Genomic DNA, 209885 nt, shown 5'->3' on the forward strand with positions numbered 1-209885 from the left:
ACAAATGATACACTTCAGCTTTAAAATCACCTGCATAGCACTGCAGACTTAGAGAAAACTTGTGTATAAAATAGTCTGTGGTCAGGAACTGGGTTACTAGCTTGCAGCTGTTATGCAACACTGGTTCAAGTTTAAAAATGGGCTCAACAAGACAAACGGACTCATAAAAGCTACGACAACAGCACAATAATCAAATTCAGATTTAAATCTGCATTGTCTCCCAGCAGACGCACACCTCTTTTTATAGTCTATATAAGAAGGGAGAGAGTGAAGCTTTCCCACCAATACTGAAGAGTTTACCCTCAGAAATGTCTCTTCTCATCTGCAGACCTTGTTAAACCGCTCAAAAACAGGCTACTCTAGCAGACTGTGGGAACAGCAGACCGATGTATGCTAATGCATGCCACTGCGTCTGTCTGTGCTCGTTTAACAAGTCGACTACTGAAGGTGAAGACAAGTTGTCAGGGGCTTGTCCAGCATGTTTTGCATCAGCACCTGGCTGTGGGTCGCATGCTTTCATGTCCAGACAAACTTCCCTGTGGCTGGCTGGGATGAATCAGATTTCACAATGAACCGACAAATAAGCAATCGTCTGCATATCACAGACAAAATGATAAACAATTGCTTATTATTAATGTTTGATTTTCAGGGAACACTGTCATGTGATATGACAAGCTCACTGTGGATAATTTTAAGCTATCATTCATTAATTAAGTAGCTTATTTCTTTTTTGTTTTCATACTATATTGTGGGCTCATGCATGTTTAAAAGGTGCTATTAAGCTGTGGTTAGTCCTTTATTTATGAAAACCTAAAGCTTTATCCACAGTGAAATGTGCCGTGACACCTGGGGTGTGTCTGTGATGCCTGGCATCAGTGCCATAGCAGAAAACTCTTACAATGTATCAATGTGCCATTAATCCCAGTACAAGTGGAAGACACATAACAGGGAGCGCAGTGAACTGTGACTTTACTCAATAACATCTTATTTTTAAATCATGACCTAATGTTTTATGATGTACAGAAATTCATACCAGAGGAAAAATATGATTTGTGAAGACACTGAAAGAATGCCCGGTAAAGGGTTTTGCCCTGTTTTACTGGTTCCTCTTCTACAGTACAGACTGCGGTGCGGCCCATCTGGATGGCAGCTGTGCCATTAGTTATAAACACAACCCTGAAAAAAAAAGACATTAAAAATAGCATTTCGGTAAATACCATTTGAAACCTTTCATGTTTAATTGAACAAAGTAGACAACCTTTTTGATATAGTCATACCAGCCTTTTATGTGTGGAGATATATACAGTATATCAGAGCCCAGGTAAAGAGTCTCAGTACTATTGACAGTTTAACATATAAAAACACAAAATGGTTTAATAATATGAATTTTTTTTTAGACCTCCATCTAATCCCAACTAGCTGTGGAAAGTAAGAAAATGAAATATTCAGACGACACTACAAAACAATTTTGATTTTCGTCCCTGGCCGCATTTCTTTAAACAATCTCGTTCTTTGTGGAGAAACACTCATAAAAGACTCAGCGTTCCCACTTACTCACACAGTACAGCAAAAATATTTTTAGCCAAAATACACCAATAAACATTAAGTCGTGTTTGTGTTGCATGAGTCCGTACCACGAATTATGTCATAAATGAATGGATGTACGTCACTGAGCAGGGGTGAGTAGGTGGTATACTCCATTAGATTAGAGGACAGGCTCCAGTGAACTGTCTGCGGGCCGATTCCACGGATTTCCACAAGCTTCTATTTTGGAGCAAGAGGGCCTGCTTTTAGTTTGTAAAAAGCCACAGTATCCTATTAAGGAAGGTTTAAGTAATTACACTTTGTTTACTAAAAGACAAAGTCTTGCTACAGCATAGTGCTTCCTTTAGTTGGCATGGGTATTGATCAGGGTTTCTGTATGCTGTATGGATGCATGTATAGGTCTGTGTGAAGAGTATGGCAGTGAGTCTCATGTCTTCAATCAAGGAGTCTTGACCACGTTTTTGTGCTTGGTCTTTGATCTACAGTTTGAGAATAATAGGAGACACTAGTCTAAATGACACAGTGGTGCATAATCCTGGTGGCCCACACATACTGCCTAACTTTGTGTTCCTCTTATTGCAATGCAATGCTACTTGAAGAAACAATATTTGGGGGTGAATTAAATATAGTTAATAAATATATTGGAAATGAATAAGACAGAATTCAATTACCAAATTAAGGTATGGTAGGCTACAGTAGATGATATTTACACTTGCTGTAAATAGTAGCATATGCTATTTGCACACTGATGTATAATAAATAGTATATAATCTAACAACATCAGAGTATAGTATAAGTATTGTGACTGAACTTAATACATCGCTGACAGTGGGAAGAAACACACATTATGGTACCTCGACGCTGCTCTCTTTAAGCCCTGTACACATATGCAGAGACTTTATCGCTTGATGTTGCTAGTCTCTGTACTGTGAAGTCGCTAGTGGTGTGCCTACTTCTGTAGCTCTAACGTTATTGGTGGACAGCCTGTTTGGCCATGTCATTTGAAAATATGATCACAGATGAGGCATTTTGCTTGTAAAACTAAGATTTTCTTCTAATTTGACAAGGAATCTGTTTTCTTGTCCCAAAAACTCTAAATACTGCAGAGGAGAGTGTTTTTATATGAACTGCAGCAGTGCTCATTGCATTTTCCACACATCTTTTTTTATATTCATGTATGTGGTTACAGGCGAATCATATAGAACAGTGAAATTGCTCACAGAAACTTCTCTGTGTTGCCTGCACTCGACTCCATTATCTCACAGGAGACGGATGACGACGTTAGCTCCACTGACATGGTGATCACTCCTATTGGTTGTCGCTCCTGAAAGTCGATGCTCATTTACATAAAGGTTACATTTTTGTCAACTTTTTCATTTAGCTCACCACGCCCACATCCAGTCACTAGAGGTTGCAGTCCCTCGTGTCACCGGAAGCTGCCAGCTCTCATTGAAAATGAATGCGATGTTGCCGCTTTGTCACTGGAAGACACTGCATGTGTGTACGGTGCTTTAAATGTGAAGCGCTGCTTTAGAGCAGTCTCTTCAGGTCCCAGAAACAGGTAACCGAGTCTCCGCCATGACCCTTGCTTTCAACCGGCCCATGAAAAACCGAGCCGCTGGAAAAAGCTGCCAACTACATGTTCCAGACTGGGAAAGTTGTGTGTGCGCCCATCTAACCCCATTCTCTGCACTGCCCAATGTTTAGTGAGCCCCTAATCCTGACGAGAACAATGCTCTCAGTGATATCACACTCCCCTTAGACGCTATTCCGATTTATGGCATGTACAGCCACTGTCTGTCTTACCTTGCATGGATTGTTAGGGGAGAATAGTGAAATTGGCAAAAGGTGGATTGCACACACAACTAACCAACTGTCTAACTAATAATGCCATATCGAATCTTAGACTGAGGATGGTCAAATGCACATAATTATCTCTCCATGTCTTTTCTTCAAAGCGTTTGCAATAAGTTTAATAGTTTTGATAGGTTCAAACGGATTATTGGCATGCATATAGCTTAGCTGTGTCTCCAGTGATATTTACACTTATTTCAAATAATTATTTGGCTATACTGAGCCCGTGGTACGGGAGCCTGGTGGCAGTGGGGACCCTGTGCAGCAACAAATGTCGCTTAATAGCCAGGTCCGGCACTGATTTTAGTAACCATACACCCTAACCCAAACCCCAACCCTCAACCCTAAACCTAATTGTCAGAGGAATAAAAATGTTATCTTAGCCATTGATTATGTGAGTGTGATTGCTTTTTGCTTTCCATGAGACCAGAACCCATGTCTATGAGGCTGCTTTAGCACCACAAGACAAAGTTAACAGATTTGAACTGATTCAAAGATGTCTGATGGGAAATGTCAGTAACTTGGTAGAATAGACCAAGACTTTTTCACATTTCCACGTTTTGGAATGTGGAAGTAAACCATCGCTATTAACTTCTATAGCTGTGAATGGGAGACCCCAGCAAATATAATTTTTGCTCAAACACCAAAAGAAAAAATCCACTATTAAGTTTCCATGACTTTCCACAAGAGGAATAAAATAGAGAGTGGATTACAGCATTCAGATAAGAGAAGATGCCACATTTACTCTTCCTGCCTCAGCAGCTGTATTGAAACCCCTATGCAGCTGTTTTTTTTTTTTACTAATTCCAGGGTAATATAACATGAAGCATAATGTTATAAATTTACACTTAATAATAATTGTAATTTTTTTATAAATGATTTTTTATAATCGTTACTAAATAAGGCAGAAATGCATCACCGAATGACGTGAGGGCATGAACTACTGTGATTTTACCATGGGTAAGGGAGTTTTAGAGAAAAAGGGTCCAAAATGTTGATAACCTCTAATATTAGGATGCTACAACCGTTGATAGGCCTGCCATGCAGATGTAATTATATGGCAGAACAAAGATTGCAGAAGCATAAAATTAAGACACATTTTCATTTTACCATCCTGTAATTAGGAGAGTAACTGCCGAGATGAAAGATCTTGACGTACACATTTCCGGTAAGAGCAAACTACTGTATCATCTCATCCAGAGGAATCCAGACACAAGAGCCCTCCATTTATGGCGTCTGCAATTTAGCAGGTGATTATTCTTCCTCCTGTGGTTTTCCTTTTGTGTACCATGGAATTCCATCTGTTTTATAAGCAAATTCTTTTAAGTGATATAATGTTCTCTGACACCTCAGTGTAGTATAGTTAACTAAGATGGGATTTAGTTGAAAACCCCTAAAATGGCATGATTAAAAACATTCAAAAAAGTATATCTGTCTGTGGGTTTACTGTGTCGCCCCTTAATCTAGCAAACTGTACGTAATTTCTGTCACACGACCATATATTTAGAAACGGCACACTGACTTTTATGTCAGAGCAAACTTGTGCAGGCCTAAAAATATATACCATGCAATTGCCAATATAAAAAACCAAGTATATTGTTTGGATAAAGATTAGCCATGAATTATTGAATGAAGCATTGTTCCATAATGGTAGTGGTGGGTACAGTGCAAGTGTCGGGTAAGTGATGGTAATAATAAGCTTTGACTCCAAGTGTAGAAATGAATATTCTGAAAATTAAAACTTTTCCTGACTGGTTCATGAAAATGCTACCATGCATGTTGCATGTTTCATGTTTATTTTTCTTACCTGTGGAACTGAGATGCTCTCCTGCTCCATCTCTGATTACAATGATGTCCACTTTCGTATGCGTCTGTCTCTACTGTTCTGTAAATAATGTCTAAGAAGGTGGGACATTAATGGGACAGGACGCTGAAGTCAAAACAGTCTGTAGTTGGATTGTGCCCACTCACTACCAAAGAGACAGAGTCTTTTGAGCTGGCATATAGGTAACCAGAAAGTCTGTTTGTGTGCCAGTCTAGCAGAAATGAGCAATGGGTCACCAGTAAAACTCACATCCATTTCTTATAGCCCCCTCTCTCTCTCTATCTCTCTTTCTTTCATTTACTCTGGAGAGAAAACAGTCTAGAGAAAATAATTGTGTAATTTTCTACCTACTCTCTCAGACAAATATAGCACTGGCTGCAGAGGTGCCAATCCCATTAAGACACAGCTTTTGGTAGGAAGTAAGAAAATATGTTTCTTTTTTTAAAGAACCATATAAAGTCTGTGGCAAAAGGCCAAGTAGTGGTGAATCCAGATGTGTCAGCCTACGCATGCAATTATGACTTGTGTTGTTTTCTGCCACGCTCTTTCACTCCTCCCTCCCTCCATCCATCTTGCTGTGTTGTGTGCCCCTTTTCATGATTCAGGGGGATTGAAAGTCTGGCTATGTACTGTTAAGATCGTCTGAGCTGATTTTGACGAGTTTGTCGTCTACAGACATTAGACATATCTCACAGGTTTCTGCCAGTCCTTCAATTCCTGAGGCATTTGCCACAAGGCTTTTCTGAGAACAGTTTTGGTGTCAACATTAATAAAACTGAATTTTAATCATATACATATATCATATTAATGAAATCATTAATAAAAAATATACCTTATACTGATTAGTAAAGGGAAGAGTAGTGTAATCTCTGCCACTTTTTATTTCAATTGTCCTCAAGTAGTAATAATTTATGCCTAACTAGTTACATTAGTTAGAAATTAGATAGAAAATATTATATTTCAGGATGTCTGCTGCTATTAACTGAAATTAGGCATAAGAAAAGAAAAATTGTCCCAAAAAAGGGGTAAGCTGTGCCATGTAAAGTGTTAAGTAAAATAAATTAGACACATGTTAATGTTTTGATTAGTAATTAATTAGTAGTTATTTTAAATTAGCCATAGTTAGTTGATAGTTCTCAATGAGGAAAATCAAATTCAGTAATTATTGATTACCTAACAGTTAACTAACTCAGTCATCAGTTCGCTATTACTTACTGATTAGCTAATCATGTTTCCATATTAGTTAATAGTAGTAACTAAAGTGTTAATGAAGTACTACTCATTAATCCTGCATTAATTCCTGCATAGTTACCTATAAACAAGGGACCATTATTATAAAGTTTTACAGAGATATTTACCCTATACATTATAGATATTCCAGGAATACTGTTTATCTAAACTCACTGCAATATAAATTTGTATTCAAAATATAGTAGCCTGGATCATGCAATGCCACTGAACTCTGAATTTCTTTTTTTTTTTTTTTTTTTTACTTTTTGCAATACTGTACATTTCATTTACCCCAAACTAAGAAAAGTGACATCATTTGCCTCTTTTCCTTTTTAACCGTTTTTCCTCATTAATCTATTTTGCCCTAAGGGTTGTGGTAGAATGCATAAACTTTATAAAACTGAATACAGGACATTTTATGATACCTCACAGTTTGAATTGTAAACAAAAGCATCTTTTCTAATTTCATATCAAGAATAGAATAGAATCTTATATGTTTTTTTAGACAATTTTATAATATTATTAATGTTTATAAAACGCAAATCTGTCGTCACACCTGACATATACGCCATGACAATATTGGAGAGGACACACTAAAGTAGGTGAACAAATAAAATGTTTAAATAAAATAATATAAGAAAATGATATTTAATAATAATAATAATAATAATAATAAGAAGAAGAACAAGAAGAAGAAGAACAAGAATAAGAAGACAAAGATGATGATGAAGAAGAAGGTTCAGTGGTTGCTGATCCATGGCAGACTGTAATCTGGTCACATTAATTAAATAAACTGCTCTCTCAGAATATCCTGTGGAATAGAATGCAATGTTAGTGCAATGTTAAACATTGGGAGAGATTAAATTAATATAATAAAAAAACAAACAATAGAATTACTTACATTTCAGAATTCTGTGCAAATTCAATTTCAAATAAACTTTGTTTGAGCATAAAATGTATTTTCCTTTGCTCAAAATTAATTAATCTTTGCAAGAAGATGCATTGCTTTACAGTATTAATTTTAAATGAATCACATTCATTTTTAGCTTCACTTTTCAATACCACTGGCTAGGTATTAAACATACAGTCAAAATTTACTTTACTTTCTAGTGGCGAGGACAGGATGTGATGCACAGTGCTATATGTAGTGTACACACAGTTAAGCTATGGTAAACTGTTTGACCTCACTCCATCGCATAAAAATATAATGGCACTTTGACAGTTTGGTTGTAAGACTGCTATTTAGCTGTCTAGTCTTGATTAACAAAAACAAAAGTGGTCATCCATGAATATTTGAGTTTTTTTAAATGAGAAGCACAGACAGATGTTTGTTCTCTCAGAAGCCTGAGCTACTATCAGATGTATTTAATGTCTTCAGCAATGATCCAAAAGGTTTACTGTTATTGTGAAATAGTGCAATGTGGCTTTCTTCGTAGTTCACAATGTTTTATCTCATTAAATGCCTTAAGTGGTGTCCTCAAAACTATAGACAGAATGAGAGGGTCGTTGTTGTTTGGAGTCCGTTTGCCAAACCCCTGGTGGATTCATGGTTGACCAGGAAGAATGCTGTAACCCGCACACACAAACACAAGAAGAGACAGTCACAATGTCGGAGAAAACTGCTTTATTCCAAAAAAGCAGGCAACAGTACAAAAACAGGGCAAATCCAGTGAAGAATGGTCAGGGTGAGCGTTAAATCGAAGCCGGGGAATCAAGATAGGGTAAAGGGGAAAATCCAGGAGAGAGTGGTCAACGAGAGCGTAGGGGGACAAAGCCGGGGTAATCAGAATCAGCGAGACGGGACTAGAGGGAGCAAAAGACAGGGGAATAAGGGGAGCTGGCAAGCTAAGGGGTAAACGAGAGGAGTTTCAGAACTAGACGAGACTAGCGGGGGGCAAAGACACGGGAAACTAAATACAATAACCAACAACCGTGAGACGAAAGGGTAGTGATATATATAGGGGCAAGTGCAGGTGTAAACCATGACAGGTGATGAGACGAGTGCAGGTGAAACTAATGTGCAGGAGTGCAGATGACGTGAGTGCAGGTGGTCATAATGTTCTGGGGGATTGGAAACGTGTGAGAAACTCGAGGAAGGGAGATTGCCTACGAGCATGTGAGCGAGTAGGAGCAAAGTGGGCGTGAGGGCTCGAGCGAGCAAAAAGCGCATGCGAGCTCGAGGGGGCGGAACGAGCGTGGGAGCTCGAGGGGGCGGAACGAGCGTGGGAGCTCGAGGGGGCGGAGCGAGGGAGCGGTGTTCGTGACAGTACTCCCTCCTCTAAAACGGACGGCTCCTGACGGCCGCGCTCGGTTGCGAGGAAGTGGTGCTGGACGAACCCAACAAACAAAAAACCCTGAACAGACAACCCACAAAACACACAAACAAAATTGAGGGCAGTCCAAGGGGCACAGAGGGAAATGAGACAGTCCATGGGGTCAATGGGCAGTATCAAGGCAAGGTCTGGGGGAACATAGCGGACAGGCGGGTGGTCGGGAGATCTAGGGGGCAGCCGTAGGGCAGAGGCTGGGTCAGGGGGTCTGGAAGGCGACTGGAGGACAGGGACTGGGTCCGGGGGTCTGGAAGGTGACCACTGGACAGGAACAGGGTCAGGAGGCCAGGGAAGAGGCCACAGGACAGGGAGAGTGTCAGGGGGCCACCGGACAGGGTCAGGGGGCCAGGGAAGAGCCGTGAAAGGCAGTGCCGTCAGAGGCGGCACTGTAGGCGCCTCTGGCTGTGGAGCCGAAGGAGGCTCGGGAGGCGGAGCCCTAGGAAGCTCTGGAGTCTCTGGGAGTAGAGCCGTGAGAGGCTCGGGGAAAAAGGTCGTGGAAGACTCGAGAGGCTCTAGAGGTGGGGCCCTGGAAGACTCGAGAGACGAAGCCCTGAGAGGCTTGGAAGGGGGTGGAGCCCTGAAAGACTCGAGAGGAGAAGCCCTGAGAGGCTTGAGGGGAGGAGGAGCCCTGAGAGACTCGAGAGGGGAAGCCCTGAGAGGCTTGAGAAGGGGAGGAGCCCTGAGAGACTCGAGAGGCGAAGCCGTGAGAGGCTTGAGGGGTGGAGCCATGAAAGACTCGAGGGACAGAGCCCTGAGAGGCTTGAGGGGAGGAGGAGCCCTGAGAGACTCGAGAGGCGAAGCCGTGAGAGGCTTAAGGGGTGGAGCCATGAAAGACTCGAGGGACGGAGCCCTGAGAGGCTCGAGGGGTGGAGCCATGAAAGACTCGAGGGACGGAGCCCTGAGAGGCTCGAGGGGAGGAGGAGCCCTGAAAGACTCGAGAGGGGAAGCCCTGAGAGGCTTGAGGGGGGGAGGAGCCCTGAGAGACTCGAGAGGAGAAGCCCTGAGAGGCTTGGGAGGGGGAGCCCTGAAAGACTTGAGAGGAGAAACCCTGAGAGGCTTGGGAGGGGGAGCCCTGAAAGACTCGAGAGGAGAAGCCCTGAGAGGCTCGAGAGGAGGAGCCCTGGGAGGCTTGGGAGGAGGAGCCTTGGAAGGCTCGAGAAGAGGAGCCCTGGGAGGCTTGGGAGGAGGAGCCTTGAAAGACTCGGGAGGAGAAGCCCTGAGAGGCGGCGCTCTGGGAGGCTCGAGAGACTTGAAAGGCAGAACCCTGGGGGGCTTGGGAGGTAGAGCTCTGGGAGGCTCAAGAGGAGGAGCCATAGGAGGCTCGAGAGGAAGAGCCCTGGGAGGCTTGAGAGGAGCCCTGGGAGGCTTGGGAGGAGGAGCCTTGGGAGACTCGAGAGGCGGAGGCCGCGAAGGCTCTGAGGGGCGAGCAGAGGCTGGCAGAGCCGTGGAAGACTCCGGGGCGGAGCAGAACCTGGCAGAGCCGTGGAAGACTCTGGGGGCGGAGCAGAACCCGGCAGAGCCGTGGAAGACTCTGGGGGCGGAGCAGAACCCGGCAGAGCCGTGGAAGACTCTGGTGGCGGAGCAGAACCCGGCAGAGCCGTGGAAGACTCTGAGGGTGGAGCAGAGGTCGGTAGAGCTGTGGAAGACTCTGAGGGAACCTCTGCGGTCTTGAGCACAAGACGAGACTGGGGAGAAGGGGCCCTCTTCCTTCTCTTGCGTCCTCGGCCAACAGGGGACGTGGCCATGGGGACAGTCGAGGCTACAGGCGCTGGCTCGCCGACCGTGGCGGGCATGGGCACTGGCTCGTCGGCCGTAGCGGGCATGGGCGCCGGCTCGTTGGCCGTGGTGGGCATGGGCGCTGGCTCGTTGGCCGTGGCGGGCATGGGCGCTGACTCTCTGGCCGTGGCAGGCATGGGCGTTGACTCGCTGGCCGTGCCAGGCTTCGAGACTGGGGCCATGACGGGCTTCGGGACTGGGGCCGTGACAGGCCTCGGGGCTGGGGCCGTGTCAGGCTTCGGGACTGGGGCCATGTCAGGCTTCAGGACTGGGGCTGTGTCAGGCTTCAGGACTAGGGCCGTGACAGGCTTCAGGACTAGGGCCGTGACAGGCTTCGGGGCTAGGGCCGTGTAAGGCTTCGGGGCTAGGGCCGTGACAGGCTTCGAGACTAGGGCCACGACAAGCTTCGGGACTAGGGCCGCGACAGGCTTCGGGACTAGGGCCGCGACAGGCTTCGGGACTAGGGCCGCGACAGGCTTCGGGACTAGGGCCGCGACAGGCTTCGGGACTAGAGCCGCGACAGGCTTCAAGACGGGGGTTGTGGTAGGCTTCAAGACGGGGGCCGTGGTAGGCTTCAAGACGGGGGCCGTGGTATGGAACGCTGGTTCAGTTTCTGCCTCCCCCACAGTAAACGAGGAACCAGCGTACAGTAGGGCGAGGTCAATAAACTGAGCCAGGTTGAGAGAGCAGCGACCACCAGGCATGAATGATGAGGCTGGCTCATTCAGTCCAAATTGAAAATTGTCTTTCAAAGCCACCTAATCAAAATTCACCTGGTACGCCAGGGCACAAAAATCCATAATATAAGCCTCCAAGGGTTGGCTCCCCTGGCGCAAACCCAAGAGTCGGGCCGCTGGCTCCATAATGTCAAGGACGGGGTTATGAGTTACATAACCACTGCCTTGCACGGAAAACCCTTGGTTAGCGTCCGATGAGCCATAAAACCTCTCCGGGGATGGAGAGCATACGGCGCTCGCGGATGCGTGGAAAGCATCAACGGGCTCAGGGGCAGACACAGGTGAAACAGGGTGAAAAATTTCAGACATAGAACATATCTGCTGCCCCTGGGCCGCAAGTGCTTGGTCAAGTTTCCACACCGTAGCTCCTCCACACCGATGCATTGTGACTGTCTTCGGTGAGGTTGGTTATTTTGTAACCCGCACACACAACACAAGACGAGACAGTCACAATGTCGGAGAAAACTGCTTTATTCCAACAAAGCAGGCAACAGTACAAAAACAGGGCAAATCCAGTGAAGAATGGTCAGGGTGAGCGTTAAATCGAAGCCGGGGAATCAAGATAGGGTAAAGGAGCAAATCCAGGAGAGAGTGGTCAACGAGAGCGTAGGGGGACAAAGCCGGGGTAATCAGAATCAGCGAGACGGGACTAGAGGGAGCAAAAGACAGGGGAACAAGGGGAGCTGGCAAGCTAAGGGGTAAACGAGAGGAGTTTCAGAACTAGACGAGACTAGCGGGGGGCAAAGACACGGGAAACTAAATACAATAACCAACAACCGTGAGACGAAAGGGTAGTGATATATATAGGGGCAAGTGCAGGTGTAAACCATGACAGGTGATGAGACGAGTGCAGGTGAAACTAATGTGCAGGAGTGCAGATGACACGAGTGCAGGTGGTCATAATGTTCTGGGGGATTGGAAACGCGTGAGAAACTCGAGGAAGGGAGATTGCCTACGAGCATGTGAGCGAGTAGGAGCAAAGTGGGCGTGAGGGCTCGAGCGAGCAAAAAGAGCGTGTGAGCTCGAGGGGGCGGAACGAGCGTGGGAGCTCGAGGGGGCGGAACGAGCGTGGAAGCTCGAGGAGGCGGAACGAGCGTGGAAGCTCGAGGGGGCGGAGCGAGGGAGCGGGGTTCGTGACAAATGCATCTATTCATCTCTCTGTTTAGTTGTTCTGACAGTATAATGTTATGTTTCTGTAATTTGGGATTTTCTATAGGTGGTCTGACCACAGAGAGCTTGAGTGAGAGTCGATAATACGATTGAAAATTGAGCATGTTATTTTTTTAAAGTGAGATATATAAACATTTATACACATGAATACTATTTAAAAACTGATCATATGCTGTTTTGCTACAAACTACATGCAAGCTTTAGATTTTGGAGCAGGGCTACCATGCACTACATCGTATCCAATATTCGAAAGAGTGTAAAAGCTAAGTGCAATTTTCGTGCTAGGGGAACACACAATGGGCATGGGTTGGAGTGTATGCGCTATCTGTGTGCTTATATGCGCAAACTGTACTGTACGTGTGTTCATGAAAAGATAGGGGAGGTCCATTTTATCAGTGTTAATTAGGTGCCGTAAAACTTAATTCAATATTTTTGTGAGAAATAATTCATTGATCTTAAGATGTCTGAGAACCAAGACTATTCTCGTGCAAAATCTTAACAAGTTTGGGGATTTCACCAGCAGTTGCTATTAAAGTGCATGTCCAAACTCTGGAGTTACAGTGGCACATACAATTATGTCCCTGAGAACTACGGTTAATACTAGCCATGATGTATGTCAGTATATCATTATGATTAATTATACTTGCATTCTTTTTCACCACAACTTCCATGGGTATATAAAGCATGTCATAGAGGTATACTTGCAGCTAAAACATAATGCAAGATACAAATGGTATCTTGCATGGCTATATTTCTGTTGTCTTCTAATATATTGCGTTCAGTCAATTTACACTACTTCTTTTTAAAATGCTGCCTTTATTTATATTGTTTGCATTTTACGTGCAGTTTCACCAACCAACTTATGCCTAAAGGCCAAAACATTCTCAAAGCAAGTACGAGAATACAGACGCTTCTACATAGTTTGATTTTGTGTGTTGTTGCGTTCCAAAATGTGTCAGACATTCATTACGTAAATACGCGTTGCATATTCAGCTTTGCCGCATGTGGTGATTTAGCAGACATTAGAGTGAACTGTCTGCTTCTACAGTAAGTTTTTTCAGACTATTGTTGAGCAAGTAAGTTAGTCAAGATATTTAAAGCCACTAACCTGAAAAATAACACATCCAGTTTAATGAACATCTGAAGGTAACTCTGCTGACCCCTTAAGTACTGACATTATTAACCGGCACCGTAATGGAAAACGCATGCATGTCTATGCGTTGGTGAAGCGCTTGCATCTTTGTACAAGAACGTATGTAAAGTATGTTTATGGCCTAAGAGTTATCACACAGGGAGAGCTTGCAGGGACATTCAAAAGCTCCTTGGCCATGCCCAAAGACTTGCACGTATGACATATCACTGCACTTAAGATGTAGTGCTCTTCAGAAAGGGCTGTGAGACCTTTTGAATACTTAAGCCAGAAGTACTGTATACTTTTCTATGTTTTTTATGCTCAAATTAGCGTATGTGAGCAATCGACCACTCTAGCCTTTTTTAAGTGAACTCCATGTGATACTGGACTTTCTCTTCTAGAGTTTAAACAAATAAAGATGTCTTTGGAGTCTTTCAGATCTGAATTATACAAATGTCTGTTGAGTTCTTGAAAGCAATGGCACAATTGTGAGTGTTGCCACCTTGTGGAACCACTAGTGCAAGAGATTCCAGGAGTACTCGTGTTTAGCAACATTTTGGCTGCACGTGTACAGTGCTAACGTACCCTGCTGATGATGGAAGTTAGGTCATATGCCCTGTATGCATATGCTAGAATACACAGAAAAAAGAAGTATGCTTTGGGCTTTAATTTCTTTGACATTCCTAAGAACCATAGCTTTAGGAGTCTTCCAATTTAAATTCTCATCATCAATATCAGATTCTTTGACTTCTTAAGACTTTGAAGTCATTTTAAAATCAGTCAGGATTTGGTCATATTGCACCAGTTTTTGCTTGATTTGTGAGCTTCACTAAAAGCAATGAAAAGTGACAATCAGAAAAGCAGAACAAACTATATCTGTGTCTCCTCTAGGCCTCCCACCAATTGATTATATGCATGAGCAGTGTGTGTGTTTGTGTGTTTTTACTTTTAGTATTTTTTTGCTGCTATTTTATAATTTCTCTTCTAACTCCATTTAGAGGCATAGTTGTCATGGATTACTTTGATTCTGTGAATTTACAGAGCATTCAGGTTAGAAATTATTCTTGGGGATCCTAGACTTGGTCAAATCAATGTATGCGAGTGGACTAGAAATTAGAGATGCAATTATCAACTGCATTTTATATGGTGTTTACAGTAAGATAATTGGAAGCAGAGATATGATTTAATTGTGATTTACAGATATATAAATATTTTCTCTCCTTAAAGACAGCACATGACTGCCTAAATGGAGTGGTTGTGGGTAGGTTTGTCCTTCCATCGTTTTTTCCATGTCTTTGCTGAAGCTTCTTGGTTGAGGTCTACCTAAAATTTTCCACCAGTGTACAGGCCTTTTCCAGGGTTTCTTTTGGACTGATGTTACCTCATAACAGACTACTGAGAGCTTCAAAAGAGACAGACATAATATCAGTCTGACCACCTGTTTAACTTGTGCCGGTCAGTGCCATACAAATGTGTCTGTGTGTTGGTGTGTGTGATAATGTCTATATCTTTATGCCTTTGTGTGAAAGTGAGATTTTTTCTGTGTTGAATGTATGTTTAATTAGTGCATCTTTCTGTATATTTATAATAAAATGCTTGAGCACTTCTCTTTTAAATATTCTTGACCTGTCTGACATGACAGCCAACTGTTGACCTGCAGATTTTGCATTGGAGACAAATCTGTTTGAGACCAAATACAGCAATTCAAATTTTCTGCATTTTATAATACAACACATTTCTGTATAGGTGATCAAAACTTTAGCTAATGTCAAAGTAGTAAAGTTGCAAGCTGCTTCTGATCCTGAATGTTCTGACATACCTGATGGTGGAGAGTGTGGTAGCTTTGTCGTGTCAGATCTTACTAAGTCTTTCTCAGGTACATGCAAGAAATGTCAAAAATAGCACTTGCACTAGGACAAACAAATAGCACCGAATTGCTACTAGCAGCACTTTCTGCATTTGGGATGAGGTGAATGCTTGGGGTAGAATGAGATTGATAGAGTTTATAGGGTGGAGAGGAGGGGAGAGCATTAAGGGTGGAGATTTTTTCAAATGTTGTCACAGAGCTTTGCTCAAACCACAGTGCTGCTTTGATAAAGAACCTATACGTGGGAGTCTGGGAAAGAGAGACAGATAAATAGAGAAGGAGTGAGACAGAGAGAGAGTTTAAGAAAGAGAACTGGGAGGAGAGAGTGAATATAACCACCCATCTAAGCAGCTGTCAGACCAGTGGTCAAAAAGAAGACATTTACACAGGTTCTCAGGGATAAGGAGTGACAAAAGTGAAAGAGAGAGTGAAGGAGATTCAAGGAGAGTTTGACTTAGATATTGCTCTGTGTTATAGAACAGTTTAAAGAACAAGGATACACAGCAGAAAAGGGTACAGCTGCAGGACCAGACGAGTGAATGGATGCCTTTTGCAGTCTAAGTGGACTTGATCCTCTGTGGGTGAGCATCTAATGTTAGGCCTTGAATCATGAATAATATTCATATATATCTTATATATTCATTTTATTTTTTGTTTGTGCCAAATTTATAACTATTATAATTTTTTAATGTTTTAAAACAATGTTTAAAAATGTTTTAATTTTATAATAATATTTTATAATATTTAATAATAATTTATAATAATAAAAAATATTATACAGTATAACTTTTTTTTTATATATATTTTATAACTGTACAATGCATTAAAATTGTATTTAAATTTGTAATTGTAATTAATTTCTTTTATTTTTATTTTTTAAATATATATAATGAAAATTCTTTGGAAATATATGTATATGATGCAAAGACTTGCCCTGACCAAGAACCAGAAAATAACTGTATTTTACTGTGCTGCTTAATTGTTATAACTTTCCATAGAGATGTAATATTTAATATATGTGTCAACTTAAGTTATTAAGATGTTATACTGTGGTCATATTTTAGAATAAGATTAATTTTACATGACATTTGATATTTTGAATGAGCTTGCAGATGGTAATAATCAAGAGTTGGTTGAGGCCTGGGTGAGATCTGAAGGGAAAATACTTCAGACTGTTTCCCAATTAATTGTATTGACTGAGTCCAATCACAGGACTTAAATAATGGAACATAACAGAATAGAAAAAACACAAAAAAGAGGCAGGCCCATATATCCTGTGCCATTGATGATCTAGCTAAGCCAAGACAAGCATTTGATATACTGGAAAAATGTGATTGTAACACAATTCATATTCTAGACATTTACTAGTTTGGTGCCCAACTACCAGTCCAATATAAAATGCACCAGCATGCTGTAAAAAGCATAAAACGTACAACATTTTAACCTATTTTTGGATGTTCTGGAACATTCAGATCATAACTGGTCTGTGCGTGGACATGGTTTGGATTAATATAGTGTTGCGTATAGCCATTGTATCTATTATTTAATTCAGAAGGAATTTAGTTTGTCTAATATCATATAACTGGTCAAAAATCACCAATACCACACCCTTCTCTTCATCTCTAGGACTGGAACCAGACATGGTACACGCATAACCCTGAATTGAGCGACTGCTTCCAGAACACAGTACTGGTGTGGGCTCCATGCATCTACCTGTGGGTCTTCTCTCCATTCTATTGCCTTCATCTGTACTGCCATGGCCGAGGTCGGCTGCCCCTCTCTTCGCTCTGCAGTGCCAAGCTGGTGAGACAGACCACTAAAACTTGTTAATGTTATACAAGCCTATCCTATGCTCATAAGTACCAGCTATGTGGGCTGTAAAACCCAAACCAGAGAGTAACAAAACAAAGTGAATGTGGTGGTCTGGGTAGACTCAGGGGTCGAGTTCACGCTTAAGTGGTTAAGGAAGACAGAAAAAGAAAGTGGTGTGTGTAACCTCAGTTTGTTGTATAAGTGTGGTTAGCACTCTAGTGAGCTGTGATTTCGATTTTCACTCTTCTGTTCGAAAACCCCTTTTGTTTGAAATATAGTTGTTTCTCCATTTGTTCAGAGTCAAGCAGATTCCCAACTAGCCTTATCATAATGTAAATCACACCTCTCCTCTACATATCAGTGCTCACCAGAGCTTCCAGAAGGGTGACTCAGTTCTTACCCTGATATGAATTGTCTTTGCTCTTTCACAGTTGTTGGGGTTCTTCTTGGCATCCTTCGGTTTTGTGGAATTTTTCTACATCCTGTTGGAAAGAAGACAGCAAATCGAGCAACACCTTGTCTTCTTGCTCAGTCCCATCTTACGCAGTCTCACCGTGGTAACGTAACCCTTAGGTTCCATCTTTATTATACATTTTTAAGTATTTATTATTGCAATTCCATTTGGTGTGACTAGAGAGACAGAAATTCCAAACATAGTCTTTTGACAACTCGTAATAATTACTACGGGAGGGCAAAGAAGATATAAGAAATAGGATGTAAGATATAGTACGACTTGGCTCATACAATAAGGTGTGACTTTCTTCCTCATAGAAACCAACCAATCAACAAACAAATTCAAATAAATACAATACAGGCATCAAATGTAACGCTAGCCTCCTGTCCAACACTTTATTTCAAGAAAGAAAACATCTGTGAACAAATTTGGTTACTTATTCCATATCTAGTTTTGCATTACAAATAGCTAATGTATGTCAAACATGTGTTTCTCTCATCTTGTTCCAAAGCCCAATGTTTTCTTTCTTCATGATACACAAATATTATTTTCCTAATGAAATAATGGTTAGGTTTAGGATTTGGGAAAAGGGTTAGACTTTATGGTTAGGTTTAGCTTTGGGTTAGGGGTTAAACGTTAATCGTTGGTTCATCATACAACTATTATTACAACTTGTCATGTGACAGAGTTGAAAATTGCACACTTTACTATTAAGATAACGTAATTAAGATAACTTAACTTAACGTGCTGACCAGGCAATTACATCAGTATGGAACATGGTGTCCAGGCTAAAGCATCCAAGAAATATAAGCCTAAATGACTGATGCATTACCCCCATACACAAATATACACTAAAGGTTAAAGCTTCATTCGTCAACACCTACAACCATTCCTGATAGTCATTCATTTCTCAACACACCCGTCTGTAATGTGGCTTCTAAACCCTTACACAGCAGGAACTGTTTTCATCTAATAGACTGTGACATTTCGAGGTGAGCTTGGTTAGGGGCACACCTACGAGCAAGCTAGTGAACACAATCTTACCATCTCTTTCTGTCTGCATATTCCATTTGCATTCTGCAAAGACGGACTCCAGACCAGACTCATGACCCATCTGTGGTCTCCTCAGACACCTAAGTAAACATTGGCTGGTTTCAAGGACAAAACACTTAAGAGTTAAACAGTTCCTTTTTGTCCCTTAACACCCTAATCAGCAGAAGATTGTGATCTTAATTGGACACATAGAAAATAAAAAATAAGCACTGTAATTGCTTAGCCAAGCTCAGAGATGCAGGTCAATAAAACCCCAGAAACCATCTAGGGTGCATAAAAGTAGCTTTTAAATTGCGAAAATATTGTTTTGTTTACCACCTAAGGTTTCTCTTCTGGGCTTGTATAATCAACAGTTTAGATTAAGTGAAAGCAACAACAACCACACATTTCCTAGAGTCCTACTCATGGAGTAAACCATTCTCAATGATCTCAATTCAGCTTTCACAACCCAAATGCTAACTTTTACCAATTTGAGACATACCACAAAACAGGACACAGACCTGTTAAAAGGGGCAATTTGGAGCTGAAGTCTGCCATAATTCTTAGCTACTCTTTTATGCTGCTGCTGATTTCACTGCGTGCTAGTGTTTGGAGCCACAGGATGCAGAGCTCTCTCTGTCTTCTATTGCTCTTAACACTCCAGTATAATTACTAGCTGTGTACCAAGTCTATGGTTGGAAAGAAACTTTAGCTTCCTCCCACTGTCCAGATGAAGAGTCATGGTGAACTATTATGAAACATGTCAAGTCAAAACACAACATCAACAATGCAGAGGTTCCATTTACGTGCTTTGTTTACAGTTTTTGCAAAACCGCTGTGGCCATTTTTCATTAGCAGGTAATTAAGAGTACCTTTTAAAAGTTTCACCTCATTTTTATGAGGTTATAAGGTTTTGGTTTGGTGGAGTTGTCCGTGGGGCTTTTCCAAATACCTCATCTGTACCACACCAGGAGGTTCTTGGTTACATAATAAAATGTTGCGCTACCTAGGAGATACTGCAACACATTAGATTTCCTCCAATAAAATTTTAATTGAATTGATCAAAACAACACATTATCCCAGGGATTGGGTAAGAGCCACTGTGTGACAGACTGGTTTGGATAAATGGAGAATGTCGAATGCTTTTTGGAGCAAGAAAAGTCACAGTAATTAAGAGAGATGTAGGATCAACAGAGGTCACATTTTACTGTTTTATTAGAGGAGGCAGCTGTGGTGGTAGACAGGGAAATCCCAGTATAACATCAAAACACAAAACTGCTGAGGCAAAAAAGCAAGGTTTATTTATGGATGGATTAGTCAGGTCAAATAAATGTAGAGTACAATTTTAAAAGTAGGGTTTCCCAAACATACCACATCTACCATCAATGTTTGGGTATATTTTGTATTAATTTGTTCCGTAGTAACTCAAATGTAATTTTTATTGATCCATCCCTGCTAAAACAACAGATTAGACCAGTTTAAGCTGGTCTCCCAGCCTGACAAGGCTGGTCTTTTGGCCGGTTTTAAAGGGGTTTGAGAAATTGTCAGCTCTGCCCAGCTAAACCAGCTGAACACCAGCTTGGCCAGACTGGTAGACCAGCTTAAATCAACTAAGACCAGCATAAACCATCAAACTATTTAGGCTGGTTTTAGAAGGGATATTTATTTAACCTATAGTAACCTACAAGGTGTCAATTTGCATAATTCACAACATATTCATAAGGTTGAGTTTAGATCCAGGGTAATTTTGTAAGTCAATTTATATCAACTTAATCATGAACTGTATTGATTCCAGTTGATAACAATGTCATTAACAGCTCTATGTTTGACAGGTTTTAGCTGTGTGTGTGATTAATTGGGAGAGAGTATGGGGATGTCGTTCCTCTGTCTTCCTGTTCTTCTTCTGGCTGTTGGGCGTTGTCTGCTCCCTGATTCCGCTTCATACAAAGATCCAGCTGGCTCTAGAGCAGGTGAGAGAAATGACACTGACACAGACACCTCCATTCCGAGGAAGTTCAATTTCACGCTTCATTCTTAAAACCCTGGACAAACCATTACATACAGCAACATACGGTCGCATATGGGCATATGTACACACATTCACATATGGATGACTGCAGCAAACACAGATGCACATGTGGAAACATACACATGCTAAAACACAAACACATTTACATGCTCAAACAAACATGAGGCATATGAAAAACATAACAGCACAACACACATCCTCATACAGCAGCATAACAGTGTCTACTTTTAGTACACTTGTTGATTCACTCAAGGTTAGGATTTGGTTTGTCACATTCATATTATAAGTTCAAGTGTAGTCCAAGTAAGTGTTAGTTTGAAACATATGTTTTATAGAGAAATATGAAATCTGACATTTGCCCATATTGGATCTGATGTGGAAGTATGAGTGCCATTTCTAAATTTAATTTTTTCCTTTCAATATCCATAAAAGAGATCCTGCTTTACATTTGAACACACTGACTTGTCTTAATAACAAGTGTTTTAAAAATGACATTCAGTACGGCAGTTATGTCAAAATCCATGTACAAATACATCTTTCCAAGACAATTCATGTCCATTTATTTTCAGCCCAAGGAAAATATCACAGCTAGCATGAAAGATAATTTAACTTTAGAGACCAGACTAGGCAATTCTGACCCATATCGCCAATAAACTGGGTCAAAACATAAAGACAGGTAAGCATATTTCTCACTGCCAGACTGAGTTTATACTTGAATAAGAAAGAGAAGACATTTGGACTGCCCTACATTTTGACCACCAAAACTACTCTGTCCTTGTTTTTTATTTTATGGTGTGGTTAAGAATATAGCCTCTATCTTGGCAAGGGGCTCCACAGCCAAGCGGATGTCTGCTACAGATTTTCTCAGACGAGGCTTGTATTTTAATAGAGTAGCCAGGACTTCAGATAGAATGCTATATACAGTACACCAGGAAGACAAACTTAGAATCCACTATGTTTTTAAAAAAAAATGCATGCACAGCACATGAACAGCACATGTGAAAAAATGTGTAAATATAGCTGCTTTCGACTCCTCACCAACAAATAATGGTCAGAGGCTTCAATGGCAGCGATCTACGAGTTTCCAGATTGTAGCGTGTCTGGAGGCCCTTTACGGCTCTTATCATATGTAACTCATTTATATAAAGCAGGCCATTAAAGAGTTTTTTTTTTTTTTTTACCATGATTTGCCTTAAACCTACACTATGAAATCTTTTTTGTTAAAAAATAACAAAATGTTATTGAGAGAGTGCAACAAAAATTCTTAACAGGCAAGATATTTTATTGATATGGTTTATGTATAGTTGTATAATCACACACACACACACACACACACACACACGTAATCAGTGCAGAACTTTTCACTTGCTAGCACACGTATGTATTTTCTTTATAATGGCAATAATTTATATAAATAAATCCTTCAGTCCAAGGCTTTCCAAGGACATGTGAGTCTTGAAATTATGTTGAGCACAAGTTGGTAACAATGACAATCTATAAATTAGTTACTACTGTGGTCTATTTGGCCAGAATATCCAGCAATTATAAAAATGTACAAAGTTTGACCTTATCAGACTACCAATCGTTATGTCTAATGTTAACGAACATTGCCTAACTTTTGTAACATCATTTATTTCAAAACATCAATGTTTCTAATAAGTTAAAACAACAGCGTAAGACATGGCACTTACCTGCTCAGATTACATGTTTTCGGAATCCATGTGACAAACAACCGGTTCCTTGAACCACATTCATCCACTCAGAGGAGCATAGCTGAAGCACAACCAAAACAATGTTATTCCGTAAAATGTATGCAGTTCTATTTTTTAACCACTAGAGGGCCAAAGGTTACATAGTGTAGCTTTAACTGTTCAAAAGAAGCTTTACTGTGTTGTTAATGCCCATGCACACCCACATCATCTGACATTAGGCAAAGTCACAGCAAGAAGGGGCAAGCCCACATGGCACAATTTCTTATAGAATAAACAGCAGATCATATTTTTACATCAATCCTTAGTTTGGGACATGACATCACTCGATTAACAACATCACTTGTCTCCAGCTTTCTCCATCAACAAGCTCTTCAATGCTTTGTCCGAGAAATCTTTCATGATATTTTAATTGACCTTATGTGAAATGCCCTCACAATATGGCCCTTGAGCTACAAGGTACTTTAGATGTTATCTTGGGTTTGATGTTCATCAACAAGATGTGGTTTAGAGAGTTCCCCTGCAGAAAAGACCAGCTTAACCAGCATGAAGTTCTCATGCTGGTCTTTGTTTGTTAGTGCTGGTTTGGTGTTGATCTAGCTGGTGGAATAGCAGAGCCATATTGTTTACCAGTATAAGTTTGTGAAGCTGGTCCCTGGTACAGTTATTTAACCAAGGAAATTCCATTTAAGCTGGGTTCACACTGTTCTCTTGTCCTAGGTCTTTGATCGCTTAATGTAACATGTTCATTGATGTCCAATTAATTGTCTTTGTAATTCATCTTAGCCTCAGACAAAGTTCTGGAAGTGTCTGAAAGTGTCTGAAATTTTGTGTTGCAGTTGTGCAGTGTGACTGCTCCTACAACACCCAGTCAACGCTGTCAAGGGGTGCGATTAAGACCAAAGTCTGAGCTACCAAGTGTACCGGACAGACATACTGTCGCAGTGTGCCATGATTTTACCCAAGATCTCTCTGGGATCATAGTGTAGTCTGACAAGCAACCATAAAAACCATACAGTGTGCACCCAGCTTTATCCAAAGGTAATTCTAGATAACCAAGGAAGTCTTGCTGGTTAAGCTAGACTTGTTGGTACACCAGCAACATATAAAGAATGTGTTGTCAACAATGGGAAGTATTTGGATCTTGAAAAGAATAACCTCACTTTACGGGAAATCCTTGGTTGTGGTACTCATTTAAAATGGAGAGTCTGACTGAAATCTCTCTCTTTCTCTAAACTCATTCTGTTTTCTCTGCTTTCAAGGGTTTCTCTCCGGATATTGTGCGGTATCTGGCCTTTTTCTCTCACTTTGCCCTGCAGTTGGCGCAGCTCTTCCTTAGCTGTTTTGCAGACCGGGCACCTTCAGGCAAAGCTGTCCTCAAGGTATGAAAAGAATAAACTCTGCAGCTTGAAAAGCCATCCCCCAAAATAATACATCTCAAACAATCCTGTGGTGAACTGCTGTTGTCTACTCTCAGTTTTACGTAATAGAGTAAACAACCCCTCCCTTTTGTAGTGAATTATGGTAAAGGCTGTAGGGCATCCTACAACCATCTCCTGCAACTATGTGGTGCCTAGATTTTAACTACACTCACGACTCTGGAAGTTTTTCCGAATTTAGATTGTCTCATCTACATATACACTCAGGTTTTATGTGGTCTTACTGCCCAGATAATGATACATGCTTATTTTAAAGAAAATTATTGACTCATTCCACCTACAGTTTGGTTGTATGCAAATTACACACATAGCTCAAAGCAAAAAACTATTTCACAGAATGTAATCTGCAGTCATATGGTTTTAATCCCCTCATGAGATAATGATCCAACTCACTGTCCTGCTCCAGAGAAAAACAAGGAAACAAGAGGAATGAGTGTGTTTGTGATGAGGTTGAAGCCACAGACGTCAGTACCACACCCCTTGATCCCCTCCTGGCTTAGTCACTTCCTGTGCTGGGTTATTCTCAATGTCCTGAAGATTGAGAGAGGAGGAGTGAGAGAGAGAGAGAGAGAGAGAGAGAGAGAGAGAGAGAGAGAGAGCATGAAACTGTGGGTGGTAGTGTGTTACTGTGGCACATAAGGCACACACAAACACACACATACAGTACGCATTGAGGTCTTACTCTTACTCACAAAGTTTCTCTGTTTACTCTTAATTCACTGTTGCCAAATATGATTTCTAACCATATTCTCCTTCCAAGAAAACAAAACTGAGAATCTTCTTTTTCCAAAAAGGACTGTTGACAGTTTCACACCTGGCTACATCTTTTGTGCATAATGTTAGAACACATTTCAACAGGTCTTGTTATAGTTAATGATATATTTGAATCCCTAGTATATTTTGTTAAGATTTTGACTGTTTGATCATTCTGACAACCAATCTGTTTGTGTTTTTTTCTCAGAACTCATGTCCTGTTCAAGATGCATCATTCTTGTCCAAGATGCTCTTTTGGTGGTTTAGCGGGTAGGAAATGAAATATGTGAAAATACTCATGTTTTAAATGCTTTTTGGTCCAGTTCAAGTACTTCAAAGGTTTGTGTGGGGTTGTGGTTCCAGGTTAGTTTTTAAAGGATACCGTTCTCCACTACAAGCAGAGGATCTATGGAGTCTGAGAGAAGAGGATACATCTGAGAGAATCATATCGGACCTAGAGGAAGAATGGACAGTGGAGCGCACCAAGTTACAGCAGTAAGTGCTCTAAGAGGCCGTTCAGACCAAATACGTTCTTGCACTAAAAAAGTCTAGATACAGCACAACGAATATAACAATACGCAGGTGTCTTGAGATGCATCTTTAAAGATTTAAGTTCTTTTTAATTGACCCAGTTTCTAAAAAAGCAGCGCCTAAAAAAACATTTTTGGAACAGCTCCAAAGGCCATTGAAACATCAAATGTGTTGGAATGGCTAATAAAAAAAATCATCAGACATGTGCCACAAAATTGGTTTTTGATGCTGTTGTGGATATTCCTTATGCTTTAATCACATTTTCATCTGAAAGATGCCCACAAAAGGAACAGGCCTAAATTATGTCAAGAGGAACCCTACTGCATCCATGTTTGAAACAGGTCAATTGGCTGGCTTGTTAACACATTTCAGCTTTGAACATCCAGTATGTTTAAGTCCTCTGAAATGCTCTTTTAAGCCCTTATTGGTTAAATTTTACAATTTGTGAAAACTTGTCTTGCGTTGTGGTGCAGGATCTTTTAATGTCATTCTGTTTTCAATTAGAACATCTGTGTTTAAGCTTTAGCACCAATTCCTTATGCACATTTGCCTCTTCTCCATCTACAGGCAACAGAACTACCTAAGCAACAGTATTGCCTTGGGATCTCGACTACCAGACCAGGCTCAACTCCTCAGGAAGATCCAGAAAGAGCAGAGTTCAGGATTCTGTCTCTTACGAACATTAGCACGTAGCTTTGGACCCTACTTCCTTACCGGGACACTGTGCCTGATGTTCCATGATGCTTTCATGTTTGCAGTTCCACAGGTTCTAAGGTGAGAAAACCTTATGTAAGAGAAATGAGTCACCCTGGCCTGGTGTTCAGTTTGAGCCCATAAACATTGAACTTTTAGAGTATTGGGCTGTGTTTATGAAAAGTTCTGCCTTCAAATAAACAGATTCTTACAAAACACAAAACTCTTTGCTTTTCAAGAAAGCTTGCAAGGTAATCAATATATTTTTAGAAGAGACATCTTACAATATCTTGGGATGAAAACAGGAAGTGGCAATGTGCGGCAGGTGCTTGAGTCAAAGACGCCATTCCAGCCAGACAGAGATCATACTGTTTCTGCCCACAGAGATGCAATTATGGCTTCAAGTCTGAAAACTTGAGAGAGTGAGAGATGACCACAGCCGTAGACATGCTAGCTTCAGAGAGAATAGACAGCAAAATCAGTCAGTTACTAGTGAACTTCAGCAGGGATATCGAAACTATTGCAAGTAGATCTATTGTACTGGGATCTATTGTCGGAAAGATATGGGCATTGGTGAAAACTGGAAACATTCAAGGTCTTCTGCCCTAAGAATAACTGATGTGGGTTTTCCAGCATTTGGTTTGCATTAAGAAATTTTTTTTTCCAGTGGAACATGCAACTTATTGTTAGGCTCAACAAATCTACTATTTTTAAAAACTACATTTTTCAAAGAAAACGGTGGGTTTAAGCACTACAGTAAACTTGTGCTTGACCACATGTGGTCTCTTTGATAGGAATCCAGCCAAATAGGTACACCAGCAAATTAGCAAATATATTTATAAAGTTCCTTCATTCACTTCTGTCTTCTCTTTCTTTTTTGAAGTCTGTTGTTAGGCTTTATGAAGGACGAGGAAGCTCCACTGTGGAAGGGCTATTTCTATGCCTCTCTTCTATTCCTACTCTCTTGTCTTCAGTCAGTCTTCAACCACCAATACACATACACTTGCTTTACTGTGGGCATGCGGGTGAAAACAGCTGTCATGGGCCTGGTTTACAGAAAGGTAGGCAATCTCCCCAACATAAGACGTTGCTATACAGTATGTAAACATGCGAGATGATTGGTCCATTCAAAGGGGAATTTTCCAAAACTTTATCATGTTGTCAACCAGGGGCCTAACGGTGTTTCTTTCTTTCTTTCTTTCTTTCTTATGGAAGTCTCTTGTCATGAATAGTGGAGCACGCAGAACATGCACAGTGGGGGAAATAGTGAATCTTGTCTCTGCTGATACCCAAAAGATGATGGATTTTGTAGTGTATTTCAATGCAGTGTGGCTGGCACCCATTGAGGTCACACTCTGTCTCTTCTTTCTTTGGCAGGTAAGGGCACTATGACCACATATAGTTCCTTATTTTCATTACGTTCAGTCTCCTCAGTTACTGTCACCCTGGTCCAATTAGAAATACAATTATTAAATGTATTCTTAGCGAGATTTTGGTTGAATGGTTATTGTTTCAGCTTCTGCATTGCACAAAGAAAAATGTGTGTCAATCAAATATAACTTCTTTCAGCATTTAGGACCATCGGCTCTTGCAGGCATCGCCACAGTGATCCTTATTTTCCCTTTGAACGGATTCATTGCAAGGAAGAGAAGCAAACTCCAGGTACTGTACTGTTGTAACACATGATTCATATCTTCTAATTATCTTCCATTTGAGGCCATGATTCCTTAGCTTGAATCATTTCAAAGAAAGATGGATCATTTTGAATAAGATTCTCATTACAGGAGACAGAGATGAATATTAGTTTATATCCTTAATCAGCTCATCCACTAAGATGCTTTTTAAGACAGCAGACTGTAGAGGATGGCTCAGTTTCCTCCCAGTGAGTGCTAAAGTTAGCGTGAAGGGTCCACAGCTGGTTTAGATAGTGAGGTGAGTGCAGTATCGGTGTACATGTTGGATTTGAGCTTCTCTCGCTGCTTTTAAGTTCTCCACATTTTCTCCGAAGCAAAGCAACCACAGTGCTGGAAAATGGCAATAAAAGCTATTAGTTAAATTTCTTTTAAGAAAACAACAGACATTTGGCATTACACTGCTTGAGTCAATCTCTCAGCTAAGAGCCATAGTATTCTAGGAATGGCAGTTAGTAAATTATTGCCTTCTTGAATTTTATCAATCATTATTTTTGAAACTGACAAATATAGTAAATGGTGTAATGTTTTACTAAGTCGTGTCCTCTCAAGAGCTCTTGATGTTTTGACTGTTGGCTGTTGTATGTCCATTCCATAGGAAATCCAAATGAAGTACATGGATGGACGGGTCAAGTTAATGAACGAGATTCTAAATGGTATTAAAATCTTGAAGTTCTATGCTTGGGAAAAGGCCTTTCTGGAGCAGGTCCTGGGATACAGAGAGAAGGAGCTTAAAACTCTGAAGAAATCTCAGATCTTATACTCTGTGTCCATTGCCTCCTTCAACTCCTCAACATTCTTGGTAAGAAAAGAGAGTGATTCATATATTACAGCCTCAGGGCTATCACATTTAATGCGGACAAACTTGTGAGAAGGACCTAAATCTAAATGTTCCAATGTGCCTTATACAGTTATTTACATTTTTTGCCAGATTGCTTTTGCTATGTTTGGAGTTTATGTGCTCATTGACGACAAGAATGTTCTGGATGCTCAGAAAATCTTTGTGTCGATGGCTCTCATCAACATCCTGAAAACTCCACTCAGCCAGCTTCCTTTTGCCATGAGCACAACCATGCAGGTAAAGATTACATAAACTATCACAATTAACCTTATGCCCTCATTATTTAAGGGTGCAGTTTCTGATTAGTTTGCCTATTTATTAATATCATGATTTTGGTAGACTACTAATCTTGATTTAAATGTACAAATGATTCCTGTGTTCCAGGCTGTCGTCTCTCTTAAGCGTCTGGGGAAATTTCTCTGTCAAGATGAGCTTAAACTAGACAATGTGTCCAGAGACCCGTTTAAATCTGGTGAGCGGTCACTTGATGACACATATTAATTTTTCAGCAGATCAGCAAGGCTAAAAACAGACTCAATATTATCTGTACACAGTGAGACTTTCCCTCTGTCCCTCTCTTCCTTGAAAAAATATGAATGGAAGTGAGACAAACAATAGTTTGGTAATAGCCTCAAAATTTCACAGTTGGACATTAATACTGTTTCACTTCCTCTCACTGGCCATAGCTCCAGTGAGAGCAATTAGAGATCTCCGAAAACCTATTGGATCAGCCTATATAGGAGTGTGGTATCAGTGCAGTGCTCTCTGCTAGATTATTTAAAGGTAAATAATTATTTTGAATTAATCAAAGGCGTGCTTGTTTAAGATAGTGAAAACTGTTATTTTAAAGATTACGTAATTAAAGTGAGTCTACGATTTCACAAGATGCTGGAAAAGTCTATATAGCCAGAAGAACTCACCATAATTGTAAGTGTTCTGTCTCTCCAGAACAATTTGTGCTTGCGACACAGTTGCGCACTAGTCTGTCTCCAGAAATTGCATGTTATAGCAGGTGATTAAGGCATAATATGTTATATGCATTATTTTCTTTTCCACTTTCGTTGTCCCACATTTTCTTTCAGGTGAGGATGGTTTAGTGTTTGAGAATGGAACTTTCAGCTGGTCTAAAGATGGCCCTCCATGTCTAAAAAGGTATAATAATTCTGAACGTTTCCATAATGCACCTAAAAACACAATAAAGCAATTAGCATGGAAGCTTCTGCAACTCTACACTCAGTTTGTCTTCTGTGTATGTGTGTGTGTGTGTGTGTGTGTGCATGTGCGCAGGATCAGCGTTAAAGTTCCCTGTGGTTCGCTCGTTGCTGTCGTCGGCCATGTTGGCAGTGGAAAATCGTCGCTGCTTTCTGCCATGCTCGGAGAGACTGAAAAAAGAAGCGGGACCGTCTCTGTCAAGGTAAATACACTAATCAGCTATAGCTGTCTATCATATATATTTTTAAAAAAATCATGGTTGTACTGAACGGCATGTTATGACACCATAATGATACTTAAATGACAGTCCTGTCTTTAACGAACATAAAGAGCAGATTCATATATTGTAATATATATATATATATATATATATATATATATATATATATATATATATATATATATATATATATATAATATATAGCCATACAGTTGGTTCTCTGCATTGTCTCACTTCTTTCTATTTAGGGCTCCATTGCCTACATTCCCCAGCAAGCGTGGATCCAGAATGCCAGCCTGCAGGACAACATTCTGTTTGGAAGGGAAAAGAAAGAAAGCTGGTACCAGCGAGTGCTGGAGGCATGTGCCCTGCTACCTGATCTAGACAACCTGCCTACAGGAGATGCCACTGAGATCGGTGAGAAGGTGAGAAACCACAAACCTTACCCAAAGTTGGGAACTGAAACTGTAAGAGCTGAAGTTATAGATCCAATTGTCATATCCATTCAATAAGATCATAAGCCCTGTTGAAAAGACCAGCACTGCTTATCATAAGGATATGTTGTGTTTTGGATGCTGGTCCCCAACATGGGTTGTCCCACAAGCTTTTCAACTAGCTTAGCCAGGAAGATGTCCTTGGTCAACCATCTTCATCAGAAAGACCATGCTGGCTGACCAACATTTTTTGGTGGTTATGAACATCGCTATTCTGGTCCACAAGTTAGACCAGCACTAGTCAGTATGGAATTGCATGCTTTTGTAAGCTGGTCTTTTAAACAATGAGAACAATTGAGAAAGCATCAGTATGTAAATAGTATTTTATTTTTTTACTAGGGTATAAATTTGTCTGGAGGGCAGAAACAGAGGGTGAGTCTTGCACGTGCTGTTTACCGAAAAGCTGATGTCTATCTACTTGACGACCCTTTGTCTGCTGTGGATGCACATGTTGGTCAGCACATCTTCAACAAAGTCATTGGACCCAAGGGCATACTAAGAGACAAGGTGATTATCACTGTCGGGTGTAGCCTGCAGTTGGAATGTGTAATTTTCTTGCTAATGCTCACAAAATATTCCAAAAGCTAACATCAAGTTTTGTTTTTTTCTTTTTTACAGACACGAGTTTTGGTGACCCATGGAATGAGCTTCCTGCCTCAGGCGGATTTGATCCTGGTTCTGGTAGATGGGGAGATCTCAGAAAGAGGATCATATAAGGAGCTTTTGAACAGGAATGGAGCTTTTGCTGATTTCATCCATACATTTGCATGCTCTGAAAGGAAAGAGTGCCTTTCAGAGGACTTTAAAAGAGGTAATTTTCCTGTGCCGAGAGGTGCTATAATTTATTTTCTTTCAATAACACCACAAAGCTAACTGTCATATCCAAATGATGATTTGTTTTTGTTAAACCTTGGTTTTATGTTCAAATAATTTACTTGCAGGCTCCAGAAAGTCCTTAAGATTGAGTGTTGCAGACTTCATGCCATTCTCCAGGGATCTGTCCCAAGAGCAGCTCATTGGGTATGTGATTTCAGTGCTAATGCATATAAATGCATGTGATTTCAAATGACAGTCAGAAAAGGAAAACTTAGTCTGATATTGGTGCTGAATGGCTGTAGTTAAAGTTGGCTGAACAAGATAGTCTATTAAAGCTGAAGTGAGTAATTTCTGCTCCACTAGCGTTACCAAATGGAATTTCAATGGCTTTCAGATTCCAGAAAATCCCCCATCTGCCATTGGCTTTGAAGGGAATTAGTGACTTTTGTGAAAGGGTATATTTACAACTGTCAGCATTCATCATCAATTATTTATATTATTTGCATAATGGTTAGCTTATGCCTAGATCATTTTCCAACAACTAATGGAAGGAATTTTGCACAATAAGAGGGTTAACTATTGATTTGTGGAATGTTCAAATAATTAATGTTTACATCTGATCAAAGTCTTTGGCCAGCGATGAGTTGATTGGAACGTAAGATTAATTATTACAGTAATACTACTTTCATGGCCATTGAAAATAATATCACAAATAGATTTAAAAAACGTTTTATGGGCAATGAAGCTTTTCAGGATCAACAGATTTTTAGGCACCGACATGATTTGATAAAATACACCAGGCTTCCTCAGTACGCGGCCTGTGGGCCGGATGTGAGAGACAAATGTTTGGCCCTCGCTAAATGCCTGTCTACACCAAATCCATGACGAGTTTGCGGAACAAACTTCTGATAAAATGTCTATACACAAAGAGTCCATAAAAAATAAAAACAAAAAAACAATTTCACCCCTGCACAGTAGGTGGCGATGATGCTGTTGTACACACATTTATACCAGTATCCTGCTCTGCCCAGCTGTTAATGCTAGAGACTAATATATTAAGCGTTGTAAAAGCATTTATTTACCTAATTTGGTGTAATGTTATCTAGAACAGAACTTTATATTTGCACATTATTCCAAACAGACTCTCAAATCCAACTAATCTTCTTATAATGTCTGTATTAATGCCTGGATAATATAACACAAGGTAGCAAAGTTTGCTCGTTGCAGGGCTTTTTTGTTGAGTTGAGGTTGGCCGCACCCCCAAGGTGGCTTGATACAATCAGAAGTGTATTTCGCTGTCACATGGTCATTTCTGTCCTACCCTCTAGATAATTAATTTATGACCAATTGTTCTAAGGTTTGTGAGTTTTCTGCTCAAAAAGCGAACATTTTAATCATGACTATCATAAGAGAAATATAATTGCAAATAACCCAAAAATACTTCACACCATCACTCTGGAATTAAAAAAAACAATGAATTACATACTAATCACTTGTACTTTCTTATTAAATGACAGTTATAATTCAGTTATAATACATGATAAAACATCCTAATATTTAGTTTGTTAATTTTAAACATGGATAATACCTTACACGTTATGAGAAACATAATTGTCTGGGTTATCATCTGCATTAGATGCATTTGTCAATATTTGGTTAAAATCCTACACACGGCTGTGTATTTGGATGGTAGTGAAATAAGAAAAGTATAAATGTTCTTGAATTAAGCTTCATATGAGCTGGTAAGCCACAATTGAGAGTCGTTTATATTAAAGAACAATAAATGTTTCCATGACGGTCATAGAACAGTCCCTCAACTTATCAGTCATGTGATGAGTTGTGGTTTTATCTGATAAAGAAAAAAGTGGAGGGAGATTTTGTTGTGCTTTTTGTTGTGTTAAGGTTTGCCAGATGCGACAATCTCAGACTTGTTGTCACCAGTCCGAATTCATTTATAGCTCAGGAGAAAGTCAGTGTAGATTCTGTATTTAAGTAATTCTGTGTAGGATTGTTCAATTTCTCTTCTTCTTCGAAGTCCTGTAACAGATCATCCCATCCCAAACTCACACATTGGTTGCTGTGTTGGGCTTGACAGGTTGCTCAAATAAACAAAATAATATTTTGATAGTGCCACAGAGTTACACTTTAGGTGAAATCACACATACACACACACAAACAAAACATCTTGTGACTCTCTCTCAGCTGTAAAGGTTATTCTGAAATTCTAGGAACAAAGATTGTCTGATTACAACATGATTGATTTGATCTCACTTCTCTTTCAGTGGTGACACAAACAGCATTACAATGCAGAGTGTTGAGCCGCTAACCGATTCTGATGAGGACCAAATCCCAGAAGACCTAGGGAAACTGACTAAGGTTGATAAAGCAAGGATAGGCAGAGTAAGATAATTCGTTTTAAATCTTACGTTTGAAACATTACAAATTCCCATTTTTATTAACCACAGATGTATGACTTTTTGACTTTGTCTCCCTTTTCACTGTCCATATAGGTCAAACTTGAGTTGTACATTGAATACTTCCGCACCATTGGTTTGCCTTTGATTGTTTCCATTGTATTCCTTTATGCCTTCCAACAAGCTGCGTCTCTGAGTTATAATTACTGGTTAAGCTTGTGGGCTGATCAGCCTATCATCAATGGCACTCAGTTAAACACAGATTTGAAACTTGGAGTCTATGGAGCTCTTGGTTTTGCTCAAGGTCAGTAGCATCAAATGCTGTGCCTCAAATGACACATTATACACTGTGCACTTACACTATGCATTCAGCAATCTATTGTTTAAAATGTCTTGTGCAGTTTTGCTACACGGAAGCATTCAGCATTTTTCTGCTGATGGAAGTGACATTTCAAATGCATGCAATATGTTGCCGCTATCCTCAATCCAACACAGATATCTCAAATAACATATTCACAACATGGGGTGACAGAGCATTCACATTACATTAGCAAGTTGCTGTCTTCCCAGAAGTTTCAGTTGTTGCCATATTCACCATTAATTACAATTGCTTTGTCAGGCCAGTATTGTGGCCAGATAACCCTGCCCCTTCCACTATTTTTGTGAAGGAAACATTTGGGTACTAATTGTACTCTTTATCTCATAGCATTTTTCACTGTTAACACACTACTCACACTTCTTACAATACAAAATGGAGTAGAGTAGAGCAGAAGTATGTGATTTGAGACACAGCTCTTGTGTTTTCCTCCAACAGTTTCAGTTTTGATTCATGTTTACATATTTGTTCACAAAGTTGCTGTTATTCCCATATGTAACTTTTTTTCATGACAATTCATTTTTGTTGCATTTTAGGAATCGCCATATTTGGTACTACTGTGGCCATCTCCTTGGGGTGCATCATCGCCTCCCGTCACCTTCACCTGGAGCTTCTTAATAATGTACTTCACTCCCCCATGTCGTTCTTTGAGTCCACCCCTAGCGGCAACCTCCTCAATCGTTTTGCTAAAGAGATAGATGCCATAGACAATATGATCCCAGATGGGCTAAAAATGATGCTGAGTTACTTCTTTAAACTAATGGAAGTCTGTATCATCGTGCTGATGGCCACTCCTTTTGCTGCTGTTATCATCCTCCCTATGGCATTCGTCTATGCTTTTATACAGGTACGAATGAATCTGCATTTATGGGGTTAATGAAATTAGGTTAATTTGCTAACCACAAATGCTGGCATTCTAGAAGATTCTACCCACCTGCTGACACCAACAACACCTGAATCCACCAGGAATGTTGGAAATCATCAAAAGTCCTGACTGGGTTTTCACTGTAATCTCTCTCTTGCTCTTTTCACTCTTGAAGAGTTTCTATGTTGCCACATCCTGCCAGCTGCGGAGGTTGGAGTCAGTGAGTCGCTCTCCCATCTACACACACTTAAACGAGACTGTGCAGGGTGCCAGTGTCATCCGGGCATTCAATGAACAGTCACGCTTCATCATGGGTGCCAATCATAAGGTGGATCAGAACCAAACTGCTTACTTCCCCCGTTTTGTAGCCACAAGGTGAGGCACAATCTTTAGAGGTACAAGCATTCTCCAATTAAGTTAAACAATTACAACAATAATGTTAATCTAGCTCAATATAAATGTTTGGTCCCATTCATCCTTGCACAGCGAAATTCCACAGGAGAAATACAGTTATCTCAATTGGAATCGGCATGATCAGAAATTTTGTATGATGGACTTCCGGTGGCAAAGAAATTTCCCTACAGGAACTTCACATAGGGTTCAAGTTAGGTGAACTTTATCCATTTTGACCAGTAGCAAGCAGTTTTATTAGGCAGTGACCTCTGAGTGGGATGGTCCTTCTTGCATAGCACATGCAGGTTTCACACTCGCTTCTCATTCACCCAAGTCTTCTTGGCCTGTGAATTTTTCATGCAAGGGTGAATATGACCAAGTCTTTAGGAGGCGTTCAAACAGAATTAATTCTTGCATTCAAAAACAGTGTGGATGGAGTACAATGGAATGGCCAAAAGAGGTCAATCTTATGCATGTGCACATAGACCAACAGATAGAATGCAAGAATGCATCCTGATTGAATGCCCCCCTAACAAGTAACTTAACTATGTACTGTTGTGAGCATCCAATGAAGTACATTTTGATGTATTGGTATTGTGCTGACATTTAACCTCATTCAGTTATGTCTTTCGGTGCAGGTGGCTGGGTGTAAATCTAGAGTTTCTGGGTAATGGCATTGTTCTTGCTGCTTCGATTCTTTCTGTGATGGCAAAAGGAACCCTGAGTCCTGGGATGGTTGGTCTGGCTGTGTCACATTCACTTCAGGTGGGAACCATTACAAATATTTCAATGCAGAATTCAACATTACAAACACAAATATGACTTTCACTCTTGCACATGAGCTGCTGTAGAGTATTTTTCATTTGTGATCAGCCTTTTATTTAAATATAATGCAGACATGAAAATACAGTCAATAATCCTAGTTAAGCTATTACACAAGGACCAAGAAAAACATACCTCCAATGTGATCCTTTTATTTTCAACTCCTGAAATGCATTTACTGTCTCTCAGGTGACGGGATTCCTGAGCTGGATTGTAAGGGCATGGACAGATGTAGAAAACAACATTGTGTCTGTTGAGAGAGTGAAAGAGTACGCCGACACTCCAAAAGAGGTGAGTGTGGCTGTGCACATGTATACATTGCAGAAGAATAAAGACAAATTTTTTAGGTCACCATTTGTTAAGGACCATATTTTTCATTGTCAGTTCACATTAAAAATGTATAATACCACTATAATATCTGGTCAAAGCAAGCATTTTTAGTCTTACTTTTTCACTTTGAATTACATTATTTACAGGCAGCTTGGACCATAGAAGGAAGTTCTTTGCCACCATCTTGGCCTCAAACAGGGACCATAGAGTTTCATAATTATGGTCTTCAATACCGCAAAGGCCTTGAGTTGGCCTTGAAAGGCATCTCTGTTCGAATCCAAGAGCGAGAGAAGGTACCAGCAGAGAGTGTGTTAAAATAAACTTAGACTAATAAAATAAACTTCTCTACATGTATTACTACTCTTTTAAAACAATCCGTACCATGTGGCATTTAAAGGGATAGTCACACAAAAATGTCACTTCTGTTCATCATTTACTCACCATCATGTCGTTATTAACGCCTATGACTTTCTTCTTTGGAAAACAAGGAGATGTTTATAGATATCAAATATTGCATATTTCTTAAAAAAAGCACCATAAAATGACTTGTGCACTATATTTTAATTCTTTTGAAGACACATGGTACCTTTATGTGAAGAATGAAGCTCAAACTGAAGTTGTTGAATCGAAGTTGTTATTCATTTATAATCTTCTCCTCCATAGCTCTCAAATCTCATTTGTGAATGCGCTTATTCATTTACATTTATATTTATGCATTTGGCAGATGCTTTTATCCATTTATGTAAGTCGCTTTATCCAAAGCGACTTACAGTGCACTTATTACAGGGACAATCCTCCCGAAACAACCTGGAGTTAAGGGCCTTACTCAAGGACACAATGGTAGTGGCTGTGGGGATCGAACCAGCGACCTACTGATTAACAGTTCTGTGCTGTTTAGACCACTACACCACCACTCTTCGAGATTTTGAGAGCTGCAGAAGAGGGGATGTTTTTTATAAATCAATTAAAATTCAGAAAGTTCATCACACAAATGTATGGAAAAGAGCAGTTTGGACACTCTACATAATTATTTTATGTTTCATGGAAGAAAGAAACTAATTTGCATTGGAAAAGCATGAGGGTGTGTAAATGATGACAATTGTAATTTTGTAATTAGGTGAAATATACCTTTCAGAGGACAGAGATGAAAAAATATTTAACTACAAAATTATGATGTAAATAGGATGTTTAGGTGAAAAGCACATTACAGTAATTATACTTTTCAAACATTTTGTGGGATTGTAGTGATGGAAAGTGTAACTGATCATGTATTCAGTAATTTATTTGTCTGGAGGTTAAGCAATGTTAAAAAACAAAACAAAAAACAATCTCACTCCTTGGATCCTTTTATCCTAACAGATTGGTATTGTGGGAAGAACTGGCGCTGGAAAGTCATCTTTGGCTCTTGGAATTTTCCGGATCTTGGAAGCAGCAAAAGGAGAGATCTACATTGACGGAATCAATATAGCAGAAATCGGGCTTCAGGATCTAAGATCCCGGATCACCATCATTCCACAGGTAGTTAGAACTGAGTCTTACCATTACTCTTGGTCACTTCCCAGTCTAAATATTAAAATTTTCTCCTTTTAGTGACTCACCATCAAACTCTGCTCTTAAGTCCACTCAAATTATTCAAATTAGTGTAACACAAATTACTCAATAGTTGCATCTCATTTTCTTATTGTGACAGTATTTCAATTAATTATGGATCTATCCATTCATCACTAATGTATTTAGCTATTTTAATATTCTCACAGGATCCAGTGCTGTTCTCTGGATCTCTTCGAATGAACCTTGATCCATTTGATGACTACTCTGATGAGGAGGTGTGGAATGTTTTGGAACTGGCTCACCTCAAAAACTTTGTGTCTAAACTTCCAGATAAACTCAATCATGAGTGCTCAGAGGGAGGAGAAAACCTCAGGTATGAGCATCCAAGCTTTCGTGTTGCAGCCATAGCATTTTAATTAATAAATACCTGAGTCACTAAATGAATCAAGCAGAATGGTCAAAGGACCAACTTGTTAATTACAAAAATATGTCGTTTTGTGCATCTCTAGACTGGTGACTTAGTTCGATGTTCTCCTTTAATCCTACAGTCTCGGTCAGAGACAGTTGGTATGCCTAGCAAGAGCTCTTCTCCGAAAGACAAAACTTTTGGTGCTGGATGAGGCAACAGCTGCATTGGACCTGGAGACAGACACCCTGATCCAGTCTACCATCCGCAGCCAGTTCGAGGATTGTGCTGTTCTAACCATCGCACACCGCCTCAATACCATTATGGACTACACAAAGTATGTCATGATTGAAAACCATAAAACAGTGGTTCCCAAACCAGATAGCCCATGTACATCTCTGAGATATCTGTTTTAGATTTTCTTAATCTAGAATGCATCACAATTTAATTACCATCTGCTAAACCTTTTAAAAAGATCAGATTTACAAAAATGTTAAATCATAAATGTCTCAAAGACATGCTAAATGTCTTACAGACATCAGAGAGGAAACATCTTATAGACATATTGCAGATGAGCAAACAACCTAAAAATAAAGTCTTCCAGACGTAAACACACACATGAAATAGAAGTCTGATTGATATACGAGTGCTATAACCTTTTTTTTAGACCTTTTTTATCTTTGATTATTGTCAGTGACCCATTAACCTGTCTCACCTAAACATGCAGGCATACTCACATTTTTGTAACTGTAGTAACTAAATCCAATTTGCACATACAAATACATTTAATACTGTAAATAAGAACACTTGTAAAACAAATAGCGATTGAAGTTGCTTACCTCCTCTTATTAGATGACCTTCGTCTTATGTGGCACACAATTTGGTAAAACTTCCAGACATATTTTATATGGGAATGTGGACAGTGTCCTGTGACCTGACTGTATGACATATTAACAACAACATTGGCAAAAATAATTTACTTTTGTGTTAAACAAGTTAAATTGATCCACGACTATCAACTTTCTTTGTACCCATGCACTTAGGTAGCACTTGAAAAGCCCACCCTTTTTTAATTCAACATTTTAAATCTGACTGTTTCTCAACTTCTTAGGCCTTAAAGGATAGTAAATGTGTAAATAGGCACAGCTATTTGATGACATAAGTGTTTTAATCAAAAGATTAATGGATCGACAAATTGAAGCTTCACACGAATGCATTTTTGCGTCCGTTCACACTGTTTTTCCACCGTTTACCTATGTAAACACACATTATCCATCTTTTTCCTGGGGGTCTTACAAATGTGGGTGGGAATTCTGCCAGAAGTTGTTCTACAGGATTCCCCAGCTCTGGCTGCAGTCATTTTAAGACCCTGTATACAGCTGGTAATAAGACACTTTTCGGATCTGATATGGTCCGCGCTAAATATAGCTGTAAAAGGGGTGCAAAATGTTTTGTGACTGAATCACAAAAACACATACAGATGTAGTCAAAAACCACATTGCATTTGAGGTTTAAATTGGTATCCAGATGCGTCCCGGACAGCAGCGAAGCACCACCACTCACCAGTCAATCACCCTCCGAACAAAAGTTTAAACTAACATGTGGATTTAAAAGGAAATAACTATCCGATTGGAAAACTTGAAAAGCAATTACAGACCCAAGTATAAGAACTTCACAGCTCTTCTTAAGTGTGTCTGTCTGATTTAAACATGCAGGGTGACAAGATGACAAGCACACACATCTTAAGCTGAGCTAACACAGGTACTCCGCTAAAACAACTGATAATTTTGCTCGAAATTTTGCATTTGTGCTTATATTAAATCTCAACTGCACCAGGGAGAGACAGTGAGTCGGTTTTGTTTGTTTTGTTGTCTTTATATGCATGATCAGTAACACACTGATATAGAGATTGATGTATACTGGCAGCCAAAAGTTTGGAACAATGTACAGATTTTGCTCTTATGGAAGAAATTGGTACTATTATTCACCAAAGTGGCATTCAAGTGATCATAATGTATAGTCAGGACATTAATAACATGCAAAATTACTATGACTATTTTTTTAAAAAAATCCTCTATGTGCAGCAATAACAGCTTTGCAGATACTTGGCATTCTAGCTGTCAGTTTGTCCAGATCCTCAGGTGACATTTCATCCCACATTTCCTGTAGCACTTGCCATAGAGTCTAGTTACAGTCTAGTTGATCCCACAATAGCTCAATGGGTTTGATCCATAACACTCTTTTCAAATTATTTGTTGTCCAATGTCTGTGTTTCTTTGCCAACTCTAACCTTTTATTTTTATTTTTCTGTTTCAAAAGTGGCTTTTTCTTTGCAGTTCTTCCACTAAGGCCTGCACCCCTGAGCCTTCTCTTTACTGTTGTACATTAAACTGGTGTTGAGCGGGTAGAATTCAATGAAGCTGTCAGCTGAGGAAACGTCTATTTCTCAAACTAGAGACTCTGATGTACTTCTCTTGTGTAGTTGTACATCTGGCCTTCCACATCTCTATCTGTCCTTGTTAGAGCCAGTTGTCCTTTGTCTTTGAATGTAGTGTAAACCTTTGTATGAAATCTTCATTTTTTGGGGGCAATTTCAAGCATTGTATAGCCTTCATTCCTCAAAACAATAATTGACTGATGAGTTTCTAGAGAAAGCTGTTTCTTTTTTCCATTTTTGACTTCATATTGACCTTAAAACATGCCAGTCTATTGCATACTGTGGTAACTCAAAAACAAACACAAAGACAATGTTAAGCTTCACTTAACTAACCAAATAGCTTTCAACTGTGTTTGATATAATAGCAAGTGATTTTCTAGTACCAAATTAGCAATTATCATGATCACTCAAGGATAAGGTGTTGGAGTGATGGCTGCTGGAAATGGAGCCTGTCTAGATTTGATAAAAATTAGTTTTTCAAATAGTGTTGGTGTTGTTTTAAAAGTACCAAATTCCTTCAGAAACTGCTAAATCAGTACATTATTCCAAACTTTTGGCCACCAGTGTATGTCCATACGAAATCAAATACGTACGAAATCATACACGTTCTCCTCAAAATCCCAGCACCACAACGAAAGAATGAAGGGACATACACCACAACAACTGTGTTTACTTGACAACAGAAGTAATGCCCAAATTTCTCGCTAAGAATAATGGGATGCAGGAAAAAGGTGGATAGACTGAGTTCTTTGAAGCTGCTGAATCATGTCTTGCTGTTTTTTGGCATCTCACACAGAAGTACAGTATATTTTAGCCGCAGAGTCAAATTTAAAAGAACTTTGGAAGATAAAAAGTAATCTGGAGAAACCTGCGTTCTTCTCTATTTGTAGTGCAGCATCTTTTTGCGCAAGGTCGCATTCAGTGTCAGAGTGAGCGACACCGATACATTTATAATGAGATACATTAAAAAAATACATTTCCCATCATTAAATAAAGTTGCACCACAGTTTGATAACCGCTGCTTAGAAGAACGTCAGGAATGCATATTGCATGTTACCAAAGTCTTTCTAGCAAGTCAGTCCACCGACGGCCGTCTTTGAAACAATCGCAGGCAGCTATTTTCCTGTATCGTCTATCTAATGCGCATGCGCGTTCTAAGTTAATTGACAGGCGATGTCTGTATGGCGGGACATCTATTACTTCCGTTGACCGCTGGGTGTTCCAATTGCTCCCAGTTGTTTTACGAGAAGTGGCCTATATCTGATAAATAGTCTCTGATATTAAAGATGTTAACTTGCAATCTTTTTATTTTTTTTCAGGGTAATTGTTATGGATAAGGGACATATTGTGGAGATGGATTCTCCCACTAACCTGATTGCGAAGAGAGGCCAGTTTTACTACATGTGCAGAGAAGCTGGGATCTTGTGACCTTTTGTACAGACGCCGACATCAGACACCAACTGTCTTCTTGCGGCCCCTTGTGGTGAAAGCAAAGAACCTGCAGCCTCTCTGTAATCCATGCGGAACGCAAAAAGGAACCCGAATTACACACCGTGGTTTCATAAAGGGAAATTACCGGAGACTTGAATTCCAATTTTGTTTTACAAATAAAAGTGGTTAGCTTGATAAATCTACTAAAGCGAAGATGTAACCGTCTACTCAGGTTTATTGCCTTCTCCATGGGCACAGTAACTCAATACAGCTCTAGAGAAGACAAGTCATTTCCATTCCTGCCCAGATTTAAGACTCTTCAGTCAGAAATTAAAGATGGGTGCTTGTAAATTTGTTTGTAGGGTTACACAACAAAAAGATGTAGTTGATTGATACCTGTAAATATTTCGATTGAAATGAAATAAAATCGTATTTTCCACCTTAGCACTCATGGTGAAAGAACATAAAAGAATGTGAATATAGCTAACATGCAACATTTCTTGTTGGTAACTTTGGAAAAAATAAATTAAGACAATGATATAAGATCTAGTTGTTCCATATAGTTCTCGTGAAGAATCATAAAAGAGGACAAATAAGTTTACAAACATGGTGCCATATATACTTGACCTGAAAAATACTAGACTCCAACAATTAAAGCTTTTACGAGAGCTTAAAGGGAGAATAAATAAAAGTATGGGCGCACAAATAGGACGTAGTGTTTACTCGTTTCAGCCAATGTAATCATATAAAATGGGCAATAACGACTGGATGAATGAGCATACAAGCTGTACACAATAAGAATGGAATAATGTAACTACTTCCATCATTAACTGCTGTAGGATATGAAAAAGGTTCTCTCACAAAATTGTTTACCGCATTTCTGAAGGAAAGGGGATTTTATTGAGCAGTGTTGCACTTCGGTTTGAGTAATCCCAATGTTATGCAATTTTATGTTGTTACTGTAGATTTTCTTTTAGAAATATACATTAATCTTAAAACTGGACATAACACTTGCATCTCGTCTTATGACATGTACTTTCAAGTGCCTTTGAGACGCTTCCATTGTATTTATACATTATATATTTAATCTTTGAGACTTTATCTCACGTTTTGTACGTTTATACATGTAAATAAAGAATTGACATTATGTTAAAGGATGCATCATTGTGCTTCTATACGCTTTTCTACAGTAAACAGCCTCTTGGACATGAAGCTTTAGCAAGGAATGAGTACCAAACTATATTTATTGTTTACAGTAGTAAAGGACAACATTGTTTTTTTTTTACAAATCAGTACAGAAAGATGCCAACATCTGGAAATCTTTGAGTCAACCCTTAAAACCCGTTCTCTATATCAGCCATATTTAATAAAGGGGTAGGGCTGGCACAGTTAAAATAGATTAAACGCGAGTGATAACGAATATATCTCTGCGAGGAAGCCCGAATTGATTTCCTTTTGTGTAGCTTCAAGATGTAGTTATAGATTTGAGATTAAAAAAAAAAAAAAGTTTGGTGGTTGGTATTGGTCTTTTTTTAGGACATTCCAACCTCCTCAACCAAGATAGTAGAGGAAATGGGAACGTTAAATGGATACATTTCTACAGACATTTAAAAGTATAAACTTAGAAACAGTTGGTTAAATCCTGCCCATTTCAGACTACCATCTTTAGGATTTGGTCCAGAAGGTTTCTCAGCAAATTGTGTCTTGTAGCGAGTCTCTTCACTTTTAAATTACAATCACAACAGTCCATAGTCCCACTCTCGTGGTGAGCTCATATTAGAAGCAGCCCCATTTAAAAAAAAAGAAAAAAAAAAAAAAAGGGTGGATACAACACTGGTTGAACATATTTCTACAACACACACACAGGCAAATCGAATCTGAAACAGACCTACTTAAAGCTCTTTAGAATTAGGGATGCCCCCCCCAAAATTAGCTTCCCCACCTTTTATTGGCCAAATAAACAATGGGAATCCATTGCTCAATTTAGGGCTTGTACTGCAAATATGCTTAACAACCCAGCTGGCTAACAGGACAATTTGAACATCTACACCTCTGGCAGCCATGTTGAGTATGTTTGCACACCACAGTAACTGTCAAACCAATATGTATAAATATTGATTACTGGAAACACATTTTGATGCCCACTCTAGGAAAGCTAGAGACAACAAAGGAGAGACAAAGAGATAGATGAAATAATGTGAATGAAAACAATTAATTTAAATTGAAAACATTGTGTGGGATAAAATAGATAAGCGTGGGGTCCATGTGTTCTGGGGTTTTAGCAAGAGCCGCCAGTTTGTTGCTGAAATACATCAATTGTGTCCTCGTCCTCCATCTCCAACTATCAAATACAAATGAGAAAAATTGTAATAATGATTAGGTACAATCCACATGTTTAATTTCACATTAATTCCAGTGCTAGATTGTCAATTTATAGATGGCAACATTTATCATCCAATCTTCAATTTACACATAAAATGCATTCTCACATGGGATTAGTAAAGCTCAAGTTTGAAATCAAAAGAAAATGGATCACAGATTTTATAGTGATTTACCTGCGCAGGTGTGTCCGTCTCATTTATTGGCTGCCCATCAAACCTAAATCTAATCTGTCTTATTGACAAACCCTAAAAAAAAAAAAAAAAAAAATTGTGTTAGGCCTTAAGAGGATGGAGAATCTGCTGAATTTACAGAGATGGATCAAGATGTACACCAATCAGCTACAATATTAAAACCACCTGCCTAGCATTGTGTTGATCCCCCTCGTGCCACCAAAATGCCCCAACCTGCATCTCATAAAAGCATTCGGAGATGATATTCTTCTCACCACAATTGTAGAGCGGTTATCTGAGCTGCCCTAGTCTTTGTCATTTCGAACCAGTCTGGCCATTCTCTGTTGACCTCTCTAATCAACAAGACATTTCTGTCCACAGGATGTTTTTTTTGTTTTTGGTGCAATTCAGAGTAAATTCTAGAGACTGTTGTGTGTGAAAATCCCAGGAGATCAGCAAACGAGCACATCTGGCACCAGCAATCATGCCACGATCACATTTTTTCCCAATTCTGATGGTTGATGTGAACATTAACTGAAGCTCCTGACACAAAGCTGCATGATTTTATGCAGTACTGCAACACGATTGGCTGATTAGAAAATCACATGGATGATTGTTGGTTCCAGATAGGCTGGTTTGCTGATCTCCTGGGATTTTCATGCACAACAGTCTCTAGAATTTACTTTGAATGGTGCCAAAAAAAAAAAAAAAAACATCCAGTGAGCAGCAGTTCTGCGGACGGAAATGTTGGTGAGAGAGGTCAACAGAGAATGGCCAGACTGGTTCAAACAAAGTCTACAGTAACTCCAATAACCGCCATGTACAATTGTGGGGAGAAGAATATAATCTCAGAATGCCATTCTCAGATGCAGGTTGTTTTAATGTTGTGGCTGAAAGGCATGTATATCCATGCGTGTATATGTGTGTGTATATATATATATATATAATCTCAAAACAACTTCAAGGTAAAAATCCAGAGTCAGGAATTATATTTTTTCATTAAGCGCCAATTTTTGCCTCTTGGTTTTGATTTTCAGGGTCATATTTATTTATTTTTTTACATTTTTACCTTTGAGGGCTTTTTTTTATTTTTATAATAATTTAAATCAAATCGTGTCATCTCCGTTTGTGTTAAATACACCCATTTATTACAACAGATTCTCAAGAGTAAGAACTAATTCATCAACATCAGTTCATATGTTAGCCTAAATATGTATAAATTGGACTATAATAGAACAAAGAACTATATCAAATATTGCAAATAACAAACAGAAGAATTCATTATGAGGGCTTTTTTTTTTGCCCTCACATTTTGAATTTTAAGGGCATATTTGCCCCAAGCCCCCCTAAATATCTGACCCTGCTTTATACTCAAGACATATCACTTAGAACAATACACTTAATTAATTGTTTCTGCTTGTAATGAGCTTGAAGTTTTTGTATATTATTTTGTGAAATGCCTGAATGTAATGGGTCTTATCTAGATGAACGCCTACACAGCAGTCCTAAGTAGTGTTCTTACCACATACATGGGAGACTAATAATCTAGTACAGAAAGATCCTTACCTGTCTCTCACAGTACGCTTTCATTAATTTACTGAGCGGCGTATGCCTTTTAATTTTGAACTGGACCACTGAGCCATCCTGGCCAGCCACTTTCAGATTAATGTGGTCGTTCTCAGTTTTTACTCCCTCCTGAAATCATAAATACATTGTGCATGTATGAGAAAGCTGGAAAGATCCATGTTTAACACATTTATTTAATGCATATTAAAGTTTACTTTCATTTTAGATAAAGCAACTTGGTTTAGAATAGGGTGGGAGGCATTTTTTGTGGAAATTATGAATAGCAATTTCAAAGTATTACAAATACTGAAAAACAAGGCCTAGTGGATGCTAAAACTTTCTTTTATTAAAAGGAACTTCCAATTTTCAGGCCATCCTGGACACAAGGTCATCCATATGTGCAGTGAATACAACGAGATGTGTGCTCCACAAAAAAAAAAAAAAAAAAAAAGAGATAAAGCATAACCAAATTAGTTAGGGTCGCCTGTCCACTTGTACTGAAAATTAGCCGCCTTATCAAACATTGTTGCAGCTTGTGCGCCATTTTTAAGCATCTGGCGCAGCGAGGTGGAACTCCGAGCTCAATATCCAGAACTCAAATGAATGAAATAAAAATTTTGGGTGACCGCGTTAATGTAAAATACATTCAATCCGTCGTATTTATCGCCCAAATGGCGGATGATCATTATGTACTACGAAGCTCTTTTATAATCCGTTCCGATGTTCTTGCAGTACTTCCTTACGCCAATGGCGTAACGTGGCCGTTCAGCGCCACTCCGCTCTCACAAAGAAAAAGCCGCAAACGCTGAATTACACTGGGAGGAAAAAATGCGCGGTACTTCCAACACAATGGCGCACTTAAATGAACATCTACTCGATGCGCCCTAGAAAACATTCGCTAATTAAACCATAGACCTCAGAAATGAAAACGGATGGGGTTTAAAGGAAAAAGGGACACTGATTGCGTTCTGACCGCCTTTTAACCCGCATAAATGCGCAAGCTAACTATCAAAACAAGGTTGCATAAAAATGAAACTGGAACTCAGCCGCACGCAGCTCGTTTTAAGCCACGCTTTAAAGATACAGTAAAATTACAAATCGGATGCTTACCTTAGGTTTGTCTTCGGACATTTTTGCAGGTGTCTATTGATCTGTATTATGGCGATATAGTGAACACAACATGCGCTCTTCACACTGTAGTAGTGCAACACAGCTGTCGACGGCGACGCGCTTCCCTTTACCTACTTATTTAATGATTGGATGTTCCGGGTCACGTGATATTTCTCTCATTCACGAGAGCGCGCATAACTCACTGCTATTTTTTCTGCTCCGTTTACAGACCGCCCAGGTAATGGCAGAGTCGTCGAGCCACTCAATTTTCTTTAAAATTGTTATTGTTGTACCACTATGGGATAAGGCCATACATTTTCTAATTTGAGCACAGTGGTGGTCTGTATATTATAGGCTAACCTTACATGAATAGATAATAACAGCCTAGAAATCTTTATCATTGGAAGACTGATTATTGCTTTAAAGGAATATTCCTGGCTCAATACAAGTTAAGCTCGATCGACAACATTTGTGGTATAAGGTTGATCACAAAAATAATTTAGATGTCTCTTTTTCTTTAAAAATAAAATAAAAAAATCGAGGTTACAGTGAGGCACTTACAATGGAAGCGAATGGGGCCAATTTTGAAGGGTTTGAAAACAGAAATTTGAAGATGATAATTTTATAAAAACACTTACATTAATTCTTCTGTTCAATCTCATGTATTATTTGAGCTGTAAAGTAGTTAAAATCGTAATTTTTTGTCATTTTAGTGTTTGTTGACATTACATCCTTGTGGCAGCAAAGTTGTAAAATTGGATATAACTTTACACAAAAAACGTTATAAGCGAGTTTATCGCACTAAAATCATGTTGACATGCATATTGTTTACGTCTTGTGGCTATTCTTTTGAAACTGAGTATTTTAATGTTTACAGACTGTACCCATTCACTTCCATTGTAAATGTCTCACTGTAACACAGATTTTTGCTTTTTAAAGAAAATGAGTGATGAGTTGAAATACATTTTTGTAGTAATCAACATTATGCCACAAATGCTGTCAATTGAGCTTTACTTGTATTGAACCTGGAATATTCCTTTAATAGTTACAAACTGTGAATAGTATTAAAATCACAATGTATGTGGCCAGAGGTCTAAGGGTGCTAGTATTTAGCTTGTAGGTGCCGATGGGCACACTTCCTTTGGTAATCTTGGACCATGTGGGCTGAGGCTTTGCCACTAGCCCTGTTGACTTGGTGCATAATTCAGCCCTGGGGGCTGTTCCATAAAAGCTGCTTAGAAAAGCGGGGATTAAAGTCCAAAACCTGACTTAAATGAGCCGAGCTAAACATCCGCGCTTAAATTGGTTCCATAACAGAAAGTTGAGGATCATGTGATCTTACTAATTTGAGTCAGGTTTAAATAGTCTAGATAATTGCGCATGCACGCCATTGTTTAAAAGTCCTGAAAAGTCGAGCATGGGTCAATCGATTTACTGTGGGCTACCATGGCAACAAAAGGAAAAGATAGAGCAGCTATGTTCACGGCAACGGAACAGCGTTTGCTATTGGAAACATATGAAGAATTTAAAGATGCCATCACCAAAAAAGGCAATACAGCGGCAATAAATAAAGCAAGAGAGAAAGGTTGGCAGGAAATTGCTGATCGTCTAATGCGTAAGTAGGTGTAAACTATTTAAAATACTTTATCAACATTGAATGTGTGTCACAATACATTGCAAAGTTTGTGTGTGAATAACAGTAACGTTAATTGCTTTCATGCAGCAGCAACTTAAGTGAAGGAAAAAGAACCTGGCAGCAGGTGAAAATAAAATATAAAAATATAGTTCAGAATGGTAAGTAAATCTAATGGTATGTACATATGTAATCAATGCCAGCTTGAAGTTACAACTATTCAGGTTTTTTTTAATTATTTTTTTTAATTGCAGCGACCAAAAAGAAGACTGAGGTTGCTGGCACTGGGGGAGGGCCACCACCAGCCAGCTTCACTCCTGCAGAGGAGCTGGCTTTGGAAATTAATAAAGGGAGGCCCGTCCTTGAGGGAATAGAGGGGGGGACATCATCTAAAATGATATCACGTAGTATAAGGAGTGAGTATATAAAAGGTGTGTGTGTGTGTGTGTGTGTGTGTGTGTGTTTTATTATCATTATTCCTTCCTGACTAACTGATTTCCTCCTTCCTTAGGCATTGTAAGCCTAAGTACATCATAGCAGTAATGTCACGTAGAGGTACTTGTGCTACTGTAATGGTGCATTTTGGTAAAAAAAAAAAATATTTTTTCTATCAAGATTCTGTATGCATTATGGAACCACCAGACATCATGTTGCCTGTGAGTATGAGACCTTTTAAATCAGTCATGTAAGCTAATGAGTTTAACTGAGTTTAATCAGTGGTCACAGGGAGAAGGCCCATCAGTTGAGGAGGATGAGGAGACTGTGTCTGTATGTTCAAGGAGGCCTGAGGTACTCACAGGTTCCATGCTATACTGTATTGAATATTAAAATGTGTACTTGTGTGATAAAATGATCATAATGTGTTTTCAGGATGCTGACACTGTTCTAGAGCCCTCTCAGTCTGGGACCACATGTGACAAAGTGAGTATTAAGAAATGAAAACAATGTGACAGGAGTATTCAATGAAATAACTTAAATCTATGTTGCTACAGAACCCAGAAAACATAAAAGGAGTGTATAAACGCTACCTCATTAAACAAATGGAAGCGATTGATATCGACATCCAGTATAAAAAACTGAAGGAAGTTGGAGCTGGAAATTCAACAGCTACAAAAAAATGCAAGTAGAACTACCATTTTTAAAAAAGGAAAAGGAAAAAAAAAATATTACCTTTTTGATCACTTTCCACAACATTTATTTGTGTGTTTTCACCCCTAACAGGCAGATTCACTCTGAATAAAGACAAATCACATTAAATACTTTGACTTCTGTGTGTTTGTTCAACTAAGGAGAAAGTTGAGGGGCCAGTGGAAAATTTTAAAGGCTACACATGGTTTAGACCATATTAAGCAAAATAATTATTTGCATATGTGTCTCAGTATAAGTCTGCCTGTTTCTGTTTTCTTCCAATACTGCTTCATTGCCCCAGTCTTCCTCTTCAACAATCCTTGGTTGCCTCTCTCTCCTCAGACAAGCAATGTTATGGAGCACTACACAAGCAACTACAATGTCACATGGCCTAGGTGGAGTCACTCTGAGGTGCTTCAGGCACTGAAACCTTGACTTTATCAGCCCAAATGCCATCTCTATACGACCTCTTGTGCGTGCATGGGCAATGTTGTAGCGGTGCTGTGCCTCTGTCTGGGGCTCCTGATAGGGAGTCAAGAGGTAAGGCAGGCATGGGTATCCCTTGTCTCCCAGCAAAACTCCTGAGAATTCTCCTGCATAGACAGAATGAAAAATATATATAGATATATATATGTAGTTTTTTTTTTCTTTTTTAAGACTTTTTGCGATTTAAGTGATTACTAGCATACCTCTTGCTAGTTGCTGGTAGAGAGATGAGGCTCTAAAGATTCTGGAGTCATGCACAGAGCCTGGCCATTTGGCCTCTACATTTGTGATGATGCAATCTGCATCACTAATCATCTAAAATAAATTAAACCTGTAGGTCACTACATTTTAATTGCAATGAACTAAACACTGGTGCCCAGCTTAGTACAGAACACTCAGTGCTAGAGCATAGCCTTCAATATCATCTCAGTGGGACCGTACCTGTACATTGATGCTGTGTACTGATTTCCTATTCACAAAGTCCGCTTCATGTGGACCAGACGGACACTTAATACGCACATGGGTGCAGTCCAATGCACCGATAACATTTGGGAAACCTAGGAAAATTATTTGTTTGTTTTAAATATGTCCCATGTAAAATCAACAGTCAAGAAATATTTCCATGTTTTATAGTTATTTGAACTTACCAGCTATTCCATAAAAGGCATGTTTAATGGTACGAATAGCTTTGTGGCCAGGGAATGTGATGAACACATTGAGTAGTCTTTTTAAAGAAAGGTACACAGTTCGTACAGAGCGGCAAACTGATGCTTTGCTGATATTCTCTGCTTCTCCAACTGTGTACAAAAATGTTCCACTGGCAAAAAAGCGAAGTACAATGCACACCGTCTGTGGGACTGTGAGCGCTCTGTTGCGGCGTGTATTATTTGCAATGTGTGGGCTTAGTAATCTACAAATATATGCAATCCCATCTCTTGAGCACCTATATCGCTCATACAGGTAGCTGTCATTAAAAGCCAATGGGTCTGACCTGTCTCTGAAAGTTCTCTCTCATTGAAATGCCCTCCGCAAGACTATAGCTCCCTCATCCACCACCTCATCTATGAAAGGACACGCCATGGTTAAGTTTGGAAACGAGTTCAGCTCCCTATTTATATACTTTTAATTAATTACCAAACTCATTAACCAAACTCACCAATTAAACACACAAGTTTTGTACATTTCTTAGTGTATTTATACCTTATAATTTCTTACATTTATTAGTAAAGTACATTTCCTTATTTATTTAAAAAAAAAAAAATTATTAATAGTGGTTAAGTAAAATAAAATGACATCGAAATACCAGCAGGTGAGTATAAATGGTATGCTCGTTAAGCCTGAACTCAGACTTAGCCTGATAGTTAGCCTGCCCCGGACCAGGTTAATTTGCCAGCATAAGTTGCCGGGGTAACTGAGTTTGAACTTTTTTAAGTTTGATTTATGAAACCGAATCTACCAAAAATAAGCCTGACTAACCGAAATAAGCCTGGCTTATACTCAGCCCCCTGGTTACAACTATTATAATGTCTCAGTGAGCATAATGTATATGTTGTGTTGAAGCATGGAGCGAGAGTCAGGAAAGTTGCTGCCAATATATGGAAGCCTGAAGTAGTAATACAATCAACTAAGAGCAACATGTCAACTTCGTTCTTGCACTGATTTGATATTAAAAGTAAAACATGCAAGTGAATTTGAAATATTTTATTGAAAATATTAATACATAGCATGAAAATGCAGTTACACATAAGTGGTCTAGTCTGTTGAAAACAGTCATGGACTAATGAGTCATCTTTTTGTGCTGTTCAAAACCAGTAGAAGATGCTACAGATGACTGACAGAGTGAGTTACATTTTCCTAGAATAGTTTAGGTTTCAGTGTACCCCTTATAGGGTAAAATACAACACCACTGACTACAAAGACTTATTTAGCAACTATGTTTATAACATGATGGGCCGTTCTTTTATTCCATTCTTCTTAGGATGACATTGCGATCATTCACAGGTCATGAATGGCTACTGAACAGTCTAATCGGCATCAGAATGATAATGTAAATGATATTACCATGTCAGTCCCCAGATCCTGACCCTATTCAGTATGGGCCATGTCCTGTGTCAGCATATAATCCTTATCAATATATGACTAAATTGCTCTTCTTACAACTTTAAAACACATAAGTTTAATGAACAAAAATAAATACAAACAGGCAGTTTTTCAGTAAGTGAAGTGAAAAATAATTTTAGAAGGTACCTCAAAAAATATACTGGACAGTGGAAATATTTTAATATATGTATATATATGTATACACACACACTAAATAGAAGAGGTTGCAACTGAAAAAAAAAATTGCACTAATTTGATCCATGTTGGTGTTTATTTATCGTTTTTAATTTCTGTTGGTATGGAAACCATATTGTTAAAGGATTAATCTATAAAACAAGGCACCCATCATTTTATTTGGGATTCTCAAATCTGGCATAAGGGCTTGCCCTGCTGAGACCTGGTAAAGAGAGAGATGGACACAGAAAGTGAACCAAATTAAAACAAAATCAGCAAACAAATAAATACATCAAGTATACCTGCTAAATGATCTTTGCGATCCCTTATGATCTTTTAATGAATCCAATCTAAGTGTAGTGAGAATTTGTAAGACCCTCAAAGTGAGTTATTTTCTCAGTAAAACAGGTCTAAGGATAAAAGCTTGCATTTATATTCATATACTATATTATTAACACATACAAATCTGAAATAACAGATACACTTTAATCAACTGAAAAGAGTTACTTAAATTTGCTTTACTGCATAAACTCCAGAGGACAATTTGCATTATTACCACTAGAGGGAGCACAATGACACACAGTAAAGATCTGTGAGAATGGCTATAGAGCATTGTCAGAGCATATCAGTGTAATTTGTTGATATAAAAAGTATAGTCCATAATTTCTGAACTTTAGACTGAGTGATTTTGCAACAATAAATGTGTTCACACAATTACTTACCCACTGTATTCCATTATGATGTGGCCGTACAGTAAAAAAAACGTACAAGCCCTTTAATATGGGTGAATTTATGGTTTCAAAAAAGACACAAATTATGATTATTATTATTTGATTTGGTTTCAGTAGTTATTCCCAATACATAAAAGAGGGTTGAGGAGGAGTATTGACTTCAAGGGTTTAGGTGTTCAAAGCACTATAACCAATTCAAATTCACTGATTTATACTGTTTATGAAAGATAAGGAGATTGTTGATAAAACTCACCATATTTTTGCCGTATCTCATCATGTCTGATCTTCAACTCTTCTTTTCTGAGGCACAAGAAAACAAGGACATAAATTCCTGCTGAAATGACGCACACCCTTGAGGTAGGCTAACAATCAGTTCTCATTACAGTTGTAAAACAGGTTTCTCAGGAGACATCTTTTATCACAAGTTTTCCGCAACACAATATCTTTTGTCTGCTTAGAAAATAAATCTAGAGGTTGGTACAGTGCCCATCATGCATCTACATTGTCTGTATACGTTATGTATGGGTTTAGAAACCAGATATAACTACTCGATAAAAATGTTGTATTATTCCTTGTCCCTTTTACTAATATGTAGTCTAATGTATCTGCTTGTATGAAGTATTGGAGAAGAATTTGTTGCAGTTTCACAAAGGATCCTTCCATATTACATGATACAACAGTTAGTTCTGGTCTTCAAATCACCAAAAGTGCAGTTATACAGTCCAACAACACTAGGGATGCTTCACTTTTTGCATCACTTCTTTTCTCTGTCTTTGTGGCTTTCTAAATGGTGGTGATTTTGATTCATTGTTTTGTTTTGATTTCATTCACTGACTCATTTAGTGACCATTTCTGGAGATTGCATATTTACTCCAGTAGGTGGCCACAAATGAGCTATTTTTATACTATGAGTGAGTCATTCAATCATTATTCTCAGCCTCAGATGGACTGCCCACAGTCCGTGCCCTAACCATTTGATGCTTTTAGCACACAAAACTGGAAAAGTGTGGTAGGAAGCCACCCTTTGAAGGAGACGCAGGGAAGTTCTCATATGCATCGGGTTATTGTTTTTTTTTTTTTGGACAGTGTGTACTGTGTTTTTAAACCCCCTTTCTGAACAATCGCCACGAGAGGCTGAGCTGGCCTGGTGCCTCGAGGAAAACTCGGCCGACTAAAACACAACTAGGCTGGCTCAGTGTCCCGGAGTGAGGTAAGCTCACTGTCCCTCAGTCACACACACACACACACACACACAAAGAAAAAAACTGAAGACCACGTTAATCGCAAACACTTATTTATGAATGAGACTAGCGGTAGTGTATGGACTATCGTTTGTCTAGGGGTCAGGTAGGTGGAATATAACTTTTACCTGTTTGAGCTTACCACAAGCCCCGGTTCATAACACGCTTTCTCAATCTAATCAGCGTAATTCGGATTGACTGGTTTGATGGAACTTCAAAGTAGTAGATGGACACAATATGTTTCATCAGTATGCCTAGAAGCAGAATTGTACAAGGTTTTTCGTTGATAAAATAAATGCTTTTGAGGAAGAAATAATAACAGAATTTGCCCAAGTTTGCCAGAGTGACATGAAATCTTTTAAAGATATTCAGAGTTTCATTTGAGGGAGTTTGCATGTTCTCCCCTTGTTTGCATGGGTTTCCTCCTGGTGCACCGGTTTCCACCACAAATTGAAGCGTTTATAGACACCAGACCTATGCTGCCGTCATAGGACTGGCCACACGAGACCATTTAATCATTTACTCAACTGGGGGTGTTGATGCTAACTACCACCCCTGGAGTCGTGAGTTTGAATCCAGGGTGTGCTGAGTGACTCCAGCAGGGTCTCCTAAGCAACTAAATTGGCCCGGTTGCTAGGGAGGGAAGAGTCACATGGGGTAACCTCCTCAAGGTCACTATTAAGTGGTTCTTGCTCTCAATGGGTTGTGTGGTAAGTTGTGCGTGGATCGCGGAGACTAGCATGAGCCTCCACATGTTGTGAGTCTCCGCGATGTCATGCACAGCAAGCCACGTGATAAGATGCATGGATCTCAGAAGCGGGAGACAACTGGGACTTGTCCTCCACCACCCGGATTGAGGTGAGTAACTGCGCCACCACGAGGACCTAGTAAATAGTGGGAATTGGATATTTTGTCTGAAAAGTAATTTATTTAATATTTGTTACTTTAATTTGTTGAACTGTTATATAAAAACAATATCACATTCACAATGTAAGTCTTGCTTGTGTGATATTGCTTAAATAATTCCCCTTCACCAACCGAACATTTTATAATATTTAGAACTTTATAAAGAACTTTTATGTTTGGTTGATTAAGCAACAGCTGTACATATACATGATTCTTGTAGTCCCAGTGTTCATATACAGATGGTCAGCAGTTTCTAACATGATAAACCTGACCAAAGCTACATGACAAATTAGCCATATGTAGTACATAAAAATAGGGCCTCATGCCACCAGCAAGTAATTCCAGTGTATGAATCCAGATCTCAAACACGAAACAGCAACCTTCAGATTACTAGTGTAGATCTTTACCCACAAGCAAAATGGGAGGTTATTACAATGCAGTGGTCTCCATTTTGAGTATTCCTGTCAATAACTCTCACCTTTCCTCTTGTTTTGTTTTCCTTTTGTCTTTCTGCCGGTTCATCCTGCTCTCAAATCGACTGGATCTGTGAAAGACAAAGTTTACCAGATTGAGAACCAACAACCAATACCTTTAAAGGTAGATTTTCCTATATTAATTTTGCATGTTTTCTCCATTTAATAATGTATTGATCTTGAGGTCTCTTTCTTGGTTCTCTAAAACTATTTTACAGAGAAAAAGAGAGTTTGTATGAAGGTAAACATTTCAAATTAAAGGTACACTATGGAATTTGGGGCTCTCTATCCTCATCTGTGATTAAATGTATTTTTTCCCTTTCAGGATAAATCTGATGGTTATAGGTGTGCCCAGGGATGGACTGGCCATTGCGAGTACCTGGGCATTTCCCGGGTTCAGTTGAGTAGTGGGCCACTCATAATACTGAAAGTGTGAGAAAATGCTACCAGAGCAGAGCAGGACCGGTCTCTGATGCCCTTGGCATCGACCATCAGCAAAACCAGAGTAAATTAGGAATTGGTCACAGGATAATGCCTATATTCCCATATGAAGTATGTCCGAGTATGTACTCACATGCATACCTTGAACATACTTCATTAATTACTGAGAAGTATGTTCTTCATCAAATCTAGAACAGATGGATAGTAAGAAGCCTTACAAGACATAATTCTCAATAATTTTAAGTATTATATTGATTTCTAACAAAAGATTAAATGTGAAATCCTCCACAATTTATACCGTTAAATAATCTGAATGAACAAAGGCATTCTTGGTTTAGTTATGTTGGCTCTGTCTGATTTCAAAGCAGGTAAAGGTGAGTACAAACTTGGTGACACCCTGTAGTATTCAGAACAGCCAAATGGAGGGTGAAACTCATTTGTCGATCAACAATGCACTGCTATGCTATAAAAGGTCAACTTATCTCAAACTTACCCAATGTTCTCACACTTGCAGCAACAGAAGATACACACCAAAAGACCAATGATGAGGAGTGCACCAGCCACTGACAATGTAATGATCAAAATCTGGAAGTTCACTGAATTTCACAAAAGAAAAATAAAGGTTGTCAAATCTCAACAATCTAAAGGTGGTGTAGTACCTGATCATGTGTTTTGTAATTGGGATGATTCTGGTTTCGATTCTGATTACTCTTAGCAATTCAGAATCCTTAACAGTTCCATTAACAATTCTTTTAGTATTCTTTTGAGGACGAAATATTTAGAAATAAGAAATGTCATTCCTATTGGATTTACTGCCTGTTAACCAAATTATGATATTATTTTATGGTGTTTACACAGACATTTTAATTCAGATATCTTATTGATTCTTATTTTCTAAAAAACGAAACTCATAAAGTGTATCTTTCACTACACATGGTCATATTGACAACCATCCAGTAATTACTCTGATTTAAAGGAATAGTTCTCCCAAAAATGAAAATTTGCTGATAATTTACTCATCCTCAGCCTAAGGCCATGCAAGATGTATATGACCTTCTTTCTTCATCAGAACAGGATATACAATTTTTAGGAAAGTATCCCAGGTTTTTGGCTTCATCCAATGCAAGTGAATGACACCAATTGTTGATGATCCAAAATGCATTTTTAGGCAGCATCAAAGTAATCCACACGACTCCAGCCAATTAAGTACTTTTAATAAAGAAGATTCTTGAGAAATGCAAGCTTGTAGTACCACCAGTTTACTCCAGAGGGCAGTAATTGAAACTTCAGCTGTATGGCAATGTGCAGTTTATACAGTGAACAAAACAACCCTTCAGCAGACAGAACAACACAAACATGCCTTACTTTCTTGTGCTCAAAAGACTTGGAGCGCAAATTCAAACTAAGGGTTCTAAGTATTATATTATTTTTAACTTGATACAGCGACCTAAAAATTTTATGTTTATGACAGAACGCACCCGAGACTCTACACAAACATGTCTGACGCAGGTGTACATTGACGGGACCTTAAACAAGCCCTCATAATAAATGTCAAACTGATTGACAAATTCACTTGCGAAATGGATTTCTGTGAACTGTGTGCCAATGATTGACTTATGATGATCAATAATATAGTAGTAAACAATACATTGTATTCTAAAGCTGCTTTTTGTATCGTCTTATCAATGATTAACTCTTCTGCTACAAGAAGTAATGCATTTTAATTATCTGAATATTTGTCATTTTATTTATATATATATACACCATTTCTTTTAATATTTAAAGATAACTATGTATAATTATTTCATCATTATATATTGAATTATTGTTACAGTATATGAGGGGCTTTTTCCTCAAATATTTGTATATGCGATTAATTAATCGGGACATCATGAAATTAATTAGATAAAAAATTGTAATCGATTGACAGCCCTAATAAATATATTTATATATAAATATATAAGTATATATATAATATATATATTTTTCTTTCAATCAAACCCATAAGATACAGAATGAGAGGCTGGAAGAGATGAAAATAAAAGAAAAGTGAGTGAATTCTTAAAATCATAAAAACTTTCTTACTTGAGCAAAGGCCCCAGCGAGCTTCATTCAGTGGGCAGAGGGATTGTGGGGGCAAGATGGTTTTGGAAGGGTATGTTATACATCGCTTAGTTGGGATGCACCACAGACACTAAAAACAGATTGAAAACAAAGATTAATATAGCTGGAAGCAGAGATGCCGGGCCCAAGTACCATGGGTCCATATCCGCCCGGTGGCTTTCGTAAAACAATGCATGATGGACACATGCATTTAGTGGAGTAAACAAGTAAGACACAGTGTCTTCTGTTCAGACATAATGGTTAACAACTTTGATGTGTGTGGAAAATGTAATAAATATGTAATTATGGGAAGTGTGAACCCTTGAACTGTCCAAAAAAGATTATTGTTATTTGACTTATGCTATGAAAATATCATGTAAGATATCAAGAACCCCCTTACCTTATCAAATTTGACACTAGTCTGAGTAAATTTGATGTGATAGGGTTGAAAATAAGAGGGGTTGTTTTTTTTCAGTCTATTCGAAGGGTCATATCTATTGTTGTCAGCTGGAGGCCCTATGACCATGATCCACCATATCCACATTAATGTCATAAGTGTGATTAATCATATGGCTGAGTGTCAAATACACCTGAATACACTACAACAGTGGTTCCTAAACGTTTTCAGTCAACCCCCCCTTTATTAATCGAAATATTTTCAACCCCCTCTTCTAACTCAGCATAAGCAAAAAAAAAAGAAATTAAAAAAATCATGGAATGTCCCACTACCAATAACAATCTCTTTGCACAATTGCATGAGGATGACGTGTACCAAAAATGTACAGTATTCTGTTCCTAATGCAGGTGCTATAGCAGTCATGTGGACAAGTGTTTGTGGTTTTCTTTTTCTTGGATCTTCAGTAGTCATGAAAATTCTATAACATCAATACCACACACTGTAAGACTGTAAAAACCTTTTAAAATGACATACCTCGTTGATGCTTTATAACGAGACCATCAAGCAGCTGCACGGCTCTCCGCCAATGTGTAATAGACCAAAAGAAATGTCAACCGCTAGAAATGTAACAAGTACCATGTCTGTCACAGTTATGCAAAATCCGTGGCAATGCACGTTCCCAAAAATCATTATATTCTAATCATAATTTTGCATTTCTCATGGCAGCCGATGATAGTGCTCTCTCGCAAGCTCACACAAGCAAACACATAGAGCGTGAGGAGAGAGAACGCGTATCCATGGTGGTGATATATTGTATTATGTAGACTTACATATAAGTAGAGGGGGCTTCAAGGTAAAAAGGTTGGGAACCACTGTCTGGTGCAAATTTTCATAGAAAAACAATAAAAAACATATAATATATAAAAATATACAGATGCAGAAATGCGTCTTTGTGGTAGTTTATGTCATATAGAATATATTAACATTGAATAACTTTCATGAATAACCCATTAAGCATTATTGCATTATAAAATATATGTTTGTAATGGCAAATGGAAGTATAAAGTGTCATCAATATATATATATATATATATATATATATATATATATATATATATATATATATATATATATATATATATATATATATATTAGAATATATATGGCTTGAGGAGATCAGTCAGGACTGATGTAGTTTTGTGCTGCCTGTAAGGGCCTGCAATAAAAAATAAAATCCAAATTCAATCCAAAATGGCCGACTTCCTGTTGGGCAGAGCTAAAGACTGTAATTTGTCCTGCTTGATGAGGACAATATATGTTCAAGTCTGGTGACTGTAGTTGAAACTGACCCCACCACTTTAGTCAAAAAGCAGGGTAACAGAGCCTGCCTCACACGCCCACGTGTGACCTATTACCCAGGCCTAATGGCCGACAATTCTGACGTGTGTGCAAAATTTCATTAAACAGTTATTAAAACATGTTAAGTGTAATAATAATTCTTAGAGAAACATTAGGGCCACTGCACTTTCAGTGCTTGGGTTCTAATTATATGCATTTATCCAGTGTAGGAAGATTCAAAGCTCAGGATTTTCCCCACAATTTTAGGGCAAATTTGCAGATGGCAGCAGTAACAATGATGTTGACGATAATGACGTCTGTAGTGATGAGTCAATACAGGGTTGGAAAGGGTAACTCAATGGACTGAAACACGACAGTAACTTATGAACACCAGTATGTGTGTGTGTGTGTGTGTGTGTGTGAGAGGTATGCAAGCATCTCAACAAATGGAATGTTACTGTCCCACAGCAACGTCATCCTGCATTCTATAGAACACATCAGTCTGTTTCCAAAAGTAAAAATCCCATAGTTCCATAGATTTATTGATTTTTAACAATAACTTATAAACCTTTAAAAACAGAATTACCATGAGCACTGAGTTTAATCATTGATTGTATATTCTTCTGTTGAAGCCATCCAACATCATTGTTTAAAAAATGTGTTTAATAACAGAATTCCTGGTGAATCCCTACCCTACCCATGGTCCAGCAGAGAAAGATCCACCAATAAGAGAACCACGGCCAACAAAGCCCACCAAACGAGATCAGCAGCAACCTCATATACTTCCATGACACACTGTGAATGATACAATGGAGTCGTTCTCCCTACACCCTCAAATTACATCTATACTTGAATATATCAGAATATTTTGCAGTAAACATAAAATATATTGTTTTTATATTCATGATCAACAAGCTAAAATCAATAGTTCTCATTATTGAACAGCATATGGAAAACCGAATGGGAAAAATACTTCTGGAACCCAGATGGCTGAAAAGGTGGGAGGGCACTGTTTTGGGCTATAGCTAAAAAAAATTAATTTAAAGAAAATTTTTATACTTAATGTTAAAGTTTTTTTCAATTCCCTAATAGTAGTAGTGATGATTGCTTTAGCAAGCACCACTATTTTAAAGGATGACTTGAGACATTCTTTTTGAGATAAATGGCTGATGAAAGTGTTTATAAGCAAAAGCACAGGCTGTCTAATAACTCTGACCTCCAGGAAAGCATGTAAAGAGCTGTACACATTCAGAACACCCTAAACCAGTTCCACGGGTGAGGAAAGTGATAATAAGTAAAAAAATAATAAAAAAAAATCCAGGCAATCCAGCTTCCTGATGAGTTCATTCCTTCTAAATCGTAACATGTTTTCTTTCTTCTCATCTCTTATGTTCCCCATGTTTTAGGTCTTAGCTCTCAGCTCAACACTGTTACTTTTTCATGCCACCTTTCTTAACTGACAGGTGAGTGAACACATGGCATGAATAAAACAGGCCAGTTTGCATTCTGTTAGTGGCTAAAAATATAGATTAGGACAATAATGATCTCCAAAACCACAGACAGAGAGAGAGAGAGAGCAAGAGAGAGACTGACTCACATCTGCAGTTGACAAGCAATCTTCACAGCTTGTGCTATTCTTGCTTTCACAGCCTAGAGAGTTAAAAACAGAGAGAAAGCATTAGTTAAGATACTTTCTTAATGTGCATTTCATCTTAAAACAGGCATCTGTAAAAATATAAGCCACATAAAGCTTAGCAAATCACATGAAGTCAACACAAAATGCTAAATTAATAAAGAAAGGAAGATTTATACAGCAATTTTTGTTTGCAATGATCTTCAGTGTCTGACTTAATATATTAGGCAACAATTAAACCCTATGAGACATGGCTATCTATCTATCTATCTATCTATCTATCTGTCTGTCTGTCTGTCTGTCTGTCTGTCTGTCTGTCACACATTCCCTGTTGTCTTTTGTTTTTGTACTTTTATGTTGAAATTCTTGTTAAGTTCCTGTTTCCTGTTAGTTTTGTAGTCCTTTGTAGTTTTATTCCTTGATTGGTTCTCCCTGATTATTTCTCATTCCCTGATTGTTTCCCCAGGTGTTCCTCATTCCCTTGTTTGTTCCTTGTGTATTTTAGCCATTGGTTTCCCTGTTTCTGTTGTCAGTTTTTGCATGTTTTGTTATGCTTGGTTCCCTGTGGTTTTCTTTGCTCTGAGTTTTCTTGTTTAGTTTAATAAAGCTGAACTTAGATCCTCATTATTTGCCTGCCTCGTCACAATATCTATACACTGGTGGCCAAAAGTTTGGAATAATGTACAGATTTTGCTCTTATGGAAATAAATTGGTATTTTTATTCACCAAAGTGGCATTCAACTGATCATAATGTACAGTCTGGACATTAATAACATGAAAAATTACTATAACAATTTGATAAAAATAAAATCAGAACTTTTTAAACCACTTCAAAGAGTTCTCATCAAAAAAATCCTCCATGTGCTGCAATAACAGCTTTGCCGATTCTTGGCATTCTAGCTGTCAGTTTGTCCAGATACTCAGGTGACATTTAACCCAATGTGGCTGTCTTGTCGGGCACTTCTCACTCAATTTTACATCCCACAAAAGCTCAACTGCGTTAAGATCCATAACACAATGATCTGTTGTCCAATGTCTGTGTTTCTTTGCCAACTCTAACCTTTTCTTTTTGTTTTTCTGTTTCAAAAGTGGCTTTTCTTTGCAGTTCTTTCCATAAGGCCTGCACCCCTGAGTCTTCTCTTTACTGTTGTAAATTAAACTGGTGTTGAGCGGGTAGAATTCAATGAAGCTGTCAGCTGAGGACATGTGAGGTGTCTATTTCTCAAACTAGAGACTCTGATGTACTTCTTCTCTTGTTTAGTTGTACATCTGGTCTTCCACATCTCTTTCTGTCCTTGTTAGAGCCAGTTGTCATTTGTCTTTGAAGACTGTAGTGTACACCTTGGTATGAAATCTTCAGTTTTTTTTTGGCAATTTCAAGCATTGTATAGCCTACATTACTCAAAACAATAATTGACTGATGAGTTTCTAGAGAAAGCTGTTTCTTTTTTTCCATTTTTGACCTAATATTGATCTTGAGACATGCCAGTCTATTGCATACTGTGGCAACTCAAAAACAAACATAAAGACAATGTTAAGCTTCATTCAACAAGCCAAATAGCTTTCAACTTTGGTATAATGGCAAGTGATTTTCTAGTACCAAATCAGCAATTTAGCATGATAACTCAAGGATAAGGTATTGGAGCAATGGCTGTTGGAAATGGGGCCTGTCTACATTTGATCAAAAATCACTTTTTTAAAATAGTGATTGAGCTGTTTTTTACATTAGTAATGTCCTGAATATACTTTGTGATCAGTTGAATCCCACTTTGTTGAATTAAAGTAACAATCCTTTCAAAACTGCAAAATCTGTACATTAGTTCAAACTTTTGGTCACCTGTGTGTGTGTGTTTGTGTGTGTGTGTGTGTGTGTGTGTGTGTGTGTGTGTGTGTGTGTGTGTGTGTGTGTATATATATATATATATATATATATATATATATATATATATATATATATATATATTTGTTTGGCAATTTAGTGTCAATAGCAATAAGAACAAGTCATATACCGGTAGTCATATTATATCAGACCAAATTTGAGGCAAATGTTTGCCTCAGAGGACATTGATTATGCAATTATGAAATCTCATAATAATCTCTTGTTGGTATCAGAAATTTACTGAGGTTACAGTAAGTAAAAGTTTTTATTAAATGTGTGCCAGTCATATCCAAAAACCAAAAATAACTTAACAAATATAATCAATATAGTGATTATAACTGTAACAAAACACTGAGTTGAATGTTTTTTGGCTTTAGACCATAAAATGCATCCTCTAGAACAATAATTGTGAATTTAACGAGTTTCTATTTGTCTTACTTGGAGGTGGTGTTGTAGTCTGTGCCAGCGTTGAGCTCAATCCAAACAAAAGTAGGACGAGAGAAATAAAACTCATGTTTTTGTTTTTTTTTTTTTTTTTAATGAATTAATAGTCAGGTCCGATTCTCTCTGGTTGTCTCCTAAATGCAAACTAAAATACCAATAATTTATATAATTATTGTTATAATTTTTAAGCACAAATATCTCCCTTTTAAAAGTTAGCGAAGGTGAGACTTAATCTGACCAAGCAGTTGAAAACAGGTTTTATAGTTTCCCATTCAACCCGCAAAACTGGATTTACTAGGCTAAATTACATCTATACTATGGCGAAGGCATTTGAGTTGACGTTGTGTTGATATCTTCCTAATGAATATAAATTAGTTAATGCTGACGTTACGTTGACAGCTTCCAATTGCAGGTTTTGCTTATGATTATTAAGCACTAAATCTTAACCTTTGTACAATTCGTGTTATTTCAGAATACTGGGGACACTGTATCACATGATTTCAGTAGGCACGTGATTCAACTTTTCTTTAACCTCTTTAGTTTTTGACGAATAAGTGTTATTTATGAATCAATAAAAATGTTAATCGCAATAAGTGTTATTTATGAATATGACCAAATATCGTCAAATCCAAAAGTAATTTCTGAGTACAATTGTTCATATATGGCGCACTCTGGTGGATGACTGGTATTACACATTCATCACAAGAAATCATCAACATTTTTAAATGGTCACACAAATCATGGCCAACTGTGATCAATTGACATCCAGTTTATAATACATTCTTTTAAAAAATGAAACCACTAATTGTGATACATTATAATAATTTATTAAAGCATTTTGTAAAGCCAGTTACAAAAAAACATTTTTAACCCTCTTTCAATATTTTAACAAGCAGAATTATTATTATTTTTATCATAATTTATTGTAATATAATGAGGAAATTACATTCAGGCCTTGTTCTGGCTGCCCGCAGCGGAGCAAGGACCCAATTGTGAATGTGTGAGAGAGACAGAACCAACCATGCTGTGTGTGTGTGTTTGTGTATGCGCGTGTTTGTGTGCTTAATATGGATCTATGTGTGTGTGGGCATGTCAGGGTGAATGTGTGGATGTCTATGAACATACATGTGGAAGTATGTGTGTATGAGGCAAAGTGGAATCTAGCACCTGAGTCTTCTCGGCTGCTCTGTTCTCAATTGAAAGCAATTGAGTGACAGTCTGCCGCTTGCTAAAAAGGTGCTTTTACAGTTGAATGTGAGTTGACAGACAACTGTGGCAGAAAATGACATGCCAACTCCTAACACACACATATGCACAAAAACTGTTTCTTGTTACACCGTTTCAACACATGTCCCTCTTCTAACATGTCCCTCTTCTTATAGTGCTCACAATAATGACACAAAAAAGTGTTATCAGAGGCTGCTTTAATGCTGATCTGAAAGCAGATTTGTGGTTTTTCCTTTAATGGTTACGAAAAGGATAGAAGAAGGGAGAATAATTTTATATCAGCATGAAAATGCAACTCCTGCCTCTTACTTTCTCCAAATATCATCTATAACATATAAATACACCAAACCCTCACCTACCCCCTTCCCACACATATTTATATTTCATAAATATAATCATAACAATACTGTAATAGCAATACTCATACACATAAACTTTGCATCCATAATATTCATCATGATCCTCCTGTCACCTTCATCATGCCCCCCATCTGCTTAGTTTCAAATCATTGTTAAATTCAGACACACACACGTTCACAAACTAACTTGCATTACACTGACAAATATACAGTAGTTTCATATCAAACAGCAAAATTACACATACTGTTGCAGGATTATACTCACATTAAATAAAAAACAACAGGCGTACTTGGATGTATTAATGGATTTTTCTTTTGGTTATGGCCTTGATTAAATCTCTGTTTGTCTTCTGTTCTCTCTGGCAACATTTTGAAATGATTTGAACCATGATAAAAATTCCAACGGAGCTCTATAATTTAGTCACTTGACAGAATAAATATTCGAAAAGGCTGGCTTGACCTTGTTGAGACAAAGTTATAAAATGCAAGAAAGCTAACATATAAAAATGCCAGAAGGCAAAATAACAAAAATTATGAAGAGAGCAAAGATTGTAACTTTCTGAATGTTGTGTCTTCTCTGTTGTAATATGAGATATAATGAGAAGTTTATGGTGATGTTTGTTGGACAGTTCTGGTGAATTGGTATAAGATGATTTGAGCTATGTAAGATCAGCCTCTTGTTGGTCAAGAACACTTTAAAGAACTTTATGATTTCACAGTCCAGTAAACAGGTCTAATATCAATGCCTGCACACTCTGTATAAGGTTGATATGCTCCTAAAGCACTTAAAACCTTTTCTTAGGCTTCAAAAACCTGCTTGACTCATTATAATATCTGCAAAGAGCGTAAATGTAAATAAGATCTCTGTTTGTGTGTCTATTAGAATAGATACTAATGACACTCAATTTTTAATTTGCCCATTGTTTTTGCATCAATACTGACAAAGATATGAGAGGAACAAGCTCTAAACAAATGAGCTGCTTTTATAATTTGACAACAGTGTAGTGATACACAGTTAATGTCACACACACAAGTAGTGAATCAGTACAAATACAGTACTATTGAATCTTGACAGCTGCAAGATTAATAATCATTGTTAAGTGGCGTGCCTCTTTTCATTACTTGTATTGGCCAGGAGGACCTGGCACTACTTTCATTAATACTCAATAACCATTTGATCTCTGTAATAGGGCACAAATGTGCCTAGGATCTGTTTATCCTCTAACACAGCAAGTCACTCACTCTGGCTGGATTTGCCTTTGTGCAATGGAAAAGACAAAGTTACACAAGTTTTTTATCACCAGCAAAAAAAAAAAAAAAAAAGCATATTTATATACTGTAAATGTTGCCATTTAATACAAAATAGGATGTTGGTTCCATTGATAATGTGAACAGCCTCAAATATTAGCGGATGTGTGAACAGTCACACTATCACTGCTGCAGTGGCTTTGTTGCTGATATCTACATACCGCTGCCTGCCGATGCACTCCATATATGCTGTGATCTGATTGGCTGGCTGACTGACTCTAATCCAGGAGCATTCAGAACAGCCTCCAGCAGTCATGGCTTTGCAAAATGGCTCTGGATGTGAACTGAAAGAAAGTTTGCTCAAGTTCCCACACTCCAGAAAGGGTCAAATGGAGCATACACTTCAGTAAAACGGTAAATAGACTTGTATTACTAGTTGTTAGGAACATATTGTTTAAGAAATGGTAACCATCACCGACCAGACAAATCACACTGTTAATTCGGCAACAGGAGGTTGAAAGTTATGCTTCTGAAATTAGTCTGTGGTTACCGCAATGCGACTACCCCAGTGGCCAAAGCTGGAAGTGTTGTTGAACGTATGGGTATGTTTGAGCTCCAGTTTGCGGGTAAAATGTCCAAAGGGTGGTGCCAAAAGTACGTTGTGTTTTTACTTGTAAATTATCTAATACAGTCAAGAGGAATGCATATTTTATAAACTCTAGCCCCCAAGCTAAACCTCAACCATAAAACTTTGGTGTATAAATCAGTGGTGTAAAATTGAAATTTTAGAGCAAAAATGCTGCCGATGAATATGCGCTCACCATTGTTTATTTAAACACGATTTCTTCCTGGTTTCCATGGGACCAGAACCCATGTCTCGGAGGTTTCCTAGCAAAACACGCTATCAGTGGCACCACAGGAAAAGGTAAACACGTTTGAATAGATGCAAAAATGTCTGATGTTGGATACAACTCGGCAGTAATTTAGCAAAATAGGGATTTCAGGGTATATGAATGTTCAGAAGCAACATGTTGATTTCCTCTGTATTCATGATGCACTGACTGAATACTGAGGATAGAGAAAGCTAAATGGAGAAAAACAGACAAGAAAATAAATAGGTTTGGCCATCAGTCAAGGTGCTGGCAGTAAGGGCAGGGAACAGTGAGTAGTATTGTTGTGCTTTGAAAAGGTGAACTTGGTTTAAATAAATCCTAAATAAATGGAATGAGCTGTTGTATTTGGGACAGGTAAGATGGAGCTTTTCAGTAGTTAAATTGTTGGAGAGATGACGTCTCTAGTTCTCTGCTCTCTCACTCTCTCTCTCTAATCATCCGGGTCAGCAGTTTACTCCACTTTCATTACACTCATCTTGCTGGTTACTTTGATCTCATTGGTTGGTGTCGATCACCTCATCCAGGTGCTGCTGTTGCTGGTGATGGACATGATACTGCAGCGCTTTTTGACGATCATGTTGATGTACGCCTTCATGATTTTAGTGATTTCACCCACCTTAAAGCACACAACAAAACACATCGGTTAACCCCTAGTTTGAAGGTGAAGTGTGTAATTTCTGTGCAACTAGCAACACCAAATGGAATAGCAAAAATAACTAGCCAAGTAAAGTTAATTTAGACAAACTTTGATGTTGGCTTGACAAAGCATGTCTTGAAAGGTTAAACAGTTTTAAAAGCCTGAAGGTTGAAAGTTTTTACAGGCCCAACAGTCAGACAGAGACAGAAAAGATAGATAAACTAATAGATGGAGGGATTACAGCCTTGTGCATATTTTTATGTACCAGTGACAGTTGAGGTTTGAAATCACTATTATCTATGGCAGAGTCTCGGCCCATTTGAACAGTCCATCAATGTAATTCTGTGGAATTTTTTTATGCAATTTTCAGCGTCTGTTATGGGAAAACTATAAGACCGACCAGATAGAAATAATTTTGCACACTAAGTTAGAACAGTCTAATGATCATTGCCAAGCTCTAGGAGAAGTTAGAAATTTTGGTCTTGGTTTAGGAATTCTGGAAAAATGCTTACAGTTTGTAGAATAAGAGTATATTGGCTTTGTCGAGCTAACGTAATGACTAGTTTCTAACAGGTTTCCCCTAACCCTAACCCACTGGTCAGTCCAGCCCCAAACTCAAATAATTAGTTGAGCCAATGTAGCTGTGTCGGGTTGCTCAGACAAACAGAGTCACTGTTTTTACACTTTTTGGGGAAATCAGCCTACAAATTGCTCACTTATAGCTTTCTCTGCTTATTTATGGGAAAGATACACATTTCAGTGTTATCTCATGTGAACCTTTTAAAAAAACTGCTTCACTGATGGGAATAGCAACCATTGTGATTGTAATAAAAATATAGTGATGTGTCAACTTTGACAAAGATTCAGTTTAGCTGCACTCCTTCAATGTAACAACATTTTGTCCAACTAGCATTGATAACAGAGGACTAAAGGCATGCTTTCTCAATGGATATTTCACAATTACCTGAGGCGTCTCGAAGAACATCTCCCTTTCGTCAACAATGATTTTGTAAGTGCTGGGCTGAGGTGCTCCGAAGAAAACTATGTGCTCATACTGGAAAGTCTCGAGCGGTTTGGGCTCGCCACGTTTATAAACAGAGACATTTTCAGCACTGACACTCAACCACAGGTCATGAGGGAAACCACCCTCTTTAGACTGCAGACAGATACAAAAACACACATAATTAGAAACATTGAGACCAAACTCCAATCCCCCAATCCTTGGATGAGCATGAACATATTAATTTTTATATGTAATACGAAAATACATTATTAACCATTACATTTTAATGGGTTTTATAGAATAAAGAAATTCAAATTCTACCTTAATTTAGCTTTTATAGAATGCTTTCACCTTTTATGCAGTTTCTAAAATGTTTTATACATTTTTTGAGAAAATGCAGATTTTTCTTTGCCCTGTGCCTTGAAATCATCCTGTTATGCTTTGACATTTTTAAAAATATTGATTTGACCATTCTGATAACAAAATGAAGGGAGTAGCATTTGTTTTTTTACCATTTCTTATTTATATTGGCCTTGACAAGCTTAATACAGCAGCTCTGTTAAGGAAAAATCATAGTGATAATTTCTTTATAGAAAAATATTTTTCTTAGCACAAAGCATAAGCATATTTACAGTAAATTCTGTGGGGTGGTGCGAAATTGGCAAGCTAATGATTCTCACCTCCACATCAAATAGTGTAGACCCATAACCGGGCCACTCTTTGATGACAGTCATATAATTAAGCATGGCCTGGTGCTGAGGCATCCCCTGCAGACGGCTCCATTTCTCCAGCACACTTGTCAGTGTGGCTGACATCTCCTCCTTCACAAACATCTCCAGCATATGTTCCTCTTCCACACGCTGTTTCTTCAGTGATCCTGTCTTGAAGCTGCGTCTCAGGGTCCCATCAAGGAAGTTGGCTTTTCGGCGCTCTAAAGTGTGACCCCCTGGCCCAACTATACCCACCCCGGGTACCCCGGCACCCCCTGCCTTAGTAGATTGGAAGATGCGCGTGCGGAGTCGCCCTACGGGGTATACGCTGCTCAGGCTCCAGGGCGTACGGGCCACATCACCGTGGATGTATTGCAAGCGCAGGGCTGCTAAATGCTGGAGGGTTTCCTCAGGGGCTGGGAAATGACCACTGATTAGACTCTCATGAGCCTAAGAGAAAAGTGAACAAACAGTAGAGAGAAAGTGAGAAAAAGGCAATGAAATAAAAAAAAGAGACTATCACTTTATAAGAAATATAAGCGCAGCATAGTTATAGTGGGAAAACTAGCAGCTGTACATCATCACACCATTAGCTGGGTAATTCCCAGCCAATCACATGTAAGCCGTTGGTTTATAAGTCTGCTCACAATCTATCACATTGCTGTTTCAGTGTGCTAACACGGCAACCTCCACCACCCCACCACCACAGGTTGAGTCCCGTCCTGCACGGGGGTAGGCTCCTCACCCCTGCCTCCTATCTCCGGCAGGATATGACTGTTCCGAGTACAACTTCTTCGGACTGCCAGACTGAGACATAACTTTTCTGTTTTATATTCATCAAATAAATGTCATCTTAAATCTCACTCCGGTCTGCAAGTCTTCCTGATAGAACACTAGTTTACAAAGGTGTTTTAGTGCCACATTCAAATTACAATGAAAATGTTTTTGAGAATTAAGTAGTAACATTAGTAGATTAAAATCAGGAATAGGCATTTCGAGTAATTTTGTAGTCGAGTACTCTAAAACATAAGAAAACAAGTAATCGATAATTTGAAATTTAGAATTTGAGTTCAGTTTTCAAACTTTGAACCTGTAAGTCTAATTTTAAGAGGTCATGTCATGAAGAATAAAAATTCCTTGATATTTTCACATCTAAGTAGTCCTTCTACAATAAACATACTGTAAATTTCAGAACTCAAAACTTAATCCCCAATGCAATAAAAGCATTTATAGAAACCAAGCTGCAAAAACGCCTCGTTCTCTACTTCCATGACTACCATACGTCACTAGGGGTACATTAATTCATGACTGCCTCTACAACAAAAAACACATCAAGGACTACAAAAAAAAATCATTGCACCCTTAGCCACGCCCCCTGGTGCTCTGTTTGTACTAAGAGAGAGGGAGAGCAGGACAATCTTGTAATGCTATGGCTTTGATCTCGTAACGCTACAACATATTCTCCTAATTTTCACTTTATTCTCAAAATATTACTACTTTAAACTTATAATGCTACTTTGTTCTTGCAATGTTCTCTTTATTCTCAAAATATTACAACTTTATTCTCTTAATTTTGACAATTCTTACAATCTTACTACTTGTACTGTTAAGGCTTGATTTTTGAAACTGCCGTTATCCTTGTAAACATGATAATTATCAACAAATTATAATTACAAAAAAACAAGCACAATATACGAGATTATAAATGTTTGAACATTCAAATACAATGTTGTGAAATTTTGGTTTAAATATTTTTTAATATTTATTCATATTTGATATATAATATACTGTATATCTACTGTACATATATTACATATATGAATAACCAACCTCCTAAATGCTTTGTTAATAACTTACAGTATGTAAGTGAGCAGTATGTGTGAGGGGCTAAATCTTGTAAAAATAATAATGTAAAATAATTTTTGGTCAAATTTGATTAAAAGATTTATAAACAACTATTTAAATCTTCATAACATCTTGTAAGATGGCATGTTGTATTTATAACATTCTCTTTAGTGGAAATGGCAATAGAAGTGTTAAATAAGGTGAGGTAACAGCAGGAATGCTATTACCTCACCTTATTCAATGCTATCCTATAGTAGTTGAAAATAGAAATACTTCTGTAATTCACCTGCTCAAACATAAAGGCAAATTCCACTCCCTCTTTGGGCATGCTTTCAACATCAAGGAAACAATAGAGCTTGAAATAGAGCCTCCAGGGGCCTTCTTCCTCCTCAACCTCACCGCCTGCCAACCTAACAGAGAGATTACATTTTTTTTTTTTATCATGATCAGAAATGTTGAACAGGATTTATGGATGCTTAAGGTGTTTTAAATAAGGAAATGGAGCAACACATCACTCAAAATCAACTCTAAAAAGTCAACTCTAAAACATTAAATATAGCATAGCTGTCACTATATCAATACCTCTCAAACTTGGCGAGCATATCTGCCACGATAACACGGCTCTCTATGGCCCTGCTCTCCACTTTATTGTGTTCAAAGAGAGAGAACATGTTCCTGCTGTTTTCCATGGCCAGGCCACGAATAAGCTTCTCCACCACCTTTACATAGTCAAACAATTAAAAAAAATGTATAATGTTAAATCAATGCAGGGTAAACTCATCTAAATATGCAGTAATTTTATTATAAAGACCTAAGCAGAGAGATTTGATTGATTTTAGAGTTAGTTAGTAATAAAGTGTCCACCTCTCTCTGCCTCTCACCTCTCCAGCTGTGGTGTGTGAATTGATGGATATCTTGCAAGACCCTCCTCCATGGCAGTACACAGTCGTTGTCATTTCCTGTCTGTTCAGCAGGGCGGTGATCTCCTCCTGTGAGGGCACATACTCCCTGGCCTTCGTCTTCTTCAGGGACTCCCCAATAAAGTGGGAGTACTTCTCAATCTCTGTGCCGGAGTAACGCTCCCGTACTCTGGAAGGTTATTTATAGAAAGGGGTTAAAAATTATTGTTTGAAAATATTCAAGGGATCACTGATTAACTCCAATATGCTAATTGAGTCTGGCTTTTTAGAGACAATAATAATATGGAAATCATTCACAGTAGCGCCATGTTTAATTTTTGATGGGAATGACAACGTGGCTGTGAGGGATAGACGTACAGTCTCATCAATGGGTTGTATGGTTGTCTGAAGTGTTTTGGATCGTTCTGCTATCAAACATTAAAAAAAAACATGTTTCCAAGAAATTTCAGTAGACAAAAAATCTCCAGACAACATGAGTGCATGCCACTGAAGAGATTGTATATCCCTGACAGCCTCATTTTCATTCATGTCAAATATCAAATATGGAGAATCTATAAATCAGTCGCAGAACACACACATAAACGAGAGGGTAAGACTATAACACACCCACAGAACAGCAGCACACACACACAAACACACACACACACACACACACACACACAAATAAAGGGGTGAGTAACACCGTAAGAAGGCAGAACGCACACAAACACACTCACAAACTAACACATGCACACACACTCACGCATACAGAAAACAAAGTCTGAGACTTCTGTTTTATACACTAATTTTTTTTTTATATTTTTTTTTCTTGATGTTGCAAGACATAAATATACATTTGGTCATTTTCATAGTCATGATTTTCATGTAAATAAGATCTAAAAAGCATAAAATCCCAAAAGAATTGCATTAATGTATTATATTTATTTAAATTATGTGGGGTGGTGCAAAATTTAATTGAAACATTTCTTTAAACAAACAAAGCTACACCTGTACTTTGTCTGTTAAAAAATGACCACAAACAGCAAAGTAGGTGGCCCTACTTGATCAGAATAGGTGGGTTAAGACATTCTGTCAGCTGGTGTTTTAATGGTAATTCTCTGTCGCATAAGCATCTAATTCGGAATATCCACTGTAACAACATTTTCATTTAAATCTTCACATATCCAATCGAAAATAATTATGTGCTACAAGATAACGAAGAAACACATTTCTGGAGCAAGGAGGAGACAGAGAGACAAATTTAGTGTTAGATGCTTCTCAGTTACCTTTTCAGATGGAATCGCAGGTATCGAAGGATGGCACGGCTGGGCAGAAAGGTGCAGCTCATGCAGGTGAGCAGGTGCCAATGGGCTCGGTTTGCAGGGCTGTTGGGTTGGGCCACGTAATTAGTCTGTTTGATCAGCTGACAGTACACTTCATCTCTCAGCGGCCGCAAGTCGTGGCAGGTCTGCAGGATGCCCTGAATGATGGCGAGGGGGTCTGAGATTATCTCCATCTCCTGGAGTGAGTTAAAGATCTTCACAGCCTCATCCTGCAGGCTTCCGTAACCCTTCTCCTTTTGCACTGCAGAGAAAGATTTTAGTAATGTATTTATGTAATGTATGTTTGTTTTGCAGGTGGATAAAAAGAGAAATGATAGAAAAAGGATGATACATTAAAGAATAGTAAAACATAAAACTATAAAACAAAACTGATTTTGTGAGTAAACTAAATTCTGAAGGAAGATACTCACAGCTTTCGCTGACCTCTCCGTAGGGCAGGGGCAGTAGAGGTGAATGCAAAGGATGCTGTGTATATCTGAGAATAGGGTTCCTGCGGTACATTTGTTCCACAGCCTCAGAGTTCACACTGCTCTCCTACATATGGGTCAAAAGTCAGGTATGGTAAAAGTTCATATATTTTTCATTGATGATGCAGATAAAACAGTAATGTGATGACAGAAATTGAGCCAGAAAGTTCCAAAATGTATGTACCCAATAAACAAACAGGGTCCCAGCAATTTTTGAACAATTAATTTCCAGAATCTTTCCAGTTGTTCTCATTACTGAATAAATATTTTTAAATACCAGTTAACAGAGATCATACTCATGTTATAGTACTGAATGAATTCGATATTTGTCATATAAGCACTTCATTTACATTTAACCTCTTTCCCATTCTCTCTCACACATTCTTGACCAAAACAGATATAACAGATGTAACAAACATAACAAATAAACTCAATCAAAGGTATTATGGCCTAAAGGGGGTGTGGTAAAATTCTGTCCATGCAAACATTAGTCTAAATAGAGCTTTAGATTAAAGAGGAAATTGTCCACATTTTTCTCTGCAGCCATCTGATGCCAAACCAGCTTGCTGCATACTCATACATCAACATTTGGCAGATCATGCAAGTAAAAAGAATAGATTTTGCTTGAAAACATTGTAAAGAAGTTTGGTTTCATAACTTTTGACCACCGAGTTGTAATGAGCAGTAATGAGTAATTGGAAATTCATTCAAATTACTAGTAATTCTCACATTAGATGTAAATATAAATTGTATATTATGTTATATTAATATAAAATTTCACAGAAATGTTGATAAAAAAAATATGTCTTCACATGCATCATATTTTACAGTAGTCAAAGAAATTCTACATTTTATTATTTAAAAACAATATCATATAAGTGAATAACTTTTATATTTGCCAGTTATCATGACAAAAATATAAATCTTTTGACATGTATGAACAGTTAAGAACTTATTTATGACTTAAAATATGGTTTTACATGAATTTATAAGTTTGAATTCCACCGGGTCAAAATTGACCCACGAATGCAAAAGTGGTATGCAGATTCTGAACGCAATAGAAGGGTTAAAAGTGTTTATAGGCATACAGAGTTTATTAGAATAAAAATATTTTTTTTACCTTTATGTCTCTAATGAGTTGCTGGGTGGGTGTTTCAATGGGCACCTTGTTGTCAATGACGCCCTGAATTGCAGAAACCCAGCGCATCGCCTCATTCATTATCTTGGTGTACAGACGGTATGAATGTTTGCGCCCATGAACTATAATGATCCAGTAGCCTGCAGTAACCACATATCAGCATCACCATGTTACTCAGTTTGTAGAGCAAAGCAAAGAGTATATTATTTTATTTACAGTAAACACAGAATTATTGACAAATGGTGACTCAAATGCGTGACATGAAATTGTTCTAAAACACAAGACAGAGCAAGTGATGATAACTGCGAATTATTTACTTTTCTGATTAACACTTTTTATTGATTCTAACAAATGAAATAGAAAAGAAAAACATATATTCACAGAATCAACTTTTGACCCCCATTATTACCAGCATTACCAGCTCTCGGGACTTCCTTCCAAACGTTACACTATCCCTTAAGGGTGGACGGTCTGCCGATCATAACACTGGATAGGACCCAATTTTTATGCATTTATCTTCTATATTAATGACCGCCCCATCACCTAAAATTCAGAGTATGGGGCAAAATTAAATTTGAGTGCCCAATATGTCACACATAAAACTCTGAACCCTCAACCAAAATTCTTGGATCTTAACACACCACCAAAAAACATGGGTTGTGTCCATCTTCTGATTGGCATCATCATCAGCAGGTGGGTGTGTCTTTAAGACCGGGCCTATACAATCTAGAGGGGGCCCAATAGAATCAATGTAAAACCTTAAATTGCATAAGGCACACCCTTGCATCTCTAGATGTAGACTTGATGCTTTTTTAGAATCCTAGCCCACACTCCCTGCTCCAATACTAAGTTGAAATCTTTCTCCCATAATCTCTTGTGACTCAGAATTAGCAGGGAGTAATACACCGATGCCTCATGACCTTTTCCAAAGGCAGTAATCACCACTCCCAGAGTATCTGCCGCTTTAGGGGGGTGTATGCTACTTCCATAAATAGTACAGAATTAAACATTCTGGACTCTTTTGTCCATACCGCATGAAAATGCTAGATAACGGGATGCAACTTCTCCTGTTAGTTTGATAAAAAGGCTTTGCAATGGCGAAATAGGCGCAAGAACTCCCTGTTCAATACAAAACAAGGGAGGGGCTCTCTCAGGTGGAAGCGTCCAATGAGCCAAATGTCTGAGACCAAATGCATAATAATAAAACAAAATCTTGTGTAGGCCTAGCCCACCTTTGTCAATCGGCCTACGTATGTAACTTATTGAAGTGTAATCTGGGACGTTAGCCATTACAAATGAAGGACTTCACTATGCTATCAAATTGTTTGAAATAAGAGAGGGGGACAACTACAGGGAGAGACTGTAGCAGGTAGTTGAATTCTGGAATACAATTCATTTGAATAACATTAACCTTCTCAATAGATACATAGATAAATGTAATGAAGCCCACCTGCCCACATCGCTCGAAAACCTTTTTATTAAAGGGTCAAAATTAACTAAGTTACATATGATTTTTTGGTCATACTGTATGATCGCCCCCAAGAACCGCCTTAAGTGCCTCCTTAGCCATGCCCACAGAGGATACCGAGGACCAGTTGGTCTCCATATAGACATTGATTCCAGCCTTTAGCATTTGTTGGCATTCAGGATTTTGCAACAGGGTTACATTAAAGCACCAACTATATGATTTATTTTTCTCCATGTGTGGCAACACCTCTAAACACACCAGGGCGTGATCTGAGAATAAAATGTTTCCAATTGAGCAGTCAACAACAGCTGAAATGAGGGACTTAGATAAAAAAAATCTATTCCAGGTTAAATCTTATGGACTCATGAAAAAATTGTATAGTCCCTACCAGATGGGTTCAAAAGTCTCCAAATATCTGTACGACCAAGATTTTTACACATCCTGTGAAGCGTCAATGTTGCTCTAGGGGGCTTACACACTTTTGCTTCACTATGATCAAGGACTGAGTCCATCAAAATATTAAAGTCTCCTCCCAATATTATATCATGAGGTGTTCCAGCGGCTTGCAACATCCCTTCAAGATCTATAAAAAAGCCCTGATCATCAACGTTAGGTGAATAAATATTAGCCAAAATAAGACTTTGTCCCTGAACTTCAGCTAAAACAAGAATGACTCTTCCTAATTTATCTTTACTCTGTTTGAGACATTTGAATTGTAGATGTTTACTTATCAGTGTAATGACTCCCCTGCTTTTACTCAAGCCAGCACTATGAAAAAATGCCCACCCCACATCTTTCCAAATTTTGAAAGGTGCGTTTCTTGAAGAAACACTATATCCTATTTCTAATTCTTAAGAAGAGAAACAACTTCCTTTCTTTTTATGGGGTGAATACAACCCATTCACATTCCACATGGAGAGAGAGAGACAATCCGCTCATATTAACATTTGACATTTTGAAACTCAAACTCAAACAGTCTATGCATGCCCACGAGAGCCCCCACGACAACCTTGCCGTCGGATTGCTTAAGTTCGATATTTCTATTCAAATTTTGTGAGACAGAATTAGACAGCAAAAGATCATCTATAAAACAAACTCCAGCCAATAGAGGGAATAAACACAAAGAGCATGTAGATTCATGTATAAAACTGTCCTGAATGTGTGTTACTCTACAAAATAAAATCCAGCCGATAGGCGGATGTCTGATCCTCGCATGGCGTCACGTGACCTTCTATTCAATTATTTATTTTTAACTGGCTTTGACTGGTCACACTCACCTGTCTCTTTAAACTTTTTCTCTTCAGGCTGGACCACAGAGCAAAGGCTGTTTAGAACAAGAGTGCCCATCTTGGATGCATTTCGTTCAGAAGACTTGTAGTAGTCCAGAGAGTTGTTAGTCAACACAAACCAGCGCTTTTTCAGTTTGAGAGCAGAACTCTTGGCCCCTGCCTTCATCTCCTTGTGTAGCCAACCTGGATAACACACACACACACACACACACACACACACACACACACACACACACACACACACACACACACACACACACACATATGTTGTGTTTCCATGTTTTATGGGGACTTTCCATAGACATAATGGTTTTTATACAGTACAAACTTTATATTCTATCCCCTAAACCTAACCCTACCCCTAAACCTAACCCTCACAGAAAACTTTCTGCATTTTTACATTTTCAATAAACATCATTTAGTATGATTTATAAGCTGTTTTCCTCATGGGGACTGACAAAATGTCCCCACAAGGTCAAAAATTTCGGGTTTTACTATCCTTATGGGGACATTTGGTCCCCACAAAGTGATAAATACATGCTCACACACACACACACACACACACACACACACACACACACACACACACACACACACACAAATAGTTTTGTTATTTTATTTTAATAAAAAATCCCCAGGTTTTTGCTACCTAAATTCATGTTATAACTCTGTTAAAGATAAACACACCTTGGACCAGGAACTCCTGCCCATCACTCTTAGAGTCTCCTTTGGGTTTCTGCAGCAGACTGATCCAGTGATGCATCTCCTCTGGTAGATCTGTGTTACAGTGAATCACACGATTGGCTGTGATGATCACAAATGAATTGGGCCTATTAGGAAGGAAAGAGAAGTTGTTTTATATACGGACATATAATTGAAACAGTATCATTTATTATATCTTCATTATTAAGCTGTATAATTTAGCAGTACAAATTCAAAGGTTAAAGGTGCTGTAAGGGTTTTCCACCATTATATTATCTTCAATGATACACTCTCCCTCCAAAACACCAACCTCCAAAGACAAGTGCAAAATTATTGACAGGCAATTTGAGTACATTTCTATATAGATAGTTTTCTGACTAAGTGTGGGCTGCTCCCCTGACTCTTTTTTGCTGTTTACAAGGCCTTGGGCAGTCATAAAGACTGGTGTGATTTCTCAGGACATGTAGAATAAATAATAATAATAATAAAATGTACAGCACCATTAATGGGAAATTTACTATTGGAAGCTGTTAGTTTTTACTATAACATAGAAAATGTCCCATACAGAAATCTATGACAGTAGAATGGTGCCATGGGTGGGGAAAAAAGATTTTGAGAATAAAGTTGTAATATTTTGAGAATAAAGTCAAAATTTTGAGAATAAAGTCATAGCATTATGAGATTAAAGTCAAAATATTTTGAGAATAAAGTCAATATTTTGAGATTAAAAAGTCAATATTACGAGAATAAAGTCATAGCATTATGAGATTAATATCAGAATATTTTGAGAATAAAGTCAAAATTATGAGAATAAAGTCGTAGCATTATGAGATTAAAATCAGAATATTTTGAGAATAAAATCAAAATTACGAGAATAAAGTCATAGCATTATGAGAATAAAGTCCGAATATTTTGAGAATAAAGTTAAAATTATGAGAATAAAGTCATAGCATTATGAGAATAAAGTCCGAATATTTTGAGAATAAAGTCACAATGACCAGACACAGTGTTTCATTATCACAATGTGTTATTATTACATTGATAGCCAGGAGCTTCATTAATGCAAGAAATGGATGTGCATGATTTAGTTAAATCATACTTTAGTTTAGGATTTAGCAACAAAGAAATCCTTTGTTATCTTGTGGCACATCAGCATATAGTTATTATTGGGATCCGAACACTGCAGTAAACATGCAGGAATTTAATTTATTCAGAAGAAAGAACCAGAAAGACGTTCACTCTGTCCTGCTTGGCATGGGTGATGCTTGGGCTGCATTTCCCAAAGCTCTAAGTTGAACGTTAGTGGCACTTAAATTGTACTTACAACAGCATGTTTCCCAAAAGCATAGTTATCTAGCATTAAGTAGCATGCTTTTGAACTGCTCTTAATTCCATAAATTACTACACATATTGTTTATGCATCTTTCACAGTTTATTAGATACAAAGGGACATTTAATAAATTATATTAATACATTTTGATCAATGGAAAGCCATTGTACGGTTTCAGAGGATAAAAAAGTGTTGATAAAATCGTATTGAAATCAATAGACAGTCTCTGCAGTCTGTGCATGCTATGTGATAGGTGTAAATGAGGTCTAAAGATAGATCTAAATTTACATGACACATAATACAGTATAACGTTTTATTGGGCTTCTTTGATAAGCGTAATTGTAATGGCAACAGAAAGATATGTTCTTATTGAACAGATTTGCTTAGAAGAAACATGCGAGTAATGTGACCCTGCAGTTTTAAACTTAAATAGGCCAAAATAAATAATGAAAATATGGTTAACAAAAGAGACTAGGGTGAGAGTGTGCAATGAGTGAATCATTCTCTCTCTTCCTCCTCCTATTCTTTCTCCTTCCAATGGATGATTCAAATAGTCCTAGTCTATTTACATGGCAGTCCCAAATTGCATTCTGCATAAGGGCAGAAAGGCTACAAGTGCACAGTAAGGCTGGGCAATATGAAAGACATATATTCATTACATTTTTAGAATTTTCTTTTTTTTTGTTGCCATATCCGATTACATCATCATTTGCCTCAGGCTTCACTGTGTGGCCACCAGAGAGTGGATTTTATGACATAAACTTAATCTCTTGAAACTTTTTAACTGAATTTAACAGCAAGGACTCCATGCTGGATCTTGTGAACCACTTTCATAACGGCTCAAAAGGTGAGTGTCGTTGAGGCAATTCGCAAATATTTTTTTTATTTTGTTTTAATGGGTTTGTAGTTTTAACGTGTTTTTCCCTTCATGTTAACTTCACTGTAAGACTAGTTACTAGATAGTTAGCTAATAGAGATTTGGTTTGAATCCCCATGTAATTGTAATATTTGATAGCCTGTGTGTATTATGTGTTTGCTGGGCTTAACTCTTCACAAAATGATTCAAAATGCACATCTGCGAGCAATGTTGCCTCTTTCTGGAGACTATATATGCTTTTAACATGTTTGCAAAGGGGCACAACTTGGCAAACTTCAGGTTTTCGTGTACAAGTCTATGGTCTGAATCCCCATGAATGTTCACAATGGCAGCGTCAAAAAAAGAAAGTGTCTGAAGAACATGAATTTGAATGTCTAAATAGTAAAAATTATTATTTTTGATTGAGGTCACCCACTTCATCACAGAAGAAATCATTAATGTTCTACTAGAAATATATCTGTGCAGAGGCCTGAGCATTTCAATGTTTTTCCAGATACCATTTGATGACTTACTTGAAAGAAAACGTCTCGGTTACTGTCGTAACCTCCGTTCCCTGATGGAGGGAACAAGACATTGCGCAAATGAAATGACACTAGGGGTCGATCTTGAGAGCAAGGTCCCGGCCATTACAGCGGTAAAGTTCTGTCTGTGGCAAGAGGGAAACAGTCTCGTTCCCTCCATCAGGGAACAGAGGTTACGACAGTAACCGAGACGTTCCCCTTCTGTCACTCACTCGACGTTGTGTCGATGAAGTGACACTAGGGGTCCCATATACGAATCCCATGCACGGGAACTGCCTATGCAGGTATAAGGAAGCTACTATGAGTGGAGAAACAGATGTACTCGGGCTGCACGGAGCTTCCCCATACACCCCAAGATGCCGTGTGCTTTCCCATAACCCTGAGGGGGGGAAGGAGACATACCAAATGTGGGAGCAGGCCGCGCCAGCCACGGTCTTTTCTCTCGAAGTATTCTCTCCGTAGAAATATAGATTCAGCTGGGGCCTAAAACGCGCTGGGGAAGGCATTCTTTTCCGTTCCTATTCTTTCAGGGGGAAAAGACCCCGCGGAGGCCACACCCTGCCCTGAAGAGGAGGGGAGGGTAAAGAGTGGCAAATACACCATACGGGCCAAATGGCCGGACATGGGAGAGGCGTGGCGATAAGTCCTGCCCTTCGTAGTGGGGGAGATTCTATAACATAGTGACCGGGACAGAGAGGGTTCTGCCAAGGGAGACGTGGGTCTACCAAAAGGAAGGGGGAGAACATGCCGTGGAAGATATATCACAGTAGGTTAACAAGGAAACCGAAAACCTTACCCCGGTACAAGGCATGTAGCACAAGTACTGCGTCTGACCACAAACTCCTCAGCAGAATTCATGAGTCAGAGGGCTAGGACGAAGAACATCCAGGGTTCAAAATTCGTGAACACGCATGGGAGAGAAGAGTGCGCGGCTTCACCTTCTTGGAGACAAAGGCGCTATGCACAAGCGGTACACCTGGCCAGCTGTCAATGAAACTTACTTACCTGCTTACCCCTTGAAAGAACACGAGACAAAAACGGCTCAACCCGGAGATTTTAAAACCATGCAAAGGTATCGGGTGCTGCCCAGCCCTACATATGTCTGCTAGAGAGGTGCCATTGGCCTGTGCCCACGAGGATGCCACACTCTGCACTGTATCCGCAAAGCAACCAGCATTGTGGAGGACCCCACACACCCCTCACACAAACTCTTTACCCTCCTGCCGTCTGGCAAGAGGTACCGAAGCATTAGGGCCCTCACGGCCAGACTGTGTAACAGCTTCTTCCCCCAAGCCATCAGACTCCTCAATACTCAGAGACTGGTTTGACACACACACACAGACATGTCCTGAGTTGCACTTTAATTACTGTCACTTTATAACTGTCTGCTACCCCAATAACTGCATCCACGATCCAGAGCGCAAGCCTCTGTTTGGAGACAGCGTTCCCTTTCCGCTGTCCGCCAAAGCAGACAAAGAGCTGCACAAAGTATCTAAAGCTCTGCCTGCGATCCACATAGATGTGCAAAGCGCGCACTGGACACAGCAACAATAAGGATGGGTCTGCCTTCTGCCGCGAGTGATCAGGGGTGGGTGGAAGGTTCCACTCAACCCCGACACTCGCATTGGCCCGGGAAAGCATGGCAGTGAGTTTAGCATCCACCTCAGACCGGGCTGCCACACCGAAGGCTGCAGTCCGGTTGAGTCTTCAGCATCTGACACTGCTAGGACGCCCTCTGATGCAGTGATCGACATCTCATCCGGGTCTCGGGCCCCGGGAGAGACATTAGGCTGGCACTGAGGCGAGCTGCCTGTCTCATCCCAGAGATGGACGGAGGCCAGCGAGTGCGCTGCGGGGTGGACGGGCTGCAGGGAATTACCCAGTGGGACCATACCCAGTGAAGTCCGTGAAACATCTCCAGTGTCAGCCACATTGGCGCCGTACCAGTAGGTAGGAGGGCCAGGAAGGGGGACGGCTGAAGAGGTGCTCCCTCGGAAGAAGGAGAGCCACGCTCCTAAAATGGCCATGGTCATGTTCTCAAAGTGAGAACATGAACCATCCACAAACGCTTCCTCAACGTGACATTGGCCCAGACACGTGAGGCAGTGTTCGTGATCATCAGAGGCGGAGAGGTAATGACCACATCCAAGAACTGCACAGAGACGGAATGGCATCTTTAAAAAGATGCGTCTATAAAAAGACATTCAACGTCACTGTGCACACTCACTTAGAGAAATAAACCACTGGAAAGCACCATAGATCCAACAGCAACACTCTGAGAGTGAAGGTGATTGAGTGAGCAGACGACTTCAGCTTGCTGTAGTGCGACTGCTCGGCTTCAAAGAAGACATCTGAATGAACTTGCCTGCTGGCCTCCCTTTTATACCCGTATGTCGGGGGGAGTTGCATGCAAATTCAACTTGTCAATTCTCATTGGCCTTTTTTCAAAGATCTGAAGGTGTTTTGGGCTCTCAGGATCGACCCCTAGTGTCACTTCATCGACACAACGTCGAGTGAGTGACAGAAGGGGAAGGATGACTCACTGTTCCCATTCACAGATGTAAACACTTTTCATTTAAAAAAGTTACATAATCCTTGATATAACTTACAGTTGATATAACAGTTACAAAATCTGTCTACTACAAAGTAACTAACTGAGTGTGTGTGTGTGTGTGTGTGTGTGTGCGTGTGAGTTTGGGTGGTTTATGAGGACATTTCTAGTGTCCCCATAATTCAAAGCGCTTAAACATACTAAACAATGTTTTTTTGAAAATGTAAACATGCAGAAGTTTTCGTGAGGGTTAGGTTTAGGGTTAGGTGATAGAATCTATAGTTTATACAGTATAAAAATGACTGTGTCTAAGGAGATTCCTCATAAGGATAGCCGCACCAACGCTTTGTTGCTAAATCCTAAACTTAAGTATGATTTAACTAAATCATCCACATCCATTTCTTGCATTAATGAAGCTCCTGGTTATCAATGTAATAATAACACATTGTGATAATGAAACACTGTTTCTGGTCATTGTGACTTTATTCTCAAATATTCTGACTTTAATCTCGTAGTGCTGTGAATTTATTCTTGTAATTTTTACTTTATTCACAAAATATTATGACTTTACTCACAAAATCTTCGATCATAACCACCGTCATTGAAATCTAATATATGGCAACATATTAATTTTTTTTTACATCAGTAAAAAACATACATTAAAGGAATAGTACACCCAAAAAATGTTAATTATCTCATCATTTATTCACCCTCATGCCATTCCAGATGTGTATGAATTTCTTTCTTTCTACTAAACACAAACAAAGGTTTTTAGAAGAATATCTCAGCTCTTTATAATGCTACATAATGCAAGTCAGCAGGGTTCAAAACTTTGAATCAGGAATTGAAACTTATCTTCAGAAGTGATATGATAAGTGTGGGTGAGAAACAGATCAATATTTAAGTCCTTTATTACTATAAATCTCCACTTTCACATTCTTCTTCTTTTGTTTTTGGCAATCCTTATTCTTTGTGCGTATTGCCACCTACTGGGCAGAGAGGAGAATTTATAGTAAAAAAGGACTTAACTATAGATCCACACTAGGGATGGGATAAACGATTATTTTTTAAACGATTAATCTAGCGATTTATTTTTTCGATGCATCGATTAATCTAACGATTAATTTTTCCCAGTCCGATTCGATTTCGATTCGATTAATCGACTTGTGACAACACCGGTAATACCGGTTTCATCGGGGGTGGGGGTGTATAAAATGTAAAAAAAAAAAAATTCGCCGGGAGTTTGATTGACTGCCGATCTGATCAATCAATCATAATACGCCATTTTTGTCCGACAAAGTAGTCAGGCGAGAGAAGATTAACGTCAGTGGATTTCAATTTGAATAATGGACTGTAGGCTACTGTACTGACATCTTTCCGCGGTTAAAACAACAGTCCTTCTGATGTAGGCTACATTAATGTTTTGCCTATTTGATGCTATAAATTAACCAAGGAAAAGATGATCGGTTCACGAGCAGCTTTAACTGAGGCAATCTGTCACGACACATTAAAGAGCCACAAAATAGTAGGCCTATTTATGGATTAATTTTCTTTGAATGACCAAATTTGAAAGTTGAGACTTTATTAAATGTTACCTGCTTGGTCCTGTCTGTCAGCGCGTTGTCAGTGTCCTCTATGTATTTTTCACGACATTCATAGCTATAAGGGCATTATTAATAGCTATAAGCGAAAACTTTAGGTGTCGACAACGTATTATAGCATACTCCAACATCGAGTACAAAGTGGGGAGTTGAAAAAAAACGTACGGTGCTCTGTCATCTGCAGCTGCTGGTGCATTGCCGTGGTGCTAGAATGGAAGGCCATCTCCATTTTGCAAAGAGGACATATCACGGAATTGTTTCCTTTTAAATTAAAGAATTCCCATACTTTAGAGGAACGAGTGCATGCCGCCTTGCACTTCTGATAGTCTGAGGAGCCACTCGTGTTACTACTACTCGCCGGCGCCGCCATCTTTGTTTTGGGTCCGACAAATCGACGCGCATATTTTGCGTCGACGTATGACGCGTTGTCTCAGCCATAATCCACACCTATCATATCATTTCTGAAGACATGTATTTAACCAGTGGAGTCTTATGGATTACTTTTATGCTGCCTTTGTATGCTTTTTTGAGCTACAAAGTTTTGGACCCTGTTGACTTGCATTGTATGGACCTACAGAGCTGACAAATTCTTCTAAATATCTTCTTTTGAGTTTAGCAGAAGAAAGTCATACACATCTTGGATGGCAACACTCACCTGTCAGGATTGTCTGAAGCACATACTGAGTCAATCAATCCAACATCCAGTGTGCCCTGAGAGATAGAAAAAAACCAGATGAACATTTGTTGAAATGGAAAGATTTTCTGTGCAACTATGGCATGCAAGAAGAAATGTGTAATGACACCACACCACAGCGTTCTTTGGGTTGGCCTGCTCATGAGTCATCTCCAACAGCTGATCTGGTGAGGCAATATGGACCCGACTCAGCACATTAAACCAACCACTGTGAAATTGAGGACACACAAAGTCAAAAGAGCAAACAGATAATGAAAAAAAAAGATAAATGTAAAAGTAAAAATATAATGATGTGAGCATACCTGGCATCCTCTGGTGACTCTGCAAATACCTGGTACGTTCTCTCATCTGTCACGATGTTCAGAGCGTTCTCCTTCTCATGATTATCAACAATCTCCCTGGAAAAAGATCAGAAAACAGATTCTCTTTGTGACCTGATTTTATTATAAGTCTGCATACCAAACAATTTTAATACAACAAACAACATTAATTGATAGCACAGTCTACTGTTCCACTTATTCTTACTTGGCTGTGCGGATGTCGATGGTCCCTTTTAGCTTCTCCTCGCTGTCGTTCTCAAAATACATGAGTTTAGAGTCACGTAGGACGAACCAGCGCATCTTCCAATTCCTGCGGGAGAGTGTGGACAGACCCCCACCCTTCTTATACAGCCAGCCCGATTTTAATGACTCCTGCTTGGAGCGAAACCACATGAAGGTTTCATCCTTAAGAACACACCAACGCCTGCGCCATGGAATCATCAACCCTGCTGTGAAACGAATAAGAACATTTTAATGTACAAATAAAGAGTTATACTATCATTAAATTCATGTTCTGTATGTCTTTGTTACAAGGGCTGTGATTGGCTTAGAGTGAGGACTGCTTACCTTGCTTTTGAGTGGACTGAATTACTATTATTTTGTGGAAGAAAGTCTAGTTTTATGACTTATGGTGGTTTCCTTTTTTGTTGTTGTAATAAATGACACAAGGGGGAATTCACTTATAATGAATTGCAAAAAAAAGTACCAGTTATTTGCACGTGCTGTTATGCAGATCAGGCAACGGCACAAACGCAGCTAAAACATCTGTGCTGATCTGGGCAGGTTCTGAGCTAGGATATATATGAAATTACTGTTTACATACAAACGCTCCACCCCGCCCCTTCTGGGTTCTTTTGGTTGCCCAGAAAATAACTGCTGTCTATGGGTGCTTCGCTCAAATTATGCTGAATCTGGGGTTGAAACACCCCATTTCCCACAGATTATTGGAGATTAGGGATTCTTTAAATTTCCACCAGATTGCTGCATCAAGGAAAACAGATTTTACATAAATTTTGATATTCCATGGGTCACTGTCATTGTTGTCACATCTGCTCTATTAGACACAGTTGACCCGCAACAGCTGTTGATGGATATTAACTTTTTTTATGAACAAATCGTGCAAACCCCCAAAGCGCTGTTGCTGTAACAGATAATTGGTCAAATATGATCTAACGATAATCAAGAACACTATATACGATATAACTGGAGGAACGGAACCGTCTTCACCATAGCGCTTGGACTATTGTTTGTGAAAGGATAAGAGAATAAAAATAATGCCATTCAGCTAAAATGCTGTGTTTGCATTTATTTTAAATCATATAGTTCAAGCAAAAAAGGCTGTTAATAAGTTATGGCATTGAATATTATCATATTGGTGTAATATATTATTTGTTATTTGGGTTAATAATTTGAGCAGTTAAGACATATATTGTATGTCTGATTGTAGTTTTAATTTCTAAATACCAAAATTCTAAGGCTGAAGAAGTGTGTTAAATGTGAGAGGATGTGTATTCAACAACCTGTTACATGTCCGACATAATCACACAGGCTAATTGAACCAAGTTTAAACTTGTTTTGCTGATATTTAAAAAAAGAACCCACATAATTTCCTCACTGTAAACTATAGATATTCCTTTTCTTAACATTAACAGACATTACACTCTATAAAGCTTAAAAGATTATTAAAACTGCAGCGCTGTCAATACACCATTGAAATCTGCCGCTCGAAAGAACCCGGAAGCGTGGTTTCCTGCGGTCTGATATCAGAGTAATTTCATCTATTGCGGAGGTTGCAGCTGACCACCGCAATTTGATACAGTTTGCCGGGATTGGACAGCATCACTCCACTATACTAACATGACGAAAGTGAGCTTGAATACACCACACATCTTAATATATATGTCAGGTTATTACACTCTTCTCCATCATCGTAATTTAATGAATTAAAACTGTCATGATTGATAGAAAATGTACACAAAAATATTCTGCCTGCTTTCATCGGCAAGTTGCGTGGAAAGGAATGACTATAACTTAATTTAAATACTGAAGACGCAGTGCTGTTTCAGCGCTAATTGCACCTGCTTACACTAGATTGTGTCACAAAGCTAGAGGCAATAAACAGGCGGCATATCAGCAAAACGCTGAAAAGAGCTATTAGAAAGGATAAGGAAGCATTTTACCAAACTATGTGCAAAGAAATTGAAGATGAACATAAGAAAGGAAGATCAAGAGCAGCCTACAAGAAGATCAAGCAGATCCGAAGGAATTTTCAACCAACTATGGGCATGCTGAAAGACAAAAACGGGAATATACTAAACGAGCCAGAACAAATCACAAGCCGATGGAAACAATATACAGAAGATCTCTACAAGAATGATGTAGCAACTGAAGAAGAATCACCCCCTGTATATGAGCAAGAACCAGACATACTGAAGCAAGAGGTCATTGCTGGCATTAAGCTTTTGTCAAACAACAAAGCTTCAGGATGCGATGCCTTTTTGGCGGTCATCGATGTAATCACGAAACTCTGCGTGTAATCTGTAATCAGGAAACTAGAAAATGGCCGACAGAATGGACCAGATCAATCTTCGTTCCTATTCCCGAAAAAGGAGATGCAACAGACTGCGGTAACTACCGAACCATCGCTCTAATATCACATGCCAGTAAGATGCTGTTGAAGATCATACAAAGACGACTACAGCCTTACGTTGACCGAGAACTTTCAGAAGAACAAGCAGGGTTCAGAAGAGGCCGAGGAACACGAGACATCATTGCAGACATTCGATGGATGAAGGAAAAGGCCAAACAATATCAGAAGAGTATGTACATGTGTTTTATTGACTACAACAAGGCGTTTGACTGCATCGTTCATGAGAATCTATGGAAAACACTAAAGAACATGGGTGTACCAGACCATCTGACTAGCCTCATCAGAAATCTATATGGTCAACAAGAAGCAACCGTCCGAACGGCACATGGAAACAGTGAATGGTTCAGAGTGGAACGAGGCGACAGACAATGCTGCATCCTGTTACCATTCTTGTTCAACTTGTACGCTGAAACAATCTTCAGAAAAGCCGGACTGGACGAGGTCCAAGAAGGGATAAAAATTGGAGGCCTAAATGTGAACAATTTACGGTATGCAGACGACACTACCTTGATAGCGGGCACTAAAGAAGGAATGAAGAACCTACTGCGGACAGTTAAAAGAGACAGCCAGGAAATGGCACTGTTGCTGAACTTCAAGAAGACCAAGGTGATGACCAATGAAAATTACGATAGACGAACCCTTGACCTGGATGGAGACGAACTTGAGGTATTCAACGTCTTCAGCCTACTTGGATCAATGATCAACACGAAGGCAACGACTCTTGAAGAAGTGAAACGAAGAATAGCCATGGGAAAATCAATGGTGAAATCATTAGACAGAATTTTCAAATCGAAGGACATTTCTTTGCCCACAAACACACGACTCGTTTCATCTTCCCCATTGGAACATATGGCAGCGAGATCTGGACAGTCAAGAAACAAGAACAGAAAAGAATCGACGCATTCGAAATATGGTGCTGGAGACGAATCCTTTCGATACCATGGACAGCCAGACGGACAAACAAATCTATATTGGAGAAAATCAAACTGGACATGGCTCTCGAAGCAAGGATCACCAAACTACGACTTGCCTACTTTGGACACATCGTACGAACGGATCACTCACTGGAGAAGGACGTTATGATGGGACGCATCGAAGGAACAAGAAGAGGAAGACCAGCAAACCGATGGCTCGACACTATCAAGACAAAAATGGAGAAGACCTTGGCCCAACTTATCCAACTGGCACATGATCGATTTTCCTACAGATTGTTCATCCATCAAGTCGCCATGGCTCGGAATCGAGCATAGGGCCTTTAACTAACTAACTAACTAACTAACTAACTAACTAACACTAGATTGTGAGTGGTTAGTAAATATACAGTAAGACGCTGATTTATGTGAACAAATACTACATGGAAAAATGGTGCAAATGTTTAGTGAGATCGCCCCACAATTGGCAACTTTGATTTTGTACATCAACCATATTGCAATCAATTTTTCTATTGATAGTCGTAACAATCATAGCAATACCTAAAATCCTAAGATGTTTTGCTGTACTGGATCAGAGAGATTTTCGAACAAACTTCTGTCAACTTGGGGAGTTATTTAATTGTAATTATGATGATCATTTCATTATTTGATTTCTTACCCTTCATATAAAGGTAACTGTGGAAATATGGAGGTCCGTTCCCATTTAAGATGCTGACTCTACAATTGGATACCTCCTCATCTGTGTCCACGTACCCATCATGTTCATCGTCACTCTCTGCAAACTGAGTAAAAGAAAGAGATAGAATGATCAAATAGTGTGCATACATGTTTATGAACATATTTGTGTGTGCATATGTTTGTCAGAGGATGTGTTTCTGTAAATGTTTGTGGTAGTGTGTATGTGTACATATTATCATTAGAGCTGTTGAGGGTTAACATGTTAACATATGCATTAAATTAAATATAATTTACACTGATCAACTCATTTATATAGAGCCCAAATCAAATATAATGAAACAACAATAATATCAAACCTCATTTGATATCTACACTGCCAGGCCAAAACAAAGTTGCCGTTTGTATTGAAATGAGCAGATACTTAAGAGCCTATGATTGGATCATTATTGCAGTGATTAATATGTTTCAGCTGGCAACAATTCTTTTAACCCTAACTGATGCAGCGTGTAGCTTCTCATTTCTTAAACAACTCAGAAGACGTATCCCATGGCCGTGGAAAATATGTTACTTTGTTTCAGAAGGGGCAAATTATTGGCCTGCATCAAGCTGGTGAACTCTCAGCTTTATGGAAGAAATGTGGTCGGAAAAAATCTTGAATGATCATGATCGGTGATCACTAAAATTCTTGAAGTAAAATCGTAAATATTTGACAGTAGAACTCACGGCTATGTTTAATAGTGTAAGTAAGAGCATTTCCACACGAACAATGCAAAAAGAACTTACAGGATAGGGACTAAACACCTATGTCGCCACAAGAAAGCCACATGTTAGTGAGGTTTCAGTTTGCAAGGGGGCATAAAGACTGGGCTGTGGAGCAATGGAAAAAGGCCATGTGGTCTGATAAGTCCAGATTTACCCTATTCCAAACCAATAAACACGTCAATGTAAGGGAAGCGCATGAAGCGATACACCTGTCATGCATAGTGCCCACTGTACAAGCCTTTGGAGGCAGTGTTATGATCTGGGGTTACTTAAATTGGTCAAGTCTAGGCTCAACAATGTTATGAGGCAATAAAATGAAGTCATCTGACAACTTGAATGAATGACCAGGATATCCCATCAATGGATTTTTTCTTCCCTGATGACACGGGCATATTCCTGGATGAAAATGCCAAGATTCATCGTGTTCAAATTGTGAAAGATTGGTTTAGGGAGCATAAGGAAGGATTTTCACACATGAATTGGCCACCATAGAGTCCTGACCTTGACCTAATTGAAAGTCTTTGGGATGTGCTGGAGAAGAGTGGTTTGACTCTCCTGTCCTCAATAAATTATCTCAGCCAAAAATGAATGCAACTCTGGATGGAAATAAATGCTGTGACGTTGCATAAGGTTGCAGAAACAATAACATGATGAATTCACGCCGTAATCAAAGCTATAGGCAGTTCAACAAAATATGTGTACTCGACAAATACAAAAGTATACGACTTTTTTTGACCACATATAATTTTTGATATATATATATATATATACACATCTTTATGTAGAGCAAGAATTCTTTTTTTCAGATCCAGAGTTCTTTGCCATGAGGTGTCATGTTGAACTTCCAGTGACCAGTATGAGGGAGTGTGAGAGCGATGACACCAAATTTAACACACCTGCTCCCCATTCACACCTGAGACCTTGCAACACTAAAGAGTCACATGACACCGGGGAGGGAAAATGGCTAATTGGGCCCTATTAGGGCATTTTCACTTAGGGGTGTACTCACTTTTGTTGTCAGCGGTTTAGACATTAATGGCTGTGTTGAGTTATTTTGAGGGGACAGCAAATTGACACAGTTATACAAGCTGTACACTCACTAATTTATATTGTAGCAAAGTGTCATTTCTTCAGTGTTGTCACATGAAAAGATATAATAAAATATTTACAAAAATGTGAGTGGTGTACTTTTGTGAGATACTGTATATATATATATATATATATATATATATATATATATATATATATATATATATATATATATATATTAGTGCTGTCGAAAGTTATCACGATAATAACATGTTAACAGAGAAATAGGTTAACGGCACAAATTTTTTTAACGGCGTTAACGTGTAATATGACCCTTTTAATAAACCGTAGTTCATGAGAAGCGAGTCAATATGCGCAACTGCCGCTAATGTCACATGCACTGACCTTCAGGAAACAGATGGTGGGAGACATTATGCTGATTCCAACGCCAAGCATTTTATCAATGTAGCACTGCAGTAGAACATGCCCGCAAAGCACAGATAGAGCTCAGAATTTTGTAACATGATTACAGAGGCAAGACAGCTGCTATTTGTACACCTGCCTTGCACTGGTACAGGCGCGGTACGAAAGTTGCAAGCCACGGCACGAGCGCAAAGTGAAAGTGTGAGCGCGAGGCAATCGTCTATGTTCTGTGACTGCTGCCGGGTCCTTAAATAACATATAACATGCCAATAAAGGCAGCCGGTGGGGTTTCTGGTCCCCCCCTAGGGAGTTGGTGCCCTACGCAGACTGTGTAATATGCGTATATGGAGCGGCGGTACTGATTACTGGATAACGGAAACCCTGCTGATGTCTTCAAGGTTTTGTCACAATGTGTCTATTTGAAAGTGCACCTAGCCAATGCAGAAGATGAAGACATTGCTGGAACCCTGCAGGTAATCTTCACTGTCATAATCCCACTGTTCACAAATGTCACATTACCAGAGATATTTAATTCCAATGTGCTCCTGGAAACTCCATAAAAAGAAGCAAATAAATTCTGTCATAATACACTTACAAATACCATATTTTGAACATAATTTGAATTGAGGTGTGTTGTGTTAATTTCCTGTTATTCAGCTCTGTTGGTGGGGTAGGTTTTGTGTGGATGACTGAAAAATACATCTGGATGAAGCATATTTTGCCCACTCATGTTTATAAAGATATTCCAATTAATCACGATTAACTATAAAAAATAATGCAATTAATCGCAATTAAATATTTTAATCATTTGACAGCCCTAATATATATATATCTATATATATATAGATATATATATAGTTGTGGCCAAAAATATTGGCACCCTTGGTAAATATGAGCAAAGAAGTCTGTGAAAAGAAACCTGCATTGTTTATCCTTTTGATCTTTCATTAAAAAATCACAGAAATCTAACCTTCACCCCACAGGTTTTGTAAGGGGTCCAGGTCAGGGAACTGGGATGGCCATGGCAGAACCTTGATTTTGTGGTCAGTGAACCATTTTTGTTTTGGATCATTGTCCTGCTGGAAGAACCAACTACGGCCCATTGTAAGCTTTCTGGCAGAGGCAGCCAGGTTTAGATTTTCTATCTGTTGGTATTTGATAGAGTCTGTGATGCCATGTATCCAAACAAGATGCCCAGGACCTCTGGCAGAAAAACAGCCCCACAACATTAAAGATCTAGCACCAAATTTAACCGTGGGCATTGGGTACTTCATCATCTATGTGTGCGCCAAACCCATCTCTGGTGTGTGCTGCCAAAAAGTTTTTTTTTCTCTCTTTCATCTAACCATAGAACCTGGTCGCGTTTTAAGTTCCAGTAGTGTCTGGCAAACTGAAGATGCTCGAGTTTGTTGTTGGATGAGAGCAGAGGCTTTTTTTCTTGAAACCCTTCCAAACAACTTGTGGTGATGTAGGTGATGTCTGATATATTTTATGAAACTTTCTGACCCCAAGACCCAACAAATTTCTGCAATTCTCCAGCTGGGATCCTAGGGAGATTCTTTGGCCACTTGAACCATCCTCCCCACTGTGCGTGGAGACAATATAGACACACGTTCTTTTCCAGGCCAATTCTTAACATCTCCAGTTGATTGGAACACCTGATGGTGGAAATGGGTATTTTCAATGCTTTGGCAATTTTCTTTTAGCCACTTCCCATTTTGTGAAGCTCAACAACATGTTGCCTCACATCAGTACTATATTCTTTAGTCTAACCCACTGTGATTGACGATTAAAGGAATGTGGCCTGTGTGTTACCTCATATTTTACCCCTTTGAAACAGGAAGTCATGGCTGAACAATTTCACGTTCCTAGTCATCCAGTTGCACTAAACAAAATATATATATATAAATGGGAATAATTTCTAGGGGTGCCAGAAATTGTGGCCAACAGATTTTGGAGAATTTTTTTTATTTAATAATGAGATATTTCCCCTCTTTCAATTGTTTTTGTTCAATTAAAGGTTAGATTTTTGTGAATTTTTTGAATGAAAGATCAAAAGGATAAATTATGCAGATTTCTTTTCACAGACTTCTTTGCTCATATTTACCAAAGGTGCCAATATTTTTGGCCACAACTGTATATATATATATATATATATATATATATATAGTGAGTGCATTCAGAAATGATTAAGACCGCTTAATTTTTTCCAGATTTTGTTATGTTGCAGCCGTATGCTAAAATGCTTTCAATTATTAAATTTGTATCATTTGTTTTTATTAAAAATAAAAAAAATATCTAGTGCTGTCAGTCGAGTTGGTGCAAATGTAACAATATAATGCTTTATTAAAATTTTCCAAACAAAGCCTTCCACAGTATAAAGATTCACTAAAATAGCACCAATTCAAATAACATTAAACGTTTCCGAAAGTCTAAGTGGGAGTTTGACTAATCGAATGAACTAGTCCTGGAGATTGTGGTGGTGTAATAGTCTAAACCACATAACTGGTAAACTTGTAATCAGAAGGTTGCTGGTTCGATCGCCACACCCACCACCATTGTGTCCTTGAGCAAGGCACTTAACTCCAGGTTGCTCACGGGGAATTGTCCCTGTAATAAGGGCTCTGTAAGTCACTTTGGATAAAAGCGTCTGCCAAATGCATAAATGTAAATGTAAACTAGTCTCCCCATATGTTACATTTTCATTGCAATGGGCATTCAATTTATTAAACTCTCCTTCTTTATAATATGAATCTGCCATTATACTGTGGCTATCCAGTGTTACAGCAAACACGAAGCCACATTTATGATTTGCATAAGGGTGTCAATGGAAGAATCAAGCATCACTTTAAACTCCACATGAAAAGCGCTTGCAGACAAAAATGTCTTATTCTGCGTTTCGGTGATAGTTAAGACTTAACTTTCTTCTGTGATGATTAAAAGTGCATTACATAGGCTGAAAAAACATCAGGGCTAGAGTGCTAATAGGTCTTTTCTTCAATTTATTACTGACATGGCACTGTTGTGTGTGTGTGTGTGTGTGTGTGTGTGTTGTGAAAAGTGCGCCAGTTTAACGACTCAGGACGAACTGTCCTTCCAATAAGTTTAGAATAGTTTAAGCTGGTTTATGCTGTATTAATGGTAAATCCATTAATCGTGATTAAGACAAAATTATGCTTTAAACTTTTAAAATTAATCTTATGCATTAATGCGTTAATTCTGACAGCTCTAATATAAATATGAATTTTGATGTTATTGACGTGTCAGCATATTTGATTTATACTCTATATACAGGAGTTGATAAATTATTTGATTTAATTTGAGAATGAATAATGACTTACATTTTGATCTGTTAATCATACAAGGTGGTTGTTTGGCTTCAGAAGACTTACGAATATGATGCACGAGTCACATGTACTACATTTATGACACATTTGGGTGAGTCACTATAAACTACCATTGTATTAAAATCAGCAATTGTGACATTCTTTGAAATATACACTGAAAGAATTTGAACCTAAATGTGTGCTTCATGTAGAAATTGAAGTATTGACGCTGACTACCACCCCTGGAGTCGCGAGTTCGAATCCAGGGTCAGGTCTCCTAAGTAACCAAATTGGCCCGGTTTCTAGGGAGGGTAGCGTCACATAGAGTAACCTCCTTGTGGTCGCGATTAGTGGTTCTTGCTCTCAATGGGGAGCGTGGTAAGTTGTGCGTGGAATAGCATAAGCCTCCACAGGCTGTGAGTCTCCACGGTATTATGCACAGGGAGCCACGTGATAAGATGCACGGATTGACTATCTCAGAAGTGAAGGCAACTGAGAGTTGTCCTCCACCACCCGGATTGAGTTGAGTAACCATGCCACCACGAGGACCTAGTAAGTAGTGGGAACTGGGCATGCCAAATTGGGGAGAGAAATTAAAATTAATAAAAATAAATAAATAATAATAAAAAAAACATTACTGATTCATCTGATTCATCCCTAACAAAAGAAATACTGTATATATTTTAAGGGTTAGAACAGGTAGAAATAGCTCCTTAAGGTCACCACTTTTTACAGTGTTTCCATTTGTATTCTGCAGAAGAAATAAAAAAGTCATATGGGATTGGAATGACATTAAGGTGAGTAACTAATAACAGAATTTTCATTTAAGAGTGAACTATTCCTCGAAGACACGTGTGTGTGCATATATTTTGTATGTAACTCACTGAATCTGAGCTGCGGTTGTAGGACTCCTGGCTTGCGTTAGTGCAGGTAGACTTGCGCGCATGCTCTACGTCCGTTGCTGCAGTGCTGCTCTGTCCATCCTCCAGGTCATCCTGGTCATAGTCCGACTCGCCGTCCCCTGGAACACTGTAGATGGGTTCCTCTGAGTCAAGCAGAGACTCCACTGCAGTCAGCCTGCTGCTGCATTCCACGTCCTCTCCTTCTTTCTTCCCATCAATCTCTGTAGCTGATTTAGCTTCCTCTGGCTTTCCAACTTCCTTTTTGGTTTCACCTGGGAGAGGGGGAGGAGGTGGAGGAGGAGGTGGCGGAGGAGCCCCAGGTGGAGCGTTGGGTGCGGATGAGGCCACCATGCCTTCAGCAAAAGCAGGTGGTGGAGGAGGCAGTGTGGCAAGGATCTCCTGATCTACAGGGCCTTCTGCAGGAGGAGGGAACTCTTGAAGTGGTATGCACTCTTCATCTGCGTGGAAGCCTTCATCTACCTCTTCCTCGGAGGTGGTGGTGGTGGTGGTGGTTGTCGGTCTGGAGGTGGATTGCTTAGGATCACCAGGTATGACATCTGGGCCTCCGGTGTCAAGCAGGTCGAGGAACTCAGTGGCGGCGCGAGATGCCTGTTTTTTCTGACGCAGGATCTCAGCGTCGCGGCGTAAACGGAGTTCCTGTTTGGAGCTCTCACACAGCATTGACACTCCGTCCTCTCTCTGCTTCTGAAGACGCTCGATCTCTCGTTCCAAACGCAGGATCTCCTCCATCTGACGGCTCTCCTCAGTAGACCGTGGAGACTGAGGGAGAGAGATGGAGGAAGAGAGAGGAGAGAGAAGAGACATTAGATAAAAAACAAACATTAGGAATCCTATGTGAGTCCCATGTGAATGGTGACTGAGGCTAACAATCACATTTTGTGCTCCATAGTGTAAATGATGACAGGATTTTTAGATTTTGGTGACCTAGCCCTGTAAAGTCACTCACCTCTTTCTCTCCTTCCTTTTCCTCTTCATCTTTCTTATTTTGCTCTCCCACTGTTGTCTTCCCCACCTCTTCTTTCTTTCTCCTCTCCTCCTCCTCTTTCTTCCACTTTTGCTCTCGTAGTTTGCGGCAGATTCCTCGAACCACTTGCCCTCGTCTGTGTTTTTGGAGGACCAGCACAGCTGAACGTTTTCGCAGATATCGTTGTTTATAGAGATGAGCGCGGTAGTTCTTCTGGATGGTAACAATGCAGGCCAGAGCCTTCTTGAAGTTCTTTCTGTTGTGGGAATATAGTTCATACTCCCTTAGAAAAACCTATTTAGCATCCTTTGGCAGAGGACAGTAGTCGAAAGCTAAGAGACACTTGGCACAAAAAACTAAAATCTAAAGGTCTGATATTGATCATTTGTGTCATGTCAAGCTGCGTATTAACATTCAGAGATTAGGCAGTCATACATACACAACATTTTTAGTTATTGTAGTCTTGTTGTCTTTCCTTGAATATGCTGGCAGCATTGGTTACAAGTATTTTCCGAGAGTGACATGAAAGAAAATCTAATCTCTGCAGAACTGCCTAGGCATTTTAGTCACTTTAAGCCTACTTCAGGAAAGTAAAGAAACAAAACATATATAATTACTGAAATATATATATTTTTTCATGAGATTAATAAAAACAAATGTGTGTGTTAATTTTTCTAAATCATGATTAATGCATTTACTGTTTACACAGCATAAACCAGCATAAACACTGGTTGGAAGGGCAAAACCTTTGTGATGTGTCCACCTGGAATCATTAAACTGACGGAAACACCACAAATACACACAGCAGTGATTCAGCGTCAGTGATAAAGTGATAGGGAAATCCTCTTTATGCTATTTGTTGTACAAAACAAGCCTAAATGGAACTTGTGACAGAAATCAAGTATTTTTAAGCCTCTGTAAGGCACATTTTAATTACTACAGTAGCACGCCAAGTCTTAAATATCAACAAAATGCATGAAACATTTTTGTCTGCAAGCGCTTTGCAGAGTTCAAAGTGGCGCAGACGCCCTGGCGCTAATCATCAATGCAGCTTCACGATTGCTGTAACAAAGTGGATAGCCACAGTCTGCTGGGTGATTAATATTGTGGAGGATGAGAGTTTAAGAGATTTAATGCCCATTGTAATGAATATGCAACATATGGGGAGACTAGTTCTTTCAGTTAGTCAAACTCCCACTTAGACTTTAAACTTTTCCCAATGTTTCTGGAATTGTTGCTATTTTAGAGCATTTTTATCTTATACTGTGGAAAATTTTAATAAAGCATTATATTGTTACATATTGTTTCGTTTTCTTTCTTAAGAAGGAAATAAATGCAGTTTGACAGGAAACAAAGTTGACGGTCCAAAAAGAACACTGAGTCAGTACCAAAGTAATCCACATGTCTCCTGACGATCAATTAATGTCTTCTGAAGTGAATCGATACATTTGTGTGAAACACTAATCACTAATTAAAACTTTATTAACTTAAAAAAATAGCTTCTTGTAAACACTGAATGCCTCAAGTCGCTTTTGTGTGACGTCATCACATTTGTGCGTTCACGCGAGAATTCAGAAGTTTCTATATGTTTACCACATAGAATGTACTTCACGTGAGAATTAGGTCAATTCAAACAGCTACAGAGAGCTGGCAGAGGCGCCAATTTAAATAAAAAAAACATTTAAATGAGTGATTTTCATTTCACACCAACATATCGATTCACTTCCGAAGTCATTACTTAATTGACTGGAGTCGTGTGGATTATTTTGTTGCTGCCTAAATATGCTTTTTGGACCATAAAAAATTGGTGTCCATTCACTTGCATTGGATGAAGCTAAAAACCTGGGTTCCCCGTCTGTCGCTGTCTCGATGTTGTGTTTGGAGAAGCGACACTAGGGGTCTCTCTTGAGTGCCGAATATGCCTCTGATCTATGAAAAAAGGCCAATGAGAAGTTGTCAAACAGTATTTGCATACCCCGCCCCCGGACATATGGGTATAAAGGCGAGAAAATACTATGAGTTCATTCAGAAGTTTTCTTCGGAGCGGATGGTTGTGCATGCTGTTTGCTACGAGTCACACCTGTTCCTGTATTCCTCTGACGCTCTGCATGCTGTTGGATTGACGGGCGCATTACTCCTTCTTTGCACGGCAGTGCAATTTTCCCCTGGGCACTTCGGAGTTATTTAAAAGAGTGATTTCTCTAAAAGAGTAAATTTTCACTTAAAGAGCAATAACACAGCGGCGCAGAACGTCCTTTTCAGGACGCATCTTTTTAAAGATGCCTTTCCGCCCCTGTGTAGTTCCTGGATGCGGTAGAGTGCTCTCCGCTTCAGATGGCCACAGGCGTTGTCTTGTGTGTCTGGGCAGCGATCACACCGAGGCTGCGTTTGTGGAATGTTCATGCTCTCACTGCGAGGGCATGACCATGGCAACGTTGTGGTCGCGGCTCGCTATCAATAGAAAGCAAGCCACTCCAGCCGCCCCCCGCATTGCTCCTTCTTCCCACAGGATTGAGGACGATGCGGCTGGCGCTGGAGGCAATCTGGGGATGGCAGCGGGTGCAGCTCCGCCGGGTACGCGCCCTCGGACCACCTGCCCCCGGCAAGCTCATTGACTCCTGTCCGTGCTCGAGGCAACAGCAGCTCGCTTACAGCCAGCCTGCCTATCCTCTGGAGCTCGAGGTGGATGAGCTCGCCGCTGCATCGGAGAGCGCGGTATCTGACGCGGATGACTCCCCTGGGCTGCCGCCTTCGGGCCAGCATGCCCAGGCTGAGGCTGACGCTCAGATGACCGACATGCTTTTCCAGGCCGCCGCCAGCGTGGGCTTGGACTGGAACCCTCCGTCCTCCCCACAGCCATCGTGGTTGGATGACTAGTTCCTGGGGTCTGGGCGCCACTCACAGCCACGTCCCCCCCCGGTCCCGTTTTTCCCGGAGGTGCATGATGAGCTGACATCATCGTGGAGAGCACCCATCTTCACTCGTAACAAAGCCAATCGCTCTGCTCTCGCTACCATCGACGGCGGAGTGGCCCACGGGTACACGCCGATTCCCCGGTGGATAGGGCTGTTGCGCTCCACCTGTGTCCTGGAAACCCTACCACCTGGCGGGGTCACCCAGTGCTCCCTTCCAAGGCCTGTAGGACAACATCCTTGCTGACTGCGAAGGCCTACAGTGCTGCCGGACATGCCGCTTCCGCCCTGCACACCATGGCCCTCTGCAAGTCCACCAGGCCAAGGAACTCAAAGAGCTGCACGTGGGTAGCCCTGATCCCGATGTGCTGCAGGAACTGCGCTCAGCGAGCAACCTCGCCTTTAGAGCCATGAAGGTCACAGCGCAGTCACTCGGTCAGGCGATGGCCATGCTCGTGGTCCAGGAACGTCATCTGTGGCTGAACTTGGTTGAGATGTGTGAGACCGACAAGACTTGCTTTCTCGACGCCCCAGTCTCCCAGTTCGGCCTCTTCAGCAACACCGTCGAGGACTTCAACCAGCAGTTCTCCACGGTGAAGAAACAGATGGAGGCCATCTCTCACATCCTGCCCTGCCGCAAGTCTGCCGCCATGGGCCATGCCCCGTCTGCCTGTGAAGAAACACCAGGCTGCTCCGCCACAACCTGGGCCCAGCTCTCAGCCCACACGTCGAGCGCCCCGCAGGAAGCAGACGCCCCCCCGTCTCACGGACCGCCTCGAGGACCCAGAAGGCTCCCAGGTGCTCCTAAGACGTTTTGTTGAATTCATTTCATTTGCCGTCCCCCCTAGACGGGGCTGTGGTACCCAAATTCTCAATAATAGAGCTTTCCTCTGTGTCACCTGGCACGCAAATTCCATTCTCACAGCACTCTGCCGCCAGATCTCAACAGTCCCGGCATGCTGGACGTGGAGCCCCCACCTTCAGCCCCACGACTGTACACTCCCGCCACATGCCACGACTCGCCCGTCGTCTCCTCCTTTGGAGCCAGCAGCGACTCAGGTCCCCGGCAACCTCAATGTGGTAGCGGACACAATATCACGACAACGCTTGCCCAGCGGAGAGTGGAGGCTTCACCCCCAGTCGGTCCAGCTGATTTGAGAATGGTTCGGCAAGGCCCAGGTAGACCTGTTTGCCTCCCGAGAGACCTCCCACTGCCTGCTCTGGTATGCCCAAACAGAGGCTCCCCTTGGGACAGACGCATTGGCACACAGCTGGCCTGTGGGGCTGCGCAAGTACACATTTCCCCCAGTGAGCCTTCTTGCACAGGTGCTGTGCAAGGTCAGGGAGGACGAGGAGCAAGTCACCCTAGTGGCCCCTTACTGGCCCACCCGGGCCTGGTTCTCGGACCTCGTACTCCTCACGACAGCCCCTCCCTGGCGAATTCCCCTGAGGAAGGACCTTCTTTCTCAGGGACGGGGCATGTTCTGGCATCCGCACCCAGCAAATACTGTCTGCCAACTTCTCATTGGCCTTTTTTCATAGATCAGAGGCATATTCGGCGCCCAAGAGAGACCCCTAGTGTCGCTTCTCCGACACAACGTCTTGCTCCCTCCATCAGGGAACGGAGGTTACATCCGTAACCTAGACGATACATTCCTACAAATCTTTAATCCTGTTCTGATGAAGAAAGAAGGTCATATACATATTGGATGGCCTAAGCGTGAGTAAAAAAAATTCATTTTTGGGTGAACTATTCCTTTAACTGAAAAATTGTGCGATTAATCACAATTATACATATTAGTCAACTGATAGCACTTTTTTTTTTCACTTTAGCTATTAAAACAGATTATATCATGGGGGATACAGACATTTGATAGATTGTGAATAGTGACGGTTAGTGAGTAGGCCTTATTTCTGTGGAAAATATTTGAAAAGCGGGTCCCTGCAAATCCACCGGTAAAGTGACATAGTACAAAAACCCTGGCATCAACTTGCCATCTTTCTCTAAAAGTAACATGGAATTACATCTTTTAAATGTTATTTTTATGGGAGATACAAACTGTAAAATGTCAAATAAAAGAAATAGTCTGAAGTTATCAACAAATAAATGGGATGACCTTGTGTCTTACCTTTAAAACCAATGGATAATTTTATAAAAAACTTATTTGACATGTTTTGGTCAATTTGGAAAGATTTATGTCTTCTCGGAAAACCTTAACAGTGACTCTTTTATAGACATAGTAGTTAATAAAAGTGTATAGATAATTAAAGAGGGTAATATTCTTTAAGTATATGGAGTTGTATTTAAATTGTTTTTATTTATTTACTACATCTGATTTCTATTATGTTTGAGAAATATGTTTGACATCACTGGAAACCTGAGCAAATGCTAATATAAGTGCTGCAAATGAATCAGCATCCAAGTAATTATGTGCAAAAGCCAAGAAATGCACACACACACCTTGCTATATATCTCAGAAGATAGGCTCGTATGATCAGTCCAGCTTTGCTTCGGACATCATCTCGCTCCTTCTCCAGCTTCTGTTCGAGAGGCTCCTTTAGAAACACCTAGAGGTGAAAGGTTATCATAGGTCAGTGCCATCGGACATAGCACATGCATGTGTGCCTAGCTTTAATACCTCAAAACAGTGAAAAGAGAGCCAATAGAGGAAGAGAGGGAAGAGACATAAGGACAGTTATAAAAAAAAAAGGTCACTCACCTTGGTCTTTCCAATCTGCCACTCTTTCTTGGTGTGGTCATAGATGGTCAGTAGATCTATGCTCTTCTTCTTTTCATCTCCATTTGAAGCCACAGCCGACTTTTCTTTATCCTTCAGGATAATCTTATATCTTATGTACACACAAAATACAATAAATGCCTCCTGAAAAACATGAGTCCACAAAAACTCATGCAACTCTGTGTAGCATTTACCTGCTAAAGAAGTCTTTAAATGTGCGTCGGACAGGGAATCCAGCTCTGCGGATCTTTACTGTCTCTAACATACCAGAGTAACTCAACTGATTCAGAACAACTTCTGGGTCAAACTTGCTTGGATTCTATAGCAGAGAAAAAAAAAATAGGTGAAAGGCATTTATAACCCTGTGTGAAGAAGAATATGCCATTATTTATTTAAAAAAAGCATTGAGTGGTTTTGAAAGAGCACAGAAATCGAATTGATGATGACATCACATCTTGCATTCTCATTGGTTCATTAGACGGCTCTCACCTTGTCCATATTTGGTTTGATGCAACGCACAAAGAAGGGGTTGGACACACTGAGAGTTGCCATTAGAGAATGAAGAGAGTCCTGAGTAACAGGAGAGACACAGCCAATTAAATATCTTAAATCATTGAGACATTGAAAGTTATTATTTTGGAAATGAATGGCCAGGACAGAACACTGCTTTGTTGTCTGAGAATTTAGTTCCAATACAAATAAAAAATAATACATTTTGAAGGGAGATGTAACTCACTCTGAACTGAGAGCTGACAGTGGGCTTTTTTCTCGCTGTGCCCATCTTCAGAGTCTCCTCGTTATTCCTGCTGCTCACTTGCTCAAACAGGTCATAGATGAAATCCAGTCTGCACACACATACACAATAACCCATAGGTTAACTGAGAATGCAATGTCAGTGTTTTTGCAATGTACACAAAAGTATAAAAGCCTCAGAATGTTGTGTTTGTGTACTGTAAGTGTCTGTGTCTTACCTACTATCCTTTAGCATGTTTAGGATATCATCTCTAAATGTGTCTCTGTTCTTTTCTAAAATCCCTCTCACATCATATAAAACCTACAAAGAGACAAAATATAAAGATAAAAAGGTGAACTAGAAAAATAAGAGGGAGCAAGGGATGGCTGGATGGATGGATGTAGCAGTTGTAAAGACACCAAATAATACACAAACACACTTTCACTTACCTCTCCAGCATAGTGCTTTATACCAAACTGATGGTCCGCCAGTCTGGGTTTCACATAGTAGGGATTGGTCTATGGAGAAATTTAAATATATATACATGGTAGTGTGACAATAAAGTGATTTGATTTATTTAATAGAGCATGTTTATGTTATCCTGCAAAAAGCACTGGTGAACAACTGGGTCAAATGTATTATGTAAGATGAGGATTTAACTCACAGAGTGTCTGCTGTGTAGTTTTTCTAGTAGGGTGAAATCAGTGCCTTTGGGAAATCGGCTCTCCTCATTAACCAGAGCTATCATGCCCAGTTTCTGCACAAACACATCATAAAATAAAACATGTTAACCAATACATATCTGAGACAAGTGGAATATTCAAACTGAACTGAACTGAACTGAATGAACAAATTAATGCATGAATGAATGAATGAATGAATGAATGAATTAATTATGGAAGGAATTAGTGACTGAGACCAACCAAAACAATCTAAAAGAATACAGTCAGGATACATAAATCTGAAAAGTTCCCTAATGATGACAGAGATTTGTTTACCTTCTCTATCAGATCCAGACATTCTGCATTGTCCATCCAGTCAATCGCTTCCCAATGAATGGCTTCCCTGTAAGAAAGTCTATCAGTCTTTGCACAATTTATTAAAGCTTAAAAAAAAATTCAAAGGTTTAAATTAGCTTTACAGCTGATGTTTTAATGTTTAAGACATAAAAGTTACAATAATTTGTAAGAATAGATGTATTAGAAGCCTGAATTTGTTTATAGCATGTTAATAATCATGTTATAGCATGCAACCATCATTTAAAATTGCTATAACATGTTATCAGACTTTACCTGTTGTACTCCAGTTGCTCTAGAGAGAAAATGTGCTTGTTGAAATATTCTTGCAGTTTCTCATTGGCGTAATTAATGTTGAACTGCTCAAAACGGTTCACCTTCAGAACACACAGTCTTTGGGTTAGATTTCATTAAAAATATGAGCGTGTGTGTCTATGACCCTGTTTACACCTGGTATTAAGTTGCGCTTCGGGTGATCGATCACATGTGATCAGTGCTAAATATAAGTCTAAACGGGGTCTAAAATGTTTTTTGATCAGGTCACAGAAACCACATACAAATGTGGTCCATCAACAAGAATTTAAACTTGGGGACATTTTGGGAGCATCTTTAAAAGTATATAACCTTCCGATCACAAATTTTTCACTAAAATAATGGATAATTCTGCTTGACATGTTGCGTTTGTACTTAGATTAAATTTGATCCGCATCTATGAGAAACACACCTGATATTTTTTGCACTTTCTTTCTCTTTTCTGACATTGTTGTACTTTAATATCATGCAGTAACACACTGACATAGTGACTGATGTACTGTATGTTGTCATGAACCAGAGAACTTCCCCTGCAAATCCGAACACAAGTGGTCACAGGAGACGCATTCAGCAACCAGGAGTAAACAGCGATGTGTTTCGCCTAACCACGTGTGATCAGATCAACCAAGACGCATCTTAATACCAGGTGGAAACGGGGTCTATATGTGTAAATGTGCATGTGATTTGTGTGGTTTATGTAGTTTGGGGGCCTCACACCTCAAAGTTCTCAAATCCAAAGATGTCGAGGATTCCAATGGATTTGAAGTTGTCTTTGCCCTTTATCTTCTGGTTAATTCTCATGATGATCCATGAGAAACACTGAGAGTATAGCGCCATGGCAACTGAATCCCGGGAATCTATCGCCTGCCAATCAGAATTAAGAAAAGCAAACAGGATTGATCAGGAGCAGACTATAAGAAGAGTTTTTCTAAGTGTCTTCTTACGTGTCACTATTTGATACAGTGGGCATGAGCAGAAATGTGTGAAATTATGGGTTTGTACCTGTTCCACTGTGAGTGGTGAGCAGATCTCCTCTCCTCTGAGGATCATGGAACGCTGGGTCAGAACCTCAGACAACTGGAAACAGTCCAGACCCAGCAACTCACTCACATTAGTTACAACTGTGGGAAATGTAGAAAGTGAGATTTATTAATACACACACATTAGTGTTTGTAAAATGCCACAGTATTTTGTTCCCGTAGCTCAAATTTTAGAGCATATATTGCAACATCAAGTTTATGGGTTCGATTCACAAGGAGGGAACTGATGGAGTAATAAAATGGGCCAAATGCATAATTTTAAATGAGGAATGACATTTCTCACCCTGTTTGGTGGTGATCTGTGCTCCACCTGCTGTCATGAACTCCACATTGCCAAGCTGCAGAACACCAGACAACAGTTTGAACATATCTGTGATCTCCTCCTCTGTGAACTCCATGACTTTCAGAGCCTCCTACAGAGAGGGAGAGAGACTGAATCATTATGCAATTCTTTATTTAGTTTTTTGACCAGCTCAAGAATGTTTCATCAGATAAACGTAAAACACTTTTGTACCATAACATTGTCGAAAAGCTGCTTGTCATCAAGATTGTGGTCCTTTACACAGCCTGACTGACTCAGGTAGTGAAATGACTCAGGGGGGTCTGCCAGAAAATATGTCTCTAAAAAAAAAAGACAGAGGTCAAATACTTAGGTAGGCTATGACTACTCATTTTCTTTATGTTGATACATGGAGAAGTGCATGACACATCTTGAGTGTGTGTGAATGTATGTGTGTACTGTGCATTCGTTCACCATCTTGACTTTTGTTGGCCCCGGCCAGCAAAGCGTAAAAGATGTGGTAGTTTCTCTCCCCTGGGTTCTGCCTTACCACCCGATTCTGGAACAGATCAGACCACAGATGCTGAGTGAGTGAGAATATCACTTTGGCAAACACTGTTCTTACACAAAATGGTAGTGTAATTCTTCCTTTGACAAGCTATTTGGTGCCAAAACATATGAACAGAACAATGGCCGGTTCTACACTATGCACAGTTTCATATTTTCAACAAAAATGATATGAGATGAACTCTGATAGATGGGTGAGCCATGCAGCAGATTGCAAGGTTTACCTTTTCAAGTAAATCTGGAAGAAAAACATTAAGGAAAATGCAGACACATGAGACAGTTGGTTGTAATATCTTACACTGTTATTCTTTTGTTGTTTTGACCCAAATAAATTAAGTTCAATAAACATAAATAATAACATATTATCTTAATTATGTAATTAGGTTTTCACGATTTTAATCATTTGTCTCATTCTACTGGAATTTTTTAGTTTAATCAATTTATCTGAGCTTGTTTTATTCCATTCTCATTGAATCAATTTGTATACTTAAGTTAAATTAACAAGCCTTTTCACCAAATCAACTCAAAAACATATGTTAAATCAACTTAAATCTCCATTTATTGCTAAATCTTCGATACTGCGAGATGGAAATTACTTTGAATCTAAACACATGTTAGACAAACAATATCACCATAAATGTTGTCCCAACTGGCTTAACGATTTGTCTTAACTAAATATTTTATAAGAAAAAATGTTGCTGATTTGCCAGTATGAATATATTTTTATTGTTAGTTTTAACGGTGGTGCAGCGGTTAGCACTGTCGCCTCACAGCAAGAAGGTCGTGGGTTCAAACCCTGGTTGCCCCGGCCTTTCTGTGTGGAGTTTGCATGTTCTCCCCGTGTCTGCGTGGGCTCTCTCCGGGTACTCCGGCTTCCTCCCACCATCCAAAAAGACATGCAGGCTAGGTTAATTGGTGTCTCCAAAAAAAAAAAAAAATTGCCCTAGGTGTGGATGTGGAGGTGAGTGTGAGTGTATGTCTGTCTATGTGTGGCCCTGTGATGGACTGGTGACCTGTCCAGGGTGTCCCCCGCCTTTCGCCCAATGTTAGCTGGGATAGGCTCCAGCCCCCCGTGACCCTGTACACAGGATAAGCGGTTGACCATGGATGGATGGATGGTGTTATAGGCTTATTGTTTGCTGTTTGCAGAATTTATCTGTGCTGTTGTTGTTGTTTTTCTCATCACTGTTAGTTAATATTTGTGTGATGATGTTCATGGCTCATCTTTTTATTAATGATGTTTGTTGATTGTCACCATTACTAAGGTGTATGTGTCAAGTGTTGAGGTCTATGTGCCTCCCTCACTAGTTACCACATGCTGTTTTTGCTTTGCAATTTGCTAATGCCTTAAAAGGCATTAAAATGCCTAAAACAGTCACGTATACATTACTTAAATCAAAAGGCTTTTCAATAGTTTTACCTGTTTAATTTGTTTGTATTTTATATCAATAACTTGAGTCAAAGCAAAGGCAACACTCTGTATGATTTATAATAGTCCTATACGATTGTTACTTGTCAGACTGTACGATATGAAGGCATCGATATAGCCATGGCACATTGTGTGACATTATGTCAGACTGCACGATATACATCATCCGTGGTCCCAATTGTTCCAATCAGTGAATGTGACTCACGTTACGGGAGCGTTGCGGAATAGAAGCGAAACGGCAAAATTTGCCCACCACGGAGGAGCATTATTTTTCTCTCTCTGAAAGTCAGGACATCAGCATTTCCACTGCTCCAATACCCCTCCATCACAAGCATAGGATAACATTTACAAGAAAGATGGATTTTGTCAAATAGGCCTATAATAAGACTGATCACAAATACAGAAAAGTACAGATGTTGAGAATGAACGAGAGTGCGGGAGGTAGCCTACAGTAATAATGAGCTACCACAAGCAAATATTCATTGAAATAAAAGACTTGTGCCCTGAAAAATTACAAACTTCTCTGTTCACATTGGAGAAAACAAAAAAGGGTGGGTAATAGTACGTCTTTCTACTCTTTTAGATTAGTAACCTATTGGCCACACAAAATTTTGAAAATTCATAAAGGCTGATAATATATCACGCTTGCAAATTCTCTACTGACGATGCACAAACATGATGTAGATTTCAATAATTGTATCCAACTGTATTTGTTGATTTGGATTAAAACGTACCATACTTACCAGTATAAATTGTTAAATCTTTCTATATTATTTTATTTATTTATTTATAAATGAAAATGGAGTGGTGTGAATTTTAACTAAAGAAGTTTTCAGATGTTTAAAGTAAATTTATTACAAGTAAAATAGTAATTAATATAACATTGTAAAAGAAAATGGTTGATAAATGTATTAAAAAAAACAAAAAAAAAAAAAACGGGAAAATGCAATCATTCATTTATTTTCATTTTGTAGCCTAACCTCTGTATTTATTTAATTCAGAGAATAATGCTTTCATATTGCTGACATGTTACACTTTTCTCAAAGTATTTTCTGTTTATTTATTTATATATTTTTTTTTATATAAAATGAAAAGAAGAAAAAACATTGAAAGAGCTTGAGTAAAGTGATAACTGGCACAAATGTTGCTATGGTGGTGCAAACGCGGAGCAGGTTTCTTTCAGGTGGGAGAGAGGAGTGGAATATCTTATGTGGCCGTTGTAATAACAGTCACACTATACGGCTGCGATGTTAAATTTCAGACACTGCCCAAATTTCGTCGGGAGGCTGGAGATCATCGCAAAGGCTATTAATTGGCTATCTGTGAACATATCACACTGAACGTTGTAAGATTGTCGATTTTGCCCTGCGACGAGAGAAATCCCTTAGGATTCCCGAAATTTGTCTCAGACGGCAGAATCATGGCCAAAATCGTACAGTGTGCACCCGCCTTAAGTTAAGTTGGGTCAACCAAACTTTTTTAACTACAGAAAAATTCACTCCACCTTGCTATACTGTCTCAACTAATGTCCATAGAAGAAAAAGGACTAAAGTGTTGTTCTGATTGGTTACTGTGGTTGCTATGAAATTTGTATTGGTCAAGGGTCAACGTTTTATCATTTAATGATTTTATAATTGGTCAGTGTCTAATCCAATGCACAGTGATTGACTGGATGAATGATTCAAATACACTGTAAACCCGAATAAGTTTGCAGAACTCCAAAAATTTGAGGTCATCAATTTTTTTGCAATTTTTTATGTTAATAAATGACAAGTTTAAGTAAGCAGAACTGTCAGATTTTGATTCTGATTTTGTATCATTTGTTCATGCATGTTGATTTTTTTTCTTATCTTGAAATATTGAATAAGCTAACTCATGCATTTTAATGGTACATGCTTTAAATAAAGTTAATTTTGCAATTAATAACCTAAAAAATAACTTAACAATTCAGGATACTTAAAAGGTGTAAGTTTTGTGAACTCAAAAGAAAGAGAAAGTTGTAAATACTCATTAAGGTTAATTTATTTGAACTAATTTGTATTATTAACTTTTCCCTACTCAAAACAATTAATTATTTTGAGCATTAGGGTTTACAGAGTACACTGAAGCCTCTTATTCAGTGACACTGAATAGATTCTATTTATATTTTTTCTATTTTAGAAAAAATAATCTAACCTACAAAATGTGCTCCATGTGACATTTAACATCACTGAATCAACCTGAATACATTAGGTTACACCAACTAAATACATTTTAAGATTTAAATCAGCTATAAATAGCTCCTTAAGGTAACAACTGCAGGTTACCACATTTACAGCATACAGTGGTCTCACTCATAAACAATAAGTGAGTGTAAATGTTTGTGTACAATGAGAAGGATACAGTCGACGATGCATCCTCCCTGGATGTTCCCACTTTGAGAGAAATGAAGCTGGATGAATTTCCCAAAGCGACTGGAGTTGTTGTTATACACTGTTTTGGCATTTCCAAATGCCTCCATAATGGGGCTGCACAAGAGAGATAAAAATGTAAAGGATTTTCTGTGTATGTAAGTGTGTACATGTATGTGGGTTGGAGAATGTGGACAAATCACAAATTCAATTTCAATAGTTTCTCTTACATTGAAAAAACTTTGTAACTTTAAAAATGTTATTCATGTGGTAACATCTACATTAACTGGTTTATTTCAAGAATCGACCTGAATACATTAGAATGAATACAAATAAAACAAATTGTAATGATTAGACCAAGTCTCACTTGTCTGATGTGTCTATTTTTATTTCTCCTAAGAAATTGTAGGAAAAACATCTGAGGCAAAGTTGATGCTCAAATGAATCATAACTGAGAACTACACCAGACCATGAATAGTCTACAGTAGTAGGTATTATGTACGTTGTGACAAAAAATGATTTATGGCCCTGATTTATGGTTTAATTGCTTTACATTTGACCTTTCCCTCCGCCCCCTCCCCTCCCTCGGGCAGTTGTACATGCTGTGATATGACATGTCTGTTCTGATACCCCCATATGTGTATTTAAAAGAGTAGAAAGATTATTAATCTTTAATGGAAAACTAAGATGACAAAAAAAGTAGTATTACGTTTAAAATGATGTCTTTAATGGGGTTTAATGCTTAGTGAAAAAACTGTTTTGTTTTTAAACTTTTGACAAAGAGAAGAAAATGTGTTTTTAAACATCAGGTTGTCTAACACATCACTAGCATTGTCACTTTAAAGATGCTGAACAAAAACATAAAATGTATTTAAAAATTGTATTTCAACAAAGAGCATTTTAAATAGCATAAATTGTAAAATGCAGCACAAAATCTACCGTTTAAAATCCTTTCATGAACACATTCTGTTATGAATGAGGCAGCGAAGGCAGACGAGGAGAGTGGATCTAAAATGCAGCTTAACTTTATTAAGAAAACAAACACAAAGGAAAACCCTCAATGGTGAAATAAACATAAAACAGGGAACATAGGCAAGGACAGCAAACCAGGCTAAACAACATTCAACGAACGACAAGGAGTGAACAAAAAGCAGGGCTTAAATACACAGGGAGTGATAATACAAATGAGACACAGGTGAAAACAATGAACAAAATGGCAGTGATGACGGCAGGTGGATAGTGGGAAATGTAGTTCATAAACAATAGATTAGTGAGACACAGGGCAGACAACAGGGGAATGAAGAGAAAACTAAGGAAAGCAAAGGTGACAAAAAAGGCAAACAAGGGCAACAGTGAAACAAGACAAGGAATTCCTAACACATTCAGCGATAAGGGATGTAAGTAAGACGATGTTTAACATTAACCTAGCAAACAGGATACATTTTCTAAAAACATAATATATAATTTTAACTATATAAGACAGAAATCTTACACGACTCCGTTTAAAGTCCTTTCACGATCTCATCCAAAATGACAATGGCGTAAGATCAGTTGACAAGCCCCTCCGCGGGTGTGGGGCTTAACCCCTCCTGATCAGTGTTTGTGTGTTTTAAAGCATTATTTAAACGTTTAAATGTATTTAACGAAAACTTTGAAATATTGTTTTAAAAAAATTTATCAAGTTGGCAAATACAGCAAAGGCACTCTAAAATTATAAAAACTTTAACAACATTCACTAGAAAATAATAAAATAAACAGGTTTATTTTATATAGAATTCTGACGAAATATCTTTAATACAAAAGTTTGTTACATTTTTTTTTATTTTTAACCATGAGATTCTAAAACAGTGGATATTGAATGATATTAGTTTATTTTACGCAAACAGACGATACTGGCTGAGCAATCTCATTCAGACGGTCACTTTAAAAAAACTAATAAACGATTAACAAGTGTTATTTACTTTTACCAGAGACTAAAACGTATTTTAAACCAAATGTTCAGATTGGCAAACACAATATTGTCATTGAAATAGTATGCATTATATATTGTAACTTTAACACGTGTTGTATTCCATTTTTCCAATCAAAATTATTTGAGAGCATCCAAATTGATAAGGCGTTTTTTGATCCAGACTTTAAGGCGCTGTGCAGCGGGGCTCGCAGTTTTCTTGTGGCGTGATAATTCATTTTATGATTCAGACATAAAGGCGACGATCGACAGATGTTTTGTGGCTTGGATGTGTAGTGAAGATGCGCCAAGATTTCGAAGTGTCAATTTAAACCTTTGATCTCTGAATATTTCACAACGGAGGTTTTGGTATAGTCTATCGGCAGTCCTATTAAATGATTCAGGCACAGATTAAACTATCAAACGTCCCAATGTTGCAATATTCAGTTCTAAAAGAGATTTTAACTAAACATATTAATATTGTAAATTAATGGGGTCCTTTCTTCACGCGCAACTGCCTACTAAAAACGAATTCTGACGAAATATCTTTAATACAAAGGTTTGTTACATTTTTATTTTTATTTTTATTTTTATTTTTAACCATGAGATTCTAAAACAGTGGATATTGAATGATATTAGTTTATTTTACGCAAACAGACAATACTGGCTGAGCAATCTCATTCAGACGGTCACTTTAAAATAACGAATAAATGATTAACAAGTGTTATTTACTTTTACCAGAGACTAAAACGTATTTTAAACATTAGGTTCAGATTGGCAAACACAATATTGTCATTGAAATAGTATGCATTATAAATTGTAACTTTAACACGTGTTGTATTGCATTTTTCCATTCAAAATTATTTGAGAGCATCCAAATTGATAAGGCGTTTTTTGATCTAGGTTTTTAGGCGCTGAGCAGCGGGGGCTCGCAGTTTTCTTGTGGCGTGATAATTCATTTTATTACTCAGACATAAAGGCGACGATCGACAGATGTTTTGTGGCGGGGATGTGTAATGATAATTCGTTTTATTACTCAGACATAAAGACGATGAAATGACTGGGGGTTAATTAAATTTGTATTTTGACCAGACCTTAGGGTTGTTAATTGGATCTGCGTTCATGGGGTATTGTAGTGATAAGGTACGCCAAGATTTCGAAGTGTCAATTTAAACCTTTGATCTCTGAATATTTCACAACGGAGGTTTTGGTATAGTCTATCGGCAGTCCTTTTAAATGATTCAGGCACAGATTAAACTATCAAATGTCCCAATGTTGCATTATTTAGTTCTAAAAGAGATTTTAACTAAACATATTAATATTGTAAATTAATGGGTCCTTTCTTCACGTGCAACCGCCTACTAAAAACAAGCTAATAGGCCTACATTCAATAATATTATAATAAAAACAGCCGCTGAGTTAAATCACTAGACAGAAAGATGTGCGGTCGTTTAAATGTATGGAAAACAAAATGAGATCAATTGTTGTCTAAGGGAAGTGTATTTTTCTGTTGAGAATTATATAAAAGAGACATGAATAAAATGTGTTTTAAACTTTTATATACGTCATTTTGAGTTTGTCGCGATGCTTCATGAACCCAGATTTAAACAGAAGATGGCGCCAGATAGCTGTGGTGTGATTGTGAACCTTGTGACAAAAAATTATTTATGGCCTATGTGTAGGTGTACACACAGAGTGTGCACATATTTCTTGACATGTAGCCCCTACGATAACATGAAGAAATTCTCCAGAATATTCTCAACCAATCGCACACAGGAACTTGGATATAGACTCGGCCAATCAATGACTGGGAGGCGGGTGCACGGGTGAACGGAGAGGATGGCGGCGTCCGAAGAGGTCCGATTCTGACGGAGATTTCGGTATGATAATTCAGTAAATAACAGTTTAGCTCTTAGTTATTGCGTGTGCTACATGTTTTGATCTGAGCTACGGAACAGTTACGGGGTGAGTGGCGTGTGTAAGAGCGGAAGACTCCACGCCATCTGTACTGAAGATTCATCCGTCGTCATCTCATCAACAAGTATAGTTTGCATAGTGCGAGGCAAATGTTCTCGCTAGGTAGTGCAAAGTGTTGATTATTTAGATATTCTAGCTCGTCGCCAACGTTGGAAGCTGGTCTCGCAAGGAAGACAACCAGCCAGTTCACTGCTACAGCCCGGGACGTGTGTATGAGGTGCCCCTAGGGACATTATTCAGAATTACCATGCACATACATGTACTTTTCCTCTCACATACACATATGAAACCAAATTCATTCACATACTATAGTGAAATGCTCACACACATACAAGTGAAATGCTTTTACAAACACAACTGAAACGCTCTCATACATACAACTGAAAATATTACGCTCACACACACAACTGAAATGCTCACACACACACAACTGAAATGCTCTCACACACACAACTGAAATGCTCTCACACACACAACTGAAATGCTCACACACACACACACAACTGAAATGCTCTCACACACACAACTGAAATGCTCACACACACACACAACTGAAATGCTCACACACACACACGCAACTGAAATGCTCTCACACACACAACTGAAACGCACTCACACACACAGCTGAAACGCGCTCTCACACACACAAGTGAAATGCTCTCATACATACAACTAAAATGATTACACTCTCACACACACAACTGAAAAGCATTTCAGTATGTTGTATGAAAGCATTTCAGTATGTTGTATGCAAGCATTTCAGTATGTTGTATGCAAGCATTTCAGTTGAAACGAAGCTACATTTCAGTTGAAACGGAAGGTGGTTAAAGTACCCACTCCACTCCAGTTGGTGGCAGTAGTGCACCTCAAGACGAATAACTAGAAGCTGTTGAAAGAAAGCATAGTAGAAAACCGCGCCTTCCACAACATAGCGACTGTTGACCGTTAGTTCAGCCGCCAATTGCGCTACACCAATGTCTTCCCAACAACAGCAAAGAACATTAGTCGATGCAGCGGGCTTGCTGAACACCATATTGGCTTCAGCGGAGACCATCAGAACACTGTCAAATGCCACAACAATCGGGCAGCAGCCGACCGTTGCAACTCCAAGTGTGGACACGTCGATGGATGATCACCTAGCGTCGCTCTTCCCTTCCCGCCAGCGTAGCAGCGTTGCATTGTCAACTGCAGGTCCAGTCAGGAGAGAACGTGCTCCACCACGTTATCAAGCACAGCAATGTTTCAGCCCATGGACGTCAGGCAAAAGGAGAACAAGGTAAGTTAGCTAGAAACCAGCTTGCTTCAGCTTGTCATTTTTAAAACTAGGAAGACCACTAATCACAGCACCTAACTTAAGTTAGCTGTAGATAACGTGATGTATCCTCCAAACACCCATTTTCGTCATTAGGAAATAAAAATGACAAGCTGAAGCAAGCTGGTTTCTAGCTAACTTACCTTGTTCTCCTTTTGCCTGACGTATATAGTATGTGAATGAATTTGGTTTCATATGTGTATGTGAGAGGAAAAGTACATGTATGTGCATGGTAATTCTGAATAATGTCCCTAGGGGCACCTCATACACACGTCCCGGGCTGTAGCAGTGAACTGGCTGGTTGTCTTCCTTGCGAGACCAGCTTCCAACGTTGGCGACGAGCTAGAATATCTAAATAATCAACACTTTGCACTACCTAGCGAGAACATTTGCCTCGCACTATGCAAACTATACTTGTTGATGAGATGACGACGGATGAATCTTCAGTACAGATGGCGTGGAGTCTTCCGCTCTTACACACGCCACTCACCCCGTAACTGTTCCGTAGCTCAGATCAAAACATGTAGCACACGCAATAACTAAGAGCTAAACTGTTATTTACTGAATTATCATACCGAAATCTCCGTCAGAATCGGACCTCTTCGGATTCCTCTCCGTTCACCCGTGCACCCGACTCCCAGTCATTGATTGGCCGAGTCTATATCCAAGTTCCTGTGTGCGATTGGTTGAGAATATTCTGGGGAATTTCTTCATGTTATCGTAGGGGCTACATGTCAAGAAATATGTGCACACTCTGTGTGTACACCTACACATAGGCCATAAATAATTTTTTGTCACAAGGTTCACAATCACACCACAGCTATCTGGCGCCATCTTCTGTTTAAATCTGGGTTCATGAAGCATCGCGACAAACTCAAAATGACGTATATAAAAGTTTAAAACACATTTTATTCATGTCTCTTTTATATAATTCTCAACAGAAAAATACACTTCCCTTAGACAACAATTGATCTCATTTTGTTTTCCATACATTTAAACGACCGCACATCTTTCTGTCTAGTGATTTAACTCAGCGGCTGTTTTTATTATAATATTATTGAATGTAGGCCTATTAGCTTGTTTTTAGTAGGCGGTTGCACGTGAAGAAAGGACCCATTAATTTACAATATTAATATGTTTAGTTAAAATCTCTTTTAGAACTGAATATTGCAACATTGGGACGTTTGATAGTTTAATCTGTGCCTGAATCATTTAAAAGGACTGCCGATAGACTATACCAAAACCTCCGTTGTGAAATATTCAGAGATCAAAGGTTTAAATTGACACTTCGAAATCTTGGCGTACCTTATCACTACAATACCCCATGAACGCAGATCCAATTAACAACCCTAAGGTCTGGTCAAAATACAAATTTAATTAACCCCCAGTCATTTCATCGTCTTTATGTCTAAGTAATAAAACGAATTATCATTACATATCCCCGCCACAAAACATCTGTCGATCGTCGCCTTTATGTCTGAGTAATAAAATGAATTATCACGCCACAAGAAAACTGCGAGCCCCGCTGCTCAGCGCCTAAAAACCTAGATCAAAAACGCCTTATCAATTTGGATGCTCTCAAATAATTTTGATTGGAAAAATGCAATACAACACGTGTTAAAGTTACAATTTATAATGCATACTATTTCAATGACAATATTGTGTTTGCCAATCTGAACCTAATGTTTAAAATACGTTTTAGTCTCTGGTAAAAGTAAATAACACTTGTTAATCATTTATTCGTTATTTTAAAGTGACCGTCTGAATGAGATTGCTCAGCCAGTATCGTCTGTTTGCGTAAAATAAACTAATATCATTCAATATCCACTGTTTTAGAATCTCATGGTTAAAAATAAAAAAAATGTAACAAACTTTTGTATTAAAGATATTTCGTCAGAATTCTATATAAAATAAACCTGTTTGCCAAAATACTGTATTTTCTAGTGAATGTTGTTAAAGTTTTTATAATTTTAGAGTGCCTTTGCTGTATTTGCCAACTTGATAAATTTTTTTAAAACAATATTTCAAAGTTTTCGTTAAATACATTTAAACGTTTAAATAATGCTTTAAAACACACAAACACTGATCAGGAGGGGTTAAGCCCCACACCCGCGGAGGGGCTTGTCAACTGATCTTACGCCATTGTCATTTTGGATGAGATCGTGAAAGGACTTTAAACGGAGTCGTGTAAGATTTCTGTCTTATATAGTTAAAATTATATATTATGTTTTTAGAAAATGTATCCTGTTTGCTAGGTTAATGTTAAACATCGTCTTACTTACATCCCTTATCGCTGAATGTGTTAGGAATTCCTTGTCTTGTTTCACTGTTGCCCTTGTTTGCCTTTTTTGTCACCTTTGCTTTCCTTAGTTTTCTTCATTCCCTGTTGTCTGCCCTGTGTCTCACTAATCTATTGTTTATGAACTACATTTCCCACTATCCACCTGCGTCATCACTGCCATTTTGTTCATTGTTTTCACCTGTGTCTCATTTGTATTATCACTCCTGTGTATTTAAGCCCTGCTTTTGTTCACTCTTGTCGCTCGTTGAATGTTGTTTAGCCTGGTTTGCTGTCCTTGCCTATGTTCCCTGTTTTATGTTTATTTCACCATTGAGGGTTTTCCTTTGTGTTTGTTTCTTAATAAAGTTAAGCTGCATTTTAGATCCACTCTCCTGTCTGCTTAGCTGCCTCATTCATAACAGAATGTGTTCATGAAAGGATTTTAAACGGTAGATTTTGTGCTGCATTTTACAATTTATGCTATTTAAAATGCTCTTGTTGAAATACAATTTTAAATACATTTTATGTTTTTGTTCAGCATCTTTAAAGTGACAATGCTAGTGATGTGTTAGACAACCTGATGTTTAAAACACATTTTCTTCTTTGTCAAAAGTTTAAAAACAAAACAGTTTTTCACTAAGCATTAAACCCCATTAAAGACATCATTTTAAACGTAATACTACTTTTTTTGTCATCTCAGTTTTCCATTAAAGATTAATAATCTTTCTACTCTTTTAAATACACATATGGGGGTATCAGAACAGACACGTCATATCACAGCATGTACAACTGCCCAAGGGAGGGGAGGGGGCGGAGGGAAAGGTCAAATGTACAGCAATTAAACCATAAATCAGGGCCATAAATCATTTTTTGTCACAACGTACATAATACCTACTACTGTCTACTCAGCTATTATAAGGGCAACCTCTGTGTTCTCTTCTGGCTTTTACCTGCTCTGTACGATGGCTTGCTCCACACGTGTGCTCTTCTCTGTAGGTGCTGTCCCAGCAGAGTTCTGGCTCATGACAGACAGGAACTGCAGCAGTAGTTTGGTGCTTTCTGTTTTCCCAGCACCACTTTCACCACTGTTACACAAACATACACAGTAAACACACATGTTTACTCTAAATAAGGACATATAAAGCTTTATATATATTATAAATAGATATAAATATATAAAATATATAAATATATATATTATAATTTATGTATATATAAATAAGCTAACTATACTTACTATACACACACACACACGCATACACACACACACACACACACACACACACACACACACACACACACACGTGCATTTAAATGTTCTTTTTCTGACATTTCTGTTATTTAACTTCTGTGTCTATAATGAATTTGCAATGCTGTGAAAGCTGATAGCAGTTTATGGCAAAAAGTCTATGCCAGCATTTTGGTTGAAAACAAATGAGATGAGGAAACTGAGATCATATCTAACAATGATATAGCAATAGATATGCCAATATCTAACATTTCTAAATCTCTTTAGTTATAAGTCAGTAAAGCTAAAAGCATTTCAAACCTACAAATGCTTTAAAACTAGATAATACAGATTCTGAGACACAAAACAATGCTAGATTTGTCTAGAAACATTGAAAGAGAGATATCTCTTGAAAACACAAGGGTAAATGCTTGATATATTTATTCATTGTCTATTTGTTTATGCTTGATGTCCACTTCTATGCTATCAGAAAAGCTTTTGTTCTTTTATAAAATAAGTCTATTGAAATCTTGTGTTTGGATAGTTTTAAACTGACTTAAATTATCCAAATATATGTTATAACGTTGTTGTCCATTTATAATAGTGACATAAGATTGCCACATAGGACACATGCAGTATAATTTTTTAGTTAATAACACAGTGTGGATACTTTTCCTTTGTATTTTGCAGTGTCTGGACCCCTAGGTTGGATAACAATCCTTTTTTTACTTGAATTATATTTAGAAATACAGATTTTGTCTTTGTAACAAGGCACTATCAGGTCAGGAAGTCCACAGTCAAAGAATGTAGAGTTTGGAGCGTTTACATTACCTTATCAGTACACACTGACTGTCATGTCTCTTCCATAAGCAGCGGTAACACTCATTGGCAACCGCAAAGATATGTGGTGGCAGCTCGCCCAAATGATGCTGACTGTACAGCTCCACTGCCGAGAGATCATACAGCCCTGTGATCTGCTTATAAGGGTTCACAGCTGCCAGGATAGAACCTATGTTAGTCTGTGAGAAAGAGAAAAATAGACAAAGAGAGAATGTGGAGAAGCATAAAAATGTGTATACAAACATTAGATACAGAAAGACATCTAATTGGGGACATACCATAGATGTCTATTGCTTTTATATAAAGCTAACTTGAATTACTATAGACTAACCCTAATCCACATTCCACAATTTAACTCTAACCATTTTTACAATCTAAAACTAAAATATATTTTCTTATAAATTGTTTTTCCAAACAAGAATGTCCCCAAATGTCCCCAAAGGCAGGTCCTGTGAGATTTAGCCCATTTGTGGAGACATACACAATCACAAGCATGGTATTTTAAAGCACAGGTCTCTTTGAGCAAAATCTCTGATAAGGGAAATTTAATAATCAGCATGCGATTAGGTCATATCTTTTTAAAAACAGTGGCTGGTTGTTTCGGGTCAGTGGGCCACAAGAGAATTGTGGGTGATGTTTGTCCTTATCTATGAGGTCTGTGACATCACAAATCCATCCTAATCCACCCAATCCATCCATAATTAAAATTGACTGCATCAGCAGATACTAATATTATTCATGTGTTTAGGTGTAGTTGTGTGGTTGTATGTCCTTTTCATATATCAAGGGCTAACAACACAAATACTGACCACCAGCAGCAGTAATATGATTTACTGATCTTAGCAACAGCACAGTGATGAGATTATATAGAGACCTTCCTGGAAGCCTAGTGAGGCGCCAGACACAACCAGACATATTCCACTATATGAAGGCAGGTATTAATGCATATATGACAGGCTTAACATAATTACTGATGGAACAGGAGAGATTAACTGCCTATACTGTGATTGTTTACTAGGTACAAAATCATAAACCTGTTAAAGTGTAAAACAAGTTATTGAGAAAGTATAGATTCATATATTGTGGAAAATCACCTCTCTAGAAAGTGTGTCAATGGTTTTATTTCCTTTTTTAAATTTCCCACTACAGCCCCAAGAGGACGTTAGAGAACAGCAATTCTCATTCAGGTCAGATAAACTCCCAGATAAACACTGCTATCAGTCGTCAATCCCAGACACTGGCAGTGGGAAAGGTAAATTACAGAATCTGTTTACCAAGATGGAATAAGTGGGGTCCTTCACATTCACTCCATTGAGCACAACATGGCACATATATGCAGTCCAAAGGAAGATCAACAATACTGCTGACAAATGAAGCCTCACATGTTGCTTTATATACTTTATTCAAATGAACTGGAAGTTATTTTACAACACTGATGATGAATACTACTCAAGATCTGCTAATATGGGGAATTACACAGATCTTTGCTAGTCATAGAAACAGCCATGCATAATTTCCTGTCTTATTGTATCATAGAACTAGAGCTACACATCATATTGTGTTTCATAAACCCTGGTATTTTATTACCAGCACACTTACTGAGACAACCAAACCTCCCAGTTATTATATACAGTACTTCTTAGAGTGAGATAATGGATCATACAATGAAATGGGTTTGGGTTGCTTAAAGGGAAAGAGTTCACCCAAAAATTACAATTCTGTCATAATTTAATAAGTCGTTCCAAACCAGTAAAACTTTCTTTCTTATGCGAAACACAAAAGGAGGTGTTTTAATTAAGAGAGCCAACAAACCCAACCCTGTTTTTTCAATAAATGCCAGTTGATAGTGACTAATTTTATAGCTTTAAAAACCCTAAACATATCATAACAGTTTAGGGTAAAAACATCAAAATTACTTTAAACGTAATAATATTATATTCATGCCATTCTTTTGCGTAAATTGCATTTTATTTTTTTTGAATAACTTAAAAAAATTGCATCACATCATTGACACATATGTGGCCCATATTCCAAGTCTTCTGAAGGCAATACGATTTAGAAGAGTACACTGAGAAGAGAAACAATTTAGAATATAAGTCTTTCTTGTGTGTAAAAAATCTTAAAAACATCAGTTGCTCATTCATGAGCGCTATGAGAAGCTCATCCACAGTGGCACGTGTGTTAATGCAAGAACTTGTTTTAGCACTAATCAACACAAGTGGAGGAACTTAATCTCCAGAGCTGCAAAACAATATGAAGGGCCAACAGAGATTTTGCTTAAAACAAATACTGCACTTGGACAAGTCTAATATCACTTTGTTCTGGGTCAGTTAAAACACACATACTATGGGTTTAAAAGTTTATGACAAATCTAACAAAGTAGTTTATTGAAAAAATAGTTGATCATTTTGAATCTGTTCCTTTTTATTTGGATTTTAAAAAGTAGAGGTTGAATGTTTGTGCCATAATGCAGACAGTGAGTCAAACCCATCCCTCCAGGTTAAAACTCTAAACCAGAAGTCTGGGATGTACGGCTTTGTTTGGACCACAGAAGTTATAGCCATCAACCCTAATCACCCTATCATGTGACCAATATACAGTTGATGTCAGAAGTTTACATACACTTAGGTTGAAGTCATTAAAAAAAAATGTTTACCACTCCACAAAAATTTGTTTTGGCCAGTCATTTAGGACATCTACTTTGTGCATGACATTATTTATGAAATTTTTCAAACAATTGTTTACAGACAGATTGTTTCACTTTTAATTGACTATTTCACTATAACTTATGTCAAGCCTTTAGGCAATTGATTAGCCAATTAGCCTATAAGAAGCTAATTGGCAAATTGGAGTCAATTAAAGGTGTACCTGTGGATGTATTTTAAGGCCAACCTTTAAACTCAGTGCCTCTTTGCTTGACATCATGGGAAAATGAAAACAGCCAAGACCTCAGAAAAAAATTGTGGACCTCCACAAGTCTGGTTAAACCTTGGGAGCAATTTTCAAATGTCAGAATGTACCACGATCATTTGTACAAACAATAGTATGCAAGCATTAATACCATGGGACAACGCAGCCATCATACCCCTCAAGAAAAGATGCATTCTGTTTCCTAGAGATGAACTTTGAGTTTGATGTGAACATGCAAATCAATCCCAGAACAACATCATAAGACCTTGTAAAGATGCTGGAGGAAACAGGTAGACAAGTATCTATATCCATAGTAAAACGAGTCCTATATCAACATAATCTGAAAGGCTGCTCAGCAAAGAAGTAACCAGTGCTCTAATACTAAAAAGCCAGACTACAGTTTGCAAGTGCACACGGGGACAATGATCGTACTTTTTGGAGAAATGTCCTTTGGTCTGATGAAATGCAAATGTAACTCTTTGGCCATAATGACCATCATTATGTTTGGAGGAAAGAAGGTGAGGCTTGCAAGCCGAAGAACACCATCCCAACTGTGAAGCATGAGGGTGGCAGCATCATGTTGTGGGGGTGATTTGCTGCAGGAGGCACTTCACAAAACAGATGGCATCATGAGGAAGGAGAATTATGTGGTATTAAAGCAACATCTCAAGACATCAGCCAGGAAGTTAAAGCTCAGTTGCAAATGAGTCTTCCAAATGGACAATGACCCCAAGCATACCCCCAAAGTTGTGGCAAAATGGCTTAAGGACAACAAAGTCAATGTATTGGAGTGGCCATCACAAAGCCTTGACCTCAATCTGATAGAAAATCTGTGGGCAGAACTGAAAAAGCATGTACGAGCAAGGAATCTACAAACCTGACTCAATTACAACAGTTCTGTCTGGAGGAATGGGCCAAAATTCCAGCAACCTAATGTGAGAAGCTTGTGGAAGGCTACCCAAAATGTTTGACCCAAGTTTAACAATTTAAAGGCAATGCTACCAAATACAAACTAAGTCTATGTAAACTTCTGACCCACTGGGAACGTGATCAAGAAATAAAAGCTGAAAACATTATTCTCTCTACTATTATTCTGACATTTCACATTCTTAAAATAAAGTAGTGATCCTTACTGACCTAAGACAGGGATTTTTTTTCTATGATTAAATGTCAGGAATTGTGAAAAACTGAGTTGAAATGTATTTGGCTAAGGTGTATGGAAACTTCTGACTTCAACTGTATTCTCTGTGGCATCATCAGTAACATCCTACAGTGGCACACACTTATTTGCACATGTCCAGATGTCTGTCTCTCTCTCTCTCTCTCTCTCTCTCTCTCTCTACACACACACACACACACACACGCTGGCTAACACATACTGTAAGAGCATCATCTCAACAATTAGGTGAATTATTTATAACTTGTGTTTGTCTCTGTCATTGAGATGAGACGTTAAACCAAGGTCCTATTCAGGGCTGGCCTGTGGTTTTGTGGGGCCCTAGGTGAAATCATGAAAACAGGCACTCTGGTGTGAAAATGGTCATAACTTTAAAACATTCTAGAACTGCTGCAAACCTTTTTTCCCAACATGAAGATGTTAGCTTAAAATGTACATGCATGCATATGTGTATTTAAGGTGCTGTGACAAGTCACCATTTCATCGCCTTATTTTGATCACTTTTCATATTTTTTTCTAGAAGTACAAATAAACTAGTGTCTCAGTTAAAATGAGGTCATGGAAACTGCAAGTGTAATAATTACTGGGTAACATTTTACAAATAGGTTTGCAATAGGTATCATTAACAATGTATATTCCAATTTTCCAGCACTTATTAATCTTGGCTAATGTCAATTTATAATAATACAATTGTTTATTGTTTATTCATGTTAGTTCATATTGTATTAACTACTGATATCTAATGTACAGTACTGTGCAATAGTATTAGGCAATTGGGAAAAATGTTGCATAGTCAGGATGTCTTCAAAAGTAATTCCATAAATTGTTTCATTTATCAATTAACATCATACAAAGTCCAGTAAACATAAAAAAGCTACATCACTTTACCTTCAAAACAACACCAATTATCCTAGCTACACCTGAACACAGTTTTTCTTGGTTGTTGGCAGATAGGATGTTCCAAGCTTCTTGGAGAATTTGCCACAGTTCTTTTATCTATTTCGGCTGTCTCAATTGATCTATCTCTTCTTGTAATCCCAGACTGACTCAATATTCAGTGGGGACCATGCTATCTGTTGCAGGGCTCCCTGTTCTTCTATTCTATTTGCAAAAGAAATGTTTGGGAGTCTAAAATGTATATTTCTTAATGAAACACTAAAGCTGAAAATATAAATAACCATCTTAAGACAAATGTTTTTGTGAAGCATCTTAAGTGCCTAAGATTTTTGCAGCATCAGAATTTTTTGCGTCTTTATATCGACAGTGTCTGAATTCCTTTCCCAGCAGATTATTAGAGATAATGTGAAAAGCCCTAATGATGTCAAGTGCTGTTTCTGCTATGCTTTACACAAAACAAGCCTCAAAGATTCAGATAGCTACAAAGTAATATTTTAAATCATTTATTTCCTGTGTTTCTGTCATCGTGAGCATTATTAAGCAAGGTGTGTGATCTGTGTCTAATAGCCACGCTCCAGTTCCCAGCAATGCATTGTGTCATGAATAAATTATGGAGATTAGTGTGCACTGCTTATCTTTACTTCTTGCTGATTTTAGATACACTGCTGTTATTTTATTTGCTGTAACTTTCAGTTATTTGTCTTTTAGTGATTATTCAGAGCTAATTTTATACTTTAAAATGTTGGTTTTAGTTTTCCCCGTCATTGTGATTTGTAGGTTAAATGATCAGGCGCTTGAGTGTGTGTATGATAAAAATTGTCGGACTGTGGAGAATTTCAAATGAAAAGTTATTGATGTTTCTTAATCTTATGACTTAATTAATGTTGATTGTGTTTGCGTCTTCGAGCCCCCAGGGCATGTCAGGGCCTTCTTTCTTCTGTGGAATACTAATGTTAGTGTTTACTAATGTTAGGAACACTGAATGTTAGTCTCAGTCACCATTCACTTTTATTGCATCTTTTTTCCATTCAATAAAAGTGAATGGTGAATGGAACTGTTATTTTGTTTAACATCTCCTTTTTGTGTTCCATGGAGGAAAGAAAGTCATACTGCAATAACATGAGAGTTGAAATGACACAACCCTGTAAAATACTGCAATGGTGACTTTTTTATTTTCTTTTATTAATTTAAAACATTTACATTTTGGGGTGAACTATCCCTTAAATAACTACAAATAACTTTATAGTCTGCACTTAAATTTAGTTATTCGCCTTTTCAATCAAACTCAGAGGTATTATATTTTATTCCTTAACTATGTAAATTTGGCTACTACACAGCTGTAGTTTGCCTTTGACAGTCTCCAATGGATATTTAGTCTAAATTGTTTGTTAAATTGGCATAAAACCAATTCAGTACGGAACAGTTCTCCCGAGCTTTGAGACTGTTATATTGTTATATGTTACTGTTATATCATCTATGTTGATCCACAATTGTATGTGGTCTGATCTGTTAACTCGCTCGTAGTAAGAATGGATGGCATCTGTAATTCAGAGACTACAATTTATACAACTTTCTAAATCTAGAAACTCTTAAAGGGATTTTCCAGGTTCAATAAATGCTAAGCTCAATCAACAGCATTTGTGGTACAATGTTGATTACCACAAAAATTATTTAGACTAATTTCCCCTTTTCTTTAAAAAAAGCAAAAGTCAAAATTGCAGTGAGGCATTTACAATGGAAGTGAATGGGTCCATTTTTTAAGGGTTTAAAGGCAGAAATGTGAAGCTTATAATTATATAAAAGTGCTTACATTAATTCTTCTAGTAAAACTCATTGTGGAGCGGAGGGGGGCGGGGCCGGGTCGGAATATCGCGCGCCCGGTCCCCAATCGGCCTGATGAGGCGCACGAGGGATAAAGGCGGCCGGTGACGATTGTTCGAGAGAGAGAGAGAGAATTACGGGCATGTCCGTCATGTGTGTTTGTTTATGTGTTTTTGAGTTTAAGTTTCTCATTAAAATATCATTTATGTTGACAAGCCGGTTCTCGCCTCCTCCTTGCCCATCCTTTAACTGTTGTATTCTCTCTCATGTATTTTTGTTGTTGTAAAGTTGTTTAAAACATAATTTTTACAGTCATTTTAGGGATTTAGTGTTTGTTGACATTGCAAATTAACATAAAATTTGCAAAAACTTTACACAGAAAAGGTTAGCAAGCAATTTTATCACACTAAAATCATGTTAACAGGAATATATAATATTGTTTATGTCTTGTGGCTATACTTTTGAAATAGTGATTATTTTAATGTTCAAAAATTGGCCCCATTCATTTCCATTGTTTGTGCCTAACTGTAACCCAGATTTTTCCTTTTTTGTTTTTTAAGAACAGGAGGGATGAGTCAAAATTAATTTTAGTGGTAAAGGAAGCCTAAGTGGTAATTCTTGCAGATAAATCGTAGTAGCATCACTTCATTCATTAATTTCTGGCATCTAATCCAGTCATTATCTAGCCTATGCCTTATAAGGTCACAGATGTGTCACGTTGCTTGTTACGCCACGTTGTTTTCACCCACTGCCTCCCCAACACCACTAGTTTAGGTCCCATCCTGCTGTGGGGTGTCAGCTACTCTCCCCTGCCACCATCACCTTCTGGCAGGTTCTGATGGTTGGAAAGAGAATCCTGGCGCTGAACCATATAGGAAGGGGCTTACGCCAAAGGAAACTAATCTATCACTAACTCATGTTATTCCATATTATCGAGTTCTCTGAGAGGAATTCACAAATGCTTTCGATTGAGCTTAACTTGTACTAAATCTGGAGTATTCCTTTTACATCTTTAACTCTACTGTTAAATAAAGCATGTTGCATCATTGTCCTCCATCATGTGAAACACATAGGCCTACAGTACATATCTCTTAACGTTTCAAAATTGCTACTTACTGTAAATAAATATATAAATGAAAAAATAACAATTAGTGTTTCATGACCGATTAAATGTAAGCTAAATTAGATTTATACTGCTCACAAATCCAATTTGCGATCTAAGTATCTAAATTTAAAAACAAACTTCAAATGTAAACAGTCTAGCTTGGTCTATTTTTTATATAAATGTCTGGGCTGAGGATAAACTCAGCTTTAAACAATGGAAATTAAACAGTGCTCCAACAGTAGCTGGAACATTTGGGCTGTCATTGCATTGTTTCAATAAATCCTGTATTGTATCAGTTTCTTCGGAAATTCCAGTTTGATTTACATGAGCTTTCTGATGTTTTTCATAAAGTTCTAAGGAACACACTTTAATCAAACAGGGTTTCCTTTCAGCCTCTGCCTGAGATTATTTGAGTTAATATCACTCTGCTACAATAAGGCAGGAAACTCCGGTCCCTCTCAAAACCAATCAGAGAGCTGTCCACTTTCAAACTCAGAATCGAAAACAACACAGGATTGATTGCACAGGAAAGACAGAGAGAGCTCTTATGTGCTAACTGCCACCCTGACCAACTTTACAGAAAATACATACATGAAGCATAAAGAAGATCCCTGGTGACAAATGTGAAAACCTAAAATCACTTATATCGACAATAATCATTAATAGTAACAGAAGAACCCAGGATAACGTTTGGTTACGTATGTAACCTCCGTTCCCCGAGGGAGGGAACGACATGTTGTGTCGGAGAAGCGACACTAGGGGGTCTCTCTTGAGCCCGATATTCACCTCTGACCTATTGAAAAGGGCCAATGAGAGTTGGCAGTCAGTATTTGCATACCCTGCCCCCGCATACGGGTATTTAAGCGGGGCAAATACGGAAGTTTAGTCAGGATTTTTCTGAGGAGCCGAAATGGTCCGCCACAACAGTGGCTCGGTTCAGCGACATGGCGGAGGAAAGACACAGCGTGTCGTTCCTCCCTCGGGGAACGGAGGTTACATACGTAACCAAACGCTCCCTTCTGTTGCTCTCTCCACGCTGTGTCGGAGAAGCGACACTAGGGGACCCATTCCAATCTTGCCATGTGCTGAACCGTGTACGTGAACTGCCGATACAGAGGCGGGCAGGGATTCATCCAGTGCCGCGCATCGTCTGTACCTGGCTGCACGCACTCTTCCCCAATGCCCCATACGAACATCGGGATCCTTCTAGTTACCCTGAGAGGGGAACAAGGCGATGTTTGCCAACATGGGAACGGGCCAGCCTGGCTGGGCCTCTTTTCTCTATGTTTCTCGCATAGAGCAATCACGGCCGGGCCCCTTACACGCATATAGGGAAGGGGTCTTACCCAGACCCTGCGGAGACCACACCTGCCCTTTTTCTTGGGGAGGAAAAAGTGGTAGACACGTCACACGACCGTCTTAGGGCTCGTGTGGAAAGTATGGTGCGGTGGTAGATCCAGCCTCGAAAGGGGGGAGTTGCTACAGCACGGCGACCGGGGCAGCTGTAACTGCCTAAGGGAGACACGGGGGTCCGCTCGTAAGTGGACAGAACCGTGGAATTACACACAGGGGGAGTCCGAGCAGGAGGCCTTACCTGTGGAGCACCTATACCAGTACAGGATCCATCAGGATACCCGCAGTGGCTTGGGTCGGCGAGTTCCTCCGCTGAACCGTGGACCTGGAGGGCTGGGGAGGAATCGACCAGGGTCCCGACTCGGAGTGGGGCGCCCTGGGAAAAAAGGCGCACTACTTAACCTCGACGTCAGGAAAAGGGTGCTGGGCGCAAGCGATCCACCCGGCCGGTCAGTCTACGTGTTACCGAGTTCTACGGGCTCGGACCTGACAAAACACGAGACGCAACTGACTCAACGCGGAGGTTGTCTGCTAGGGAGGTGCCCTTGGCCAGTGCCCACGAGGACGTAACACCCCTTGTTGAGTGAGCTCGGACCCGCAAGGGTAGGGGCACGGCCTGGGTGTGATAAGCCAGTGTGATGGCGTCGACAACCCAGTGGGCGAGCCTCTGTTTGGAGATGGCATTCCCTTTCTGCCGTCCCCCAAAGCAGACAAAGTGCTGCTCAGAGCATCTGGTGCTCTGTGTGTGGTCCAGGTAAATGCGCAAGGCGCGCACTGGACATAGCAACGAAAGGGCTGGGTCTGCCTCCTCTCGGGGCAGCGCTTGCAGGTTCACTACCTGATCTCGGAATGGTGTGGTAGGAACCTTGGGCACATAGCCCGGTCGCGGCCTTAGGATCACAGACATATCCGCCGGACCGAACTCCAGGCAAGTGTCGCTGACAGAGAACGCTTGCAGGTCCCCGACCCTCTTGATAGAGGCGAGCGCGATCAGCAGGGCCGTCTTAAGAGAGAGGGCCCTGAGTCCAATTGATTCAAGCGGCTTGAAGGGAAGTCTCTGGAGTCCTGCCAAGACTACCGAGAGATCCCAGGAGGGGACTAGGCCTGGCCGGGAGGGATTCAACCTCCAGGCGCCTCTCAGGAACCTGAGGATCAGGTCGTGCTTACCCAAAGACTTGCCGTCTACAGGATCGTGGTGGGCGGCAATGGCGGCAACATATACCTTGAGGGTGGACGGGGACAGCCTCCCGTACAGCCTCTCCTGTAGGAACAGGAGCACTGACTTGATCGCGCATCTCTGCGGGTCTTCAGTTCGGGAAGAACACCAATCTGTGAACAAGCGCCACTTTAGGGCGTAAAGGTGCCTGGTAGAAGGGGCTCTGGCTTGGATGATTGTATTCACAACGGTCGCCGGTAAGCCGGCTAGCTCTTCCGCATCCCGTCCAGGGACCAGACGTGGAGGTTCCAGAGGTCTGGGCGCGGGTGCCAGAGCGTGCCCCGTCCCTGAGAGAGGAGGTCCTTTCTCAGGGGAATTCGCCAGGGAGGAGCTGTCGCGAGAAGCCTGAGTTCCGAGAACCAAGTCCGAGTGGGCCAGTAGGGGGCCACTAGTGTGACTTGCTCCTCGTCCTCCCTGACCTTGCACAGCACCGGTGCAAGAAGGCTCACTGGGGGAAATGCGTACTTGCGCAGCCCCGAGGGCCAGCTGTGTGCCAGCGCATCTGTCCCGAGGGGAGCCTCTGTTAGGGCGTACCAGAGCGGGCAGTGGGAGGTTTCCTGGGAGGCAAACAGGTCTACCTGGGCCTTGCCAAACCGTTCCCAAATCAGCTGGACCGACTGGGGGTGAAGCCTCCACTCCCCACCGGGCAGACGTTGTCGTGATAGCACGTCCGCTACAATGTTGAGCTTGCCGGGGATGTGAGTGGCGACTTGAGTCGCTGCTGGCTCCATAGGAGGAGACGGCGGGCGAGTTGTGACATGTGGCGGGAGCGTACGCCACCTTGGCGATTTATGTACGCCACCACCGTGGTGCTGTCCGATCTCACGAGGACATGTTTGTCCCGAACTAACGGGAGGAACTTCCTGAGAGAAAGAAGGACGGTCAGCAACTCCAGGCAGTTGATGTGCCAACGCAGCGGGGCCCCTTTCCAACGGCCCGCTGCTGCGTTCCCGCTGCACACAGCACCCCACCCGGACCGGGAGGCGTCGGTTGTGACCAGAACGCATCGGGACACCTGCTGCAGGGGCACTCCTGCCCGTAAGAAGCAGAGGTCTGTCCAGGGTCGGAGTGTTTTGAGGCAGGCGGGGGTGATCCTTACCCGATGCGTGCCATGGTGCCATGCTTGTCTCGGGACTCGAGTCTGGAGCCAATGCTGGAGTGGTCTCATATGCATCAACCCCAGCGGCGCGACCGCCGCGGAGGACGCCATATGCCCCAGGAGCCTCTGGAAAAGTTTTAGAGGGACCACTGTGCCTGGCTTGAAGGAAGCGAGGCAATCCAGCACCGACTGAGCACGCTCGCTTGTGAGACGTGCTGTCATTGAGACTGAGTCTAACTCCAGCCCGAGAAAAGAGATGCTCTGAACCGGCGTGAGCTTGCTCTTTTCCCAGTTGACCTGAAGCCCCAAGCGGCTGAGGTGCCGGAGCACCTGGTCTCTGTGTGTGCATAGTAACCCTCGAGAGTGTGCTAGGATGAGCCAGTCGTCAAGGTAGTTGAGAATGCAGATGCCGGCTACTCATAGCGGGGCAAGGGCCGCCTCTGCGAACTTCGTGAAGGCGCGAGGGGACAGAGACAGGCCGAAGGGGAGGACTTTGTACTGAAACGCCTAGCCGTCGAACACGAACCGTAAGAAGGGTCGGTGTCGTGGCAGAATTGAGACGTGGAAGTACGCGTCCTTCAGGTCTACCGCTGCGAACCAATATAGATGCTGAACGCCAGCCAGAATATTTCTCTGCATGAGCATTTTGAACGGGAGTTTTAACAAGGCCCGATTGAAAACTCGCAGGTCCAGGATTGGTCGTAAGCCGCCGCCTTTCTTGGGTACAATGAAGTAAGGGCTTCCTCATTTCGGTTGGAGGGACGGGCTCTACCGCGCCCTTGGCTAAGAGGGTCACGATTTCCGTGCGCAGGGAACTGGCATGCTCGCCGTGTACTGCGGAAAAGCGGACGCCCCTGAAGGGGGTGGGAGCCGGGCAAACTGAATTGCGTAACCGAAGTCGAATGGTCCGGTGCAGCCAGCGTGATGCATTGGGAAGCGAAAGCCACGCTTCCCAGCTCTGCGCTAGGGGCACCAAAGGGACGAGTATTTTGGACGTACCCGGTGGGGCCTCGCAGCGGGGCGGAACAGGTAATACAGCGTCGGGCGGCTTCGTCGTGGCCTGAGGCTGAGGTGCTGAGAATAGACTCAAAGCACTTACCTTGCTCCGCGCACCCGGCAGGGGGCGGGTTCGTGACTGAGGTGGAGGTCTGATGCTGGCGTCCTCTGGACTCGTCTGAACCGGCCGGCCGGGGGACAGTCGTGGGCAGGCGGAAGGCGGGATCGCCGCGTCCGATGTACCGGGGCTGTCGTAATCTGAAAGCAGATTGCCGTGAGAACGGCATTTGCGGGCCAGGTGACCCAGAGGCAAAGGAAATAGCTCTTATTGAGAATGTGGGTACCACAGCCCCCGTCAGGGGGTGTGGCAAATGAAAAAACAAAGGATTCTCCTCCCGGCCCTCCACCGGGGGACGGAGCGGTCTTATCACCTCCGGAGCTAACGTCTTCGGCTCTGGGTCGGCTGTCTCAGGAACGCTTGGGAGCCTTCCGGGTCCTAGAGGGGGTTCGTGAGACAGGGGGCGTGCGCCGCCTGCGGGGTGCTCGATGCTGGGGCTGAGAGCTGGGCCCGAGAGCTGGGCCCTGGTTGAGGCGGAGCAGGAGCTGGTTTCTTCGCAGGGGGACGCCCTCGGGGCAGGGTCCGTAGCGGCAGGTCTGCGGCGGGGCATGATGCTTGAGAGATGGTCTCCGTCTGCTTCTTCACCGCTGAGAACTGTTGGGCGAAGTCCTCGACGGAGTCACCGAAAAGGCCAGTCTGAGAGACAGGAGCGTCCAGGAGGCGGTTCTTGTCGGCCTCACGCATCTCGACCAGATTGAGCCAAAGATGGCATTCCTGGACCACTAGGGTGGCCATCGCCTGTCCGAGTGCCTGTGCTGTGGCCTTCGTCGCTCTCAGGGCAAGGTCGTTCGCTGAGCACAGTTCCTGCAGCACATCAGGATCAGGTCCACCCCCGTGCATGTTTCTGAGTGCTTTGGCCTGGTGGACTTGCAGGAGGGCCATCGCATGCAGGGCGGAGGCAGCGCGTCCAGCCGCACTGTAGGCCTTCGCGTTGAACGAGGATGTTGTCCTACAGGGCTTGGATGGGAGTACGGGGCGGCCACGCCAGGAGGTAGGGCTACCGGGGCATAGATGGTACGCAACTGCCCTATTGACCTGGGGAATCGCCCCGTATCCGTGGCGCTCTCCGACGTCGAGGGTGGTGAGAGTGGAGCGGGTGGCACCTAGACGGGCGGAGAGCGGGGCTCTCCACGTAGACGTCAGCTCGTCATGCACCTCCGGGAAAAACGGGACCGGGGGGTTGCGAGGCCGCGAACGGCGCGCTGCCCCCAGGAACCAGTCATCCATCCGTGAAGGCTGTGGGGAGGATGGAGGGTTCCAATCCAACCCCACGCTTACGGCGGCCCGGGAAAGCATGTCAGACATCTGAGCGTCGGCCTCAGCCTGGGCCTGCTGGCCCGAAGGCGGCAGTCCAGGGGAGTCCTCGGCATCAGACATCACACTCTCCAATGCAGCGGCGAGCTCATCTGCTTCGGGCTCGGGAGGATAGACAGCCGGGCCGTGAGGCGAGCCGCTATCGCCGCGAGCGTAGACGGGGACCAGCGAGCGTGTCGGGGAACGGGAGGTTCGCGGGGGGCTACCCGGCGAAACCACACCCGCTGCCACCCCCAAATCGCCCCCAGCGCCAACCGCATCGTCCTCAATCCCGTGGGAAGAAGGAGCAATGTGGAGTGCAGCTGGGGTGGCTTGCTTTCTGTTGAAAGCAAGCCGCGACCGCAACGTGGTCATGGTCATGTTCTCGCAGTGAGAACATGAACCATCCACAAACGCCGTCTCGGTGTGATCGCGGCCCAAACACACGAGACAGCGCCTGTGGCCGTCTGAAGCGGAGAGCACTCTACCGCATCCAGGAACAACACAGGGGCGGAAGGGCATCTTGAAAAAGACGTGTTCTGAAAAGAACGTTCAACGCCGCTGTGTTTTGCTCTTTTAGAGAAATTACTCTTTTAATAGGAATTTACTCCTTTAATACACAGTGTGTGTGTGTGTGTGTGTGTGTGTGTGTGTCTGCGCTGTCGAAGCGCTCAGGGGCAACAATGCACGCCGTGCAATGTAAAGGAGAAAGCCGCTGTTGTGCGCCGTCAAGATCCAACAGCATGCAGATCGTCAGAGGAAACAGGAACGTTTTAATATGGTGTGTAACTCGCAGCAAACTGCAGACAGACCATCGGCTCCGAAGAAATTTTCTGACTAAACTTCCGTATTTGCCCCGTTTAAATACCTGTATGCGGGGGCGGGGTATGCAATTACTGACTGCCAACTCTCATTGGCCCTTTTCAATAGGTCAGAGGTGAATATCGGCGCTCACAAGAGACCCCCTAGTGTCGCTTCTCCGACACAACGTGGAGAGAGCGACAGAAGGGGAACAGGAGGATAACAGGGGGAACAGGGTTTTCTATTTTTTGGGGTGATGGTCAGGGTTGCCATGTCTGTATTACAAAGAAAACTGCTCTTGGTTTCAACTTCACCTCACTTTAAGAGTCTTATATAACATGAAATGTCACAAGCTGGACTCACACATTAGCATTACTGCTCAATGTGTCAGCGTGGATGTCCACTCGGCCACGGCTCTCTGACTAATCTATCCTTTGTAATCTGCTTCTTGTTGACACAATGAAGACAAATCCTATTCTAGCACAATAACATGATGATGTGTATATCACAAATCTGAGATGCATAAAGGTCTCCAGGAGCATTAGGAGGTCAAGTGTCTGTAAGATGCTTACATAGATGTTATCTTTTTGGTATCGCTGATGAAGGTTGTGCATGATGGCAGCCTCATGGAGCTCTGCCAATGTGGACATGTCCTCCACACCATCAATGCTGCTCTGGTGCATGGGAGACACCTTTTCCCTGTTGACCTCCACCTGCTGCAGGTACACCACCTGAAACAGATAGAAAATGGGCTTTTGAGTTCAGGATTCACAGGAATCTTCATAGTTTTCTGGGGTTCATGCTCAGAAAAGCATATTGAATTGGCTCTTACAGGTCCCATAGACCCCTGTTAAAGATACCTGGTTTAACAATATAAACCTGCACAGACACACATATATACAAACACACACACACTGATGCATGAGTAGTATATCCCAAAAAAGTCTGGGGATTCCTTACTGGGTCATTTTTAAGGGAATGCCTGCAGTTGAATAATGCATTAGTCAGACAGAGTGGTTCCTTCTGGATTAAGATTTTCTGTTCCTTAGAATTTCACAGTGTAGAGACCTTTTCTATACCATTTATACCTATGTATAAATGTGTCTGACTTCCTGACAAAAACACCAGACATTTTGACAACCAGAGTACAGTGTGGCCTAGTTAAAACACAGCAAAGGAAGTAAGGGAACTCTTAATAATTAAGATCCCTGTAAATGTATAGATGTGTTCATGGGTGGAGGGGGTCACGTTAAATGTGGTTTTAAATATGTAATGTGTTCTTGCCACTATTTGAGATAGAGCAGTATGTTTATAACCATGAAAATGAAATGGACTTTACAGTGATTCAACGTTTACACCTAAAGTAGCTTTACACCTACTTATTCATGAGACAATCTAATTAGCCAATTGTGTTACAGAAGTGCAATGCATAATATAATGTAGATACAATTTAATGTTCGCATCAAACATCAGAATTGGAAAGAAATGTGATCTCAGTGATTTCGACTGCGGCATGATTGTGACTGTCTGACGGGCTGCTTTGAGCATTTCTGTAACTGCTGATTTCTTGGGATTTTCACGCACAACAGTCTCTAGAGCAATGGTTCCCAACCCTGTTCGTGGAGGCCCCCCAATACTGCACATTTTGTATATCTCCCTTTTCTGACACACCCAATTCAGGTCTTGGACTCTCCACTTACGAGCTGATGAGTTGAATCAGATGTGTTTGATTTGGGAGATATCCAAAATGTGTAATATTGAGAGGCCTTCAGGAACAGGGTTTGGAACCACTGCTCTAAAGTTTACTAAGAATGGTGCCAAAAACAAAAAAAAACATCCATTGAGTGACAGTTCCGCGGACGGAAAAGCCTTGTTGATGAGAATGGTCAACGTAGAATGGCCAGACTGGTTCAAGCTGACAGAAAGGCTAAATTAGTATTTTGTGATCTAAATCACCTGAAGCTGTTTGGAAAGTTTAAAGAGCATCTGGACATGTGTTTTCTTCCTCTCCTATGTCAGGCGCAAGCTGCTATGCTCCTCTCTTGCATCATCATTAGAGTTTCATATGATCCCCTGTTACGTTTAATGAGTTGACTATTCGTCAACGGAAGTTGTCGATAATGTTGACTAATTGTTTCAGCCCTACTTGAAGTAATGGTCCATTTGGAAAACCCATTTGCGACCAAGCTTTAACTTCATGGCTGATGTTTTGAGATGTTGCTTCAATATATCCACATAATTTTCCTTCTTCATGATGCCATCTATTTTGTGAAGTGCACAGTCCCTCCCACAGCAAATCACCCCCACAACATAATCCTGCAATCCCCATGCTTCACGGTTGGGATGGTGTTTTTCAGCTTGCAAGCCTCACCCTTTTTCCTTATTCCTTATTCCTCATTATGGTCAAAAAGTTAAATATTTGTTTCATCAGACCAGAAGAAATTTCTCCTAAAAGTATTTGTTTCTTCCTTGCTGAGCAGCCTTTCAGGTTATATCGATATAGGACTCGTTTTACTGTGGATATAGATACTTGTCTACCTGTTTCCTCCAGCATCTTCACAAGGTCCTTTGCTGTTGTTCTGGGATTGATTTGCACTTTTCGCATCTGTAGGAGACAGAATCCATCTCCTTCCTGAGTGGTATGATGGCTGCGTGGTCCTATGGTGTTTATACTTGCATACTATTGTTTGTACAGATGAACGTGGTACCTTCAGGTGTTTGGAAATTGCTCCAAAAATGAACCAGACATGTTGAGTTCTACAATTTTTTTTCTGAGGTCTTGGCTGATTTCTTTTTATTTCCCCATAATGTCAAGCAAAGAGGCACTGAGTTTAAAGGTAGGCCTTAAAATACATCCACACGTACACCTCCAATTCAGTACACCTCCTATCAGAAGCTAATTTTCTAATTGTCTATAGGCTTGAAATCATTTTCTGGAATTTTCCAAGCTGCTTAAAGGCACAGTTATCTTAGAGTATGTAAACTTCTGACCCACTGCAATTGTGATATAGTCAATTCAAAGTGAAACAATATGTCTGTAAACTATTGTTGGAAAGATTACTTGTGTCATACACAAAGTAGATGTCCTAAACTACTTTCCAAAACTATATTTTGCTAATATGAAATCTGTGGAGTTGTTAAAAAATTAGTTTTAATGACTTCAACCTAAGTGTATGTAAACTTCTGACTTCAATGTACTTTTTGGGGCCATGCCAGCAGTCCCCATTTTTTGAAAATATAAAAATGCAAAAAGGTTTCTGTGAGGGTTAGGTTTAGGGGTAGGGTTAGGGGATAGAAGTTATCATTTGATATGCCTAAAATCCATAAAATGCATGGAAGTCTATGGAGAGTCCCCGCAATGATTTAAAAACAAGTTTGTGTGTGTGTGTGTGTGTGTGTGTGTGTGTGTGTGTGGTTTAACACATGTATGGATTTATATGCTGTTCCTTTTCAACTCCATTAAATCAGCTGCAATCTTTTAAAGTGCACACACACACACACACACACACACACACACACACACACACACACACACACACACACACACACACACACACACACACACACACACACACACGTACAGCCAAGCACAAGACAGAAGGAGAGAGTGATGTTTGTCTTTAGTTACATGTACATGCTGTTAAATTGAAGCTGGCAGCCGCCGTGCTTGGGATGTAAAGGTCAAAGTTTATGAGCTGAGACAAGTTACTGCAAATCAATATGACTGACGGTAATACCACTGACCTTTCGGAATCCTGATCAAAATCAAACATTAGAGAGAACTACAAAGGAACCTGCTATATAAAGGAGCTTGATCTAGATTGAAATAATTGAATGTATTTATTATGCTCTGTTTGAAAAACTGCATCCCTCTTTCTGGGCTCTTATTAAATCATCACTGTTATATAATATTGAACCACTATGCTTTAAGTCTCAACAGTAAAGCATTTTAGCACCATGCCAGACACTAAATTAATAAAAGCAGATTGGTAATTTCATTGCCATGATTTTGTCTTTATTTAAATCCATATTATAATAATGTAAAGTGCTGAAACCACTTAAGAGACACAAAGACACATGACAAATGTCTGCTTTCTGTCTTCCGTTCATCTGTGTGCTTATGTGATGTACTCTCAATAACATCCTCTCTGTCTCAGGGTCAGATGGATTCTGGGGGTCTGATTATTGTAAACAGGGTGCTAATAGCTGTTGACTGAGCAGTTTAAATAGCTCTCTTTATCTCAAACCTGTAATTAGGGTTCCCTTACGACTCAGAACACTTGACACTGCATTTGCTAACATATATGGGGAGTGTTCTTCCACTCGACCAAGTTGAAACCTCTCAACAATAATGCCAATATTCTAATATTGGCTATGGTGTTTCAGCCCCGCCCTTTTCGGCTGCTATTTAAAGCAGGCTCGCAAATGCCATTCCTCAGAATTTTCTTCTTTCACGACAGTGATTCATCTCTTGTCCAGAAGCCCTTTTCTTATTTTGCCATCGACATACTCAGCGGACAGGATCTTCACGGCAATGAGAAGACTCTCTGCTCCCCTACAGTGTTCCAGTGAACATTTACTCCACCTTGACTCTTCAGCTTCCTGATTTCACACAGCGCTTCAACAGGATTTTTGTATCTTTATAAGCGTGCACGTGCCACTGAGAAGGAGTTGATTCATGTCCTTTAAATGGCAGTCCAATCTCCAGAGAAACCTGAAAAACCTCACCTTGATGAATAGTTTGTCCAGTCCTGGTGCTATCAAGTGACCATGTTCCGCAGATGTTCCCCGCTCTTCCCGGAAGTTCTTAATGAACTGACAAAATCCTAGCATGCGCCCTATTTAGCTCGCTCGCCTGGCAAGTAGCATGGTGTGGAACTTACGCCCCATTTATCTTTCTATGCTGTGTCAACTAACGTCCGCACTGGCTGGAAAAGCATACTCAGCGGCGGGCCAAACAGGTTCAGCACTCCACGTGATGACAGCGCTCCAAGTTTTCCAAGCTAAGCTCCTCAATCAAATTAACGAGACCATCCAGAGACATTCAAAGAACTCTGCACCACTACATACTTAGCGCTGCAAGCCACAAGTCAATGAGCAACCTGGTGTATTTTGATCGTCACATCTGGCTGACCCTCACGGAAATGAGTGACATGGGAAAAGCCGCTCTATTTGATGCTCCGGTGTCTCCAGCCGGCCTTTTCAGAAGCTCTTTAAATAGAATGAACGCTATGTCACGACTATTACAGGCTATGAGACATTTTATGCCAAAACGGAGCAGTACTTCATCACAAATGGATCACTCCCACTCTGTCTCGGTCCAGCGGCCAGCTAAAAACCCCACAACAGCTACTACCAAATGTTGCCGCCGAGCCACTGGTAAAGCCACGCAAGCCGTGGCCCAAATGAAGGCAGCCACCTCAGCGCAAGCCCTGCGCTGACGAGAAACAGTGCAGCAAAGCACTCCTGACACACAATTCTGTTCACCTCTTCGCCACTGCTGTTTGTCGGGAAAGGAATATTGTTGTTTAAAATGTTGTTCAATATGTTGTTTTCTGTGTCTCACATTAATTACATGCAATATAGTTTGCACATTATGCACAACCTCTTGCCAATGGTGAGCGGCACATTATATCATGTATGAACATACAAAGATTGTAAAAAGAGTACAGCGCTCGCACAAGAGGCTCACACTTTTTCAATAAAGAGCATTCCCTCTTCAAAGCCTCATATTATGCGCAACTGCTTACCAATGGTGAGAGGCGCATTAAATCATGTTATGAACATACCAAATTGCCCTCTGTCCCATTACGTGGATGCGTGGCCAATTTTCAAAGCACAATTTTCACCAGCCAGTAAATTTCCTTTTTAGGAGTTCATGCGTGCGCACCTCATGATCGAGCATGTATAGACCATTCTTCGGTGTCTGTTTAAGTAAAAACTGAAAAAACATTACCACTGAAGTCATTTTCATGTCCATCGCGGTAACTCGCCACTGTTTGGCTGCTCTAGCACCATGGACAGTGCCAGCCTTCTAACAACAGGGTGTTATGCTGGGTCAAGTTTCAGAAAAAGTGCTGATCACAAATGCATCCATCACATGTTGGGGCGAGGTGTGTAATGGATGCTCGACATTCGACACCTGGAAACAGGTGCAAAACGGCCATGACATGTCAACCGCCCAGAGCTACTGGCTGTCTTTCTAGCTTTGAGAGATTTTCATTCCGATATTATTAATCACCGCATTCTAATTCGTTCGGACAACACAACAGTAGTGCCGTATATATGTCACCACGTTGCGCTGGCTCACGTATGGTCGGCGAAATGAAAGTATACAATTCCTCCGGTGTGCCTTCTTTGTTCTGTCATCAGCAAAGACAGAGTGGACATGGAAACAGTTCTGTTAATAGTGCCAAAATGGCCAAACCAGTCCTGGTTTCTGGAGATGATAGAAATACTGGAAGGGCCTCCATGGGAAATACAGCTGAAGAAAGATTTTCTCTCTCAATCACAAGACACGGTCTCAGCCAGAGCTGCGAAGCCTACATGTGTGGCCTTTGAACAGAGATTCAGTCATAAACACTATTTTACAGGCAGGAATGCCGTCCACGAGACACTAAAATGCTAAAATGGAATGTGTTCACTGATTACGGTCTTTCACATGACAAACTGCCCAAGACATGAAATTCTCACATTTCTTCAAGAGCGATTAGACGCAGGACTCACTGTCAATGTCAAAGTTTATGTTGCGATTATATCTGCGCATCACGCACCTGAAGCCGGCATCACTATAAGCAAACATGATTTAATAGTAAAGTTCCTTAGAGGAGCAAGACGATTAAATCCAATTCGGCCGACTACAGTCCCGACATAGGACCTAACTTTGGTCCTTAAAATGCTCACAGGGCCCACCTTCGAGCCTTTGGACTCAGTTAATTTGCGCATGCTCTATGTTAAAACTGCAATACTGCTGGCTATGGCCTCAGTAAAACAGGTCGGTGACTTACATGTACTATTAATTGACAATTCATGTCTGGAGTTTGGCCCCGGTCTTTCAAAAGCCCCTGTCAAACCCAGAAAAGGCTATTTGCCTAAGGTTCTAACCATGCCTTTCAGAATGCAGGTGGTTCAACTTCAAGCCTTCTTCCCTCCTCCATTTAATTCAGATGAGGAACAATCCTTGCATTTGTTATGCCCTGTCAGGGTGTTACATGCATACATTGAGCGCACCCGCTAGTTCAGACTGTCTGTTCAGCTCTTTGTGTGCTATGGAGGACGCACGAAAGGAATGTCCGTCTCCAAGCAAAGATTTTATAACTGGAACATTGATGCGATTTCCCTGGCCAGGCCCTGGTGTAAGTTTTGACCAATTGGTGTTAAAGGATGCTCAACTAGAGGCATGGCCTCCTCGTGGGCATGGATGATCGGTGTGTCTTAACAAGACATATATTTTGCGGGGATGAAGGATGGTTTTCTCAAAACACATTTGCAAGGTTTTACAACCTAGACCAGTGTAAGGCGGGGTGCCAATGTGATTGCATTCAAAGGCAAAAAGCAAATGTATGATCTTTGAGAAAATCAACATATGAACTTTATCACAATTAGCAACTTTTCCTGATGCACCACACCCTACTGAGCAAACATTACAAATTCACACCTCATTGTTACCCTTCCACATCTGTCCCATTCTCTCCCCTTTCCTCCTCATCCGTTCCCCTTCATCTCAGAATCACCTCAAACTCACCTAAGATCTGTTTGTATCAAAATATCATATCTGATGTATACAAATAATGTAACTAGTGTAACAGGTTTGGTATCATTTAAAATGTCTCAGTGTGACTGGTTCAGTGTTCTTTTTCCCAGGATTGTAAAATTTCATGACAACAAAGTTACAATGTCTTTGGCAAATATTGAATAATTCTGGAGGTCTATCCCCCTCCTTAAAGGTTAAACACCAGGAAGCCAAGAACCTATTCACCCCCAAATACTCATTGTTCAAAGGATAATAACATTTGGTACACAATGTGTATTCTGACTGGATATTTAAAGAAAGCTGGCCCAGAGCTCAAGGTTCTCTGTAGACAGATGATCCCACACCTCAATGTGTGTAACTTTAATAATAGGAATCTGCATTCAGATGTCCCATGCTTTGCAATTACATGTAGTTTTCTCAACTGCCAGGTAAGTTCTTTGACTTGTTTCTGTAACTTATGTTTTAAATCCTACCTGGAAAATAAATTGTTACTTTTTTATTTATTCTGTATTCCTCCGAAGTAATTTATATCAATACTGGGTCTTTAAAATAGGAGAAACCGCTCTGGAGGAACCGAGCAGGAGAATACGATTTTAAGAACCATTTATATCATAACTGAAGCTTTAATGTAGGAGGAAGCAACTTAAAGACTATCAGTTTGAATCTCACTAGAAACTGATCAATAGGTAAATGAATAGAAGAGGATTCAGAGTAATCAATAACTTAAAAGATTAAAATAAAAGAATGATCAGAAAGTAATTAGAGCCTTAATCTAAATTAGAGGTCAACTTAAAATTGGAGTCAGATTAATATAAAATTGGAGTCAGATAAAATTAATAATGGGATGAATTTGTAAAGTGCAAATTATTAACAATAATTGCTTTACTTCAGCGCTCAGAAAAGACAGAACAACGCAGAGACTTTCAAGGGGCAAGTCTATCTATTTTTAGCAGTTTGCCTGCCTTTTTACAGACGTAACGTCTCTCTCCTCTCTGTTTAGAGCACTTGCTACTTCGTTTGCTAAACATACATTTATGCCCCTCTCTTTAAGTATGGGCTCCCCATAATTTTACACAACCGCCTGCATTCAGGCCATTGTAATTTACCATAAAGTCACAAGCACTTTCATTATAAATAACTGCCTTCCCAACTGGGCAATTTTTAGCAAATGCAATGTCTCGTGCCCTTCGTCTCAGGGAACCGAGGTTACGTACGTAACCGAGATGTTTTCACTAATACTGTGTCCTGCACACTGAGAAAGTCACTTCCAAATGATTAAGAGTTTCTTAGATTTGTAACTACCCCTCTAATCACTGCAAAAAAACAAAAAAAAACTTATTTGGATATCCTTGACATATATATATATATATATATATATATATATATATATATATATGGTAAAATATGATAGAATATATTTAACAAGACAATACATGTCTGTAATTTTGTTTTTTAGATGTAAAAATTATGATTTTTACTGTATAATTAATTATATAAAAAATTATATTATGAATAACAAGACAATACATTTACTGTTATGGTAAACTATTGTTAAAATTAAGGTGAAAAACAATAATCTGGCATTCCCAGAAGTCCCTGCATGAAATAGTTATGTTTCTTCTAATTTTGATATAAGTTATGTACATTGGGGTGTTATATTTTATGTAGTTTAGCTCATTTTTATTGAATTATTTTAGTCACATGTGTTACACTGATGGTGCTTTGTGTGGGTAACACTTTACACAAATGTATTGGTTATTGCTCTTGGATGGGCAACTCTTGAGGAACTTTAAGCTTTTATGTGGTCTTTTGTTGTTACTATGGTGTTTAACAATAGATTTAAAGTTAAATGTTTTTCACATAAAAAAAGAAGGTTCTTGTAATTCCAGAATGTTGGTTGGTACATTGTCAGTGCAGCTAAATCTGACATGTGCATTTACATATACAGTGCCATTCAAAAGTTTGTAACTACAGCACGTAGATATTAAAGCAATGTCATACAAGCAGGAGTGTTGTTTTTTTTGTAGATAAGCATGGCTGTGATAACCTGCGGCCTCCTGCCTATGGCCAAATCACAGCCGTGCTGATATACATCCATAACAGCGCTTGTAAAATATTGAACAGTTTCAATGAACAAGTAAATCATTTCCTACGTAAAAACTAAGGACTGTCCCAAAAACACCCTTTGTCTGGAACTACTTTCTTACACAATGGATCTGGATCTGCTGTTGCTAGTTCAAAAGATGCATCCAAGCCACCATTACTCTTTCAAAAGCATCACTTTAGAACAAGTAATGACGGCTTGGGTTGTTTCTAACATGCTATTTGAGTAACAAGGGTGTGTGTGTGAGAGAGAGAGAGAGAGAGAGAGAGAGAGAGAGAGAGAGAGAGAGAGCAAGAAAGCAAAAGTATGTCACTGATGTTTTTGTTTGTTGTCGGAGAGAAAATATGTAAGACCAAAGGTTCATTCTTGCTTATTTCTTCGGAAATTCTTATTTTGACACCGTAATATTTGTTAGTCAGCTTGCTGAAGATAAAGGATTTTTGGTCAAATACATCCTATATCCTCTGTGTAAAAAATCGCTGTCTGCGGAATCTGGCGCACTGACTTGCACCGCAGACTCTCAATGTCAACTCAACTCACTCATAATACATAAAAGGCAGTCTTTTTTTCACCACCTACCGGAATAAATCTTTAATGTCTGTAACGCCAACACATCTGCACTGCTCTTACACTTTGGAACGCCACAATAACGTGCGGAGTGATACAAACTGGAAGCATCCCAGTGCTGATATGACTCCTTTATCAGCACGCTTGGAACGCCTCTCATCCATTCAGATTCCAGAACTGGAAACTGTTGTATAAATACTGATTTTATAAAAATGTAGCATATAGTTATATAGTGATGTCATGTGATACAGATGAATCGAAAAGGCAGAAAAACTTGTGTTAGATTGAAAGTGTGTGTGTGTGTGTGTGTGTGTGTGTGTGTGTGTGTGTGTGTGTGTGTGTGTGTGTGTGTGTGTGCGAGTGTTGTAAGTGTGGATGTTGTAAGAGATGAAGACATCTTTATGCTCCATTTCTCCACCCACCCACGCACACACACACACACACACACACACACACACACACACACACACACACACACACACACACACACTTCTCTTTCCCCTCAGTGCATGGATATTTCTGCAAAGCTGTTTGATATTTGAAGCTGCTTTGCATGATTTAGAGGAAAGCAGAAAAAGAGTGCAGGAGAGAGAGGGAGATGAGTACCAGTGACCTACATATACACCTACAGAGAAACACACAAATTTAAAACGCACAAAAAAAAAACACAAAAAAAACCAGAAAGATGAACAGAAGAAAAAGAGAAAAAAAATTAAGCAAGCTAATTTTTTAAAAACAAGTTCATTTTAGATATATTTGAAATGAGTGAAAAGTGAAATGTGAAATGAGCCACTGAATTAGAAATAGCTCTCGCATTCATGAAAGCACACAGAAAAGACTTGGGGTTTGACTGAGAAGCCTTCGAGCGCTGTAGACTACAGTTGCGTGAGAACTCTTTTGTTCCTGTTAACTTCTCAAATTTAGGTCATGGTTTCTATATTTGTGTCTAAAAGTTCATTTTAAATTTAGTAACAAACCTATGATCACTTTAGTGGAGTATGTATACACAAACATACACACACAAAATTGCTCACTGAAGCAGAATACTCATCTTAACGTAATGGTAGGATGGAATACTCACTGACCAATACTCCAGAGGGCACACAGCCAAACAAACATACACACAAAACCACATACACACTGAACAAATTGTAAACTAAAAAATGGGTTTCATATGTAACTAAATAAACTTGCTTCATTCAAGTCAAAAATATAATTGAACCAACCAGACTACATTAGGTGACACCACCAAAAGTAATTTTTATGTGTCAGATCAAGTAGAAATGGAACCTGATGGTAACAATTGCATGTCCTCTCTTTTTACATTTATACAAATATAATGTTATAACTGAAAACACACATGATATAGTGACAAAACATCCAAAAACTTGGGCTGTTGATTTAAAAAATAACATGTTAAAAAATGTACGCAATTAATCAAGTCCCCGGACTGTAATAAGACATATTACTACCAGTGGTGTAGTCGGGGCCATACACATGTATATGCTGTATGCTTACTTTTTTCCCCATGGCAGTTTGGGTATAACAAACTTCTAAGGATCAATATTTGCATATTGCCTCGGTATACCCACTTGTTCCCTTTACAAAAAGCTTCACTATGATGCTGCGCTGCTAAGCGCTATGGGGAACAATCCTAGTTGTGACCGAGCTGAAATAATGTGTGTAACACGTCAATGAACATTGACCGGAATTTATAGCCTCGGCTGATGTAATCATTAGATGCATCTGCGACCAGGCTATAAATAGATACGTCACCAGGTGTCGTCAAAAACTCTTTTTTCAGAGTGATTCTGTTTGTGTGTTTTACAAACCCTGTCAAAACTTTTTTTCCTCTGTTAGGAGTTAGAATTGGTTAGGCAGTGTGCAGTGAACATTTTTCTCTTTTCTCTTCTGTTTAGAAAATATTATATATATATATATATATATATATATATATATATATATATATATATATATATATATATATAAGAAGAAAAAAAAAAGAGAGAATGACTGAAAGCCGCAAACGATGCATGTTCCCCTGTTCTCGCTCTATAGCTGAAAAGGACATGCATCAGTTTTTGATCTGTTTGTTTGGGGGAAGAGCACGCTGCTCTCGCGTTGCAGCAGGGCGGGTGCGAGCACTGCGATTTGCTTTAACAGGCAAAGTGCTTCGCGCTTGCCTCGCTTGCTTCCGGGAGTCAGCACACAGATTCTCTTCCCGCCTCCGAGCTTTCCGTCTGTGATAAAAAATCTACGGAGGAATTGCTCGATGTTGTTACTCTTGCGGTTGCCAGATTGGACTGGCCACGCAAAAAAGAGACCCCCAAACCCTCCAAATTAGGGGATAGATTTTATCTTCCAGTCTAAGAAAGGGAACACCTCATGAGTCCCTTCCATTCTTTGATAAACTCCATGAAGAGCATTTTCGGTCATGGAGGAACCAATAAAAAAAATATATATATATATATTTATATATGGGAGGCTCAGTCGTGCTCCTCCTCCCAGGGATTGGGGACAGTCTCGCCGCCCTCGCCAGCCCCCGAAGCAAGACCTCAGGACTATAATTTCTAGTAAGAGAAAACTCTGACAGTCTTGCGCCTATATTAGGGGGTAGCTCCCCTCGGGACGGGGTGCGTGCTTCACTTCACCCCTCCCGGTACCCCCTCGAAGCCCCTCCATTCCAGCCACCTCTTGGTGTTTCGGGTTGCAGAGGCTTCCGTCAAAATTGGGTGTTTCCGCTGTTCCTGCATTTTATTCAGGACGCGAAACACTCGACAACCCCTTAACAGGAAGTGTTAAAATTTAATACCCATCTCAGAGATCCTGGCAGCGTGGAAACTTCTGCCAGATATATTCATTTCTGTGGGTCTTATAAGGGCGTCAGGATTTAATTCTCTCGTCGCTTTTACGTGTTTCAACGGCGTGTTCTCACTACCGTAAACCGGATTTCTTTTTTATGTCAAAAAAACCCTCAAATCTCCTGGTTAAAGGGGCCATGGTATGTGTTCCCCTTCCAGAGAGAGAGTTAGGTTATTACACTAAATACTTCCCATTTCCCAAGGAGGGTGGGGGGTGGCTTCTGGCTTAGATCTTAAAGCTTGAACTACCCGTGGTGTTCAAGTCCTAGATGATGCCTATCAAGACGGTCGTGTCTCAAGCCCTACAACTCGTTTGGCTGGTCACCATCGATCTTATGATGCACTTCTATACTTCATTTAGAAGTTCTGACACAACATGGAAAGTTCCTGAGGTTCGCTTCTGGGGCGAAGTCTTCCAGTGTCAGGTTCTTTCACTCGGCCTAGCCCTTTTTACCCACACGTTCACAATGCATGATGTAGCGCTGGCTCCTTGTGACTCCGGGGCATCTGCATTCTGAATTATGTAGACGACTGGCTGATCCTAGCGCAGTTCCAGGAACTGGCAGTTCAGCACAGGGACATCATCTTAGCTCATCTGTTTCTCTGGGCTTGAGGCTCAACGCCAAGAAAAGCGTCCTCTCTCCCACTCAGAACACTGTCTATCGGGGCATCGTATGGAGTTCAATCACAATGCAGGCACAACTGTCTCCTGCTAGGATTGAGTCCATTCAGATCACCCTGAGCAAAGTCGGGCTAGGTCAAGGTTGCACAGTATCAATGATTTCCGGGTCTCAGGGCGACCGCATCCTCGGTGATCCCTCAGGACCTTCTGCTCATGAGACCGTTTTTGTTGTGGCCCAAAGCCAGGGGATTTCTTCAAAGGGCCAAAACCCCAAGGCTAATAAGGGTTACGCGCCTCAGGCTTCGTTCCCTTTCTATGTGGTTCAGACCCCGGTTTTCTGCCTTGGGTCCCACTCTAGGTGCGTCTTGTTGTCGCAGGCTGCTAACAACAGACGCCTCCCTGACGGGCGGGGTAGCGGCCTTAAGTGGTCGTCCAGCTTAAGGGGATAGGAGGGTCGTCAGCTCGGTCACAGTCACTGTCTCGGGTTGACGGCTGTATTTCTGGCCCTGAAATACCTCCTCCTGAAGCTGCCATGTCTTGGTGCGGGTGGACAATACAGCGGTAGCCTCTTACATAAATCATCAAGGAGACCCACGTTCTTGTCAGCTGTATTTCTGATGCGTCGGATTCTCCTTAGGGCCCAGGGCAAGCTCCTGTCACTCAGGTCAGTTACAGTGAGGAAAATAAGTATTTGAACACCCTGCTATTTTGCAAGTTCTCCCACTTGGAAATCATGGAGGGGTCTGAAATTGCCATCGTAGGTGCATGTCCACTGTGAGAGACATAATATAAAAAAAAAATCCAGAAATCACAATGTATGATTTTTTAACTATTTATTTGTATGATACAGCTGCAAATAAGTATTTGAACACCTGTCTATCAGCTAGAATTCTGACCCTCAAAGACCTGTTAGTCTGCCTTTAAAATGTCCACCTCCACTCCATTTATTATCCTAAATTAGATGCACCTGTTTGAGGTCGTTAGCTGCATAAAGACACCTGTCCACCCCATACAATCAGTAAGAATCCAACTACTAACATGGCCAAGACCAAAGAGCTGTCCAAAGACACTAGAGACAAAATTGTACACCTCCACGAGGCTGGAAAGGGCTACGGGAAATTGCCAAGCAGCTTGGTGAAAAAAGGTCCACTGTTGGAGCAATCATTAGAAAATGGAAGAAGCTAAACATGACTGTCAATCTCCCTCGGACTGGGGCTCCATGCAAGATCTCACCTCGTGGGGTCTCAATGATCCTAAGAAAGGTGAGAAATCAGCCCAGAACTACACTGGAGGAGCTGGTCAATGACCTGAAAAGAGCTGGGACCACCGCTTCCAAGGTTACTGTTGGTAATACACTAAGACGTCATGGTTTGAAATCATGCATGGCACGGAAGGTTCCTCTGCTTAAACCAGCACGTCAAGGCCCGTCTTAAGTTTGCCAATGACCATTTGGATGATCCAGAGGAGTCATGGGAGAAAGTCATGTGGTCAGATGAGACCAAAATAGAACTTTTTGGTCATAATTCCACTAACCGTGTTTGGAGGAAGAAGAATGATGAGTACCATCCCAAGAACACCATCCCTATTGTGAAGCATGGGGGTGGTAGCATCATGCTTTGGGGGTGTTTTTCTGCACATGGGACAGGGCTGACTGCACTGTATTAAGGAGAGGATGACTGGGGCCATGTATTGCGAGATTTTGGGGAACAACCTCCTTCCCTCAGTTAGAGCATTGAAGATGGGTCGAGGCTGGGTCTTCCAACATGACAATGACCCGAAGCACACAGCCAGGATAACCAAGGAGTGGCTCTGTAAGAAGCATATCAAGGTTCTGGCGTGGCCTAGCCAGTCTCCAGACCTAAACCCAATAGAGAATCTTTGGAGGGAGCTCAAACTATGTGTTTCTCAGCGACAGCCCAGAAACCTGACTGATCTATAGAAGATCTGTGTGGAGGAGTGGGCCAAAATCCCTCCTGCAGTGTGTGCAAACCTGGTGAAAAACTACAGGAAACGTTTGACCTCTGTAATTGCAAACAAAGGCTACTGTACCAAATATTAACATTGATTTTCTCAGGTGTTCAAATACTTATTTGCAGCTGTATCATACAAATAAATAGTTAAAAAATCATACATTGTGATTTCTGGATTTTTTTTTTTTAGATTATGTCTCTCACAGTGGACATGCACCTACGATGACAATTTCAGACCCCTCCATGATTTCTAAGTGGGAGAACTTGCAAAATAGCAGGGTGTTCAAATACTTATTTTCCTCACTGTATATCCCTGGATGCCCGTATGTGGGAGCAGATTCACTGTCCAGACAGAAAATACCAACAGGGGAGTTAAGAACTCCACCCTAAGGTAGTAGTTGCCCAGAGTTCGCCAGCAAGGGTTTTTGCCTCTTACTGATAGCACCGCGCTGGCCGAACAGGGCTTGGTTCTCAGAGCTAATTTCTTCCCTCGACGGCTCGCCTTGGGCGATTCCGAACAGGAAGGATCTTCTATCTCAGGCACAGGGCAATATTTCATCCCTGCCCCGAATTGTGGAATCTTTCATGTTTGGCCACTAAGTACCAACTGAGGGACACAGGGCTTTCTCCTGAGGTTATCGAGACCTTTTTAAATGCCAGGCTTTTTCCACTTGGAACAAGTTTGGGTGAGGTCTTAGGGCAGAAGAGGACCTCTTGGCCTCTATGAATTACACAATGTCTCCTCTACTTCTCCCTGAAATCACCCAGCCCTCTTGTGTCTGGACGTTAAGACACATACATGACCCAGAATGCGTCTGTATGCGTTTCTTTCCCCGGTTTCTCTGCTCCCGGGAGTCTTGGCAATGTTTACCAGCAAGGGTCTTGCCTACTATTAATGGCGCTGCGCTGGCCGAACAGGATATGTTTCTCCCTTATAGAGTTAATACCTCTCCTCGACGGCTCGCCTTGACTTAGCCACAGAGGAGATAATGTTGGACCCAAACGAAACACTCAAGGCAGTAGTCCAGGCAAAGTAGATTTATAACAAAAAAAAAAGGGTTTATGCTACTCCGGGCTCTTATGCCCTTGAGTCGACATCTCAAGCTCATGTCTGAGACCTCTCGCGTTTTTGTTAGTACACTGCAGAACCATAGGGGTCCGGACAGCCCCAAGTGCGGCGGCGTGGGTATTGCGTTCCCCATAGCGCTTAGCAGCGCAGCATCATAGTGAAGCTTTTTATAAAGGGAACGTCTTGGGTTACATGTGTAACCCTTGTTCCCTGAAAAAAGCGGAACGAGATGCTGCGCTTCTTTGCCGCACTGGGACGTCCCAGGACTGCTCTTCAAAAAGAAGTATCTGATGACACCTGGTGACGTATCCATTTATAGCCTGGCTGCAGGTGCATCTAATGATTACATCAGCCGAGGCTATAAATTCCGGTCAATGTTCATTGACGTGTTACACACATTATTTCAGCTCGGTCACAACTAGGATTGTTCCCCATAGTGCTTAGCAGCTCAGCATCTCATTCCGCTTTTTTCAGGGAACAAGGGTTACACATGTAACCCGAGACGTTTTGCTGCATCAGAAGTCCATAATCTACCGTCTTTTAGTTTCCCTTTAATGGTATTTAATGCTGTTTTGTGGTGATTCTTCATTATAATTGGTGCGATTCTTCATTATAATTGGTGCATTATCACTTAAATTCTAACATTCCCCACCCCCGACAACCATGGTCACCACCGTCAGTGAGTGGACAGAATGAGAAAGAGAGAGAGATACTGTAGATAGATATCAATGGATAGAGAGACACCCTCATGTTGAGGGGAAAAAATGTGTTCTGTATGAAATCCATAAGCGACACACTCAAATTATCAAAGCAATTTTCTTTTTAAGTTTAGCAGCGGATGTTGGCACAGAACATGTTATTTTCATCTGCCTGCGCTGTTTTTCAATGTGAAGGAGCGCCTGTATAAAATGGCTCATTTTCACAATTGGGTGACATTTAAGTCCCCAGTACAAGTGTGTATTTATAATGTTAAACACTTCTGTGGGCTTAAAAGCTACATTTGAAATAATTGAAATCCTTTTCGACTGTTCCACTGTGTCATTTCCTCATGTCCCCAAAACTGTACATCAAATATCTTTGACAAAAATAAGTGCTAAATCATTGTATTTTTTCCCCATACAATTAAGATTTCAGTATTACATTCTCTCACTTAGTTGGACTTACTGTCCACCCAGTTATGTCATGATACTATGACCTTTTGTTGAATATATACAGTATGTTAGGAAATGACATCACACGTTGGAGGTGGACATCTGCCATTCTGCTAATAATTTTTTTTGTTATCTGAAGTTTGTAACTTTTTTGTTTTATTTATGTTGTTCTTTATTTTGCGGTGTTAGTCATATGTTGTCAAGCATAACATTGGGAAGATATGTGGGAAATGTATGTAATTTTAAAACTTAAATATATGTTCAATATAAGTATTTAAGCTAACAGAAATAAAATCATCAATATTAGTTTACAAATATGTTTGTTAGATATCAATCACAGACCTTGAAGTGGCAAATTCATCCACTGAATGTCCGCTCATGGATATCTGCTTTAATTTCTGCTACATGCCTCAAATGAAACTCTGAATATCTTTAAAACATTTGATGTCACTAACCTGGTAAACTTGGACAAATCTGGTGATTATTTTGCCCTAAAAAGTGCTCATTGCATCCTAAAGATGGATGGTAATCCAGTCCAGAGGAGCTCTCTACTAAACATATGTGGCAAAAGTTTAAAGTAAATGTTTTTTCATTTTACATTTGCTCTTTATGACACTATTGGTTAGGTTTAGGCGATGTCCACACTGATCCGTTAACTTTAAAAACTCTGTTATTAGTTTCCTAGCATTATCGACCACGTTTACATGCACTTAAAGGAATAGTTCACCCAAAAATTGCTGATAATTTACTTCCCCTCAGGCCATCCATGATGTATAAGAGTTTCTTTCTTCGTCAAAATGGAATTTAAGATTTTTAAGATTTCATTTCAGGCCTCCTCCTTTAAACAATACAAGTGAATGTACTCCATTTTTCGACGGTCTAAAATGCATATTTAGGGTACATCAAAATAATCCACACAACTCCAGTCGACAAATAAAGTTCTTCTGAACCCAAATTATTGATTATTTTTAGAAACAATACTTTTTAACTACAAATGTTCGCTTCCGTACATCTCTGTGACGTGCGCTCATGAGAGGGGTGGCGTAAGCTCATTGGTAAGGTCACGCATCACGTGCAGGAGGAGGCAGGAAGCGCTTCATTGTTTAGAAGAGAAACTTGCACAGAGCACAGACCAAGCACCGTTCACAAACCAAAACAGTCCAAAACAATTTCAAAACAATATAAAATAAAAAATAATTTCCAAATAATAATAAAAAAACATTACTGCAGTAAATAACCATCCTTTATTTCGGAGCAATGCCATTGCATTATCTACTTGTGCTTTTTCTTTAGCAGAACTATATAGGCTATATGACTGTCAGGAATTCAAGCCACACAAGTTGTAGTTAGTGAAACCAAGTGCGAGAGCGTTTACTGAGATTCACAGAGTTTACACAGTGAAATCAATGGTACAGGTGATATCACACAGAAGAGAAGCTTCACAATCTTATTTATGCAGGCAGTGATGAGCGAGTGAATTGAGTGCAGGTGTATTGAATCACTATTCAGGTGTAATTTACTTTGTATGACTACAACTTAACCAAAACACTTTTCTCAATGTCTGCTTGAATGCACACCACTATCAGAGAGACATTAACATTTAATGACAGAATCACATTTATGAGTCATTCTAAATGACAGATTCAGTACAGTCCACTACTGGTCGCATCGACCTACAAACACCCGCCCACACAATGACAGAGACATGTGAATAAACATGCATGCACCACACACATGCAAACACAAACAGATGCAGATAAACACACAAACACAAACAAGCTTCTCCTCTACGCATCCGTATACACATAACCCCTCCATGCTGTGCAGTCTTTCTCTGTGAGCTGAATCCAGGCCAATCTGTTATTATTAGCCTGAAATCACAGTTCTGCCAACAACCCTCAAATGGCCATCACAAACCACTTACCTCTCTAAGCACAGTGTGTGTGTTTGGTTGTGTGGGAGTTTAACTGCTGATACAACTGTTTAATTACTATTAAATCTTGAAACAGAGGCAGAGTTATGATCACTGACCTGTACAGAATTGTAATTGATATCTTTGCTGTCAGTTAAAGGAATGCTGCACAAACTACATAACACATCAAAATGCTTTTTAAAACTGTTTAAACTCTTTCAAATGTGAGTTTTAAATGAGAACAATGAATCCGAGGTAAGGTGCTCACAGCTACATGATAAAAGCAAAACAGACATGTTACCACAACCAAAAAAAACTATTTAACTAAAGAAGAGGTGGGGATTTTAATTCATCCCAATAACTTGAATCTTTTGAATCCTTCCAACAAAAAGATTTGTTCAAATTTCTTCAGATTTCATATTTACAGCAGAAGGTGGCGACAAATGAGTGTATTTTAAGTGTTATGATGAGTGAGTCATTGAAACATTCAATCAATTCAATTGTTAAAAAAAACACTATGAGTCATTCACAATCAAAGTTTTATCATGGATTATTTAAATTTGAGTGGCTTTAAATCTACAGAGACTTCAGCAGCAACATGTAAATAACAAAACAGTTATTTTACTACTACCAAAAACATAAAATAGGATGAATAAAGTAGTAATGGGGATTTTGAATCATCCCTGTGGCTCGAGTCTTTTGAATCCATCCACCAAAAGGATTCGTACAGATTCCTTCACAGATTCGCTCAGTGACTTTTTCTTCAGATAGCTGTTTACGGCAGTAGGTGGCAACAAATTAGCATCTTTTATGCGTTATGAGTGAGCCATTGAATCATCGACTACATTTACATGGAAAGCAGATTATTGCTAAAAAGTGGCGTATTGCAAGAAAGTTGTGTTCAGGTTTACATGCTCTGTATAAGCGGTGTACTCCTTACTTCCGTATACATGTGGCTCAGTCAGTAAGCAGCTTTCTCCAAAACAATGGAATTTCATAGCACTTGTGTACATAACATACATGGCATCCGAAGAAGACATCACCTTTTTATTCTCCATTGCTTCGTTTTATTCGAGTTGTTTCTGTTTATATCCTTAACTTTCTTTCACAACCTGCAGCAGAATTGCACTGCAAAAGTGGGGTTTCCCACTTATGTAAAACTCTGGGTTCCCCCAATGTACGAGCATGTTTATGCAAATGAGAGGGACAATTGATATTTTAGATTGGCATGTACAAATATGTGTAGTTTATAAAGTACTGTATATGTTTTTTCCACTGTTCCCCCAGAAAAATGTAATTATTTCCGCTGTGTTGACTTGTTGTTGGGCTCCATCCTAAGACGTTTGTCAACAACACTGCATATGCGTTTACATGACCACATAAGCCACAAGGGAAACATGGGTGTGTTTTCTCTTAATCTCTTAAACAGTGTAAGCAAATCAGCATTCTTGTTTACATGGTGTTTCAGAATGCCCCTTACTGCAAAAATCCTGGAATAAAAGGTTTTCTTAAGTGCGGGTAAACGTGGACATTGATTCAATTGATTTCTTTAAAATCAACAATGCACCAAAGCACTACCATTCATAATTAACATCATTTTAATGGTGTCTTCTTCAGTTATTTTTACTGTTTAAATTAAATTAATATTAAAATAGTGCTACATTATTTTAATTTCCCCATGCTTTCTCTCCTTGTTGAACAAGACTGACTCACATGCTGAACTGAAAGTAGGATATCTCCTTTCTCCTCATTTCGTTCATGATCGTAGATGACTCTAATCATTGACTTGTTTAGTTAAGGGGTGTATTCGTTCAGTAGGTCTAACCCAATAATATGCTCTTTCACAGCCTGCATTCAAATGCTGTTGGTTTGTTATTGGCAGTCTTTACAGTCCAGAGTTATAGCAGCTGTTGATAAACATTGATTTGTTTTTTGTGTCATATGAAGAGCCTGGGACAATTTTCTCCAGCTGCATCACCTTTTAGAAGACACCCTGTTACCGTAAAAACATGTATTAGTGGATAACTCTGGAATAGAAAGGCTTTAAAAGCAATGTTTTCTCTCTTTCATGTTCTGTCTCTGCGCTAATTTCTCTAAATATTTCACATTGCACCAGAACAGGTCAGAGCAGCTCATGTAAAGTGGTCAATGGGTAGCACCGTCGACTCACAGCAGGAAGCTTCCGGCTCACCCAGGGCCTTTCTGTGTAGAGTTTGCATGTTCTCCTTGTGTTTGTGTGGGTTTCCCCCACATTCCAAAAACATGCAGGTCAAATTGCCAATAGGTGAGAATGAATGTGTGTGTTAGCCCTGTGATAGATTTGCCACCTGCCTTTGTCCCGAGACAGCTGGGATAGACTCCAGCGCTACCCACAACCCTACATAGGAAAAGCAGCTACAGAAGATGGATGCATGCAGTGACCTAACACACTCTTTCACATGAACATTCATGGGTGGGTGCATGTATTGATTTAGATTTAGGGCACTAAGAAGCCCAGTTGGCACACATGCACATACAGTCTTCAGCTCTGTTATGATGACATTAAGCACAATGCTACACCAGTGTAATCTCTGAGTCACACAACATGCATTCAGCCATAAAGGGCAACATCTGTGTGCTTGCATATGTGTGTGTTATGAGAGAAGGTCAAATTACTCAGAGTCTTACCTCCCCATAATCGGTGGTGAGTACCACTGTTCCATCTCCACAGGAGTTCACTGTAGACGGAACTAGCTGATCTTTATGATTCACCCATACCCGAGCACCCTGCAAAACACACATAAAAATTCACACACAAATCATCAAAATCCCATATAATAAGCTCCAGCAGTTAATGAGAATCAGTTCAACAGAAACACAAAACAAGACACACATGAATTTCACAACTTTCAGGGTGTCCTGTGGGTGGCTTCTCAATTGCAGACACTCACGGTTGCCCACCCACACATATACACACACACTGACACACAAACCCCAAGAACAGAACAGTCTGATTCAAGCCTAAAAAGGACTTTTTAGCCTCTCATTGTTCCAAAAGAGATGGATTGAATGCCAAACTGTTGTTTTCAGAGCACATTATTAGGTTAGAGAAATAAACTCAGTTTCTTTCAAATGTTCTTTGTAATGATATATTAAACAAGCAATCTTACAAAATTGAGCATGAAAGATTCAGGGACTAACCATCATTTTTACAGTATGTTCTTACATTTGTGTTTTTATATCATAGTAGGGACTTTCCATTGACATCTGTCACGAACCCCGCTCCTCTGCCCCATCCCCGCTTCGTCGCACACACACTCACTCCTCAAGCTCGCACGCTCGTTCCGCCCCCTCGAGCTCGCACGCTCGTTCCGCCCCCTCGAGCTCACGCTCGTTTTGCTCCCTCGAGATCTCCTGCTCGTTAGCAGGTCTCTCTCCTCGGGCTCACATGCACGCTCCTATGGCCAAAACATTATGACCACCTGCACTCGTCTCAGTCACCCCTTTAATCGTTTCACCTGCACTCGTCTCATCACCTTTCATTGTTTACACCTGCACCTTCCCCTATAAATACCACAGCACATCCGTTTCATCCGTTTTATAGAGTCCTACTTAAAAAAAAGTGTTTTATTTATTTAAGAAACACTCACATGCTATTTTTTTCATTTATTTTTTACATTTGAATGTATAATTTTAATAGGCTAAAGGATTGTGTTCAATAGCATATTACATATTGTTTCTGCAGTATCGAAATTGGTATCGAGAATCGTGAAATTTTACTAGTGTTAGTACCGACTACTGAAATTTTGGTATCGTGACAACATCATGTCACACGTTTGGACAATGAGGTTTTATGATGTTTGTTGTCCTTTTACGAGTATGAAAGATAGGAGTGCCTATTCACATACTTTATGGTAATTACTGTAAAGGCCCCGATATACCTCTTTAGAAGGTATTCTTCCTGCAGGGGTAAAAAGAAGTTCAATATGAGGACATTCGGTAAAATCTTAATGTGACATTAATATGTGTTATCAATGACATTATGCCTCATTCTTTGAGAAGAATTCACACTAGATCAGTAAAGTATGTTTTGTTTTTAACCACTCAATGAAGATTTAAAGTAATATACATGCAGTAAACAAATTTGGAATTTTTCTTGTTTACATTCTGAATTAATGACGCTAATGCACTAACACGCTATATGCAGCCATAATATGCACTGATTACACTTTGTTATTGTAATTAATGATGACACTGACATGACTGCATAGATTGGTGTATAAAAGAGTGTTGGGAAGAATACAGACAAAAGAATGATGATAAGTTTACTTTACTATGGGCAGATGTGTGATTGGCTTTCACTGCAGAAGGCACATGAGTGAAGCTGCATATAAAACTAAAGAGTGCATGGGCACTTCTGAGTATTTGAGTACATTTAATTCCTTCTGTAGACTGACTGAATATAGCCTGGACCAATGGCAGTAAGATGTTTAGCAGAAAAGTAAGAAGTTGCCCTAATAACACCTTTTTGGCCAGATAAACTTATAGACTTTTTTGTTTTAAAATAAATTTTTTGTTCCATGGAAGAAAGGAAGTAATTTGGTTTTGCAGTGAGATTTGGTACACATAAGGTTTTAGTTTAAATAGTAAAATTCTTTCATTTTAGGGTAAAAAATTCACGGTACCCCCAATGTATGCTAAATCTGACCCCCACACACACATACACAAAGCACAGAGAGGAAAGGCAGGGCTCCAGACTGTGACTAAATGGTCGCATATTTCACCCATTTTTACTAACAGTGTGATTAAATTTGGCAAAAGTAATTTTATTCTGCGCAAGAGAAATATCAAATGGCAAACGTTCAAAACGCGAAAGGAAACAGCTCTACCCGTATCAGTCAGCGAGGCTCAATGGACATATCAGCAAAGAGATGTGCATTTACACACAGACCGGTTTCGATTGCTCAGCTGCGCAGATCCTCATTAACAGCGCTGCGAGAAGCGCAGGCTTGGTCGCATATTTGGCATTGATTATTTGTTTAAAACCTCTAGGAAAACTCATAATGTTTCGATGATTTAACTAGTTTAAAATCGTATAAAATTGCCCCAAACAATTGGTTCTAAACAGCACTGAAAAGGAATAAAGGAGAATAAAGGATCTGAACCATGAACAGACAGAAATTGTAGCTAAGGATTTAAATTCATACATCACTGTGGCAGGGCGGAGGGCGGGGCCGGGTCATGATTATACACACCCGGTCCCTTATCAGGCTAATCAAGCCTCCGAGAGAGATAAAGATCGACTGCGGAGGATTGTGCGGGAGAGAGACATGTCCGTCATGTGTGTGTGTTTTGTCTTTTAAATTTATCATTAAAATATTATTTATATTGACAAGCCGGTTATCGCCTCCTCCTTTCCATTGACTGCTTTACAATCACATTTATTAAAAAATATTTACCATGAACATAAATCAATATATCGTGGAAATGAGGGAATACAATTTAATTTCGGGATATGTTTTTCTTAGGAAAGATGGTATGAATTGTTTTATGGTTACTGTACATGTTATCATGGTTTTACTTTTACCTTTGGTTACTATGATCTTATTGCAAATACCATATCCTGATGAAAAGAAACCGTGAAAGAAAACGAATTTCCAGTGTCACACCGTATCCAGACATGATGCGATGCTGCAACACGTAAGCCTTCTCATAACAGTATATTAAAGTCGGGTTGACACTCGCAACAACTTTGCAAACAACTTTATTTTCACAGAGGATGTCACAGACCTTCTGAATGTTGTGTTTGAGGTCTCGTTCTCTTCAAGCGGAGCTCTGTAGACACACACCAGCAGCTCATTTTGACCTACTCTCCACTTCCCTGTCACATGGAGATTGACGAAATAACGAGTACTGCGTGAGTGTGTGAACACAAAAAATGGTAATAGATTGATTTTTTAAGCGATTCGTAAACTAACTTTGCCCTTTGTATGTGTGTGAATGTGTACTATTCCCTTGAGATTTGTTGTAGAAAGTGTATGTCCATATACACCTTCAGTGAGAAAATGAGTTCAATATATAGACTGTTTCATTTGACTGTTGTAACATCTGCTTTTATTATCATTTATAATAATTTTAGTGTATGAATATCATGGTATCACATCACGTGTGGTTAGGAACCGCTACCCCCCGACCAACTCAGGTGCAGGTGCGACCATCTGTAGAACTTGGTGGCACCAGTGCTACTGCTCTCAAATTTTTGTCTGGAGCCCTGAAAGGGCATTTTATTGATTTCAGATGTGTCCTCCTGTTCTTCTCAGAAGGCAAATTGCAGTTCTATGAGAGGGCTGGACTGAATTATGTCCAGCTGTATGAAGTTGAGTATTAACAATTGGGAAATGAATCGATCAGGCCTCAGCTGCACAGAGGAAACTCAATACAACAGCATCAGGACCAACATAATATAATCACATATTACTAAGAAAGCACTAAATGACTTGGAAGGAACACCTCAGCATATTTTCTATCCACCTTTTACACACTCAAACACACATACACACATGCACATAACATTATTCGAATTTTAAAGATCATTACTTTTATTTATGTATGGATCTTCTTTTTTTTTAAATAGGACATCCAAGATTTAGCTCACTTTTCAGTGCAACTTTGACCACAAACTTAGTCCCCAAACACACACAAACACACACATGTTGGTGCGGCTATCCTTATGAGGACTCTCCATAGACATAATGATTTTTATACTGTACGAACTATAGATTCTATTCCCTAACCCTAAACCTAACCCTCACAAAAAACTTTCAGATTTTTTACATTTTTTAAGCGATTTTAATTATGGGAACACTTGAATGTCCTCATAAACCACATTTATAGCATAATATCCTTGTAATTACCAGTTTGTAACCTAAAAAAAAATTCCTCGTAAGCTACCCAAACCCGCCCACACACACACACACACACACACACACACACACTTACACAACGTACCAAGACACAATGGCTCCTTTCAGTGCATTATTTTAAATCAGGTGCTATCAGCGGGAACAATTTATTCAAAGTGAATTCCCCCTGTAAGCCTAGCACTGACTTCTGAAATCAGACGATTTCACGAATCTTACAAAGTCAGAATAACATATGTAATATATAAATGGTTTTGGCTAGCGTTATCTTCACAATATGTTAAAACTATCAAAATTACCTCTAGTTCACATTGTATTTCATGGCATCCTCTTTGACTCAGCCATGACTTATTCTGGACACTACATCTTTTTCTTTTCTTTCTTTTTTAGTCCAGGGAACATTTTGCAAAAAAGAGCGCTATAGCTTGTTTTTGCTTGTGCAGCACCATTTTAATTTTGCACATCTATGCTGATGAGACAATGGCGACACGGGCTGATGGCTATTGCCTAGTCAATGCTGTCAATCGTGATTAAAGTCCTAAAAGATGTATATCGTAGTATGATATAGAAGACAGTTAATGTCGCACAGTCTATCTTAGCATCTTACTGGGGTCATATCGTACAGTCTGATATGCACCAATCATAAAGGACAAAAAGAATCGTACATTGTTAACTGGGTTTTAGTCATTGTAGTAGACGAATTCCAATCAAAGCAAATGTTTTTGATCTTATCAATAACATTTTGTTTTTAAAAAAATGTCTTAAGTGCCTCTCCAGGTGTTTCTCTCTCTCTCTCTCTCTCTCTCTCTGTGTCTGTGTGTGGACTGTTTTTATATAATTGTCAGGACTCTCCATAGACTTCCTGCATTTTATGGATTTTATACAGATCCAATGATCATTTATATCCCCTAACCCTACCCCATTTTTACATTTTCAAAAAAACTTAATTCAGTATGTTTACTAAGCCATACCCCTCGTGGGGACCACAGGTTTTACTATCCTTGTGGGGACATTTTACTCACACTCATGCCGACAAACAGATATAGAAAAACATGAAAATAAACCTATTAATATACACAATGAAAGACAGACAGACAAAAAGATAGATACATAAACAGACAGACAGAGACATCATGGTAAGAAACTTCAGTGTTTTTGTCAACAGATGATTTGACCATGACGAGTCGTCCCATCTCAAGTCAGAGGAACTAGTGATGCAGACAAAGGAAAGGCTGATCTGCCCCTGGGTAAAAAAACAAGCCAGCCAGAAAACCCCATACAACAGACAGCTGGGCAAAATGTAAACACATTTCCACGAGAAGATGCTAAAGAGGACATATAATTGACAACAGGAAATTTCTTGGTTTTCTGGTAGGCAAAAACAAAGCAAATGGGTCATTTAGAAATATGTAGAAATCTTATCTTCACTAAGACAATCAATACAAGTCAAGTCATTTATATGAAGATATATTAAAGGGATAGTTCACCCTAAAATGACAATTCTGCCATCCATACTGTCATTACAATGAAAGTGTTAAAAATGGTAATGTCTGTTTTGGGTGCAAGAAACCATGACTAACATTATAAGTGGACCAGAAGGAAAAAAATTAAACAAACGCATCACTATGTGTATGATGAGTATTAGAAGAAGTAAAGAAATTGAAAATGACTTGACTTGTCTTCAATCCACCCCCACCTTCCCTTTTTTTCTCCAGTGTTTTTCATGCGTCTATCAGGAACCCTTACATTACACAGCTGCAGATAGCATCTCTAACAGGGATCAAGTGTGCACTAATTAGCACAGATGTAAAGGCCCGATCTGAAGGAATCATTAATGAGAGCTCTTTTTTGTTCAGCCCTATGGAGAGTAAGAGAGTGTAATCATGCATGAACAGAACAGATATGAAGGAATTTGACGTCTTCATCAACAGATATTTCTGCTGTTGCTGTCACAGAGCTGCCAGTATACAACTGTCACTTCAACTGGAAAATAAAAAAGAAAACGGTATTGCTAGGATGTTGTTGGTCGTTTCCAGGGCATTGATGAAGTGTGTTTTTTAGCCCATTGCCATACAGTTGCTATGGTGTTCTGGTTGGTTGCTTCACATATTTTTTCAACCACCAGGCAATAGCTTAAGCCACATCAAAACGAATACAATTTTAATTAAAAAAGCATTGATTTTGCTTTCCTTAAGGCCTCATCCACACTGAAACGGCACGATTTGAGGTAAAATTCACATCCATTGTCCAAACAAATCCCTAACTCATGGTATGAGCGACAATAAAGATGCTTGCCTTAGCAAACAGCACAAATACCCAATCACGTAGGCTATATATACACATAATCCCTCTGTGAGAGAATGAGTGATCATGCTCTCATTTGGGGAGGGCAACATGGTTGGTCTAAAAGATGCAGCCCTAGAGGAATTAACAATGTACGAGGAACTGACCACCTTTCCATCCAACTTTCTACTTCAGTCAGACCACCATCCTCCAACGTGCTAATGAATGATCTAATTAAAATAAGCTCTCATCCTCACAATGCAATTTACTCTTTTTCCCTTTTTCCAGTTATTGGGCTGTCAATCTCCAAAAATGACAAGAAAGCACCATAAAAGTGGTCGATACAACTCATGCGCTTAATTACTGAAAATCTTCCCCTCGAGCTCTCAATTCTCATTTCTGCTCATTTGTAAGTAAATGATGACAGGATTTCAATTTTTGGGTGGATATTGGCTTGAAAACTTGTCAGAAATGCAGAGTACATACAGTAAAGTGGCCTTAATAAGTATTTGGATACTTAAACACCACTGCAAATGTCTGAATTTCATTGTATTAGACAACACAGTATCAAACAAAGTGGAATCTGCCACCAAATGATACTAGACCTTTGCTCAGAACTAACTTTTTGGAGCATTTTTCAAATACTGTACATCTAACTAGGGTTGCAGTGGTATACCGGTTTCATGGTATATCACGGTATGAAAATTGACAGTTATCATACCATGTACATTTACTTATCTAAGGTATTGGGGGAAAAATGCAACAGGATGGAGAATCTCACGCACCTTTCCTCCTTGTCTGCCTGTCAGACTCGTCAACTTGTGTCACACACAGACATATGCAGTGGAGAAAATGTCAGAGAGAAGCGAGGCGAGGGGGTCTGACTTAAGTGAGTGTGTGTGTGAGTTAAAGCAATGTTTCTCAACTGGTTTATTCGGACTGGGTCACAGACAGCAGGGAAAGAACAATGCCACGGTTCTCCCATTGACGATATTTCGGCATCAAAACAGATGTGACCAATTTCAATTCTAGTGAGACTTTTCTAATTTAAAGCATTACAGAGGAAGTCAAGTTGAAACTCTCAAACAGTAGGTAGCCCTGACATGCCAAATATCACTGAGGAGGAAAAGAGCAACACTGTGCAATGTGCCAATTTTGTTTATTAATAATTACACACATCACCTTTACAATTTTTTTTCATGATTTTACATGAGTAAAAGTTATATTTTGACAAAATGTTACTAATTTCATATGAAATAATTTAAAGGTAGAATCTATTAGACCTCATTTTATATCAACAGTGGCATTTGCAGTTAAAGTTTCAAGATGTGTTTCAGATAGTATTTATTTTTCATAAATACTATAATTTATTATTATTATTACTATTATTTAAGACTAGCTACACTGACCTAACCATGGTAATGAGGAGCCTTTCTTCCTGTTTAATATGTATGTTCTGTTTGAATTATGTTGGAAATTAGCAAACAAACGGGATAATAATGGGCTCATATAATTAAATTTGATCTTCAATTTTTAAAAGGGGGAGAGTAAACATCCTGTAGATTTTGTTGTTGACATCATATATACTTGATGCATGTCCTTGTACTGGAAAACCATGAACAAAACTATGCAACATAAAAGGAAATGCGACCCAGGATACATTAAATACAGGTTACGTTTTTACTATGGTGAGTTGCCACTTGATTTCCAATCTAAAATCTGTCCTGAAGCAAAAACCAGTTGAGAACCACTGAGTTAAAGGTACAGACAGGAGCAGTCTGGCCTCGCTGTCATGCACATACAGTATATGTTAATAATCATAGGACATTACTTTAAAAGCTCACACAGCTGATATTATTTTTCATTTAGTAGTTCATTTAACACGTGAACTAACATTCTTTTGTTATATAACATGTTATAGTTACATGCTATTTTTTTTTATCATGTTTATAATTCAGTTTATTATAATAATTCTGTTAGCTTTCTTATTTTTTCAATTTATTTTATTTCTTTTCAAAAGGGAGTCTTTTTTTTACACATACTTCAATAAAAAAATGGTTTCAAGTTTCAATTATAATAAAGTGTTTGCTCAAAAGAATACACAAATAAATAAATAACCCTTCTGTTTTCACTGATAACAGTAATTGTGTAATACCGTATACCGTGATACTGTAAAACCATGATATTTTCTAAGACGGTTTTCATACAATGGACATCTCATAACTTTGCAACCCTACTTCTAACTAACTGGTCTTGAGGTTTTAAGTGGATGTATGAAGAAGTCAGTTTCCCTCAAGTTCACACAGGTGAATGAACATGGACATGTTCCACTAAGACAACTAGAAAGTATCCAAATGTCTCTGAATGTGCACCAAGCTCAGTGAAAAAATAAATCCAACATGGTGGACAAAGCGATAGACATATTAAATGTTTATATTTCATTTATTGCTTAAACATATCAGTAAAAATAGTTCACTCTAATTAAAGATAAGCTATTTTACCCAATATTTGTGTTTGCTATATATTTTTATGCTAACTGTATTGTTAGCTTAGACACATACTAACATCAAACTAAATAGGAATCAATAGGGTGTTGAAAAAGTGTCCAAGTATGAGACTTTATTTAGATTTTATAATCCACAATTGGCGAGACCATAAAACAAAACTCTGAAGCCAGTTTTCCTGGTTTCAGTGTTGTAGTAACTGCATTTTGTTTTTTTTTTATAGGGAAGTATTGTTTTATGACTTTAAATCTTCTTTTTGTGAAATGCTTAGCTTGAAAAGTGTGCTAGCTACCTTTATTTTAAATAAATATCATTTGGTTAAATATTTTGAAATCAAATGCAATGGCATTTATACATTTCTGTGTGTGTCTTAAGTCCAATAAAAAAAAAAGTGTGATATAGCTAGACCAGGAGACAAGAGGAGAGGAAGAGAGAGAGAGAGAAATGGCAAAAGAAAATAGGAGAGTACAGACCGTAAAGGTAAAATAAACCCACAAACCCAAGGAGACAGCTGCTTCCCATCACCCACCTCTTCAGTATTAAACATGCTGACATTTCAATGTTCACCAGTGGTGTCTCAGTTACCATAAAGCAACCATTCTGAGATATTTCTGCTTCATATCAGACATCCTTCAGTTATAATGCCATCACTCTGCAGAGAACTTTAGCTGCACAGGTGATCTGAAGGGCAGCTCCTGTTCTTACTGTCGGCATATTGTCCTAAAGACAGTGCTCTAAAGTGACAACGTATGGTTCATCCTGTCCGGAATTAATTTCTGCAGCTCTGCACACTAAAATGATACCTGAACGAGTACAGCGAAAAGCTAAAGCAGTTGAATAATCTAAATGCAACTGGAGTTACCAAGTATATATATTATATTCCTTTCTTTTTCCAGTCTGTTTCAGTGTTACTTTAGAAAAAAATGTGTCTGCAGGAATATCAAACTTCTAGTATTTAGGATTATGTTGCATGATTATACATATCAATTTTTTTTTTTTGTCATATAACATCTGAAAAAGCTTCCTTTTTAGGGTCGGATCTGGTCACATAGAATAAGAATACTATACCTACACTGTTGCAGAATTATTTTTATGTGGCTTTTTGTACGTATCGCAACACTTCCCTGGTGAAATGAACACTAGAGGCGCTACAACAACAATTAATTTTCTTCCCTTTCACACAAATCACCAGTAAAACACTTACTTTTCAACCTGTTGCTCACATAATGATATCTTATGACATCAAAACATTTTTAATATAGCGCATGACGTCATCAAATTGCATGGTAGCTCAAAAGATAAAGCGTTGCAATTGCAATGCAAAGGACCGGAGTACGAGTCTTGAAGTGTAAGACACAACAACATGTGAGAAAACAATGTCATAGAAGAACCACAAAATTATGTGGTTGCTTCAGTAATTGTGTTTCCCCATCTGTCCCTCACTTTGACGTTGTGTCGAATGAAGCGACACTAGGGGACTTCTTTGAAGGTCTCAGTTACCTCTGAACATGAGAAAAGGCCAATGAGAAATTAGCAGACAGAATTTGCTTGTCCCTCCCCCGGAGGAGGGAATCATGCGTCTGTCCATTCAGATTTTTTTCTTCAGAGCCGAGCGGTTGTGCGATCAGCGAGCTGAGATCACTTACTCTTCACTTACATGTCCACTATGCTTGCCCGGGCCGCCGTGAGCACGGGGTGGGACTGGAACCCTCCGTCCCCCCTCACCTCTCACAGCTAGACAATTGGTTCCCCGGGTCAGGGTGCCTCTGCTCCTTTCAACCTGGCCCGAAACCGGCTTCCTGCTCCTTCAATCTCACTACCCTCGATGGCTGAGTGGCTACAAGCTGCCTCCACCCTGCATGCCATGGCCCTACTGCAAATCCACCAGGCCAAGGCACTTAAAGATTTGCACTTGGGAAGTCCTGATCCTGATGTGCTACAATAACTGCGCTTGGCGACCAATCGTGCCCCCCGGGCCCACGAAGTTCACATCGCCGGCAATCGGATGGGCGATGGCCACCCTCGTGGTCCAGGAGCATAATCTATGGCTGGACCTGGTCGAGATACGGGAAGTAGACAAAGCACGCTTTCTCAACGCCCCCGTCTCCCAGCTTGGTCTATTCGGTGACACCGTTGATGACTTCGCCCATCAGTTCTCAGCGGTGAATAAACAGACGGAGGCTATTTCCCACATCATGTCTTGCTGCTGCACCAGTGTGGGCCGTACTTCGTCTGCTTGCCGAGGGTGTCATCCTGTGGCTTCCAAACATCAGGCAGCTCCGCCTCAACCTGGGCCCAACTCTCAGCCCCAGTGTCGAGCGCCCCGCAGGAAGCTTCCAAATGTCCTCGAGGACCTGGAAGGCTCCCAAGCATTCCTGAGACGGACGACCCAGTGAAAGAGACGTTTGCTCCGGAGCTGGTAAGCAGACCACTCCTTCCCCTGGTGGACAGCCGGGAGGAGAACCTTCAGTTAAAGGTATTTTCTTTGCCGCACCCCCTTCCCACATTGTCAATAACTGTCAGGTGACCCAGGGAAATTTCCTCTTTCCCTGGGTCACCTGACCCACAAATGCCATTCTCATGGCAACCCGGTGCCACACTCCAGTACTCCCGGCACCCCGGATGAGTAACTCTCGTCTCCGGACACACGACTACTGCCCCCTGGCCGGCCAGTTATGACGAGTCCAGAGGACGCCAACACGGGACCTCCTCCTCAGTCACTAACTCGCCGCCTGCCAGGTGGCGAGTTAGGTTTCTCTCAGCACCAAACCTCGGGACCTGCTTTTTGCCTCCTGATGCCACACTACCTACTCCACCCCACTGTGAGGCCTTGCCAGGTATGTCAAAAACGATCGTCCCCTTAGTGCCCCCCGCACGGAGCTTGGATGCATGGCTCTCACTTCCCAACCTGTCATGCTGGCTGGTCAGGACCATCCAACTCGGCTACGCTATTCAGTTTGCCAGGCCCCCACCGCCGCCCCCTTTAGGCGGTATCCGCTTTACCTCGGTGCATGGCGAAGATGCCAACACCCTGCGTGTGGAGATTGCGACCCTTTAACTAACAAAGACATGATAGAGCCTGTCCCTCCAGCTGAGATGAAGAAGGGTTTCTAAAGCCCTTACTTCATCATACCCAAGAAAGGCAGCGGCTTACGACCGATCTTGGACTTGCGAGTTTTCAACTGGGTCTTACACAAATTCCTGTTCAAAATGCTCACGCAAAGACACATTCTAACTTGCGTCCGGCATCAAGGTTGGTTTGCAGCATTAGACCTGAAGGACGCGTACTTCCACATCTCCATTCTGCCTCGACATCAACCCTTCCTACAGTTCGCGTTCGACGGCCAGGCATTTCAGTACAAGGTCCTCCCCTTCGGCCTGTCCCTGTCCCCTAGTGTCTTAACCAAGGTCGCAGAGGCAGCCCTTGCCCCGCTACGTGGGCATCCGCATACTCAATTACCTCGACGACTGGCTCATTCGAGCTCATTTTCGAGAGTTACTATGCGCTCACAGGGACCAGGTGCTCAGGCACCTCAGCCGCCTAGGGCTTCAGGCCAACTGGGAATAGAGCAAGCTCTCCCCAGTTCAGAGCATCTCTTTTCTCGGCATGGAGTTAGACTCACGAACGAGCGCATGCAGTCAGTGCTAAGGTGCCTCGCTCTCTTTGAGCCCGGCACAGCGGTTCATCTAAAACAATTCCAGAGACTCGGGTTGATGCATATGAGACAGCTTCAGCACTGGCTTCAGACTCGAGTCCCGAGGTTACGTACATACACGGTACATACAGTGTGTTAATCACCCCTTCCTGCCGTTAGACTTTCAACCCTTGGACAGACCTCTGTTTTTTGTGGACAGGAGTCCTCCTACAGCAGGTGTCCAGACGTGTTGTGACCACCACAGACGCCTCTCAACTGGGTTGGGGGGGCATGTGCAACGGTCACGCAGCCGCTGGCTCCTGGAGAGGGTCCCCGTTGTGTTGGCACAATAACTGCCTAAAGTTGCTGGCTGTATTCCTTGCCCTGCGGAGGTTTCTCTCCTGTTGATTTGGGGCGCACGCTCTCGTCATATGTCACAACTTGCCCATCATCTCCTCCTTTGGAGTGAGCATGCCACTCATATCCCAGGCAACCTCAACACGACAGCGGATGCGCTATCGCTACAGGCTCCACCCCCAGGCGACCCAGCTGATTTGGGACAGGTGCGGTATGGCACAAATAGATCGCTTTGCCTCCCAAGACAACTCCCAGTGCCCGCTCTGGTACTTCCTAACGGGGGCCTCCCTCAGAACAGACGCGCTGGCACATAGCTGGCCAATACCTTTGCGAGATTCTACAATCTCAGGGCTGAGTCGGTCTCGTCCCGTGTTTTGTCAGGTCCGACCCAGTAGAACTCAGTAATACAGAACAGCCGACCAGGTGTTCCGCTTGCACCTAGCGCCCTTCAGCAAAGTGATCCAGTGCGCTCTCTCTCTCCCAGGTTAGCCATTAAGCTCTCGATTCCTGGATGTTCTTCCTCCTTAACCTTCTGGCCTGCGAAATCAGAGAGGAATTTGCGGCCAGACCCACTACGAGTTTCAAGTACTCTGTACTGTGGTAGGGCTCCACAGGCCTAATTCCCTTTTCAGGCAACTCCCTGTGATGTATTTTCCGCAGTACGGTCCCACTGTCTGCGGACCCGCGTCTCCCTTGGGCAGTCCCCACTGCCTCCCCGGTCGTTGTGTTTATAGCAACTCCTTCCTCACAGCAGGTAGGATCTACCACAGTGCCATTCCCACATTTGGCCTGAAAACCTATGTGAAGTATTCCGCCACTCTTTATCTCCCCCCAGCCTGGGTAGGTGGTGGTCTCCGTGGGGTTATTTAACCCTGAAAGAATAGGAGTTGGAAAAGAACGCCTTCCCGATGTGTGTGATAGCGTTAAGATGTCCCCAGCCGCTTTGACTCTATGCGAGAAACATAGAGAGAGAAAAGGTGCGGATGGCGCGGCCTGCTCCCATTCTTTGCACGTCGCTTTGTTCCCCCCTTCGGGGTGCTGGGAACCTAAAAAGTTTATGATGATTTTTATGGGGCGTTGGGGAAGGGTAGGTGCAGTCTGACGCAGCCTGTCGCCTTGGTACGCAACTGCCTGCCCACACCTGCATCAGCAGCAAGGTTCAACGCATGGCGTGATTGAATAGGGACGCTTAGTGATGCTTCATTCGACAACATCGAAGTGAGTGACAGACGGGGAACGTCTAGGTTACTGTTGTAACCTCCGTTCCCTGATGGAGGGAATGAAATGTTGTGTCCCCCTGGCCACGACGCTGAACCGAGCCACTGTTATGGACGAAACGTATTCTCAGCTTCTCAGTGCAAAACCTGAATGGACAGACGCATGATTCCCTCCTTTTATACCCGTATGTCCGGGGGAGGGACAAGCAAATTCTGTCTGCCAATTTCTCATTGACCTTTTCTCAAGTTCAGAGGTAACCGAGGCTTTCAAAGAAGGCATCGAGGCATTCGATCCGTCTCGCTCCCTCATAGATGTTTTCATGTCAAATTTGCTTTTTATGACACTTTTGTTTAGGTTTAGGTTTAAGGTTTAGTGTAGGGTGGTTGGTTTTGGTTACTTAAAACTTGATAGAGTATTAGCCTTAAAAACCTCATCTGTTTTTCACCTCAAATTTGCTTCAATGCATCTCCCATCCTCCTTTAATGTATGGCCTACACACTAACGTTCACTAAAGACACATGCAAACACACATGTGCACACACACTACTTTTATGGGGCATTTTATTCTCAGTCTGAACAAGGTCTTTTATGTTTAAAAGGTAGCTGTCTGTGTTCACCTGTGTAAAAGGTAGACAGTGAGGCTGCTCACTAGGTTTTGGGCAACATGATCACACAAAGAAATTTACATTGTTCTTCCAAATGTTCATGTAACCTGAAATAGAACCCATTCATTCAAATTATACATTTTGCATCGATTCAAACTTAATTCCCTTTCCCTCTGGTGCTCCTGATAGTTTTATGTTGCACAAGAACCTTCAATACTTGGTTCTGGTCCCATGTAAACCAGACCAGATTAGATCTTTCAACATCCTTTTGCCAAATTTGCAGCGTGATCAGTCTAGTTTTGGACTGGAGGGACATAACCTGGAACATTGTCCTGTACTCTGTGATGATGGGGGGGCCTATTAAGGCCCTCTGTGGTATTGCCTACTCATTGGGCTTGAGGGAAAAGGGGCCCACCCATAAAAATATTCTCTTGGGCACTATGAATTTTAGTGGTATCACTGACAGAGCCTAAAAGTCCAAGTTAAACTACAGCACTCGGACCCTTTCTTTCTCACACACACTTTTTCCCCCTCTCCATCACTCCCTCTCTCTTTGCTTTTTACCATGTTCACAGTCTCTGTTTCTCCGTGTCCTTCACTCTGTCTCTCTCACCCCTTCACTGGTCTCAGCTCTTTGGTTTAAAATCAGAAGCACTTATTAACACAGGAGACAAAGAAATTAGGCATCTGTCTGGTGGAGCACCCTCTCCTCCCACCATGCCAGTATGTCTTCTATAAATGTATTGTAGTATGTCTTTTGAATGTCTATTGTATCTCTTGCTGACAGATTTATGAATCTGCAAGAGGAGTGAGATTTCTCTAAATGGTCAAATGATAATATATACAGTATTTGCTGGGTTGAAAAGGGTGGTATTATGTGTTTGTGGATGACAAGTTCTTCTTTCTTCTTTCTCAATCTTTAAGAAACAAGTTATATTTCAACCAAATTCAAATGAAAGAAATAAGAAAAAGTATTTGTCTTTAATAAATGAAAGCCTGTTTTAAAGTCCATTTAAAGATTTTTTCCCATTGTGCCATTATTTTTGGGACATATAAGCACCCCCCGCCCCCCCATTCACATCATGATAGTTTTTGTTGAACATAGCTAATTTATGCAAAATGTATCATAAATTATATTTTTAGATTAAAAAAAAAAACGTATTAAAGTATTTTCTTTACAGAGTTTAAATAAAATATTACTGTATTGCCGTAATACAAATCTAAGAATCGCCATTGCAAAAATAACTCTTTTGATTTTGGGGGGAAATGCTACTTTTTTCAGAAAAAGTTACCAAAAAGTTGTAAAAATTTTAAGCAGTGACAGAGACATCTACACAAGAGAGATTTCCGATGAAATTTTCCTAACAATATTCAGACAGATGACCCTAGCCTCCATAGGCTATTATCACTATAAAAACCTGCTTACAGTGTTACAGTAATCCCACAAAGCTGTCACCTCTTCATCAAAGGGTTTAGCACAAGCACAGGGCTGCCATGGTAACAGAGGGGCAGGGTCGAGGCAGCAGGTGTTGGGTGTGAACTAGGGCAATGGTGGAGTGGACAGTGCAGTAGGCTAAATATTACAGTTGAAATATTGCATCTGGGAATTGATTTCTGACACAGATGGATATACTGTAAACTAAAGATGAACTGATTTTTGAATGTTGGTACAGAGGACGAAGAAAAATAATGCTAGCGCAGGTTGCAGGGAAAGGTCACATGCAGAAAGGGTGTATATTTTTAGCCTGCTTATATGAGTGTGCATGTTTAAATGTGTTAGATGTGACATATCATCTCATTTCAGATGGGTACATCTCAGTCTCTTTCTCTCTCTGTCACACACACATTCCTCTGCATGTGCACACAAATATACACCTGCACACATACATACAATGTGCTGTTCAATCTGTAAGCATACAAACATGCATTCAATGCATTGTTAAATACAGTAAATGCATAAAGCTATTTCCACTCACCTTACCAATAATGGTCCCTTTGTATTTCGTATCTGGATAGGATCTGGATATTCTTTGGTTTTTATTCTGTAGCTTTTGAATAGATCATTGAATAGTTTGAAATGGAAAAATACATGATGTTGTATTTTAAATTTGTATTTATTTTATTATGTTTTATATTTAACTTTAAATCAATCTGTTTTTATATCACTCTGTCATTTAGTTTATTTGATCTGTAAAGCACTTTGGGACAACTTCTGTTTTTAATTGTGCTCTGTAAATAAAGGTTGGATTGACTTGACTAGTTGAATTGCAAGTACACTGGAATGCGTCTCCAGTGTGATCAGATAGAAATGTTATAATCCTTTGTAATCCTTTTTATTGTCATTGTAACCTGTACAACGAAATTTAAAAGTGCCAAACAGTTGGTGCATCAATAAAATCAATATCAATATAAAAATACACACACATACACACACCACCATTCATTCTGTCATAGTTATTGCACAATCTAACTATATAGTATTGTTTTATGAATGTTTTTTTATGGCATTAAGGGTGGTTATTGCTGTTGGATAAAAACTGTTTTTAAGTCTGTTTGTTCTTGATTTGATTGTCCTGTATCGTCTGCCTGATGGCAACAGTTCAAACAAGAAGTGACCGGGATGGAAAGTGTCTTTAATAATGCTCTGGGCTTTTTTGGCACAGCGAGCACTGTGAAGGTCAACCATTGTAGGGAGGGGGCAACCGACTATCTTCTGGGCCATGTTAATGACCCGTTGGAGAGCCTTTTTCTGGGCTACTGTGCAGCTACTAAACCACACACATAAGCAGTATGTTAAGATAGATTCTATGGAACACCTGTAAAAGGATAACAGCAGTTTCTGGGTGATGTCGTTTCTCCTGAGGACCCTCAGGAAGTGCAAACGTTGTTGGGCCTTTTTTAGCACCTTCACACTGTTTACGCTCCATGTCAGACCCTCCTCAATGTACACACCCAGAAAACAGAAGTCCGACACCTGCTCCACCCGATCCCTGCCGATGATGAGTGGTGTGATGTCAGTCTTTTCCCTCCTGTAATCAATCACCAGCTCCTTGGTCTTTACAGTATTAAGGAGAAGGTTATTCTCCCTACACCACACCGACAAATGTTTAACCTCCTCTCTGTAAGCTGATTCGTCAGCTCCAGTGATGAGCCCCACCACTGTAGTGTCATCCGCAAACTTCACTATGATGTTATTGTGGTGGGTGGAGGTACAGTTGTGCGTGTATAGAGTGTACAGCAGGGGGCTCAATACACAGCCCTGTGGGGAGCCGGTGCTGAGACTAAGGGCCGTAGATGTATGATGGCCAACTCTCACCCTCTGGGTGCGACATGTGAGAAAGCTTTTAATCCACATACAGGTGGGGTATGGAATGCCTAGATCCATCAGTTTGTTCATCAATTTTTGAGGAAGGATGGTGTTAAACGCAGAGCTATAGTCCACAAAGAGCATCCGTACATAGCTCCCTTCTGCTCTAGATGGGACAATGCAGCATGCAGGGCTGTAGCTACGGCGTCCTCTGTGGATCTATTAGCTCTGTATGCAAACTGGTGTGGGTCCAGGCTTTTTGGCAGGCATGATGTAATGTGACCCCGGACCAGCTTTTCAAAGCATTTCATCACCACTGGGGTGAGTGCGACTGGCCGGTAGTCATTGAGGCTGGAAATATACGTTTTTTTAGGCAGGGGGATGATGGTGGAGGACTTCAGGCATGGTGGGACTGTGGATTCAGCCAGGGACTGGTTGAAAATCCTCGTAAAGATTCCAGCCAGCTGATCCGCACATTCTTTTAGAACACACCCAGAGATGCCATCTGGCCCAGCAGCCTTCTCGGGTCCACGGCCTGTAGTGTACGCCTCACTTCATGCTCAGTAAAGGTGAGGTTACTATGGACCGTGGGGTGTAGTGTCGCTGCCATACTTGGTTCCACCTCAAAGCGGGCAAAGAAAGTGTTCAGTTCCTCTGCCAGCGAGGCCTCACCCTCAGCTGCTCCTGCGGTGGACCTGTAATTGGTGAGCTGTTGGACTCCCTGCCACACCCGCCTGCTGTCATTACTTTCCAGATATGCCTCAATCCTCCGCCGATAATCCAACTTGGCCCTTTTGATGCCTCTTTTCAGGTCAGCCCGGGCCACAGTATAAAGGGTCTGGTCACCGGACCTGAAGGCGGTGTTCCTCTCCCTCAGCAGCCGATGTACCTCCCTAGTCATCCAGGGCTTCTGACTGGGATAGACCCGGATCTGTTTTTCCACGGTAACAGTGCCTATGCAGTAACGTATGTAACACAGTACACTGTCCGTGAACATTTCCAGGTCTTGATGTAAAAACACATCCCAGTTGGTCCTATCAAAACAGTCCTGCAGCCGGTGCATGGCTCCATCAGGCCAGATTGTTATAGTTTTTTTGATGTTGGGTGTACTTTTCCTGAGGGGGGCATATGCAGGAATTAACAGTAAAGACAAATGGTCAGACTGGCCCAGGTGGGGTAGTGGTTTAGCCCTATAACCAAGCTTGATGTTAGAATAAACCTTATCTAGAGTTTTATTTCCTCTAGTTGTGCATTTAACATGTTGATAGAAATGAGGGAGAACTAATTTCAAATCTGCGTGATTGAAATCCCCCGCTATAATGTGTACAGCGTCAGGATATTTACTCTGTTGGCTGGTAATGCTACTATGTAAATGACTACTAGCCATTTTAGCATTAGCATCCGGTGGTATGTAAACAGCTGTTATCATGACAACCGAAAACTCTCTCGGGAGATAAGTGGGCCTGCATTTCACAGACACATACTCCAAGTTCGGGGAGCAGTGACTGTCCACAGTTACTGTGTTAGTACACCAGTTGTTATTAACGTATACACACAGCCCCCCCTCCTCTGCTCTTACCTGAGCTCCGTGTCCTGTCCTGTCGCTGCACGGTATAGCCTGTTAGCTCCATCGCCGAGTCCGGGATGAGTGAGTGAAGCCAGGTCTCCGTAAAAAGCAGAATACAGCAATCTTTTACGGTATTGTTGGTTGCAATCTGTAGCCTCAGCTCATCCATTTTGTTGACAAGTGATCGCGCATTAGCGAAAAACAGGCTAGGAAGCGGAGGTTTAAGTGGCTGCCTCCGTAGCCTGGCGAGTGGACCAGCCCTACAGCCCCGCTTCTGCCTCCTCTCTCTACGCCGCCTTCGCCTCTTTCCGGCGGGGATGATAATCCACGAGGAGCCGGGGTGCCGTGCTATCTCCTCCGGTATATTGTGTGTGTGGAGAAACTTGGCTGTAATATTCTGTTCATAACAGACTCCTATCTTAAGGAGATCGTGCCGGCCATAGATGTTATTGGCCTGACAGAAAACACTCAGGACATATATAAACACGAAAAAACAAAAACAACAACAACGCAAACTATAGCACCAACTGAGAGAGCACCGAGCCGCAGCATCTATGTGCGCCGCCATCACCGTCATGATGCGTCTCGGACTAGTTGAATTGCAAGTACACTGGAATGCGTCTCCAGTGTGATCAGATAGAAATGTTAGTATGTAATATAAGTGGAGAAAAAGCCACTCATATTACTTACATTGTTGTATATGCGAAAAATGCATTAGCTGTAACCACTTCATTGAATGTGGTCAGAATTCGCCCCTGACTACCTACGAATTTGGTTTCATTGATTGGCTGCACTAACAGACAATGAATGGGGTGGGGGGTATGTGAGTGGAGTGGAGCAGCAACAATTTCCCCTCCACGCTCAAAGCATTCTTTAATCACTCCGCTCCAGCTCCACTCCAGGTAGTCCATTTCCTGCTCCTCGCTCGCTCCGCGCTCCTGGGTTAGAGAAACCCTGCTCCGTGTTCGCTTTATGGCAAAATTATTAACAACCTCTCCACTGTAAAGTTATTCAGTATGCTTTTTAAAATCACAACCTTCCATGCAGAAGGTGTAGTAAGTGAAAAATAAATACACAATACTAGAAGAAAAGCTACAATGTACTTTATTAGAACACTAACATTAGCCCAAGACTACATTAAATAATTGTTATAGCTTACTTTTGAAACATATCAGCAGCATTCTCTGGGTTTGATCAATTAAATAATTTGCTAAATGCAAAAAAAAAAAAAGATAAATTACCAGAACAAAAACAAAACATTAAATTAAATCAAATTAAGAAATTACCCCCCAAAAAAACAACATTATTAGGCCTATGTATTATTGCCTAATTATTGCCTATTATATTCTATTATTGCACTTCTTTTAATTGACCTTGCCCTATAATTCTGTGGGGGAAAAAATACATTCTCAGAATGTTCTACACTTTTATCTACTCCTCTAGTCGCATTTGCTGAGCTTCTTCATCTGCAAATGTATTATGAATAAATTAGCCTATATCAAGCTTAACTCAATAATAGGAGCGTAAAAACAGAAAGCAAAAGTAACCTTCACACTTTTAAATTAGTATTTTTTTTTTTATCACATTCTTTCTGGTTATATCAGAAATTCCATCTTTCTTTCATGACATTAGTGTTTAACACTGCTTAAAACATGGTGATTTATTGCATTAAGGTCTGTTAACAGGTGTTTTGCCCATGATAGAGCATTAGTGCAGCGCACTTGGAAGAAAAGAAATCAGTGACGGCCCGATTTTTAAAAAACCTTGCTCCAGGTAAAATCATGCCACTCCCACTCCGCTCTGCACACATATTCTGGTGGGGGGATGTCTCCATCACTTTTACATCATGGGACACATAAAACTATGACTTTAAGACTTGTAGACGGGTATGCAAGCAAGTGAATGGTAAGTAAGTGGATAGTTGTGCACCTCTGCAAATGACAAAAAGTGATCTATAAGCACAATAAGACTTATAAATAAGTGGTTATAGATACGTTATTGTAACGTTACATTCCCTAATTAATAATGACAATCCAAGATGATACGATTTATAATAACTTTTCAGATCGTTCCTATGCCCCTGGATCCAATCACCAAAAACATGTTAATGCTAGGTGTAAAGGGGACATTGAAATAACTGTGTATACTGTTTAAATGGTATATTATTGCATTTATTACAAAACTAAACATAAATAGTTACAATATTAGCAATAAGATATTTTTATAATTAAATAACTTAGCAGTGTTAGCAGTTTGCAGTTACCAACCAAAGACATAAATTCATCCTATTGTTCAAAAAAAGCATTTATAAAAAATTTCAGGCCATCATAAAGTTTAAATGGTTAACTGTCTATATGTATCTTAGTACAAATGCTCAATGCTACCCCTAATAGGCCTCCAACAGATTCTTTAATGTTTATTTCAACCATGCAATGCTCACTCTTTTATGTCAATGTGATGAGGAGGGTAATGGTGCATGGCTGGTGCTAAATCAGCTGATCAGTGGGAGAGCGAGATAAAGGAGAGATGGAGGCGCCAGTTTGAGAGAGAGAGAGAGACGCACAAGGCCACATTGCATGTGTGTCTGTGTTTGCATATGTTTGTTAAGTTAGACATTAAAACGTTATGTTTACTGTTCAGCTGGTTCCCGCCGCCTCCTTGCTCACCTTTACCTATTACAGTCATCTATCCCATAAAACGGCAGATCTTAAACACCCCTTTTTCGCATGCTTTGTCCTCCCACAACCACATCTGTTTATTTCCTGCTTGATGGCACTTTTTCACTCTTGTCTTAGTATGAACAGATGGTGATGAGCCTGAGGTGAGGACTGCTTTAAAAGTCCACACATATATACACCTGCACACACGCATACAATATGCTGTTCAGTCTGCAAGCATACACACATGCATTCAATGCATTGTTTACCTGTTGAATAAATGCATAAAACTGTTGGATTTCAATATTTCAACAACTAAAACTGTCAATTATTATGTTGTTTATTGGTGAACACGCCAACAGAGAAGCTGTATTGCATTTTCTGCCCAGATTTGAGGGTTCTACTCTCTTTTCAGTGGATACAAGTATAATCAAATTAGCCAAAATATTTCATTAACACAAAAAGCAGAGGATGTGTAAAGATTTTTGCAATGTGTTGCTTATTCAGAAGATGCACCTTTCAGCTTGCGTCACCAATTCCACTTCTGCTCTATTTCCCCAGGTTTTCCTTTCATCTCTCTGCTTTATCTGCATTAAAAATTAGCAAAAGCTAAAACATTTGCTCAACCAGCCCTTCATTCTTAAATGAACCCCGAAATGTCCTGAAATCCTGATATGATCAGAGAACTTGTGTTTGGGACTAAGGCACCCTGGTCTCTCTCTGTATAGGGTACAGTACATTTTTACTCAGAAACAGCATGCCCTGCAAAATTATGACTTGAATAAAAGCAGAAGCTATCACTAAGTGTGACAGTATGAGATGTGTTTTAATTATACACAAGGCACCTGACAATGACTAGACCTGATAATGATGTTGTCGATATACAAAGAAAGAGAAAAAGAAGGACTGGAAACAGTAAGGGGCACGAATACTATACATCAGATGTGGTGGAAGGACATTTGCACTTTTTCCTGCAGCGGTTTGTCAGATCTGCTCTTCACAAGCAGGGGGAGGTGGCTGATCTGGGTCAGGAAAGAGAACTTTTGCTCAGTGCTTCTCTCTGCCGGTCTCTCTAGCTGAAAACACAAGCACACACACACACGCACGCACACACTCAGTCAGATCTCAGTCTTCCCTGCATCCTGATTTCGATGAGCTAGCAAATCACTGCATACACTGCTTGTGTTTTTGTGTCATACTAAGGGTATGTAGGGGAATTAGAATGATGCACAGATGTGTGCACACTGGTGTTTGTACATCTGTGTGATAATATGTTTGTGGATCAGGCTATATATACACAGTACATGTTCCAGTATATACTGACTACAATATGTGACCTGCTCAATCACTTTGAGTCACCTTGACCCAGAAACACATTTTGAGCTTTATGCGGTAAAGTAAAAGGGAAACATTGAAATAATTATATCCCGGCAACGTTTTGGAGCACAGGATAAGAGGGTGACACGTCACACTTTGGCGTGGGCAGGAAGGAGGAGGGGCACAATTAATAAGCCTCGAGTTGCATACAAGGGCTAGGAAGTCGAGCCGCCTTCCACTCACACTCAGCGCTGGCCCCCTGAGAATATAGGCCAAGGAAGCCACCACCCTCGGACCCCACATCCTGGAACATCCCATTGGCAATACTAAGTCAAAACAATACTAAGTCACTGTTTCACTGCAAGGATGTCAGATTCACCCTTTCTTTTGGACACTATCCCCCAAGAACACTTTATTTTCCCTGTTTTGGACTTTTATGTTGTTTATAATTTAAAATAAAGGCCTCTCCGAGGCCTGGGTTGGAGCCCAAACGGTAACCAGTAACGTGCAAAACTACATATTTTCAGAATCGATTAGTCATTGAATGATCTGAATGATTAATTGGTCATTCTAACAGAACGTAACAGAATGGAACAGAACCCAGGGGTCTCAAGATGTTTATTTAACAGTTGTACTATTTTAACACAGCACTTCCATAGGGCCCTGTGAAATCCAAATTTCATTAGATTTTTTCCCAAATTCCATGTTTTACATTTATTTTTCTGGGTTTTAAACAACATTTTATCATTTAAAAAAAACTGTCTAATCAAATTAATTCATAAAATCCAAAACTCTTTTTTATTTTATTATTATTATTTATTTATTAATTGGTCAAATATAGTGCTGCACAGAACAGCATCATGGTATTAATGAAAGCAGTGATGAAACTCTTGCTTGAGATATTGTTTAAATATAATGTAATTATTATTGGTATACTATAATTATTATTATTACTGCTACTACTACATTGAATATTAAATTATACTATAATGTATTCATTTTGGATTTTTGGTGGAAAACTGGATGTATTTGATGACACACGTGATGATAATTATGCGGTTAGTATATAAGCAGCGGCTTCTCACATTTGTTGTATAGTTAATTCCGTTTTTATGACTGGATTCCGTCCGTGTTTTCCACCGTGCAGAACTCATAGGGCCCTACTCGCAAGAATTTTGAAAAAGACAGCAAGATGCAATTTCAAGATCACAGTCGACAATCCCAGGCTGACTGCACTGTGAATACTGTGACAGGAGGTCGAAAGTTCTGCTGTTAAAATTGGTATGTGCTTACTGCACTTAGAACCACTGTTCACAGTGGCCGAAGCAGGAAGTGTTGTTGAACGTATGGGCATGTGTAAGCTCCAGTTTTTGGGTGAAATGTCAACAGAGTGGCCCCAAAAGTGAGTTTTTAATGTAAAATAGTTTTTAGTTGTAAATTATCTAAACAGTCAACAGGAATGCATATTTTATAACCCCCAACCCTAAACTTTACCGTCAGTGTAGTGAAAATGTAAACAAATTTAGTAAAAATTTTAGAGCAGAAATTGCACTCAATATTGTTTTACAAGAACATTATTACTTCCTGGTTTCCATCGGACCAGTCCCCAGGATTGAGAAATACTGCTCAAGTTTGACACATAATTTTTCCAAGCCCTACACAATAACAAGAGATCCCTTAAGGTAAAGGCAAAGCTAGCACTCCCTACTTCGAGCAAATCTGTGAAATCAGTGCATTGCAGCAATGGACAAATCAAAAGAGAAGAGAGATTGTAGCAAAGGAATGATGAATACAGAGAAAGGATAAAGGAGAGATTCATACTAGAACTAATCAAGGCACTCACTCTCAAATGAAGCTGCAGAGAAAATATAGGTCACACATCTCCAGTGGCTGCTCTCCTCAGAACCAGAGGGGGAGAGAGAGAGAGAGAGAGAGAGGGAGAGAGAGAGAGACCTGGAAGAGCACACCTTCTCATAGGAGGCAAAAGAGCCAGTGCCTCCTCAAATCAGATGAGAAAATAAAACAAAACAATACAATATAGCAGATAAAACAAAACAAATATTGTGAATTATGTGATCTAGGGCTTGGCAATATGGCTTCAAACATTATATCTTTTTAAATCAGAGGAACCATAATTTCATGCAAACTAAAAATAAAAGATTATTATTAGAATACTGAATTCTCATTATTATTTTGAGGATTAGATTTGTTTTATTTAAAAGAATATATTTCTTTCCAATTTACTTTCACCTGGAACTTTTATTTTAACACTTCACATGGAGCTTTTATTTTGATACCGATAGTGCAGCATGTAGTTTACAATGCACCAGATCTGGTAATGTGCTGTTGCCCACTGCTTTTCTGTTATACTGTGCAACCTTTGTAGATTTGAATAATCATTTGTAGTGGTTACTAAAGTTTGGAATTGCCTGAATGTTTCAACATTTAGTACTTTATTTATTTCACAATCATTTCACACATTTATTTCATATGATATGCTTTAAAAGTGGTAAAAACACAGGACAGCCTGTCACCCATTCTAAAGCACACACAGACCATGTTTATCTGTCTTTTATCGCATCCAATTGCAATTTAAAGTCACATATGACCACATTGTCAGGTTTTATTTTAATCATCTATGCAGCTCAGAAGGATAGTAATATTAGTCTACTATTGCCCTTTTTATGAAACATAATGGCCAAATAAAATCACAATAAAATCATTGCAATATTCATGATATTGCTTAATTTGAGATCATCAGCCAAATTATCATGATAATATCGTGAATATGTGATATATCACCAAGCCCTAATATGATCAAATGTGACCTACATCATTTGAAGTCACTTTGACCCAATACATTTTTAGTTCTGTGCACTTAAGTGAAGAAAATTTCTAATTATATTATTTACATGTTTTTAAACTGTTGCATGATACAATCAATTAAATGCTTTCCATTTACTTTAGTGCATACTCATAATGTGTTTCTGGGTCAAATTGACTGAAAGTGATGGTGCAGGTCACAAATAATATACTATCCACTCTACTCTTTTTATGGCTAACACCGCCGGATAAAGGTTTAGAGTGTCTATTTTGCATCTTTTGTGCAACCTTGCCTTCTCATTTTAGCAAGGAGCAAGAGAGGCATGTGAGAGAAGGTAGAGCCTCTGTGAATGGGATAAAGTCTGCCTATCACATGTTCACAGTTAATCTGCAAATCGGCCCGAATACATGAAACTAGTAGAAAGAGTCTAATTACAGAATGAACAATTCACCCACTCTGACATCATCGATTACGGTCATGCCTGAATCAAAATGAAATAAAAATCCACACGCCATTTTTTTAGTGACCATTTAGTTAAATTAAAGTTCCACTGCTGAGCATGCGATCATTATATTTGCACACACACATATATGTGTAACCCCGGCCCTTGTTGCCCAACTTCGAACGGGACTCGAAACGGTGTCTCAGGCGGGTGCGCTAACAAGGAGGCTAAAGGCTACGGCCTCTAGCGTCAGTTGCTAGTGCATCTCTTGAGGTCAGGAGAGTGAGGTTTACACACTGCACATCTACCAGCTGGTCACCATTACATATGCAAGTACAATCTAAGTAATACACAGTATTAGGGCTTTTAGACACATCTGTATGATCTTTAGTTTCTGCTCTGTGAAGAATCTGAATACCAGATGACGCTAACACACACACAAACACCTGCCAGATCACCTGTCAACACAACGCATATCATAACCTCTATTATGCTCGCTCTCTCTCTCTTTCTCTCTCTCTCTCTCTATATATACACACACATATATCTGTCCCACAAACAAACATCACACATACAATACATATTTATATCTGTCATCAGTTGATATGCCTCATTAGATTTCTATCTCCAACTTAACATTCACTGATGCAGCTATGATTTGGGTGTGTGTGTGTATGTGTGTTGCATTTTTCATCAGCAACAGTTATAAGCAACTTGCAGCAAAGGTTATGCAGTTATCAAAAATCAACAATAGATTATACTTACTTTTAGGTCCTCTAAACTCACTGAGCACTTTATTAGTAACAATATAGTCCTAATAAAGTGCCCGCCGTTGTCTTCTGCTGTTGTAGCCCAGTGGTTGTCTGAGTGGTTATCTGAGTTACCGTAGCCTTTCTGTCATATCAAACCCATCTGGCCATTCTCCACTGACCGCTCTCATTAACATAGCGTTTCCGTCTGCAGAAATCCCACTCACTGGATGTCTTTTATTTTTGGCACCATTCTGAGTGAACTCTAGGGACTGTTGTGCATGACAATCCCAGGAAATCAGCAATTATTGAAATAGTCAAACCAGCCTGTCTGGCACCAAAAATCATGCCATGGTCATAAATCACTGAGATCACATTTTTACCAATTCTGATGTTTGATGTGAACATTAACTGAAACTCCTGACCCGTATCTGTATGATTTCATGCACTGCACTGTTGCCACATGATTGGCTGCATGAATAAGTAGGAGTACAAGTGTTCCTAATAAAGTGCTAAGTGAGTGTACATATATGCTAGTGTCCTTCTTAACACTGACAAAATTTGTATTCAGAAGATTTACGAATTTCAAATCTGCAGTCTCTTTCTTCCGCGATAAAGACTGGCTAAGAAACATCCATGATGTCTCATACAGGTTGTGAATCCTTGTTCAATCAAGTGCTTTCTAGATTGAGAATGCACCCTCCCCCTAAATCTGTTCAGCATGTCTGGCTGTGTTCTAACTGGTGCTGATCAGCCTTTGCCCATACTGTAGGGTCGTTCCAAACCGAACTTCCAATAAGAATCACTTAAAAAGAGTTCTGACAGTTATCATCCTTCAGCCATCTGAAGCTCTAACAGTGGAGAATAATTGTCTTCGAAGGGATTAGGGCATAGGGATGATCGCTTCTGAATCGAATGTGCTAACGTGGGAGCTGGACATGAGGGACATTTTTTTTTTTGCATGCAGCTGGAGGTTTCTTGGGATATACAGCTCAAGCAAGTGTTGTTTATACTTTAAGCATAGTGTTTTGTGATCCAAAATGTGGATTTATTATATTGTTCTGGCTTGTTTCTCATTCATCTGCATTTGACTTGCAAAACGGCTCTAGCCTCAGCCTTAGCAAAGACTGCGATGTGCTGTGTGCATTTGTAGGCCTATATGGATTATTGTTGTCAGTTAGATCATTGTTCAGTTCTCAAGTCTTTGGAAAATCTGTCCAGTATTGAGGTCGCTTCTCAAGTTTTCCCAGTGGCTCGGACATGAGCAGCATGGTGGAAAGGGGTATGTGTGTGGCTGTAAACTAAAGCCTATAGGCTATTTTTTAAAAGGTGAGGAAATACATCAAAACACCAAATCGAACTGCGTTCGTCAAGGCACTTTATGGGTGTCATGGTCCTGTAACTGTTTCAGTCTGGGTTTTTATGTGACAGGACCATGGATGGCATTATCGTCTTATGTCTATCTTTGTGTGAGTGCACAGTTTAGTGCATTGTGCTTGTCACCTTGGCGGTAAATAATCTGTTCTGTCTCTCGTAACTGCGGACGCATGTTGCGCTCGCTTTGCGTTGTGCGCCTGGGTCGTGAGCTGTCTTCATGTTGTGCTGAGGTTCGGTCACTTCGGTCTGAGGTGTCGGGTGTGTGTGTGGCCGAATTCTCGCACAGGTGTCCTGTTTCGTTTTTCCGCCGGTTGCGTGCATCGTGTGGAGTTTGCCTCGTGATGTACGCTCCGGCTTTTTTTAGTGTGGGAATGCGTGGCATCATTTTGTTTGACATTGCTACGTATTCTCTTGTTTGTTCTGTTGGCATGAGCGTATATTGCCTTATTGTCTTGGCGATGTGCGCTCATGCCATTCGGTTGTTTTGTTTTCTGGTGAGATCAAGTGGCTTTGTTTCTGTATCGCCGAGTGTATCTCTGTCTGGTGTCATATCCAGCCTCCTTGTTTGCCCATTATTAGTTTATCTGTTTCACCTGCCCTGTTTGATATCCTGTTGATTTGTCTCCCTATTTTAGTCTCCTTGTGTATGCTGTCCAGTGCCAGTTCGTCTTGTATGTTCCAGTCGGTCTTGTCTGTTGGTCGGTTCCAGTTTGTTCATGTTTATGTACATTCCCTGGTTCCTGTTTTGGTTTGCTCAGTCCTATTCCCCGTTTCCTCTGCCTCAGCCTGGAATACCTTTTTCCCCTATGGTACAGTTTATGTATTTTTTCCCCTTGTGGGAGTTTATGTTGGATGTTTTCTTTATTTTGTGTATAAATAAATTCCTTGTTTTCAACTCTGCACTTGGGTCCTGAGCCTCTGTCATTATCTGCATCGCGACATTATGAACTGACCAAGATGGACCCAGAAGAGATTTTTTTTCAACTGGTCGCCAGCATGCACAGCACATAAAAATGTTTTACGGGCTATGGCAGGAGGACAAGTTCATGTGGGGGTATGCTCTTGAATTTGTGTCATTTGCCTCGTGTCTGGGATACAATCAGAACTGCCTAATCAATCTCTTTTGGGCAGGTCTGTACAAGCCCATTAGATCTATTGTCCCAGAATGGGTTGAGGATGGGGAGTTTCTTGATGTAATCAGGCTAGCCCTTAAATAGGAGGAGTTTATCACAGCCTGCACCTTGGGAGACTTCCAGTCCTCATCTCAACCTGAGGATGAGGGCACCCCCACACAGAAGTGGACGCCTCGGCCGAGCACAATGCTGCGGACCGCCAGGAGGTGGTGGCTGTTAGAGCAGCAGTGCTTCTCACCGCCTGGAAGAGGAGGAGGAAGAGAAGGGCACCTACTTCCCAGTCACTGCCAGCATCCACGGCCAAGGAGGCCGTTCCCCTACCACTGCCAGCATCCACGGCCACGGAGGCCGTTCCCCTGCCAGCGTGCCCCTGCCCCTAGTTCCCCCTAGGGCCTGTCACTCTGTCAGTCTAGTTTTTTGTGTGACAGGACCATGGCATTATCATCCTGTGTCTGTCTTTGTGTGTGCGCGAATGGTTTCGGATGATTTCCCTGCTGTGCACTCTTCGGTCTGTCTCATTTCATGTCCTGACTCCCCTGTCTGGTTCGGATCTCATGTCTTATGTGCAGAGCATGGTGTATGGATCCTGACCCTTCTGTTTGGTTCAGTTTCAGTTTTGGTGTTTGGATCCGGGCACTCATGTTCTATGTCTTGTCTTGGTGTGAGTGCATTGCCCTTGTCACCTTGTCATCACATTTCTATAATCCAACACACTCTGCACTAGATTCCACCATAAATTAACACTCGCATTAGGACCATGGTATGACCCAGTAAAAAAGGCCAATCTTCCAATGATGCTATGGGGACTTGAGGTGTGGTGTGCTGAGCCACCGGTATGATAACCTGAACTGCCACTACAGATTAGACAGCAAAAAAAGGGGTGTAGAAAGAAAGAGGTATAATGTAAATGAGAAAGAGAGCAATTTGTTTGTTGTTGAGCTTAAAGTGTCACTAAGCTTCTTTAAAGAAACTGAAGATGCTTTGGGCAATGACACATTAGGATGTTGGGCAGAGATAAGGATATTAGTGGGCAGGTCAGGTCTGTATTTGGGGGCTTACCCTACTCAACTGCATCTAACATATTTTATCCCATTTAAAACCTGACATGTACACTAACACTGGTGATGGATAAGGCAAGCATCACTATTACTATAGACATTTTTCACACTTTTGGAACGCGGAAGTAACGTTTGCAGGGTAAATTTCGACAGCAGTGAATAGGAGTGAATGGGAGAGCACAGAAAAAGTTATTTTCATTTAGCCATTTCCTCCAAGACCAAAAGTAAAATACACTATTACATTTTAATGGCTTTCCAGAAGAGGGAAAAATAGAGAGCAGTGGATTAAGCAAGTCAGATGGGAGAAGATGCCAAATTTACTGTCAATACAGTACAATACAGTCAATATATATATATATATATATATATATATATATATATATATATATATATATATATCTTTTTTTTTTTTTTTTAAAAGAGTGAGATTTACAATGCTAAATAAGCCAGAAACATGTCAACACAATCTGTGAAAAAGGTCTGCTCATACTTAGGAACATTTTTTTTAAAGCCACAAGCATCTTAGTTATCAATAGCAACTTGGAATGGCCAGCAAATACAACCCTAATAGGAGACGATTCCACTATATATGCCCAATAAATTTAAATATTATTAATGGCCCTTCCACATAATAGTCAGTGAAGGAGGCAAGGATCAAGCTCTCCTGCTCTGTTCCTTATAGGCAATCACATGGTCGATTTTTGCCTTTTTACAGTATTTCAGTGGTAAACAGAATGTACATTGATTACCTTTCTCTACCTGGTAAATAAAATAACCAGAGTATGTGCTGCATCATCATCATCATCATCATCATCATTTAATGGCATTTACTATGTCTTGTGTTGGTTTGCTGTCCACTCTGACACAGATTAAATGCTGACCACTTAAACTCATTTGAGACACATAGCATGTGTTCAAGAGGATAAATGGCTTAATGGGGATGCAGTAATTCTGTATTAGATAGAAGATAGAATGCAGGTGTGTGTGTGTGTGTGTGCTTGACAGATAGAAAGAGGGGGAGACTGTGGTAGGCCTTACAATAAAATTATTTAAGCAAGTAAGCTCAAGGCATTTCTAACACATCTGACTGTAAATGAAAGAGGCAGAGTTAGTGAAAGCAACAGTAGAAACAAATGTACTGTAGAAAATGCAGTTTTGATGCCTTTTTCTGCAGAGCACAGATCAGGTAAACAAAACCACCATCCACGAAGCAGGCCATGTTCAATACCAAGCCTTGCATATATGTTTCAGAACAATTCCTGCAATGAAGCTCAAGGTGAATGCTTTAGAAAATGTAATTTGGGAATCATCTTAAACGCGCTGGTTTGCAATCTAAGACGTCATATCGACAAATAAAAAGATGCATGAAAATGTAAACGAGAAAATGTGCAAGATTTTTAGAAAACCTTGCACAGATAGAGACCCTGCCTCTGCTTCGATGCGCGAAACCCCTTCCCCCTTCACGCGCGCCACAGCCCAGGCGAGCGCGAGACACCAATGCACGCGACATCACCACACCATCAGCTGCAGTCACTCACTGTGTTAAATAACCCACCGGTTCCTTGTAAGTAATCGATTGAAAATGTCTGTCAGTTAAAAAAACAGGTGTTCGACAGCTGATTGAGATTGTATGTAAACCGTATGGCACTGTGAAAGGTGGCACATCATGAAAGTAGGTGTGAACCCGCACAGCCTACGAGAATTATGTGCCGGTCTGTACATCATCACACACTACTACACTAAGTAAACATGTATTTCATAAATACTGTGTACCACAGTCTATTGCTGTTATAATGCACACAAATGAGCCTACCTCTGCGAAGAAGGTCTCCATCTTCCCTCAGAAGATGCAAGAAGACGCTATCCCAGTGTCCAGCTAATCAATTACAAAAATGTAAATTATTTGAGAAGCGGCAGAAAAGATGTAGTCTCTTCTGCAGGAGCTTTCCATTCACGAATGTTTATAAAGGGAAGGTCGCCGCAGTTCTTTCTGCCAATGCTGTCAACCGTCGGCAAGGGAAACGACTGTTGTCAAATATCACAGCTGATAGAATAAGAAAATGGTCAGGTGTTTCGTTTCTGTATGGATATGTTTTTAGTATTTCAAATGCCGCTGTCCACACACATGCCTCGTTGATTCCGGTGACCGCACTAGAGCGAATGAGCCAGTGTCCGCTCGCGCATCTCCGGTGGGGCGGCGCACCGCGCGCAAAGACAGCCCCTCAAGTTCGCCCTTTTTACAGTGCATACCGGTAGTGAAGACATAAACAGTATAGAGTCCATTTAACCACTTTAACTCTAATAATTATATATTGCCGCTATACTCAAATGCGAATTCATAATAAAGGACATAGTGTTTCGCATTCACGCTTTATTGATAGGCCTACCCTATTTGAAATACTGGGAACCAATGAACTATGGCTTAACATACAGTGTAAAAGCAAGATTCGAACATATTAATGATCTGAAATTCCATGTGCTGCTTAGTGGGATCTAATATGATTCAGTGTTGGTTTTTGGTACGGATGCCCCTCAGATGCGTTTCCATGGTAGCACTACTGACACATATTTCTGCATGAGCCATGCACATCTGAAGTGAGACTAATACAGTGCGTGGGTCTGAGCTGATCCCCATTTGCAAAAATGTCACACTAAATATGAGACAAAGCACTGATGTTTTGCTGTTTTGGTCAATCTGGGCATGAAAGTCAAATAAAGCAGATGGTAGACTAGATGTATTAAATCATTAAGCTTGAGAAAAAGACAACTGTAATCCTGAACTAACAGGTACTAAAGAGATCTCTTAATTTTCAAACGTATTTTAGACCAGGTGTTTCCAAACTTTTTAATGTCGAGAAAGCCTCAAACATCCCTTTGCGTGGGACCCTTTTCTAAGGCTGCAATGAATTTTCACGTATAAAGACCCATTTATACAGTGTGAGAAAAATAGTTTGCATGATATTATAAAGACTTAAATAAAAACTTAAATAAAATGATTACATTATCTAGAAAACATTTACTATGTAGTTGACAGCATGTATTTTGTCTATATACAATTAGATTGTTCGATGTATAAACCTAAATAAAAGCATTTATTTATCCATTTGTACAGGTTTACGCTCATATACTGTATAGCATACTGTTTTTAATTGTATATTGATGAGCCAAAACATTATGACCACCTACCTAATATGCTGTTGGTCCTCAGCGTGCCACCAAAACAGCGCCGACCCACCGAGGCATGGACTCTACAAGACCACTGAAGGTTTTCTGTGGTATCTGGCACCAAGACATTAGCAGCAGATTCTTCAAATCCTGTAAAATGCTAATTAGATCCCTGTGGATCGGACTTGGTCCAGCACATCCCACAGATGAATTTGGAGGCCAGGGCAATGGCTTGAACTCTTTATCATGTCCCTCAAACCATTCCCGAACATGTGTGCAGTGTAACAGGGCACATTATCCTGGTGAAAGAGGCCACTGCCATCAGGAAATACCATTGTCATGAAGGGGTGTACCTGGTCTGCAATGATGTTTAGGTAGGTGGTACGTGTCATATTGACGTCCATGTGAATGGCTGGGCCCAGGGTTTCCCAGCAGAACATGGCCAGAGTATCACACTCCCTCCAATGGCTTGTCGTCTTCCTGCAGTACATCCTGGTGTCATCACTTCCTCAGGTAAACGGCACCCACGTACGCAGCTTTCCATGTGATGTAAAAGAAAACAGGATTCATCGGACCAGGCGACCTTCTTCCACTGCTCAGTGGTCCAGATCTGATGCTCACATGCCCATTGTAGGTGCTTTTGGTGGTGGGCAGGGGTCATCATGGGCACTCTGACCTGTATGTGGCTACATAGCTCCATACACATCAGGGTGCGATGCACTGTGTTTTTTGATATATTCCTCCTGTAACCATCATTCAAATTTTCTGTGACTTGTGCCACAGTAGACCTTCTGTCAGTTCGGACCAGATGGGAAAACCTTCATTGCCCTTGTGTATCGATGAGCCTTGGGGACCCAACAGCCTGTTGCTGGTTTTTGGTTTGAATGGAAAGCAATAATAAACTTTATAATAATAAACGTTATTTTTATAGCACATATTACATCAAGTGCGACTCAAAGAGCTTCTTCACATATTAAAAATTAAAAGTCAAAGAAAGTGGCTGCATTAAAATAAATAAAAATATGTAAAAAATGCAATACATGTATATATTAAAATAAAAACAATAATAAAAATTAAAATATAAAAATCAGCTTCTAACACACACACAAACTTGTTTTTATGTCATTGTGGGGACTCTCCATGACTTCCTTTCTTTTTATGGATTTTATAAAGACCTAACGATAATTTCTATCCCCTAAACCTAACCATCACAGAAACCTTTTTGCATTTTTACATTTTCAAAAAACATGGTTTATTGTGTTTACTAAGCCATTTCCTTCATGGGACCGCTGGCTGTGCCCCACAAGGTAGGTGATCTCAGGTTTTGCTATCCTTGTGGTGACATTTGGTTCCCACAATGTAGTATAAACTTAGTATACACACACACACACACAATCATCAATAAGTTGCAGCATGGGTTTGAAATGTGCCTGTGCATGTTGTCAGACTTACAGTATATGGAAGATTGATGTCAGTATCATCTGGCAAACAGGAGCTGTGATGACAACATTGTCAAATCCCCCATGGTCACTTACATCATTATTATTGAAAGCCATGCTCACTTTACACCCTAAGGCACACACATGCCTTAAAAACACATCTTTTAATCTTTTAATTTCTGTCAAAACATATATAATCTTTGCTCTCCTTAGCGATAGCTCCTGTCCTGATTACCACTATGGTTTTTTTTTTACTGTCATTTGGTAAAAATTTGATTTTTAGATTTTATTTCAGCCATTCAGATAGCTTTAGTATTGATACTTACAGAGCTTCTTGGCAACAAAGAACCTACAGTTCAGTGGTAACACTTAACAATTAATTACAGTATAAACAAAGGTTAACATATACACCTTTTATTTGAAAACTTTTCAAAATTGGTTTTGAAGTAGCATTAACCAAGATTAATAGTGCTGTAAAAGTATTGTTCATTGTTAATGTTAACTAATGAACTAATGTAAACGGATACAAACTTATTGTAAAGTGTGTTACCAGTAAAATGTATTATCATCCATTTATGCTTGCCAAAACTATCCAGTCATTTGATGGCAAGAGTCATGTTGTTCTGTGCTCCAGACGGTCAGACTACACAGGCTCAGCCTTACTCAACCCAAGAATAAGTCTCCCTTCCCTGGGCCTCTCTATTGTGTGCCCCTGCCTGTCACTGGAGGCCCTGGAGGTTTTAGGGGCCTCAGCATTGTAGCCAGCAGCACACCACCAAAATTGCAGTCGCCTCTTTGTCTCCTCCAGACTTTCATCTCTTGCCACTCGTTATGGGACACGGGCCGGGGTCACACCAGTGTAACAGAGCCTCATGTTCACATCTCTTTTGTTCTATCCTGCTGAACGGAACTGCTTTATTTTTAAGTGTTAGGGGCAGTTCCACAAGGTTCCCCCTTCACTGCCATCACTATTCTACTGTGACAACTCAATACAAGTTGATTCTTAATCAGTCACCTGATGCTCTGCATTCAACCAGCCTATGTAGCATGATGCTCACGAAGTTCCCTAAAACAGTGTAACGGGCTTCAGGAAGGGCAAGGAGGAGGCAGGAACCGGCAGAACAGTCAACATAATTTTAATGACATAACTGAACTTAAACAAACATAAACATGAAGACACACACAGCGGCCACGTGTCTCTCTCTCTATCTCTCTCTCTCTCTCTGTCTTGAACTGGCACCTCCTGCTTTTCTTTATCCCCCTCCAGGCTGATTAAGACAATTCAGCGCCGAGTGTTGCCAGGCCGTGAGGACGCACGCTCGGCTCCTTCTTCTGGGAAGGGAGGGAGGGGAGAGGGAAAGAGTGAGGGGAGAGACTCGCTCGCTGGTCCCCAGACACGTCGTCGCCTGGTCCTCGGCCACTCCTCCGCCATCTTGCGGACGACAGCCACTCTTCCCTTGGCAGATGGCAGCGAGTCCTCCAACCCCTAGTGGAAAGTAATGGCTCCTCATCTTCCTGGCAGACGGCAGTGGATCCTCCGACTCTTGAAGGCCAGCAGCAACTCCTTCGTCCCCTGGCAGACAGCAGCGGCGAGGAATCCAAGAGTGCATCCCTCCTCCTTCCCGGCTTTAGGCACCAATATAACAGGGTTCAGGATGGGCAAGGAGGAGGCAGGAACCTGCAGAACAGTCAACATATATTTAATGATATAACTGAACTTAAACACACACACGCCGCATTTATCTCTCTCTCTCTCTCTCTCTTCGACCTCTCGCTCTCTCTCAAACTGGTGCCTCCAAATTATCTTTATCCCCCTCCTGGCTGATTAGGACAATTCAGCACTGGGCTTGCGTCCTCACAGCCCGGCCACGGCCTCCACCTCGTCACAAACAGTAAAACAATAAAACAAGCCCACACACTGGCACACCTGTCACAAATGTATAGTTCATCTCAAAATGAAAGTTCTGTCATCATTTACTCACCCTCATGTGCTTTCTGCAGAACATAAATGAGAATTTTGAACAATCTTTACTAACCTCTTTTCCATATAATGACAGTTCAAAGTCAAACTCTAAAAAAGGCTAAAAACGCCAAAAGAAAGTGCTATAAAGGTAGTCCATGTGATTCAAGCACTATATTCCAAGTCTTCTGAAGCCATACAATAGCTTTTAATTACAAATAGATCAAATTTAAGCCATTTTCATATTTTAAACATGCCCTCTGCTGCAGCACTCAAATTAAATATGGTTTGATGTTATGATGTTTCATAACGACCAACGAGACCTTTTTATGTAATTGACATTCAACCTACGCCATGGGCACCACATTTTATTTGAGACAAAATTCTCCATTTATGTTCTGCAGAAAAAATAACAGTATCCACGATATGGAATGACATGAGGTTGAGTAAATAATGACAGCATTTTAATTTTGGATTGAACTTTACCTTTAACAGGTGCCAAAACCACATCGAAACAAGAGTCATATGTCAAGTGGAATCAAATTTCATTTTCATGTGCCATCAATCGCATTCTCAGGGTGATGTCATTGTGTGTGGATAGCCAGATGAGAAGAATGTGATATGCTCTATAACAAGCCCTGCGGCAGGACCATCGTAGATGTTCAACTGGTTTGAGCAATCACGCCATGAGACTTTTGCACTGTGTGGGTATACAGGCTTGAAGTAAAACTTGTCCGCACCTCTAAATGGGAAGAAAACGGAGAGAGAGAAAAATATAATAGACAAAAAAAAAACAATCGTAGCAAATATTCCACATTGATAAGTGATGTAACCATGCTTACAACCATGTTGTCATGCAAAGATGTTGATGATGTTTAAGTGATTTTGTGAAAAGAGAAATGATAAACAGGTGGAAATGATGACAGAAGTTACATTTTAGGTTAATTAAGTAGTGTTGTAATGGTGGTTATTTTAAAACCAACCATAGTAAATCATTGATTACCCCACAGTTAGACACTGACAGGCCTGAGGGTCTGAGGCTAGGCTCTGTCTGTTATTTAACATTTACTGCACATACATTCCTTTGGCAAACACTTTTTTCAAAGCAATTAATGATGCATTCAAGCTACAGTATACTGTACGTTTCATCAGTTTGTGTTTTCCCTGGGAATCAAAACCATGATTATGGCATTGCACACAACTCCTCTTTTACTCTCTCTGAAGTCTGATGTTTTAGTGCTGAATCAGTAAATTGTATCTGTGCCAGTAGCTCATCGATACTCTTGTTATTCATTGGGTGAGAAACAAACAGATTACTGTCAATCAAAGGCACTAGCCAATAGCCATCCAAATAAATCCCTCTGATTTATTGAATCTACAGAGGCCTTAGCCTAATGGGATTTTCCATTAATTGCCTAAAGATGAATAGGAACAGATTCAAAACTCTCATAATCTCAAAACATGGTATCTCTCTCCCAGATGTGTCCAGCCAATTCAGTGAAAAATAATGGATGTAATGAAGCAACCATGTTTATATTTGTTGAACAAAAATCCCAGAGAATCAATTACTTCTGTGATTGTAATTGGGGGATCAGATAGGATGCAAATCTGTTTGAGCGGTGCCCCCAAGTGTCAATTATATTCTTTACCATAGATATGGATATGTTAGTCCATTTTGTAAAAGCTCACCTTTCTTCAACAAGCAGACAATTTGAGGTAGAATATAATTTATGTCTATTAAGGGGTTTGTTCAAATCCCTTGCTGAGCACTATACAGTATAAGCAATTATAAATTTCGATTTTGATGGACGTTTAGGCCTTTTAGAGAGACAAATTTGTTCACATCTTTTGTATTGATCTCGGATGAATCAATAGCCATTATTGGGCCATACAGCCACGAGACTCATAATGCTGTAGTCAAGTGCTAGGTGTTGTGTCTGGAGGTTTAAAGTCCTGGGGTAGACATAGAGTGGGTGTGTTTTATGGTCTCAAAGATCATTTTTAATGATATAACGCTGGATTAGATGCCATTGCACAACAGTTATTCATCATACTCAATTTTGTCTCCGTTTCAAAAGATTATAGCTCATTGTAAAAGGCAGCATTATGCAAATTCTTAGCAGCGTTCTCAGTACAGTAAACTTAGGACACACATTTATGCTCATGTTGTGTAAAAAAAGAAATTACATTTGTAAATACTGAGTATCGCAATGCAAATGAACAGCATGTACTTGATAGCCCATATCTAGGCCTATATATATATATATATATATATATATATATATATATATATATATATATATATTATATATATGGGCTATCAAGTACATGCTGTATCATATATATATATATATATATATATATATATATATATATATATATATATATATATCATAATATCATAATATCTTCATTGGTTTTTGAAAAGCCAACAATAATAGAGAATGCAAATAATAATTTAATTCCAATGAAGTGGCACAATAAATATAAATACTTTAGCAACACTCAAGCGAAATCCTACTTTGAAGATCCAGGCCCACCCATAAATTGCAGTTACAATCTCCCTTCCCTCTCGGGCCAAAAGTGGCCCCCCTTATAACTGTCAAGTGAGCCATAACAGCTGCCTGAGTCTTACTGGATGCTTTTAGTATATTTAATAAGCGCCCGCTTATACCACTTATAGAAATGTCGCTGGCAACAATTATAAATGTATGAATATCTTTGCATTAGAGAACAAAATATTAAACAAAGTGATATGTAATAACAAATAATGCTCAAGGTTTTCTCAGAAATAATTTCCATTTTCTGAGCCATTTTTGCAATTACATTTAACCAACTTGTTTCAAGGTCATTTTCACTGGATGTATATGTAGGCCTATTAAGGGTAAAACCAAGGTTAAATGGCCCCAGGGGAAAAGGGTGCACTATTTGCTTTTCGTTTAAAAAACAAATTTGGTGTTTCTTTACTGTACCTCTTCTAAACTATAAAAAATAAATAAATAAATATATATATATATATATATATATATATATATATATATATATATATATATATATATATATATATATATGTCTTTATTGTGATTGGATCAGTCAATATGAGACCACTGAACGTTCTTCATAAAAAATCTATTAGATCCACTTAAGAAACTATGTGTTTTATGGCCCCTGCAACAGTTTTTTTTTGTTTTGTTATTATTATTATTATTATAAAGTGAGAGTTACCGACAAGTGGGAAGAAGTTAATGCCCACCCTGAGCCGGAAGAGATGTCCGAGCTGGCACTGTCCATTTTTTCAAAGCTCCAGATGCTCTACGGTGACCACAAGACTATGGAGAGTGAGATAAGTGTACGGTTCAACAAGTTCCTACAGGATTTTTCAGATGTTCTGTTCTTGGAAATCCTCAAGGCAGAGCCAAAAAATGAAGGCTCTGAGAGTCTGACTCGTGAAGTTGAGGCTCAAGAAACAGCGGAAATCTCCAATATTCCTCCAATTACCAAGAAGAAAGGAATAAAGACCTTTTTGAGAAGAACCTGGAGGGCCATAAAACAAACATTCACCTGCTGTTGTTGTCCCAGTGTTGCCCCTGAACTGTGAATACATTACTTGTGCATTCTCTGTGCTAAAAAGAAGAAAAAAAAACCTGTCCACACACATAAAATAAATCCAGTCCAACATAAAAATCCCCCGTCCACACACATAAAAAAATCCCCTCTGCAAACACGAAGAAAAAACAAAAGCTCTCTCCTCTCTCCTCTCCCATCTCCCCTCTCCCCTGAATATGGGTACAACATCTCTGCACAGAGAATGATTATGTTGCCCACAATACATGTGGCATGACTAAACATCAATAAAGATTGATTAAAAATGATCTTTGATGCTTGTTTTCTCTTTTCAATCATGCTTGACCATTTTTTACTTGGCATCTTTGTATCAGAGGATGCAATAGCTGGTCATTCATTAAGTTTGGGGTTAGGGTTAGGGTTTGACTTCATACACTGACATGTGTATCTTACAGTACACATTTAACTTTTTTGCACTGCTTATTCATTGCACTACTGACATCTGCCGAGATAACCTTCATTCTATCATACTAGCTGATTTATGGTGCTTTAAATCTGTGTATCTGTTCACAATAACATGTCATCCTCATTTGTACATTTTCTATTTTAAGCATTGCCTATAATAAAAGGTGTATAGTACCAAATTAATTTAGCCTATTTATATAGCATGAATGAGTGTAAAGTGAGACCTTTAAAGGATTATTCCATGTTCAATACAAGTTAAGCTCAATCGATAGCATAATGTTGATTACCACAAAACATTTTGTTTAAAAAAAGAAAAAATGCCAAGTAAAGGGCCAAGTTTTAGAGGCTTTAAAAACAGAAATATAAAGCTTATAATTGTATAAAAGCACTAACATTAATTATTCTGTTAAAGCTTAATGTATTATTTTCAGTTGTGAAGTTGTGTAAATTGTCATTTACCGGGATTATATGGTTTACAGCGTTACGTCGTTATGGAAGAGTAGTTGTAAAATTGTATATAACTTTACACAGAATGTTTGTAAGTGATTTTATCACACTAAAATCACATTAACGCATATGTGGTTTATGTCTTATGGCTATACTTTTGAAACAGTGAGTATTTTAATGTTTACGTTACATTGTAAATCTGGTGGGAAAAACTGAGTTAAGTAAAATGACCAAAGTCTTCGAGGCATATCATGGTTATAACGCTGGAAAATGTAACGGGTTGTTTGCGATTTTGATGTACTTTGATTCATAAAATAGTGAATTGGAATATAATTTTCATAGTGATCCTCTTTTAATTTTTAGTTGCAATCTTGATACAGTCCCAGTTGGCAAAGAATGGTTACCATTGAAGTCATTTTAATGGGGTAGGGGGTAATAGAGTAAGTTCTATTGCAATTGAATATATTCTATTTGTATTTGCATATATCATAAAGGCAGTAAAACTTCATTTTAATCCTACAGTTCAAGATAAAGATTGACCTCTTTCTAGATTTTATTTTCTTCTTTCCTGCCATTGGAATTTGAAATACAAACAATAGGAAGGTAAACGTGTATAACGGTAATTGTGAGACCACAGCAAATTTAAACACACACACACACATATATATATATACACACACATACACACACATATATATATATATATATATACACTCACCTAAAGGATTATTAGGAACACCATACTAATACTGTGTTTGACCCCCTTTCACCTTCAGAACTGCCTAATTCTACGTGGCATTGATTCAACAAGGTGCTGAAAGCATTCTTTAGAAATGTTGGCCCATATTGATAGGATAGCATCTTGCAGTTGAAGGAGATTTGTGGGATGCACATCCAGGGCACGAAGCTCCCGTTCCACCACATCCCAAAGATGCTCTATTGGGTTGAGATCTGGTGACTGTGGGGGCCATTTTAGTACAGTGAACTCATTGTCATGTTCAAGAAACCAATTTTCTTGAACACGTGCATTATCCTGCTGGAAGTAGCCATCAGAGGATGGGTACATGGTGGCCATAAAGGGATGGACATGGTCAGAAACAATGCTCAGGTAGGCCGTGGCATTTAAACGATGCCCAATTGGCACTAAGGGGCCTAAAGTGTGCCAAGAAAACATCCCCCACACCATTACACCACCACCACCAGCCTGCACAGTGGTAACAAGGCATGATGGATCCATGTTCTCATTCTGTTTACGCCAAATTCTGACTCTACCATCTGAATGTCTCAACAGAAATCAAGACTCATCAGACCAGGCAACATTTTTCCAGTCTTCAACTGTCCAATGTTGGTGAGCTCTTGCAAATTGTAGCCTCTTTTTCCTATTTGTAGTGGAGATGAGTGGTACCCGGTGGGATCTTCTGCTGTTGTAGCCCATCCGCCTCAAGGTTGTGCGTGTTGTGGCTTCACAAATGCTTTGCTGCATACCTTGGTTGTAATGAGTGGTTATTTCAGGCAAAGTTGCTCTTCTATCAGCTTGAATCAGTCGGCCCATTCTCCTCTGACCTCTAGCATCAACAAGGCATTTTCGCCTCACAGGACTGCCGCGATACTGGATGTTTTTCCTTTTCACACCATTCTTTGTAAACCCTAGAAATGGTTGTGCGTGAAAATCCCAGTAACTGAGCAGATTGTGAAATACTCAGACCGCCCGCCTGGCACCAACAACCATGCCATGCTCAAAATGGCTTAAATCACCTTTCTTTCCCATTCTGACATTCAGTTTGGAGTTCAGGAGATTGTCTTGACCAGGACCACACCCCTAAATGCATTGAAGCAACTGCCATGTGATTGGTTGATTAGATAATTGCATTAATGAGAAATTTAACAGGTGTTCCTAATAATCCTTTGAGTGTATATATATATATATATATATACACACATACATACATACATACACACACACACACACACATATATATATATATATATATATATATATATATATTTATTTATTAGGGCTGTCAATCGATTACAATTTTTAATCGAATTAATGACCTGGTCTCCCGATTAAATAATGGCGATTAATCGCATATACAAATATTTGCTGAGAAGCCCCTTATATAACAATAATTCAATATATAATGATTATACATATTTATATCAATATATAATTATACATAGTTATCTTTAAATATAAAAAAATATATATATATAGAAAATATATTCAGATAATTAAAATGCATCACATTCTAGTAGCAGAAGAGTTAATCATTGATAAGACAATACAAAACGTGGCTTTAGAATACAATGTATTGTTTACTGCCATATTATTGATCATAAGTCAATCATTGGCATACAGTTCACAGCAATCCATTTCACAAGTGAATTTGTCAATCAGTTGGAGATTTATTATGATTTCTTTAAATTAATGCTTACAAAGCTTACAAAACTACATCTAGAGCCAAGAGGTATATTAAAACAAACGACAACAAAAAGGAAAATAAATAAATAAAATATCAAATTGTTTACATATTTCAATACACTTTACAGCTTTCTTGTTACTAAAATTGGAAATTGTTCTTAGGTATTGCTAAACCTCTGAATTAAAAATTAAAACTAGTGGTTTATAACCACCATACTTACATTTATGAATACTAAACTTTGCCAACAACATTTTCAAAACAAAGTTGAAAGCTGGGAATAATATGATCTCTAACAATCTGCAGATCACAAAATGCACAGAATATATCGACATCACAACTAAATTTATCTACAAGAAAATAATGCATGAGGTAGTACATATAAATAAGTTTGAAGAAAATGTATTTGATTTTAATTGATCACCATACCGAGTCTTTATAAAAAGTGCAATTATATTTGGAATGTTGAGATGAAATTCTTTTGGAAAAGTTGACATGTCCTGTGGTGTGAAATGCTATACACCATTTTAATGGTTTTAAAGAATGTATCTGACTCTTTTATAATTATTATGCATATAGTTTTAGACCCCAAATGGATTGAGAGACTGTAAGGAATATTTTTACCCTTTTTTCTTTTAATCAGATTTACCCTTTTTCATTTATTAAGGTTTTACAATTCAAGACAACATAATACAACACAAATTTCATATATTTGTACATTAAAAAAATTATTTGTCTCACCACCGCAGGATCATTTAAAATTAACTAGTTTAGTAAACCAAGGGATTCAAAATAGTGAAATACTTCCAATTTAAAAAAAAAATGACAGATAAAATATAGTTTTTCATTATACATTCATATAAATCCATCCATTCATCCATTTTCTATACTCGCTTATCCTATGTTGGGCCGAGGGGGGTGCTGGAGCCCATCCCAGCAACCTTGGGCTGAAGGGCCGACACCCTTAACATATGGCCCACCATTCATTTACACTGAATCCCATTTATCACATTCAAATGAAATAAATGTTAACCACAAAATAAAAGGCTCATAGACATGTTATGTGTAAACAACCAATTTGTTTACTTTTATCTTTGTTTTCTTGGCATAGGCTGTACTTATACCAAACTGACCAATGGGTGTTTTACAGTATGGATAGAATAGGCCTTGTCACATAGAGTTGATATGTCATATCTTTCACACACTTCTAAAAGTCCTTTGAAACATTTCTCTCCTGTACATGCTTTTAAGATAAATTGTCTGTCCTCAATTCTGCCTTGCATTGAAGAGTATGTATGGGTGTGTTCTGAAACTGTAACATGTGAGTGGGAAAATCTTATACTTTTATAAGTACTTTTATTCACCAAAGTGGCATTCAACTGATCACAATGTATAGTCAGGACAATAATAACATGAAAAATTACTTACAATTTAAACTTAAACTACTTCAGTCTAAACAACTACATCAAAAACTTCTCCACATGCAGCATTAACAGCTTTGCAGAATCTTGGCATTCTAGCTGTCAGTTTGTCCTGATACTCAGGTGACATTTAACCCCACAATTCCTGTGGCACTTGCCTGTACACCTTTGTCCTTTGTCTTTGAAGACTGCAGTGTCCACCTTTGTATGAAATCTTCAGTTTTTTGGCAGTTTCAATTATTGTATATCCTTCATTCCACAAAACAATGATTGACTGTAAGTTTCTAGAGAAAGCTGTTTCCTTTTTCCATTTTTGACTTCATATTGACCTTAAAACATGCCAGTCTATTGCATACTGTGGTAACTCAAAAACAAACACAAAGACAATGTTAAGCTTCACTTAACTAACCAAATAGCTTTCAGCTGTGCTTGATATAATGGCAAGGGATTTTCTGGTACCAAATTAGCAATTTAGCATGATTACTCAAGGATAAGGTGTTGGAGTGATGGCTGCTGGAAATGGGGCCTGTCAAGATTTGATCAAAAATGGCTTATTTCAAATAGTGATGGGGCTGTTTTTTTACATCAGTAATGTTCTGACTATACTTTGTGATCAGTTGAATGCCACTTTGGTGAATTAAAGCACCGATTTCCTTCCGAAACAGACAAATCTATTCATTATTCCAAACTATTGGCCGCCAGTGTAAATACAATTAGAAAATAATTTACAAATACAAATCACAAACACAACAACGGTTGCTAGGGAGGGTAGAGTCACATGGGGTAACCTCCTTGTAGTCGCTATAATGTGGTTCGTTCTTGGTGGGGCGCATGCCGTGAAGCCTCCACACATGCTATGTCTCCATAGCAACGGGCTTAACAAGCCACGTGATAAGATGCGCAGGTTGACGGTCTTGGACTCGGAGGCAGCTGGGATTTGTCCTCTGCTGCCCGGATTGAGGTGAGTCACTATGCGACCACAAGGACTTAAATCAGGGTGAAATCAGGCACATGTACATCTGTCATCTGAACAACAACATGGGAAAGTTTTGTAACAATTTCCAATGTACTAAGATGCACAAAATGGTACAGCGTATAAAATATTTCTGATGTTTTCTTTTTAAATAAAAAGTGATAAGTAGTTAATTGGAATGGCAGAACAATAACAACTATTGTCCTAATAAAGTGCCTGACATGGTCTTCTGCTGTTGTAGCCCATGCGTTTCAAGGTTCAATGTGTTTTGCAATCATGGAACGGTCGAAATCACTGAGATCACATTTTTCCCAATACTGATGGTTGATGTGAACATTAACTGAAGCTGCTGACCCGTATCTGCCTGATTTTATGCATTGCACTGCTGCCACATGATTGCCTGAATAGATAATCATATAAATATGTTGGTGTAAAGGTGTAAAGGTGTTCCTAATAAAGTGCCAAGTGTGTGTGTATATCACAGTTTGAGTAAATTATGAAAAAGAAAGTAAAAAAGGTATGAAAGAAAGAAACACTGAATTCCGTTGAAACTTAATTTTTTTCCCATGCCAAATACAATATTACCCAATCTGTCAAATGTGTTTCTATCCCCAATAAAATCTGCAGGTTAAAGCCCCTCCCAGCATATAGTTCTATTATCCCTCAAAGCAGAAATGCATGCTTGCCCTATAAATGCACTTTGATTCTGTCCAATCCTTGATATGAAAATGTCTGAAGCAAAACACTGTAAAGCCCTACGACTTGCCCAGCACATCTCTCACACAAAAACATGCACGCACTGCTCCCTGAGATGATTTATCCGCAGACTGAAGCACAGACAACAGGAAATTAATACATTTGGTGTTCAGACACTTCAGCAAAGAAGAGAGCCAGAGTCTTTCCATCAGCATACACATACTGTAGCATGATTCTATCATTTCTACACTGCACTGGTACTGCATGTTACTGGAACATGTAGAACTTGAATTGCTCTGCCAACAGGGTTTCCAATAGAGAGAGGAGAATACATGTGTGTATGAGGCATGTGGTTTCCAGTGACTAGCAGGAGTTCAATTTAATAAAACATCCCTAGAGGAATGACTTCATCACTGGGTAAGAGTGCTCTCCACTTACCCCCAATCCCCTTTCCTTCCTTCTGTCAATCTCAGTATGACAGAATTGCCTTTGAATCAGTCCTCAATAATACTAATGCACAGGCAAAGGTCAGCATGGCACATTCATGCAAACAAAAGGAATACAATCACAAGTGTAAATCCTAAAGATAGAAATAATGCTGCTTCAAATTCTCTTTGTTTGCCGTGTAAAGTTAGTAACATAAGAAGAAAGCTTTTCTGGAATATTTTTAATTATGTCGACAAAGAAAAACATAATCCTTAAGTTTAATTAATTGAAATGAAACAATTGAAATTAAGGCCTTTGTTGCCATGCTTGCGGTGCCTTTCTCCGCTTCTTCAGAACGTGACGACTGACGCTTTTTTTTGGAATGTCATTCACACATTTCTGAGTATTTATAAATATTATAGAGGACATGTAAACATACAAAACATTTCTCCAATCACCATAAGTATTCATTTGTAAAATACAAGATATACACTCATTGACCACTTTATTAGGTACACCTGTACACCTACTTATTCATTATACAATCAGCCAATCATGCAATGTCAGCAGTGCAATGCATAAAATCCTGCATATATGGTTAGGACCTTCAGTTAATGTTCATATCAACCATCAGAATGGGGAAAAATTTATTCTCAGTGATTTTGACCGTGGCATGATTGTTGGTGCCAGATGGGCTGGTTTAAGTATTTCTGTAACTGCTGAGCTTCTGGGATTTTGTCAGTTTTGCACAACAGTCTCTAATGTATACTCAATGGTGCCAAAAACAAAAAAATATCCAGTGAGCTGCATTTCTGCAGACAGAAATGCCATGTTGATGAGAGAGGTCAACTGAGAATGGCCAAAGTGGTTCGAGCTGACAAAAAGGCTATGGTAACTCAGATAACGCACAATTGTAGTGAGCAGAATAGCATCTCAGAATGCAAAACACGCAGAAATTTGAGGCAGATGGGCTACACAAGCAGAAGACCATATCAGGTTCCACTTCTGTCAGCCAAGAACAGAAAGCTGAGGATGCAGTGGGCCTTTCATCTGTGTACCTCAGCTGGGTAGATGGAATGTCTTGGGTGAACTACTCCTTTCAATGTTAAAATCTTACCTGCAAATGGTGACAATTTTGCCTGAGACTCCAAAATCTTTTTTTTTTTTTTATTGCTCCTTATAGTTAATCCATCAATAAATAAAAAATAAAAATAAAATATATATATATATATATATATATATATATATATATATATATATATATATATATATATATATATATATATATATATATATATATATATATATATATATATATATTATAATTTTTTTTTGTTTTGATTTTCATATACTTTTGGCTCTGTAATGCCAAAATAGTGTCTTTGCACAGATTAACCTGCTGGCCCCCAGATTCAATAAACCTGTTCAAAATAATGAATAGGATTATGAAGGCTGGATTTACAGCCAGTTAGACAATAGATCCTAAAAGAAAAGAGCTTTCCTCTGACACAATTGGTATATCTGCAGACTGATTTTCTAAAGCTATTTAAAAATCGCATAACAAAATAATTATAAAAAATATATAAATTATGGAAGTGCAAAAAACAAACAAACCTGACACTCTTAAATACCTGGGGTCTTGAATGACCCTATACACATTTGTTACTTAAACCATTATTTAACAAAAATAAATAAATATAATTGTTGCAATGTTGACTTTATTTATTTATTTTTTGTGTTACACTATTTATAAGAGACAGACTGAGGAATACTAAAGAGGTCTGGGCACAACTAAAAAAAAAATGGATGCGGTACTGGG

The 209885-nt window shown here is 39.8% G+C and overlaps 4 protein-coding genes across 4 annotated transcripts; 1 reads left to right on the plus strand and 3 right to left on the minus strand.

The window, feature by feature from the left end:
* Positions 1-15869: 15869 nt before the first annotated feature.
* abcc6a (ATP-binding cassette, sub-family C (CFTR/MRP), member 6a) lies at positions 15870-44036 on the plus strand. Its single transcript, XM_052130178.1, has 31 exons — positions 15870-16047; positions 17093-17269; positions 17710-17835; positions 20597-20734; positions 23765-23884; positions 24903-24964; positions 25058-25189; positions 25793-25999; positions 26802-26979; positions 27134-27295; positions 27488-27580; positions 28208-28411; positions 28541-28687; positions 28835-28922; positions 29533-29602; positions 29738-29864; positions 30131-30307; positions 30716-30883; positions 30995-31187; positions 31318-31396; positions 33475-33592; positions 33703-33910; positions 34519-34829; positions 35023-35222; positions 35879-36005; positions 36252-36353; positions 36539-36685; positions 37752-37910; positions 38150-38316; positions 38492-38686; positions 42106-44036. Exons 1-31 carry the CDS (start codon positions 16006-16008, stop codon positions 42212-42214), a joined length of 4533 nt encoding a protein of 1510 aa, XP_051986138.1. The 5' UTR covers positions 15870-16005; the 3' UTR covers positions 42215-44036.
* Positions 44037-44042: 6 nt separating this feature from the next.
* Positions 44043-47573, minus strand: sumo3a (small ubiquitin like modifier 3a). The gene is made up of 4 exons (XM_052130179.1): positions 47446-47573; positions 46336-46464; positions 44773-44844; positions 44043-44558 (listed from the first exon to the last, which is right to left on the minus strand). The coding sequence occupies exons 1-4, from the start codon at positions 47464-47466 to the stop codon at positions 44496-44498; spliced, it is 285 nt and encodes a 94-aa protein (XP_051986139.1). The 5' UTR covers positions 47467-47573; the 3' UTR covers positions 44043-44495.
* A 4709-nt stretch (positions 47574-52282) lies between these two features.
* LOC127646282 (pituitary tumor-transforming gene 1 protein-interacting protein-like) lies at positions 52283-64852 on the minus strand. The gene is made up of 7 exons (XM_052129800.1): positions 64547-64852; positions 62194-62246; positions 58844-58952; positions 57252-57354; positions 56323-56388; positions 53951-53997; positions 52283-53189 (listed from the first exon to the last, which is right to left on the minus strand). The coding sequence occupies exons 1-7, from the start codon at positions 64620-64622 to the stop codon at positions 53143-53145; spliced, it is 501 nt and encodes a 166-aa protein (XP_051985760.1). The 5' UTR covers positions 64623-64852; the 3' UTR covers positions 52283-53142.
* A 1416-nt stretch (positions 64853-66268) lies between these two features.
* Positions 66269-178110, minus strand: LOC127646120 (unconventional myosin-X-like). The gene is made up of 41 exons (XM_052129570.1): positions 177565-178110; positions 169757-169792; positions 159826-159924; positions 137722-137880; positions 122355-122542; positions 121246-121380; positions 112770-112894; positions 109183-109196; positions 108866-108950; positions 108626-108732; positions 108395-108524; positions 108074-108192; positions 107789-107935; positions 107036-107136; positions 106742-106808; positions 106408-106500; positions 106193-106261; positions 105982-106064; positions 105747-105855; positions 105500-105580; positions 105205-105329; positions 104993-105122; positions 104734-104840; positions 99343-99616; positions 98358-99155; positions 91914-92037; positions 87879-88122; positions 87656-87751; positions 87468-87561; positions 87315-87370; positions 79765-79907; positions 79066-79260; positions 76303-76460; positions 75126-75249; positions 74659-74956; positions 73355-73562; positions 73056-73192; positions 72760-72883; positions 70599-71078; positions 69880-70071; positions 66269-68894 (listed from the first exon to the last, which is right to left on the minus strand). The coding sequence occupies exons 1-41, from the start codon at positions 178108-178110 to the stop codon at positions 68790-68792; spliced, it is 6705 nt and encodes a 2234-aa protein (XP_051985530.1). The 3' UTR covers positions 66269-68789.
* Positions 178111-209885: the final 31775 nt, after the last annotated feature.

Source organism: Xyrauchen texanus, chromosome 7 (assembly GCF_025860055.1).
Source record: "Xyrauchen texanus isolate HMW12.3.18 chromosome 7, RBS_HiC_50CHRs, whole genome shotgun sequence".
In the NCBI taxonomy this organism is placed as follows: domain Eukaryota; kingdom Metazoa; phylum Chordata; class Actinopteri; order Cypriniformes; family Catostomidae; genus Xyrauchen; species Xyrauchen texanus.

Coding starts and splice junctions, on each gene's coding strand:
- abcc6a (XM_052130178.1), top strand. CDS start 16,006: ATGGATGCCTTTTGCAGTCTAAGTGGACTTGATCCTCTGTGG. Junction 17,836..20,596: donor TCTTACGCAGTCTCACCGTG/GTAACGTAACCC, acceptor TATGTTTGACAG/GTTTTAGCTGTGTGTGTGAT. Junction 26,000..26,801: donor GCAGTTCCACAGGTTCTAAG/GTGAGAAAACCT, acceptor TCTTTTTTGAAG/TCTGTTGTTAGGCTTTATGA.
- sumo3a (XM_052130179.1), bottom strand. CDS start 47,466: ATGTCCGAAGACAAACCTAAG. Junction 44,845..46,335: donor AAGCGTACTGTGAGAGACAG/GTAAGGATCTTT, acceptor TTTTTTTTTTAG/GGTTTGTCAATAAGACAGAT. Junction 44,559..44,772: donor AGACGGACACACCTGCGCAG/GTAAATCACTAT, acceptor TGTATTTGATAG/TTGGAGATGGAGGACGAGGA.
- LOC127646282 (XM_052129800.1), bottom strand. CDS start 64,622: ATGAGTTTTATTTCTCTCGTCCTACTTTTGTTTGGATTGAGCTCAACG. Junction 58,953..62,193: donor ATTGCTTGTCAACTGCAGAT/GTGAGTCAGTCT, acceptor ATCTGTTTTTAG/TGTCTGTGGTGCATCCCAAC. Junction 57,355..58,843: donor TCGCTGGGGCCTTTGCTCAA/GTAAGAAAGTTT, acceptor TGTGAAATTCAG/TGAACTTCCAGATTTTGATC.
- LOC127646120 (XM_052129570.1), bottom strand. CDS start 178,110: ATGCTCTTTGTGGACTATAGCTCTGCGTTTAACACCATCCTTCCTCAA. Junction 105,856..105,981: donor AACATGCTAAAGGATAGTAG/GTAAGACACAGA, acceptor ATGTGTGTGCAG/ACTGGATTTCATCTATGACC. Junction 87,752..87,878: donor ATCGACATCCGCACAGCCAA/GTAAGAATAAGT, acceptor ATCTTTTTCCAG/GGAGATTGTTGATAATCATG.